The sequence below is a fragment of the Myotis nattereri genome (genome assembly GCF_964212035.1).
Source record: "Myotis nattereri genome assembly, chromosome: 14".
NCBI classification, from domain to species: Eukaryota; Metazoa; Chordata; class Mammalia; order Chiroptera; family Vespertilionidae; genus Myotis; species Myotis nattereri.
Genome location: NC_138089.1, coordinates 43,065,737 through 43,354,094, shown reverse-complemented (window position 1 = coordinate 43,354,094; position 288,358 = coordinate 43,065,737). Strand labels below are relative to the sequence as shown.

The following is a 288,358-nucleotide window of genomic DNA, read 5'->3' as shown; positions in this document are numbered from 1 at the left end:
CCTTTGTTTCTTTGGCCTTGGTTCACCATTAGATGGCCTGTCCCAACTGCAATTCTTTTTTGTTATTGTTGTTCATCCTCACCTGGGGATATTTCCCCCCATGATTTTGGAAGGGATGGAGGGGGAGTGAGAGAGGAATACTGATGTGAGAGAGACACATAGTTTGGTTGCCTCCCACACCTGCTAGGATTGGGAATCAAACCTACGACTCTTTGGTGCCCTGGCGGAAGCTCTACCACTGAGCCACCCTGCCAGGGCCCAAATTACAGTCCTTTGTAGTTCCCAAATAAAGCCATTTTGCTGGAGAAATATTTGCTAAAGGTCAACAAAGGTAATGAGGTCATGTGTGCAAATTGCCTGGTACAGAGTAACAGATGCTCAGCGAAAGGTCTGATCTGGTTCCATCCCTGGGCTCAGGTGGCTGTGGGCACGGGGTGAAGGGACCTCTCCCAGCTGAGTGGCCTGGTCCCGTGCACGTTCCTTAGTGTTTGTGGCTGAGTGAAGAGGCCAAGGTGTTGGGAGACAGGCTACAGTGTCGGTCCCAATCCTGCTGCTCACGTCACTCACTCTGTCACCTGGAGCAAGTATCAGAACTCTGAGTCTCCCATTGCCTCATCTATAAAGCGAATAGGAGATAAAACTTATTTCAAAGTGCTGTTGGGAAGATGAGACGAGTTCATAAGCTAAGCCCAGACTTGCAATGCTTTTTTGTTGTTGTTATTGATCCTCAACGGGTATTATTTTCTTCTTTGCTTCATTCAGCTATTAAACAGGATCATTTGAGAACAATATCGGGTGCTCAGCAACTTGAGTTCTTTTCTCCTACCCCGCAACCCTCCTAATCTAATTCTTTGTTTTATTTAACAGTTACCAACCTCCATCCAAAAAGAAGTTCCATCAGTGCTCTTTCCTTAAGCCAGAAAAATTACTTGCGACTTTCTACGTAAATTTCAATTAAGTAAAATAAACTTCATAAACTTATGCAGATGAACTGGGTAGAAAAGGTAGGAAGCGGATAAAAAAAAATGGTTCTGAATAAAGAGCCCAGAGACCACCCTAAACATTTTGGGTTTTGGGGGTGTGATAGCAATGGCCCTACAAATCAGGGATATTGGGACAGCTGCCTATCCCAATGGGGAAAAAAATAGAAATGGAAAAAATAAAATTAGAATTTCACCTCATGCATCCTGATGGAACTGAACACCTATATGTGTAAAACAAAATTTTAAAATATTTGTATGACCTTAAGGGCAGGCAAGGATTTCTTAGAGATGACACAAAAAGCAGAACTCAAAAAGTGGATACATCTGCGCTCACCAAAATGAAAAACATCTGTCCTATAGCAACGTCATAAAAGTGTTCGAAGACTGATGGCAGGCTAGGAGAAAATATTTGCAACAAATAAAACCGATGAAAGATTATATGCAACAAATAAAACAGATGAAGGGCTATATTCAGAATGTGCAAAGAACAATAAATGTTTAAGAAAAAGACTAACAGCCCAATGGACGCATATCAAAGGACAGGGACAGCCAGTGCTGTGAGAGGACATCTGGGTGGCTAGCATCCCTAGTTGAGCATGTGCTAACCTTTCTAATCCTCAGGGAAATAAAAGTTAAAACCACGAAGAGCTCCCCGATGAGCAGAAATCAAAAAGTCCGACAAAACTGAGGGAGAGGATGAGAAGCAAGCAGACGGGCGCACACACCGCCAGTGGGAGTGTAAATCCATACGGCCCCTCTGCAGAGCGATTTGGCAATCCCCAGAAAAGCCGAGGCCACGTGCACTCTCTGAAGTCACAGCGCTGTTGGAATAGAAATAGCAACGGATCGAAAGCAAACTGGGAATAAACATGCGGAGGAATGTTCGCAGGGCGAAACACGGCAGGGCAGTTCCAGGAATGAAGGAAGTCTGTGCTCACGTGGCTCAGGCTCAGCGCGGGTGGAAACAGCCAGGGAACCGAAGGCGGCATGTTCTGGGAAGGTGATGACACAGCAACACCGTGCACAGATCCGTGCAGTGAACGCGGGAAACAACTAGAAGAAGGCAAAGTTCCCGGGCATGCATGCCTGGGAGGCAGGGCTGGGAGGCCCGTGTTTCATCTGCAGTGTGGCTTCTGTTTTATGCTTTGCTTTGTTTTTGTTACTCCTCACCCAAGGGTATTTTCCCATTGATTTTTAGAGAGAGTGGAAGAGACGGGGAGAGACACAGAGAGAAATATGGATGTGAGAGAAACACATCGATTGGCTGCCTCCACAGGAGCCCTGACCAAGGAGGTACATGCCTTTGACCAGAATTGGACCTGGGAGCCTTCAGTCCATGGGCCGACGCTCTATCCACTGAGCCAAATTGGCTAGGGCTGCTTTTTTTTTTTATGACAAAAATGTTAACATTTGTTTGTTCATTCTAGGGGGAGGGCATGCTAGTGCTTTTACTATTTAAGAAGTTTTTAAATAGAAAGTATTTACTTAGCTATGGAACTTTGAAAGTCAGATTTGAGGCTTGCTTTGGTGGAACTCAGAGAATAGACATGGGCTTTTAAATGACTGAAAACTTGTCTGGGGGTGGGAACAAAGGAAGGAAAGAGAAGGGGAGAGGGAACAGAAGTTCAGAAGCGGGATGAAGTGGGCCCAAGAGTGACAGCACCATTGCTGGGGGCCCGAGGCCACTTCTCTGCTTCTACTCCGACAGGTGCCTGATCAGCCCCAAGCTTGCGAATTTCATGGATGTGTCTTTATACCAGGTAACTGCAAGCTTCGCTTCCTATGGCTTGCTGTCAGCTAAAGATTCCACCGAATTTCTCTTTCTCCCTTCATCTCTATCTAGTGATGGAGTCTAGGCCTAAATACGCTTTTCCGTACCCCAGGAGTTTGTGACCAGGGCTTTCACAACAGCTCACATAAAATTACCCTGTTATTTATTTCACCTCAGAGTTCCGTGAAATGTCATCCATTTATACTAAAAATCCCTTTCTGCTGACTTGCAGCGTGGCTGGGTGAACCCCGTCATTGCCTCGTCATCAGCACCAGCATCCCTTGAGGATCTATGGGTATCAGGGTAGGCGTGTGGATGTGAAATACACCAGCAGCCACCAGATGCACTTCTATTGCTTTATCTCTATTTATATGAAGAGCCTTTCCTTTAAAGGACCCAGGGATCTAATTATATGGTCATAGCCAAGGGCCTAAGTATAGAAGAGCTGCAGTAATTCGTTATTAAGTATGTGCATATGCTAACTACATGCATAGCTTAGAAGCACCATGGAGAATGGAGTTAAAGGTTCAGGAATCTTTAGAAAGCACACTTGAATAATCACAGCCTTAGTAAAGTATCTTATGCTTCAATGCATTTATTGCTAACCAATGATTGTTTCTATGGGGTATAATACCCCATAATAAAATCCAAAGACTATTACCTTTATCGTATAATTAAATATCTTTAGTTCTAATATACAGATAGTTCAGAGTGGAGTCTGTTTTGGGGGGAGGAGGTGATGCTTAATTTTAGTTTCTCACAAATTTTTTTCAGATTATTTAATATAAACAACCCAACCATCTTCTTTTTCTGTCTTTTCTCCCTGAAAAAAAAAGCCAGTGCTATGGTTGCATAACTTTTCCTACTCCCTAGCTTTTAGCAGAGTTCAATATATCTAACATGCAAAAAAGTCGTTTATTTATTTAAGAGGATGAAACTTCACTTAAAGTATGCATTTTTATTGCATCAATCTTCTTGCTCATATGCAAGGCCTGATAAAAACCAAATAAACAAACAAGGAATAACAGGGAAAGGAACATCAACAATTAGGGAGAGACCATGCTCTTTCCCTAATATGTCAAGCGATAAAATATAGTAGGTTTTACCCTACAAAGGTAGCAGTTTCATATATTTAATGTTCTATAATGTGGCTACAGCTTAATGCCCATAACTACAGGCATTTCATTGCTAATTGTAATAGACTTAGACCAGCTCCCCTACTTGGGGCTGGGACTCCCCCAGAGCAGAAGAGTTGGGGCCTCTGGCAGACAGACAGAATGCTCCCTCCCACCTGGAAAGGTGCCTCTTCTGCAGAAATGGGCAAGTCCTCCTGGGATGTGAGGGCCTCTGCTCCCTGGTCCAGCTACCACTCTGGAATTCTTTGAGAGAGAAGTCTGATCAGAAGACAAAAACTCTTCAAAGGACGAGTAGGGATGAAGTAGCTCTCAGTCTCTGAGAGTCTTGAGCATTTTCTTAGCAATAACAGTTGGAGACCTGAGGTTTGCACAAGGCACCCTTAAAAAAATATCGGTCAGTCCTAGCTGGTTTGGCTCAGGGATTAGAGTGTCGGCCCCAGGCCTGAAAGGTCACAGGTTTGATTCCAGTCAAGGGCACACACCTTGGTTGCAGGTTTGATCCCCAGCCCCGGTCAGGGCACATGCTGGAGGCAACCAATCGATGTGTCTCTCTCACATCGATGTTTCTCTCTGTGTCTCTCCCTGTCCCTCCACTCTCTCTAAAAATCAATGGAAAAATATCCTCGGGGGAGGATTAACAGGAAAAGATATTGAACAGAGCATCGTGCCAATATGGCTTTCGGAGGGGAGCCAGGAGACCATCTGTCATGTCTATATCTTATCCACACCACAGGGCCCGCATGCTGTGCCTTAAATGTCACCTGGGGGTGTGTCAAGAGAGACTGGGACAAGCCCTCATTGACAGACCACATCAGGTTTTTCATCTGCTTGGATAGGTCAGCCCTACTTTACACTGGAGGACTCAAGGCTTGAAAAGGTTCACTGACTTTGCCTTCGGTTGCAGGCCAAGAAACCTGACTCCAGGCTCTACTCTGCCTGCCACCTGCCCTTCACCTGGCTGTGTGAGCTTGTCCTGAGCTGGGTGGGCTTTAGTCATGTGCCAAGATCAGCTGTGCATTGCATTGTGGATTGTTTCTGCCCAAGGGCCCACCTTCTACCTGTTGCTACCTGGCTTGAGCATGCAGCGAGGGGTGGCAGTGGCTGGGTAGGGGCTGTGTTTCTCACATCCTCCTGCACTCCCCAACCTGATGGGACAGCAGTTAGGCAGTTGGGGGTTAGGCTGACCTAGATTTTAACTCCTAAACTACCTCCTGCCAGCAGTGCATCCTTGGGAATCTCTGTGTTTCAGTTGTAAAAATGAGACTATAAATATCTCCTCAGAGTTGTGACAAATAAGCTAACGTGGGTAAATTGCTGGTACATGATAATGAGGAATAAATGTTTTCTCCTTTTTTTATTGCCTCCTTCCATGCTTCTCTTCTGAATACTTACCTTTCTTTCTCGTGCACCAAAGGGGAAAGTGGTCTAATACTAGTACAATATTAGTTGACTTCTCAGATGACTCTAAATAGTAAAAACCTCAGTAATTTGGACTCCATACAGCCTTAGCCATGGCCACACCTCCTTGTATCTATAAAGAGAGGATGATGTTTTACTTAAAGTGTGAAGCTGAACTTTAGCTCAAGTGTGTTGGTCAGGAAAGGCTAGGCTTATGCTGCAGTAACAAACAAGCCCACATCACACAAGAGGTTATTGCTCACGGACACGAAGTCCACTGTAAGTCAAGTGTCTCTCCAAGGCAGCTTCTTCCACCTGGTGACTCAGCGGCCCCCCTGGTTCCATCCAATAGTTCTGCCAGTGAATTGAGGCCTCCACTCCCCCTGCCCGGTTGGAAGAGAAAGTGGAGAACTGCATCGGGCCTTCTTGCTGCCGCACTGGGCAGTAAGGCTCATCTCCTCTGCTCATACTGTATTGGCCACAACTAGCCAGAGGGCCCCATCTGTGTGCAAAGGGACAGACAAGTGTATTTTCTGGTTTCTGGGCAGGAAGAATATGAAGCAGGGTTAGGGGAACACATCATTACCCCTGCCATATCAGGCTATTTAAGAGTTCAGGAAGACCATGTCATTCTCAAGCAGGATCAAGTATATAAAAATCTACTATTTATGTACATAAAAAATTAAGATACTGAAAACAAACATCCGCAGGGGGATGGGTAAATACATTGTCATATATCCATACAATGGAATAGTATTCTGCACTAAAATGGAATGAACTGGTGGTACATGCAACAGCATGGATAAATCTCAAAACAATATGCTGAGTGAAAGAAGCCAAGCAAAAGGGACTCGTACTGTATGAATCCATCTTATATAAAACACTAGAGAATATAAACTAATCCACAGTGACACAAAGCAGACCAGGGTCGCCTGGAGACAGCAGTGGGTGGAGGGCACAGGGAAACTTCTGGGGTTGATAACAATGTTGTCTTGATGTGGGGATGACTTCACAGGTGTGTACATGTGCCAAAACGGACCAAATATTACACCTGCAGATGTGCAGTTTACATCCTTCCATGATAGCTCAACAAGGTTGAAAAACTAAGATATTGATCCAAAATTATCTTATGTATTATTTACTGCTGAAGTATTTACTTGTTTCTTTTGGGTTTTCTCTGTATTTAAAAGCTATAATGTGGCATTTCAGTACACATACTGAGTATTCTACCCACCACCTCCATGCTCTTTCCTGCTTACTCCCGACTCACCCCAGAAAGAGACCTTTGCCCAGGGCTTTCCCATGAAGAGAAGAATCAGGTTCCGATCCTGGCTCACCATGTGCTAGCTGTTTGGCCTTGGGCAACTTACTGAACTTCTCAGAGACACTGACCTATCATCTCCCAGACTTGTCATGGGAGGAAGGAGCCTGCCAGAGCCAGGGCAGGTGCCCCAACCTTAGGCACCTGTCCCAGGGGGTCCTGCTACCTTCCTGTCACTCCATCTGAACCTTCCAATTTGGGTCATTCCTCTGATTTTGAAAATGGTTCATTCTTCACTGGTCTCCATTATATTAAATGTGAATAGAATGTCAAAGTTTGTCAAAATACTCATTAATCAAAATAAGTAATATTAAAAAAAAATTAAAATTAATATAAAAATCCATGATGAAATGAGATATCAAATAGTTAAGTAAAGACAGCCTCAGTCCCACCTCAAGTCCTTTTCAAGCCATTTCCCCAATTCTGGCAATTCTCATGGAGTCGAATTCCGTCACACCCGAGGTACTAAATGTAAACACCCTTGGGTGTGCAGATGATGTTTTATTGAGTTGTACATTTGAAACCTGTATGGTTTTATTAGCTGATGTCACCCCAATAAATTCAATATAAAAGTAAGTAAGTAAATAAATAAATACCTTCGGAATAAATCAGTGGTATCCTAAGATTTTCCATTAGTTCTTCAAGGCTTGAAGGAATTAGAGTCAATAAGAATGACCAGAGCCCAGCCGGTGTGGCTCAGTGATTGACTGTCAACCTATGAACCAGGAGTCACGGTTCGATTCCTGGTCAGGGCACATGCCCGGGTTGTGGGCTGAATCCCCAGTGTGGGGGATGCAGGAAACAGCTAATCAATGATTCTCTCTCATCACTGATGTTTCTATTTCTCTATCCCTCTCCCTTCTTCTCTGAAATCAATAAAAATATATTAAAAAAAAATAATGCCCAGAATTGGGGAAAGGGCTAGAAAAGGAATCTGGGACTGGACTGAGCCCGTCTTTAGTTAAATTTTCAGCATCTCGATCATTACGGATTTTGTATTAATTTCATTTTTAAAAACATTTCATGTCTGTTATTTACTTTGATTACTGAGTGTTTTGGAGACCCCTTCATTTTTGTGCCTGAGGTGAGTACCCCCACGTCCTGGCCCACCAGAGAAACCACTCATCCCCGTGTGGCCTGGGTACAGAGGGCAGCGGAGGGAGGCGGTGCAACATGCAGGACTGGAAGTAGACACCCGAGTTTTAATTCTCTTTTCTGCCCCCTCATGTGAGATCAATGAGAGAGGCTGTGGATCCCTGTTTCCCTAACTGCAAAATGGGCAGGATGACCACCCCTTGGGTGGGGAGGGAATGGCATAGCATAAACCCTTGTCCCTGGGTTCAAATCCCAGCTCAGCCACTTATGAGCCATGTGACCTGAGTTTCCTTATCTGAGGGAATAAGAGGGGACAATACTGACTTCAGAGGATGAGTTGTGTGAAGCAGATGGGTTAGCACAAGTAAGGCTGGTGAACCAGGACCTGACACAGAGTAAGCCATCTGCTACTATTCTTATCTCCACACAGCTGCTCTAAAGATCAGATTTTGCAATGTTCGTCAAAGCCCTGCTGCAGGCTACAAAGTCCCATTGCGAGCTCTGACTATCACGTGGACTAAACTTGCAGCGAAAAGCGACTCTTTGGTCACCTCTGCCGCTAGCTGAGCTTTGGTGGAGCCGATTCATTGCAAGGGACAAGCTGCCAACCTGACAGAGAGATCGTGACCAGGTGGAGGCATATTAATCTCTAATGAGGACCAGGGGAAGGGCAGCTTGTTCAGGAAACAGCCCCTCTGGTGCCAACGGCTTCTTTCACACCCGTCTCGGGCTTTCCCCTCCTTTGAAGACAGTAACCAACCTCCTTTGCATAACTGAATCTTCAAAAGTTTACAGACCCACAAAAAAAAAAAAAAAAAAAAAAAGAGAGAGAGAGAGAAAGCAGCTAAAAGGGAACCATTCAAACGAAGGTGCTCAGAAGAGTAACCGTGAGAGTGTCTGAGGCGAGGGCTGGCCCTGATTAGAGACAAAAGCTGAACATTTGAAAGCGTGAAGGGACGCTCAGGCACTGGGACTTTTTCATTCATTTGTTTTAGGTAATTTGAGCATTTCCATTAATAGAAGGAAAAAAAAAGGCAGTGAGGTTTGCCTGGGCCCTGTTCCTCTCTAGAGAGGAAGCCTGGGAATAGAATTTATAATTAAACCCCGATAGGCTTATATTTCTTCATCAAGGGACTGCGAACTGAAAACTCAGTAACAATTCGGAGGATTTCTTTGGGCAGAAGTAAAAGTGATAGACGCACAGACTCTCTCTCACTATATAAACACGCGCGGGGAGATGTCAGCAGTGGGAACTTAAAGGGTGGTTGCATTGTACAGTATTTGGTACAAATTTGAGAAACTTCGTTCAGTTTTAATTCCTAATCCTTGGGAGAGTAGCAACACTTATTTTAAAAATGAAATCAGAAAGACAAATATCACATGATCTCACTTATTTGTGGAATCTAATGAACAAAATGAATTGACCAACAAAATAAGACCCGAAGCAGGGAGGCATGGAACAGACTGACATACCTCAATGTGGGGTTGGGAGGACGAGAAGAGATAAACCAAAGAACTTATATACTTACTAGAGGCCCCTCAGCCTGCCCTGTGCCCTCTCGAAATCCAGAACCCCTCGGGGGATGTCGGACTTCCTGGCCTGCAGGATTGGGCTAAAACCGGCAGTCTGACATCCCCTGAAAGATGTAGCAGTGCAAGCAGCAGCAGGTGGCTGGGGAGGAGCCTGAGCCAAGGTGGGCCAGGTAATGCGCTGCTCCCACTCATCCTGGCCCTGCTGCGCCTGCTCGCTCAGTAGCACTGCTGTGGAGGCAGGAGAGGCTCTCACCTACACAGGTGTGCTTGCCAGCCGTGAGCACAGCGGGAGCGCACTGACCACTAGGGGGCAGTGTGCATCATAGCAAACAGTCGACTGGTCGAGCAGTCAACCAGTTGTAACGGTTGCTTAGGCTTTTATATATATAGACTAGAGGCCCGGTGCACAAAAATTGGTGCACTGGGGGGGGGGGTGGAGGGGGTGTCCCTCAGCCCAGCCTGTGCCCTCTCGCAGTCTGGGACCCTTTGGGAGATAACGACCTGCTGGCTTAGGCCTGCTCCCGGGTGGCAGAGGGCAGGCCCAATCCCTAGGTGCAGCCCCTGGTTGGGCTCAGAGCAGGGCCGATTGGGGAGTTGGGGCGCCGCCCCCTGTCATGCACAGAGCAGGGCAGATTGGGAGGTTGCGATGCCACCCTCAGTCACGCTCAGGGTAGGGCCGATTGGGGGGTTGGGGCATTGCCCCCTGTCACACTCAAGGCAGGGTCGATGGGGAGGTTGCGGTGCCACCCCCTGTCACACACAGAGCAGGGCCAATCAGGGGGTTGGGGCACCGCCCCCTGTCACACACAGAGCAGGGCGGATCAGGGGGTTGAGGAGCTCCCCCCTGTCACTTACAAAGTAGGGCTGATAGGGGAATTGGGGCACCGCCCCCTGTCACACACAGAGCAGGGCGGATCAGGGGGTTGGGGCACCGCCCTCTATCACCCACAGAGCAGGGCCGATCAGGGGGTTGGGGCGCCGCCACTCTCACACTCAGGGCAGGGCCGATGGGGAGGTTATGGCTCTACCCCATCACACACAGAGCAGGGCCAAACAGGGGGTTGGGGCACTGCCCCCGTCACACACAGGGCAGGGCCGATCAGGGGGTTGGGGTGCCGCACCCTGTCACACACAGAGCCACAGGGCGATCAGGGGGTTGAGGAGCTCCCCCTATCAGGCACAGAGCAGGGATAGGGAGGTTGTGGCCCCGCCCCCTGTCACACAGAGCTGCAGGGTGATCAGGGGTTTTGGGTGCTGCCCCCTGTCACACTGATCCCGGTGCCGGGAGGCTTCTTGGCTCCGCTGATCCCGGTGCTGGGAGGCATATTACCCTTTTACTATATAGGATAGAAGCCTGGTGCACGGCTGGGGGCTGGCTGATTTGCCCTGAAGGGTGTCCTGGATCAGGGTGGGGGTCCCCACTGGGGTGCCTGGCCAGTCTGGGTGAGAGGATGATGGCTGTTTGCAGCTGGTCACACACCCTTCAGGGTGGGGGTCCCCACTGGGGTGCCTGGCCAGTCTGGGTGAGGGGCTGAGGGCTGTTTTCAGGCTGGTGGGTGATTGAAGCTTCCAACCGCTCCTTTTTTTCTTTTTTTTTTTTTTATTCTGGGCCAGCTTTAGCTTTGAGGCTTGGCTCCAGCTCTTAGGCCTCCACTGCTGAAAGCAGGTTTCTGGCCTTTGTTTACCTTCTGTATTTGAAACAATGTTGCGATCCTGCTGGCTGAAGCCTGGCAGACTAAAGCAGGTTTCTGGGGTTTTGTTTAGCTTCTATATTTGTAACATAGTTGCTTAGAGTTGCAGCTCAGAGGCCGGCAGCGGCAGGTGGGGAACGTTGGAGTCCTCCGTCACTGAAGCAAGCAAGCCTCATGTTCAGTTTAAGCTGCCTGGCTGCCGGCTGCCATCTTGGCTGGCAGTTAATTTGCATATTGCCCTGATTAGCCAATGGGAAGGGTAGCGGTCGTACACTAATTACCATGTTTCTCTTTTATTAGATAGGATATGCATAACCCATGGACATGGGCAATAAGGTGGTGAAGACCTGGGGTGGGGGGGTAGGGGCTGGGAGGAGGAGAGTAGTGGGGGGGGGGGGGATAGGAGAATGGGAGCTATCCGTAATACTATCAACAATAAAAAATATATTTTAAAAAAATAAATTAAAAATAAAAAAACCCACAAAATCAGCTTGATTTTTTTTCTGAGGATGAACAATGGCCTTCCTTTGCCTGCAGGCAGTGGTATCCCCAGAGTCCCTGTGACCAGCTGGACTCCACACTGGGACCCAGCCTCGCCCGGGGAGGAGAAGCAGACAAATGGGGAGCTGATGGGATGATCTCTCTCAGAGAACATCCTGGAGAAAACTGGTGACGTGGGCTTCACTTCCTGTCTCGTCCCTTGCCCACCCTACAACCATAATCAATTCACGACCAACACAAGGTGGTTTGTGAATCACGGAAGGGCTGTGGATACCTGAGAGAACTGCCCCAAAGGAGAAAAACATTTCAATGGGGTGCTCAGTGTGAACATTTCAGAGTCCAAGGGAAAAGAAAGCAAGTCAGACTCCTCAGAACAGTTCCCAGTGGGTGGAGGCTGATCATGGCTTTGTTCCCTGCCTTGGGTTCACCCTTCCTTTCATCTCTGCATCTGGCCTCTGTCCAAATCCCCACACTGCCACCCTCCTTAGGAAGGAGAACCTCCCATGCCACCTCACAAGTTGATCTTGCCTCAGCCTGTGCAGACTCAGGACAATGGCCCCCAGCGGTACTTTCCCGCAGCCTCAGGTGTATGGTATGGAGCACTCCAGGGAGCACTTTGGCACCTCCAGGCTGGTCCCCTACTCCCCAATTCTTCTCAACTGAGAAGGGATGCCTTCTTCGTTTTGGAGTTCTTTGAGTGGCTCAGCTGTGAACAAGCTTCTCATCATCATAAAGATGTAAATACTCAATGTTGACTCAACTGACATAACTCCATTGGGAAGACAGGAGAGAGAGAGTGTATACCAAATATGTCAAACTTGTGGCCCGCAGGCCACATGCCTCATTTACTTGGCCCACGTGTTAGTCTTTGAATTTGACATGCTTGGTGTACACACTCATGTGTAATTAGAGGCAGTTGGTGGGACTGGCCCAGGAGAGGGAAGGGAAGGTATACCCATGCCAAATCCTCATTTTCTTCAGTAGAAAAGAAATAAATATCTAAAAAATTTAAAAAAATCAAGCAATAACAATATTGACACATGATTAGAAATATAACTATGACCATCAGAAGAAATGGCTAGAAGATCTGGAAGTTTTTGCCTCTGGAGAGCAATATGTAAAGACGGGGAGGGGATGGTAGGAGACTGCTGGGTTTCAACATTAGTTTAGGAGTAGTTTTGAACTCAAAACTAAACGCGTGTGTGCTTTTGAAACAAAAATAACTTTAAAACAAAGCCACCCTTCTCTCTCAAAGGTCACCTTTCAGCTGCACAAAACCTTGACGTTACCCCTTGTCTTTCTCTTGGGCAACATCAAGTTCAGAGAGAGGATGTGTGCTCTGTTTCTACCCGAAGTTAGTGAGGGCAAAAAGGGGTGTGGGTTAGTCCTCCTGCTGGGGTTATAGATTACTCTTGGGAGTAGAACACAGAAACAAAGATGATTTGTCAACACTTATCTTTTAACAAGCTGCTCTCCATTCTGACCTGAAGAACAGTGACTTGGTTTATAACGAAATGTCAGTGTGTAGTCAGTGCCATATCAGGAACTTCCTAGCAGGGAGAATGGAGGGGAGCACCTTCCCTGCTGACCACGGGAGGGAGCCTAGACCCGCTGCCCTCCCAACCCCGTCCAATTCTAAGATTTTAAGCTGCTCTAGAAAAAGGCCTTAGACTTTTGTTGATTATATTGCTGCATCCACAATCCTCTTACCCACAGTATGAGAATCCATTGAGGATTTGGTGCCCGTGCCCCGCCCCCACACTTCCCACCAGTAGGGACATTTGTCAAGATTGATAAGAGAAAACTGGAAGCCACCACCCAGTATGTATTTGTTTTATAATCTGTCATCGTTACCGCCTATTTTAGAAAAAACAAAAGGAAAGCACCCGTGTCACCCTGAACACTGGTAATACATCTGCCTGGTTTGGCATCACTGTGATTTGCTAAAGTCTTTTGATGTTCTGGAGATGCCTGTCACGCAGGAAATGGCCCAGCTCTGAACTCAGTGAGGAAGCACAAAAAGTCAAAGACAAGTTTCTGAGTAAGTGCAGCATGTCTGAGCTGTTCTCGTAACCTTTGCATTACATGAATCAGCTATCCCACTGAAAAGGCAAGATTAATTGCAGGGTGTGGAGCCAAGAGTCAGACCTTGGTTCCCAGCCCAGCTCCACCACACCAGCTGTACAACCTTGGGTGAGTTACTTAATCCCTGTGGATATCGGTTTCCTCATCTCTAAAATGGGTACAATAACCAGAGCAGTTAGGATGCTTACGGTGCAACAGAAAGTCCAACCACACCAGCTTCAACAATAAGGAAACCTATGGGCTCATCTACCTGTGAGTCTATCGGTCACGAGGTGTGCACACCAGCCTCTCAGTGATGTCCTCAGGGACCCAGGTTCTTCCTGACCCTACACCGCTGTCCACAGTGGGGGCTCCATTCCAATGGGGCTCTCCCCAGGGCCACAGGGTGACAGGCAGGAGCAATGAACACATTGCGGACCAGTAGTTTTATTGCTAGCTTTACCCAGTGGCCAGATAAGTTTCTATTGAACGAGTACAAAAAAGTTTTACGTAAATGTTAAAGACGTTTTAAAATTAAATACCCATTGCATTTTGAAGTTATTTACTACATGTTCTTACAAGCTAATATCTTTTTATTTTATTTATTTTTAAAAATATATATTTTATTGATTTTTTACAGAGAGGAAGGGAGAGGGATAGAGAGTTAGAAACATTGACGAGAGAGAAACATCGATCAGCTGCCTCCTGCACACTCCCTACTGGGTATGTGCCCGCAACCAAGGTACATGCTCTTGACCGGAATTGAACCTGGGACCCTTGAGTTTGCAGGGCGATGCTCTATCCACTGAGCCAAACTAGTTAGGGCAAGCTAATATCTTCTTAATATCACAATTGGCCATAAGCCTTAGAACAAAAAACACGAGAATTCTCGTGATCCGTCCGCAATGTGTTGTTTCTTTGTTTACACCAACTGAGGACAGAAACTAGCTTTGCCTGTGGCTTTGCTCCAGTAACCTTCCCCTGAATCACAGGGAGACAAATTGGTCATTAGCCCATTTCTGAACCAATCTCTGCCCAGGGGGTGAAATTAATCTGATTGGCTGAGGTGAGTCAGGACCGCCCGGTGGTCTGTTATCATCATAATTAGTGTTAATATTAATAATAGGAAGACAGGAAAGGGAAGGCCAGGCACTATAAGCATGGTCATGGGGCAGCTTCCCCAGAAAGCTACAGGTTCACGCTCCCCAGGGAACCAGGGGTCCATGCCCTGCCGATCACTGGGGAAGGGATGGAATAAAGGGGGAGATGGGCGCATGCACAGTGAAGTCAGGTGATGTAGGGGAGGTGCTTACCTGTCAGTCTAGAAAGATCACTGGCTAGTAGGGTGGAGCCACTGTCAGCAGAATCTTGGAAGGGCGAAATCCCTAGACCAGAGTCCCCCCTTACACCCTCTTGCTCTGTGACCTGCACTTGCCTGCCATGTGGCCTTAAGCAGCCATATGACCCACAGCCATGCAGACACCACACGCAATGGACTGCGGCTGGGCACACACACGAAGCTAGCCAGATGCTGGACTGCACTGGACTTTGTTATGGAGAGAAATTCTGGGCAGTGGCCTTAATCCTGGCTGAAGACAAGCCTGGCCTTCTTCCATGGCGAGATGGACAGAGATGGGACTTGGAGGGGAACCTCCTTAATTTTACATCATAATAAAGCTTCCCGAATTAACCTATTTTTCCACGGGCGCCTCAGGAAATTCATTTCCCCGCAGCACCCCAAGAACTCCACTTCCACGGATAACAGATCTGGCATCCACCTCTCCAACCCTGCAGCTGCCATAGACCAGTGGGGAGTGGGCCAGCAGAGGGAGAAAAGCCCCAACACCTGGAACGTACCCCACACACAGGTCCCTGGGAGGAGGAAACAAGAGGACACGTGCAAGCACCTGGGATGGGGGGCCAACAGCAGAAGTCATTTCCCTGCAAGTACAGGTTCAGCCTCCAAAGAAAATGAGTTTTCTGGGAGGCAGACAACGCACAGTATCTGTATGGTGTCTCTCACCAGGCTGGGCTGTTAGGAAGCATCCAGTCACCTTCGTGGAGCCCCTACGACTTGATGCACTAATGGGGCGCAGGTGTGAACAGCCAGCATCTCTCCCTCTTTTAGAACCAGCAGCCCCAGGTGGAGAGGGAGTACCCAGCGCCCAGGAGAGAGACCGCAGCCTCTCCCAGGGCCCAGAACCAGGCACGGGAAACATCCTCTTTAAAACATGCACAGCGCCTTGGAAGGAAGAAAGCAGCCCAGGTCTCCTCGGTAATTCTGTTGCTAATTCTGTCACAAGTATTACGTATAGTAAAGAATAGGAACCACTGCGTGTTCCAAGTTTCTCCAAAGCCTCGCCATTGCACCGCGCGGCCCTCTCGTCCGCTGTGCGCATTTGTAACCGGCTTTCCCATCGCCGCCAGGAGGGGTTTGCACGCTGCCCGTGGGCATGGGAGAGTGTGAAGTGAGAGCAATGGAGCACTCCCGAGCACGGAGAGCTCTTCCGCAAACAGAAACTCCTATAAACACTCAGTTTAGGATCACACACACACACACACACACCCCTTTAAAGGCCCTCCCTGGGGTATTAGGGGCGACCACCTCTCCTGGACACGGTCAATTATATCACTTCCTCCACCGTAAGTCACAGGCACCAATTGAGCGGGTGAATCACACCCTTTAGCAGTAATTACAAGACATGAATTACCATAAAGACGTGCGACCCCCGGTTTCAGAGCGCCGGATGGACAGGGTGTGCCTGTCCCTTTCCCCACCTGTTCTCCACCCAACGCCGCCTTGGGACACGCAACTGCACCCGCGGGGCAGCGCGCTCCTCCAATCTTTCAGGAGAAGCTGCAAATCCTTCTGTATTTTTTTCAAGGAGTAAAATCTCCAGCTTTTTAAGTGGCGGCAACTAATGACAATTTCTATAAAAACATAGTGGGCTCAACAGGACATACCTGGGGCTGCGTGTGGAGGGAGTGACCTCTGGAGCTCCTGGCTTTGGGGTCCTTCCGCCTTCGTGTCCCCAGAGCCTGGGCACATCACCACGTCCGAACCCAGCACCGGTGAGATCCGTGGGCCTCCAGTGCTCCTCCTGGCGTGTGAGGCCTTCGGCTCCTTCTGTGGCATTTGGTTTCGCTGGCCCCGTCGGTCTCAGGTTTTCCCCCTTTGCACTGATTTGCTCGGCCTGTCCTTATAAACCACCTCGCACCTGGTGGTCTGAGCAACAGAGAGGTATTTTCTTGCAGCGCCGGAGGCTGGGACTCCAAGATCCGGGTGTCCGCAGATTCCCCTCCTGCCCTGTCACATGGTCACCCCTCTGTGCATGGTACCCTGGAGTCCCTGTGTGTCCTCATCTCCTCTTCTGACTAGGACACCAGTCAGGCTGGGCGAGGGCCCACCCTCAAGGCCTCACTTTAATCTAATGGCCTCGGTAAAGGCTCTTTCTCCCACTACAGTCACATTCTGAGTTCCTGGGGGTGAATGGGGTGGAGGCACAATTCAGCCCTTAACCCTCTCTACCCCAGTGAGCCGTGTCCCAGTTCTCAATGTCTCCCCGAAGGCGAGGGGCTGGGAACATGAGCAGGTCTCACCTGTTGAATTTCCAGGGAAGACCTTCAACCAGGTCACGCCCTCACTATGCCTGGAGCCCTGAACTCTCTGGAACCCTCAGACAACCCCACACAGCCTCTGCCAGCCCACTGCCCGCCTCTGCAGGGCCGCGATTTCCAAAAAGGAGTCCTAAGGGTCCTGTTTCATGACACCTCTGTGGCAGCTGCCGGGGCCCCACTTCTCCCATCAGGGAGGCAGCCTCCTCGCCCACCTGTGGGGCCTGAGTGAACATTGTGACCTGTTTTCACCCACAGGATGCAGCCACAGCGATGTCCACCTTTACGGCTCCTGCAACACCTGGGGAATCGGGGTGTGTTAAGTGCCACTGACTTTCACTCTGTGTCTAAAACACGGATTTGGATGGAGAGACCTGGACTCGGGCCTTGGTTCTGCTCCCCCCTGGCTGTGTGATGCTGGTCGAACCAGTAAATGAAGCCTCAATTTCCTCGCCTTCAAAATGAGACTATTAACACGCTTGCTACTACAACTACAGCCACTCCTCCTAATTACTACCACTTTCTACTTCAAAAGATTGTGTTAAGATAAAATTTGGAAAAGAAATGTGAAAACCCTATAAACCAAAAAGTCCAAATACAACATTATTATTATTAAACTAAAGGCCCAGTACATGAAATTTGTGCATGGGTAGAGTCCCTAGTGGCTGCCTGCTGCTGGCCGGGGCCTCCCTTTGCACCTGCCTTGGCCTGGCGCCGCCCACTCACCTGCTCCACCATTCCACAGCCATCCCGCTCTCATTGGGGCTGGCAGCACTTCCACTGCTGCCCACTGCCAGCACCGTGTCGCCCACACCTGCCATGTTCTGTGCTGCCCCCTGGTGGTCAGCACACGTCTAACTCCTGGTCAGTGGACATGCCCGTGGGGACAATTTGCATTATTAGCCTTTTATTATACAGGACTAGAGGCCCGATGCACAGAATTTGTGCAGGGGGCTTGGCCCCCTGCTGCCACGGTGGCTGCTCGGCCCCTGCTGCTGCGGCAGCCACCTCTGCCTCAGCCCCTGCCCACTGCGGCTTCATCTGGAAGACGGTCCGGAAGGATGTCCGGCCTAATTAGCATATTACGCTTTTATTATTATAGATGTCCTGCCTATCTTGCCGACTCCTTATCATTGCAGGATGTAATAATGTTCTTTGCTTAACACAGGGGAAGGGACATTCATCCACTGAGAAACTTGGATTTTAGTTTGTTTCTACGAGTTATTGACTCAGAGTCTTGGGAAAATCACTTAATTTTCCTGTGTCTCACTTTCCCCAGAGGTTAAAAATTTCACATTCTACGATTTTCTACAATATTGTTATTTCTAAATGTTTTATAGAATAGCTGCGAGGCATTTGGAACAGCTACCCCATTACCTGTGGCTGAGATGCATGTGGCCATGGAAATTACATAAAATTATTAATGGTTATATCTACATAACACCATCTCCTGTAGGTAAAAAAAAAAAAAAAAAAATTGGGAGCTCTGTGAATGGAAATTTACTGAGGCGCACCACCACAGTTATATCGATATTTTAAATAATTAATTCACAGCATATCAAGCACTACTATCCCCGTGGAACAAGTATGTCATAGATTATTAAATATTGTGGTTTTGTTTTCTCCAAAGAAATATCTCCCAATATAAAACTAATATGATTAGTTTTTAAAATCAGACCTGACATAACTCTTTAAACAGAAAATCATCTTTCTCTTTTCAAATGTTACATTTGAGTGCCTTTCGATTTCAAATTGTATTTTCCCTCCAACTGAAACTTCAAAATGGGCCTGTGTCTTGGGGAAGAAAGACATTATTTTGAGATTAGAAAGCTTGCTATGACCCTGCTGAGTTAGAATAATTTGAAACGGGACTCAATTTGAAAATACCATTTTAAAGATATCATTTGTTGTTTGGCTACTATTTCCTATTTCATACAAAAATTGGAAAACGAGAATAGCGAGCCTGTTCTCTTGGGACTTATATCCTCATTTGTTTGATGTCTCCTTTGAACGTGAAAATGCCGCATGCCACAGATTCGTGGTGTACAATGAAAGTGAGCCACCAGCGTGCTGTGCTGATAACTGGATGTGGGTGGGTGAGGGGGGGGAGGGGAGGGGGGAGGAGGAGGAAATAGATGACATCATTTGAAATGTTAAAGCTCACCCAGAGTTTGCATTAGGCAACTGCTGTTTTCAGGTACCATCCACAACTCATTATTTCCCATCCTCTCAGACCTGATGGCTTTCGTACTCTCGCGCCTCCTAACTGGAGTGGTCAGGGCTCATCTCTTCACTTAAGTAGCGATGTAAAAACAAAGTCCAAGTAGGGCAGGGTTCCAGAGTGGTGCCCCAAGGAGCGCAGCGGACCCTCTCTCCAGCAAAACAACAACTTAACTGGGAAATTATTTTTAAAAACCCCCAGTAACTTAGAGTCTCTGGAAATTGTTTGAAGTACATACTGCAAATGGAGAAAAAAGTTCTTCAAGATAACCTATTGAGCCTTAGTAAGAACAGCGAGAGTCTCTGGCATTTGAGCCCATATCAATTTCTCACCCCCGGCACCCCCGGCTCTGAAGTAGGGATGTGCTGCTCTGGACAGATGCAGCCAAGAAAATGGGGGCTCCCTCTTGCCCCGCCTCCCAGTCTGAGGCGATGGTTTCAGCCTGGGGGTCGGGGGCAGGCTCATGCCCTAGCCTCATGTTGCACATGCTCTCTTCTGGAAAGTACAGCCCAGAGGACCCAGATACATCAGACTGAAAACCAGTGGGAACGGGTGGCCCGCATTTAGTTCTGTCGAGTGCTACCATGCAGACTGCAAAAAGGATTTCCGGAAAACAATAAATTAGAAGAAAATACCGTATTTGTCTTCATCTCCAGGAGGCCGGGGGTTTCTATTTGGAGGGATCATTTTACATTACCAGTTCTTGCTATAAAATGAAATCTCTTTCAACTAAAAATCCTGGCAGATTTTTTTTTTCCTCGTGGGGATTTTAAATTTTATTCACATGCTTTCTAAAGAGAATGATACTTCTTCTTCGTAAACATGATCTGTTTCTCATACTTTCCAGTGGCTGATTATATCCACATTTTTTAGCAGATGGTGGTTGAGGATCCCAACAAAAAGAAGACACATGGTAAGCTCCTTTATTAAATCGATGTAGGAAGATAATCTGAGGATGATTAGAGCACTTCACTCATTCCTTTGAAAAAACATGGCCCAAGTCACAAAGCTATTTCTATAGTGGCAGTGGGAACTGAGTGGTCACAGGAAGGGGAAAGGGTGATTTTCTTTAATAATAAAGAAGAAACAGGGCCTGGCTGATGTGGCTCAGTGGTTGAGTGTTGACCTATGAACCAGGAAGTCATGGTTCAATTCCTGGTCAGGGCACATGTGCGGGTTATGGGCTCGATCCTCCGTGTGGGGTGTGCAGGAGGCAGCTGACCAGGCATCTGGTCAATGATTCTCTCTCATCATTGATGTTTCTATCTCTTACTCTCTCCCTTCCTCTCTGAAATCAATAAAACTATATTAAAAAAAAAAAAAGGCAGAAGAAGAAACAGTGATGAGCTCTAGACCTCACATCTCCTCTCTCACTCTTGGACATTCCAGATGGCGCGGAAATTGCCAAGAGCTGGGTGTTTTGTATGCGCACAGGAGATAAAAGCCTTCAGCAGAGCTGCCCTTCGACTCCGCACACTTAGCACCGGCTCAGGTGACAGTTGAAGAGGGGTTTCCCGACTCCCCACCCCTCTCCGAGCAGCGCCCCGTGTGCGGTGTGACCATTAGCAGCGGCCTGCCGTGCTCTTTAGGAGCAAAGAGGCCATTACCTCTTCCTGGGAGGCCTTTCCACTCTTCTGCGTTTTCTCGCTCAGTTCTGGAAGGAGATGTTTTCCATCAGGACGGGGAGAATGAGTCTTTTGAGCTGGAAGATAGGATGTTGCCTTTTTCCCCTTCAAGGTCGGAATTACATCTGCTTCATCCCAGGAATGGAAACCAGACAACAGTAGGTCTTTCTCCGTGGACGCAGGACTAACGTCGCATCCCCGGGCCTGTGTCCAATCTGCGCCGATTACAGGAGTTTACTGAAGAAATGACGGGTGCATTTTTAGTTATGAATTCTTCCAATGAGTATCTGTTGGGTAATGATTGTATTCTAACCATAAGAATAAATCAAATATGATTAAAAAAACCTGCATCTAGTCCTCTTCCTGGGTTCAAATTTTTGCTCTTGCTTTTTTTTTTTTTGCAAGCTATTAACATCTCTGTGCTCCAGGGTTCCTTGTCTGCAAATAGGGACAATATTAATATCTACTTCACAGATTTTTTTAATGAGGTTTAAAGGGGTGAGCACATGTGAAGTATTTCGAGCAGGGCCTGGCACACAGCCGCATATAAGTGGCAGTATTATTGTAATTATCATCTGTAATCATTTGTTTCTTTAAATAAGACTCAAAGCAAGTGTTAAAGACTCAGTGTGAACATTTGTTAAATCCATGTGATTTTTTTGTGTGGGTGTTATTTTTGATACTTTCCTATATTTTAAAATAATTTGTAAAAATGAGTTACACATAAAAAGATGCATTCTTTATGTTCTCAGTTTTAGAGTAGTTAGGGAGAAATTTTTACTTAAACTGCCCTAGAGACTGACTGCTCTGTGTGTGTGTGTGTGTGTGTGTGTGAATGAGCCAAAATCTTTATCTCACCACCTGGCTTCAGAATTCCTTTTAGGGAGAGAACAGTTGTTTGTTTTGCTAAAACAACTTGATAAGCCATTTCAACTCGGGGTTGAAGGTGGGACCTTGAGGCCTGGGTGCTGGCACTAGTTCAAGTGTGAAAGCGATAGAACTCAGCTGCTTTGCCTGAGAAAGTGAAAGGAGGAAGAGGAGCTGAAGGGACAGGGGCAGGAACAAGAAGGCGGGAAGAAGGGAGCCGTGAAGGTGGGGGTGGGGGGTGGCTGGGCTTTAAGGCGGGGGTGAAGGATGCATCTGTGAGGAACATATTCGGCAGCAAGTGATAAACAATGGGCCAAGGCCAGCCCCAGACCAATAGGAGCGTGCTTTCCTCTGGCAGCGAGCATCCCAGAGGAAGCTAGTTCTTGGCAATGGTTCAGTAATGCAAAGGGTGGTCTCGTGGCCAGGGGAATAGGCCCCATGGCCCTCTAGCCACAGGGAGCACAGACAACAGGACGTTAGCTCTTGCACTTTAAAATCCGTCGCAATGTTTGTGCCGAAGCCACACCTTCCATGGGCAGCTCCCAGCCAGTGACGGTGCAGCAGGGTTACCCACGCGGACCAGCTCCTGGGAGATGGGCTCCTGGGACAGCCAGCTTTGGAGACTCCCCAGGGGGTTGGCTGAACTTTCGGTATAGACTGCGGAACCTGCTTTCCTCCTCTTCACGTGGGGTCAGACTTGATCACACTCGGATGGCTCTCCCCATCTCCTTCAGCGCCCTCCTTATCTTCCCCTCGTAAAATCCTTGCACATTTCCTCCCATTTAGGCATCTGCTTCCTTAAGGATCTAGACCAGCCGTGGGCAAACTACGGCCCGCGGGCCAGATCCGGCCCGTTTGAAATGAATAAAACTAAAAAAAAAAGAGACCGTACCCTTTTATGTAATGATGTTTACTTTGAATTTATATTAGTTCACACAAACACTCCATCCATGCTTTTGTTCCGGCCCTCCAGTCCAGTTTAAGAACCCATTGTGGCCCTCGAGTCAAAAAGTTTACCCACCCCTGATCTAGACTAACACAACTGGCAACACTGAGATTTCTTTGAGCTTTCTCCCATGGTTGCAAAACGGTGGCCAGAGCTCCTGCCATCCCATCCACATCCAAGTCTAGAAGGAGGGGTGAAGAAAAAAGGGCCACTGCATCCAACCTTTTTATCAGGAATTCGAGAGTTTTCCTAGGAGTCCCCACAGATTCAGCCTCACACCCAAAGAAGCCCATCCGGGCAGCTTTCCTTGGACATCTTAACTATAACATGAGGCACAGAAGAAAAAAGATCAATACATTTAAGAGTTCTGAGGGCGTTTTACACGCAAAAGAAACTTTCTCCAAAAGAGTATTGTTAGTCATACTCCAACGCCACCTGCATCCATTTATTCATTAGTAAGTGCCAGCAGCGTGCAAGCACCATGCCAGATTTTGTGTAATTTGGGGACTATTTAGTATATTGTGGAAAACAATGCAATGTTTTTATGAACACTCAAACCCCCAAAGATTGCCCTAATGCTAATGACCCTAATAAAGCGTTTACCATTTAGTCATTGGCTCTGAGGGCCAAAGGAATTTAAAAGCAACTGTGTATTTCCATGCAGGTCCTAAAAGAGCTGCATTTAATTTTACAGCTTTTAAAGCTTCATTAAAGCACTTATCATTTAGTAGAAAAGGCCCAGAAAACCTTCAAAAAGCCATCTGAACTGTATAGGCTGCTTTCTGGAATGAGTCTTCAAAAATACTAAGATCACAGGAGATGATAAAAACCTCTCTGTTTCAGGGAATTTGTAATTGGCAGACTTTCTCCTACCAAAATGCCAGCTAGTATGGGCCTTTTTCAGCAGGTCAGAAGCCTGGGAGGGACCCAGCTGCATGACGGGATGTAGTCTCATGAGGTTGCAGGTGAGATGTGAGGGAGAGCTACGGTCATTTGAAGGCTCGATTGGGCGGGAGGGTCTTATCCTAGGATGGCCTCTCCCAGGGCTGTTGGCTGGGGGCCTCAGTTCCTCACCACATGAGTCCCACCGGAGGGCTGCTCACGCCGTGGCTGTGGCGGCTGGCTTACCCCAGAGCGAGTGACTCAAGAGGAAGTCACAGTGCCTGGTGTGACCTACTTTCCGAAGTCTCACGCTGTCACTTTTGCCTCCCTCCATTCTCCAGCAGCGAGTCGCTCAAGGGGAGGGCAAGTAGGCTCCATGTCTGAAGGGAAGAGCATCAGACACTTTAGGGACAGGTAGTGGTTTGGAACCAAAGTTCCCCTGTAGAACACGTTTAGAAGCCAGTCAGTTTTGAAACATGTAATAACAGTATGGTGGTATACAGCATCAAGACCACGAGACACAGGGACTGAAGTTCAGAAACACCATGTTAGGCCCTGACTCACTGACGGCTGCTGGTTCTCGGGAAGCGTTAGCTACCTCCCGCCCTCCCTGCCTGCTCCTGACGGGCTGGGATCAGCACTGTCAGCTACAGGAATGTTTGCAGAGTACACTGAAAATATAAGCTCGGGGCCGATTATGGCAGAAGAGAGGCAAATGTTTAGAGCAGCAGTTGGCAAACTTTCCCTATCAAGGCCAGAGTGTGAATATTCTGGGCTTTACAGACCAGGTTTCTGCCATAGTTATTCAGTTCTGCCACTGTCCCCAGAAAGCAGAGAGTATAAGGAAGCCAATGAGCCCGGTTGTTCCGATAACATGTTGTTTACAAACCAGGCGGCCGGTCCCATTGCCGACCCCGGTTAGAGAGCCACACTGGGACGGGCACTGGCGTGGGAGCAGGGGGTGATGCATGATTTCCTCTGCGGGGGGAGAATGAAGAACCCCTTTCCACAGTGATCCCAGAGCGGTCCCCCCAGGTTTTGGCTTCCAGACAATTATATTGATTTCTATGCATCTCCAGTAGTCAGTGGCTTCCTCCTCTGATCTCCTCATCTCCTACAAACATCTCCTAGAAATGAAATTTCACACACACACACACACACACACACACACACACACAGACATGATAAATAGGTCAGTGTGTTTTCTTTTTACCAGGTCTCGCTCACACACACACACACACACACAGACATGATAAATAGGTCAGTGTGTTTTCTTTTTACCAGGTCTCGCTCTACCCTGCCCCAGGCTTGCTGAGCCGCCAGGAACTGAGTGACTGGTTGGAAACCCTCCTGACACTCAGCAACTTTAGGCGGGTGACTGAAATTCTCTGTGCCCGTTTCCTCTTTTGTAGAAGGGGGACGATACTACCAGTCCCGAGCTCATGGTTTGCTGTGTGGCTTCAGTGGGCGATGCCTGAAGCCCCTGGAACAGGGCTGGCCCCGGGGGGGATGGGAGGGTGGGGTGGGGGAGGGCGGGTGGACGGGGTGTGATCACGGTGATCTGGCCAGTGCCCCGCCCAGGCCTCTCCGTCCCTGTAACTGGCGATGCACCCCTGTCCGGGTTCTGTGTGCTTTGCTGCTAAGATGGGACATTTGCAACCTTCATCAGGGACTGTCCCAAGGCCACGGGACGCCCTCACCAAAGACACAGAGAGCTGAGGTGCTGCTTTTCTGTGCGTATCATACACACCACACAGCAGCGAAAACGGATGAACCATCGATGCCTCCAGGCATGTGTCATGGGAGCTGCTGTCCCCCGGGGTAGCCTGTCCCAGTAACCGACAGGGGTGGGAGCAGGAGGGCTGGCTCCCTTGCCTGGGGCGAGATACACTCGGGGTCACTTACCCCACAGCTCCCCTGGGGACCACGCCACAGCGGTGACCTCAGCTGAGATGCCTCCTCCCTGCCCTGTCCGCTCCCCCATTCCCTCCAGCATCCCCTGGGAGCACTTGCGTGGTGAATTCCTTGTCCATGATCCCGGCCCACTGCTCCTGACTCAGCCGCTCCTGTGGGCAGGGGCCAGCCACCGCCTGCTCGCCGGGCAGGACACGTCCTCCTGCGCCCTCTTTCTCTCTCAGTAAAATGGGAGGCAGGAACCAGATGATCTGAAAGGGCCCAGAGATGGACAGGGAGAGGCAGGCGGGTTTCAGTGGAGCTGCCTCTCATGAATGGGGCTGGTTTCTGCCGCTGCAGCTCCTGAGGGTCAGGGTGCTTGGCAATGACCTTTAGAAAGTGAGTGGGTGGTGGGTGTGAGGGACGGGGATGCACAGGAAGGCGATGGGTTAGAGACAAACGGGGGGAGGGGGGAGAGAAAGAGAGAGAGAGAGAGAGAGAGAGAGAGAGAGAGAGAGAGAGAGAGAGAGGTGCAGGCTCAGAACCAGCAGAGGGAGAGGGACAGTTGAGCCGGGTGAGCGCAGGACCTGGAGGGCCAGCTGGTGGAGGCCTGTGGGCCGGGAGCCCCACGTCCGTAGTTTTCACTCTTTAAAAACAGATCCCCGAGGGTTTTGGTTTGGAGGAACATGGAACCGGGCCCTGAATAAAAGCCAGACACTGGTTTCAATCCCACCGATACCCTCTGATTCACATGAACAGCGAGACGCTTTCTGGCTCTCACCCCCTGCAGGGCTGTGAAGGCACAAGGAGCAGTGGAGTGGAGGAGGGGGGGTGGGGGGGTGGAGGGGAGGGGGCAGGCTGCCATGGAGGCCTCGGGAGGGTCCAGCGCATCCCAGAGCTTCTCAGGGACACCGTGGCTCCCGGTGTGCGGCACCTCCAGAGCGTCCCTCCTGGCCCGCGGGGGTTATGTCCTGAGGAAGCAGCCTGGGACGGAGCTGGGAACCTGGGTTCAATGCCCCCGCCGCCCCGCTCCCCTGAGGGATGCAGGGGGTGGAGAACATGCTCCCGCTGGGCAGGGGTTGCACAGGGAGCTCCTCAGGAGGTGCTGACCAGCACGGCCTCTCGCCCATCTCGGCCCAGAAGGAGACGCCAGTACAGGGAGAAGGTGTGAGGAATCGGCTTAGATGGAGAGGGGATGGGAGGAGGAGGAAGGGGCCAGCCTGGGACGGAGGTGGAGAGACTGGAAGTAGCTAAGGTGTTAGAGGAACCCACAAGTAATACCTCTTCTCTCACAGGGTCCCTGGGACAGGCTCTGGGGTGCAGCCCAGGAGACCAGATCCAAGGCGCCGGGATTCCAGTCTCAGCAAAGACCCACCCTTTCCGAGCAGACCCCTCCCACATTCAAGAGCCACCTTGACCCTGGCCTTGGTCCATAGGTCAGTGCTCTAGGCCGGCTGTGACAAGGTACCGCAGCCTGGGCACACGAACAAGTGCTTTTTGCTCACAGCTCTGGAGGCTGGACTCCAGATCAAGGCGCCAACAGCTTCAGCGTCTGGTGAGAACCCACTTCCTGGCTACAGACCACCGATTTCTCACTGGGTCCTCCCGCAGAGGGAAGGGCCTGAGAAGAAGAGCTCTCTGCATTTCTTTATAAGGTGGCTACTCCCTAATCCCCTCCCAAAGCCCCACCTCCTAACCACCACACTGGGGGCTAGGATGTTGGCACAGGACTGGGAGGCGGTGGGGGAGGGGGGGGCGGTTACAAGCATTCAGCCCACAGCAGTAAGGGTTCTGCCGAGTGTCCTGAATTGAATAAGATTCTCATCACAGTCACGGGACCCTGGGGAGAGGGTAGCAGAGACGTCTCCCTTGACACCTAGGTTGTATTTCTGTAGTAAGGGGGCTGGGACTCCGAGCTGAGTCCATTTAACTGAGGGAAACACATAACTGCCCTGTTACACACAGAGTTGTGGAGTTTGTGCTCGAGAGCCCACAGCCTGAACTAGAAGGAGCAGAGGTAAATATTAGAAACTTCGGTCAGCACTCTCCGGATAAGTGATGGAGCAAGAGAAGAGGCGAAGCTGCCCCTGAGTGATTCCCAAGTGAGGAAGCGCTGAGGGGAGGGGAGGGGGAGGTGCAGGGACAGCTGCCAGTCCTTGGCTCCTAGGGGCCGTGTCCTCTGCCTGGAGGTCACTCAGTCCATTCGCACCCGGCCTCCAGGTCTGGCTTTCAGTGCTGTCCTCTCTCAGCAGTTGCCCGAAGGCCTGCTAGGCGGGCTCCCCTGCTGTTCCCTCCCCAGTGCACTCCCCAGTCCTAACAAAGGCAGGACGCTCCCTGGACCGCGGCTGGGGATCAGGGATGGTGTCTGCGTGTGCATTGTGCTGCCAGAGTTCCCAGCTCGGTTCCCAGAACCCACTCTTCCCTCCGGAACAGCAGGTGCAGGTGACTTGGTCCTGAGGTGACGTTTTGAAGGGTCACCAGACGATTTTCCTTCCTGGCAACTGCTCCCTCTCCCGTCCCACCTGCCGCCCTTCCCCCTTGAACACGGGAAGGAGAAACCCACCGAAACCAGAAGCGAAGTTCGGATGGAGCACTTGACCTTCCCGTGGTGATGGGCATGTTTACCATCTTGACTGCAGTGACCGTTTCCTGGATGTACATGTAAGCCTCGGATGTTCCGTATCAAACAGTACGCGGGACATATGTGGAGTGGAGTGGAGTCGGTCATCTCTCTGTCGGGCTGCTGAGAAATAAAGCCTGGCTTTGGAGCTGGCTCTCAGGCAGGCCCTTGAATATGCAAAGCAGAGGTGAGCTTGAAAGCCTGGTGCTTAAGAAAGGAAAGAGCCTGGGAACCCAGCCTTGGTTTAAAACTGGGGTCCTCAAACTTTTTAAACAGGGGGCCAGTTCACTGTCCCTCAGACCGTTGGAGGGCCGGACTATAGTTTTAAAAAAACCCTATAAACAAATTCCTATGCACACTGCACATATCTTATTTTGAAGTAAAAAACCAAAACGGGAACAAATACAATATTTGTATTTGCATGTGGCCCGCGGGCTGTAGTTTGAGGACCCCTGGTATAAACTATCTGAGCAGCTGTGGTGGGTGCAGGACCGGACCAGAGTTATGCTCACTCTCTGGCTGGGAGCACCCGGGCTGGTCAATCGCAGATTCCCGGGCCACCTGGCGTCCCCGCCTGGGCAGGTCTGGGCAGTGCCCTGGAATTAGCCTCACGAGACCTTGGGTGCTGTGGCTGCGGGAGGGTCCGGAGCGCACGCTTTGAGAACCTCTGGCCTAGAGAACAGGAGGAGTGAGGATGAAAACACAACTTTCCCGCCTCAAAAAACAGGAGCTAACTAGAGGAAGAAGGACGATGATCTGCAGTGGACAGGAGCAGAGCTGCAAGGCAGGGGAAAGCCAGGGAGTCTGCCTCAGAGCAACGCCAAATGGGGGGCAGAAGTAGGGGGGTGGCTACCTCCACTAGGTCAACCTGGCCCTCAGGGTATAGCCCTCATAGAATCTGGAATGTGGGGCTTGGCAGTGTCTTGGGACTGGGCCTGGGTGGAGCCTCAGGCCTGGGGACATGGGCGTGGTCCTGGGAAAGCGGGGTGCAGAACTCCCCATCTTTGTGGAGGGGCCTGGTGGACCAGCCTGGGGTTGGGACAAGGAGGAGAAGGGGGCAGGGGCCTGACCACTGCAAGGACGTCAGAAGCAGGAGCTGACACAGCAGCCCGGGGCCTGCTCTCGGAGGCCAGCAGGGACACGGCAGGCAAAGTCTTGCACAGCCTCCAGCACTGAGATCACCTGAGGTGTGGCTACTGTAGAGGGCGTGACTTAAAAAAAATATTTTTATTGACGAGAGAGAGATAGATAGATAGAGAGAGAGAGAGAGAAACATTGATGTGACAGTGCAGCATCTATCAGCTGACTCCTGTAAGCCCCCTACTGGGGATCGAGTCCGAAACCTGAGCATGTGCCCTGACCTAGAATCAAGCCAGTGACCTCTTGGTTTGCGTTGGTTCATGGGACAACGCTCAACCATTGAGCCACACCACCCGGGCAAAGGACATGATTTTTAAACGAAGCAACCAGTTGCCCTGAATTGGCAGGAGTAACAACTCCATCTCAGGAGAAACGAGGTCTCAGGAGCTGAGTTAACGTGAGTAGGAGACAAAGATAGTCCCGTCTTTGGTCACTTGAGTTGCTGACTTTGGGGTTATTTGACTTTAGAGGGGGTGGACAGGAACTAAGACTGCCGTGGCTGAGGAAGCCCAGTGCATCTCCGGGAAGGGGCTGGAGGCTTGGAGGTTCAGTCGGACTTTGGGGCATCAGAAGAGGAACCAGAACAAGAAAAGCCGAGGTAAGAAAGCACAATCCCTACCCTGGGTGTGGGTGAAAGCGCCACAGGGGATGAGAGCTCTGACTCTGTCTCACCAAACCCCCAGCCGATGCCGGGTGCTCTCAGCCAGGGCTGGCCTGGTGCTGGGTAGAGTCGGGGCCTGAGGCTAAGAGGACAGTCATCTGTGGGTTCGAGTAATCATCTTTCAGCCATGCTATACAATAAAGAGGTAATATGCAAATTGACCATCACTCCAACACACAAGATGGCCGACAGGGGAGGGCAGTTGTGGGGGACCAGGCCTATAGGAGAGGGAAGTTGTGGGAGACCAGGCTTGCAGGGGAGAGCAGTTAGGGGTGACCAGGCCTGCAGGGGAGGGCAGTTGGGGGAGACCAAGCTGGCAAGGGATGGCAATTAGGGGTGACCAGGCCAGCAGGGGAGGGCAGTTGAGGGCAACCAGGCCTGCAGGGGAGGACAGTTAGGCGTCGATCAGGCAGGCAGGCAAGCGGTTGGGAGCCAGCAGTCCTGGATTGTGAGAGAGATGTCCAACTGCCCGTTTAGGCCCAATCCCGGCAGGCCTAAATGGGCAGTTGGACATCCCTTGAGGGGTCCCAGATTGGAGAGGGTGCAGGCTAGGCTGAGGGACACCCCCTACCCCTGATGCACAAATTTCATGCACCGGGCCTCTAGCTATTTATATTGTAACACACAGAAGACACAGCTTGCTCTGCCAAAATGAAGGATTTAGAAATAACTTGCAGGCTATGCAATAATTGAGTAGTAGATGTTTGGTCTTCTGGGGGAAGACAATTACATCCTATTTGCAAACCTTTATGGATGATCTATGTGGGCACCCTTTTTACACAGTGAGATGCCCCTTTACACTCACTAGCATGACTATAATCAAAATAGATGTGGAGAAATTGGTGCCTTTACACATTGCTGATGGCCATGTAAAATGGTGCAGCCACTGTGGAAAACAGCCTGGAAGTGCCTCAAAACAGTTAAACATAGTTACCCTATGACCCAGCAACTCCATTTTTACCCAAGAAACCTGAGAACATGTGTCCACACAGAAACTTGCCCATGAATGTCAGAGCGTTACTCATAATAGCCAAAGTGGAAACAACTCAACCGATGAGTGGAAAAACAAAGTGTGGTATATCCATACAAGGAAATGTTACTCAGCATAAAAAGGAATTAAGTACTGACACATGCATTCACTTCTATGAAGTGCCCACACTAGGCAAATCCATGGAGACAGAAAAGAGATTAGTGGTTGCCGGGGTCTGGGGGGAGGGTGGATGGGGAGTAACTGCTAATGGACATGGGTTATTTGGGGGGGGGGTAATACGATGTTCTGGAATTAGTGGTAACAGGTGCACAACTTCATACTAACAACCACAGATTCATACTTCAAAAAGGTGAATTTTATGGTATGTGACTTACATCTCAATTCAATAAAAACAGTCTCTTTAAAAACACATTTGCACTCAAACGCACACACCCCATACTCTTTGATGATTGTGATGGCAGCAACTTCTGTTAACAATATTCCCTCCCCCCGCCCCTGGAATGGTGTATAATAAATTCTTTTTTATAATGGAAAGGCAAGAAGTTTTGTCGTGTTTTTTTGTTTTGTTTTGTTTTTAACTTTTGGGGCAGCTGTTGAAGAAAGGGATTGCCACTCAATCGGGTCCTTATCTTGAAGAGGGGTTTACACAGCTCCTCTCATCTTTTAGATATTCAAAAAGATAATTTTTGAAACTGATGTTTAAGTGGAGAAGGTAGGATTTCAGAAGTTGCAGCTTTCAAAGCTGGAATTCATAAAGCCGTATAGAAGTCATAAAGCAGGACCACGTAGTGAAATTAAAGTGTTTTGAACAGTTATAAGGGTTTTTTTTTTTTTTTTGTGACGAAAAGAATTTCTACTGGGCTCCAACATACCTTGGTGGGCTAAAGAGAAAAAGCAGGACCATTTTACTCATGGATTTTATTTTATAGGAATGATAGTGCCTGCTAGCTCTCACTTCAGAGGGATTTTGGGCAATTAAGAAAAAACTATCTGAATGTGCTTTGTTCCCTAGAAAGAAAGGTGACATAAAAATTCAAAACACTATGATCTTCATTCAATAAAAGTTTATGAAATGATATAAAACCACCTGGTGAATTCTACTTTGTGCTCAAATTACCTACACAAACCATTTTCCACTCACTCCATCAAAGCGCTATAGGCCTGTTTCTTTTCATTTGCGAGGGCCTGAAATGAAATGGACTCACTTCGCAGTGCGGAGGTGATGAGCTGTCAGGTCTGAGGAGAAGGATTGTTGGAGCCAGGAAAGCTGATACCATTAGTTACACCACATGCGCACATCTGACGTGGCTCCCTCAGCTCACCACACCACATCTGCGGCAAGCAGCTCTCTGCTCTTTCTCATTTTATTTCTTTAATTCAAAATTTCTGCTTGAGAAGTTTATTTACAAAATTTTAAGCCAGCGAAGTATGAGCTTATTTTCACAACACGAGTTGTGTTCAGGCTCCTCTCTCTCTTCTACTTCCTCCCCCACCTCCTCTCTCTAGAACAGAACCTAATGACTGGAAACCTGGTTTCTTAAAACACGTTGGAACAGAAAGACAGGGCCACAGTCGTTCCCTCTGGCTCTGATATCCAGCCAGTTCTGGGTTCAGGGCCCTGGAATGTTCGCTGAGCAAGAACCAGCTTGGAGTGGGCTTCCCTGATGGGTTCTCCAGGGCTGGGTTGTCAGAAATAAGCCCCCGAGATGATGTTCCCTGAGGGACACAGGAGTTGCCTCTGACCGGGGGAAGGATGACCCTGTGCAGGGGTCCTTGCACTGACTCTACGCAGACCCTCTCCCCGCTCCCCCAACCCCACCTTCCCGAGGACCTCGGACTCCCCAGTTACTCTGCACCCGCTGCACCTGGAGAGGCCGGCAGCATCACTGTCCACAGTGGCTTTGCACCCACCCTGGGATGGGAGGGCGGGTCAATTTTCCTTTACTGATGCAGCTGCACCATCTCCCCATCCTCTCCACCCCCAACGCATTGGCCCTGCTTTGCCTCCCGTGAAATAAAATCACCAGATTCCGATTCTTACATGTTACAAAACGGCAGCATGTGACAAACCTACAGAAATTGCCACTTCTCCTTACTCCTCCCAACCCCCAGGCCATGGCAGGAAGTTTCGCCCTCACTTGCCTGACCTTGAAACAGGCTCTTCCTTTCTCAAACTCAAGACCACCTGGTCACTCGGGAACTCCTTACCAGGCAGGTCCCCAAAGGAAAGCCCCTCATTTGGCTGATACTTATATTGCAGGCTGTCCATCAACATCTTAAAAAACACCTCCTTTGCCCAGCAGGTGTGGCTTGATGGTTGAGTGTGGACCTATGACCCAGGAGGTCACAGTTCAATTCCTGGCCAGGGCACATGCCCGGGTTGTGGGCTCGATCCCCAGTGAGGAGTGTGCAGGAGGCAGCTGATCAATGATTCTCTCTGATCATTGATGTTTCTATCTCTCTCTCTCCCTCTCCCTTCCTCTCTGAAATCAACAAAAATATATTTAAATCAAACAACAACAATAAACCACCACCTTTGGGGGCTGTCCCTGGGCTTAGGGACAACAGGGAGTTGCCAGCTTCAAAGAAACTTTATCTAAAAGCCGGTTCCCATTAGAGCCCGGAGGAGCAGCGAGGTGGCTGGCCTAGGGCTGCGGGCCAGTGGATTCCTCAGGCCTCTTCCCCCCCCCCCGCCGGGGCTCCTTCGCTGGGATGCGGGTCTGGTTTTATTTGGGCCTCGTCAAGTTCTGGCTAGGGTTTGCACTAGCATTGCCAGCTCACTTGTTATGCCCATAAAATAATAATGCTAGTAAAATAACAGTGAATAATCATAACCATGGAGCTCATTTACTCAGCACTGAGCCTGTGCCCAGTGGTCTGGCTAAATAGTTAACCTATATTTTCTCATTGAATCCTCATAAACTCATGGAGGTTAAATAACCTCCCTAAATTCATGCCAGCTAGGAAGCTTTGCCTGAATCCAGAGCCCATGGAGGACTCTCTCTTCCGTATGGTTTGGGACCTGGGGGTAAGGGGTGGGAGTCGGGGCGGGGGAGGCTGCATTTTGAATCCCCAGAGGCCTGAGTTCATAAAGGCCATAACCCCCAGCCTCTGGAGGCCGTGGGGTCCTGGAAGGGCTGAGGTCTGTGCACAGAAAGGCGGCAAAGCCATGAGTGCACCGCTTCAGGTCAGAGGTTAAAGGGAATGTCACCCCCTCTCAAATATCAGCAAGAAAATCATGCAATTTGTGTATGGATACAAGAGGAAAGCGAGCCTGCCTTTCCCACTTAAAACTACTTTGGGAACTTGAACCCCCTTCTCGCCAGGACTTTGTGCCCAGCAGACACTTTTGATGTCTCTGTAGGGTAGACGTTTCCCAAACCTATTTCCTTCCACCATCAGCCTCGAGTTCTTGGGTGGGCCGGACATTCTCAGGCCCATGTAAAATGTAGGTGGAAAAACAAATTCTCCCTTAATTTCTTTTTCTCTATCTTTTTGGTATTTCACACACCCCTTAGAGCCTGAATGGTTCGGGTATTTGTGAACGGGCCCATAGCAAGTTATTTTTCCAGGGCTAAATATTTCCCAAGAAAATCTGCAAATGAATATTAGCAGAGTCCCTACATTCCCCCCCACCCCCACCCCACCCCACCAAATAGGTAACGAATGAATCCTAAATATATAAATAGTAGAAACCAAAACAGGACAAACCTCCCCCCTCCCCCTCACCCCCCCACCCCAGGCCCCCATTGGAGTTTTACACAGAACCCAGACTTAAGATTTTCACTTGGGAGATTTCAACAACCCACCCGGACTTCTGGGCTCCGTGCTCCCGCTGCCCTGTGTCCAGTTTGTTAGTCAAGGAGCAAATTAGGCCCCTTTCCTCTCCTCTCCCCTCCTTCCTGCCTTGCCCCCAAGTCTCTCCATGCCACAAATACTCTGTAGTTGTACTGACTCCCCCCCCCCCCCCCCCCCCCGCCCCAGGCCTTGTAAGCCTCTATCTCTGTCTTACTCCTTTGACTACGTCTGTTTTACTCGGGTGGCGCCAGCAGGTACAGGTGATATGTGGACAATTCATACCAGACTGCTGTGTGGATGCCCGGCCCCAAGCCCATCCCTGTCCAGCTGCTCTAGTTGCACGATGGCTAGCTGCCCAGCTCCAAACCTCTCCCTGCACTTGGGGGGCTCACAGAACTCACCCAACTGTAGCGGCACAGAGCTCTCCTAAGCTGCTTTTAATTTTTAGCAACACCCCATCCTCCAGTCCTCCAACCCATGCCCCTCCTGCCTGCCCCCCCCCCCCGCCCCCAATTCTGGCCTTGCCTGGCTCTGTTCTGTACGGCCCATGCCCAGCTTGTCACGTCTTGGTTTCTTCCCTCTCTCACCTTTCCCTCCCACTTCTGGGCTAGTTACGGGGCCCCCTGTTCATGCAAACACAAGGTGTAGTTCAAATGTGTTTCATATGACAGCCTTCGACAAGGCGCTGTGGTGTTGACTAAATTGTTGAGGGGCTTTTCCCTGCCTGGATGTCAAAGTACCACTGCTCTTAACATCTTTACTTAGTGTGATTTGCATAAAGGTTATTGCACTGGAAAAAATAAGCCATTGTCCAACATGCGGTGTAAGAGCCATTATGCTGAAAAGTTCATTCAACAGTCATTACGTGAGGACCATCTCTGATTACCTTAGTCTTTCTCTTGGCTTTTCTTCTGCAGCCGATACTGATTTCCTCTCGGGCAAGTGGACGCTTCGCATGGACTGAATGAAGGTCTCAGAAAGCCACCAGAGAACAGCCTACAGACACTGTTAAAAAATATGGCCAACATGTTATGTACCTGCTTCTCAGGGGGTCAGAGTTAAATGTGCATTGAATTACTGATACATGCAATAACATGGATGAATCCCCAAACATGCCAAGTGAAAGAAGCCAGATACCATGGAACGCATACCGCCTTCACATGGAATCTAGGACAGGCAAACCAATCACGGAGATAGAAATCAGAATGTGTCCCCCGGGGGCTGGGGAAGGGAAGTGACAGGAAAGAAGAGTAAAGGAATTTTCTGGGAGAATGAAATGTTCTGTCTTGTTTTGGGTGGTGGTGACACAGATGTATGCAATTGCCAAAATGCATCAAACTCTATGCATTGTGCATTTTCTTGTATGTTTAAAAGGTTTGGAATAAACAAAAAAAGAATTTAAAAGTCCCTCACATTACATTGCTATTAATGTCTTTTTAAAAATATATATTTTTATTGATTTCAGAGAGGAAGGGAGAGGGAAAGACAGAAACATCCATAAGAGAGAATCATTGATCTGCTGCCTCTTACACTCCACACCCCCCCCACCCCCACCCCCCCCACACACACACCCCACTGGGGATCAAGCCCGCAACCCGAGCATGTGCCGGACTGGCTGGGCTAAATAATGTCTTAAGTAAACTTTATGGGCTTTGGGATTAGAAGGCCCTGGTTTGATTCCAGTTGTATGACTTCGTGAACCTAGAAGCCAGTGAGGAGAACTACTCAGCTCATAGGGTTTGTGAACATGAAATGGCTACTGCCCACAGTGATGATGGGAAAGCACCGTGCCCCTCTTCTTCCCTGAGCAATTTGAAGGGCGCTCATCCACGCTGTGTGGTCACCATTCCGTTCCCCCGACCACCTCCAGCCTGTGCCCTCGTGCTCAGACGCTCCCTGCCTCCGGCCCCTCTGTTCTGTGGGTCCCGCCTCTCTCCGCGCTGCCGAGTTGCCTGAAGGTCCTTGGTGGCTTCCCAGCGGGCTCTGCTGCCTGCAGGTGTTGTTGCCTACAGTCTAACCGCCTCCAAATCTGCTGTGAATAGAACTCTCCCGCTGGCACCCAGGCTTCTGTCCAATCTGGTTACTTCCCCATCATGCTCACCTGAGATTCTTGGGGTTCCAGCTCAAGCCTGGCGACACCCAGCCTTACAGCTTTGTTCACAGTAGACTCTAGATATGAAACAGGCTCTTTTTCCATTCCTTCCAAGTCTCAAGGCCTAGGCAGCCCCCTTGACCCTCCAGCCTGCAGTGACTCCTCCCTTGTGTGAACCCCGTATCAGATGGCATAAGGAAGTTAATGGTAAACAGAATACATAAAATGCATAATACATAACTGTGAAAATGCCGGTGTACTGTCCCAAATCATTTTCCTCTCCCCTCTGGCTGGAACGCCCTCTGGAGACAGACACCTACTCTGGCTGGGGGCTGGGAGGCATTGCTAGGAAGAACACAGGAAGCCCAGGAGGCGCTCTGGCAGGAGGGTTAGGCTCTCTGATAGGCCGGATGCAGGGCTGGGCTGTAGGGCCTTAGAGGCGGGGGTGTGGGAGGTCGGTTTACGCTGTGCCCACGCGGTACCCGAGACCAGAGGATCTGAGCGACCTTACAAATCACATTCTACAGAAGAGAAGAATGAGGTGCAGGCGGTAAAGGCAAGTCAGAACCAGGGCCAAGGCTGGCAGCGGAGCCCCTGACTTCCTCCCAGTCCCACTTCAGTCTAGTGAACCCCTCACACCGGAGTCCCTAGCGCCCAGGGCCAGAGGTTTGCACTCAACTGGCCTCCTTCCTGTGGGTGCTGAGGACGCACCAGGCATCTTTAGACTCTTGGCCATCATGCATCTCTATGAGCTCATTTTGGTTGATTGTTATCAACAGATAAAGGTATGTTTTGGGTGAAGATAGTTCTCTTAATTGCCCTCAAACTGTTTACTGAAGAGAATTCAGTGTTGATTTGTGGGTAGCTTTTTATTTTTTGAAAATAGAGTAGTTGCATGTGGTTAAAATTCACACAATGCTAAGGTATGAGAGAAAAAGTTGTCTTCCTAGTTCTAACTTACATTACCCCTAGCCCCTCCCTACAGGCAACCTCCATGATTGCTTCCTGCGTGTCCTTCCAGAGACGTGAAGAGGGAGTGGCAGCTTAAACCTAAGCACCGATGAAATATCTGAGACATTCACCAGAACGAATAACTGTGGGAAAAGCCCCTCAATCTCCACTGACCCAGTGTTTCTCCCCTGCCCCTTATTCAATTCACATTCTCTTTCTTTTCTCTTCTTCTTTTAATTAAATTTCAACCCTTTAATATTTCTGGTTTAGAAGGTAGCATAGGAACAAGGCCGGCAGCCTCAGCCACTACCCCTGGCTCTAAGGAGACTTTGGCTGGCTCAGGTGATGGGTACATTTTGGCGGGATGATAATCTGGGAAGGGAAGAAGGTGGAGAATAACATTTATTCAGCACCACTATCCGACAGGCACTTTGAAATATAACCCATAAGGCGATGCTGTTATTTCCAGTTTGTAGATGGGCAGAAGGGGTGAGGGAGGTTCTGTCACCTGCCTAGGCCCCTCTCGGCTGCTTCTTATGGCCTGGGGAACTATGGCAGGTCAGTCCCACGACGACTTCTGTTTGGGCAACAAATGGTATCAGGCCGATTTGGTTCCTTCTAAGATGAGCTTTGCCTATGTCTCTGTGGCTCTCCTGCAACTGTATGTGGTCGAGGAATGCAATGAATGCATATTGAGTGTTGAGTTCAAGTTGAAGAAATGCAGTTTGCTGTGCCCGTGGGGCTTCCAGGCAACCACCTGTGGTGGGAAGTTGGACATTCAGAGCTGCCATTTGTGAGAAGCTGGGTGAGTGATTTAGAAGTGATCAGAAACCGTAAGATGAGATCAAAGAGAGAGAGGTGAGAAGGACAGGAAGTCAGGGATGAGATGCATTCAGGGGGTGTGAAAGGCTGCTCTGGGGACCTGTGGGATTTAAACCTGAGCCCAGGGAGAAAAGTTCAGGGAAGAGGATTACAGCATGAGTGCTGGGGAGGCCTGAGGACAAGCTTCTAGAACATGCTATTGGCTTGGTGATTAGTGATATTTGAGTGGTGGATTCAGTAAAGTGGCAAAAAGGAAGCCAGACTGTGTGTGTGTGTGTGTGTGGGGGGGGGGGGCGGGGGGGGGGAAGGAGAAGAGGGAAGGAGAGGCATATACAGTATATATATATAGAGAGAGAAAGGGGCAGAGTCCCTTTAAGGTGTACGTGTACACCTCTTGTCTTGTTTTGGGCTACTATAATTTTATGAGGTTAGATTTACAAGGCCTTTATTCTGAAGCCTGGCATTTCTCCCAAGAGTACAAATTCGGCCTAATGAGGGCAATTCAAGTGAATCCACAGGAAAGAAAAAGGAAAGTGATATTTTAATTTTATCCAGCCTGAAACACAACCGTAGGCAAGGAATGTGCCTGCAATTCTGAGCCATGAATGTATCAATGCGTTACTTTATGGAATAGAGACATTCTGCCCAAATTGGCTGTGAAGTGAACAAACCTTATTTTTCTACTGAATTCAGCTATAAAATGACTAGGAATCTTCCTGTGTGGATTGGGCGGGGCAGGTGCGGGGGAGGGGGGGTGCGGTGGGGAGAATGAAAGAAAAGGGCAGAAATCCACTGTCAGGGAAGAGAAGAAAAGGCCAGGAGGGTTTAGACTTCTGATTTGCAAAGCTGGCTTGTGACTGACTTGCGCTGCTTCCTTCCACACTGTAAGGGTCATCTCATCTCCTCCTGCTTTGCTCTCCTTGTTCTCCTTTTGAGGGGCTATTACACCCAGTGGAGCTGCCTGCACTATTTTGCTTTACCTGCGGTCCATTTAACACAGGTTCAAGGGCTCGGGTTGTACAAACCCAGTAATTTCCCATTTCATCAGTTGGTACATTTGCGATTACCTGCATCAAGTTCCTCGGACTGTGAGGTGGTACCATACTGTGGGTCTGGGACTCAGCGAGCTCTGCCACTTAGCAGTTACATGTGTTGAGGCCTATTACAATCTCTGGGTCTCATGTCCACATCTGTATGAGGATAATACCCATCTTAGGGGATTATAGAAAGAGTTAAATGAGATTACATACACACACACACACACACAGTTATATAGTGTTTTCCATGACCAGTGCCTATTTAATATTTAGAAGGGGTAGTCATTGTGGTGATAATAATGACGATAACCCAGGGTCTTGTCTCAGTAGATTACCCTTCTCATTCACTGAACATAAAATGAAAATGAGTAAACAAAGGAAAATAAGCCCTAAATGTTCTGCTACAGGAAAATCTACCTTTGTTGCCCACAGGCAATTTTCACAGCTTCCTAGAGTCTCAAACCTTTTACACGTGTACTTCTAAAAGGATTTTATCCCCAGTTGGAAGGCCAAGATTAAAAAAAAAGTCTACAGATAAGAAATGCTACCACATCTTGAGAGCCCCCACCTTGAGCAAGTCATTTGGCCGCCCCTGAGTACACTGCCTGGGGATTTGTTAAGTAAACAAAACGTGGCCAGAACGGTGGAATGCGTGCGCCGGCCCGAGCGCACCTGTTTGCTCAGATGATCGTCACCCGAGTCCATCTCTCACAGGGCGTGGCAGGAAGGTGCAGGAGGAAGGGTTCGAAATCCCAAGGGTCTGAATCCTGACAAGGTCACTTCTTTGCTGGGCAACTGTGGGCAAGTTACTTAACCTTTCTGTGTCTGTTTCCTCACCGGTAAGGGCAGGGTAAGGGGGATGGGGTGACTATGCCTCGTCTACAAGGTCTATCCCAGGGACTGGGTAGCTCTGTAAGGAACCTGGCACGGAGCCAGAACATTGGTGATTCTTCCCTTCCTCTTCTCAGGGCTCCTGTAACACAGTCCATATAAAAATGTCAGCTTACCAAAATATTTCACAGAAACTAAACGCTCAGCCCGGCTTATGTCAGGCTGGCTTAACACTGTTAAATTTCTTTTATATTGGAAAAATACAATATAGAAAAGTACAGATGATGATATAACATCCCATATCTTTAACTACCCAATATGTGTTAACATTTGTCATAGTTATTGGCTTTGCATCTCTGTAAAAGAAATAAATAAAATGCTAGCGGTAAACGGAAATCTTGTGTGAGCCCCCCGTTTCCCCCCCGCCCCACTGCCCCCCCCCCCCCCCACACACACAGGCAGCCTTCGCCATGAGCTCATTTGTGCATAGCTGTGTTAGGCTCTGGTCAGTGGCAAGTGTCAGAAACCCCAACGTGGCAGTGGCTTAATGAAGATAAAAATAGGCTTCCCTTCACATGAAAGTTGAGTGGGACGTCCAGGTACCTCGGTGCTCGATGGTGTCAGGGACCTGGGCCCCTCCTATCTGTAGCTACAGCGCCCCCCAGGCCAAGGCAGCCGCTTCAGTTCCTGAATGTCAGCAGCAGGAGGAGGTTTTGATGAGATCATCAAAACCACTTTCCTTGAAGAGGTTTCCCTCGTGTGAGTTCTGCTTTGTTCTTGCTGCTGCTTATGGTCCAACAGTAATTCCAGCTGCTCCATCTTCCCTTAATTCCCCAGAATATTTCATCCATCAGTTTTTTTTTAAAATATATTTTTATTGATTTTTCACAGAGAGGAAGGGAGAGGGATAGAGAGTCAGAAACATCAATGAGAGAGAAACATCGATCAGCCGCCTCCTGCACATCCCCCACCGGGGATGTGCTCGCAACCCAGGTACATGCCCTTGACCGGAATCGAACCTGGGACCTTTCAGTCCACAAGCCGACGCTCTATCCACTGAGCCAAACCGGTTTCGGCCATCCATCAGTTTTTAAATAAAGGTGGTAACATGTCACCTCTGGCCATCTGGGGCAGGACAGGTGTTAAGCCATCCCCAAGCCTTAGTTCTGGCCATCTTTCTCCTCGTTTCACACTCACACACTCTCCCTGTAATCACATTCTTCTCCATGTTCTAAAGATTCCCAACTTCATGGCTACAACTAAATAGCTGCAATCCTGGATACTGAGCTTTCCTGAATGTGAGTCTCATATATCCAGGGGCTAGATATTTCTGCTTGGATGTCCCCAAGGCACTTCAATCTCAACAGGTTCAGACTAACCTTTTCCTGTGTTGCTATGGCTCCATCTTCTCTTGGGAGTGGCCCTTGTCCACCTGGTCACAGCTGGCTCAGAGGTACCATGCCTACATTCCAGACCATGGAACTACGTATAAAGAGGGAACGGAGGGGAGCAGCTTCCTTTTATGGAATAAGGTCTGGAATTTGCTTCCATCATTTCTGTTCACTTTCTTTGCTAGAATTTAGCTCCATGGCTCTGCCTAGCTGAAAGGAATGGTATTAGTTATTGCTGTGTAACAAAGCACTGCAAACCTTAGTGGCTCCCATCAATCCCCTTGTCATTGCTCACCAATGTTAAGGGTCAGGCCTATCTGGATTTGGTGGAGTTGATGCATGCATCTCCATCAGCTGTGCATCTGCTGATCATGGCTGGGCCATCTCAGGGACACTGGGTGGCTGGCTTGTCTAGGATAGTCTCGGTTCTTCTCCACAAAGTTGCTCATCTCAGCGCAGGCTAGTTTAGGGTTTATTCTCAAGGCATGGAAGGGTTCCGAGAGAGCTGGGAAGTGCACGAGGCCTCCAGAGGCTCAGCTTGAAACTGGCACACGATCACTTCCACCACAGTCTACTGGCCAAAGCAAGTCATAAGGCCAGCCCTATCTCAAGGGGTGGGGAGAAAAGGACTCCACCTTTTCATGGAAGAAGCTGCAAAGGATGTGGTACTGGAAGGATTGAGAATTGGGACCATTATTTTGTAATCAACCTACCACAGAGAGACTGGGGAATTTAGTTTCCAGCTAAGTGGCGACATGCCCAGCTAAAACTCCAATAGTTCTATTTATAGAAGGAAGAAAGGGAGAAGGGATATTGGGGATAATTTATAGACTCTACCTCAGAAGGAATTATAGTTCCCTATTCATCTTCCCCAACTGGAGGTAACACTCTCAATCTCTTGCTATAAATATAAATAAGAATACCATTCTGACAAAAGTTCTCTTCTTAACTAGTGCACATTTTTGATTTCCTTCGACTCTGCACACGCAGCAACTTACTCTTTGATCTCTTAATTCATAAAACAAATTGCTTACAAACATTTTGGGAGTTTAATATGTATAGTCTTTGTATTATTTTGCAATTCCCAGGAAAGTAGCATTATTATGCAGACCTATTTTTAATATATACTCATTTTATAGAAATTTTATTTTTATGTTAAAAACCATTTCTTACATAAACCCATTTTTTTCTTATTCAACTATTGTAAAAACTACCCCCCCCCCAAAAAAAATCCCCCAAAATATGATTTCCATTCTTCCAAAATCGAACAGCCCAAATCTGGAATGACAAGGACATCCTGGTATTTTATTACACACCACTAAGAACACATGAGAAAGTGGGGATGCTTTAATATGGGCAGATGTTTTACATTTAAATAAAAATGCACAGTCACGCTTGAATTTAAAAATGATTTCTTCATTATTGCTTAAAGTGAATGGGGTCTCTTGGGGATTAACAACAGCTTCTGGAATTTCTCATCATAGGTTTTGAATAAGTGTCCACAAACTGCTTTGATTTTTAAATCATAGACCTTGGAAGTCGTCTGATGGTGAATATTAAGCCAACTAACAGTTGGTCTAAAGCAGGGGTGGGGAATGTCCAGCCTGCTTTATCATATCATTTGGTCTGGCCCTGCCAAGGCATTAGGGTGAGTTAATTGTTTAAACAAATATAGCAGGCTCATTAAAAAAAAGTTTTATTGATTTCAGAGAGGAATGGAGAAGGGAGAGAGAGAGAGAAACATCAGTGATGAGAAGGAATCATTGACTGGCTGCCTCTTGCATGCCCCCTACTGGGGATTGAGCCCATAACCTGGGCATGTGTCCTCAACCTGAACTGAACCCGGGATCCTTCAATCTGCAGGCTGAGCTCTAACCACTGAGCAAAACCAGCTGGGGCAGGCTCATTTTTAAGTTGATAATGTTGTATGGCCCTTGAATGATGTTATAAATATTAAAAGGGCCCTTGGCAGAAAAAAGGTCCCTGACCCCTGGTCTTAAGGATGGAGAGTAAGCCTGCCAAAGCCCCTGGTGGTGGCCACCTTCATTAGTTTGTTGGGAGCTCCATGCTGGAAACTGATAGGCAACGAAGAACGCTAGCGCCTTACTTCCAGGCGGCCTCAGCAGAGGCAGGCCCTACCAGGTGAGTATGACCTCTCTACCCCTCTGTACTGTGTTCTTGCGCCACAGACAGAGTAGAAGAATCTTGCTGGCGTTTCTCGATGTGCTCAGTGGCACCAGTAGTAAAGCATCTGTGACTTTTCTGTTGCATAGCTGGACAGAACTTCTCAGGAGGTCTAAATTTCCTAGAAATCAGTCTGTGATTGTCATCCTGAACTCTGACCTCCCATCTAATTTTTTTTTTTTTTAAAGATGGATGAGAGGGCAATACTGCATGGGAGGAGGGGATGATGACATGAGAGTGGCATTTGGGGTCACATCAACTCCAAAAGATGCCAAGGTCACTGGGTAAGGTTTTGTTATAACCAGAACACTGGGGGTTCCAGCAGCTGGGGTTGGCCCCCAACTCTGACTATGTGGATATATCTACAGGTGAAAGAGAAAGGTGGTTGCATCATCTCCTCCAGTTTTCTCTGTGGGTCCCACACATAAGAGATATTTAAAATTCAGGAATTTCCCATTTAAATTATCCTGTCCAAAAGCATACTGTGCTTGAGGCTACTCATTCACAGAAAGGCATACATACCATAAATCATGTTTGAAGATGTAAAAAAGGATGCAGTGATTAAATAGCTCACATGCCTGCAGGACCAGAAAAGGGGTTGAGGCTGGCTGGCTGTGAAAGCCACGGAGAGTGATGGAATTCTTCCAGCTGTAGACACATCTCTTCTAAAAGGACAACCGTACAGCAAGTGAGACACTGTTTAGGTAAAACATTTCTATGGGCCAAACTGGGCCAGTGCGATGCCTGAGACCTTCCATGGAAATTTAGTTTTAGTAAGAAAGCTCACATGCCCTATAGCCCTGGTTTGTCCCAGTCTGAGGGGCTTCTGGGACATGGGACTTGCCATTTTAACACGGGGAAAGTCCCAGCAAACAGGGACAAGTTGGTCACCCTAACCCACGCTACCAGTGTACATGGTGGGATGAGTGCGAAAGGTGCCTGATGGAGAAGGAATGCTTCAGGCTCGGGGAACCAGTCCGCTGCCCAGGGGGAGCGTGGACGTGAGGAAATGCCTGGCGACTCTGGAGGTCTTCAGAGGCCAAGCTGCCTTGAGCCCCTTTGCAGGCATCAACTCCAAGAGATTCCAGGTCTGATGTGGCTTAAAGTGCAGACTCTGAGACCGAACTAGGCCGGGGTATTTTCACAGTGTCACCTTGTAGTTGGAAGAAAGGTGTATACGATCTTGCAGCTGATGGCAAGGGCTCTGGGGTCCTGTGCGTGGCTGGGAATCTCACTTTGGTAGTTGTTAGCTGTGCATGACTGAGGGCCACTGTCTTCACAAGCTACTGTAACAAAATACCACAGACAGGTGGCTTACAAACAACAGCAATTTATTTCTCACAGTTCTGGAGGCTCAAGTCCAAGATCCATGCGGCATGGTTGTGTTCTGGTAAAGGCCTTCTTCCTGGTTGCAGACTGCCAACTTCTCACCGCATCCTCATGTGGTGGAAGGGGTAGGGAGCCCTCTGGGATCCCTTTCCTAAGAGCACCGATCCCAATCGTAAGGGCTCTGCCCTCATGGACTAATCACATCCCCAAAGCCCCACCTCCTAACACCATCACCTTGGAGATTAGGATTTCAACATGAATTTTTGGGGAATATACAAATGTTTCGATTATGGCAGCCACCTATAGCTAAAGGGCTAGGCTACGGTTTTATTAAGTAACTTATGGCCAGGCATACAGTACATTTTGAATAAGTACTTCCTTTCTTCCTAATTCCCATCCAGGATGACCTTCTAGGTCTCCTCTCTAATCCTGGAATAAGAAAAGATGGACTACTTCTGCATTTGCTATCTTCAATGGTTTCCTGTAGAAAAACACATGAAGAATGTTCTATTTATTTGTTGTTTTATGATAAATTAAGCCTGCAACTTTCTGAATTATTTAATTTTTAAAAATACGTTTTTACTGATTTTAGAGAGAGAGGAAAGGAGATGGGAGAGAGAGATTACATCAATCAGCTGCCTCCTGCACGCCCCCTACTGCAATGGAGCCTACAACCCGGGCAAGGGCCCTGAACCTGAGACCACTTGGTGCCTGGGACAATACTCAATCAACTGAGCCACACTGGCCAGGACTGAACGATTTAAGATCTAAAAATATCATTTCAAACTACTTTCTCAATGGCCAGTGGTCCTGCCTTAGTCAATGATCTGCCAACATTTTATGTAACGAAGCTACAAAATACTATAATTAGCAATAATTGGTTTGAAAAGTTAAATAGTATCTGGTCATAACATTTGGAAAATGTTTCAAATGAAATTAGTGGTAATAATTTTATTAAAAAGAAAAAAATTATCTCTACAGACTCCGGTTTAAAAGTACCATTTTCAATATTAAAATATTTTCTTTAGGATTTCTTTTTACCATTAAAAAGGAACAAAAACTGCATGTTTTGAATCAGTTTTTAAAGTGCTTCAGGTAAAGATATTAAAATCTAAATTGGAACTATTTAGGGTGAATGACTTAATTTGTAAATCTTACTATTTAACAGTAAAGATGCTCCTGATGTGAGACCACGCTGTAGGTGGGCTTGTCACTGTAATTAGTAGAAGCAGGAGTTTCCGCCAGGCTTGTAACACAAAGAACGCTGAGTGTCAAACCGCACCACACGTTTCCTCTGCCTCCTATAGCTGCAGACCTAAAATAGCCTGAAGGTCAAAGCCATACATACTCTGATCATTGAATGTGCTGACCATGACTGATATAGTTGAGTTTACTTCTTTCACTAGAATTACGGAGAGAAAAAAAGAACCAAAATGCAAGGGCAATCACTGTAAGAATCTTAGGAGAAAAAAGAGAGATAAATAAGTTCACAAGTGGTAAAACAAAATGATCAGCTCTCACTTCCCTCTCACTAGAAAGCTATTTTTGGAGTCACATATTTTAATTCTTGGGTAAAGAATGTTTTAACAGAAAGGATGTCCATGAGAAAGTAATGCCCAGCTAATATGTAAAGCGATAGTGATCGGAAACAACCATAAAATCATCAGGCTATTGACAGCTGGAGAAATTCCACATGCTGAGCGACTCAATTACAAAGAAATATTAGGGGTGTGAGATGAAAAGTACACTTGAACCTGTAATTGAATTAGATAAGCCTGGCTGCGTGTGGGGCTGCGTGGGTCACCAGGAGAAAAAGCAGATGCCAGGCTGCCACGAGAGCGTTTGTCAGCCACAGTGATTTATTGAGTGCTTTAATAATACAAGTGTACATCAACTGATCCACAGTCCAAAGTGGCAGGTCCCTAAGAAATTTACAAGCACTTTAAGTAAATCAAAATACTTATTATTTTGTTCAATCCAATAGTCTTCTGCGTGGGGGACAGAAGGCTAGTGATAAACAGAGTCTCAGTAATGCACAGTGATTCTGATTGAAGCTTTTGTACAAAAACTTGTTCCCAGTAGCATGCACCCACCAATAAAGACTTCAGTACAAAAAATTAACCCTAAGCACTACATTTAAGTAGAAACGAGATATAATTCTGAATTCGTGTTTTCCCGAAAATCAAAATAAAACGAACAACGAAAAACAAAACCACACAGTAATACAAAGCTTTGTAAGAAAGCTCTTACTATTACAGATCCAACATTGTTTGCACTGAAAACAAAGTTCCCATCCGCGAGGAGGTGGGAAAAAGAACCCAAACCTTTCAAGTTAACAGAAATTAAAAAGGGAACACAACCGGAGGAAGGAGATGGGGCGGAGGGAGGAAAAGCAAAGGAAAAGCAGGAAGAGGAAAGAGGGAGAAGGGGGAAGGATGACATGGTTCAAAGTTTAATAAAAATAAGAAAATAAGAACCGAGGTCCGGAGGGGTGGGGGGGCTATTGATGCACTTGGTGAATGTGCTTGCACAGGTCCGGCGGGCGGCAGCGCAGGCCCTAGGTGGCATACCGCTTGGTCCACTGTCTGGCCATCCGGTCGTGCTCCGCTCTGTTGGTCATGTACTGCGTGGCAATGCTGCCCACCAGAGGGTCAGCTGGAAAGGAAGCAGAGGCAGGGTCAGTCAGTAGCAGCACCTCTTCCACTTTCTAAGTCGGGGAAGAGGAGGAGTGTCTGGGGTAGGAGGTGGGGGTAGGGTGGGGGTCAGCCGGGAGGAGCTGAGCAGCTGCTGCTCCAGCCTGGAACAGTGACCTGCAAATGACCTGCCACTGACAGACCACAATGCACACCGGCCGCTCCAAGAATCACTTACCTGTGCTTTCACCGATACCTCTTATCACATTTCTGCACAACTCTAATTCTCTCCCTGTCCCTACCACGCGGTTCTCACCCTCCTCTTCCTCTTGATTTCAAGTGGACATTTCACTGAGGAAACACAGGTGGGCTGTGAAGAGGAAACTCCAGGCACCTTGGTGAGATCACTCTTGGGAGGTTTGGATACCTTGGCAGCTTCTTTCCCTGAGGTTCCAACCCTGGCAGTGGCAGCACTTATGCCCCTGGCCACCTGCACTGAAGGAGCCAGTGAGGCCCAGTGTGTGTGTGTGTGTGTGTGTGTGTGTGTGTGTGTGTGTGTAGATAGTCTACTTCTTCCTCCAAATACGGGAATACCAAAATCCACACAACTCTTTACTACAAAAATACTGATAGATGTTAATACTAGCTAACACTCACTGCTTGACCTCGTCCTAACACTGTAGCATATTAACCCTATAAAACCCCGAGGGAGCTGACACAGGAGCGGTGGAAGCACAAGGAGGGTAAGTCACTTGCCCAGGGCAGAGCAAGGGGTGGAGCAGGGCCCTAAACTACAGGATTCTTTTATTTTCTTTTATATATTTTTTAATTGTTTTATTGCTTTAAGTATTACAAAGAGTATTATATATGTCTCCTTTTTTTTTCTCCCCTTGACCTTCCCCTAGCCTCCCATACTCCCCAGTGTCTTGTGTCGATTGGTTATGCTTATATGCATGCATACAAGTCCTTCGGTTGATATCTTACCCCCTCCCCCAACCCTCCCTGGCCTTCCCGCTGTAGTTTGACAGTCTGTTTGATGCTGCTCTGCCTCTGTATCTATTTTTGTTCATCAGTTTATAATGGTCTTAATTATCCATAAATGAGTGAGATCATGTGGTATTTTTCTTTCATTGACTGGCTTATTTCACTTAGCATAATGCTCTCCAGTTCCATCCATGCTGTTGCAAATGGTAAGAATTCCTTCTTTTTTACAGCAGCATAGTATTCCATCGTGTAGATGTACCACAGTTTTCTAATCCATTCATCTGCTGATGGGCACTTAGGCTGTTTCCAGATCTTAACTATGGTAAATTGTGCTGCTATGAACATAGGGGTGCATATATCCTTTCTGATTGGTGTTTCTGTTTTCTTGGGATATATTCCTAGAAGTGGGATCACTGGGTCAAATGGGAATTCCATTTTTAACTTTTTGAGGAAACTCCATACTGTCTTCCATAGTGGCTGCACCAGTCTGCATCCCAACCAGCAGTGCACGAGTGTTCCTTTTTCTCTACATCCTCTCCAGCACTTGTCGTTTGTTGATTTGTTGATGATAGCCATTCTGACACGTGTGAGATGGTACCTCATTGTCGTTTTGATTTGTATCTCTCAGATGATTAGTGACTTTGAACATGTTTTCATATGTCTCTTGGCTTTCTGAATGTCCTCTTTTGAAAGGTGTCTATTTAGTTCCTTTGCCCATTTTTTGATTGGATTGTTTATCTTCCTTTTGTTAAGTTGTATGAGTTCCCTATAAATGTTGGAGATTAAATCCTTTATCGGTGATAACATTGGCAAATATGTTCTCACATGCAGTGGGCTTTCTTGTTGTTTTGTTGATGGTTTCTTTTGCTGTGCGGAAGCTTTTTATTTTGATGTAGTCCCATTTGTTTATTTTCTCTTTAGTTTCCAATGCCCTAGGAGCTGTGTCTGTGAAGAAATTGCTTCGGCATATGTCTGAGATTTTGTTGCCTTTGGATTCCTCTAGTATTTTTATGGTTTCCCATCTTACATTTAAGTCCTTTATCCATTTTGAGTTTATTTTTGTGTATGGTGTAAGTTGGTGGTCTAGTTTCATTTTTTTGCATGTATCTGTCCAATTTTCCCAACACCATTTATTGAAGAGACTATCTTGACTCCATTGTGTGTTCTTGCCTCCTTTATCAAATATTAATTGAGCATCTTGGCTCGGGTCAATTTCTGGGCTCTCTATTCTATTTCATTGATCTATATGCCTGTTCTTGTGCCAGTACCAGGCAGTTTTGAGAACAGTGGCTTTGTAATACACCTTGATATCTGGTATTGAAATCCCACCTACTTTGTTGTTCTTTCTCGGGATCGCTGCAGCTATTCAGGGTCTTTTTTTATTCCAGACGAATTTTTGGAGAGTTCATTCTAGGTCTGTGAAATATGCCATTGGTATTTTAATGGGAAGTGTGTTGAATTTCTAGATTGCTTTGGGAAGTATGGACATTTTAATGATGTTGATTCTACCAATCCATGAATATGGTATGTTCTTCCATCTGTTTATGTCTTCCTCTATCTCTTTTTTCAACATCCTGTAGTTTTCTGAGTAGAGAGGTCTTTTACCTATTTAGTTAAGTTTATTCCTAGTTATCTTAATTCTTTTGGTGTGATAGTAAATGGGATTGCTTTTTTAGTCTCTTTTTCTGTAAGTTCACTATTGGTGTATAGAAATGCCATAGATTTCTTGGCATTAATTTTGTATCCTGCTACATTGCCAAATTCATTTATTAAGTCTAATACTTTTTTGATGGAGTCTTTAGGGTTTTTTATGTACAATATCATGTCATCTGAGAATAAGGACAGTTTTACTTCTTCTTTTCCAATCTGGATGCCTTTTATTTCTTCTTCTCTAATTGCAATGGCTAATACTTCCAGTACTATGTCGAACAGGAGTGGTGAGAGTGGGCATCCCTGTCTTGTTCCTGTTCTTAGGGGAAATGGTTTTAGTTTTTGTCCATTGAGTATGATGTTGGCTGTGGGTTTGTCATATATGGCTTTTTTTATGTTGAGGTATGATCCTTCTATTCCCACCTTGCTGAGAGTTTTTATCAAAAATGGGTGTTGATTTTGTCAAATGCTTTTTCTGCATCAATTGATATGACTATGTGGTTTTTTTTCTTTCAATTTGTTTATGTGATATATCAAGTTTATTGATTTGCAGATATTGTACCATCCTTGCATCCTTGGGATAAATCCTACTTGGTCATGAGCTCTCTATCCAGACAGAAACAACATTTTTTAAAAAATCAAAAAAAAAAAAAGTAATTTAGGTTTCTGGAGATTCCAGAATGCACCCTTTACCTCCATTCTTTAATTTTACTCTTTCCCTGATTAAAAAAAACACACGTATTGTTAACATTTTGACATATCTTCCTAGACTTCTTTTCTAAATATACATTTAATAAAGATTACCTTATAGTTTGCTTTTGTAATCTTTTGATTAAAAAATTGCTATATGGTAAATAACTTTATATCAATCAGTACAGTTCTAGCGCATCATTTTTAATATTTATCTGAATTAATAACCAATTTCCTATTTAGACATTTGGGTTCTCTCCAATCTTTTTGCTTTATAAACCCTGCTGTGAAGAACACTATTGTGCACTTGGCAAATTTATGCAACTCTTACATCGGTTTGAAGTATAAATGAACAAATAAAAGTACAAAATGAAGGTATTTAAAAATCATGTGTTATTAATCAAATAGTTCTTCATGCTAAAATTTTTTACTGAATGGAAGAAAGTTAAGACTGCAAATAACAACTGAAATTATGCAATATATGTGCATCCAATAACTATCACAGTGAATTTAATGGAGTAAGAAGCTTTTTGTTTAGTGTTTTTATAATTATAAATCTAAGTAAGGTGGACTCTTGTTATGAGATTTCATATTTCATGGCTACAGACATATTATATGAAATAATAGTCTCTAAACATTAATCGACCTTATTCCTTTCACAATTTCTTAAGAAGGAAAAATTTCCCATAATTTTGGGATTCTAGATTACTACTACTTTCCCCAGTCATAATCAATCTTTGAGACTATCACTATCACCAATCAATCTTCCTCCTTTTTACTAAAGAAATCCAGAAAGTTCATCAGTGGAAATGGATACTTAAGTCTCCTCCAATTTTTGCCAAGACCATGAGCACACATGTCCAGGTTATCAAGGGCCAGGTAAAGTCAAAGGAAGTCAAGGCCAAGATCCCAGAGGGCAGCAGCCAAAAGCTCAATCAACTTGCCTACACTGCTCACCTCAAGCTTGGGAAACATGCGCATGCCCACATTGCCAAGGTCCACAGGCTCTGCCGGCCAGTGTCCAAGGCCACTGCTTCAACTGTAGCTCTGGCTCAGCCTCCATAAAGAGTCTGTCCATGCAGATACTAACAGAAAAGGACTTGGTAATAACTAATGGCTACTGGTAGAGAAAGCAGCACATCCAATGATTGTGTGAAGCAGCAAATTAATGTAAAAATATTAGAAATCAAAATGTAAGGGCAAAATTCTTATGCTAGCTTCTTATTAAAAAAGCATTTTCTTTAAGCACTGCCCACAGTTGCAGTTGGTGGAAATGCTTTAATGACACTGTAATGTCACCATCAGCCAAATCTTTAAGTCCAGGAGTTGAGGAGGTAAGTCTTTATTTTTTTTTTTAAAATGTATTTTTATTGATTTTAGAGAAGAAGGGAGAGGGAGAGAGAGATAGAAACATCAATGATGAGAGAGACTCATTGATCAGCTGCCTCCTGCACATCCCCTAATGGGGATCCAGGCTGCAACCCAGGCATGTGCCCTTGACCCGAATCAAACCGGGGACCCTTCAGTCCACAGGCTGACACTCTGTCCACTGAGCCAAACCAGCTAGGGCTTTCAATTTTTTTATTGGGTAGTTTATTTTTAAATATATTTTTATTGATTTCAGAGAGGAAGGGAGAGGGAGAAAGAGATAGAAACATCAATGACGAGAGAGAATCATTGATTGGCTGCCTCTTGAGTGCCCCACACTGGGGATCAAACACGCAACCCAGGCATGTGCCCTTGACCGGAACTGAACCCAAGACCTTTCAGTCTGCAGGCAGATGCTCTATCGACTGAGCCAAATGGGCTAGGGCTGAAGACATCTATTTACTAGTAAATATTTTTAATGTGTTGTGCAAAGGAGCCACCTAGCAGCTGGCAGTGCTGAGAAGTCACACTGCTGTATCATAATGATAAACTTTAAAAATGTATCAGCTTTAATAGTTATATTACTTAAATTCTTAAAATTTCATATCTATTCTTCTATCTCAGATCACTTTATTATGGGAACATTCATCCTTGCCTTAGGCTGTTCATTGATTTAAAAAAAATTTTTTTTTGTTAATCTTCACCTGAGGTCATTTAAAAAAAATATATTTTTATTGATTTCAGAGAGGAAGAGAGAGGGAGAGAGAGATGGAAACATCAATGATAAGGGAGAGTCATTGATCGGCTGCCTCCCGCACATCCCGCACTGGGGATTGAGCCTACAACCCAGGCCTGTGCCCTTGACCAGAATCAAAGCTGGGACCCTTCAGTCCCCAGTATGATGCTCTATCCACTGAGCCAAACCGACGAGGGCCTGAGGTCATTTTTCCATTGCTTTTTTCAGAGAGAGTAGGAGGGAGGGATTTATTATATTTTCTGGTTTGGTGTCATGCTTATTTATAAAGGCCCTCTCCATCCAAGCTAGTATTTTAGAAATATTCCTCTACAGTTAGATATAGTAGCTTTTATGTGCAATGTTAGCTTTATCATACACAAGGTTCTTATACATATCTGGACTTGATTCTTCACTTGATATTCTCTCAATAGGTTAATTCGTCTTTTGCATTGTATTCCTCCTGTTTTTCTCACTATAGTTTTATAGTTTGTTTTTTGATATCTGGTAGGGTAAGTTCTTGCTCTTCCCAATTCCTTTCGTTCACTACAATTTTATTTGGAGAACCCTAATATTGATGAGGTTAATTAAGACTTGGAGCAATTAAAGCTATTTCACCCCAGGGTTACAGGAATCTCATGTCTCCTTGAAGAACATTATCAAGACTTAGAAGATCTGAATTCCTCTGGGTCTACTAATTAAAAATCAAGTGAGTAGGACAAAGTTAAGGTTTTTGCATTTTGAAATGTAGGAAAACCTGGCTTCTAATTATAGGCCTAATCCAAACCAGAAAGATTAAGTACCCTGAAAAGACACACACAAACACACACACACATATATAGTACATACATAATATATGTAAAATACGTTATATATGTATGAGTGTGTATATATATAAACAAAGTAATTTAGGGAGAAAGTTATCATGTCTATGATTTAAACCAAATGATGGACATTATGAAACTAGGTTTAAATTTGAGAGTGCTAAATAAAACTGCATACAAGTCTAGCAAGATATGCTGTTACTCAAGAATTAATAACTGGTGATGTTAAAAAGAGGTATCAAGTACCTCCAATTCTAAAAAGACATTAATACCTCCTCAAGACTTATTAAGAAAAGATGAGCTGGCTCTGACAGCCCCAGATGCCTGTTCTAAGATATGGAAAAGGGGAGAAAGCTTTGTGGGAATACAGAGTTCCCACCCGGGAGTGTGGTGTGTGGGGTGCAGCTTCCCTGTGTTCTCTCCTCCCACCAACACTAAAACGGGGAGAGAAGAACCTTTCCTTCTCCAAGCGATGTGAGGAGGGCACTGAGAGACTTCCTGGCTGGAGACTTAAACCAGATATGAGCTGCTCAGGCAGCTGCCCTGCTGATTTACCCCTTGACATTGAGAGGGAGGGAGGGAGGGAGGGAGTGGTAGAGAGAGAGAGAGAGAGAGAGAGAGAGAGAGAGAGAGAGAGACCGAGACCCCAAAGAAGCAGTCTATCCTGCTATCTCTTCCATGTCCTATCAGGAAGGCAGCTTCCAGTGGAGGGGACCCCAGTAGCTACAAGGCTTAGGAGCATGCTGTGTGAGGGGCAGCAGTGTTCTTGAGCCAGCTGGTTAGCTAATTTTTAAATTTTTAGGAATTTAAACACAGCCATTATTAAAATTTAGTTATATAAAGTTACAGTGAAATATTTTATAAAAAGGTAACAAATACTTAAACTTCATTCCTTAATTATTTTACTGCTATTATCTGCATGGTAGAAAAGAACAGCATGCTACGCTTCATCTTGGCCCAATTATGCATTCAGTAACGTCATGTATGTAGCTGGAATTGGCAAATGCTGCAAATTAGGATTTGATTTATTTTTGTTGCCTGCAGTTAAGAAAGTGATGGAAAAATGCTAATAAAGCAGATTAAACAAAAAAAATGCATCATGTCGAGAGTTTTTACATTTTGAATAGCATAAAAATTGAAGAATATATTCTTCCAGTATTTGAAACTATTATCTTATTCAGCAAAGACTTTGCTCATGACATTGACTAACAAGTGAAGTTCCAACATTTTTCTTCTTTGTTTCACTTTTGTCTTAGTTCTTAATTTAAATGAAAATATCACCCACCATTCATGTTAAAACCACACTCATTTTTCTGCTGCAACAATAAGATGGATACATATAAGTTTTAGCAAAAATCATTGAAAGTCTTCTGGGAGAATTAATTGGCTATGTGGGAGTTGCATTAGAGTATTATATGTTTTATTTGGGTACTACACATCAGAAACACGTGTAATAAATTTATGTACATATTCACATATCACCACACCATACCTGCCCCCAGATAGTATCAAGCATTTTACTAGTATACCACTGGGGAAGGGGTCAGTCAAGGAGGTTGTGTCTCCCACATCAGGGAACTGGAAAGGGAACTCTCTACATTCCCCAATATGAAGCAGCATTTTGACACCTGTCACCCAGAAGGCATGGGTGGCATGGGGAGGATGGCATGGATGGCAGGGGAAATTAGGTGAAGGAACTCAGTTCTCATCCAGTATCTAGCCCCTACTATAAGGAAATTAGATTAAAATCAGGTATAAGACAGGAGTTTAAAAATGGAGCATACTGATCTTCTACTAACTGAAAGTGGCCTGAATGCTATGAGATCTGCTAAATATTGTTGAGACAGAAAAAGCAAGATTCAACAAAACATGGCCTAAGGCAGTGACTGGAGAAAATGAAAACCATTCCATATTAATGCCTCCTGAGTCGAGATCACTCAATAAACAATAAAAATACACTGGCTATAACCTATACTGTTGGTCAATTATTTTTAAAACTTAAAAAATCATCCTATAAACCTACATAGCAGTGCTATGTACATTAAATCAATGTGTTTTTAAACATAAAGTGATGTTAGAATAGATTCATCTAAAGAAGAGCACAGATGGTGCATTCCTACTGAGAAGCTATTGGATTGCGGTTCTAGGCTTAGTTAAGCAATAATTCCTAATGAATTTAGAAAATATCCTTACACTGGAGGACTTGAGATACCAAAGAGTCACAGATTACTTTCCCAAAAATACCACTGGAAAAAGCTGTGGCTGCAGAAAGTAGGCAAGAGTCAAAGATGCCAAGACATCAAAGCTAGATATTTTTTTAAAAGCAGGTTTGACCGGCTGATGTGGCTCAGTGGTTGAGCATCAACCTACGAACCTATGAACCAGGAGGTCAAGGTTCAATTCCAGGTCAGGGCACATACCCAGGTTACAGGCTCGATCCCCAGTGTGGGGTGTGCAGGAGGCAGCCGATCAATGATTCTCTCTCATCACAGATGTTTCTCTCTCTATCTCTAAAATCAATAAAAATATATGAAAAAATAATATAAGCAGCTCTATTGAGATATAATTCATAAACCATACGATTTACCTATTCAATGCATACACTTCAGTGGTTTTTGTACATTCACAGTTATGTAACCATTTGCACAATCCATTTTGGAATGTTTTCATCATCCCCAAAAGAAACCTTGCACCTATTAGCAGTTACTCTCCAGCTCTCCAAATTCTCCATCCCTTGGAATCCAGAAATTTACTTATTTATTTTCTGTCTCTATATATTTGTCTATTTTGGACATTTCACATAAATGGACCCATATAACATGTAGTCTTTTGCAACTGGCTTCTTTCACACAATGTTTTCAAGGCTCACCCATGTTGTAACATGCATCAGTACTTCATCCCTACCTGCCTTTTAATTTTTTAAAATATATTTTTATTGAGTTCAGAAAGGAAGGGAGAGGAAGGGAGAGATAGAAACATCAATGATGAGAGAGAATCATTGATCGGCTGCCTCCTGCAGGCCCCCCACCCGGGGTAGAGCCCGCAATCAGGGCACGTGCCCTTGACCGGAATTGAACCCAGGGCCCTCAGTCCGCACGCCAACGCTCTATCCACTGAGCAAAACCAGCTAGCACCCCCCGCCTTTAAATATATTTATTGATTTTAGAGAGGAAGGGAGAGGGAGAGAAAGACAGAAACATCAATGATGAAAGAGAATAATTGATTGGCTGCCTCCTACATGCCTCACACAGGGGATCAAGCCCACAATCCAGACATATGCCCTTGACTGGAATCAAACCCGGGACTCTTCAGTCCACAGGCCGACGCTCTATCCACTGAGCCAAACCAGCTAGGGCCTTCATCTGCGCCCCCCCCCCCCACCCTTTTTTTTGCCAAATAATATTTTATAGTATGAATATACCACATAATGTTAATCCACTCATCAGCTGGTGACATGTGGTTTGTTTTCTCTTTCTGGCTATTATGAGTAATGCTGCTAGAAACATCTGTGTACAAGTTTTGCATGGACATGTTTTCACTCCTCTTGGGTATATATACCTAGGAGTGGAGTTGCTTGATCATATGGTAACCATGGTTAACCATTAGAGGAACTGCCAAAGTGCTGTCCAAAGAGGATGCACCTGTTTATATCCCCACTAGCAATGTGTGAGGGTTCCAATTCTCCACACCCTCACCTACACGTTATCTAATGACGCCAGATTTTAAAGAGAGAATAGTTTATGCCCCATTGGCCTACACTGACCAGGAATCCAGGTTTTTGTTGCGTTTTTTAAATATAAGGCATTCTCTACTAACATTTGTTCCTGCCAACTATAGAAAATAATCCTCTTATTGGAGTATTTTTCTCGTGGTGTCTGGCTGTGAGACCAGAAATTTACCTGATCCTCTTCCCTGTACTTCCAGCCCTGATTGAAATAAAAATGACAACAATAATCTAACAGGACTTGTTTGTAATGCACACCTTTTCTTCAAAATAAAAAAATATACATTTACAGTTCTCAAATGTAGTCCATCCACTACAAATTGCTATCTAATTTATTAATTTTCCCCTCAAATAGTCTTTTTTTGCCCACACCCCTATTCAGTAGCTAGGAGTGGGACAGGAGATGGTTTTGAGAGAGGAGGTGCATACAGCAGTCATGCCTTAGATATCACACATGTCCACACTCTCAATCTGGACTTAAGTCCAGAGATAGAAATACCCAGGTCAGAGCCAGAGCTGGACAAGAATCTCAGTGGTTTCAGTTTACTAGATCACTCTGCTGCCTCTGGTGCTGAAAGTATGTGGTGAGGCTGCCTGGTGAGTCATAAGGATGCTTTCCATGCTGAGGAATGACTTTCCACTGAAGGTGTGGGCTTTGATTTGGGCCGAGGCCTTGCTCTTATCCTCTCTTCCGAAAGGGATGTTGCTGAATCCTCTGTTGAACCTGACTGTCATTGAGGAGGGCACTGAGCACTCTGCCTGCTGACTCTCCTCTCTCCTGAGGGCATCGCAAAACCAGCAGTCTGTGGACTGTGGATGGACATTCAGTAAGTGTGTAACAAATGAAGTAATGAGTCATCAGACCCACTGGTCAGGGATGGAATTTAGTTTGTAGGTGGTATCAGGTTCCCGGGCTGAACATCCTTCCTCCTTCCCATGCTCGCGCCTTAATGACATTATAGTGTAGGATCAGCAGCTCTCCTAGTCACTGACTTGAGATGAAAAGCATTTGGGCAGCACCAGCGCCAATTTTTTTGTGGTTTAATATTGAGCTATATCTGCTAAAGAAGAGAATATGAGTGATTTTCTAAAAGTGATGTCTTGTTTTGTCTTCAAGCTTCACTGCTATCTTCTTTTAGTGCTTGTAGGTTTCAATCCTTATAATTTATAAAGATTGCTATATTTAGTAATATTCAGTAGTTTCCTGTTTTAGTTCAGACATCACACCTAAACTTGAACCTACTGTTGTTTTAACCTCTTGGGCAACATGATCTGCCACACCATACTTGGTCCATATACTACTGCTTCTCCCCTCTTCTGCTTCAGCAACGTGGGCAGATCTATTTCTAGGATTCGAACTCTTCCTATATCCTTCTGATATAGGTGAAGAACCATGTCCAAATAAATTCTAATATGCCATAGGTGGTAAATTATGAACCTTGTTTTCCATTTTTCCTGCTAGCAGAAAATGGGAGATGGCTTAGTGGGCTGACAGGACTGTTAACCGACCAGGTACCATAAACTGACTAAACAATATGCACTGGTCTTGAAATGCATCCTTCTTGTTCACCTCAACTGGCCTGGACCTTTGTGGGGACCAGGCACAGCCAGGCTCACACAGTTTCTAGTGGCGCTGTCACAGGTTAGGAAACCAGTCCTGGGGATTCTGACTCCCTAACAGTCCTCGGCCCTTCTGCTCTTCTTCCTCTGTATGGGCTCTGTCACTCCTACCCAGACCATCAAGACACCCTTCTGAAAGTCTCCCTGTCTCCATGCTCTCCACTCTCAGATGAACTAAGCTTTTTAGTCTCTAAGGACATAAACCTGGCCATGCAAGGCCCAAGGTCCCTCTCTCAAAACCTTCTATTCCCCTCACCCCACCCCCAGATCCTCAGTGGCGAAGGCCAATTATAAATACAGATATATTTTTGCCAATAACTTATGTTTCAGATGTTTTTTACCCATTGAATTACTTTCCAACACCCTCAATTAAACTTTTATCTACAACAGAGACTATTCTAACGTCCTGTCCTCCTCTTTAGTTCTTACTATTAATGAAGGAAATAGAAATTTTCAAAGAAGCAAACATGTTAAAGTGAGAGAATACTATAAAATAGACTAGTGTGAAATCATTATTCAAAAACAAAAACTCTTGATGCTCACTAAGTGTTAAGTGACATTAAAATAATGCCTCAATACGAACTGGTTTCCCTTTTAATAGCCTCATGAGCAATAACTCCCGACAAGAAATTGGGCAGCCTGCATGGTCATTCTGGGCTTCCCTAGGGAGACCAATCTCTGGGGAAGAAGAAAATGAAACCACTGATCTCATGAGGGGGCCCTTAAAACACAAAGAGGAGGAAAGAAAAGAGGTGGCTGCAGCCCCCGCCACAGTAATCTTCATACACATTATTAACTCCTTTAAAATAATGCTCAATGATTTGGGCAGAATCATCTCATCTTGTATGTGAGAGAAGGGAAAAGATCAAACTGCTTATTGTGGGATTTTCCTAATCTGCATTTTAAACTGGATTTTAAACCGTTTCAGAGTTAAGCCAACTTCTCTTTGGCAGATGGCCCCTATAACCTGCTAGGGTGGAAATCTCCATCTTCCACTTCCTGCTGCTTTCCTAAGTAGGCCTTTGATTACTCTTGACGAGCCCGGCTGCACTTGCCTCTATAACCTGTTGACCTTTCTTACCTTTATACTGCTCAGCCCAGCTGCAAGCCTCTCAATCTCACTTAAGAAAAAAGAAAAGAAAAAAGCCAGGCCTATTTGGGGACAAGGACATACATCAAAACTCTTCAACTTTCTCAAGACTCATCACAAGACTATAATACAGTAATTCAAAGTTGGCTTCTCTCTGATTGCACAGCAACTGTGTGAAGTAGGGGACATCTAGCTTGTATCTGGGTGCCTCACTCCCCATCTGGCTAATTCCCTGGCATATTTCTCTTCTCGACACATATCTTTCTCTCCCAAAGGAAGAGAAATCAGTTTCATATAACTAATGTGCCATCTTTTCCAGAGGTATGTACATTTCCTTTTTTTTTTTTTTTTTTAAAAATATATTTTATTGATTTTTTACAGAGAGGAAGGGAGAGAGATAGAGAGTTAGAAACATCGATGAGAGAGAAACATCGATCAGCTGCCTCCTGCACATCTCCCACTGGGGATGTGCCCACAACCCAGGTACATGCCCTTGACCAGAATCGAACCTGGGACCTTTCAGTCCGCAGGCTGATGCTCTATCCACTGAGCCAAACCGGTTTCGGCTCCTTTTTTTTTTTTTTTTTTTTTTATGTGACTCAGGCATGAAACAGCTCTGGCCACCGACACAGGCATCAAGCTAGGATAAACTAAGGACTGTATATCTGCTTTGCCCTGGATTGATATAATAGCAACACCACCAATCAGGTAGGTGTCTCCTTGCCCACTGCCAGGGGGTGAGGTATGTACATTTTCAAAGAGAACTATAGAGACCACACTTAGCACAAATAAATTACCAAAATAATTGGAATGAAAGAGTATGTATACACTTTACTTGTGTCTTGTGACTAAGAGAAATTATGGGTTCTTCAAATCACATGGCTGAAAGCCACCTTGCACTCTGCTACGCGGACCCAGTGCATTGTGACTCAAAACGGTATCTTTTCCACTCCCTACTTCTAAGCCTGGTTTTGATTATTACTGCCCATGTAGCTGGCTGTGCTAAGCCATTCTTCATGGAAATTTGGCACTCACTGATGATTTAGCCTTTCAAATGACATTTAAAAAATGTTTTTATTGACTTTTAGAGAGAGAGGAAGGGAGAGGGATAGAAACATTGATAAGAGAAACACTGATCGGCTGCCTCCTGCACACCCCCTACTGGGGACTGAGTCTGAAACCCGGGCATGTGCCCTGACCGGGAATTGAACGGGTGGCCCTTGTTTCACGGGTTGACACTCAACCACTGAGCCACACCAGCTGGGCTCAAATGACATTTTAACACATTGAGGACCAGTAGTTTTATTGCTAGCTTTACCCAGTGGCCAGATAAGTTTCTATTGAACGAGTACAAAAAAGTTTTACGTAAATGTTAAAGGCACACTTTAAAATTAAATACCCATTGCATTTTGAAGTTATTTATTACATGTTCTTACAAGCTAATATCTTTTTAAAGAATTCTTGTGATTGGCCACAAGCCTTAGAGTAGAAAACACGAGAATTCTCGTGATCCCTCTGCAATGAGTTAATGAGGGATCCCATTCTAATGTACATGCTGCCAAGCTACTGTGGTGTTAACTCATGCTAAATATTTTATCCAGACTTTAAAATTCTTATTGGAATGAAGAGTAGATATTGTGCTGTTAATTCAATATTATACTACAAAAAGAAAATAAAAGGAAGAAAAAAAGGGGAAGGATATATAAACTGCTTATGGCAGGACAGACAGATGGGGCCTGCTGGTATTAAATACAACTATGTATCTCTTATTTCTGGAAGCAAGTAATTAAATTTTAAATCTGGAAATGAAAATTAGCTTAGTAATTTAAACCTAATTCTCATTTGCACTAAGTTCAAGTCTTTCGTCTAGTCGTACATGATATGTGACAAAGACCCACTGGTAATCTAGTGTAAGGGTGACAGGTCATAGTTAAGGCTGATTACAAGGCAGTAAAAACAACATTTTAATGTATTCCATGCCCAATGGCTCTTTGGGATTGCCTGCGCCTAGGTGCGTGGTTGTATTAACAAGCAGCCCTCAATGTATAATCAAGTTATAAACCAAAATAAAAACAAATTAATTGTTTCTCTAGAGACAACAGAAGAATAAAACTTTAGTGCTTAATTTCATTAGCTGGTTATTTTTAACCTGTCAAAACTAAAGTCCATGGAGTTCAATATGTTCATCCCATACCTACAGCAAATCATTACATTATGCTCTGTTGAGACTTCATTATTCTGGTGATTTATTTGACTGATCTAATTTATTTGACTGATCTCATTAGGAAATGGTACGTAATAACCTATCATGAGAGTAAAGGTTGTCTATAAAAATTTAGTTTTAGCGCTTGAACTGGTCAATAAATAACATTTAGATGAGCAGATTTCAGTGAAAATAAGTGCTGAAGCATGCAAACCAGGGTGCTCATACTAGATGGGCAATATCCAGCAGATAGATCTTAGATAACTGTCATATTCAGAAAGTTGGTACACACCATCCCTCCTACAATATACTACAAGTTAAATTAAGGGCGAAATTCTATAAATTAACCACAGGTGAGCCCACTTTAGGGAAAACATGCTGATGAGCTGTTACCTTGAACCTCCTTTACTTGAAGACTGATTTCAGGATGGTCCAAACATCATCTGGACTCACTACCAGACTTGCTTTTAAGTAACTATGAGACTCAAGCTTTAAACTGAAAACATTTATGTATATGCTGATAGATAAATTGTGTGTGTGTGTGTGTGTGTGTGTGTACTTAGGTGCATAAAAGCGCAGGGCAGAGGAGGAGCGATAGTAAAGTAAATACTGTTTGCATACTTGCATTGATCTGGGCTTTCACACCATACTTACAGAATAAAAGACACTGAGCAATGTATTTTTGAGGTCTGAGAATGAATGTGCAGATCAGACATGGTAAGCTTGAGACTAGCTCAAAGTCATGGTGAAATACTTTGGCAACCAGGTTTTGTTAGGGCATCAAGCTGCTAGTGGCTTTGGAGGACATATCTGATTAGGTGGAACCAACTCTTGCCCAGCTACTATTGTTGACATTCCTTTGATAAAACGATCTATAATATGACCTTCAAGGGATATCACCCCAGAGAATAACAATGAGAAATGCAGTAAGACAACCATTTTGACACGCTCCTCTCAGACACAGGCTGACCTAGTGTGTTGATGTCAAGAGAAACAAAAAGCTAGACTGACTTTCTAATGGAATTTGTGAGATCCCTATAAACTCCAAGAAAGGCTACCTAAGCCTCGTTTGTGGACAAGGGGATAGAAAAATACAGTGACAGAGTAACTTGCTAATAAAGAATTGATAACTAACCTCTTGAAAACCTTATGCATGAGGTCTGCTATGCTCTTTATCTTTGAAAAATTGAGTGAATGATTAGGAAGCTGAATCTCAATTGCATAAAGCACATTACTGATAGGTAAAGAAAGGAATAATTTTACATAACATACCAATTCTGTGTGCACTATTTCAGAATCATAGAATGTTAGCATGTTTTAAAGTCACGCAGGACTTTTATGAGTTAATTTAAAATATACATTTTGATGGTATAGAAGAAACGCTGGATTCCTGAGATATACATGCTTAAGCCATGTAAGTGACATAAAGGATAAAATTCTAAACCATAAGTTTGTATGACATATTTCAAGAGTAATCTTTGACTTCATAATAACTTAAGTAACATTATGTTATTACTTAAGTAATAACCATTTTCTTCAGAAACAAATGTCCAATTTTAAATGGTTAATTTACAATCCATTTCACAAGCTATATCAGTTTATTCATGTAAATGGTAGATTAAAAATCATCAATCAAAACAAAGGCCCCCTCATTATGGCTACCAGCATACCCATACTTTGATAAAGAACTGAAAAAAACGTAGACACTGTTGGAAAACTGCTTTACTCCAAGCCCACAAGTTGTATGTCTTTGTAGTTATCCCTTTTCCTACCTAAAAAATTTACAAATGTAAAGTTTATAGTATCATTGGTTCTTGATGTAGAATTGTGTTTTACGAAAATATGACCAAAGATTTCTGTCATTCCATAAAAAGAAAATGTAGAATGTCTTGGGCTATATTAACAATGGAAACATCTCAAGTAATTTATTGATTTTATCTTACTTATAAGGCCACAGGCTAACTTTATGACTGATACACAAAAGGACACTCGTGATATCATCTTCAACTTTGATCTGTAAGACCCTCGGGCAGATATAATAAAGGTGATCATGAATCAACAGGAAAATGTTTGTTAAAATTGAGAAAATAAGGAACTTTCTCTTTACATTTAAATTTTTTATATGAAAAATACTATTAATACACTTTGAAAAATTCGTTTTGCTATAGAATGACTGACTCTAATGGCAACACTTAAGTAATGCTAAAGCAAGACATCCTATATTTGGGAAGTTAAAAGACTGGCTGGAAATAGCAGGGAATGGGGGAAAACAGGCCGCTAGGTTTCAGGCAAACTAGAGGTCAATGTTTTTCTGGATGATTCACGGCCATAGCCTTGAATGGCAGTTGAAGAGTATTTCCCACTGTGCTGGCATTCACGGGTGACAGCTGAGGGAGAGATGAGGGCAGCTAACAGAGAAGCCACAAGACCTCACATTTTTAAAAGTTCAAAAGTGCAATTTGTAAAACAAACAGTGGTCCAGGTTCTGCTCACAATGAAGGAGCTGGGACTGCTGACTGTGCAGACTGTGAGCTGAGCAGTGGGGAGACACACACACACACACACACACACACACACACACACAGTCTTCCTCGTGCGAGCTCCTGACTATTGAGCTCTTGGAACTGTAGCAATGTTCAAACTCAAAATCTTCTCTTTGGTTACTTTCCTTAATTAGGCCCTTTTTACCTGGTGCCTCAATAATAGTGACTATTAATTCAGTTACATAGATGTTTACCATGAGCCTTTTATAATGCTGGATATTTTGCTAACAGTAAGCAAGATGAGGAAGGAGGAAGATCAATTCCTGCCCTGCCTAAAATTTGGGATAAACTGAGGAAATACAGGTGTAGTGAATAACCAGTCCCTAGGATTGGTACATGATGCAGAATATTTTACCAACATTCTGACAGAAACTTTATATACACCTTGGATTAGTCTGTTTGTCTCCCTGGTGAGCGAGTCTGAGGACTGAGAAAGAGCCCCCACCCTCCCGCTCCACCCCGATTAATGTTGAGAGTCCTCTACCCAGTCGAAGGGGTAGACACTGCTGATCCGCTGATGAAAGCATTCTGGGCTCCCTGCAAGGGAGCACCTGGTGTCCTAGCCACAGGGCTGCGGGTGGTGTTTCTAACACAGGACATCCTGGCCGAGCAGGCATCCTGAGGCAGAGGGCTTCCATCACTGGTCACCATGGCCCTCATGGTGAATGCAAGCCCTGGTTTTACGTGATGATTCACATACAGTCAAAATCTTGTACTTTAATCTCAAGAGCAGGGACTTTAACCTAAGTATTTTAACTACTCCTTCCTTCCTGCCCTGGCCTTAGGTCTGATCCAGAGCTTGGTAAATGTCTGTTGAACAGCCAAGCACTGAACTTGAGGCATCAGTGTGGTGTCTGTGCACAGAAGCGACATCTGAGCTGTGTCACACAGAGACCAGGGCTGGGGTAGTATGACCCAGATGTTAAGGGGCCAAGCTCTGGAGACAAACTCCATGAATCTAAATCCTAGTTCTGACCTCTTACCTGAACAAATCTAACCTCTCTGAGCCTGTGCTTCTCCCCTGCAAAACCCATAGGCGGGTTGAGAGGATTAAATGAGAAAACTAATGAGAAGCACTGAATAGTGTCTGCTACTCAGTAGGTTCAAAGGTGGCCAGCTGTTGCCGTTGTTACCACATTCATTATCATTATCATCGCAAACCTGGCAAAAGAAAAGAGAAGCCAACAGCCAGTGCTCGCCCTCCCTGCTGCCTGGGTGTTAACGCTGCTGGACTCGGGCCACTTCGCTGAAGAGCAGAGAGGGCTGCTTCCCAACTTCCTTTCCTGACTCCCCTGGGTCAAACTGTCATTCAACGGGTTGACCTGTAGGTCAAGCTGTCTGGTGTCTCTAGTGAGCTGCTTTTAGAAAGTGGATGTTGATTCTTTAAAAATTTTATTCATTGTGATAAAATATGCATAACATAAAGCTTATCATTTTACCCATTTCTGAGTAGACAATTCAGTAGCATTAAGTACATTCAAATTGCTGTTGGATGGTGACTTCTTAAAGGGCAATGTTTTCTGGCTTCTCCAGGAACAACTTGTAGGACATTTCTTTTCCCCCCTCAAGTCCAGCGATGACTCTGAGAGTGACAAAGTCCTCCAGGGTGATGCCTAAGGATCTGCTTCGGTTCAAGTGCTACATCCCTCATGTACCTTCCACACCTTGGTACTAACCAAGATTTACAAGGATCTTGGTCTAAGTTTCTTCACACCATAGAAACATTTATTTTCACGGGCAGTCATCAAACGGTGGCTGGTGAGAACCCAACTGTGGACATGTGGATGCATAATTAAGACATGAAGTCAGATCTAATTTTCATTCCCCAGACCACAAACAGAAAATCTACCCTGCAAATAAATTTTCAGGTGGGAAGACAGCATGGAGATAATGTTATCACAAATTTGACTACTTAAAGTGCATACACTTACTGCCTGCCTGTATGACTATTTAAATAATATTAGACTTGAGAACATTTAGGAAGAAAACATCACAGTCATGTAAGAATTTCCTTCTTGGTGTTAAAAAAATTTTTTTTTCCAGCCTATCTTCTGGTTTATTACTACAATGGCAATGTATGTCATTGGGGTAGTATATATATAAAATAAATATATACTACACACTTGAAACTTATTATATACTACACAAATGAAAACTTCTGAAAAAGCATTCTGATTATCTATTAGGAAGACCTTAAAAGAAACAGAAGGTTACATTTTGCCTGTACCTGCGCCTCCTTGTTCTCAAGAGAGTATCTCTAGGAACCTTGCTTATAGCAAGGACTTGCTGAAACAATAATTCTTTACTAAAACTCCTTGAAAAAAGTAAAAATCAATTCTCATTTAATTCTGAAATGTGTTATTATTTTACTTACTAATGAGTTTCTAATTCTCTGTAAATTTAACATAGTACAAGTAAGCAGTAAACACACATTACTAATTATTCATAAAAAAGAAGTAATTCCTTCAGAAAAAGAGAAACTTCATAGTTTTAGGAAGGACTAGAGTAAATGGAAACAAATTGATGCTTTTAAAACCATAAAGGGGTCCAGAGAACGTTTACAAAGTACAGTCTGGTAACAACTTACTACAAGTTGATTCGTGTAGCTATTTGCACATTTCTGCTTCAGCCAACTTGAGTTCCCAGTTTAACATGCAACATGTTTGTTCTAATTAAGCAAAAGACATGCTAGTTGATTCTTAAGCATTTATATTTCATGAAGAGGTGAATAAATTTGTAAATATTAATTAAAAACTGTAATAATGCTTCAGAATCTAACTTAACTTGCCCTTTTATCAAGTAATACTTTAGCCTTTCTCATTTTAATTTACTGATACTATTGAGTTCTGAGAGAGCTGGGCAACATTCTGGTTTTCCTGACATATTCAAAACTCAGTAAAATTGGCTCTTTTGACTTAATCTTTTTAACATGGCAAGGTATAGCCTTCATTGTGTTCATGCTCTATCTGACACCGGCGAGTCTAGCAAGGGGAAACAAGGTTTGCTGGGAAGATGCATGCAAAGGTATGTCACTATAACTTAGAGAAGTCAGGCATAAAAACGTAGTGAAGATCAGGACAACAGCTTAGAGCTAAACACATAAACCATCCTACACTAGGACCTAACTTGTTTTCATTCAAAACACTGCCATTCACACCCAAGACAAAGAAGCTCAGAACAGCAAAATGAGATTATTGTGTTATGCTCCTGATACTGCTTTGGCAATATTACTTACAGAGTATAGGACTTTGTATGTAACATATTTTCCAAACTAGACTAAAAAAGAAACTGTTTAATTGGAGAAAGAGGCCATGACATTAGGAAGGTATGTATTAGCTGAGAATGGCAACAGCTCTAACATTACAGTTTCAGCTGCACTTTCAGAGTTGACACCATACCCCTACTGAGAGTTGATGGGGCCATTCCTGCCCTGGCGCACCAGGAGAACAAGAGTCATCACTTGGCACAGGAAGTGAAATAGAATATTCCAAGGTTATGCTAGGCCAACAGACACGACAAGTTAAGTCTTTTGGTTATAGAGATAATAATAAAACCCTTAAAAAAAGATAGCTTGGACTTCCTTTAAAAAACAACAACACACATTTTACTGGGTGAAAGGTTAAAAGAAGAGTAGCAGGTGACTTTTTAAAATAAGGATTTAGAAAAAAAGAAGAAAAAGATAACAGTAGCACAAAAACCAAGAGGCTGAAATACAGATAAGACAGGAGAGACCAGCAACAGGAAAAGGGAGCGAGGTGAAGGAGTAAGCAAGGAGACACCACCAAGCTCTGTCCTGAAGTCAGAAATAAGTGCCGGTGCACTTCCCTTGGCATTGGCTCCAGCTCAGTGATTCTCAGAGAGGCCAGGGATATACTTCAGGCTTGAGGAGGAGTCAAATCAGTGCCTGGGGTGAAGATGGAGGTGTGCATATGTCCTCTGAAAACACATATAATATACCACTGGCGTTTACACTATTACAAGCTACTGGAAATACAGTACACAAAGCCCCCGCGCTGACAGGGACAGGGCAAAGATGAGTAAGAGGGTACTGCAGGATCACAAAAGGCTGAAAAACACAGCTTTATATGAAGTTCTAGTACCTATCTCTTTCAAAAAATGATGCGGGTTATAGAACTTTTTGGATAACCTCTGATATGGTCCATTCTCTTTTTCTCAATTGCTTTTTCTAGTAGGATTCCTCAAAGAGGCAGTCTTCAGAAGGCAGTAATGAACAAGTGATGTGAGAATGTAAGCAAAAACCCAGTGGTTCACACCGTGTTTGCCATTTCTATTTGCGGGCCAGAGAGTGTCTAATGCTCCACCTTAAAAAGTACACTCTTCTCTTCAGTTTTCACACCTGGTCCCCGAGGACATTAGACAACTACTAACAAAGTACGGACGTTTCATTAACAAGCCCTCTGGGCATAAACCCTTTTAAAAAGTCAGCTGGTCACAGAGCGGCCTCCTCAGTGCTCGATGAGTGGTCGGTGGTCTCAGAAGGTAGTACTCCCACAAAAGAAGTGTGACAGCCACAGGGGCACTGTACCGAGATAAGAAAGAGATCAGGGCACCAGGGTCTCTCTGTGGAAGGACCCTTCTGAGTGCAGGGTGAGCTATTACCAAATTTTAAAAATTTTAAAAATTTACCCTATAACTATCTTTGGATTTTCAAAAAAAATGCAAGTATATAAAAAGTTGGCAGTTGTTTTGTCTTTTAATAAAAGAAGCTGGTCTAAGCCACACAATCACACACAGGAAGTAAGAGCTTTCAGCATTAAGCACACCAGCAATCCACGAAGGATTTGCCATAAACTCTCTTTAGTTTTCCCGCAAAGTTGTATTTGCTTCTCTTTATTTACCTTTTGGGTATAACCTAGTTCAGACCATTCCCCTTTTTTGCTCTAATAGCTTATAAGGGTGCACAGTTATTAAGATGCCAAAAAGGTCACGTCTGTGCGGTGCTGCCTGGTTATTACAAAATTTAAACAGCCCATATTTCTCAAATTAACATCTTTTGGTAGGCATCTAATTAAAGATTAAACTATTCAATTAACATTTTTATTATTATTTGGCAACAGAATGTAATACATTCTTCAAATGCACTTCTTAATCTAAAATGACTTTTAATTAATTTTTATCATACTATGCTTTTTACTTCTTGGCAAATAACAGGTCTTAAAAAGACTAATGACAAGACCCAATTTAAAAAGAAAGATTTACATACTGTGGGAATTCAAAATAAAAATAGTAATAGTAGCAGTAGTGGTGATGGCAGGAAAAGTAGTGGTTAATTTAGATGAACAATTTTAAGATTGGCTTTAAAGTCTCTCACCAGGGTTGCAATCTGTAAGAAGTGAGCAGATGGAGAGGAGAACTTTAGAAATGGTGAGGGCCGGACTCCAGTTGTCCTTTAGGATGTCCAGACAGATCACGCCTTGGCTGTTAATATTACAGTGATAGATTCTTGTTCGGAAGGTAACCTAGAAGAAAGTGTAAAGTTGTTATAAAGAGATATACCTTTTATTAGACAAAATAATATAAGAGTCATTGGTTCAACCACATAATTTTTCCTTAGGCACATGAGAAGAACCAATAAACAAAAAAATCACTATTTTAGAACCTGTCATTCTGGGCACAGAGAACTAAACTCCAATTGCAAAATCATGACTTTCTGCTTTTGATGAAGTGTCTTATCATTTAACTAATGTTCTGGAGACTGAATTTACTCTTGGTGCAATTGTAGGAATGTTCGTAAGAGGAAAACTAACTTTTACCTCTAAAACTGTTACAAAGAAAAAATGTTTTCAAAAATAAAAATTTCAAAGGAAACTTTTGTTGGATTCCAGTTGTTTTAAGGGTTTTGTACATTTATAAAATTCACAAAAAAGCATGGGAATACGCTAAAAAGGAATTAAATACATTTAAAGACATAAATTGGGGCATGTATGTAAACAATATACCTAGCTTACAGAAAAACTGTATTAATTATAACTTGCAAACCTTTTTTTCCTTACATTCTCAATTTTGAATATAGTATTAGTGCAGCCCACCTCTTCCCTATGATAGCTAGATCACTACTGTACTTTGCTTAGGTAATTCTGAAACATGTGTATAATATTTTTAAAGAATTTCAATTGAAAAGTTATGTCCAAATCAGTTTTGTAACTCTGACAACACTGTTTTACAAAAGTCTTATGTATGCAACAAGGTTTTCATGCTATCATTGTTTATTAATATTCTCAAATTTAGAAGTTGAAATGTAAAAGAATCTTGGGGTTCTAAAGACCAGTTTTCTTGTACCCTAATTTTGAAATGGCTTGAACCAAGAAATACACACATCGCAGATCTTTGTAGGTGTTGCCATCCCCCCAGGGCATCTAGCATACACTCAAACATGAGAATTTACTGAATTCATTGGATGTTAAGTCTCAGAGAGGATAGATCCAGTATTCTACAGCTGCTGAATAACATGGTTACCATCTCAGGTGAGATTAGTACTCCTCTTAAGAACTGCCCTTCATGCTGGACCAGATAACCTCAATATCCCTTCCTACACACACAGCCGCGCCCCCCCGCCCCCAACCTAGAAATGTTGAAGAAAATATAACAAACATTCTTTAAAATGAATAGGTGAATTTGCAAGAGCACCGACCACCAGGGGGCAGATGCTCAACGCAGGAGCTGCCCCCTGGTGGTCGGTGCGCTTCCACAGGGGGAACGCTGCTCAGCCAGAAGCTGGCTCATGGCTGGCCAGAGCAGTGGCGGTGGCAGGAGCCTCTCCTGCCTCCGCAGCAGCACTAAGGATGTCCGACTAATGGCTTAGGCTCCCAGGCTACCAGAGGGATGTCTGACAGCCAGCTTAGGCCCGCTCCCTTAGGGAGACTAAGCCATCCATCAGTCAGACATCCCCTGAGGGGTCACAGACTGTGAGAGGGAGCAGGCCAGGCTGAGGGACCTCCCACCCCCCACAAGTGCACAAATTTTCTTGCACCGGGCCTCTTGTAAACATAATAATTGGTCACATGGTAAGCCACAAGGGAAGCTTAACATATTTCAAGTACTTATTAAGACCATAAAGATTCCCCATCACATATTTGGAAACAGAAAAACACATTTTCAAATTAACTATTGGATTAACTAAAAATAGCTATATTTATAACTGAATGACAATGAAAATGTTGGCTTGCCATCACCAAAATTTGTGCTTTGAATAAAAGTTATAAAAGAAAATTTTACAATTTCAAAAGCACATATCAGAAAGGAAGAAAGACATTTAATGAGTTAAGTGTCCACACAAGGAAGGAAAAAGAATAGAGCAGCGATTTGCAACTGGTGTGCTGCAAGAATTTTTAAAACATGCAATACCTGACTATTTAGTCAGAGGCACTGACCTCTTTCCCCTTAGATTGTCAAATAAAAAAAATAACAACATCCAACACAACAACAGCCATCTGGTGTGAATGAACTAAAATTATACCTATTTTTTTGGTCAGATCAGGAAAAAATACATTTTCTGGTGTGCTGCAGGATTTTAGTAATTAGTTTACATGTGCCATGAGATGAATAAGGTTGAAAATTGCTGGAATAGAGTAAATCCCATGAAAGTAGAAAGAAATAAAGACATGAGCAGAAGTTAATGAAACAGAGAATACCTAGCAATATTAAAATTCTGCAGAAAAGTCAGAGTACCTATCCCTTTAAGGGCTAGATGAAAAGATAAAATATTTTTATGATTCAATGTAAACGACAAATGGCTTTTATATATAATAATGATATTTTAAAACCTATCAGATATTGGTAGGCCACTCCAAGCCAGTTAATCCTCAAAACAACTTACTGAGGGAAGTAGTATTATTATAGTCACTTTAAAAATAAAGAAATTTTAACTCTCTGGGGTGATGGATGTTAAACTTATTTCACAATATATGTATATATTATATGTCTTACAACTAAAACTAATACATTATATGTCAATAATTATATCTCAATAAAACTGAAAAGAAAAAAAGAAGAAAAATGCACAGAAAAGTTAAAGAATTGGCTTATGGTCCCACAGCAGGTAAGTAAGTGGTGGATCTAAAATTTGAACACAATTTTGTTGATTTAAAAACCTATACTCTTCTACTCAGTCTCAATGACTGCTTTCTTTTTAACTTTTAATTTGTGAGATAATTATAGATTCACATGAAGTTGCAAGAAATAATAGATCACATATATTCTTCACTCAGTTTCCCCTAATAGTAACATCTTGCTTAAATGCAGTATTTTATCACAGGAAATTGACACTGATACTGTCTTTGGACCTTTTCCACATATCTTCAGTTTTATATGCACTTGTGTATGTATGCGTTTCTATGAAATTTTTATTGCATGGAGATTTGTGATCACCACTGCAGTCAAGACAGAACAGTTCATTATAAACACCCTGTGTGCTGCCCTTTAGTAGTTACCTTCCTTCCTTCTTAATTCTTGACAATCACTACTCTGTTCCTCATCTCTAGAATTTTGTCACTTTAAGAATGCTATAAATGGAATCAAACTGGATGTAAGTTTTTGAAACTGGCTCTTTTCACGCTGCATAATGCTCTGGAGAGACATCTAAGTTGTTGCATGTACCAGTAGTTTTTGTTCCTTATTACTGCTAAGTAAAGTTTCATGTTATAGACATACCAGTTTGTTTACCCACGTATGCACCAAAGGACAAATGGAATGTTTCCAGTTTTTATTTATTACAAATAAAGCTACTATGAACATTTGTGCTTTTGTGTGCACATAAGTTTTCATTTCTCTGTGCTAAATGCCCACGAGTGCAATTGTTGTGTTGTATGATATACTCCGATTTAGTTTTATAAGAAACGGCTATACGTTTTTCTAGAGCAGCTGTACCATTTCACATTCCCACCGGCAGTGTCATCCAGTTTCTCTGTGTCCTTGTTGATGCTAAGTGTTATTACTATGCTTTATTTAGCCATTCTAACAGGGTGCAGTGATACCTCATTGTGGTTTTAATCTGCATTTCCCTAATTACTAATGATCTTGAATACTTTTTCATGTGCTTATTTGCTCTCTGGATACCCTCTTCAATGAGAATGTTCCTATCTTTTGCTCATTTTCTAATTAGATTGTTTTTTACTGTTGACTTCCTGGTGCTTTAAGTGGAGATATTTAATTAAAAGTAAAGTATAGTTAGATAAAAAAAATAAAGCATGAGTTTGCAAAGAATCTTGTGGATTTTTTTTTAAAGACAGAGAATGTTTTAGACTTTAATGTTCTATAATACTGATGAAATGTGTACTTGGGTGATGTTTGTCAACCTCTGTCCTGAGAAGTGTTCATAAATAAATGACACTGACTTATACAGGTTGGTTGATTGTTCCTATATGTTCTGATGCTATAGATCCCACAAACACCACCTTTTGAAGCTGGAAAAACATTCAATCTCCCAGAGTTTTAAGAAGTGTCGTGCATTTACCTACTGTAATGTAAGCTATGACCTCTTTGGGGTTCCCGCATCATATTCCTACTTCTGTTACCATACTTGCCACAGGACCTTCTCACCAAACCATGAATTACTCATGAAAATATGTTCTTTCAAGTGATGCCCAATGCAGTGCTTGGCACACAGAAAGAGCCCGCGGTTCACTGAACAAATGCTAACACATCACAGGCTGGTGTTCAAACAGACAAGTGCCTCGCTGAGGAGCTGTGACATTATTGCTCTCTAGGTAAAAAAAAACACACACACAACAGTTTAGAACCACAACTATAGTAGACGGAAAGCTGGAAAACGGTGGAGAATACCCTGAAGAAGCGGGAGACATTTTTAATATCTCTCTATACCATAATGTTACTTCACTAAATTGTCCTATAAATTAAGATATGTCAGAACTGATTTCATACAAGGTAACCAATAATAAAAGATATTTATGTGCCAGGGATTCCAACACAATTTTTTTTTTTTTTTGTTATTGCCATTGCCTATTTAAATATTCAAGAGAGCTTAAAAAATGCATGGAGTGGTCACATGAGCAAAAATGTTTCACAATCAAGGCAAAAACTTGCTAATAAAAGCTCTTGAAACAGGGAGCATTCTCTTCCAGACCCCATCAACAGACAGGGGAAAGCAGAAAGAATACATGCAAACTGGTAAGATATTGCCTGCAGTCCTGACATTAGTGATGCAGAAATAGAAAATGATGTTCTGGATACTGACAAATATCAACAGATTTGTGACTGTTAGGAAGGGATTTTTAGAGGCCGAGAAAGAACCCCCTCCTCCCACCCTCACCCTATAGAAGACTGCTCTAATGTCTGGCTCAATTTTCCAGAAGCCCATCATGTTATACCTTATTCAGGGGCTGGGCAGCAGAACATTCTTCACTTCACCCTCCTGACAAGTAAACAGATAATAAAAATGACTGTAAAGAAAATTCTAGTTCCATTGCAGGGGTTAATACTCACGGGGTTCCCTTTCTTCCGCAGCCTCCACTTGCATGTGCATTTATTGCTGTATTTGAAGCACAGCTCAATAATGATGTTTACAAAGATAGCTATCATTCCTCAAGGAGAGGTAAAATTATACTGAGAATACTGTTTTTAAAGGCAGGGAGAACAGCAAATTTCAGAACAGTTAACAGTTTCCATTTATTAAGGAAAATTTAAAAACATGATTTGGATATACTGATACTGAATCTTATTTATCCAGAATGGCTAATTCCCAGATAACTCTGGATGAGAAGGGTTTTTAATTTACGTGTGATACATAAACACCCACACAGGCAAATGGGTGTGTGTGGTAGGCAGAATAATGCCTTACCCCCCAAAGATGTCCATATCCTAATCCCTATAACCTGTGAATATGTTACCTCACACAGAAAAAGGGACTTTGTAGGTATGATTGAGTCAAGGATCTTGAGAAGGGGTGATTATATCCTGAATCATCTGGATGGGCTCCATATAATCACAAGGGCCTTATAAGGGGGAAGCAGGGAGATCAGTAGGAGATGTGATGACAGAATGTGATGTAAATGTGAGGAAGGGACCGTCAGCCAAGGAAGGGAGTGTTCTCCCAAACTGGACATGGATTTCTCCTAAAACCTCCAGAAGAAACGCAGCCCTGCTGATACCTGGATTTTACTTTCCAGAAATGTAAGACAAGTTCATATTGTTTTAAGCCACCAAGTTTGTGTTAATTTGTTATAACCAATAGGAAATGGATCCAACATGTATATATTTCCCAGTCACCTTATTACTTTATCTCAAAAGGTACCTTAAAATTAAGCTGTTCTATTTCTCCTCAGAAGTCACTTCTCCTTAAAAACAATTTTAGAAAGAGTTAACAACAAAATTCTTTATATTGATTGTAACATAGAGAAATGCTACGAAGTAGTCAATGATCTAGGACCATGGTGGGCAAACTGCGGCTCGCGAGCCACATGCGGCTCTTTGGCCCCTTGAGTGTGGCTCTTCCTAAGCCTTAGGAGTACCCTAATTAAGTTATTAACAATGAACCTACCTATATAGTTTAAGTTTAAAAAATTTGGCTCTCAAAAGAAATTTGAATTGTTGTACTGTTGCTATTTGGCTCTGTTGACTAATGAGTTTGCCGACCACTGGCCTAGGATCAGTCAGTCACTTTGCTACTCTGAGTTTCTATTTCCTGACAAGATGAGAGACTCAAACTGGATTATTTCTAAGACCCATTCTAGTTTCAAGAACTGTGCGTTGCATTGTGAAAGAACATACGATTTTGGGAGTTAGCTGGACTTGGGCTGGAATCCCAACTTTGGGCAAATCAATTTAACATTTCTGAGATTCAGTTTCTTCATCTGTAAAACAGGGAGATAACAAACACTCTGAGTGGCTGTAAAGACTGAAGTACAGGAAAAGTCCAAATACCATGCCTGGCACCCAGTGGGAGTTCAAGTAGTGTTAGTCTTCCTTTCCTCTTCACATCTCCTAGTGTTACAAGATTATTTAAGAATGCATGTGTTCATGTAATAAACATTACCTGGATTTTAAGTGTGTGTGTGTGTGTGTGTGTGTGTGTGTGTGTTTTACTATTCCCTTGCTCTGAAGAATATACATTTCATATACAGACAAAAAGTGGTTTAGTAAGGGAAGAGAGATCATGTAGGGCATATGTATAGACAGAGAAGAATATCCTATCTAATAATAGACAAACATGGTAATTAACCATACCTCCAACACGCTTCCCATGGGCCAATCAGGATGATATGCAAATTAATTGCCAACCAAGATGGCGGCCAGCAGCCAGGCAGCTGAAGCGAACAGGAGGCTTGCTTGCTCCAGTGATGGAGGAAGCCAAGGTTCCCCGCCTCCCGCTGCTGGCCTCTGAGTTGCACTCTAAGAAATAATGTTGCAATTATAGAAGCTAAACAAACCCCAGAAACCTGCTTTCAGCCAGCCGGGCCTCAGAGCTGGAGTTGCAACAGTGTTTCCATTATAGAAGCCAAACAAACCAAGATACCTGCTTTCAGCAGCCAAGGTCTCAGAGCTGGAGCCGAGCCTCAGAGCTAAAGTTGGCTCTCAGTTCCAGTGACAGCCATATAAGGTAAATAAATCCCAGAATAAAAAGAAAAAAAGAAAAAAAGGAGAGGTTGGGAGCTTCAGTCGCCCGCCAGCCTGAAAACGGCCCTCAGCCCCTCATCCAGACTGGCCAGGAACCCCACTGGAGACCCCAACCTGAAGGGGGTGTGACCAGCTGCAAACAGCCATCATCCCCTCATCCAGGCTGGCCAGGCACCCAAGCGGGACTCGCACCCTGATCCGGGACACCCTTCAGGGCAAACCAGCCGGCCCCCACCCGTGCACCAGGCCTCTATCCTATATAGTAACAGGGTAATATGCAAACTGACCCTAACAGCAGAAGGACTGGGAATGACTGGTCACTATGACACACACTGACCACCAGGGGGCAGACGCTCAATGCAGGAGTGTCCAGCCCGCTCTCACATGGGAGGAGCTCTGCTCAGCCACAAGCCAGGCTGATGGCTGCCACTACAGAGGTGGTGGTGGGAGCCTCTCCTGCCTCCTCAGCAGCGCTAAGGATGTCCGACTGCAGTTTAGGCCTGCTCCCTACTGGCAAGTGGACATTCCCCCGAGGGCTGCCGGGCTGCCAGAGGGATGTCTGATTGCCATCTTAGGCCCAATCCCTTGGGGAGCGGGCCTAAGCCAGCAGGTGGTCATCCCCTGAGGGGTCCCAGACTGCAAGAGGGCACAGGCCAGGCTGAGGGACCCCCCCCCCACGCCCCCGAGTGCACAAATTTTTGTGCACCAGGCCTCTAGTCTGTATATATAAAAGGCTAATATGCTAAGTGTCCGACTATCCGACCGGTCGCTATGACACGCACTGATCACCAGAGGGCAGACACTCAACACAGGAACTCCCAAGCTACAGTGACTTGGCAGTGGCAATTTTCAGGTGACGCACCCTGAAACCAGAGAGGAGGGAGCCCTATTCCTCGCGGGGCCGCAAGATTCCACCTTTGGCATGGGTTATGTTGTTGCTGGGGCACTGCACACTTAACATTTGCGTTCTACACCCTGTACGACAGCAGCTTTGCAGAGTGCCCTCTTGCACTTCGGGACCCCTCGGGGGATGTTGGAGAGCAGTTTCAGCCTGATACCCACCCACAGGCCAGGCCAGGGGACCCCACCTGCCAGAGGGACCCCGCTCTGCAGATGCCAGAGAGGGACTGTGGGAGGTTACCTCCAGAGTGTGTCCAGCCCATCTCGCCCAGTTCTGCCCTGCTGGCTACCTTCTAATTAATTTCCTTTCAATATGCATGAATCCATGTACTGGGTCACTAGTATTTTAATAAAGTATTTGACAAACTGATTCTACACATAATTTAGAAAAATGTTTTCAAATAAACATCTCTAAGCTAGAAAGCTGCTAATGACATTAAAAATGATCATTTAAAATAACATTTCAATAATAACCTCTATTTTTCACATAGCTTCCATTTTCTGAGAAACTTTTGCTCAGGAGATAAATAGCATTGTGATTCTACCGAGGAAGTGTGAGAGAAGTGAGAAATACATTTCTTTAAAAAATAGTTTTCCATGAAGGCCCAGAAGAGGAAATATTTAAAGCCCCCGTGCCACAAATCAGTATATCACGTAACAAAGGTCTAAAAATGGCAGGGTTAATATCATTCAAATTAATCTTGGCCACAGGCTCATTATGAAACTGTAGTTTATTTGAACAGGCTGCTAGTACACATTTCAGAAATGTCAATGCTTCCACCCTCCTTGGGATTTCAAGTGCTCTGTTTCTAAAACTGACTTACGAGCACTGTACCAACACCTAGCACACCCTAAGATTATTTTATTAGTTTTGTGTGTTCACTTTTAATTGCTTCTTTTTTCTACTGAATTTACTGGGGGTGACACTGGTTAATAAAATTACATAGGTTTCAGGTGTAGAATTCTATAATATATCTTCTGTATATTGTGTTGTATGCTCAACACTCTAAGTCAAGTCTTCTATCATCACTGAAACCACTTTACCCTCTTCTACCTCCTGCTACTTTCTTAAGTTCATTTATCAGTTCTAGTAGTTTTTTGGTGGAATCATTAGGGTTCTCCATATACAGTATCATGTCATCTGCTCATAAGATTAAAGTAATAGTGACAAAAAACTAGAAAAATCCATTATAAGTGAGGAGAATCACAAATCTCAAAGAAACTCACAAAACAACCTTTCACAAAGTAAAACAAGCAAAAAAAATAGCAAACAAACCTGGGATTACACTTCACCTCAGATAACTGGCAGTAAAGGAATGAGAATGAGACATTAGTGAGAGAGCACCGTGTGCAGAGATGATGCCCACCCGTCTGGGAGTGAGACCATGGCATGTTGCATTTCACTGCAGGCCACAGCTTTTCAACACCTTTCAAGAAAAATTCAAGTGATCTACACTAATAAAAGATAAAGATGCTAACTGACCGTACCTTCGCTACGCCCAAGCCATGCCCACTAGCCAATCAGAGAGACTATATGCAAATTAACCCAACCAAGATGGCGGCCGGCAGCCACGGAGCTGGAGCAAGAGGAGGCTTGGTTGTCCCGGTGATGGAGGAAGCCAAGCTTCCCGCCTGCTCTGGCTGGCTGTGGCCTCCGCAAAAGGCAACAAAGTTTCAATGATAGAAGCTAAATAAATCCCAGATACCTGCTTCCAGCCAGCCTCCACTGGGAGCTTGGGTGGCTAGGGGCTGTGGCCAGCCTGCAAACAGCCATCAACCCCTCAACCCAGGATGGCCACACCCTCATGGGGTGAGGGTCCCTGCTGGGGGGTTTGGCCAGCCTGTAAACAGCCATCAGCCCCTCACTGAGGCTGGCCAGGCACCCCAGCGGGGACCCCCCCACTATGAAGGGGCTGTGGCCAGCCTGTAAACAGCCATCAGCCCTTCACCCAGGCTGGCCAGGCACCCCAGCGGGACCCCCACCCTGAAGAGGGTGTGGCCAGTCTGAAAACGGCCCTCAGCCCCTCACCCAGGCTGGCCAGACACCCAAGTGGGACCCCCACACTGATCCGGGACACCCTTCAGGGCAAACCAGCTGGTCCCCACCCATGCACCAGGCCTCTATCCTATATAATAAAAGGGTAATATGCAAATTGACCCTAACAGCAGAGCGACTGAGAATGACTGGTCACTATGACACACACTGACCACCGGGGGAAGACGCTCAATGCAGGAGCTGCCCCCTGGTGGTCAGTGTGCTCCCCCAGGGGAAGCTCTGCTCAGCCACAAGCCAGGCTGACAGCTGCCAGTACAGCGGTGGTGGTGGGTGCCTCTCTCACCTACTCAGCAGCGCTAAGGATGTCCGACTGCAGCTAGGCCTGCTCCCCGCTGGCAAGTGGACATCCCCAGAGGGCTCCCGGGCTGCCAGAGTGATATCTGACTGCCAGCTTAGGTCCAATCCCCCCAAGAGTGGGCCTAAGCCAGCAGGTGGTCCCGAGGGGTCTCAGACTGCGAGAGGGCACAGGCCGGGCTGAGGGACCCCTCTGAGTGCACAAATTTTTGTGCAACGGGCCTCTAGTTACAAATAAAAGACCTTCACAGCACACACATTTAAATTTCACACCTTTCTCAGCTCCCTTTAAGCACAGATATACAAACACAGGCAACGAGAAAATTCCCCCATCATGAGCGGGGAGTTTCTCAGGAGATGAGAGCATCTCAGTCAACGCCCAGGGTCCCTTCCTGCCAGGCAGCAGCAGGTGGCTCCCAATTCTTGTGGATACTTGGTGTGACTTGGGAACCAGTAACTAGTTTCCTTCTCATCCAATTTATACAGAGTCTTTAAAAAAGGTGTCTATATTGAATAAGGTTTAATTTGGTTCTTTTCAAATGTGTGTTTGTTTTATTAACTAGCTCTTTTATTGTTTTCTATTCCACCTTTTTCTCTTTAAATGATTATCTTGTCTCTTTTAACTTGTTCTATTGTCTCAAGTGTCAGCAATGGTGCCCTAGCTGACTATCCCTTCAGGTAGAATCACATCACTGCGTGGACTTTGATCACTGCGTGATCTTTGAGTGTGAGTTCATCCCCAGTGTACGTTATTTATTATTCTGCAGAAGTGCCTTGGGTTATGGAGTGTTTTGCACTTGCTCCTTCATGGTTCTTGAGGACTACACTAGTTTGAGACCAGACTGTCTCATATATGCCAATATATAGGGCAATAAAAATCATCTGTTAGGAAGCACAGACTGACATTAAATTCTTTATAAAAATCTCTTATAGATGATGTATCAATTACTTTATTTGAACAAGATACTAGCTGGTACAGGCACCACTGCCTGAAACCAGCCCAATCAATGCTTGTTTGGCATGCATATACAGGTTTCCTTCCTCAAGCCGTTAAAAAAGTTTAACAAAGGAAAATGCAGAAATTTAACAGAGCTCTAGGAGTAGGACATTCCTAGGAGTACAACTTTACCACTTGAAGCTAAGATTTTAGCAGCGCTTTTTCTTTTAATCTTCATCTGAGGATATGTGTGTTTTTTAAAATTTGATTTTAGAGCGAGGAAGAGAGAGAGAGAGAAAGAGAAACATCGATGTGAGAAAGAAACACTGATCGGCTACCTCCTATATGCACTGCGACCAGGGACTCAAGCCTGCAACTAGGTATGTGCCCTGACAGGGCAGTCAGCCCCCAACCTTTTGGTGTACGGGATGAAGCTCCAACCAACTGAGCCACACAGTCAGGGCTTTACAGCCTTTTAAAGGCAATTTTAAAAAGCAATACAGTATTTTTAAATAATTAAGAAATTTTTAAAAAGGCTGGCAGTATGAGTTTTTTACAAATGGGTTTTGATGGTTTGAAAAAAATTTTCCAGTAACATAATCACATACAGATTCAAAATTGTTAAATCCTAAACAATTGAGTGGGAAATGAAGATGGTCTGGTATCTAAATTTAAACATATACACAAAATATCAATTAAACATTCTTGCTGTTTTAATTCATTGAGCACATACATGACAGGTGCTTCATCAATGCCCGAGAGTCCATCAAAATCAGAACCCAAAGCTCTCTGAGTTTAATATTCCTACCATAGACATCATCTCCCACCCCAAAATCAGGTATCAGCACAGCTGCTCTTGAACACTGAACTTAAAACCATTATGTGGGGCTATGTTGATCCTACAACACTTATTTATTAATTACTACTGCACAGAAAAGACATAATTTAACAGATGCCCAATGAACCTACATTCCTAAGACAAGATGATTCAGTTCTGATTTATAACTGCAGAAGTGTCTTATACATAACAACGATTAATTACAAAACACAACAGCTGAGGTTCTTAATGGATTCCATGTAAAGAGTATAATAAATGACCGACCACATGACACTTGCTGTTAAATTAAAGATAGTGACATAAATATAAACATAAGGAAAATGCCCTCCTTATTTTGTTTATATTTTTATAGTTCTCACACTACTCAAGGCAATTCGATAAGATGCAGCATATTTACAGATTTGCCAAATGTAAAATGGAAATAGTAAAGAGACTTCTTTTAATGCTTGGGAAAGAAATAATAAATTTTATGTTTGTAAACATACACTGTGGCAGTTAAATTTATCTTGACATTAATAATTTAATATACATACAACACAACACAAAGTATTCATTATGACTAGCTAGAAATGGCAATTTGCTTTCTCATATAGTCCACAACAGTGTAAACTATATTTTAACCCAGTCTGAAATGAAACAATGTCTAATTCTCCTAATGATACAGTAAATTAACAGCAATTATAGAGTTGGCTGAATGCCCACTCTCTCAGTGAGTGCTATATAAAACACAGAAGAGACATTCTTTGAAAGTGGCAGAGTGTTTATAAATATCATAACTTTGCACACTTTGCATGTATACTAGGGAGGGTAATGGCACTGGTTCCTTATATTTTATACCATGGAATTACAAAATCAGGCATGTATACCCCAGACACTTGTAACCAAATAAAGAAATAAATTAAAAATGGGTAACAAATATGCAATGTTTATGTGCCAGGCACTGTTCTATGAGATTTGCATTTATTACATAATTTAATCTTCACAATTGCCCTGTGAGGTAGGTGCTATTACTATACTCATTTTATGGATAAAGCATCTGAGACAAGTTCAGAGGAATTCAAATACTTTAGTTGAGGCAATTCCAGTAGTAAGTGAAGAAGCTATAGGAGGAAGGAAATAGGAAATAAATGAAAACAAACACACAAGAAAATCCACATCACAAAGAGTTTTTTAAAAATGATAGGAAAAAAAAACAAAAGCAGGAAAAGAATAATGAAAATTATATGAATTCTGGATCACAACAGTTTGACCTTAGAAGAAAGCTAATGATACTGGGAATCAACAGATTTTCAGACCAAGTTCTGTTAAAATGAGAATTCAGGTAGAGTGTTTAATAAAGAGAAGAAGTGTTTAGTAATATTCACTATTATTATTATTAATGGTATTCTTATTATACCAAATCACCTGTCATCTCTGTGAGATTATTGAAGGCAAGAAACTAAGTCAGTAAAAAAGAAAACAAAAAACACAATGTTTTAACATGACCTTAAATTTGTCACTTAAGATTTATCCGATCTTTGAATAGTTTAAATTTCAGCATTTAGAATATCCTAGTGAATAATCTTTAAATATCTGTGGAGAACAGATGTAATGAACTGGCTTGATACTCATAATCCTGTACACTAGAATTGAGAGCTAACCAAGAAGCTTACTTGAAGAGTAAAATGAAATTGAAGTCTAACTGGAAGAATGAGAGAGGGTTAAATGATAAAATAAGGCAGTGGTCGCCAACTGGTGGTCCACAGACTACTGGTGGTCCGTGAGGTCCAAAAGGTTGGTGACTGCTGCCTTAAATCTTACTTTTAACTAGTGATAATTACATGGGCTTGTTTTCTTTTTACTTTTTCATGAATATATATATATTCCTCACCTGAGGATATTTTCATTGATTCCAGAGAGACAGAGGGAGAGAAAGAGAAACATCAATGTGTGACATCAACCGGTTGCCTCCTGTAAGCAACTGAACCGGGGATCGAACCAGCAACTTCAGTCTGTGTCCTGACCAGGAATCGAACCTGAAACCTTTTGATGCATTATGCTGAACGAACTGAGCCACCCAGCCAGGCTGCATGACTATTTTTTTATACCAGGCAATCTCTTTCCTTCTCTTCTGTTCCTCTCCTATTCTTTATTTATTCACAACTCAATCTCTGTTATTCTGTGATTTCTAACATTTTTCTCTAGTCTCTGTTTCAATCTTCTAGTTACCTTGCTTCATTCACACCTCAGGGCTTCTGAGGCCTGCTGTTTTAAGGTTATCTTTTCCCTCCAGTATTCTCTGTAAGACCACTTTCCTAAAAAAACCCAATAGGCTAATTTTCCCTAAGGCTGTGTGGAAATGTATGATTCTAAAAAAGGAGCCTAATAGCAATGAATCACAATTGTGTGGAAAAAATACACTCCCATTTTCTAATGTTCTATTCGTGCTGCCTGAATACCAGTCCCTAAAAACAACCCCCCAAAACTGAAGGAGTATCTTAAAAACTCCAGGCTGTGTTTTTCTTTCCCTATAATTTGCAGCATTCAGCTCTGTATTGTAGAAAATTGGTTGCTGTGGCATAACAACAAATGTTATCTTTTAAAAGCAAACAACTGCACCACATGTGGCTTTTAAAATAAATAGTGCCAACTTCATTTTACAAAACTAGTAGCTGTATGTACAGCTAAATGAAAATGTAAAAAATGAATTTTTGTAGACAGGCTATAATGAATGTTATCTATAAAGGGAGCACATTTATATAAGGCCCTCAAGGGCAGGGATTTTATGATACTGATATTTACCCACTGTAGGGGAGAGGAGGGTATCAGCATGTATTTGTTCAATAAACAAATGAAAAAAAGAATATTTACATTTGAAAAGAGACCAGACATACCAAGACTAAAAATGATAACTGATTGAGAGCTTCTGATGTTATACCAGTTAGGTTTGCACTAGCTATCATTAAAGGGGAGGGTAATATATTAACAGATGTATAACATGTATAAAGGGAAATGTATTGTTATTCAAATTTTTACTAGAGCACTTTTCAAAGTTTTGTGATTAATATTTTGGTCAGTAGAGATTATAACCATCTCAAACATTGATTGGAGACTTAAGTTTAAGAATATTTTATAAATCCTTCAAATTAGAAAATAAAACTGACAAGACATTGTAGAAGTATAAAATATATCACATTTTATCTACTTCAAATAAACAGTACAAAATTTAAAAATTTTGAGATGTCTAGATAAAAATGACTAACAAAATGCCTTCTCCCCTCTGCCCCCATCTCATAAGAAGATTCATATACTTATGTTCTGATATTAGAAGAATGTATCTTTCTTCAAAAGCCAGTATGAGTCAGTTTTCCATTATTTTTCAACTAGAGGCCCAGTGCATGAAAATCTTGCACTCGGGAAGGGGTCCCTCAGCCCAGCCTGTGCCCTCTTGCAGTTTAGGAGCCCTTGGGGGACATCCTTAGCGTGGCAGAGGCTGGAGAGGCTCCCGCCACCACCGCTGCACTTGTCAGCCGTGAGCCCGGCTTCGGTTGAGTGGCGCTCCCACTATGTGTGAGTGCACTGACCACCAGGGGGCAGCTCCTGCATTGAGCGTCTGCCTCCTGGTGCTCAGTGTGTGTCACAGTGACTGGTCATTCTGCCATTCGGTTGATTTGCATATTAGTCTTTTATTATATAGGATTTTTTCAGTCAGAATTTAGTGATATATAGAGTAAAGAGCAAAGAAATCAACCTCCTGTTTGTAGTGAAAACTAATATATTATAGTAAGGTAATTATGTTCACTATCATACTGACAAGTTCTAGGGTTTTCAAAGACATTCAGGAGTGGGCAAAAGTAGGTTTACATATGTGAGTGACATTCTTTTGAGATAATAAAGCTACTGTAATAATCATAATCTGCATGTCTTTTTTTATACAAACAACTGTAAACCTACTTTTGCCCACCCCAGTATGTATTCGGGGGTCACACAACTCAAATAGATAGGTGGTTATACCTTCTTAGATATGGTAAAACTCTAAATTTTTAAGATTCATTAATTGCCTGGCTGGTGTGGCACAGCGGTTCAGTGTGGCTCAGTGGTTGAGTGCTGACTCAGGAACCAAGAGTTCACTGGTTCGATTCCCAGTATGGGCACATTTCCAAGTTACAGGCTTAATTCCCAGTAGGGGGCATGCATGAGGCAGCCAATCGGTGATGTTCTTCTCTCACTCTCTCTATCCTTTTCCCTTCCTCGCTCTCTAAAAATCAATTAAAACATATTATAAAAAATTATTCACTTATCAAGCATGTACTTAAAATCTGTATCATTACTTCTGTAACTATTCCATCATACTTACATGATGGAATATTTATGGCCTGGCTAGGAATAATTGTATTCTTCACTGATCATAAAAATCAATTAACGAAAGAGGTTAAGAATAGAGGGTAAAAGAATAAAATGAACATTTTATCAAAATTTCTAGTTATTGTTATGCTTTCACTCTCAAACATTTTTAATGCAAATCTTCAGTTTGATATTATAGTGTAGGAACAGTACTTTTTCAAACACTGTTGACTATTATAATACACATCTTCTCACATATCTAGTTTAGTGGAGGAATAAGATACTTTTGGTTATAGATATTGCTGGCACAAGATACTGTTGCTACAGAATTATTAAGCTTTTATTCCTCTCTAATAGTAACTGATGAAGGTGAAAATGTGTTTTCCCATCACCAATTTGTCTTACAGATTTGGTCCATGGTGATAATGTAATTTTACAAAGTAATTGCATGAACTGAAGTTTTATGTGCTGCTTTAATAAATGCTTTTGCATATTTTTGTGAGTAAACAATGGTATTGCTCTGATTTAAAATACATATATACTTTCTATTATTTTTGCCTGTATTTGTTACTTCACACAATCTCTTTTTTGTATTTTACAAACAGAATTTTTAAAGATGTAACTGATATGCAATAAACTAGACATGCTGAATGTATAAAGTTAGCAAAGTTTTGACATCTTTACATTTCCACACAACCTCTTAAGAAAAAAAACGAAGTTGCAACCCAGCCGGTGTGGCTCAGTGGTTGAGCGTTGGCCTATGAATCAGGAGGTCACGTTTTAATTCCTGGTTGGGGCACATGCCCAGGTTGTGGGCTCTATCCCCAGTAGAGGGCATGCAGGAGGCAGCTGATCAATGGTTTTCTCTCATCACTGACGTTTATCTCTCTCCCCCCCCCTCCCTTCCTATCTGAAATCAATAAAAATATAGTTAAAAATAAATAAAGTTACTCTTAAACCTTGGGTGTAGGAATGTGGTCAGGGAGCAATGTAATTGGCATTCACGATAATATAGTGGTCTCTATCCACCTGCAATTCAGCTTTTACTGCATGCACATCAACTTCAGTATCTTTTTTTTTTTTACTAGAATGATATAAGGAGGTATATTTTTTAGAAAAACCAATCTAGTTACTTCTTTTTAGTGTATATTTTTAATTAATAAGAATGCATCATTTGAAATGTCTTTCTCTCTCTCACTCATATATATATATATTTTTACAGTGAGTATATGGTATTGGCAATACATTTGCACTAAGCTAATTTGCTGCAAGAGACAGTGTCCATTTCTGGTGAAGAGGGAAAGCCTGTACTTTCCATACTTCGAAACATTGTCATTCTCAGTAACCTATATTCTCTTTCTGTAATCTGTCATGGACCAGCTAATACATAGTATTTCCATCGGGAAGTCTTTCCCTGCTGTTCCCAGTTTGTCCAATAACAGTATTCCAAAATGTTGGCTATATAGATGTGTGTGAGGAAATACCTCCTAGCTCATTTTGTTTTAGATTTCCTATAACTTTTTATCACTCTGTGGAGTAGATAACAGTGAAATATTAACAGATAGCAGAGAGAGGGCAGTTTTTCAACTGCATTCAATTACACTAAATTTTACTTCTTTTGTTAACAAGGAAAATACAATTTTTAACAAATATCCAGAAAGGATTATTAGCAGGTGATTTGTTAGTACTTAGAATGCAATGTGGTGATCAAGGGGGATTAAGAATGGACATACCAAATACAAATTGTGCTATGCATGGGTCATGCCATTTTTCTTTTCAATATGTTCATTAAAATTACAGATTAGGAGAATAAAATGGATAAAGTACATCTGAACTCCATTTTGGTTTAATATGAGGTCTTTAAAAGTCTCTCAAAAAATGTATGAAAGCAAGTGACAGAATGAGGGTCATATTCAGATTCTTCTTGAATGTTGGTATTGTGCCAACCAGTTATCACATCATTCTTGGTTTACACCCATTAACAACTTCTTCCTATTTTGGTTAGGTATATATACAAGTCTTTGATGCCTTCTTCCCTTATTACAGTCAATGGCATTGGCCTACTGTCAAAATCAATACAGCAGTCTGGCAGCCACAAATCTGACTTTTATGCATGTATTATTTATGACCAATGTGACTGTAAATAGTAAGGTCCCAAAGTAAACTGGGTTGTTGCAAACTGCACTTTGAGTGTATCCTTGTGAGCAAGAAAGAGAATTGCAGCCTAGATGATAACCCAGTTTGGTCCACGTGGAATAGGCTCAATAAGTACATTTTAGCAGATCTGCTAACTGACCAAATAAATTGTTGGCACAAAAAAGCTCTCTAGTGGATAATCTGTGATTAGTCCTGCTTTTTCACCATTTTCCCAATGACTAAAATGAAGACATAAAAAACATGCTTATCAAAGCTACGGATAACATGAAGCTGGATAGAAAGTTAACACACCAGTCAGAAGTGAAGAATTAAAAGATCTAAACATGTCAAACTATAGGTTAAAACAAACAATAAAAATTTAAAAGGAAAAAATACATTTAGGTTCAAAGCAGTATTTTTGTAAATGGAGGAGAGCTGGATTAAATGTAAAGATATGGATTTTTTGAAATGTAAATTATTATAAAAAATGTAACACAAAGAAAGAAAAGTACTTAGGCCATCAGTGCACAGCTTGATGCATTTTTACAAAGTGGACACACTCAAGTAACCACAACCTAGAACAAAATGTAGAATATTGCTAGCACCCCAGAAATCTTCCCCTTGTTTTTTCCCATCCCAAATGTAACGACTATTCTGACTCCCACCTCTCTATACGTTAGTTTTTCATGTTTTTGAACTTATATAAATGTAATCATACAGTAGATATTCTTTTATTTCTTTTATATCTTCTTTCTTTTAATATCGTGTGTGAGGTTCATATGTATTGCTAATTGTTCTGTTTTTGATTTCACTATTATATAATATTCCACTGTATGAATATACCATAATTTATTTATCCTTTCTACTAAACATGAATTTTCGCCCCAGGAATTTTCTGTTTAAATAAAGCTTAAGTGACAGTTGTGCACTGTGACAAGGTGGCAGCAAAGACAAAGTTTACATATTTTCTTTGCTTATGTCTGGCTTTGAAAACAAGTGCATGCATTGATTTGGCTTTCATGTGACTTCTAAAGCTGTAAAAATGGCACAGAAAAGTGATATAGTCAACTATATTACTGAAGGGAGACAGCTACCGTAAAAGGTACTTGGTTCTTAGTTTATCGTATTTTCTTCCTCTGCAAAATTTGGCCCATACACTGAATATTATTAGAAGCTTACATTTAAAGATACAAATTATTTGACTGTAATTTGTGTCAACAGATGGGCTGCATAAATATAACTTAGATACTTATAAAATGAAGAATATTTCAAACAAGATGAAAATAAAGAACTTGCTTCTTCTTTAACATGGATTAATTTCTTGCCATAAGTTTCATGCCAATATCTGTATCACTTTATTTTAGGCATTTTCAGCAAAACTATTACTTTTATTGCTTTAAAATAAAATGCATTGCTTTCTACTAGGTCTACGAATGCCCATATGACAAACATCTTTTTTTCCTTCTTTTTTAATCCTTACCAGAGGATATGTTTAAAGAGTGGGAGGAAGAGGGAGGGAGGAAGGGGGAGAGAGAGAGAGGGAGGGAGAGAGAGAGAGAGAGAGAGAGAGAGAGAGAGAGAGAGAGAGAGAGAGAGAGAGAGAAAAGGAGAGGGAGAAAGAGAGAAAGAGAGAAGTGAGAGAGAAACGTCTATCAGTTGCTTCAGTCCCAACCAGGGACTGAAGTGAAGAAAATAACTGGAAGTGACCTGAATTAATTCCTGGTATGTGCCCTGACCAGGAATTGAACCAGAAACCTTTTGTTTTACAGACAAGGCTCCACCCAACTGAGCCACCGGCACAGGGCATGCAAACATCTTCATGGAAAAGGAAGACCCTGCTGTCCAGTATATCTGATTCTGTGGGAAGAATGAGAATGTGCGCATATGCACAAGCACACATGTGCTCTTACTGAACAACATTTCAATACTACACACCAACACAGCAAATAGACTTCTGAAGTGTTAAAGATGTGACAAGCAAAATGACTATTTGTTTATCAAAAGTACTATTTGCTTGGTACTACAAGACTTAAAAAAGTCTTCGTTCTCAGCTTAGTCTAATGCCAGTAGGCAGAAAAAAAAACCAACTGACAAATAGGTACAGTATAAATGTCAGACTGTGAAAAGTTTCATGAAAGAAGTTGCCAGGTTGATGTAATAGAAAATAACCAGTGTGGAACTATTTTATAAGGTGGTCAGGAAATGTACCTCTCATTAGATGAGGCCTGAAGAATGACAAGGTGATGCTCATGTGAAGGATGGATCAAACGTGTCCCAAGAAAGGGATCAGCAAACCCCAAGGTCCTGATGAGCAAAAAGGAGGCTGAGGAGGGCTGCAGTGGTGAGGCAGGTGGAGAGGTCATGAAGGCCTTGTGAGCCAATGTAAGAAGTTTCAATTTCATTCTAAATGCAATGGAAAGCCAATGAAGAGTTCTAAGCAGGGCAGCGACAAACCACTGACAGAGATTAAAATTCTCATAGAGATTGTTAAACTTTCTCTTTTGCAGAGGAAAACATCAAGTTCCAGAGTTTAGCGTCATCAAAAGTTACCTAGTTTGAAAGTGTCAAGAGCATAGGTTACTGTAAGTTTTCCTTTCGATAAGGAAAAGGCCAACCTTCAGACACATCGAAAGGTATTCTTACTTATAGGAGAAATGCACTTATAATTAAACATTCTTTCTTATCTATTAGATTGCTTAAGGTCAAATATTTGGTGGTGCCACAAAGCATTGGTGAGAATTTAGGGAAAAGGCAGGTGCATCTAAAATTGGAGTATAATTTGGTATAGCTTCTGGAGAGCAATCTGGCAATATAGAACATTTCACTTATGTTGTAACAATTCCAATTAAAGGAATTTATCCTACAAATATATTTTCACAAACACACAAAGACCCTATGTACAAAGATACTCAGTGAAGCATTATTTGTGATGGCAAAATATTGGAAATAACCTCTGTATTTATTGTAGGGAACCTGCTGAATAGATTACGTTACATTCAGTGAACTACAGGGTGGGGGCAAAAGTAGGTTTACAGTTTTGAGTATGCGAAACAGAGCTTATTCTTGTATTGTTTATTCATTATTGTATTATTTTCCACACCAACAACTGCAAACCTACTTTTGCCCAACCCTGTATAATGGAACGAATCTACTTACATGAATATGGGACAATCCTGAAGATGATAAATGAAAAACACAAATGCAGGAAAAAAGTCCTTGGAAGGGAAATGAAAACACTGGGGAACAGGGAGGAAGACTTAATTTTACTGTATACCTTTGTGCTGTTTGAACATTATACTGTGTAATCTAGTTTTAAAAGCAAACCACCAAAGAACAGGTGATGTTTTAAAGTGAGAAGATGAGGAAGGTAAGAAAAAAAGTGAGGAAGTGAAGAAAATAACTGGAAGTAACCTGAATTAAACATATATATTATCTTTTATGAGTTGTGTGTTATTTCTTTATTGTATAAACTATTGCTTTATATATTCTATAGGGATAGACATTAAAATAAGTTAGTGGACAAATATAGGGCAAACAACTATGCAATATATTTTACATCCTTTAAAAAGGATGATTTGCAAATAACTGCACAAAAGAATTCAAGGTTATCTAAAGTACGGCTGGTGGCAATAAATTGAATTACTGTGTGTTTAGCAAGATCACTTCACAGCTCAGCTACTGCAGGTGTGAAGAGTGGGGGTTGCTGGACTGGAAATCAGGAGGCCAGGAGTTCTAATCCTGACCCCTGGCATTTACTAGCAACATGATCCCAATCACACTATTTAATCTAAGCTTTCATTTCTTAGGATAATTCTCTCCAAGTGAGAGAATCAAGTGAGATAATGAGTACAAAAGTATAGTATAATCCTGTATAATAAAAGGCTAATATGCAAATCAACTGAATGGTGGAACGACTGGTTGCTATGACGTGCACTGACCACCTGGGGGTAGATGCTCAACACAGGAGCTGCCCCCAGCCTGCAGGACCTAGGCCAGCCACGGTGGGTGCCAGCGGGGGCCCTCCCAATCGCCCCGCCAGTCATCCCACAGATTGGCCCTGGTCGCCATACATGCCAAAGGACCCTACCCATGCACGAAGTTCATGCACCGGGCCTCTAGTGTTAGTATAAAACATCAGGCATTTAAAAGTACAGTATAGTATCTACTAACACACAATCCTCCATAACCACCATGTCAGTAGAACTGGAAACTGAAATGAAGGTCCAACGGAAGCTTAAAGTCTAGTCCATTCCCCTGCAGAAGTACACTGCAACCATAGGCAATTGTTTTGATTTATTTCAGTCCTTATTTAGATACTTGTGGGAAGATTAATTTATCTGACTTATTTAATTGTTCATGCTTTTATGATTTATTAACAAATGAGACTTTTAATGAGAACGAGGTATTTTGTGAGGCATTATTCTGTATTCTATGTAGAAAATAACTTCCCAATCCCTGAACACTGAGAACATAATGAATGAAAAAGAAAAAATGTGAGTTTTGTTAATCTTTTCAATGATTAGTCTTTCCTTTAAGAAATCCATCTTGGAAATTTATAGCTGCAAAATCCAGTTTGGGTTGAAAATTTTCCCATTTCTATAGGTGAGGTAATTTATTCTAGAATTTTAACCCCCAAATCTGTATCTCTAGCTCCTATCACTCACTTGAACTCCAGATATATAAAGCTGCCTAACTAACATTTTCCACCCAGATGTCCTATAGGTTTCTTGTAGGTAACATGTTTCCACCTGGTCATTCAGATGAGAAGCCAGAGAGTCCTCACAGATGTCTCAAATCAGTTTCACTGGATACGAATGATACTTCTAAAATAGTCCTCCAGGGACATTTAGCAATATCTGGAGACACTTTTGTTACAAATTGGAGCAGGGGCAGAGAGACTGCTGTTGGCATCAGTGGTTGGAGGCCAGGGATACATCCTACAATGGAAAAATAGCCCTCCATGACAGAAGCCTATCTTGTCCAAAGTGTCAATCATGCTGAAGTTGAGAAATCCTGTTCTATCATATCTGGAATGTAAACTCTATACAAGAGACACTTCTGCACACCCAGTATTTCCACTTGTATATCTGTCACATATTTACTGAATAAAGAAATAAAAAAAGAATTAATATACTGTTACCCTCGTCTTCATCCGCGACACGCAAACTTCATACTTTTCTAGCCTGGACTATTGTGTTAGCTCCTATTATTCTCCTTTTCTCCATGCTCCCTAGGGTTGTAGCTTATTCATCTTTACACAGAGAGGAACTTCAAAGTATCAAAGGCTCAATAAATCTCCGCTTTATAAATCATCCTTGAAACGCATTTCAAAAAGCAACCAACTTACAAGAATTTTTGGTAGGTTCTGCTAACATACTGGTATACAAAAAATGTACCCGATTGCTTAGAATAGCTACACCTATATAAATCAATGTAGCTATCTGATTCTAGATCTATTTTATTTACAATCTTTAACTTCTGTCTGACTTTGTTTCTCTTTACTTTCCACAGGGCAAGCTCTGCATAATACTTGCAAAGACCAGTCTATCATATCTTCCCCGAATTCAGTGGCAAGCCATGATTACAAACTGTATCTGATCTTGGCCAGCTGGGAACTGAGAGCATTCCTTCTCTAGTTTTCCTTGGACCTGTGTGAGCAAATCTCTAAGAGGCTGCTATCTTATCAAGAGATCCAGCTTCAACTCTGAGGAAAAAAATCAAGGAAACTTGATCATTTCCATAAAGGGATTGATATTTGGCTGGTAGTCTTAAAAATTAACTCAGACCTTCCTACTATATCCAAGCTTGAACAAAATAACATTACATATAGCAACCCAAACAAGTAATGCATTTAAACAGAGAATACCACAATGTTTTCTTACATGTAGAATACCATTTCCCCATCCCATTTCTTAAGTGGATGACAAAATTTGTTTTCAAATTTACAGACACTTAATGAACACAGATGTCTGTTCTATGCCTTGATGTGATACCATCGGGGGCTCTTTCCTATAAGGTTAGAAAAATGCCAAATTTGAAGCTTTTTCCAGCTCAGCTGTGCACAAAGTTTTCTTCTTTACAAAACTATTCCTTCAACATTACCTTACTGTCTCTGAACTTTCTGTGAGTTGTGATGTTTCAGAGTTTCCAGTGTTCACTGTTTTCTGGTACTAGTGGGTCCCTACCCTTTGATGTTTGGGATCCTGAAGACTTCATCTTCAAGTTACTCCACCTTGCTCTCTCCAGAAAAACTCTGTAAGGGGAGTGTCACTTGTCTAGATTTGAGAATCTTCTTTTGGAAAAATCACCTGATAAGTGAGTTGCCATCTCTCCCTGGCCCTGACAGCTAGAGAGCTCCTCATTTTCCAAACATCTCAACATCTCCAGTTTCTTCTGTTCATTTAACCTCCCTGTTAAAAAGACCCTTTGTGAAGAAATTTAGACCTGTCCATTCCTCCCAGTTACGCTGACAGTAATATCAACAAACACCAACTTCCATTTGGAGTGAGATCACATTCCAGAGAAAGGAACTCCAGAGCATAGAGGGACATGACAAAATACATGTCTGAAACCCCCACCTGTAAGGCAAGATTCTGATGGGGGAGTGTATGTATCAGATCATTACACACTTACTCCATCAGAACTTGGGTAAAGGTGGAGGTGACTGAGTTACTTCAACCTGAAAGATTAAGTTGGCTTGGGCAATAAGCATTTCAGAGGAGATGATCCTATATATTAAAAGGCTAATATGCAAATTGCCCGAATGGCGGAATGACCAGTCACTATGATGTACACTGACCACCTGGGGGCAGACGCTCGATGCAGGAGCTGCCCCCTAGTGGTCAGTGCTCTCCCACAGGGGGAGTGCCGCTCAGCCAGAAGCCAGGCTCATGGCTGGTGAGCACAGCAGTGGTGGCAGGACCCTCTCCCGCCTCTGTGGCAGCACTAAGGCTGTTGGACTGACAGATGTCGGACTGCTGGCTTAGGTCCACTCACTGCAGGGAGTGGGTCTAAGCCATCAGTCAGACATCCCCCGAGGGCTCCTGGAATGTGAAAGGGCACAGGCTGGGCTGAGGAACCCCCTTCCTGCCCCCTGAGTGCACGTATTTCATGCACCGGGCCTCTAGTGACAAATAAAGGCCTTTCTTCCAAATCTGGAACTGCATCAGACTAGAGAAAGCAAGGAAGAGTGGGATCCTCCCAAAATATGACTAAATAGAACTTCCTTTCATCCTAATGTCCGATTTTCTATTACCTTACAACCGTATTTAATTTGGTTTAGAACAAATAAAGTTGGTACTCCTTGCCCTGAAAATGAAAAAACAAAATCCATCCTACTTCTTAGTAATTCTTAAATTGGTGGTGGCTGGGAGAGATAGCTGGACACACAAATGGATATAATATGTTGTTTTAAAAGTGGGAAAACAATGACCCCTGTTTTGATCTACTTTTATTCATCACATTCATTTTAAAATTTCACACAACATTAAGGTGTAGTACGGCATTTTTAAAAGGTTTATCAAAAAGGAGAATGCACTAAAAAGAAAAACAACTGACTTCTGCTATGTAAGCAATACTATAGCCCAGTCATGATACTGGAGACCCAAGGCTGGCTTTGACCCCGTTAACTGTAAAGTGTGAAACGACTTATCCTCTAGCTCAGGACAAGCAAAATCCAGAAATCTGTATTTACTGTGTGACACAGAATTAATACTTAGTGATTTAGGGACACATCTGAGAAAAGCCCCAGATGTCTCTGGAAAGAAGGCCCTTGGCAAAACTGAAAGATAAGCACTCAAAATCTCTTCCTAACTTTCTGTGCTCCTTGCATCGCCACTTTTGTCTCCTGCCCAACACACCTGCTTTAGAGAAAGAGCTGCTAAATAATTAACTTATACCAGAGTGTAAAATCTAAGAACCAGTGCTCCTTCTTCCAGAGATAATAGCAATTTAAGTCTTCTTTGTAATTGGGAAATGAAAGATTTCGTTGAGAACTGGGTTTGATCCAGTTCTGCTACCTCCTTCCCATGTGACCTTGTGCCACTTAAACTCCATTGGTCTTCTGATACATGAAGTGGAGCGGGAGGTAATGAGTACTGTCATATGGCAAAGTTGTACGGATTAAATTAATTCAACACGTTTTTATTGAATGCCTACTGAATCCCCAGGCAGGTCCAGACATCTGAGGGTGTTAGGTCACGGTGGCAGAGCCAGGCATCATGTCAGGGCCGTGGGCTTAGTCGTCCAGGGGCACAGGGTTGGGTGTGCCAGGGCTGGGAATACAGGAGTGACATCAAAATAGACAAAGTCCCTGTGATCCTGGAGCTTACATGATAACTGGAGAAAGAGAAACAATAAATTCATAAATGAAGAAATGTATAACGCAGGAGGGTGAGGTGCCATGGAGAAAAGTCAAGTGTGGTTAGGGGGCGGAGCAGGGGGAAGCTCATAGGAAGCATAGATGGCTGGGAGTTGTCACGCAAGAGCCTCTCTGAAAAGGTGACATTCGAGCTGACACATGACAGGAGAAATGGAGTAAGCCAGGTGAATTTGTGGGGAAGACAATAAAGGCAGACCGAAGAGCAAATGCAAAGGTTCTGTGGAAGGAGCGTGCTTTGAGTATTTGAGTCAAGAGTGAATTGCCGATTTTGAAAAGTATATTGTGAACAGGGTGATTCTTTACGGTTTTGTGTGCTTTTATTCAGTGATTTGGGAATCACTGAAGGGTTTTAGGCAAAGGATTGATGTAATCTGACTTAATTATAAAAGGATCATATGGGTAGGGGTAGACACTGCAGGGGGAATAAGGCAGAAGCAGGGAGACCAGATAGGAGATTTCTAATACAATCGGGGAGAGGGGAGCAGTTGATGGTGGCTCAGGCCCAGAGTTTTACTAGAGAAATTATGAGAAATGGTTGGATTCTAGATTTATTTTGAATATTTACTTTGAACCAGTAAAACTGGGTCTAGCTAGGCTGTGTGAGAGGAGTCAAGGATGACGGCAAGGTTTTTAACTTTAGCAACTAGAAAACTAGTTTCCACTCATTGAGATGGGGAAGATTAGAGGAACTGCTTTGGCAGGAGCGAGGTAAGGTTGTGTAATCAATAGTTTACTTTGGAACAGTTAAATTTGAGGTGACTGTTGGATGTTCAACTAGAGATATAAAATAGGCAATTCAATGTGTATGAAAGCACTTGACTCATGGCCAAGGCTTTATATGAATATATGAACTCAGGTTAAAAACAAGTTAATTCATGTTACTCCATGCTGAGTGTGTTCTCTCCTCAAGACCAGAGCAAATGAGTAGGCAGTTGGGTTTACACATGCAGACTATGGCTCTTTCCAAAAATCCTGGGGAACACTGTCAACTTTTTCGAACAGTAGCAGAAGCAACAAAAACAAGCCAATGATAATAACCTAGTTAGAATAAAATTGTGGAATTCCTTGTTGAACTTTAGTTATAGATCTATCTCTGGCTTTTAAATGCTGGCTATCATAGCTTCTTACTATAACTAACTAGCTATTTTATTCACTATTAGCCTTACTTGTCAATTTAAGGTTAAAATCTAATGAGGATAACAAAATGAAAATCTGACGGACCTAAATTATCTATTTCATCATCTGAAAGCTGGTGAGACCTTTCCTATTAACTGAAATTTAATCAGTAAGTGATTCATAGATTTTATTACCCCCATATAACATATAATACTCTCTGAAATGACCTCCAAGTTAAGATTTATTTTCAAATGTGTTTGAAGAAATTTGTAATGAAAGAACAAACTATATTAAAAAGCTTTTAGATATTAACATTAAAGACCTTTATTTCTGACGTGAATATTTCTATGTATACATGTAGTTGTTGTTTTTAAAGATCTTAGGTACAAATTTTATCATTCCTTTTTGGAAAATATTGACTGGCAGATACTGTCTTCCGTTACCAAAGAATAGAATTCTTTCCAGTAATAGATTTGAACATTGAAACAGCATGTCTAACTTGTGCATAGGTTGTCTGAGATACGACAAATAAATAACAAGCATGCTTGATCCTCCTTCCTACCTACTCTTAAATCTTTATAGAATGCCCACTTATTATTATTATTTTTCAAATAAAATACCCAGATCCATAGGAGACAGAAAATAGGCTCCTCTGTGTATTTCTACTGTAAAAAACAAAGATCTGACATGTTATCTGACATGTATCATTAGGACTCTGAGATATGAAACATTAGACATGATGTCACAATATTTTCAGTCAAATAAAAGAATACAGGAATAAAACATATTTCATGATTTTGCTTCTAAATTTTTCTCAAGTACACTTGTTAATTTTATTTGATGTGGGACATCAAAAAAACCTTGCATATTATTCACAAAAAGAGAAATGATTGGACAAAAGAAAATAATTCCACATTTCACTGGTAGTCAAAAAAATGAAAATTAAAGTAACCATGAGATACCAGTTTTCATCCACTGGGATGGCAGAGATTAAAAAAGACTAGGGATTCTCAGAGCTGATGAGAGTGTAGGGAATTCTATACTATCATGTGTGGATGACCATGAAGTAAATGAATACAATGCTTTTCTGGAGGGCAATTTGCCAACCTTTATCAACATTCTAAAAATGTGTATAATCCCATTTGCCCAGAAGTTCCATGTCAACAAATATGCCTTAGGAAATAATAATGCAAGTATATAAAATATGTAAGTATAAAGATGTTCATCACATAATCACATCACTGATTATGAGAGAAATTTTGAGAAGAACTTAAATGTCCAATCACAGGAAATTAGTTAAATTTGATAGCCTATCTAATAAAAGACAAACGTGGTAATTAACCGTACCTCCGACACGCTTCCCATTGGCTAATCAGGGCGATATGCAAATTAACTGCCAACCAAGATGGCGGCCGGCAGCCAGGCAGCTGAAGCGAACAGGAGGCTTGCTTGTTCCAGTGAAGGAGGAAGCCAAGGTTCCCCGCCTGCCGCTGCGGGCCTCTGAGCTGCACTCTAAGAAACAATGTTGCAAGTATAGAAGCTAAACAAACCACATGCTTTCAGCCAGCCGGCTGAGCTGGAGTTGCAACAGTGTTTCAATTACAGAAGCCAAACAAATCCAGACACCTGCTTTCAGCAGCAGAGGTCTCAGAGCTGGAGCCAAGCCTCAGAGCTAAAGCCGGCTCTCAGTTCCAGTGACAGTCATAGAAGGTAAATAAATCCCAGAATAAAAAAGAAAAAAAAGAAAAAAAGGAGTGGTTGGGAGCTTCAGTCACCCGCCAGCCTGAAAATGGCCCTCAGCCCCTCACCCAGACTGGCCAGGCACCCCAGTGGGGACCCCCACCCTGAAGGGGGTGTGACCAGCTGCAAACAGCCATCATCCCCTCATCCAGGCTGGCCAGGCACCCAAGTGGGACCCCCACCCTGATCCAGGACACCCTTCAGGGCAAACCAGCCGGCCCCCACCCGTGCACCAGGCCTCTATCCTATATAGTAAAAGGGTAATATGCCTCCCAGCACCGGGATCAGCGGAGCCGCGAGGCCTCACACCCCAGGATCAGCGGAGCTGCGAGGCCTCCTGGCACCGGGATCAGCGGAGCAGAGAGGCCTCACTGCCCTGGTGTCAAGAAGAGCCACTAGGCCTCCCAGCACCAGGATCAGCTGAGGGGCGAGGCCTCACTGCCCTGGTGTCAAGCGGAGCCATGAGGCATCCCAGCACTGGGATCAGCGGAGCAGCAAGGCCTCACTGCCCCTGTGCCAAGCGGAGCTGCAAGGCCTTCTAGCACCGGGATCAGCTGAGCAGCGAGGCCTCACTGCCCCGCTGTCAAGAGGAGCCGCAAGGCCTCCCAGCACTGGGATCAGCGGAGCCGCGAGGCCTCCTGGCCCCTGGAGCAGCATGACAGGGGAAGGCACCCCAACCCCCTGATTGGCCCTGCTCTGTGCCTGATGGGGGGAGCTCCCAAACCCCCTGATCGGCCCTGCTCTGTGCATGACACGGGGGAGCTCCCCAACCCCCTGATTGGCCCTGCTCTGTGTGTGACAGGGTACGGAGCCCCAACCCCCCTGATGGGCCCTGCTCTGTGCATGACAGGGGGCAGCGCCCCAACCCCCTGATTGGCCCTGCTCTGTGCATGACAGGGGGTGGCGCCGTATCCTCCCCATTGACCCTGCCTTGAGTGTGACGGGGCGGCGCCCCAACCCCCAAACTGGCCCTACCCTGAGCGTGACTGGGGGTGGCATCGCAACCTCCTGATCTGCCCTGCTCTGTACATGACAAGGGGTGACGCCCCAACTCCCCATCGGCCCTGCTCTGAGCCCGACCAGGGGCTGCATCTAGGGATTGGGCCTGCCCTCTGCCACTCGGGAGTGGGCCTAAGCCAGCAGGTCGTTATCTCCTGAGGAGTCCCAGACCGTGAGAGGGCACAAGTGGGGCTGAGGGACACCCCCCCCCCCCACACACACACACCAGTGCACAAATTTTTGTGCACCGGGTCTAGAGTATTTATATAATTGAATATTTCATAGCCTCTATAATTGTAATGTAGTTATATGCTTATTGGAAATATATATAGTGGTGGGTGAATATATAATGTTAGGTAAAAAATTAATTCTGAAATAATAGGAAGGAATATGGCCCAATTTTTATGTGTATATATATTTGTGTGTGTACATAAAAACATATATATAGGTATGCAGAGAACAAAAATCTCAAAAGAAATGGTATGAGTAATTACTTTCTGGATTAGGATTATAGGTAATTTAATTTTTTTCCTTTTGTTTATCTGTAATTACTTTTTATTCCATTACAAGTATGTAGATCTTGCAAAGTTAAAATATTACAATATGCATTAGACTTTTAAAATAAAAAAGTGCAGATTTTGAGCACAGGAGTAATTATCTATAAAATGAATAAGAAAATGTAATCCCCAATAAGATATAAAGCAATGTCTACTTTAAAAATAAGTAGATATCTGAATTATAACATTAAAATGCATGCCTACACTGAAAAAAAATACAGTATTAAAAAAATTTGGGACTTACCAGCATAATAATATGCTTTTATTTTCAGCCACATGTCATTTCTAAATTTTCATTAAACAAATATTTTCCCAAAGAAATAATATTACTAGTGGTTAACAATTCAACTAAAGACTTGGCATCAGATATTTTAGATACAACTAACAATGTTAAACAAAACAAAATTGCTATAGATTTAGTAAAAAATGCATAAACATACTGATTCCATGCATAAGAAAATCAATGTACTAAAAACTTTACTGAGATACAGCATTTGAAAGTACAACTACTACTTGACCCATTTAAAACTAGTATAATAAGTATAATGAGCAGTATCTATTTATAAAAATTGTTTTTCTTGCCTTATTAGGATTTAGGTGCTGAAGTGTAGGGCTGTCCGAATTGATGAATCCCTACTCCCACAAAGTTCCTGTGGCAAGATGAGTCATCCAAATTGCTCTACTGACCATTAAGCAATATTTTTGAGCACTATAGTACGTAAAGATTCCAAGTGTGAGAGTTTAGGAAAAGTTCATTTCATGAATCCAATCACGCCACAGACTAATTTTATGAATGGATATTTGATAACCATTAGACAGCCAATCAGATTTATTTCTGAGCCTCTGCTCTCACCAACAATTCTACCTGACACCTACCCTACTTTGGGTTCATTCTTCAGAGTACTGGGAAATGTTGAATGAATCCAAGTGTGTGGAAGGTTGTTGGAAAAGAGCATAGGATGAGGGCAACAGAGAAAACAACAAAGCTTAAGCCCAAATATGGATTGCTTAATTTAACAGAGGACTAGGAAGGCATGAACAATGGTACTTCAAAACTATTAATAAGTCTTTGTTTCAGTTAACAGTTTTCAAGATACCTACAAACTTTTCCCCTTTAGTAGAGTAACATCTGTCTATAAAATTTGATTTCTAATAATTAGGTGGTAATAATATGCTTTGAAAAACTTCCTACCAATTTCTAATAAATGAGCATTTAAATTGTGATTAGCATTACCGAAGTCTGATTTTTCTTAGTCCTAAGAAATTTTCAAATCAAATTCATTCAGTAGAGGAATTTAATTTTTTTCTGGTAATATTCTTTTTGTAAAAAACACTCCCAGTAAAGGGAAGCCTAGTAGTAGACAATTAAGAAAAAAAAAAGGGGGGGGGAGCCTAGTATTTCAGAAGCATAGCTATTCAAAACCAGACTGTCCAACTATGGGTCAGATTTTTCACATATAGAATTGAAATCTACTTTCCGGTAACTGACACCCTCCTGCTTCTATTTTTGTCCTATGCAGCCATCCAGGATAAAGTCTAACCCCAACTCACACCGCAGAGTTCCTGAAACATCTGAGGCCAGCCAGATATCACATTCCTTCTATGTCCTATTTTTACTAGTAAACATCTCAGGCTAACTGTGTATAATTCACTGCAAAGTGCACGGTCCCTGGAGTCAGAGGTTCAAGTAGATTTGTGGTTGTACATTACTGAAAAACCTCTCTAAGCTTCACCATCTGTGAAAGGAAACATCCTAGTCTTCCTTGGGTATACTGGAGGAGAAATAAGTACGTACAGCTTATGCTCAGTAAAGTGCAGATCAAGTGAAGAAACTCAAGACTGCCAATAACTCTCTTTTTCCCAAGCTTATTCATTTGTCCTTAAAATGAGGAGCTTAAAAGTGAATGAGTCACTTGAGATACAGTGCAACCAGTTCAAAGTCCTGAAAATTATACTCCTAAGAATGTCTCCTTAAGCTTTCAAGAACCCCAAGTGCCCATAGAATTTTAGGCAGCCAAGAGCCCACAAATTTTCTTTACAGGAAAATAAAGCAGGTCTCTCTTTTCTATCTGTATCATGATTTCGTTCTCATTCTCAATGAAATACTACATATGTAGCCAGGTTAAATTCTATCTTGTTAGTTTTGGCCTATCCTTCCAGTTCATCAAGGTCTTTTGGAAACTGAACTAGTTTATCTATCTTATTAGCTTTCCCTTCTAGATTTGTTTAATCTACACATTTCTGTCATGTGGAACTTGGATAAGTCCATACATTTTCTAAGATGTATACAGACTACACCAGACATACGAGTAGCACAACTGCCCAATTTGAGCTTTCCCTTCTCTCCCCTGCCCTGAACTTCCTTTTTGAGGAGGCTGTCAGAGAAAGGTCCTCCATCACTGGTACAGTAACTATTCCAGGTGATTTATGGGCTGGTCCAAGGTAGATGGAAAGACATAAGGTTCCAATTCAGTAAAAGGATAAAATAATTATTAGGTATATTATGGCTTTGTCACTGAAAACCTACCAAATGCAGCTCTGGGCGATCACTAGTGCTACCAAGTCTCTCAACTTGGATACAGTGTATTGTGTAATACAGTAAGAAACATGGGTTTAAATCAGCGGTTTTCAACCTGTGGGTCGTGACCCCTTTGGGGGGGCGAACGACCCTTTCACAGGGGTCGCCTAAGACCATCGGAAAACACATATATAATTACATATTGTTTTTGTGATTAATCACTATGCTTTAATTATGTTCAATTTGTAACAATGAAACTGGGGGTCACCACAACATGAGGAACTGTATTACAGGGTCACGGCATTAGGAAGGTTGAGAACCACTGGTTTAAGCCCTGACACCATTATTTGCTTGCTGAATAATGCTGAGCAAGTTATTTAGTTTCTCTATGCCTTAGCTTCTTCTTTGGAAAAATTAATAGTTATTACTTTTTGTTTTGAAGTAAAAACAACATGCAATCATCAATGGAATGGAAGGAAGGAAGGGAGAGAGAGAAAGAAAGAGAAGAAAGGTAGGAGAAAGGGAGGGGAATTATAGAAAGTCATGGTGAAGGTATAGACTTATTCTTGCTTTTTAAAATTTACTCCAACCTACAACTGAAATAAGTTTTATTTCCCTCGACTTTGAGAGGTAAGTCTTATCAAATGAGAATTCTTTCATGATAGTCAATACACACAATGTTTGCAGGGTCTTTTCCTTTCCAAAGCAGAGAACAAATTTAAACTCATCAAATGACTGGCTTATAGGCAGTAGAAAGGAATGTGAAGAATTCTTAAAGTACACAATCTTGATTTAAATAAGTGAAAGTTCTACCACGTTCTCATGACACTGTACTCCTGCATATGCTCTAGTCATTTATATATGAGTTTCATTAATTATTCATTTGTACTAATATGAAAACACTTCTTTACTGAATTTCTTGGCGTGATTTTTAAGCATGTGGGTCACACTTTCCATTCTAGTGCATGTGTACACTTCATGTGAGCAGCTGAACCATGGAGGCTCCAGAACTCAGAGTGCCATAGCTGGTGCCATAAGCCCTGCCTTGGTGGGGCTCCCTCCACTTCCAGTCTGGCTTCCAGTGTGGGTGTGGCTCTGGCTCCAGCTTCAGGCTCAAGGGCTGGTACGAGCCCAATTTTACTCCCCTATTTTCAGCCATAACATGCTTTCTAATGTTATATTTAAACATATACCACAAAAAAAGGAGACACCGAGAAAGGATGGCAAAAAACAATGTAATATGAAATACAGGGCTGAGGTGGAGGAATAACCTCTACTTTTGTGCATTCTGTTTCCTTTTACATACAATCAGCCCTTGGACATTGTCTATGTTAACAGGATAGATGTGCATTATTAGATATGTATATTTAAGAATATGTATATGTGTACACAGATACAAAAATATATATATCGCTAAAGATGAATCAATACGTCATACTGACCTTAGGGGGTTTAAACGGATAATCTGGTGAAAAGGTAATGTCAAGAAAGAACACCCCTCCTTCATAGACAGATCCTGGGGGTCCCAATATTGTTGACCTCCATTCATAAATGTTGTCTCCTTTGGGTCCAGCACTGAAATAAGACATACAAATGAAATGTGCTTAGAGATTATATAAACGCTTGGAATTTAAAATATCTATTTATGGTAACAATAAATTGAGCATTTTCATAAAAACACAACGAAGTTAATAGGTTCATTTTCTATGATGATTCATTTGTCAATATCATCAGTATTCTATGTATGAAGTATATTGGTATCCTATATAATAAAGAGCTAATATGCTAATTAGACCAGACGGCAGAATGACCTTCCAGAACAACCACTGGGTGGGGGGCGGGGCCACAAGGAGCTGGGGCCGCCACCCTTTGCAGGGCTATTGGGGGGGGGGGCAGTGGAGGGGGCTGGGGGGCTCTGCAATCGATCACCCTGAAGAGGGTGACGGCAGCTGGGGCTGTGAGGGCCGAGCCCCTTGCATGAATTTCGTGCTTCGGGCCTCTAGTTACTTAATAAAACAGAACAAAGAAGATTCTCTTTTGTTATTCACAACCCTAAATCTATGGAAGAAAAGATTCAAGGACCAAAGACACAGATGGGAACACAAACAATTAATAAAGCATGTAATTATTTATGAGGTCCTGAAAAGAATAATATGGTCATAGGGCCAAAGAGATGCAATTTCAAAGCTAAAAGGGCAGCTAGAGAGAGAGAGAAAAAAAACGGCTATCATCATTTGTTAACAACTTAGAAAACAAATGAGGTTCTTGGAGATCAGTAAATGTTCATCATCCATAAAACTTAGCTCAAGTATTGTATCTCATCTGATTCTCCATTTCTCTCTCTGCACCCAAAGACTCTATCCATATCCATCCATCCCCACACATCACCACTAGAGTGGTCTATAGAAGGTAAGATGTATCATTTCATTTTATAACTGTGTTTTGTAACTTTACTTTTTCTGTTTCTCACTAGAATAGTTGTTCCTTGAGAAATAGATTTTGCCTTGTCCTCAGTGCCTACTAAGTAAATGTCGGTTGGATGATGATGGACTAACAGCAAAGCAAGTGAAGCCACATGGCTGCAAGCAACAAATATATGTCCCTGGGTCTCAGAGAAACTCACTGAGGGAGATAAGGCCCACATGAGTCAATTGAACTGTATTAATTTTCTCAGGTGAACAGAAGGGCAAAAATAACTTAGCTTTCCAGTGTTCTTTTTGCCATATCAAGCCAATACCAACATCTAACAGCGAGAAATTATCCTCACATCCTGTAGCAAAGTGGGCAACCCTGTTAAGGTGTTTGGGAAAGATTTATTGTCAACAGAGATTTAGCTTCTATTTTGAAATTAGTTTATATTCACAAAAATTGTATTGTTGAGCAATATATCAAAAAAGCATGCATCTTAACCAAGTCTGAGTTATTCTGGGAATGCAAGGCTAGTTTAATAACAGAAAATTATTAATGTAATTTATCTTATTAACAGATTAAGTAGGAAAAACCTCATAATTTCAACAGATGCAGAAAAAGTACCCAACAGGCTTTAATAATAGCCCTTCATGATAAAAACTCATAGCAAAATTGGAATAGAAAGAAACTTCTTTAACCTAACCCGATAAAGGGCATCTATAAAAACCTTACAGCAATTAATATATTCGATGGTAAAATATTAAAAGCACACCTTTTAAAATTGAGGAACAAGACAAGGATGTCCACTACATCCAATTCGAATCATTACTGTACTAGAGATCATACTCATCAAGGCAAGGGAAAAAAAGTATATGGATTGAGGTGGAAGAAATAAAACTTAACACTTGCAGTATTTATGAACACAGAAAAAACTCCCCAAATCTCTAGATAATTTGTCAAACTTACTAAAAGAATATAGCAAAATAGCTAAATATAAGATCAATATGCAAAAATCAACTGCCTTTTAATACTCCAACAAAATTAGAAAATGTATTTAAAATATCTTTTATGGTAGTATTAAATATATAAGGAACCTAGAAATAATTTTCATAAAAATATAAGATTATGATGAAGATTATAATACTTACTGAAATACATTCAAGAGAATTAAATACAGAGAGCTACAAACTTTATGGGCAGGGAGACCCAATATATTATAAATGTCAATTTCCTCCAAATTGACCCAATACAATTCTAATAAAAAAGTCCAACAATTTAAAAACAAAATTAAACTTGACAAGCTGATCCTAAAACCTGTTTGGAAGCTCAAAAAAAAGCTCCTCAAACTTGTCCATGCACACATGGAAATCGGATATGTGTCAGAACTAATGGAGCTAGGAAAACAGTTTTGTTTTATTTTGAAAACAGAGAAATTGGTTTTCTACCTCAAAAAATATACAAACTTCAGTTGCAGACAGATTAAGTACTTAAATGCAAAAGTCACAAGTTTTAGAGTTTGACTAAAGAGACTAATGAGACAAGCCCACACACTGAGACAAGAGATTTGGATTATATAAAATTGACCAAATTCTAGTGTTCAGAAAACATAAAATCCTATGAATCAATAAGTCTAATAATCCATTAGAAAAGATATAAATAGGCATTTTCAAAATGAAGAAATATGAATGACTAATCCTATATAATAAAAATGTAATATGCTAAGTGTCCACTCGACCAGTCGCTATGACATGCACTGACCACCAAGGGGGGCAGATGCTCTTACTGGTAGGTTAGCTTGCTGCTGGAGTCCGTCCAGTCAGGACTAGGCGAGAGGGCTGGACATGCCCTGGAGCCCTCCCACGGTCCCTCCCCGGCCGGCCAGCCAACCTCCATCTGCCCCGATCGGGACTGGGCAAGACGGCCCCGACTGCCAGCTGGGCCGAGGGACCCCACCCATGCATGAATCGTATACCAGGCCTCTAGTGCTCATTTAAAAATGCTCAATCTCATTAAAATCAGAAAAATGAAACAAAAATACAATTTGATATGATTTTAAACACATATAGGCAAAAATTAATGCCTGACAAAACCAAGTGTTGATGAGGATGTTGAAAAACAAGAACTCCTACACACTGCTGATGAGTGTGTTCAATCACTTTGGATAAAAATGTGGACCTACCTACTTAAGTTGAATATACAGGGTGTCCCAAAAAATGTACATACTTTTTTCTGATAGCTCCATTGATGTTTCTTTCTTTTCAGATTTAACCCATTAGAATTAATAATTATTCAAAGTATGTATACATTTTGGGGGACACCCTGGATATACTCATATGTTACAACATAGTAATTGCATTCCTAAGTACATAGCCCAGAGGAATTTTTATATATGTGTAACAGAAGACATGTACAAGAATATTCATGGCAGTGCTATTTGTAAATATAAACACTGGAAACAACACAAATGTTCTTTGATAGAAAAATGTTTAAATTCACCGAAAGGAATACTACACAAGCAGTGACAATACATAAACTAAATGGATGAATCTTAAAAATATATTGAATAAAAAATCACATCTAAAAGGAATAATTATACTATTTCTATAAATTTTAAAAACAAGCAAACAAGAAAATATACTGTTGAGGGACACATATTAAGGCAAGAAAATAAATGAGCACAAAGTTCAAAAGAATAGTTTCCTGGGTGGAATCAGACGGTGGAGGAATAGTACATAGGAGCTTCAGCGGTTCTAGTAATATTCTACTTTTCAGTATAACTGGCAAATTCAGTAGTTATGTTTTATGACTAGGTTTCATAACTTACACCTTAGATACGTTCTTATATATGTATCAAAGTTTCATACTGGGAAAAAGTATGCCAAAAAAATCTACTAAAATACTGTGTGAGAACAGCAGCTAAGCTGCAGCATATTTATACGGTGATCCTATTGTTTAAACTAGATACATAAAACAATTCTTTTATATAGTACAGAGATACATATCTATGCCAAATCTTTTAAGAAATGAACTGGAAAGGTAAGTCCATGATAGTGGCTGTTCAAGGAACAGGAGAGAGTGGAGTGGTGTAATAGAAGAAATAGACCTGGAGATGGGGAATGAAAGAGAGTTCAATTTTATCTCTCGTGTTTGATTTCTCTTATTTAAAAAAGATGAAAAAAATCACAGCCAAATTTGTCGCAGAGTGTTGAAATATGCTGAGAAGCAGTGGTGCAATGGACCAAAATACAGCATTCTCACCCCATCTTCCCCTTTACCTGCCTCTTCTGAAGCTGGCAATGAGGTACAGACATAATATATTCAGATCAGATGACAATTAAGCTTTGGCAACCACGGCGCCCTGTTGCCAGACAAGCTCACTCACTCAGATGAATAATAAACATGGTTACACTCTGAGCTATAATTAGACCCAACATGAATAGGTAGGTTTATCAGAAGGAAGAGCTTAAAAGTAGAGTAAATTATAGGTTTGCACATACATTACTCCAAGGTAGATGAAGAAAGTTAGTTTGAAGAGTATACACATGATAGTACACAGCTATGAAATAACGTGAAAGACACATTTCCCTAAAACAAAGATATAATTTATATTAGTTAGTTATATAATTTAGGCTAAATAAGGAGTCACCAAATAGTGCCACCAAGGAAGAGACTCAGAAGAAGGCTGGAGATACCTCACAAAAAGTGAGTAGTGTTTGTAGATAACTTACATTCAATTTTTGCCTAATCTAAGTTTTATCTGGCTCTCAATTAGAACTCCAAATTTTATTGGCTCTTTGAAGTCAGTCAGCTGTCTATGCAGTTAACAGTGGGTTAAATAACACAATATTATTACTCTAAGTTGGTTTATGTGGCCAAAATATATCTCTTTAAGAAAATACTTTCTGGCCTCCTCTATCATCTTAGAAATGGCATATCCATACCACTTGGAATCCCAAAGCTTATTGCAGTGCTTCTTTAACTAATCTCTCTTCGTCTTAGTTCACTCATTTGTAAAATGGGGCAATTACGGGAGCAACTGTAAAGTTTTAGTAGAACTGTACTCACAGAGCTTGAATAATGGGTTCTACAAGGGCCCAATTAGTAAGCCTCCAAATGTTCACTGCTTTTGTATTTGTTGTCATGCCTTGTGGATAATATGTAAGTTCACCAACTTATATATTCAAAAAATTAATTACCTGGTGATTTTATAAGAAGGGTTTCAAGATCCTAGGGCTTGAAAAAAGCTACCAAGACTGTATATAAATCATCATTATCTTCACTATCACCATCACCATCATAACCCTAAAAGCTAATGTTATTTAGATCCAGCAGAACTTTGGAACCTATCAGAATTCATGCTCCTCCCAAGAAGTCCAATTTTTCAGACTACAATGCTTATTTAATATCAAGATTTTTCAGGTATGAGGTTACTTAGCAATGTTTTACCATTTACAGTATTCTTAATAATTGATACTCTTTTTTTTTCAGATTTTATTTTTTAAATTAGAAAAAAAACACACAACAGTTAAATTTCAAAATAAAATGCAATTAGATGAATTTGTTAAAATGCAAATATCAGTTAGCAAACTACAAATTGTTTAAATGCCCAAAGTTGGTGCTTGGAGAAATTCTGTTAGAGAATCAACTTTATAAATTGTGTCTAGCTTTCCATGCTGCTGCCTACAGTGGATGAGCCTTATGCATAAAATATTTATAAATTTATAATAAAACTAGAGGCCCGGTGCACGAAATTCATGCACAGGTAGGGTCCCTAGGCCTGGCCAGGGATCAGGGCCAATCTGTGGGGCTACCAGCAGGGCAATCGGGGCCCCTGCTCACACCTGCCTTGGCCTGGCGCCACCCCTTCACCTGCTCCACCATCCTGCCGTGGTCCCACTCTTGTCAGGGCCCATCAGGGCCAGCAGCACCTCCACTGCCGCCTGCTACCAGTGCCGCATCACCAGCACCCGCCATGTTCCGCACTGCCCCCTGGTGGTCAGTGCACGTCTAACTCCCAGCTGGTCGAACTCCTGCCTGTGGGGACAATTTGCATATTAGCCTTTTACTATATAGGATTGCGGAAAAGGACTAAGCTCTCACTGTCTTTATTTAAGATTATTTAAAATGCTTTAAATATATCTGTATATCTTAAGTGTGCTGTGTCTGCTGCCTTTTCATTTAACACTGACTGAGACAGCTAAAGGAGAGGATGCAGGGGCAGTGTTGGGGTCTTGGCTTCACAGGACAAGGAGCTTGCCTTTGTAGAGCATCTCCAATGTGCCAACACTAACCTGAAATCAACAGGGACAGGATGGGTTTGAGGAGACTTCTGGGGATTTCTCAGGAGCTCTAGCAATAATTCCTGCTTATGTATCAGACTTCATGTAGCAGAATTCATCACTTCTAGTGGGAAGGCACTTTGTTCCCACAAGTGATATGCTGCACCTTTGTCCAAAGTCCCTCTGGAAGTAAACAGCTGCAGGAATACTGAGCTTCTGGATTACAACACAATGATGTATGTGTTTCTCTAGTGTCGGACTGGAAGGAAAGGGTAGTTCACATCCCTTACAAGAAAATATGCAGGCAAGGTCCAGATCAGTTACAGATAAGGATAGTAGGAAAGGCAGTTAAAGAGGGGAAATGCCACAAAACTGAATGAAATGAGGAAAAAAAAACATGTGGGGGTGGGGAGATTCAAGGTGAAAAACGTTTTCAGTGTTCTCAACAGCACGAGCTAACTCTCTTTGTTGCTAAATCCAATTGTGCTTTTTGCCTGCCTTTTACTACCATTCTCTGTAGCTCCTATCCCCATCCCTGAAAAAAACTCTCTTCCCCAGGTATCTCTTCAAGAGTCTTCCTCTAATTGGGCTACTACTCCAATTCTTTTGTCCTCATCAATGACTGCCTCCTAGGGGTTCTATCCTCAAACACCTTGTCTCCTCACCTTCATTCTAGGTATCTAACAATCCACTTTCTATAACCAATGTACCCACACCAGTGGAGTGAATCTCTAACCTGGTTAGAAACTGGAGAGTCACCTTTGACTATGCTTCCGCCTTCTCTTCTCTAAATCCCCCAAAGCCTGTAGAATCTTACTCCATAATATCTCTGTAATGTTTCTACTGGAGGGAGGCATCAGCTCTCACTTAGATGATGGTACCAGTATCCTCTGTGGTGTCCCTACTTCCAATCTTTCTTTCCTCCAATCCATCCACCAAACTGTAGATAGTCCAGTTCTGAAGTATCTGGTCCTTATTCTTGAAGTATTCCAAGAAAAATAATTATTTTATACTTTTTGTCAATGAGTGCTTAATAAATGGGAGGACCTATATTATCAATCGTTCTTTCTAGATTTGAGATGTGAAGATAAAAAAATGATTTCAGTTGACTATAGTTATCTTTTACCAAATCTCAAAATCAGTATCTTTTGTTAACAGTGTTAATAACACAGGGGAGAGAGAGAGAGAGAGAGAGAGAGAGAGAGAGAGAGAGAGGAGATAAAAAGAAAATTTTAAACAAAACATAATTATTGCTAAATAATCTCGGTCCTTCCTCTTTCCCAGGGAAGGTAGTAGCTAGCAAGATAGTATGCTTAGTGATTAAACTAGCCTTCTGTAAGTTATTGAGGACAGAAGACTCTTAGCAAAAGTTCATAACACCTTAGGCTTCCTTGTTTCTTTCTATATTTTGTGTAAGGATGTCTCTCTCTGTGTATTTAATTTTCCCAACATGTGATATATTGCATTGAGCACGTAACTTTACAACAAAATTTTAAGAGATACAACTGTTCTAAACAGTGAGCAAGGAGAAGTAGAGAAAGTGGGAAGCAGAAAGGAGGACTGCATGGGAAAATGATATTCTTCCTATTCCTTCTAACCCACATTTTTATAAGACACATTCACTTGTTAGCACAAAAATAAGTCAAGGATTCAAAAAGAAACCAATATTTTTATATATGTGGATTGTTAGAAGTAAGGTTACAATTATGAAGACTTTGGAAATCATCTAGTTCAACTTTTTCCTAACACAGATGCAAGGTTAGAACTGGACTAGAATTCCATTGAGTTGGACAACAGGCATAAAGTCAATCAGGCCCTAGCTGGTTTGGCTCAGTGGATAGAGCATGGGCCTGTGGACTGAAGGGTCCCAGGTTCGATTCCAGTCAAGGGCACATGCCCGTGTTGCAGGCTCAATCCCCAGTAGGGGGCATGCAGGAGGCATCCAATCAATGATTCTCTCTCATTATTGATGTTTCTAATTTCTCCCTTCCTCTCTGAAATCAATAAAAATATATTTAAAAAAATAAAGTCAATCAGAATTACTTAAAATGCTGAATAATAGAATTTTTAATCCTTTAGTTAGCTGAAGGACTCTAGAAATAAGTTAACTGAGTTATTCTCAGCCTGTCCCCTCCTTTTCAACCTATCCTCTCCTTGCAGGAAAAATGAGCCACTTTCACAGTATGGAGGGTGGGGTAGGAAAAATAAAGAAATAACTTGAAAACATGAAAAAGCTCCCATTGAGAATCGCTTCTGTCCAAAGCCTTCATTTCAAAAGCGATAAAATTAAGGTCCGTAGAGTGAAATGCTTTGCCTAAGACCACACCTACAGAAGAAAACCTAAGCCCTCTGATCCTACGGAAAAGCCCTTATTATGTCACAATTGCTGCCAATTTAGAAGACCCAACAGGAAAAACTGTGTGGTTACCATTATGATAACTGCCCTGCTTAAGATAGGAGACCAAAGACCAAGACCAAGATGTGGATTTTCTTTTACCTTTTCATCCTGGGCATGTTTCAAGGACTAGATTCAGAGGTGGCAAACAGCCGTTTTTATTTCCGCTATCAAATTCTTTTTGTTTGTTTTGTTTTTCATACTAGAAATAGTGATCTTTGACTATTCTCTTAATTTCTTTAGCAAACCTACCACTTCTTGCAACACTGCTTTTGTTGTCCACCTCCCACCCCAGCTCTTATGTGTTTTCCTCTGTTTTGGGTGAGAAATAAAACGTCTCAAGGCACACAAGGCTTCTAGAATTAGCCTCTCTCTGCTGTACTCAAAGGGCAATTTGGACATGTTGGAGCAGGTGGTGTTTCCTTATTATTTAAAAATTCCCCCACGCATGTGTTAGGTAGGGCTTTAATGTGCCTACTGATGTTATCTGCAGGTTAAACAAGCTTTTGACAAGAGTGCCCGCCACTGCTGCCCCTCCACAGTTTTCAGGACGCCGACCTTTCTCAAAACGTTTCAGTTCTCGAAAACGTTACCACTCATTGAGGACAGAATGCAAAGTGCTTTGGTAGCATTCCAAATGCAGCTTTCTTTCTAACATTTATACTATACAAAGTAAACATTCCATTTCAAAGTTAGGATAGATCAGGTCTTAGGGACATTTACGTATTCTTAGACAGGAGAGTTAAGATTTATTTATTTATATACAGAGTTAAGGCAGTTGCTTTCCCAAGTAAGCTAAATACCTCAATACACGTTTCATTGGCTGAGAACACCTTTTGTTTCTTGGATAGGAATATGGTAAACAACAATTTCTTCATACAGCTGCCTAATTTATTCCAAAAAGGTCAGCTGTGCTACCCTACAACCTGCATGTTTTTCTCTGTATCCCTGGCCCTGCTATCTGGCTCAAAGGCCCATCGTCACTGTTCTCTTCCAAGTTAGCACAGAGGAGGGAGAGGAAACAAGTCAATTGGAGGACTAATGAAGCAAACTACACACACAGATACTAAGTAAAGGTCTGTTGAAGAAGAATAATCTTTAGTATAGCATAGTGGTAAAGAAAGGGGACTATAGATCCAGAGACCCAGGGTCCAAATCCTGGCTCTGCCTTTAACTGTGTGACTTAACGCAAGTTATTTAACCTCTTGCTGTCTCGGTTCCTTCATCTCTGAAAGAGTGGCTACCTCATAGAGTCCTGTGGCCATTATATGAGTTAATGTATGTAAAGTGCTTAAAACAGTGCCTAGTCCATTTGTTATTATCATCCGGTAAGTGAGAAGGCAGTAGGGGTGAATCAGGATCCTAAAGCTCACCTCATCCTTTAGGCCTGGTGTCAAGACAGGAGAATAGAAAGTTTCTCTTTAGGGCTCTAATTTCTCTTTCTCTGTACCTGCTGTTTGACATCTTGCATACTACTGTCTTGTCTCTATCTCTATCTGAAACAGTATCAGGCCAAAATTACCATATACTCTTTAATAGTAGCTTTAAAACTTGTCCTCACACCTCCGCGATATACACACATCAATGAAAACAACTAAACATAGAGAGACACTTTCCCCGCCCCCAAGTTTAGGAGAAGAAAAGCTAAACATCAGCCTTGTAGGAGGGACGAAAGGCGCTATGTGGCTAAAACAGACACCGTAAATAATAACTCTGCACTAAAAGACATTGATTGTCAATAAGAGGTGGTGTTTAGTGGACTTAATTCAAAACTTACGTATGATTAATTACTTCAGGAGATCAGGGTCTCCACAAGAGCAAAATACTGGCTATAGGTGCTGAGACTTATTTTCAGACTCATTTCCCCACCTCTGCCTCAGTGCCTATTATGTGTGGGCACTGTACTGTCATCTGGGCAAGACATAAAAACCACAAGAGTTCTGATCCCCAAGGGGCTTCCCTTCTGGGCAGCATGAGCAAAGGCAAGATGTATATGCTCCGTGGGATTCACAGGCAAAATGCTATGAGAGCCCTGTGAAAAGAAGGACTTGATATTATACAAAGTTCATTAGTCATGGTATATATATCAATTTTCTATAGGAGCTGTTACTACCTTTCAGATGTCAGCCACTGTCTTTTCCCTTTGTAAGCAAAACAAACAGATTTTTTCCGAAGATCTGCTATTTAAGAATCACCAAATTGTAGTATACCTTAATAATTCTTGTCAGTGTGGGCTATCTGTGAGGGATTTGGTGGTTTTTGTTTTGGGTAGTGCTGCAATAGTGGAAATAACCTGCAATACCCAGCCCCATCTTCCAGCGTGTGCTAATAGGCCCAGTCGTTGGCTGCCAAGCAGATTTAATTTACCCACTTCTCCGTTTGCATTAACCTTTGAATAATAAAGCACAGCTGAGGCTGCTGTAAGAAACAAACCGAGGAATGAATAATTAAAAACACCTTCTCAGCCTTGGAAAGACCAATCCCTAACCATTAGGGGAGCTTTAATTGTGACTGAACTAAGCGCTAAAAAGGCTAATTGTATTCTTTATAAACCGAAACAAATGCTAAGGACATAGTGTGACTACAATATGTGTAATATATGAAAAGCAAAGCTCTGAAAGCACTCAGTAATTAGTTCAAATAAAAAAAAGTAAGAGTAGTCTGATTCTAAAGAAAAAAATACTTCTAAAGATGGGCACTTTTATTGTCTACATACAGAAAAAACTGCTACTACTTAAAAAAGCTATTATTCGTTTGATGCAGGTGGACTGGCTGGAGTATCATTGGAAGGGATAGAAGTGATAAAGCTCAAACAAAAGGTTGAGAATAGAATATATTACAGGAAAGCCCTATCTTCTTTGACTCTATCAAGTGCCATGCCAGCGCAGCTGGGATGTTTCTCTGCTTTTGATGAATTTAATTTTCCTTTGGGAACCCAAAACCAAATGTAACTGATGTATTTGTGTGTTAAGATCACAAAATGGTCATTGATATTTTATATACTTGATAAAAGGTGGTCAGAATCTAATATCGTATTCAAATCAAAGAGTACCCTGTTTATCTGAATAGTTGGAAACAATTATCTCTATTTCTAGACCTCAAAAAAAGGGCAGGACACCCCCCCACCCCCCGCCAAAAATCAAAGAAGACAGTTCTCCTCCCCCCCCTTGCTGATTTCAAATTATTTATGGTTCATTTCCCTTAAACTAGGAAGTTTTTTTATTATGCTTTATTTTGCTAAATTTAAGGCCGTTTCCTTTACTTTTGTTAAAATAAAACACATTGTCAGTACCCTTCTAATGATAACCTTTCAGTTACTGGAAAGTCAGGGAGGTGGAAATCTTTTTTCTGTACTAAGCAATTTTACTGTTTTTTAAATGGCCGCTTACTTCCTATATTTATGTTTCTTTTGGTTCTCTGAATCTTCTCTAATTTTCTGTATATCTAACTTAAAGACGATTCTCTGCACATCATAGGTAAAAGGATGACTAAAGGAGAACAGAACTGGATTTGCTATTTTAGTAAAGACCAACTTTTAATCCAGAAGAAATCCTACTTTTTTGTTCTCACAGGTTATATTCTTAATATTTTCTTGTCTTACACCACCACAGTCTTACTCCTCTGATTTTCAACTTAGACTCTTATTCAGATGGCAAGGGACAGGTCAATGCTTTTTAAGTTCTGTGACTATGATTATTCACAGGTTCCCTTTACACTGGCTTGACAATTTGGTGACCTTGTATGGCAATTAAGGGAAGTTAGCAGTAGATAAAAAGATTTTATGTTTCAGTTGTTACAGAATTATCACATATTAGTATATTTCTCTTAGAATAAAGAGACATAAATGTGTTCTTCCTTTTACTGGAACAGTTTCAATGGGAGGAAAAATTAAAGACTTGCTAATGTGTTCATAAACTTGGCTCACGGATTTCAAAGAGAGGTTGCATGTTTCACACAGAAATCCAGCAAAAATAAAAATAAAAGTTGAGACTTGTTTCCCTCTTATAGTTAACCATGCTTAAAAAATAAACTCTTGAAAAAGCTCAAACTCATATTGTTTATCGATTAGAATTTTAAGAAATGCATTTTATTGGCCCTGGCCAGGTAGCTTGATTGGTTAGAGCATTGTCCCATACACCAAGGTTGTGGATTCAATCCCCAGTCAAGGGCACATATAAGAATCAGCCAGTGAATGCATAAATAAGTGTCTCTGTCTGTTTTCTCTCTCCTCCCCTCCCCCTCTCAAATCAATAAAAAGAAATGCATTTTTATTCAGCTTATGCTGCATATTAAAAGACATATAAATACCAAAAGGATACATTACCGAAGAACTGAAAAGAGAATGAAATACTCTTCCTAAGAATGCTGCTAAAGGACTTCAATTACAAAAATGATTTCAGAGACATAAGCTCTGAGATAAGCTTACTTCCAGAGAGTAGGAAGTCAGTGCACCGAAAAACAACTATTCTATTCACTTCTGAGGTCCAAGAGAGTTTATGGATCCCAAAAGACCAGTTGTGTAACAGCTTTAGTTCCACAGTAGTAAAGAGAATAAAGTGTCTTTATTAAAGCCAAAGAGAGTACCTTATTTCATTCATTAAAAGAAAATGCAGATGCTAGATCCTGGGAACATGATGGTAAAATACAGGTGGCTCCTCTCAAGGAGTTTACCATCTACTGAGGGAAACCAGGCGAGCTAAGGGAGACCTGCAATGCATATGGCAAGTGCTACCTGCAACAGGAATAAGTACAGAGTGCTTATGGAAGCAGAAGAAAGGCTCCTCAACCCAGTCATGAGAAATGAGACCTGAAAGATTCGGAGACGTTATCCAAGAGGCGGGGCAAGTGGAAGGTGGGGCGGGGAGAGAGGAAGGGCAGGCAGGGGAAGAGCACAGGCAAAGCCCAGGAGGCAACAGAGAAGGGGAAGTCTCTTCCAGGAAACTAAGCACTGTGCGATGCTGACAAGGCAGAGGGGCCAAATAAGAAAGCGCCTCTTACGCAGTGCGAAGGCGGCTTGTGGGGGCAATGGGACCGACAGGTTTCAGAGAGAGACGTGAACGTGAACATACTTTCATTTTCGAGAGATCACTCTGACAAGCAGTGAGGAAGGATCTGACACTTGGGACGTGAGACCAGTAATCAAGGGTTAGGAGCCTGCAGATGTGCACGTGCAGATGCCCAGCTGGGTATGCAATTCAGGTGGAAGAGCTGTGTTGTGGAGCAGATTTGTGAGACAGTACACAGTGGGTCTCTTTAGACTCTAAAGTTTAGAGCTCCAGGAGAGGATTTGGTTTACAGAGAACCAGCAGTGCAAAAAGAGAGAAGTTAGGGGAGAGTTCTCATGGGAAAATCACTCACTAATACTAAGAAGTATGAGCATAAGATGAGGAGACTGAGAAAGAGCGACCAGAGGACAGGCAATTCAGGAGGGTCTGGCCTCCCAAAAGGAAAAGAAGAGCACTTCAAGAGCAAGAAAGAGGTCACCCGTCATATATGGCAGAGTGGTGAAGAAAAATAACCTTGAGAACAGTCCATCAGTTTCAGCAAAAATCAATGTTAGTGACTGAGAAAAGCAGTTTAAGTGAAATGCTTGGCAAGGGTTGTGGGTTAAGGAATGCAAGCAAAATAAAGAGATCAAAGGAGACAATGTGCTTCTCTTTCTGGAAGTCTGGATGTGAAAGGGCAGCAAGGAAAGTGGCTGGAGGAGGCGGCAAGAGGGATGTAATACAAAGCACATGGCAGGAAGGAGGTTTAAATAGAGGGAAGCATGGACACCTCTTCACTGTGAAACAAATGAAGGAGCACAGAGGAGGAAGATGGAAGACTGTGGCCCAGCTGGTGTGGTTCAGTGGTTGAGCATCAACCTATGAACCAGGAGGTCATGGGTTGATTTCCGGTCAGGGCACATACCCAGGTTGCGGGCTTAATCCCTAGTAGGGGGGCACGTGGGAGGCAGCCAATCAATGATTCTCTCTCATCATTGGTGTTTCTATCTCTTTCCCTTGTCCCTTTCTCCCTGAAATCAATAATATATATATGAAATCAATAATATATATATGAAATCAATAATATATATATATATATGTATATATATATATATATATATATGACTAGAGGGATGGGGTGGGGGGAGGATCCCTCAGCCCGGCCTGTGCCCTTTTGCAGTCCGGGAGCCCTCAGGGGATGTCCGACTGATGGCACTCCCCCTGTGGGAGAGCACTGACCACCAGGGGGCAGCTCCTGCGTTGAGTGTCTGCCCCCTAGTTGTAAGTGCACATCATAGCAACTAGTTGTTCCATCGTTCGGTCAATTTGCATATATTACCCTTTTATTATATAGGATGGAAACTGTAGTTGGGATGATACAATGCTAATATCACATATTGGAAACAGTACAGTTCAAACCTAAACTGCCACCCTGGTTGTGTGATCATGGGGAAATCTGACCATGTATAAATTTAAACTTTTCTGGTCTTCAGTTTATGCTCATGAAGATGAGGACAGTGGATTAGGTATCCTCTACCAGTAAAGTTCCCTTCAGCAATAAAGTCTACTATTATAATTTTGTTATAATCTCATGAGGTATTTTTTATGAGACTGTGAAAAATGTACTAAAATGTACAGAACGTACTTATTTGTGTCTGACATAGCACAGTCCCTTTGGTGAAGAGCACTTGGAACCAAATTTGCATTTTAAAGTGAGAACTAGAATCACTGGGTGGCTCAGGCATGTAACAGAAATGTTCACTCGGGCCTACTCTGCCCAGCCGTAAAATGTGAAGACAGGCTGGCACTTCTCTTGACCCCCGGGAATAACACTATTCAAAATTGATTCTGATTAATAGAAAGCTACTAAAACATTCAGAAAAAGCAATGTTCCTGCTACAAAAGCATTTGAGTAAAAGCCAAGTAAGAACTTTCCTCCATACTAAGTTTTTTTCCTTTCCTTTTTATAATTTTCATTTAAACACAACAAAGGTTCATTCTTGCAAGTCATTAATATTGAAATATAGTTATCAAAGTATTAAAAATTTGTGTTACAGATGAGTTTCCTTTTGGATTAAATGAAAAATTGTAATCTAATCTGGTAAAGCCAATAATTATTGTAATTTTGAAGCAGTAGGCAGTCAAGTATTTTGCAGTATCTAGAATAACAATAATGTGATTTCTGTTAGTGTCAAAGAATACTTTCTTGGACCCTTTGTACCCAGCTGGCCAATTAGTGAAGAGAGTATAGAGAATAGTACCAGTAAGTAACCTGTATTTCTGTCACTTCATGTCAGGGGCCAGAACGCAGTCCCATAGACCAGCGGTCACCAATCTTTTGGACCTCACGGTCCACCAGTCGTCCGCGGACCACTGGTTGGCGACCAGTGCTCCAAAGGTTTCCTTAAACCAGCGGTTGCCAACCTTTTGGGCCTCACGAACACCAGTGGTCTGTGGACCACCAGTTGGCCATAGAGCACTAACTGCTAGGAAAAAGGATTTTATCAGCTCTTACTCTGAGGTCTCTCCAGTTTAGGGTTTTTTGGTGTTTTTTTTTTTTTTTTTTGGGGGGGGGGGTAAGAGGAGGGAGTGGTAGCTAAAGCTCATTCTCTAGTAGATTCCTCAGCAAGGGCACATGAGAACAATATTTCGATTCTTGGAGTGTTTATAATTATTTGTCTGTGGTAGTTATAATTGAAGGTAAATTTGACTGGATAAAAAATTGGTAGTTCACGTTATCTTTCCTTGAGTATCTTTAACATGCTACTCCAAAAATTTTTCCCTAATCACCTAATTTTTGAGTCTTTCTTAATTGTGCTTTATGTTTTCTTTCCTATCCTGTCATTTAAGAATTTTTGTGCTTTGAAGTACTAGTTTATAGTTTTCATCTATTTTGTAGATTTTTGGGGGGTATGTTTTCACTGTAAGGACATTCTTTTTCCTTATAAATCTCTTTTTCCTTATAAAATTTTGATAAATTTTGTTTTTTAAAATTTTAATGAAACATGTTTTTTCCTGTACCATGAAAGGGAGAGCTCAGGAATAGTTTTTCCAACTTCATGATTCCAGAACTCTTTCTTCTGTTGTTTTAAAAAAGAGATTTTTTTAAAAAATGGCCTTTTAGTTTGTGGGATTGCCAACTGCTTTTTCCTGGGACATTTTCTTTCTTCTCCCATATTGTCCTGTCTTGATGAATTTGGATTCTACTTCAAGCAGCTTTCCTCATGAGAGGATTTATTTTTTAAGGGAGGTTTAGTTTGCTTGCTTCATTTATAAGGACAGATTACTCCAGCATCATGAATCTGAATTACTTCCCAGTCCTCTTGTGTTCAGCTATGAATGAGAGCTTCCAGACATACCCACCCAGTCTTGTGGCTGCTCTTGACTGGCTTGCGCTTTTCAGTAAGGACTTGCTGGCAATTTGAGGAATTTCCTCTTCAGCTGCCCTGCTTCCTTCCCTTGCTTCCACCCACAGTTACTGATCCCACATAAATCATGTGGTTGTTGGTAGTCTGTCATTACCTGCTAGTATCTGGCTGTTTGTAGGGGATACCTGGTTTTGATGTAGTTGTTATCTGTAGGTTTTGTATTTTGATATACTAGTTGCTCTGTTTTATATAGAGATTAAAGAACAATGCCATGGCTGCCACCATCTTTCAGTAATCATCTTCCTGAAGTTTGTATTTTTTACTTTAAACTAATTATTGCTCCAGGTCTACTTCAGAATACTATAAATTGGAGCTCTAGTCATTCTAAAAAGAAGGTACTAAAATACCAGTGATTTTCAAATAGTAGTTCTTGGAACCATGGAAGACTTATGTGTATATGTATGTGGGTCTCTGTGTGTATATGCACTTCTGTTTTCCTTTCTTCACCCCACTTTAAAAAAAGGGCATCTACTATAGACACTGGACTTCCATTAAATATCTTTCAAAATCAGTATTTTGAAACTGGTAAAACCAAAGTGAAGTGAACTGACTTTCATAAAACCGATTTAATATTCAGAGAGATAATTTGGGCCAAGAACCATAATCAGAGTTCAGGCAAAAAAACCCTATCTTTATCAATATAATCACGTTTTTCAAAAGCTTACGAAGAAACTATACATTTACAGTCATGCACTGTATAACAATGGTAAGTTAATGAAGAACTACATATATAATGGTGCTCCCATAGATTATAATGGAGCTGGAAAATTCCTATTGCCTAGTCATATTGTAGCTGTCACGATATCATAGCGCAATACATTACTCGTGTGTTTGTGCTGTTGCTGGTATAAACAAACCTACTATGCTGACAGTCATATAACAGCACAGCACATACAATTATGTATGCTACATAATACTTGATAATGATAATAGGTGACTGCTACTGGTTTATATATTTACTATATTATACTTTTTAATCATTATTTTAGAGTATACTATTTTTACTTACTAAAAAAGTTTGCTGTAAAACAGTATGCCGTGGATCTTTGAGCTCGCTTGGCCACCATGAGCAAAGCTCACCCTCCCGAGTTAAAAAAGTTTATGGACAAGAAGTTGTCACTGAAATTAAATGGTGGCAGACATGTCCAAGGAATATTACGGGAATTTGATCCCTTTATGAATCTTGTGATAGATGAATGTGTGGAAATGGCAACTGGTGGGCAACAGAACAATATTGGAATGGTGGTAATACGAGGAAATAGTATCATCATGTTAGAAGCCTTGGAAGGAGTATGAAGAATGGATGTAGTTACCAGAGAAATCAACTGCTCCCCCATGTCCCCTCTCCACAGCACCTGTTTTACTACAATATAAAAATAGAGTCCAGTCCATTTTCACATTGAACTTTTGTTAAATAAACTTTTGTATTGGTAAAAAAAACCCCCCCCAAAAAACAACAAAAAACAAACAAAAAAAACCCCACAGTATGCCGTGTTTACCATGTCTCTTAATTGCATCATTTTCTCTTGTGCCTGATTTAATCTCATGTTTTGTTCAGTAATATGCCAAACAGGCTTGCAGCCTGGGAGCATAAGTTATACCATATAGCATGGGTGTGTAGTTGACTCTACAATCTAGTTTGTGTAAGTGTACTCAATGATGTTCACACAAAGATGAAATTGCCTAAGGACACATTTCTCAGAATGTATCCCAGTTGTTAAGTAGTACATGACTGTATTATATTCCTTTACACTTCTATTAATGGTGTTTAACTAGTTTTGGTTCTCTCCCATTTACTATTCGCTGCCAAAATTTCAACTACAGTATCAAATGTGGTCCTTAAGTTTTCTAACTATTTACTTAGAACAAATGTGAAACTTTAAACTAAAATTACACATGCTTAAAGTAATCTCAGAAATCATCAACCAAATTAGATTTTCTACTTTGTCTTATCTACTTAGAATTTCAGTTTCCCTTAGACATGTTATAAATAAGATATTTACAGAATAACTTCAGAAAAAATAAAGGCAACCCCCTAAATATCAGGGTTTGTGGAGGAAGACATGACTCTTGGGTAGGATAGACATTCTGGTATACACCAGAGTATTCCACACACCTATGAAGTCAGAGCCATGGACCTGCCTGTCAGTCCCCTGGATCAAAGAGACCAGTATCTGTAGACTCTGTATAAGCAGAGAGATTTTCATTTCCCTAGATGGTGTGTCCCTCAGGAAGCACGGAGGGCAGTACCATAATGGAATACTGGAAAACCAGAAAAAGACAGGGTGGAGCACAGAAGAAAAAACTCATTTAAAGATATACAATTTTAAGATATATTGGTGGTTCTAATCTATTAGTTGGGATTTCCACATTTGATTGCTGGTAAGCATGGCCTTCCCAGGAAACCGCTTATTACTGTAATGCTCTTAAGTTTTCCAACCTGCCTGACAGATACCAGCTTATTGTACCTGAGGGTTCAGGTTAGTACTACCGAAGCCTTGCAGCATTTGCTACGTGGCTGCATGTCAGATAGGCACTGTATTCAGAAACCTGTCAGAAGAGATAATATTCAAGATTTGTGTGTACAGAAAAGTTATGATACTGAAGGAAAAGAAAACTGATTTTGTGTTTATTTCAGCAATCAGAGGATTTCAAGTAAAAAACAACAACAACATGAAGTGGCAACAGATTATATATATTTTTCTAATCGGCAGAATTCTTCACTGAAAAATGGAGTGAATCAATGTTACATTCTCTTTGAAATTGTTTAATCATGTACATTATTAAGGAGAAGTCAAACTTGACATATGTATTATAAAATATAGCTCTTCTTCTACCAGTGAATTGCCTGTCAACTTGACAGGTTCAACTCTGCTTTAAGTTATTACTGAGGCACTTGATCATCCTACCAGTGCACGGTAGTTCTTATAGGCAGAATGGAACATCAAAACCCAAGGGGAAGATGCCACAGATATCCACTGGTATGACTATAAAGGCAAAGCCATAATGTGAATAAGAAAATATATTTTATCAGTGCCTTATGTAATTTCGATGTATTTATTTTTTTCTTTGTATTAGCTGCAACTGTTTCTTACAGGTAGGTTTGGAATCCCCAATGAGCTTAAAAATAACAATATCCAGCCTTCACCTATTATCTCCTCTCCAAGGAAACTAACAGAATGTTAGAACTCAAAGTGATTTCGGTGATTGTCTAATTCAAGTTCTCCATTTTATTACTGAAGCAATATAGATGCATAAAGGTTTATTTAAAAATAAACATAACATTTAGTATGGGCCCACAAAATACCAGGCATCAATACACATATGCTCTAATAGTCCTGTGAGATTGATTTCATCATGATCATTTAGAAAAGAGGAAATCAAGAGATACATGACTTCATCAATAGCACATATGCAGTTAGTTCCAGAGACAAGAGTTAAATCTTCAGAGCCCAGGTCTGTTTTAGTTTTTTGTTAGTTGTTTGGTTTGGCTCCCCATCCCCTTCCATCTCCCCAATTTCACAGCTAATGTTACCCGACTTGCCCACAGTCGTGCAACTAGAGTAATAACATTTGAATCCAGGTCTTCTAACATCAGAGATTTTGTATATTTCTTCTTCTCCATTGATTTCCATTACTGGGTAGTTAGGTAACCCCCTTTATTAAGTAGGCTTAACTACTTCCTAGTGACGGCTATGAGTAAAGTACTACTCAGTGTATCAGAATTTGCCATACTCGTGCTTCACGATCATTACTTTTCCAGTTTCTCAATGGGTCTGATTTAATGTCATTTTTCTTTTCTGGTATTATGCCAGACAATTATGGGTAACACTGGAAAAGTTGTAATGTACAGTCTTTGCCCTTGAGTACTTATAATTGGAGTACTTTGCTTTGAGTACTTACTGTTTGGAGAAGACTTGAAATAGAGAAACAAACAGTACTATCAACTGGGATCCCAGAGAAAACAGTAGTAAAGACTGAAATAAGAGGGGCAAATGATATGCAGGATAGACAGAAAGGATTGGTCAAGGCAGAAGGCTTGAAAACAGACAGTCGGTGAGTAGCAAAATCCAGAAAGCTCCTGAGTAAGGAGACTATAGGACAAGTTCGAGGAAAGAAAGCTGCCTAGAAATACAATGAATATCAGAGTCACATGACTAGTTTATGGAGTCATTGTAGATTGCCGAAAATAAAACTAATAGCTACTAAATCTATTTACTCTGTCCCTATGCTGCACTAAACCCTTTATAGTATTCCACATTAATCTTGATTCCAACTCCATGAATTAAGGATTATTAAGCCTATTTTCAGTTGGTGGAACTGAGGCTCAGTCAGGCAACCTGCCCAAAGTCACAGGGCAAGCAAGTAGAGGATCAGTATTCTAAACTATGTTAGTTGGATTCCAAAAACCACACCATTTCTGGTAGTTGTTTCTCAATTAAAGCCAATAGATAAAACAACAACAAAAACTTGACCAAAGCACAAATCTTATTAGGCCTTCAATTTAAATTATTTTCAAACATTGCAAAAAAGGGGAAAACACACATAAAAGGTTTCCCTTGCAGCCAAATTGAAAAAATATATTAACACATGTAATAAAGTATTTATATGACCAATAATTACTCTGAAATCCCAAGGGAGCATATATTTCATATTTAACAGAGCACTTACATATTCCTTGTGGCCAACTTTACTTAATGAATAATTTTTTCAAGGAAAAACTGCTTTGAAATTTTATCTTAAACTTTTCTACAGTAAGATCTTATTTAAATTATCAAGAAAAATAATTGCTGCTTTGCACTCATTTTGCAAACACATCATAGTAAACTCTATAGAGACTCTCCCTTTGAAAAAGAGCTTGTAAATAATAAGTACATTGTAAGAAAAATAAGAAAACAAGACTCAGAGATTAACTATTATTTTGAAACAGGATAAAATATTCTGTAAAAAGTTTATTATAACGCGAAGAATAATCAATCCCAAGTTTTTATTATTGACTGTCACAAAGGTAGGGATCATCAAGGCTTTGCTTATAGAGTACTTCACTGTAGAAAGTGAGCTGTGAGCTAATTACATATGTATATTATAGGCCAATATTTTCCACATATCATTTATATATATACCTGCTTATTCAGGTACTAAATGTCTGTAGTATCCTTCATTTAATGTTTCCTTTAAATTAACTATTTTTTTTTAAAAAAAGCAAAATACCTACACTTTAGCAACCTTTAAAAAACATACACACCTAGGTTAGCCTCAATTAAAAATCATAAAAATCATGGCTTTGATGTACAAGTTAAACATCTATCTCAATATAAATTAAAATTAATATATGTAATCATAAATCAAAAAATTTTTTTTCTGTACTACCAGTAATGATTCTGCATACCTCTGATGGTAAAACACCATACTTTTATAGGTGCTCTCCTAATAAGAGAATAGTTAAAAAGTAATCCTCTTTAACTACGTAAATTGTCATGAGAATTACCTGACTCTAAAGAATGTGTGCCCATATTCATTAATGCACACTATTGCTGAGACTAGAAACTTAGTCAAACCAGAAAGTTTATAAAATGTGAGGCATGCTACATAAATATCAACTACAGATGAACAAATACAGTTTTCCTTTGATAGCTCCTGTTCAGGAGGGCTTTTATAGGTGTTCAATTAAAATGGCTAAAGTAATTCTTTAAATATCTGATGACACTTGCCATCAATTAAGGAAAAAAGTCAGTTGTGTTTGAGCTGGAAAGCTGAGGATGAGTAGCATCTGAAGATGAAAAGGACGGAAAGAGTTGTACAGGCGTGGCCTGCGGAGCAGCAAAAGTAAAGGTAGGAGTTAGCTGGTTCCTTTTGTTGACATTTCTGGTTCTGGCTAAAGGCTTTCCACTTTGGCCCCTGCATAACCACTGGTGATCTCTGAGAGGCCAGAGCCATGCACTTTCATGTAAAAGTCAGGTAATGTATTTGTCGGACACCATTAGTTAGTAAAAACTAATGGGTCCTTTTGTGTAAAAGTTACAGTTTCATCAGTTCTACAATTATTTCATGACAATAGGTCTTCTGGGCATTTATAACTTTTGGGAGAGTTTTAATATGCAGTGAACTATACTATACTTAGTGTGATTCAAACTGCCTATTGCAGAGCCAGCAGAACTGCCTGGACTCTATCTCGGCATTGCCCTTCATTGGCTGTGAGACTGAAGCATTCTTCAAGCAATTCTGTTTCAGTTCTCTCAATGGGGATAGCATTACTTCTATCACAGGACTGTTATGAGAATTAAATGATAAGATATGTAGAAATAATAGAATGAAGTCAACAAATGTTAGCTATCAGTTAAATGAAGCAGCATCCCTTTGAGAAAAATTAAGATGAAAGTTTCAGTGTTAATGAAAGTTCAGGTTACTTGCTTTCTATAAGTGATTTTCTAAGACACAGATACATAGCTGCAGTCTTAGAGTCTATGTTGCTAATTGTATAATTTGTATATGAGACTTCACATACATTTGAAAAACACTTGGTAATTAACAAATCATTTTCTCACACATTATCTCATTTGATTCTCACCACAAACTCTAAGAAATAAGCAGTACAAGTATTATTCACATTTTGTGGATGAGAAAACTAAAGTTCAAAAAGGTTATTTAGTTTTCCCACAATTAGAGTAACTGGAGAAGTATAATCAAAATGCAACTCCATCTCTTATACTTTTTTTTTTGTTACACACTTTAAGATAAAGACATGGATATTATGTAACTAAATTTTGATTTAAGGCTATCATTGATTTGTTTTGCTTTGGATTTAAGTAGAATTTACAGAGTATTTTTCAGCATAATAAAATAAAATTTCTAAATGAATTCTTTCTATAGATATATACCTATATCTATATCTCCATCCTTATTAGGCTCTGGGATAGTATCTTATGCTTGGAAGGGCCTAAAAATAAATGCAAACATTTATGTCAATAAGTTGATGTTACTCAGATGTTAAACAGATGTCCTTTCTAGACTGGCTTACTATTCTACAGCAGAATTTTTCTAGGTCACTACAGTTACACAACAGGGTAACTTAGGTGTTTTCACTAAAGGTAAGATATTGGCTTTATTTGTCTCCTTGAAATAAATGGTAAGTACCTTAAAATAACAGATTAAACAGCCAATCTACCATGAATGATACAAAATACCCTGACAAAATTGTTGACTTCACCAGTAGGGTTCTGGCTTACCCTTCAAAAACTGTCCTCATTGCTATCATAGGTGATCGTTCACTTGTGCTGTTACCAGGCTAAGCTCCTCACCAGAGTTGTTGATTTTCTACTAAATGTAAGTCAGGGCTTTATGACTTACAGAGGTATCAAACAGCCCAATGTCACAGTTTGTATGTTCTGTATATTTTAATTTATCGAGAACAGTATGATCTTTAACATATTAATTAAAACTGGCTTAATGAAAATGGCTAAAATTAATTCCTCTGATTCTCTTGAGTTGAAAGGAGATGACCATACTATGTTACAATAAATGACAATCGCTACACATGAAGGGGTTTATATGACTGCTAGAAGCCCAGTGCACAAAATTCATGCATAGTTGGGTCCCTAGCAGCTGCCAGCTGCCGGCTAGGGTGCCTCCCTTCCCCCGGCCACTGCCACCGCCAGCTCAGCTCCCTGGTCAAACTCCCAGTCAAGGGGACAATTTGGATATTAGGCTTTTATTATATAGGATATTGGAATAAACTTAAAACGGGTTAAATCTGAAACATAATGCTATAGCCAATGGTTACTCTATCATGTTGGGTGTTAACTAAGGAGAAATAATACGCAGTTTTACTATTTTTAAAAAGCCAGCCAAAAATTTTAGAGAAACAATGAGGAAGGGTAAAGCAACTCATCAAATCAAGAAGCTACTTTGGGGCCCTCTCTACAGATATCTGGCATCTAGAGACCCAGAAGGTCATGGCCGAAATGTTCATGAGACCTGGGGTGAAGGCTACGACTATTCCTAGCAACTGCTAAGCTATGCAGTTTTTGTTGAAGAAATATGTAAAACAATTAGCTTACTAACAGTCTATAATTTTTTGTCCTTTTGGCTTAGAGTGAAAAGAAAAGCAGAATTCCAGCAGAACACAATTGTTTACTATCCATACTCCTTATCACTTTAGTTTTTCATCAGTCAATAAAATTAATTTACTCTTCCATTAAAAAAAGAATCAATATAGGCTATAAATTGAGTCTTGGATATCTCATGACTTACAGTATGGCAATACCTCCTCTTATGTGAGAAGGTAAACTGGTTTGGGCTTCCAGATTTCAGGCTCAGTTTTTCCTTTCTAGCTCCAAGATGCCTATAATTCTGCCAATTATTATGATTTAATAGAAAACATTCTGAGGGCCTCTAGTCATTCCTGCCTTAGTGTGGTTTGGTTTAGTTGTTTATCATCTTTTCTCTCTTAGCATCCTTATGAGGGTGTATACTGAAAGAATTCAAGTTTTAAGGGGAAAAAAGACTGAGAAGAAATTATAAACAAGAAACACTTATTAAAAAAGGCAAGTCTTTTAGTAATAGAACATTCAGTAAATGCAACATTTATTAAGCCTCTTCTAGGTGTGTATGTCAAGTTTCCCCCATAAACAGCTATAACCACCTAACTTTCAATAAGAATATTTTATTATAATATCACTAATAGTAACATTTTAAAACTTTATTTTATTTCATTTTTTAATCCTCACCTGGGGATATGTTTATTGATTTTAGAGACAGAGTAAGGGGGAGGGGAGGGGGAGAGGAAGAAAGAGAAAGACATCACTTGGTTGCCTCCTGTACTTGCCCCTACTGAGGGTCAAACCTGCAACCTAGGTATGTGCCCTGACCAGGAATCGAACCTCCACCTTTTTGGTGTATGGGAAGACACTCCAACCAACTGAGCCACCCAGCCAGGGCACTACTACTACTATTTTTTATGTGTCTACTATATGCTAAGAACTGTTACATGTACTTTACATCCTAATTGTGATGAGGTACTATTAAATGCCATCCACTTTTACAAACTAGGAAACTGAGGCATAGAGAGGTTAAGTAACCTGCTCAAGGTCACACTGCTAAATTGCTCCAGATTCCCTGATTGTGATAATTACTCTATGCTGCAAAAGAACTCATCTTTGATATGGAGAGAGAAGCGGGAGTATCTATACTAATAAAAGGGGAATATGCTAATTAGGGCAGACGTCTTCCAGACGTACATTTGGATGTCCGTCCGGACAAAGCCACAGTGGCTGTGAGGCCCGGGGCTCAGGCAGCCATGAGCTCAGGCCTTACAGCTACTGCGGCTGGCAGTGGCAGCAGCAGCGGGGTGATGGAGGTAGCACCTTCCCCTGATCAGCCCGGTCGCCTCCCGCAGAAGGAGCAGGCCTAAACCATCAGTAGGACATCCCCTGAGGGCTCCCGGACTGTGAGAGGGGACAGGTGGGGCTGAGGGACACCCCCCCCCCCACCACCAGTGCACAAACTTTCGTGCACCAGGCCTCTAGTAAGAGATAATGAGGGATGCATGTTGGTATTTGGTCAAGAACTGGTCTGGTCCCTTCCTTAATGTAGGAGTATCAGGTATCACTTAACTCTTGTCCTCTCCCTAATCCCACTCACTCACCCCTGCCTCCCTAGACTGGTGTGTGCCTAGCAAACAGGAGTAGGGAAAGCACAGAACTCCTGAGCTGGAGTGGAGAAACCTGAGGACTCAAGGTTGGTCATGCATAGCAAATAAAAGTTGTGAGAACCTGTATTTTTTAAATTATACATTATCATTCACCTGTGTAGACATATCAATAGAAGTCAAGGTGAAAATGCATTGGTGTTTCATTTTTACTCGTTTTTAATCCTCATCAGAGGATATGGTTTTATTGATTTTTAGATAGAGTGAAAAACATTGATGTGAGAAAGAAACAAACTCCGACTAGGGATCGAACCCGCAACCTAGGTATGTGCCCTGTCCAGGAATCGAACCCACAACCTTTTTGGTGTATGGGAAGACACTCCAACCAACTGAGCCACCCTCCTAGGGCACTACTACTGTCGAACCTGCAATCCTTTGGTTGTATGAGACATTGCTCCAACCAACTGAGCCAACTGACCAGGGCTTCATTGGTCTTTTAAAAGTAAAAATTTACATCGCTGAAATTTGTTACCACATAATGAGAATTAGCATTTTAAGCTTGCACTCTATTTTAGACTGGCAGCTTGAATGCACTACATCATTTCCAAAATGGTAACAGATGTTGTTGAGACTAGCTACACATTAGAAACAAAAGCATATATTCACATATAATTCTTAGCAATATTGAGAATAAGCAGCATAAAAAGCAGAGAAAGTGTTAGGCAATGAAGACATCAAGTTAAAAAGCAATACAATACAGTGACAGCACCAGGGAGTCGTTTTTGAATTATACTGTATAACACTATAATACTTCATACTGAATGATGCTAATCTTGTATTATTAAAAGTGAAAAATATGTTACAATGTATTCCAAATAAATCCCATAGTGGTATATTTATGACAAATCATTTCAGTTCACTCCCAAGTTTACAACACACCCAGAACTGGATGAAATTACAGTTTGTTATAATTTCAGAAAACCCTATATAGTACATGAAAATTACATTTAATATAAATGTCACTTCTTATAGTCATATTACTCTTGAAGTAACAGTTTTATTGGAGAAGTGTGGGTTTTCAGAATATGCAATGTAATCAAGACATCAAGCAGAAACATGTTAGCCTCCCATTTAAAATATAACAAATATGCAATAGCACAACATAGGAAATAGGCTGTATTCTTCTAATACTAGAAATTTCAGTTTTGGAGATTTATTTGATTAAAAACAAAACACCCCAAATTTTTGTGGCTTCTTACATAAACTAAAGTAAATAATTAATCAAGTCATAATATTTGATCTACATTAAAAATCATTTAAGAAGGAAATCATACTAATGGATAAGTAGAAAATTGCTTTCACAGTACTAAGGTCTATAAATAGATGCCTATTTTACTTATTTAATGATTATAAATTAAAAATTTCCTAATAGCAATATATTAAAAATTCTTATTTCTTCTTTTTTGAAATATATCTGAGTCAAGAATCAAGAACCGATTACTCTATAATCAAAGCTACCTAGCAAACTTCAGCTAAGTGTGGCAAAAAGAGCAGGGACCACACACCGTGATAATAAGGACACTAATAAGGACACTTGCTTTGTGGCTGTCTTCTGAGTACTATCACTAGCAACCTGTGGGTTCAGGGTTACATTTAGAGCAGTGGTGCGGGATTTACATGGGGCACTTAAACTATTTCTCCAGCCCCTCTGAACATGGCACACATTTTAAAAAAGCAATCTTGGGCCATGTGGTTGATGGGCTTGAAAATGTTTCTACCGTAACAGAGGCAATGTATTGCTGTGAAATACATGAAATTTAGTGCTTAAAAACTGGTTCTCCCCTGCTATCAATCACTGCTCAGACAGCCTCAGTTTCCTTACCATAACATGGAAATAACAAAATCTATCTTACTGATTGTCTGTGGAAATTAAGAGTATTTTATGAATTACATAATATTGTAAGAGTTTCCAGTATCTAAAACAGTAGGCTATATTCATATAGACATAGGTATATGACCAAATAATGAATGAAATTTAATGATTCCTTGATATCAATATAGTAACTTAGTAATAAAACATTTAATTTTGTTCATGCTTTTGCTGCTCCTTGAAATGCCCTTCACCACTTTCAATTCAGCTTTGGCATGTCCAAATTTTAAATATCTTTTAAGGCCAAGTTCAAAAACCACCTATTCCAAGAACACTCCCATGGTTAACCCAGATGGAAATAATCTCTCTTTTCCATAATTATCAAAGAACTTTAGTTTATGCTCATCTACCTTATATTATAGCTATCCTATCTAATAAAAGAGTAATATGCAAATTAACCATCACTTCGCAATAAAGATGGCGGCACCCACAGCCAATAAGAAGGGAATATTCAAATTGACACAACAAAGATGGCAGTGCCAGCTGGAGACACGGACCCGGCCAGAGAGCTGGTTGGAAGGCCTGGTTATCCTGGGTTGGCCCAGCGACCCAGGAATGGGGCTAGGGGCAATCAGGCCAGGAGGGGAGGTCAGTTGGGGGTAATCAGGCTGGTGGTGGGGGAAGTTGGGGACAAGCAGGCCGGCAGAGGGGGCCAGTTGGGGGCGAGCAGGCCGGCGGGGGGTGGAGGGGGCAGTTGGGAGCAATGAGGCTGCCAGAGGGGGCAGTTGGGGGTGAGCAGGCCAGCAGGGGGGTGTCAGTTGGAGCCAAGCAGACCAGGGGAGGGCAGTAGGGGGTGAGCGGGGGGGGGCAGTTGGAGGCAAGCAGGCCAGCAGTGTGGGGTAGTTGGGGGCGAGCAGGCCGGTGGGGGGGCAGTTGGGGCTGAGCAGGTCAGAGGGGCGGGAGTAGGGGGTGAGCAGGCCAGCAGGGAGGGCAGTAGGCAGCGAGCAGGCCGGCAGGGGGGGAAGTTGGGGGCAATAAGGCCAGCAGGGGGGTGCAGTTGGGGCGAACAGGCCGACGGAGGGGCAGTTGGGGGCGAGCAGGCTGGTGGGGGGGGCAGTTGGGGGTGATCAGGCTGGCAGGCAGAGTGGTTAGGGGCGATCAGGCAGGCAGGCAGGTGAGTGGTTGGGATACAGCAGTCCTGGATTGCGAGAGGGATGTCCGACTGCTGGTTTAGACATCAGACATCCCCAAAGGGGTCCCAGATTGGACAGGGTGCAGGTCAGGCTGAGGGACACCTCCTCCCTGGCCCCCCTCCCCCCCCCCCCGCATGAATTTCGTGCACCGGGCCACTAGTATACTATATAATAAAAGACTAATATGCAAATCAACCGAGTGGCAGAATGACGGTCGCTATGACTCACACTGACCACCAGGGGGTAGACACTCAATGCAGGAGCTGCCCCCTGGTGGTCAGTGTGCTCCCACAGAGGGAGTGCTGCTCAGCCAGGGGGAGCGTGAGCTTCCACAGGGCTCACGGCTGCACTGAGCATAGCGGCAGTAGCGGGAGCCTCTCCCACCTCTGCAGCAGTACGAAGGATGTCCCACTGCCAGCTTAGGCCAGTGGGGAGCAGGCCTAAGCTGTCAGCTAGACATCCCCCGAGGGCTCCAGGACTGTGAGAGGGTGCAGGCTGGGCTGAGGGGACCCCCCCACCCCGGATCCCCCACGAGTGCACAAATTTTGTGCACTGGGACTCTGGTATCTACATATTTTATCTCCTGATTATACATCAATACAGTTTACAGCATGATCTCAAACACATCTAATTGATCGTAATAATAACAATAAGCAGCATTACCTGCTGCTGCTGCTGCTGCTCTCAGCGACCGGGGGGCTTATCATACACCAAAAATCAGACAGTAGTCCCCTCTTATCTATGGTTTCACTTTCCATGGTTTCAGTTATCTATGGTCAACTAGAGTCCAAAAATATTAAATTTCTCTAACCATCTACATCATCTGATCTTGACATCCAGCCAATGACATCATTATGACTCGATGATCCAGGATCAGCTGAAGCAGATCATCTTCCTTCTGACACATTGTCAGAAGGTAATCAATCATAGCCTAACACTACATCACTAGCCGATATCATGCATCTCCTTCATTTCACCACATGGGCATTTTATCAAATTACATCATCACAAGAAGACCAAGTACAGTAAATTATTATAATTGTTCTATTTTATTATTAGTTGCTGTTAATCTCTACTCTACCTAATTTATAGGTATGTATGTGTAGGAAAAAACAATGATATATAGGGTTCTGCACTAGCCACAGTTTCAGGCATCTACTGGTGGTCTTAGAACATGTTCCCCGTGAGTTACTATAGATTTTTGAGAGCCTTGAGGAAGCAGAAAACAGCTGGTAGAGCCAGGATTTGAGCCTGAGCATTAAGCTAAATAAACCACCTCTGCAATAGCATTCTGCATGGCAGGCCAAAAAGGAACAACTTCTACAAGGTCAGTGAGGTACAGTAATGTGCCACTTAACAACAAGGATACATGCTGAGAAATGAGTCATTAAGCAATTTCATCATTGTGCAAATATTACAGATTGCACTTGACATAGATCTAGAGGGTGCAGCCTACTACTGTAATTGTATGTTCTATATTTTTATACAACTAGCAGCACAGTAGCAGCACGTTGCTTATACCAGTATCATCACAAACACGTGAGTAATGTGTTGTACAATGACATTACAACAGCTAATAACATAACTAGGTGACTGGAAATTTTCAGCTCCTTTAGGATTTTATGGCATCATCATGGTATATGTGGCCTGTTATATGGTGCATGGCTGTAGTTGTGATTTAGCAGAGACTTGAACTCAGGTCTTCTGAATTGAACTCCAGTGTTTTCTGAAGTGCTTTATCTTGTATTGCATAGCTGGCTTCCACACTAACTCCAACTGTGTGTCAAAAGACTTCCGAGAGGTAGCTCAATGGCTAAGAGTGCCAACCAGTCACATCTAGTCCAAATCATAAAAATAGCTCCCAAGTGTCATCTAGTGAGTTGAAGCTGCCTAGCACCACCATGTACTGTGACAGCCAGCTTAGTCATTTAACACCCCCCCCCCCCCCCAGCGATTCATCTGGAAAATGTAGATAAGCACTCGACCCCAAATTCGCAGGATTTGAAATTAAAACTTTTAGTTATTCAGAATAAAACTGTTTAGCACAAAGTAAATTTGTTCTTTTCCTTTTCAACATTTAAAACTAAAAACTAATACAAATACTTAAATTCATTATATAGAAAGTATGCTGACAAAGGGGACTTCATTCTGGTCTGTGGTTTTTACAGACCACAAAAATTCTAAGGAATATGCAATTAAAACAGGCAAAATAGCTCTCTACACCAGCTCTCTACAATAGCTCTCTTCTCCAGAAACTTCCCATACAACTTAAAATGGCCCGAGGCACGAATAATTTGCTCACATGCTGGATTTGGATAGCAGAACTCAGAGCAATACAAGGGTTATTGCAGAGTTCCTGGGGGTGTTTATATAGCTCTCCTACTATAAAAATAGCAATAGCTTTTTCCCCTCTTCATATTTTGGTTTAAATGTTTCATATGTTTCAAACATGTCTGCATTTGTGAAAACATTATGGTTCTTTTACCACTAACTTATTTTCTCATGATTAGAAGTTGGAGAATTAAAATTTATCAATTAAGCAGTGTTTAATGCCTACTGAAATACTTTTAGATGTAATGTCATAAGTTTTGCTCTTAGCATTTCTCCTCTTTCTTAGCTACATTTGCCTTGTCAATGCTTATGAACAGAATGCTATGAAAGAAAAAATTATTTTGTTCTATTAGCTACAATATAACTGAACAAAGAAAAATAAATTTCAAGAACAATACTCACAGGAGGCAAGGTTGGCCCTTAGGAAATTTCCCACGGGCAATTTGCTAATCTAAAAAACAAAAAAAGGATCTGGCAGGTTTTGAAACATAACAGAGGTCAGTAATTTGTAAACACAGATATGTGCTAGTTTAAAGGAGTGTGAGCCCATATTAAGGTGGAAAATTGAATCTAAAGGGAGATCATCAAACACCATTTGCAAAAACTGAGATGGAATCGGAATTGTCAAATGATAATGCACATAAGCCACAGACAACTCATAATTATTTTTTTATTTACTGACATTTATTGTGCTTGCTTGGTAGACACAAAGGGCATTTCCTCTTGGCAGTTAGTAGGACATTTAGGTACTGACAGTTAAGTTGGGTAGTCGAAAGCTTAATTATATTTCGGTTGACAGTTCTCCATTACTTTGCATGCTAGGAAGCCCGTGGAAACCTAATTTTTCTGGTCTTCTCCCAGAAAGAGGAGAGAGTAAAACCTGAATTAAACTGTTCCTGGCAAGGATAGGCCTTGGTATGGCAGAAATACAGGGCCACCTTAGTGAGTTCTACTTCTTTGGAACCAAGTCTTCATACTTGGCCTCAATGACTCCTTAGAATCTGACACTCCTAAGAGAGCAAAGCACACTGCAAAATGTAAGCAATAGCTTTTTCCTTTCTTTAGACAAAAAATGTTTCTAATATTTTCTGTGCAATGTTCAGAATCAGTCCAATTGCAGCTAAATTAGAAAGTATACTGTACAAAACTTAGAGATAGTGCTTTATTTTAGTGTTCGCATTTGCAGTTTAAAAAGTGTGGTATCTGAAAACTTTCACAAAGTTCAAATATAGCTTTAAGAGAGTTGTTATTCTATGTGTGTTTACAAAGAATTATTTCTCATGTAAACACACCCACACATCACCCATATATGAAAGAGAGCTGTCAGATTATCCAGATAGCAGGCTGGGGCAAAGTCTGTTTTCTAGTTTATGAGGTGACAGTTCTTATTGTACTGTATGTAAATGAAGTCACTATGAGGAATGTTTATTCCCATTACATCTGCTTGCTAACTTCCTCTAGCTTATAACTTTATTGTCTTAGGTTTTCTGGCAATTTATTCCATAATTTGTCTTAAAGTTCTTTATGGAACTAAAGAAGTCACAAGGTAGAACATGAGATTTAAATCAGATGTCAGAAGGCAGATGAAAAGCATTCAGATATGAGATGCCCTTAAAAGGCTAACCCAGATCTCACCATTTAAAATAGGGACTCCCTTGTGGGTGGCATCATTTAAAATAAACAATTCTTTTTCAAAGCTTTATTCTTCTATAATTAATAAGCTCTTTCTAATAGAAATTCTGCTGTAAATAAGATAAATATATGATAAGTTTTACATATAAGTACTATGAAAATTATAAAATTCAGTTTAAAGGTATTAAAATCAATCAAATTTAAGAACTGCTAATGAGCATCTAAAAATTTTATTTGCTTATAAAAAATCCAAACAGAACACAAAACTGAGAAAAGTAAAACATGTCTCTCTTATTCTCCCCTTGAAGTTCTAGTAGCCCATAATTCTAACAAGTTAAGTACCTGGACTTAACATTGTAATGTTATGTAATATGCAATATATCAGAAATGTGAAACTAAAAAGACAGAAAACTGTACTTCTAGGTTATTTTATAGCTGACATCCTATTTACTCAGGTGTTTATCTTTAAGAGATAACCAGCAAGTCTATAATAAGCTCAGGAGGGAATTCCGCCCTATTGAATTAAGTAACATCTTAATTACTTAATTATGGGCTACATTCTTAGCAAGAAAGCACCATCCTCCAAATTCAAATAATTTTCAAGAGTCAACAGAGAATTGTCAGTTGGTTCAACACTTCCTTTTCTGTTGTTGGTGCACAGCAGAAAAGAATTCTGTAAGAATGGCACCTAGTTTTTAAAAAATTGACCTTTATTGTTGAAAGTATTACATATGTCCCCCTTTCTCCCACGTTGACCCCCTCTAGCTTAACCCCCACAACCCCCTCCGCTCAGGTCTTCACTACACTATTGTCTGTGTCCATGGGTTAGGAATATATGCATATAAATTCTTTGGTTAATCTCTTCCCACCCACTCACCCCACCTTCCCTCTGAGATTCAACAGGTCTACACCTATTTTTTCTCAAGTTCCCTTAAAGAATTTAGCATTACATCTCTAGCTGACAAGTAAATGCATGAATGTTAAATCCATGCAGCAGTAGTTATAGCATGTGGAATCTGTTAATACACCAATGGGCATATAGTGTTCATTAAATGAATAGGTGAACCAATTTTTCCATCTGCAACAATTTTTGAATTGTGCAATAAACTCCATCTTTTTTATCCCCCATTTTCAGGCAAAAAAATACTTTTCAAGCCCCATGAAAACATTTCAAAGAAATGTAGAAAATTCACATCAACTTTTCCCAAATTTAAATTTTAATAATCAAAGGTCTGTAATGTAATGTCCAGGAAGAATAACAATAACAGGTACATGGTAAAACAAAACACTGTAATAGGCATATGGTAAAACAACACTGCAGTAATTTAATAAAATAATATGCCAGACATTTAAGCTTCTTAAAAACTTAAGTCTCATAAAAATCCTGTCTTTATGAGATAACCAACCACATCAATTTCCCCTACTCTTTAGGTATTCCTCTTTATTCATTCTTCGTTACTGTCCTTTTAAAAAACTAAACTTATTGGAGTGACATTAGTTAATAAAGTTATACAGGTTTCAGGTATACAATTCTATAATACATCATCTGTATATTGTATTGTGTGTCTCAATGAAGCCATAAATTTTGAAAACACCACTAATATAGACATTTCTCAAGAGAATACATATTCTTCACTCATAAAAATAATTAACCATTGTATGAAAATAAAGTTTGAACCACTGTAACAGAAATAAAGCATAATTCCATATTTTTCAAGTGGTAAAAGTGATTTATTACCAGAGTATTACTTTATTTCAAATTTCTTATAGTGGAAAGTTAGTCCTGCTTCACTGATAACATAATCAAGACTCCTTAAGAAGTGACATACTGTAGTGGTTAATAGCACTGACTTCCTGGATTCAAGTCCTGGTTCTACTAAAGGGGTGGGCAAACTTTTTGACTCGAGGGCCACAATGGGTTCTTAAACTGGACCGGAGGGCCGGAACAAAAGCATGGATGGAGTGTTTGTGTGAACTAATATAAATTCAAAGTAAACATCATTACATAAAAGGGTACGGTCTTTTTTTTTTTAGTATTATTCATTTCAAACAGGCCGGATCCGGCCTGCGGGCCATAGTTTGCCCACAGCTGTTCTACTAGCTAGGTAACCCTGGTCGAATTACTCTTATTCGCTAGCTCAGCTTCCTCATCTGTACAATTATAATAATACTAGAGGCCCGGTGCACAAAAATTTGTGCACTGGGGGGGGGGGGGGGGTGTCCCTCAGCCCGGCCTGTGCCCTCTCGCAGTCTGGGACCCCTTGGGGGATGACCACCTGCTGGCTTAGGCCCGCTCCCCAGGGGATTGGGCCTAAGATGGCAATCAGACATCCCTCTGGCAGCCCGGCAGCCCTCGAGAATGTCCACTTGCCAGCAGGGAGCAGACCTAAGCTGCAGTCAGACATCCTTAGCACTGCTGAGGAGACAGGAGAGGCTCCCACCACCACCGCTATACTGGCAGCCATCAGCCTGGCTTGTGGCTGAGCAGAGCTCCCCCATGTGGGAGCGCACTGACCATCAGAGGGCAGCTCCTGCATTGAGCATCTGCCCCCTGGTAATCAGTGTGTGTCATAGTGACCAGTCATTACCAGGCCTTCTGCTGTTAGGGTCAGTTTGCATATTACTTTCTTACTATATAGGATAGAGGCCTGGTGCACGGGTGAGGGCCGGCTGGTTTGCCCTGAAGGGTGTCCTGGATCAGGGTGGGGTCCTACTTGGGTGCCTGGCCAGCCTGGATGAGGGGCTGATGGCTGTTCTCAGGCTAGCCACACCCCCTTTAGGGTGGGGGTCCCCACTGGGGTGCCTGTCCAGCCTGGGTGAGGGGCTGAGGGCCGTTTTCAGGCTGGCCGGCGACTGAAGCTCCCAACCTCTCTTTTTTTTTTTTTTTTTTTAATTCTGGCATTTATTTACCTTCTATAATTGAAACTTTGTTGCCGTCACTGGAGCTGAGAGCCGGACTCCTGCTCGCTCCAGCTCTGAGGCCATGGCCTGCTGAAAGCAGGTATCTGGGGTTTGTTTAGCTTCTATAATTGAAACTTTATTGCTTTCGGAGCTCAGAGCCCAACCGCGGCAGGCGGGAAACCTTGGCTTCCTCCATCACTGGAGCAAGCAAGCCTCTTGCTTGCTTCAGCTGCGTGGCTGCCGGCTGCCATCTTGGTTGGGTTAATTTGCATATCATGCTGATTAGCCCATGGGAGGCATAGCGAAGGTACGGTCAATTACCATGTTTGTCTATTATTAAATAGGCTCTGTCAAGGATATTCTGAAGATGCCATGTAATAATACTTATAAATTTACTATATAAGCACTATCCATTACTGATCTAATAACTTTTATTTTGGATGCACACACAGCTAAATTACGAAATATAAACGAATAGCATGGAAGCCCTGACCAAGCAGCTCAGTTGCTTAGAGCATCGACACTATACACCAAGGATGCAGTTCAATTTCTGCTAAGGGCACATATAGGAATCAACCAATGAATGTATACAAGTGGAATAACAAATCTATATTTGTTTCTCTCTCTCTCTCTCAAAATCAAAAAATAAAAATAAAAAATAAATGGAGAACATGACAAAATTTGAGGTTAAGTTTAAAAAATAAATTTTAGAATAGTTTGAGGATTTACAGAAAATTTGAAGATAGTACAGAGTTCCCATATCCACCCCCTATAATTTTCCTGATTAACGTCCTATGATGTAAGCAATTAATAACAGCACAATGATGTAGGCAATTTCTAATGATAGACCAAGAGTGGAAGGACGTTTACTCTTAGCAGTTAAAACTATAAATCTGTAATTTCTGTAACCCACCTACTGGAACCAAACTCAGAAACATATAAGTACTGTATTGTAATGAGTAAATGCTAAATTTTAATGTTTGGTAATAGCACTGCACATACTGTACTAATGTAGGATATTTTATAGTCTCATTAAAAAGGCATAATAAAGTGGAAAAGCTATTTTAATGTGTGTAATTACTTCTACATATATATTAAAGTTGCAAATTAAAGCATGTAAAGAGAAAATAAAGCTGGAATTATTTAAATAGATATTACTTCATAATTTTAAGATTGAATAAATTTTCTTAATATCATAAAGTAATTAAAACTACATAAGGGCAATATGGGTGAATAAATTTTGAAATGAGAATTTTTAACTTAAGTATTTCTTTATTATTAGAGAATCATATTTATAATAATACAATACAAGGAGATTTTTTTCTGGGTTATTAAATAAACAGAGGTAAAGAGGTACATTTGTAGAAATGTTCAAAGAGGCTGGATATCTCAGGCATGCAACATTAAATCTCCAGTTACGAGGTACTAGTCATGTGGAGAATTAAATTTAAATTAATTAAAATGAAATAAAATTAAAAATTAAATTCCTTAGTTGCACTACATTTAATGTACTCAGTAGTCACATGTGGTCAGTAATTACTGTACTGGAAAGCACAAACATACTAGTAGACCATTTCCATCACTGCAGAAGGTTCTACTGAACAGTGCTACTCCAGGTAGCAACAGACTGTTTCACTAATTACACTTAAGTCTTAACTAACCTCGTATCTAAATTCTTTTTATTAAACTTGCAAAAAATAAGCAACGGGATAAAAGGAAGTTTAGCTATCCTTTTCTGAAATGTTTAAGGGGTGAAAAGGGAGAGGGTCTGGCTAATTCTCACATCAGACATATGGCCACCAAGAAATGAAAAAATTGCTGAGGTCCTCAAAGCCATTGCTGTACTCACGTGGCAGGGCGGCAGTGGGCCCAATGGCCAGGAGGACTCCTCTTCAGAGATACATTTCCTCACTAGGGGAGGAGTCCCCATGTGGGGCCTTCGCACTGGTGGGAACTTCCCCATTATGGGGCTGGGGTTCCTGCCAGTGAAAAACGGGAAATTTCATTGTTAGCCAGCTTTGAATCTTCCCTGTTTGAGATATTAAAAACACTGCTTACTGGATTATTTCGTTAATTGAAAACAGGGTTGTATGAGATAAACTTTTAGAACTGATTAACCATGATGTGTGACTGATTCTACTTGCCCCTCAGTGTCCCAGGAAAATAACCTGCAGCATTACAGGAACTGTTAGAATCTCAGATCATATGAAAAGATTAGATTGAACCAGGTAATGGTTTTCCCAATCAAGGAAAAAAAAAGGATAACTGTCTTTTAATTATCAGTAATGGGCAGTGGTAGAAAGAGCAAATTTAATCAGATATTTAAAAACCATACAAGGTTCCACTGCTGCTCATTCTCATCCCCTCCAAGCTTTTAAAATTAGATTTGACAACAAGAAGCAAATGATTGAACTCCATCCACTTATGTCTCCTGACCATTTTGTGATTTGGTAACTAATTAATGGCAATGAAATGGTCCAAAGAAACAACAATCTTGTTCATTTGTTTTTTCAAAATTTTAAGAAATCCATGTAAGCAGTTTATTGATATATAAAAATGTGGCTAACAATAAAAATCCCCAACGAATCCTTTCATTCACAAAATGTTTTCTACGTGTACACTGTTTTAGTTGCAACATACCCAATTACAGTGGAATATTTCTAACATTTTGGAACTCTGTGATAAATTACCCTAAATTCTTCCAGTTTAAACTCCTTTTGTTTGTGTATTTTATTTAGGTAGTAAGGTAAGAGGTAACAGAACACTATGGATTCTTCTGGATGATGGATAACACATCACACTTCTAAGAAAACATTAGAAAATTACGTTTGTGGTAAACTCTGAGAAGCTGCAGGAGGAAGTAAACAGAAGGAGGTGTGCACTAAAAGACATTATTTTTCCCACCAGGTACCATAGATCCTGGTTCGGCCTGACTTCCTCTCCTAATCTCTTGAGTTGCAACTTTCCCCTCTAATCCTATCTAATAGAGGGAATATGCTAATTGACCCTCGCACTGTTGCAAAGATAGTGGCACCCACAGCCAATAAGGAGGGAATATGCTAATTGACTGCTCTGCCCCCAAAGACGGCGGAGCCCACAGCCACAAGATGGCTGGCAGGGGAGGGCAGTTAGGGGTGACTGGGCTGGCAGGGGAGGGCAATTGGGGGCAATCAGGCTGGCAGGGGAGCAGTTAGGCGTCAATCAAGCTGGCAGGGGAGTGGTTAGGGGGTGATCAGGCTGGCAGGCAGAAGCGATTAGGGGCAATCAGACAGGAAAGCAGGTGAGCAGTTGGGAGCCAGCAGTCCCGGATTGTGAGAGGGATGTCCAACTGCCGGTTTAGGCCCGATCCCTGTGGGGTCCCAGATTGGAGAGGATGCAGGCTGGGTTGAGGGACACGCCCCACCAGTGCACAAATTTCGTGCACTGAGCCTGTAGTCTCTTATAATTACCTGTGCTCCCAGACAGCAATTTAGAGATCAGGTTACTACAAACTGCACTTCTGTCTATAAAACAATGAGGATGGGGATGAAGAAAAGAATCATAAGCAGGAAAAGATATCTGACTCAAAATTAGATACATTTGAATATAAATTATAAACCAAAATATAAATTATAAATCTTGCAATTCGTAATAGAAATGCATTTCAGTTAATTAGAAGGGATCTAGAAATCCAAGTACTTAATGTTACTATAAGCCTGAATGTTTCCCACAACAGGAACTAATATAGTTTCCAATTAGTTTCCTATCAGAATCCTTATGGTAGGTCATGCATGAAAAGTATTAATTTAGTAGATTATTCTTAATTGTATTCATAATCTTAATTATAATGGGTAAATTAGGTTCAGTTGCTGCTGGACAAAGTAAGGTTGTAAAAATTAAAATGTTAACACAATCTGTGAAAAGAAGTCTCAGGGTATATGGTCAAACAAAAATATTGCCAAAACATAAATATGAAGATCTACATCAACCATCAAAGACAGGCATTCCTTACAGAAATTGACCAAAGTTCCTAGGAGTGGGATTGGAATGCTACATGGCCAGAGCTTTATTCTGAAAAAGATTATGAAGTCATTGACCTAGACAGACTCAATCCAAATTAAACCCTGCTAGACAACAATGACTAAAACTATATATAATGCTCTCTTCTAACTTCTAAGATAAAATTATTCTTTATTAAAGTTACATTACCAGAGGGATAACAAAGCTGCCCCACATGGTAGTGTTGGTCTCCCCCTCCCAAAGGCATCTGGTGGGGAGGAACTGATCTAACCTGTGCTCTCCTCATCACACCTTACAACTAGTTGAAAAGCTGTTTTGGCCTAAAGAAAGGAATGCCTCTTTCTGATTGACTCAATATGCCATATATGTTAACTGAAGACAAATGTATAATACTTCATTTTATTGATTATAAAATGATACTGCACTATTTTTATAAATTACTAAGAAAAAAACTTGCCAAATTAAATTCAGTGATTTCTTAGCACAAAAATTATTTTATACTTATTGAACTGGCTCTCATAAGAGCAATGGTGATATGATAATACCACTCTTGACCACCAATTAAAGATTACGCGGGCAAAAAAATTGATTATTACCCAAACTTCTTGATATTTTGAGTCCAAACTGTTCTGCATGACATTTTAACTCAAAGATGACTGTTTTCCTATAAAATATAGTCCTTTGTGTCATCAAGAGCATTATTGATGCAGTATATCTTGAAATGTTACTCCACTACTGTCCCTGGAATTTTCTTCCAAGCTACTGGCACTCTTTTTTAAAGTTGGTTTTTTGTGTGTGTGTGCAAGCACAGGCAATAGCAACTAGGTCTCAATAGCTACATGGCCAAAAGCAATTGATATTAGAAATGTTATTTTTTTTTAAAAAAATAAGCCTTCTTAGAATTAATGAGCTAGAGCAATAAGGCTCCGGATGTCAGGGCAAAATGCTTCTTCCTTTCACTTTTTTTCATCTATGCAAAAATTCATTCCTCAAGTAGTAATTAATCTCCTAACATGTGATGCAGGTACTAAGCTGGAGTTAGAGCACACACAAAGCAGGTGATGATACTACCTTCAAGGAACCTATTAAGAGACCAGCATTAACTGAAAAACAAAGGGCATGAGTGAATCTGTGTACCACTTGAGATTCTCCCAACCTCTCTTGTGTTTTATTTCAACCTTCCCCCAGTGCTAACTTCACATAAGTACCGTATTTTTCCACGTATAAGGCGCTATTTTTTTTTCTAAAATCATTAGAGTGAAAATTGAGGGGTGTCTTATACATGGAAGCAGGCCAAGGAAGGAGCCGCACAGGTGCGTAGCTGCCCATATCCCGTCAAACAGGCTTCCTCCAATCACGAGCCTTATTGTTACTGACGTCAGCTGATGCTGTAAATTGGAGGTGGAGGTAGAGAGTGTGCAGACGCAACAGGGACCAAAGCATTCTGAGCCCATAAAGATGTCAAAAAATAAAAAGATAAATACTGGTAAGCAATTGTCTTACTCTGCAAAATTCAAACTGAATGTAATCAGCTATGCAAAAAGAGCATGGAAATAGAGCTGCAGAGTGACAATTTGGACCTCCTCCCACCGAGTGTATGATCAGACAATGGAGAAAACAGAAAGAACAATTCCTTCAGATGCCAAAAAAGAAGGCCTTAAGAGGAAAACCAGCAAAATGTTTAAAATATTAATTTCTTAATTTTGGGTTGGAAAAGGGGGGGGGGGTGTCTTATACATGAGGGCTCCTTATACATGGAAAAATACAGTATAATCTGACAGCACCTTGCCTCATGCCCAAGGGGCAGCTCTTGCCTCTCACTCCACAGCATCTGAGTGGACACAGCTTTGGATCCTCACCTGCACACCACCCCAGTAACTACCTGGGAGTGTGGAGGAGGTAGTATGTTGTAGAGAAAATCTTTTACCAACGAAAGACAGGAACCAGAGAAAAATTTCTTCCTCCTTTTCCTTTCACTGTCATAAGATATAGTTTATATGATTTCTCGGGGTATGATTCTATAGGATTGGGCAGTGGCAAACAATTCAATAGGTTATCCATGTATTGGCTTCCTTCTCCTACAAACATTCTCCTTGTCCCTCTCTCTACTTCCTGGGATTATATCCCCTAATGAAGTAACAGCCCTAGCCCTCTGCTTCAGGCTCTTGTCCCTGAAGAAGAGAGACCCCATAGTATGTTTTTATGATATCTAAGAGGTAATTCCTCTGGTACTCAGAGGTGGTAGTGAAACCACAGACAGAGATGAGATCACTCAGATAGAGAGATACAGTGAGAAGAGGATCTAACGCTTGCCCATTAATGACCACGAGGAGGATAATAGCTAGGAAAGAAGACTGCAGACTGGCCAGAGAGAGGGGTAGAAAACTGGAAAATACTGTTGTTATTGTGAAGGAGTTTAGTAGGGCTCACAGATAACAGCAGGTCCTCTAATAATGTCATTTCACTCAACATTGTTTTGCTACAACATTGAAGAGATGCCATAGAAACGTAACTCTTGTTTATATTAATTGGCCTATGGTAAATTGGTTTCATTATACACAGGATCTACCTATGATGTTAAGTGAGGACTTAATGTATATCTAAGGAGTTGTATTTTAATTACTACATTTGGTTAGATTCTGACTGCTATGGATATTTGATATGATGCATTATCGAAGACAATGAAATAATATGCAAATAAATGTGTGGTGGAGGAGGTTTTTTCAAACCACATACCTCCCAGGGGAAACCCCTAGCAAGAGTGGAAGAATCAGTAACCAGTAACCAGACTCCTCTGTGCCTCTGAGGTGGGCAAACTGGTGGTAGATAACAATCTGGCAGCCAGATTATTAGTTTATAAAATTCTACCTTTAAAAAACTGTTTTTGGATTTAAAAAAGCTTAGATGTAAAAAAGAAAAAAGGCTCATAAAACAAACTTTTATTAGGAGATGTTACAGAAAAAACACACAAAAAACTCAGTATCCTAAGGAAGAAACATTAAAATACTTACAACTATATTTCATAGCAAGATTTTCTTCCTTACACACAGGAGGCATAAGAGTTCATAAAAATGCTTTATGTGCCTTTATGAACACTCTGGATAGGAAAGCAAATCTTCCTTAATGCTTCTAATTTATCACAAGGCTAAAAGGTATAAAATGTCATCCTGTGTTATAAGAAGTTACATAGCACTTAAAAAATTTAAAGCTAATTCTATATATCAGTTACAGAATTTAATTTTTATAAATTTAGAAATGTTTTAGGATTCTTCTTTAGTTCATTAAAACTTCTCTTTGTTAGTTCATTGTAAAAAATCAGTTCTACCTGGTTTTCACTCTTATTTCCTCTTTGTTTCCGTCAATATTCCTAGTTCTGTTGTTATTATTTTAACAATATGCCAGGTTTTTATTAAAATGCACTTATATTGTTTTTTAAGTTCCAGACATGTTTTATTTTCATAGTATGTATTACAGTAGGCCACATTTAAGTTTAAAGTTATAGTTAGCAATATAAAAGTCAGGGAAATAAATCTAAATTTTTTAACAATGTAAACATTGGGAACTTCAATTCAAATCACAAAGCAATGTTTTGTAATAACATTTTTAAAGTTTATAAAAAATATGAAATGTATTTGAACATCACTGTCACAGCAATGATAAACATAGGTGTCACAAAGGACCCAAGTGGAGTTTTCTTTCCTGTCACTGCTTTTGGTAATTAAAAATATGACATATTTAACATATTTAGCCTCGTGTTGTACAATTAACTGCTTTTCAAAATTAATAGCATAGAGCTATACAGAGTACCCTATAATTTAAGAATAGAATCAGCAATATCCATCAGTAATGGTGGGGGCAGAATCCGTCCACATGAGTTAGGACCCACTCAATGGGCTCCTCTAACAAAGTCTATGCTTCTTGGCAATAACTCAATCGTTTATCTCCACGTTCAGAGATGGTGGCATATCCTCCACACATCAAGCTTTCCTCCCCCAAATGTCTGATTCATGTTCAAGTAGATGGATGGTATTCCAACAATTCTAATTCACTGACAGGCACAACAGCTGCCTGCTAACACCAGAGTGGATTTAGTTTTTATTTGATGTTTTAGAATATGAAAACACCAGGTCAAATGACTTCAGAGGTTTGAAAGTCATTCTAAAAATCCCAGCATTTTAAAACTGGAGTTCAGTACTCAAACAATCCATTCTCTCTTTAGAATTCTAAAATGTCAGCAGCAAGGGGTTTTTAAAATAGCTTTGGTGTTTCACATTTCCTATTCTTGTTTCAGCAGACTACTGACCTGCCCAACAATAGCAAGGCTCTCAGGACTGAAATATCCAGCTACAGTGCTGGGAGTCAATAAGAGCTAGTTCTAGGAAGAGCAGGAAAGGAACTTGGGGGGACAAAATAGTAGGAAAAATACCTTAACTCAACTCTTTACAGTTATTTAAAATCTAAAAACTATTCCCCTAAAAGCAAAATTTATATGTAGTAGAAAAATCAACTTAACTAGACTGAAACATTTAGGCTGATCTTATTTTATCTTTTATCTTAGCATCTCACTTAATGACTGTATTTCAAAGCTCTGATAGATTGCTTGGCTGGGTTCATCTGTGACCACTTCCTTTCTATCAAGAAACAGTTTTCTTTTTTGATGCTAAAATATTTCTGTTCACACAGTATGAACCTTGGTATGTTTAGACTTTGAGGTGAAAATGTTAACATGGAGAGAATGCAGGTCATTATTTTACATCTTATTAGGTGTTGATTTTTAGGAATGTCTACAATTAATACATAGAGCTTTTCTGGCCCCACTGATGGCTCATTCAGATAAACTGTTGTGATCAGGTAGATTTCAAGGCCATGGAAGCTCAGAGTGAACAGCTTAAACATAAATCAGGCTAATCACTGAGACTGTTACGGTACTTTATGTTATACCAGTACTTCTGGATTGGGAGAGGAAGTGGGCGCAACGCATTTTGGTTGAAGGTGTTAATTACTAAAACACATTAAAGCAAAAGTATATCTTTCCATTTCCCAAACCTGGTGTCATATGATGTGGGTTTCACACTGCTTGAGGGGAGGGGTAGAGACACTTGCTACAGGAGCGGCTAGAGAACATTCATTGTAAAAATAAGTATGATTTACTTCAGATCTCCCGAGATTCTCTCTCATAATCTCTGGGGCCTTAGAGGCTTTGGACAGCTATTCAGCCCTAGGGCTCACTAATTCCATTTTCCAGATCTACTTTAATCCAAGCATTTATCCATGAGAATCCCTGGTACAATTCCAGGGTTTAGACCTGAAAGGGAGGGGTCCCTCCAATTTGGCAACATCTCCTGGCACAGGTGCTATGACATACACTCTGTATCCGTTTAGTTCTTGGATTCCTGGCATCTGCTAAGTAACAATATATGATAGCCAGTTAGTGAGAAATTCAGTCACATGTCTACCTTCTGCTGTACATGAGGCGACAGAAGTATCAGGTTAGTTGCGTGTGTGTTTTTTTAACCACATAAAAAGCAAAACATCACAAACACAATGTCAAGAAACATAAAATATTTCTTTTGATCAAGTTATTTGTAAGTGTTATTGAATTTCTATTCCAAATCTCATACTCCAATTTCCTGGCTGATGAAAATAATCTGATATTCAATTACTTGGAGACAACTCTAACAATATTCATATCTTCCTTAAAATGCAGACAAGAACAGTAACCATGATGAGGTATGGAGAGTAGTCAAACATGCTTGCAAAGAAGCTACAAACCTTACAAGAATACTGACATGGATATGGTTGTCAGAAAATGTGTAGGTATGGTCCATCAGATTTAGCACTAGAGTCATTCTGATTCTTTTATGGTTTCAATCTGAGTACAGCTGAAACCAAATATTTCAACTTATGAATTATGTTAAGTTTCTATTTCCATTTCCATGTACATGGGTCACATGTAGCAATAGCTAGTTTCGTAAATATTTTAAGAATATATCAGGTTCATGATGCACAAAATATAATGAAAAGGAAAATTCTAATACTTCAAACATTACTCAAGTGAAGAGTACATGAATAAGAGCTGAATGGCTGCCTGCCAATAACTGCCTATCACTTGCTAAAATTTACTTGGTACCAACTAATAAAAACTCAGTATTGTGCAACTACTAAAAGTGTCTGACACATAAGTTGAGAAGATCTGTCCCTTTTAATTCAACCTTTTCAAACTTAGAATCAAGAAATGTGTAATGCCGGAGAAAAGATAGAATGTATTATCTAATTTTGTTACTACTTCTGTCAATCTTTCATTCAAACTTTCCACAGGCTCCTAAATGTCTATAGAATAAAACCTGAAATAAAGTTCTAGTTCTGGTACCCTAAGTACTCTGTAATATGAAGCCCCTCCCTCACTTCAATCTTACTTCTCTTCCTCTAGATAGGGATGGGGAACATCTAGCCCATGGGCCATAGAAGGCCCGTGAAGTCATTTGATCTGGCCCTGCCAAGGCATTAAGAGTGAGTTAATTAAATGCATGACCAAATATAGCACGCTAATTTTTAAGTTATGGCCCATGAATGATGTTATAAATATCCAAATGGCCCCTGGCAGAAAAAAGGTTCCCCACCCCTGCTCTAGAACAAGGAAATTTTTTTTTTTCTAGACAATCTGAATTCGTGAACCTTCCCAACTCTGCCTCTACTTGTGCTCATTCTTAAGCCTGCCTGAACACCCTCTTGCTTCTCTTCACTCAAGTCCCATGTGAATTCTAAGTGCTTTAAGGGAATCTGTATCAATTCATGTTAGTGCTCCCACATTTTTCCTCAGAGACTGGCATGAAATGATGCTCATCAAATGTCTGTTGAATTAAACTGACTCTAGAACCAACTGAAGACGCATAAACAGTCTGTTCCCCCACTGTTCCAACAGGAGATTTTTCAGTAACTGGTCTGTGGAGTCACTGTCCTCATACTGCATCCACTGCCATGCTCAGAGTTTTTAAACTTGTGATTTGATGGCATCTGAGGCTTTCCTATATTAATCAAATAAGTGGTCACAGGTCCAGTTTGAAGGGCACAATGCTGCCAGGACACAGAGATGCAGGACTACCCCTTCCATGAGAACACACACACCATAGTTTATGATACAAGGAAGTACAAGGTCAGTATCATGGAAGAAGAATTCAAAGAGCCATGGAAATGCAAAGGAGGAGGATGGTGTGCCTGCCTGAGGGAAACAATCAAGACACTGATGTTCAGTTCTGCCCTCATGAGGAAGGTTTTCATGATGATTCAGGGCCTTAAGGATTTCTCCCCATTCTGAGCTCCGGTAGCATTGATGGTTTACACTACCTTCTTTTACCCTTAATGATGATGATGATTAGAAACGGACTGTGTTGACTGAGCACTCACTATATGCCAGAGACTCTTATTATAGTGAACAATTTATATATATTGTTACATTTAACTCTCACACCAGCCTAATCTATTAAAAATTTCTCTCATTTAACAGATTAGCAAACTGTGGCACTAAAAAATTAAATATCTTGGAAAGTCACACTGTTAAGTATTTTCTAAGAGGCTGACCTGGAAACTACTATGCATGGAACAGCCAAAAGGTTCAGTATTAGACAGCACGGTCAAGTATGTTAACACTCTCCTTATAGGTGACACTTGGGAAGGAATCTGAAAGAAGAGGAAGAGCCACACATATAAGGAAGTGTTTCAGACAAGTCAAGAGCAAGGAGGAAGGCCCCAAGATGGAAAAAAACTAGTACAGTTGAGAAGTAGTCAGGCCAGTGTGGCCGGAGCCAAGTGAAAGACTGGAAAAAGAGCAGAAGATGAGGCTGTACAAGTAGGCAGAGGCCAGCTTGTGGGCCTGAGTAAGGAGTTCTATGGGCCGGATTTGCCTTTACAGTGCACAGTCCTTATCTCTTGTTCACCCTAAGAGCCTCAGTGGCAGAAGCCACATCTTATGTTTTAAATACCTCTTGTAGCATCCAGCCCACAGTATTATGCAAAGTACCGTGTGAAGAATTTTCTAACTGAGATGAAGAACAGGGTGGGTGTCACTGTGTACAGCAATGGTTGAAAGGTCTGCTGTAGGAGATGCAGTTGGAGAAAGGGCGCGTTCCAGACTTGTGGTATGCCAGTTCCATGGCTGTGAAGGGAAAGTACAAAGGTCTAATACCAACAACATGGAATATGAGGAAACAAGATTTTGTTTTGGGAAGGGAGGGTAGAATTCTTGATAGAAAAAGTGTTTTTTCTGTGAGGAAGAAAACTATAAATAAAGATACAATTAGGATTTATACTCAGGTTTCCTTTATTTTAAATATATATATATATATATATATATATATATATATATATATATATATATATATATTTCAGAGGGAAGGGTGAGGGAGAGAAAGATAGAAACATCAATAATGAACAAGAATCATTGATTGGCTGCCTCCAACAGGCCTCCCCACTGGGGATCAAGCCTGCAATCCGAACATGTGCCCTGACTGGGAATCGAATCGCGTTCTCCTGGTTCATAGGTCCACACTCAATCACGGAGCCATGCCAGCCAGGCTCAGATTTCCTTTAAAAAGAAAACAAGTTCTCAAATTCTTTCCCAAATGAATGCTTTAGTATTTTTTTTATGAGAATGCTTAGTTTTTTATTTAAATGAGAATACAATAGTTGCTACAGTGTATGAATTCATAAGAAAACAAGACTAAGAAGGCCCTAATAAAATGTTAACACGTGATGCTATCAAGGGGAAGAAATACTATGGAACCATGGAGTGAACATGGACTGGAGTCAGAAAGTTGCCTTCCCCACTCTGCTCCTGTGGATAAGAGCCCCTCACACTCCTTATCAAAGGGCTCGGTATGGTTCCTGCTTATCCCTGAGTAACAGGTGTCCATTCCCTGCCAGCTTGCAGAATTATTCAAACAAGCCAATCACATCCTTCTGTGGGAACCTGGAGATACCGCACCCTCTCAATACTGCAAAGCCTACCTCCCACAGCCTCTGGCTGTTCACTCTATTCCCAAGTGCAGCTACCATGTGACCCTGCATTACTCTTCCTCCCTGGAGCTGAGCATATGTGACTAATAAACATGTCAATCTCATCTGATAATGTTCAGCCTCCCCACAACCCATCGCAGGAATCCTTTCCTCCTCAAAGTGGGGAAGAGGCATCAAAACAACCACTTAGTGGATGTGTGACTCAGGTCTCAGGCCAAGTCACTTAACTTTCATCTCCAAGTTTTGTAATCTGTACAATAGGATTAACAATATTTACCTTGCAGGTTATTGTGAGCATTGTGTCTAGCAGTTATTACTATTAACACATACCATCCCCACCCTGTCACCTCCTCTACTGACTTAAACCCTATAAAAATTAAGATAAATAATAATTGAGGCCCTGGCTGGTTTGGCTCACTGGATAGAGCGTTGGCCTGGGGACTGAAGGGTCCCAGGTTCAATTCCGATCAAGGGCATGTACCTTGGTTGCAGGCACATACCCAGTAGGGGGTGTGCAGGAGGCAGCTGATCAATGTTTCCCTTTCATTGATGTTTCTAACTCTCTATCCCTCTCCCTTCCTCTCTGTAAAAAAATCAATAAAATATATTTAAAAAAATAATAATAATTGAGTTTGAAAGAATAGGTAGAGATATAAATGACAGAGTGCCCAGATTTGGTTTAAAAAGCAATCTGGCCTATAAGAAATAATAATATTTCAATTCCAGCTACCACAAAAAGAACTACAAGGAGAATTTACAAGAGTTTTAGGCAAATAATGAAAGTAGACATGAAACCAAGACTGCTTTTAAAATAATGATTAGTAGGCTTAACTGTACTTTGATTATGTGACTCCTGATATGCAAATAGTATATCAATTTATAGTGATAAAAGGTCTTTTAATAAGCTAACATTCTGTGTGCAAATGCTCTAGTTCTAAACAAATGAAAAAACTGGTTGCTCCAGATAAGAGACAAGGGTAAAAATGAAGTTATTAATGCTTTACTCTGGCAGAATTTCCTTCCTTCAGGTTTTTCTTCTTTGTCACATCTCAACTTGTTTAAACACACACCACAATGCACCCATGTTTCATGAATTTAGTTGCACATCCTTATGCTTTTCAATTTTTATGTAATGATATAATTTATGTTTGTGGATTTATGTATTTGAAGAGAGAAATTAGAAAATATAGATCTCATAGACACAAAGTAAAATTTTAGAACTATAAAAGAGGATGAGACAATATAGTGCAGATCCTTCTGAACATACATGGGGTAATCATTTTAGAGTATCATTTTTGTAGTAAGAGTATTTTGACATTAGATTTTGGCTAGTTTAGTAGAGCTAATGCATAACTGTTTCACTTTGGTGATGATAAACCATAATTCAGGTTACAGTCCCTAGGAAGCAACTGAATTCCTTATTGAGATATCTTTAATGTACCTTTTAAACATGACTCCTTGGCTACCACATTCAATAAATATTTAAGCATAAGCTTAAAGTGGATTACTGTTAACATTTAAGAAAACTGCACAGCTATTAAAACTTGTGATAAAAATAAGCAGAACACCCACTATTCATACACTATTGTTAAGTGTATTAGCTGGCTCAAAAGCATTAATTTTTATTCAAGCAACAGCAATATTTTGGCCAGTCTATTAGGTTCAGACTGTGCATATTAGCTACAGACTATTGGAAATCTTTACGTTTGTATGCTCAAAGACAATGGTTGCACTATATTATAAATAGTTAAATATAGTGGGGCCTTGACTTACAAGAGTCCGGACTAACGAGTTTTTTGAGATACCAGCTGTTTCTCGGCCGATTTTTTGCATTGAGTTGACAGAGTAATTTGAGTTAACGAGATCAGTCTCAGAACGAACTAAACTCGTAAGTCAAGGCCCCACTGTATAACATTGAGGATTAATCTTAAATGTAAAAGAGGGGGAAATCTCTCTTTTATCTTTACAAAATAGCTTTAAAATTTTACCATTCCTAGTCTCTATATATCCTATTTTATATCTTGGGGGGGGGGGGAGCAAGATAGGATGTGTTTCTCTAATTAACTTTTCTTAAGGGATACAAATTTATAAAAGGAGACCACTGATGGGCCACATTTTTCATTTACTCTCATTTTGTTAAGTTTATCTTTCCCTTCGGCTGAATTGTTTGAGAGTATTAAAAAAACACATAACTTAGCTCAGTGTTTAAAGCTTTTTAAAAAAAGCCCAACAATCGTGTCATTTTCTTGATTTCTTAATATTACGTGGTGTTCTCAACATTCAGATATCACATACTCTGGCTAATTATAGCCAGGAAGATATAAGATCTAAATATATAAGTCTGCATCTGGAGTTTGAGTTCAAATTTTGTTTAAAGGATTTCATAGCTAAAAAAACACACCAGAAAACACTGCAAACAATCTGCAAATGATTACTTTCTCCTTCCTTCTGTTTTTCCCTGACCTATTACCTTACATTACAGACATTCCCTACACTTCAGATACCTAACAACAACACAGAGTAAATGAAAGACTGGGGATAGGAGGTGAGAAAGGGTTGAGCAAAGAAAAGATGGCAGTGCTGTCAAACTCATGTTGAATGTTATCATCCTATCCAAATTGAGTAAGCTTGAGCAAATTAAGAGGTATGACTCTATATATTACCAAAATTTGTTTTCAAGAGTCATATGTGAATATCAGTATCATGTCAATACCTGAGAGGCTCTAGTAAATAAGAGTTACAAATAGGGTTTGGAGAGGGAGGTATTTAGCTATGTAGTAGTAAAAAAAAGCCCCACTTTACAGTGATTTTTAAGCTGAGATCTATAGATGAGAAGGAACCATGCAAAGAGTGGGAGGCAGAGAAGAAGGGAATCAGAATGTGCAAGATCACTAAGATGGGAAGGAACTCGTTTTGAGGACCTGAAACAGGTCCTTCAAATCGAATAAGAAGAAGAATAGGAAGATGAGGGCTGAGAGGCCAGGTCATGTAGGGTCTTTGAGGGCATGGTAAGGAGCATACAGTTAGATTTCATTTCAAGCATTATGAGAAATCAATAGAGATAAAATCCCACTTATATTTTATGAAGATCTCTTAGACTACTCTGTAGAGACTGGACTAGGGCAGGGGGCAAGAATTCAAGCAAACAGAAAAAGATGCTATGAGGAGACAAACTGGTGACTTATTTGTAGGCACAAAGGAGAGAACTCAATGGTAAATAGCATTGGGGATACATGAGAGGTAAAAATTGATTCTAGAATTCACTGACTTGAGGTACTGGGTGAATGATGTGCTCTGGTAAAATAGTTTCTTTTTTTTAAAATATATTTTTTATTGATTTCTTACAGAGAAGAAGGGAGAGGGATAGAGAGTTAGAAACATCGATGAGAGAGAAACATCGATCAGCTGCCTCCTGCACAATCCCTATTGGGTATGTGCCTGCAACCAAGGTACATGCCCTTGACCGGAATCGAACCTGGGACCCTTGAGTCCCCAAGCCGACGCTCTATCCATTGAGCCAAACCAGTTAGGGCAAAATAGTTACTCTTAAAGACAGCCTTTGTCATGAAGAACAGAATGGTCAACCTTCCTAATGCCGCGACCCTTTAATACAGTTCCTCACGTTGTGGTGACCCCCAATTTCATTGTTACAAATTGAACATAATTAAAGCATAGTGATTAATCACAAAAACAACATGTAATTATATATGTGTTTTTCAATGGTCTTAGGCGACCCCTGTGAAAGGGTCGTTCGACCCCCAAAGGGGTCGCGACCCACAGGCTGAGAACTGCTAGTTTAGAGTATTTTAAAATGGTTCCTGTACCCTTTCCCCTGCCAGAAAGAAGCACGTGGGGTTCACTGTAAGAACCTAGTCAAGCCCCTGGAGGTAAAACGACACAAGTGTGGGCCGCCCCCGATGGCTGAGCTCCCATGAAGTTTTTAACTCTCAGACTTGTCTGCTCTGAACCTCCAGCAATTCACTGATGACAGTTCAGATGTTCCCCCACCAGTACTGATTCCTACAGGTTTCTGCTCTGATAAGCTGTGATTCTCTGTATCTGCCTGTCTATCCCTCTGATTTTAGGGGCAGCAATTTGCACTGTGACCTTCATTTCTCACACAAACCTAAATACAGTTGTTGATTTTTCCATTTCTTCAGCTTGTTACTTGCTAGAATGGAGTGATGACTTCCAAGTGCCTTATGTGCTGGACCAGAAACTGGAAGTCTCCTCATTTGAGAGACAGGTGTGATTTTTGAGACCATCTTGGTTGAATCTCCTCTTTTGAAAGACAAGAAAGCATGGAGAGAGAAAAGTTAAATGACTTGGTTCAAGAACCTAGAGCTACTTAAAGTTTTCAAAATTTGTTTAGACCCTAGTGTTCCCTACTTCCGATCTGCAACTAAAAACCAGCCGCTTTAACAGTTTTATAGTTAGGTTTAAAGTAAAAAACAAAAACAAAAAGGAGTCCTTACTTATAGAGACACATATTGAAATACTGACAAAGAAATGATGGGATGCCTGGGACCTGCTTTATAATCTGAGGTGAGATGGGTGTTGGAAGGAGTGTATTTAAAACATGATTGGCCATCTGTTGATAAATGGGATTGGAAAATAGGCTTCATTATACTAACCTCCTATTTTGTATATGACTAAATTTTTCCAGTCAACTGGTAAAAACATGGTAAAATGGAAAAGAATGAAACAAGTACTTCTTTTGAATTTAATTATTCATTTATACTATTGTAAGAATCAGTGCTATTATTAGAAGGCTTGTAAGTAAACATGTATTGAAAGTTGATACCAAATTAAAGATTATTTGGCTTATTGCATGAACCAAATCATAGAGCTAACATAAACTCTACCAATTGTAAATCAAATGGCTTTGTTTATTTAAAGCTCACAGTCATACTGCTTCTAAACCTCTCCATTATTTTAACATCCATAGCTATCAGAGTATTTTAGTTCCAGCAGAGAGCAAACTGACACCATTTTATACACTTGATTACAAATCTCTTAAACAATATATTAACTCGATTTGCTTTCCCATTCTCAAATGAAATATTTTGTCGGCAGAAGGGGAACTTTCATTAATAGTACAATTTGCACAAGATTATAAAAAGAATATTCATTAATTCAAACAATAGGATTAAATTTTCTTTATTTCACCCTTATAAACTAGAAGAAAAAGCCACCAAATTCAGTATTAACTAAAGCAAATACGGGAAAATCAAAAGTATTCAAGTCAGCTAAGATTTCTTCTATACCAAAGAAGACAACTCACTCCCCTATTACAGGAGAGCTCAGTTGACTGCTTCTCAGTGCCTGATTGTAGATAAATGAGTTCAGTCAGGAAATCATTTGTACCTTAACATGGTAACTGCAGGTGAGTGGGAACAATCTCTGCAAACTCACTACAAAACAAAACAGATTCTCAAGCAATTCCCACAACTTCCCAGGAATCCTGATGAGGCACTTCCCCATGTTATCTCAAGTCTTGAGTGGCTTCCATTCGAGGCATTGCCCTTCTGGATCTAAGGCCGTTCTGGTAAAAGGAAGTGTGTCACTTGCCAGTTGACAACCTGCCACTACACAGGAAAACAGAAAGCACATTCAGAAGGTGCTTCTACCTTTGAAACATCTGCATAGCCAGAGATAGTAAAGCTTAAGAGTTATGACAGGTACATTTGAAAAGTAACATTTGTGAAAGTGAACATCAGGATGAATAGAACAGGTGCTCAGACCTTTAATTTAACATCCTAACTGCCAAGAGAATTTTAACCATATTAAAGTATCATTTGCCAAGTAACAGCATAACTTAAATACTGCTAAATTTGGCAGTTAAGAGTCATTACAGCTGTAATCATCACATCCCATCTTCCTCTACTGTTGTTCTGAAGATTCAGGAAGTCTGTCTACATGCTAACATGAAAGATCTATCATAACAGTTATTTTTAACACCGCCACAAAACAGTTGACAGAATACCTAGCTTAAAATCTGCTTGTCAACAAACAACACTTTTTCTTTCTCAGTTACATCTTAGGTGACAATTCTGTACAAGAATAATGTAACTTCAGAAACATAGAGAAGGCTTACATTTGTATTTATAGGCATACATTGTTTTGTTGTGCTTTAATGCACTTCACAGATGGTGCTTAAAAATTGAAGGCAAGACCCTCCACCAGCAAAAATATTATGACTCACTTTATTATGATACTTGCTTTATTACGGTGGTCTGGAACTGAACCCGCCCTCATCTCTGAGGTATGCCTATACTAAAATGACCCTTGAGAAGCCAGTAAATTCTATCCCATCATAAATTTAGTATTGACTAAATTTATGGTTGTATCTCATCGGTAATTTCCTTTAAAATACTAACTGCTGATTTCACTCATTTTTGTCTGTGACTCACATTTTACATCATTACCCAATGAGATAGATATAGATAGATATAGATATAGATATAGAGACATAGACATAGACATATAGATATCGATATCGATATAGATATAGATATGAAAGAAAAAGTTCACAGTCCTAGCTGGTTTGCCTCAGTGGATAGAACATCAGCTTGCAGACTAAAGGGTCCTGGTTCAATTCTGGTCAAGGGCACATTCCAGGGTTGCAGGCTCGATCCCCAGTAGGGGCCGTGCAGGAGGCAGCTGATCAATGATTCTCTCCTATCATTGATGTTTCCATCTCTCTCTCCCTCTCCCTTCCTCTCTGAAATCAATAAAAATATAATTTAAAAAAAGGAAAGGTTCACAAACAATACTTATTACATGCAATGTACTCCGATACCATCCCATCCTAAACAAGGAAAACATATTGGTCCTATTGATTTGATTTCACAAACCACTAATTGATGAGATTTTAAACTTGATAAAGATATCAACACAAAACCGTATGATGTATCTGTATGTGCAGGTTAGAATTTGAAGGGCCTATAGGTTTGGCACTGAGAGTGTGGTGGTTAGCTTGTGAAAAACTTTATTCAGGATTTTGGCTCCAGGGGCAGCTTGATCCAAAGTCTTTACCTGCACCCATATCTTTACCTACATCTCCAACAGAGGCTTTATCTATGAGTGTAAAATAAAGAGTGTTCAAAATATGTGCCTGGTCAGAAATGTCACAGAAGCTCCTTCACCTCTGCATCAGTGGGTCCAGCAGCTGAACACCTTTTGAGTTGTATCCAAGGTCATAAAAGTCCTCATCTCGTTCCTGCACCAAACATCTAGCCCTAAACTAAAAGATTCAGATGTCTAGTCAGACTAGAAAGTTAGCTGATTCTACCATCAAAATGTTACACACACACACATATATATTTATATATACATATAAATATATATATTTATATATACATATAAATATATATGTATGTGTGTGTGTGTATATATATATATATATATATATATATATATATATATAATTTTTTTTTTTTTTTTTCTTAGTGCTTGGTCCAAGTATGTTTAAAGAAACAAAGCCAGGAATTTACTGGCCTATGAAATAGGGTCCTATGATTATTTTTGTTTCTGCTTGCTAATATAAGTTTGTACGTGAGGCAAAATTTGGTCTGAGGTTTAAGTTCATTTGAAACAAGGCTGTGACAGATAACAAAAGAATCTGAAAAAATATGAATCAAATTAACTCAGATAAATTTTCAACGAGAAAATCTACTTTATTTGTTGTCAATATAGTTCTCACATAATACACAAATCAGCATTATTTCATCAAACGCAACTTCTTTAAAACATGTTTTAAATTACAGAAAGACATCATTAGCAAATAGTTTTTCAGGTCCTAAAATAACTACTATCTCAGTTTCTTTTCATGAATGATTTTACTATATTCTAATATAATTTTGTACAAATTTTGTTTTTCAAAATACAGATATAAGATGCTGTATTGAACTAAAATTTGGCATACAGAAGAGGAAAAGAGAATGAAAGAAAATAGCCATATTGAAAGTCAGGAAAAGCTGATTCTATCAAGGGGGAAAAAACAAAAATGAATCTCAATGGGAAATATAATAAATTTTAGTCCTAAATAGCTTCCAATTTGTCAAGTCAGAGTTTAATATTTGTTTTATAACATAAAACAGATGCATTCTTCATAACATTAAAATGTGGATTAAGATGAGATATTACTTTAAAAACAGAAAGGCTTTTTTTTTGTTATAGACATTGTGAAACTGACAACATGATCATAAGGTCATAAATATCTATTATTTCTAGCTTTAAATAATCCTTTTCCAAAAGTGTAAAATATTTACTTATAGTCTGTTTTAAAATAACCTTGATTCATTAATCATAGAATTATAAACATAATTAGCTCATTTTAATGCTACAAAGACACTATCATAATGTGCTAGTGTATTTTTAAAGGTTGTTGTTTTTTTTCTCAAAGTTGTATTATCTCCTATATATAGTGCCCTCAGTTTATGCAGGGCACCAGAATCATGTGCAAACTCTATATACTCTTTACTCAGGCTCACACTGCTTGGGCCAGGGACTCCTTTGAAACTTTAATAAATGATATCACTCAATCTCCCTACCAAAAAAAGCACAAATACACATACATGCAGATATCTGCATTAATTTCAGAATATTCCCATACCTACCACGGGTTCTATATAAAGTTCAAATAAGCATTACTAAGGTGGATTACTATAGAATCAGAAATCCATGGGAAATAAAATTTTTACATGTTTCTGTATTATTAGTAATCTCTTTAGCATGTGAAACTGAAGAAAAAATGTCTCCGAAACAGTTGGAGAATTTGGGAAGAAAATAGCCCACAAATTCAAAATATCACTAAGTATGGTTGCTTTAAGATCTGGAATGGGCTTTCCTTCTAACCTTTTCCCCCTGAGAGGACACTGACTTTATAAAGAAGCTATGCCAAGAGAGATAAGTGAATTAAATAGAATACTCCGTAGCACAGTTTAGCAGGCAATTCATCATCAGAGAAGTATCAAGTACTGCTGGCTGAATTTTAAAGCACTTTCTCCAATAAGACTGGACATGCATGCCTCTGGGCATACAATTTTTCTTTAGGTTGGCAAGAGAATTGTTTCCTCATTCCATCTTTCTTACCGCCAACTCAATTTTCATAATCACAGAGGAGAGGGTTAGCAGAGATAATCTCAAGAAATATTTTTAGAAAACATTTTACCTGTTAGTTTCAATCTCCCTTTAACTAAAAACTTTTAACCAAGCAACCCATAAAGCATCAAATTTATTTATTTAAGCTTTATTATACTTTGTTACTCTGTAGTTTTAACTAGATGCATAATAATAATATTAAAATCTTCTACTTGCTTCATGAGTTCTTTAAATCTGTTTTCCCAATAACCTCATAAAATTAGCTATTTTTGTCACGATTTTACAGATAGGGAAAGGGAGGCTTGCTCAGAGAGTTAAGTAGACCAGTCCGAGGGCACAGAAGTAGCAACAGAGCAAGGATCTGAACCTTTTCACTGTGCTGCATCATTTCTACAAAGAAGAAAGAAAAAAACAAAATAGGAGTAAACAAAGGAAGGCAGTGAAAAAAAAGGACAGAAGTGGCATCCACTTTAGTAAATCTTTGTGAACTGATGACCTTGGAAAGACTGCCTAACACTATCAGTTCTGCTTTCCAACCAGTTAACATAAAACCAGTACTTTCAAGTGATCCAGTTTTATATTCAAGTTGTCTTTATTCATTTAAAAAACAACAACACCAGATCCTTTCTAAGATGATCTTCATGAAAAAAAGTATCATTAAAAGAGGCTAAGATTTTAACTTGGCCCTAGTTATGGAAAACTCAACAGAAAAGTCAGTTATTCTTTTGAGTGACTGGCAGTCAGAGGTAGTAGCATGGCCAGGGTGTTTCCAATTGGCGAATTACACAAATTTATGAATGCCTTAAAATGAGTAATATTAAGGACTATGGAGTCCCCAACTAAAGATAAAAATGAAATAAAGTATTAAAGGTCTGATAAAGGAACTCACCTAAGTCTCACTCGGACCTGCTTTTCTTCTTCCTATGCTTCCATTTTAGGAGATGGCCCATTACCAACAGTCACCCAGTCGAAAGCCTGGACAACTCTCAACTCTTTCCCTTTCTTTGCACCTAATTCTTACTAACTTTTTAGAATTCCTGAGAAAAGTCCTTAACAGAATTTTACAGGGAAAACATAACTCTGCATAACCACTTGCCACTAACCAGATTCCCTACTAAATAATAAAAATAGACAATGTACTGTGAGAGAAAATCACTCTGTATCAGAAGGCCCAGCTTTTAATTGCTACTTGGCCACTAACAAGCTCTGGGACTAAAGAAATAAAGAAAGGCAGCAGACATTGTGTTAGGTGTTTTACATAATAATTTCTTTCATTCTTACAAGTCAATGAGGCAGATACACAATGAGGCAGATTTTATACACATTTCTTAAAAAGGATATAAAGGCCCAAAGGGTTAAGATTAAGAAGCCTGGCTTCAGTTTATAAGGCAAAGAGATCTAGAATTCAAACCTAAATCTGTGTGTCACACTATACTGTTCCATGTGACTTCCCATCTATAAAATCTTTTATAAAAATACCCAAGGATATTATTTAGGAAACTGTTGCTGTAAAATATTTCTCGAAAATGCGCTGATTATAGTAGTATCAACTGTAAATTAAGTGCCACCTTTGTCCCACACTTAATTTTAGCATCAGAAAAATACCTAAACACCGAGTCACAGTATATAAGCCAATTTTCATAATGCTAAAAGGTGACTGAACTCCATAAATATAGTGAGAAATAAATTGTGGTAAACTACTTGCATCTCAGATTCTCCTGTATCTAATAATCCGCAACTGCATACAGAAAAGCGATGGAAATTTCTAGGCAAATTCTCTCTACCTGTTGCCACAGATGTATGAGCAAATAGACATATTAGGCTTGGCAAATATTTGAATACTAGAGTTGGCAATTATAGTTATGTGCCGCATAAGGTCGTTTTGGCCAGTGATAAACCACATGAATGATGGTGGTCCCATAAGAAGAATCCCCAAGAAAATTCACAGTAAAGGGCTTAGCACAGTGGTTCCCAACATGGGGCACATGCCCCACAGGGGGGTAGATTTTTAAAGGGGGCAATTTGAGAATGAATTATTAACAGTAAATTTTTTGCATTTCTTATGGTTCTAGGGGCCTCATATACAGTATATAAATGTATATTGTAACATTTATGCATTTCAGTTCTCTATTAAGTTTTGAAACTTTATTTGTCATATCACTTATTATTATTATTTTTTAACAATTTCTTAGTGATTTCTTCCTCAGTACTTCAACTGTCCTTCTGTCCTTTTATTTTTTTCTTTCATGGATGCCATGTTCTTTGGAAGCTTTTTAGATCAAGTTAATGGCCTTTTAGGCTTCTGCCACACGAATAGGAGTTCACTTTTTGAATAATAAGAATTATATGTCACAAGGTGGGGCATGGCCAAAAAAAGGTTGGGCACTACTGGCTTAGCAGAAGTTCTTGCAGACCTCAAGCTCCTTAAAAAGTGTGAAAACATGGACCCCTACACCAAAAGGGTTTCATTAATAGAGAAGAATGTTCGAGGTGTTATCTCCTTACAAGCAAATCGATGATTAAAAAAAACAAGAAAGGCAAGTATCACATGATATTCATAAGTGGAATATAATGAACAAAATAAACTGATGAAAAAAATAGATCCAGAGACATAGAAACATGGAACAGACTGCTGAATATTGGAGAGAAGGTGGGAGTGGGGAGTAGGAAGAGATTAACCAAAGAATTTATATGCATATATGCATAACCCATAGACACAGACAATAGTGTGGAGAAGGCCTGGGGGCAGGGGTAGGCGGAGAGATGGGTCAATGGGGGGACATCTGTAATACTTTCAACAATAAATTAAAAAAACAACAACAACAACAAGCAAATCACTACGGACTTATTTCTTGGAAAGAGTGACACTGCCTCAAGAAGAGCCTGAGGCAGGCCCTTCAGGAGGTGCTCCAGAAGAAGACACTGCTGTCATAGGGGCTGACCGCTGCATGTGTGCTAGTGCCCATGAAGATCACCCAGAGGGACAAGGTGCGGAGGTGAGAAACAGTGGCACGGATGCTCCTGATGCCTTACAGGCCTAGGCTAATGAGTGTGCTTGTGTCTTAGCTTTTAATTAAAAAATTTAAAAGATAAAAAAAGACATTTACAGAGAAAATCTTGTAGAATAAGCAAATAAAGAAAACTTATTTTTGTATGGTTGTACAACATGTTTGTATTTTAAGCTAAGCATTATTACAAATGAGTAAAAACATTAAAAATTTAAAAAGCCGATAAAGTAAAAATGTTACAGTAAGTTTATTATTGAAAAAAAGTACTTTTAAATAAATTTAGTGTAGTCTAAATATATAGTGTTGACAAAGTCTATAGTGTACAGTGATGTCCTAGGCCTTTACATTCATTCACCACTCACTGACTCACCCAGAGCAACTTCCAGTCCTGTAAGCTACATTCCTGGTAAGTGCCCTATACAAGTGTACCACTTTTTATATTTTACACCTTATTTTTATTGTACCTTTCTATGTTTATTTTTATTTATTTTATTTTAAAATAATTTATATCGTCACTCAAGGACATATTCATTGATTTTTAAAGAGAGGGAGAGAGGGATGGAGAGAGATAGAGAAAAAGAGAGAGAAATATCAATTAGTTGCCTCCTGTATGCACCCCGACTGGGAATTGAACTCACAACCAAGGTATGTTCCCTGACCAGGAATTGAACCCTCACCCTTTCAGTGTACAGGATGATGCTTCAACCAACTAAGCCACACCAGCCAGGGCTGTACCTTTCTACGTTTAAATACACAAATACTTACCATCTAATATAATAATAGAGGAATATGCAAATTAGCTGGGACACTGTAACATCATAACCAATCTACAAGTGGTGGAGAGCTACAGGAAGGCGGAACAGTGGGCTAAGAGCTACAGGAGGGCCTGGCAGCGAGCTTCGAGCTTCGGAGAGCTACCAATGGCGGTGGGTGGTGGGCAGGTGGCCAGCTGAGGCATGCGGTAGCAAGCTACTCACACACTGATTTGTGTGCAGGGCTACCAATCTATAATAATAAAAGAGTAATATGCTAATTAGACCGGACAGCTGAACAACCTTCTGGATGTCATTCTTGGACGACCTTCTGGAATGACCACTGGGTGGGGGCAGGGCCAGCAAGCCTGCTCCGCCAGACCAGCCATGTTGGTCCCAGTGACCCCCCTACCGCAGAGGCAGCAGGAGAGGCCACAGCGCGGGCCCAGTCCAATGCTGTGCTCCCTTCCACAGAGGCGGCGGGACGGGCCAGCACGGACCTGGAGCCTCCACAGAGGCTGGACGAGGTGCGACCGCAGTGCCTCAACCTCCTACAGCCCCTCCCCCAGCTGGCCTGGCCCCAGATCACAACCCCACCACCACCGGTAGGTGGGGGGGTGGGGCCAGAGCTAAGAAGCAGCGAGTCCTGCTTCTGGTTAAGCCACACTCCCACCCCCCAATCCCCCCTGCTCAGCCAGAAGCCGGGCTCATGGCTGTTGAGCACAGAGAGGTGGTGTGACCCTCTCCCGCCTCCACAGCAGGCAGGCAGTAAGGAGCAAGGGGTCCTGGACTGCAAGAGCCCCGGACTACGAAAGGGATGTCTGAGTTCCATCTTAGGACCAATCCTGGGGGGTTCTGGACTGTGAGAGGACACAGGCTGGGCTGAGCGCCCCACCCCCCCTACCCCGTCCCCAGTGCACAACCAGGCCTCTAGTTGTGCTATAATGTCCTACAGTATTCAGTACAGAAAAATGTTGTACAGGTTTGCAGCCTAGGAGCATCAGACTATACCTTACAGCCTAGGTATGCAGTGGGTTCTACCAGCACCATCTAGGTTTGTGTAAGTTTACTTACTCTATGATGTTCACAAGACAAATAGCCTAATGACGCATTTCTCAGAGCACACAGCCTCATTGTTAAGCATAAAGATGCTTATTAAATTGCAAAAAATGCTGATTTCAATAAAAATCTATGCAAAAGAAGGTACTTGGGGCTGCTATAAACAAAGTCATTAAACAATAAAAAATTAAAACCAATAGAAAGTCTTAACCCATTACTTGTTCAATTTCAAATGCTATATTTTTAACAGCTGCCCAAGTGATCTATTCATCAAATAATAAGAAAAATGGATTCACAGCTCAATCTCTATTAATGCAGGAACAATTAGGTTATCTGATAAAGAATGATGATAAGCTTCTGTGGGTTATGGGTAATAAGTCTAAGGTAATTACTACCTGTTATAGAAACACTTCATTGATATGGGCATTTATTTTTGATGAATAGATGTCAAGTTGCAGAGCTAAATGGGGAGGGAAGGGCAGGAGGAATAGTTCAAATACTGGCATCACATCTTACTGCAGTCATATAAAAAGTCAATATTAGATTTAAAAAATATAGCTATTCCTCATTATATGCTATTCCAACATACAGAATTTCATTACTATTGACTTTATAATAAACAAATTTATTAGTGTGAGTGTGAGAGAGAAGGACAGAGAGGGAGGGAAGGAGGGAGGAAGGGAGGTATCCAATACCATACTCTTAGGAAGTAATGTCAAAGGAGCATAATCCAGAGAATAAAGGCAGGGGGTTCTGTTTCTTGAGTACAGTCAGTACCTGCATCCAGTTCCTGCTCATGACTACAGAGAAAATGATGTGGCCATAAGAGAAGGCAGGGAGAAAGTGATGCACAGAGAAACAATGACAGATGCAGTAATGGTCCACACTTTTGTTTCTGACAGGGTTGATTCTTCCTCTTGGCTGGAGGTAGAAAGAGCTTTGTGTTTGTTCTATTTATTTTACAGTCACTACTGTCCTACTATGGCATTCATCACATACACTCACTCTGGTGATTTTATGAACAACTAAATAAAACACATGGTTGGACTTAAAAACAAGGCTTTGGCAATTAATGGCACAGGGCTCCTTTTACTAGGTCCCAGAAAAGTGAAACTGAAGATGTTTGAAAATTGTGCAACTTTCATCTGGTTTTAAAATTCACTGCAACATCATGAAATGTATTTTAAGGTATTATTTAAAACTCTGAAATTCTTCAGACATTCTTTTAAGCAAAAATGCATTTGTAAATAAACATCATCATAAGGTTTGCAAATGAGTTATCTTTTCTCCTCTAATATACTAAAACTAGAGGCCCGGTGCACAAAAATTTGTGCATGGGGGTTGGAGGGGTGGTGTCCCTCAGCCCAACCTGTGCCCTCTCACAGTCTGGGACCCCTCAAGAGATAACCACCTGCTGGCTTAGGCCCGCTCCCCGGGTGGCAGACGGCAGGTCCTATCCCATGGTGTCTGCCCCACCTCCCCGAGTCTCCCACAGCAGGCCCGATCCTGCGGTGGGGCGGGCGGCGGATGGTGCTGCCCCACCCCGCCACCCTGGGTCGTCCATACAGGCCCGGATGGCGGCAGGGAAGGCGGCAGATGGCACCGCCCTGCCCCGCCACTCTGGGTCGCACACTGCAGGCCCAGATGGAAGTGGGACAGGTGGCGGATGGCACTGCCCTGCCCTGCCTGCAGTATGCAAATTTAACGGCCATCTTTGTTGGGTTAATTTGCATACTCTTCTGATTGGCTGGTGGGCGTAGAGAAAGTACGGTCAATTAGCATCTTTGTCTTTTATTAGTGTAGATTACCAGTGTTCTCTATGACCAGATATGTATGAGGACAAACAATGTTAATTAAAATACAGAGTACCTCCCAAACACCAATTTTTTAAAATAGACTAACAGTGGGAATTCTACCTATGAAATATGCTACATATTTTACTGTAAACAATACAAAATAGTTGCAATGTAATTGCAGAAGCAGGCAAATATTGAGAAATACTGTTTAAACTGTGTAAGTAGTCTTTTTTTACTAATAGTTTTATAGTGTTTACTCCATAAATGATTATGAATCAAGATTGTAAAGAATGGTAACAAAGCACAGGCTTGTACATTATTAATTTCTTTGAAAAACGTCTGGTAATTTTTCTTAGGTTTCTGAGGATTACCAGGTGGTTTAGAATAATTGCACAAAGGTCACATTCCATTCATTTAAAGCTCAGTTTCAGATTTTCAGGAATTCAACATTTTTTTCTCCTTTATTAACTAATCCTCCCAGGAGCAGTTATTCTAAAGGAAATATATGCTTATTTTTGTCCAAATGTCTGTTCTGGAATTTATTATTTATATCTTGTTACTTTTGAAAAGGAAATGTGTACATAACAGTTATTAAAATTCAGATAAATCATTAAAAAACACCTTAAATCATGTGACCATTATAGTCTAAAAACTATATGTAATAATACCATTAAAGGAATAAAAGTAAACAGGGTCTAGGTAGGGAAAGGAAGAACAATAGTTGAAACAGAAAACTGGACTTAAGAAAGAGTTAAGGGAAATGTTTGCATTTGGGCACAAAACTTAGCTCTGAGCTTCCTGGCAGACAGTATTTCTTTTGCAGATATGAGTATCTGTGTCTAGGAACTCTATCAAGTGTTGTGTTTACTTGCAGATGGTAGTAGTATTTAGGTACCCACGGGGAACACTCTAGGTGCCAACCAAATGTATTTCACTAAAGCTTCAAATCACTTTGAAAATTTTAAAGAAAACCAACATCTTACAAAGATTCCTTTGGCACTTTTAAAAAGTGATGACAGGTGTACATGCTGTTAGCTCTGGAAAATACAGCTATGCATTTCATTATACAGGTGACAAAAGCATTTATTCTGAAGCAGAGGTTTGTGGACAAAAATTAGGAAAAGTGTGATGCTGGTTATTTATTCCTGTTTCTTTCCCAGCCCCATCTGCAGGTTCCACCATTAGCTCTGGTGTTGGTGTTCTTGGAGACTGAATAGATCATTGTTTCAGCCTTAACCTGAAGGAGGCAACAGCCTTGAAAGACTCGCTGAGACTAGTGGTTTCAAACTGGATGCCAAACACAAATAGGGTTCCATCTTCAAAAAGCTGAGACTCAGGGAGTTAAATGGAAACAGATGTCTTTACTACTGGACTTTATAGAAACATATGCCAATGTCCAATGAAAGTGATATGGTATAAAGAATTGTTTTTAAATTCACTTCACCTGGGAATCCTTTTTTTATGGAATACCTCTTAACCTCTCACAAATTAGGAAACTGCTGCCTTTTAAACCAATTTTAAAAAGCAATATGCAATAAAGCCCCAACAGACAGTATGAAAAAAACAGTTTGTACAAGCCAACCTGCAAGTCAGGTAGCTCACTGGTAAACTGGCAGATAGAATAAATCTAAACATTTAAAAAAAAGTTTGAGGTAAAGTTCATAAATAAGGTTTAAATAAATGTATTTCATACAATGCTTTGTTAAAAATGCATTAATCCATCTACCCATGACTTATAATCAATAAAATTAACCAAAAATCACAAAAGGGAAAACTCCCCACAGTTTATAATTTTGAGGTTTGAATGAAGTGGGGGGAAAAAGTAGAAACTTTTTATAAATAAAAAAATCATTTACATAGGAAATATTTTTGTTTTAAACCAGATTAATATACTAATAATTTTATTCAAAACATTGGCGTGGTAAGTAAATTCTTTTAAATGAAATGAAAATTTGCTATTTTTCTTTTTTATTTAAATAAATGTTCACATGCAGTGGTAGTCACATGTATTTGAAATAAAGCTTCTTTATAAAACAATAAAGTTAAATTCTGTTTATGGACCATTTAAGTATTTTAAATACCGTTATAATTTTATACTTCATTTTATTAATAAAAACCAAGTCAGTTTTGTCCTAAGTATTCTGTGGCTTTATAAAAACATAATTAGTTTTGAAAAAAACGTTCTCAGATACTTTAGAAAGAAAATAATGCCTAATAAAAAATTATCTGATTCTGGAGATGGATAGTAGTTGTAGTTGCAGAACAAAGTAAATGTCCTTAATGCCACTGAGCTGTACACTTGAAAATGGCCAATGTTATGTGTATTTTACCATAACTTAAAAAATAAATTTAAAAGTATCTGATTATAAAAGTGTATTTTTATATTATAGAAGACTTAAAACGGTGAGAAACTCAAGAAAGCGCCATTTTGGAAATCTGGTTTTAATTTTACTTGTCTTAGTGATTTTATATACATATTATACATTTAAAACAATCTCTTCAGGTTTTAAAAAATATGTAGTTCATTTGGCTTGCCTTGAACTTGTATTTTACACTTGGGTTTCATCACAGTAAATATGTATATTAATAATATCAAGTATAGTAAAACTGTCACTTGAAGCTCATTATTTTTATTTTGTTTACATCTTGGTGAAATAAAAGTGAACATGTAGTTTTCTTATTTCTAACAAAGCAAAATATATATTAATGCATTTTAATTTTATGCCGTGTAGTTACCTTTAGTAATATTAAATTTAATACATGATTGTTTTATTCAAAAGTCATAATTATTATGAACAGGGTAAATGATGCAGTTTGACTTCACTGTTCTTTGCTCAAAATACTGGTGACAGAAACTCTGGTCAGGTAGCTCAGTTGTTTAGAGCATCAATCCCATATGCCAAGGTTGTGGGTTCAATCTCCCGTCAGGGCAAATACAAGAGTCGATTAATGATTATGACATAAATAAGCAGAACAACAAATCAATGTCTCTCTCTTTCTCTACTGCTCTTTTCCTCTGACACAGTAAGAAGTGGAAGCTTCCCTGATGCCTCAAAATATAAAACACTGTTTTCATCATTTTCGGTCACCAGTGATTAAAGCAAGGTTGGTTCATCCTCTTATGATACACTGCTGAGCAAGACTGTCGCATTTTCACTTAGTAAAAGTGAGAGAGAGGCATATTTTTAAAATTTCTATAAAAATTAATACTGTTTAGGTTTTATATTACAGTTTTTATATCATTAGTTTGCTAATATGTTGGTTTAGGCATCACAAGGTACAGGTAAATAATAATTGTACCAAAAAGGAAAAAGAAGAAAAAAAAGGGGAAGAAAAAAAGCAGTTGCAATGAAGTATATAGTCCATCTTGTATGCTACTTGAGAAATAAAAAGGGATTCTGACTTAATTATATCCAAGGGTAATGTTTTCCAAATTCCTATAGACAAATAAATTTTGATGGGAAAATGCACTGAAAGATCCATTTATGCTTGGTAACAGTTGTCTTCAATCACAGTAAAACTTGTGTCAGAATCTACTGAACTGAGAATACAAAATCAATGGCAATGACAAAACATTTTGGATTTTTCAATCACTATCTTATTTAAACGGATTGGTCTTTGTATTAGTGTTTAAGTCAACATAAATTATCTTGAATGTAAAACTGTAGCAAGTACACAGCATGCTAACCAAATACTGACTAACTTGAAGCAGCTAGATTTAAAATAAGTGATGGTTAGCAAAATCTAATAAAGATCTTTTGAAGGAGAAAGAGTTGATGAGAATTTTATTATGTGTTTGGATTTTAAGCTTTTAGAAAATTCTTTTTTATGGTTCTGGACTCTTTTTATAAACCATTTAACATTCTACATTTCCTGGTTAAGAAGAGAGCTTCTTAGTGATATTTTCAATATTGTAAGGCAATATAAGGCAGCAGAAAGGATACAGAAGTCTCCACATCCATAAAAATTGTCCAAAGGTTAGTTTTTATGTATTGTTGGTAGTTATTAATCATGATGGCAGTTATTAATCACTAGGGGCCCGGTGCACGAAATTCGTGCACTGGGTGTGTGTGTGTGTGTGGGGGGAGTGTCCGTCAGCCCAGCCTGCCCCCTCTCACATACTGGGAGCCCTCAGGCGATGACCCCCATCACTCTCCGATCGCCTGATTGGTCCCTTGCCCAGGCCTGACGCCTCCGCCAGAGGTGTCAGGCTTGGACAGGGGACCCCCATCTCCCCCCGATCACTGGCTCTGGCCCCCGCCCAGGCCTGAGGCCTCTGGCCCAAGAATCATGCCTGGGCAGGGGACCCCCATCTCCCTCTGATTGCTTGCTCCACCCCCCGTCCAAGCCTGACGCCTCTGACCCAGGCTTCAGGCCTGGGCAAGGGGACCATCATATCCCCCAAATCCCCGGCTCCGCCCCCCACCCAGGCCTGATGCCTCGGCCAGAGGAGTTGACCCTCATCACCCTCCGATCACCAATCACCGGATCAGCCCCTTGACCAGGCCTGAGGCCTCCGGCAGAGGTGTCAGGCCTGGGCAGGGGACCCCCAGCTCCCCGCGGTTGCAGGCTCCGCCCCTGTCCAGGCCTAACACCTCTGGCCTAGGCGTCCGGCCTGGGCAGCGGGGACCTGCAGTGGCAGCGGGGGGCGCCGCGATCGTGGGCTTCGCTTTAGGCCCAGGCAAGGGACCCCTAGCTCCTGGGACTGCCAGCTTCGACCGTGCCCCACCCCTACTTTCTGCTATCACTGGCCAGGGCGGCAAAGGCGCCTGATTCTCCGATCATGGCTGGGGGGCAGGGCAAAGGCGGCCCCAGGGCCGCCTTTGCCCTGCCCCCCAGCTCTTAGCTCCCCCCTGGGTTTCAGATCACTGTCAGTGGCAGGGGGCTTCTTCCTGCTTTCCCTTTCGCCTCCCTGCATTGTGCCTACATATGCAAATTAGCCGCCATCTTGTTGGCAGTTAACTGCCAATCTTAGTTGGCAGTTAATTTGCACATAGCCCTGATTAGCCAATGAAAAGGGTATCGCCGTACGCCAATTACCATTTTTCTCTTTTATTAGTGTAGATGATATGGTTCCAGAATCTACCTAAAATACTTTTAAAATCCTCACCCGAGGATATGTTTTTAATGACTGAGAGAGAGATTGATTGAAAGAAAGACGGAGAAACATCAATGTGAAAAACATCAATTGGTTGCCTCCCATAAGCACCCCGACCGGTTAAGATTTCTTTATGAATTCTGATTTATCAGGAATCTGTAGATTTGGGTCTAACCACATTATTATGTTCAACTTATTTTTCTTCAAACATACTTTGATTTATCTGATTCAGAGATTTCCATTACCTCTTAATGGTTGTCATTTCACCATAGAGGCAGGAGGTTCACTCTCCTTTTTCCAACCGCAGAGACACTTAAACTGTGTGGAAAAACATCCCAAAAAACTTCCCCAGAGGTCACATATTGGGCACCTCCTGCTGTTTGTAATAAAGAAACTAAAAGCTCATATAAAAAGCCTCAGAGCCACAAAACTCCTTGTACCTTAGTAATTAACATAATTTTGGGCAGATTTTATGAAGCAAGTTAATGCCTTAGAACTCTTTTTGTTTGTCTTAATATAAGTATAAATGAGTATAATCACCTCCACTGCTATAATCACTTCCCACTGTCTCTCTTGCTTTCCTGCAGATTCTGCTCCAAGAAATGAATGAATGGATGGAGAATCAAGAATTAAAGTATGGATGTTAATGAGATAGCATGGGGTGAGTTAAGTGATAAAGTGTAAAGGAATGCAAAGAACTACCTATACACCCTTTATTGGCGATAGTCTTCACAGCAGGATCCTAAGCAAATTATTAAAAAGTGATTTAAGCATATTAAAAAATATTTTTCAAAGATATCTCTTTAAAGAAAAAACCTAATTCTCTTTTGTCTTGTAAACCTATCACATTGTTCTGCAATAATTTGTCGACCTACCTTCCTCAGGACTGAGCTCCGCTGAGGGTGGGGACTGTAACATTAAATTTTGCAAACCTAGCATCTAACACTTAAATAATCAATAAATGTTTGAGGAATGACAGAATAAATTAATTAAATGAGAAAATAAATTTTGAAAAAGAAAAAGTTTAAAAACATTGCATATGTAAGGTATCTTTGTTCCAAATTCAACTATAGACCCTCCACGAAATCTGTAATCTTGAATGGTGAACACTTTCCCATGAGATACTGGTAGAGAAGGAGAAAAGCTTTGCCCTTAAACAGGTGTGGGATTTTTGTTTTGTTTTGATTTTTTGTTTGTTTTGTTTCTTTTCAGTACAGCTGCACCCATTTGCACAGGTCTAGTTCTACCTCTGAACAGAGATTAATCAACTGTGATTGAGACTAACTGCCTACAAGTGCAACTGACCTTTGTAAATTGAGTATAACTGTGGCTGTAGCAAATAGAAAATTATAGCTACACACTGGGAAGGATTAGGTCAGTGCACTTTTGATGACTGGGAATTGTTCATCCTCTGGATACCTTGGATTAAACTATTAAAAAATTTTACAGAATGCACCAGCTCTTAGCACAGTAAATTCAATACATTGTTTGTCTTTGTCACTTTGTTACCTATCACTTACTATAAATAGCTGAAAAAATAACATGGTAAAACATTCTTCAGAATTTTATCACAATAATCATCACAAAAACAACACATTTTTGTCACTATGCAACTGCAAATGAACTTGAATTCCATCTTAACTACTCACAAAATTAAGTCATGGAAGAAAATGGGTATAGGAAGAATAATTCACTGAAATTACAATATTATAATTACAAATTAAATTAATTATAATCAAAAATTAAAAGCCACTAGATTGATAAATTTTTTATTGTCATGTTAAGCATTAAATTACCTTTGTAAAACATTCTTCACAATCCATTTTTGAGCAATTACTATTTGATAAATATATAAACAAGATATACATTTGATAAATATACAAACAAGATACAGATATTCACATTTTGATTACTAAAATAATTTTTCATTCTTTTCAGTTCTGTATTTAAGGTTAGTAGAATCTCAGGTATTGTTTGGGTAGGGAAATGATAAACTGACATTAGAATACCAAGGAGGAAGAAAAATATCTCACCAATAGCACCCTGAAGCTACTAATCAGGTCTCAGCCATTGCTGATTAATTGATCACAGTACTATAACAGAAAAGAGTTCTGTATGATTCATATGTTGTTCTATTGGAACACATTTCACTCCCTTGTGATTTTTAAGCCTCTGGGTTTTCCTTTCCTTAAAAGGTATTTTCTAACAATGTATTTCTTTTAAAGCTAATAATTAATAGTGAGAGAAAACTGGCAGCCTATTAAGTTTCAACAAAAGTTAAGTGTTATTTGTTAGACACAGAAAAATATTTTTTTTTATTAAAATACCGTATTTTTCATGTATATGATGCCCCCCCACTTTTCCAACCCAAAATTAAGAAATCAATTATTTTAAACATTTTGCTGGTTTTCCTCTTTAGGCCTAATCTTTTTTGGCATCTTAAGGAGTTGTTCTTCCTGTTTTCTCCACTGTCTGATCATACACTCAGTGGGAGGAGGTCCAAATTGTCGCTCTGCAGCTCTCTTTCCATGCTCTTTTGCATAGCTGATTGCATTCAGTTTGAATTTTGCAGAGTAAAACAATCACTTACCAGTACTTATCTTTTTATTTTTTGACATCTTTATGGGCTCAGAACATTCTGGTCCCTGTTGCATCTGCACACTCTCCACCTCCAATTTACGGTATCAGCTGATGTCAGTAACAATAAGCTCGTGATTGGAGGAAGCCTGTTTGACAAGGTATGGGCAGCTATGCACCTACGCAGCTCCCTCCTGGGCTGACTTTCGTGTATAAAACGCCCCTGATTTTCAGTGTAATGATTTTAGAAAAAAATAGTGTCTTATACACAGAAAAATGTGGTACTCAGCTACGTGAAAATCTGTCCTACATTTGTTAAAAGCCTTCAAGTGAGTTAATATCCTAGAATAGTAAAAGATGAATACTTTTAGTTAAACTACTTGGTCCCGATTTTCCTTTCAGATACTATCATCACATCATCACATTCAGGTTGAAAATGACATTTTCCCAACTATCAAGACACACCTTTCAGCAAAAAGTATTTAGCTGTCAAAGATCTGCAAGCTGTCCACTAGTTGAGAAATGAGTGATTACCAGTAAAGATTTAGCTGTACATGTACACACCCTTATAAAGGCATTCACTATTTCACTAAAGATTGCATATTAATTAGTAAGATGTTCTCTTGTATAAATACTAACCTTAAACTGTGTTTGGTGATGTTTTTCTTTAGCATCAATAACATTTTATTCACAACACTAGGAAAATATGGAACTTTTTCGTGTTTTCAGCGTCTTTTACTTTTTTTTACTCATCATAGTGTCAAGAACAATTATGGAAAAAACACTATTATTTCCTTATCATATTTTGGAAATCTTGTTTCATTCCTGAAAACTTCTAATTTGACCTGCTTTCTGAAGGAGAAAATTAAGCTACATATGAGCCCACTGCTGGGTACTGTGTGTGGTACTGACGGACTGCAATCAGAGCCTCCTCTCCCTTGAAGTGGTACTGTTCTCTGATGGTCAGTTAGGATTCAGAATAATAGAGTAGCTTCTTAAATGTTATCCAGTGCCCTCTTCTTTTTTTAATCATGCTGGTCCTCTCTCTTTACTTCACTGCCACCCCACCCCCTCCTGCCATTAGTACTATTCTTTTTCTATATTTTTAATACATTTTTTATTGTTGATGGTATTACAGATGTCCCCCATTCCCCTCCTCCCTTTGCCAAACCCCTTCACCCCACCCCCCTTAGGACTATTCTTAATTCAGGAATGAGGCTGAAACTTATTGTTAGCGACACCACCTAGTACATACAAGGAAGCTTAACTTCAAGTTTGAAGGCAGATTTTTTTAAAAAGTCTAAAGCTTGTAAACCAGACTTGCAAGTGATTAAAAGGTTTTCTGAGAATTTCCAAAGCTGTGTTTTTACATAAGAAAAAAACAAATTAGGAGGATTAACTATATTATAATCACTGTGAGATGAATAATTCCAGACACCTTGCAAAGTAAATCCCATTTCTTTTAGGTTATAAGAAGTGGATGAGCCTAAGGTGAGGAGGCTGCCTGGGTCCTGAGAAGAGATCAAGTTCCCCTCATCCTCTCTGGCTTTCATACTAGAGGTAAAAAGCAAGGTAAAATAAGATAGAACCCTCAGAAAAGCTAACGCGTAATTCCTAAGCTTTTACCTGGCTGGCATCTCTGAGGGAATAGCATGCAAAACCAACAAGCCTTTCAGAAACTCCTGTTTGGAACAAAGTGCTGGGTCCATCATGGTAGTTTTTGCAGGGTTCCACACAGTTCAGGATAGTGCAGAGATGTAACTGAGAGTTCAGAGGGGGCCGTTAAGAGTTTGGAAGTGCTGAGGAGACTTGCAGGACTAAAACTGACTTGGTTTCAACAGTGAGAATGCAGCTGAGTGCAGATTTCTGTGAACAGAGAGAACTGCACACCTCTGCAACTCCTGGCACAGCTCTCCTACTGACCAAGTGGATGTAGTGTGCGGACAAGCCCCGAGGCCAGGAAGTCAAGACCATGAAACACCTCACCACAGCACAGCAAGAAGAGCAGTACTCCCCTCTGCACTTAAATGCCAACTTGATTACAGAAAGAGGGGAGAACCCCAGAGAAGAGAGAAATTTTTATATACCAAATAATTCGTCAAAAGAATGTTTTAAATGAGAAGATATTGAAATAACCTTTTTTAAAAACACGGTTGAGTATTTTTATACCATAATTTGAAATAGCAGCCTGGAACGAGAATGATATCAGTTTAGAAAATAAAGTAACTTTTTTTTTAACACCCTAGATTGGGGATTGCCCAGTTAAAATGCACAATCCCCATAGAAATTAAAATTCTTGATCTAGTTAACCTATATTGCTTGAATAAAACTCTGACTCCTCCTTTTTTTACAGCATTACCCTTAAAGAACACAAAATGCCATGCTATCATTCATGTCTCTGTTTACTGACCAAATAAAGTAGTGTATGTATGCAGTGTGTAAAATTCCTCTATAACCACATTAAGAAAAGCTTAGCTTTCATGTAAATGATTTAGAATTTTCTGAATTCTATTAGATATCCTGCCATGTCTTAAAGTTTTTATTTTACACACGAAGTTGTCAGTTCTGAGTATATGAGTAGCAGAGATAGTCTCTGGACTGTCCTGACCACCAGGGGAAACTGGTGAGTCAGAAACTAGGAAGAGGGTCAGGAAACAGGATGGTATACACCCAGTGTAATCAGATAATGAAGAGTTTAACCCAGACAGGAGGCACCTAACAAAGCAAGAAAGAGTCACTGGGTAACAAATAAATCTTGGTTGGGAAGTAGACAAATATTTCATTCTTGTCCAAAAACAAATGGCCAGAGTTGCACAGGCTCATCCTGCAATTAGGTGCTGTTAGGTAAGTGAAAAAGGGAAGTGAGGTTAGGACTAAGGCTACATCTTGATGTCAGCCTATGGTGGTACATTCTGACGCCAACTGCAGACAAATGCTTCTCTTTCATATGTTCCCTGAAAACTCTTCTCCAGAATTTACCTTCATTATTTTTTCTTTTCTTTTTTTAAATATATTTTATTGATTTTTTACAACAGAGAGGAAGGGAGAAGGATAGAGAGTTAGAAACATCGATGAGAGAGAAACATCGATCAGCTGCCACCTGCACATTCCCTACTGGGTATGTGCCTGCAACCAAGGTACATGCCCTTGACCGGAATCGAACCCAGGACCCTTGAGTCCGCAGGCCGACGCTCTATCCACTGAGCCAAACCGGTTAGGGCTGATTATCTTTTTTTAAAAAAATTCTTTATTGCTTAAAGTATTACATATAGTATTACATGTCTCCTTTTTTCCCCCATTGACCTCTCCCTGGCCACCCCCACTCCCCAGCACATGCCCTCACCCCCTTAGTGTCTGTGTCCATTGGTTATGCTTATATGCATGCATATAGCCCTGTGGTTGATCTCTTACTCTCCATGATTATCTTTTCTTATACTCAAGTGTATTCCTTGATTTAACCTCATCTTTGTGGTGTTTTTTTTTTTACATTTATTTATTTTTAATTTTTATTGTTGAAAGTATTACATATATCCCCTTTTTCCGCCCTATAGACTCCTTCTAGTCCACCCCCACCCCTACCCCAGGCCTGTGTCCATGGGTTATGCATATATGCATACAAGTTCTTTGGTTGATCTCTTCCCACCCACCCGACCCCCCTATGCCTTCCCTCTCAGATTCCACAATCTGTATCATCTTTGTTTTAAAAAGTTCTCTTTAAAAAGGTCTCATCAGTATCCTTTGCTCTTTAAAATTTTTGCCCAAGATTATTCTCTGCTTTCAGAAAACCGCATGTAAACTTCAAATAACTTTGGGAACTAACCCTTAGCAGAAAAAGAAACATTACATCTCTATTATCAATCAGGATAGGCTAAGTTATGCTGTGTAACAAATATTAACACAAAAAAAGTTTGTCACTACATATATACACTGTGTACCTGGATGATTCTCTACTTAGAGGGGGACATTTATGATGCATAAATAATGAAGTCAAATATGAATTAGTTTTCTAAAATCTGAACGTAAGAACAAGCCCCTGAATACTTAGGCTTATGGAGAGGACCTCTGAGCTGCCACAAAGCCAGGCCCCCGACTTGGATCCAGGACTGTTCTCAGTGTTAAGGTCACTTACTGGTTTACCCTGCTTGTTTAATTGGTTTTTCTTACCAACCTTCAGTTCTTCCTGCAGATTAGAAGAGGTACCCCCAGCTGGATAAGCCCCACAGTAATAAATTCTTGGGAAGATCAACTTAAGCATTTGTAAAGCACTGGAAGGCATTATTATTATAGCACACAGTGGTGATTAATGTTCCAAACTATAACCCTTGGTTGTTCAAAAAAGTGTAACAACTATGCGTAGTTCACTCTGTAGAGTAAGAAAAAAAGAGTGCTGTGATGTAGAAAGCTTTCTATTAAAAAAAGTTGTAAATGTTTAAAAAAAAAGTCTGAGTCCTTCCTCCCCACCTCCTTCCTTTATGTGACAAAGATAAATTGCATTTCTGCTGTGTGCCAGACCTATGCTGAATGCTGTAGATACAAAGATGCATAAAACACGTTTTTTTTGTCCTCAAAGAGTTTGCTATGTAATGGTGCAAATATAAGCAAATAATTCATATTTAATACAGTATTTTATTGGTTGTGTTCTAAATACTACTAGAACACAACCTATGATTGCCAATAAAACTGTATCTATTTTACAGTGTATATTTTTCTACAACCCATTACTCTAGAAAGCACGATCAAGGAAGAAAGAATAATGAAACCTTCCTGACAAAGGAAGATTATGGGAGAGACCTACCAGGACCAGCTTCAGAATCATGGGGAGCTTCCCAGTGGTGTCAGGTAAAGGAGGTGTAATAACTCTGTATGGTGCCAGGTGGATACTGGAAACAATCTGGGGGAACACTCTGTAAAGTATATGATTGTCTAACCACTATGCTGTGCACCGGAAAATGACACAAAACAATGCTGAATAACAACTGTAATAAAAAATAAAATTAAAAGTTTTCTCTTATAAATTAAAATATGTTTTGTGTGTATATATTTTAAAATAAACTTTTATACTTATAAAATTCATAAAAATTTGCTTAGGTCACATAGCTGTACATATACATTTCTAGGTTTCTACACATTAGCTATTAAGACTATTGTAAAAATGTTTCTTCCTCTTGTTATTGAGAGATATTCCATAAATACATACATAACATTGCTTCTGCAGATTCAAGAGTTAAAATGAAATGGAAGATGTGAAATTAATGAAATGAGATTTTTAAAACAAACCTCAGAAAATACAGTACTGTTTTAAAAAAATTGTTTGACATCATGAAGTACATCCAATTTTAACAGCTCATTATTATTTTCAAAGAGAATGATGCACCATTTCCAAATGTCTATTTAATGGAAAACTGTGATTGCCAATAAAATTGTATCTATTTTACAGTGTGTATTTTTCTACAACCCATTACTCTAGAATACACGATTCAGCTTTGATACATGCATGAGTTGGAGGCTATATAGATATTTTATAGTATTTTATAACTGTAGTATCTGGAATTTCAGATATTAGTCTTGATTCATCCTGTGGTGAATTTGCAGTTGTTTGAAATTTCATTTCTCATCCCAAGAGCAGCCTTGATTATGGTCCTTGGTCAAAGATGCTGTTTGTACTGTTAAAACAAAAATCTCTTCAACATCAAACACTTTATGAGGAAGGAGTCTACACGGAACTCTGTGGTCCCAAGAATGATAGCCTTCCTGGAAAAATGCCTCTAAAGATCAGTAAAATGTCAGAAGTTATTGCTTTTATTACCTTAGTTATCTTTCGTTTGTTTGTTTTTTACTATTCTCCTCTAGCATATATAATTTCTCATGTATAGCCACTGAGATGTCTCTCAGGCTTAGATCTTTTGATTTCTTATAGTCTCTCCTAAGAAAAATGAGATTACACTTTTTTTAAGTATATTTTATTGATTTTTTACAGAGAGGAAGGGAGAGGGATATAGAGTCAGAAACATCGACGAGAGAGAAACATCAATCAGCTGCCTCCTGCAAACTCCCCACTGGGGGATGTGCCCGCAACCAAGGTACGTGCCCATGACCAGAATCGAACCTGGGACCCTTGAGTCCGCAGGCTGATGCTCTATCCACTGAGCCAAACAGGTTAGGGTGAGATTACACTTTTTAAAGCTGCCAGTTTTTTGCAAGTTATTGTTTCACATACATGTCATCATATTTTTGGCACAACATGTCTCCAGAGACTTGCTGTATTGCTATTTCTCACTCAGCATGTCTCAAAACTACCAAATCTGCTAAGGCATTAAGCATACGTTTTGGGTATGTTCTTAGGAATATGGAAATTACTACATTGAAGCTAGCTATCCTGTCACTGAATCTGGTTTTCTGCTTTGCACACAGTTCTGTCTTACATTAGAGGCCAGAATTAGGGTCCCTTGAGTTGCTTACAGGAGCAGTAATGTACAGAAGGGAGAACTTTCATTCTGATTGCATTCAGCGATCTTTTTATGCCTCAAAGCATGAGGACTGATCTTTTTATAATTCTACCCTAAGTGTAATTGCAGGTATATTCATAATTACATAGGTTCCTAATCCCTAAACCAAGCTTTTACACTGGGAATTTTAGGTTAATTTTATATAATCTTTTTTTAATCCTCTTGCTTCTCCGCAACAGCTTTACTGCCAGAACATAGTATCATGAAAACCTCCACTAAATCTAAGCCAAAACGGGAAGGGAAAAAGACTCATATCAACACATCTTAACAGGACACACAGATTTGGGAAAGTATACCACTACTGGCCATCTGATCTATAAATGAGGTGGAATCGACCAAAGAACCATTGAAAACTTGAAGAGGCTGCTCAAATGGGAAAGGGCTACTTCACATATGCCTGGATCTTGGATACACTGAAAGTTAAATGTGAGTACAGTATAATCACAGATATCTCTCTGTGAAAATTCAAGACCAATGATATCTCCCTGTGAAAATTATGAGGTCATCATTGTTATAGAAACTATAAAAAACATGATTATAGGCATATCTCGGGCTGACCGTGCTGTCCAGGATTGTTGCTGTTGGTGTTGATGAATTTGAAGTAGGCACCTCCAAGAATGGGCAGACCCATGAGCATGCCCCACTGCCTTACACACTGGGCATGAGACAACTAACTGTTAGTGTTAACAAAACGGATTCCACTGAGCCACCCCATAGCCAGAAGAGACACAAGGAAATAGTTAAGGAAGTCAGCATCTAAATTAAAATTTAAAAGCTTTTTAAAAAAGACAAGTGGTTAGAGTGTGACTAGCATTTTTTTATACATAATGAAATCTACAACCAGTTGTGAACGTATTTTTCATGGATTTTTTTGATTTCTTAAATACCTATATACTACATACAGCATTAGAAATATTTTACATTTTTCATTCAATGTCATTGATTGGTTCCTTGTAGTTCCTTAATTATATATACTCTCAAAGTAGCAAGTTTTCTGTCAAGGCAACTATATCACTGTTATTCAATTATTTACTTATCCACAAAATAGAGCTGCTTTCCATTTAACGAGATACAAGGAATAAGGCCAAAAGCAAAGAGAACTGCTTTTGAAAATGCATTGGAAAGAGAGGGCAGTGAGAAGCAATCCACAAGCCTGTAATTTTGAAACCGATATGACAGTTTATAAAGAATTGGAGGTAAATTGAGAGAAGGTAGAGAAACAAAACTTCTGAATAATAGCAGACATGGTTTTGAGAGGCTAAAAGAACTTTCTTGGGTGGTGATAAAGTTCAGTACTTTGAGTAGAATGCTGATTACATGGGTTTATCCCTATATTAAAAGTCATTGAGCTATGTAATGTATCAGTAAAACAATATTTATAAATTTTAATGTATGTAAATTATATCTTAAGTTTTAAAGACAAAAACTCACTTCCAATGAGTGCTTCAGACTAATATATTGTTTTGCTTTTTATTATTTCTACTCGATATATACTTAGTGTCATCTTTGATGTTAATTTTAAAATGTCCTTTGAAGTAATAACCTAGGAAGAAAAACTAGCCAATCTGTTTCATTTATAACGGCCATGAGCTGAAATTCCCCAACACTAACCTCGGTTTCAGATTCCTGCTGCTGCTTCTGCACTATTCGTTGGTGTCAGTAGGGGGTTAATAGCACTCAATTTAACCTTGCTGCTTGTACTCAGTTTTGAAATTTTTTCCTCATTTAACTTCTTTACATGGATTCTCCATTTTAAAGACCATGCATGCACCACGGGGTCTGTACTTTGAAAGACTGTAGTGCAGATAAGCACACAATGAAAGCACATTTACAGATAATGTGAAGCTACAAGGACCTTTCTCTCTCTCTCTTTTTTTTTTTTCCGGGAGCACAGGAGCATTGCTGTGAAAATCACTGGAACAAAAGAGAAAACAGAGTCAGCCTGCTCATGCTGTTATTTTTCTGAAGAGATAATAAACCTGTTTAAAATATGAAAGTCTACACGTTGTATGTTATTCTGTAACTGTTCTACCTTCAGCTAGCCATGGACAGACGCATCTCACCAGAGCACTTCCTTGCCCTCCCTCAGATTAAAATTATAGGATCTATTCTGGCCTGGGGTCACATTCACTGCGACTTTCCCAACAGCCCCCTCCCCTTCCCACCTTTCTTGGTCCTATAATCTTATAAATTCTGAGCCCTTCTATTTCTTTTTCTTAATGTTGTTATTGATTTTTAGAGAGGAAGGGAGAGGGAATAGAGAGAAATATCGACGAGAGAGGAACATCATCGATCAGCTGCCTCCTGCCCATGATCGCAACTGAGGTACATGCCCTTGACCGGACTTGAACCTGGGACCTTTCAATCCGAGGGCTGATGCTCTATCCACTGAGCCAAACTAGCTAGGGCCGAGCCCTTTATTTCAAAACACAGCAGGATAGGGAAAAATGGGTGAACTGAAGAGGGTGCCTAAACCTCAGATCTATCCCTCCCCTCCCCCCTACAACCCATGGAAACCTGGTAAACTTAAAGAATCACTACTCTTATAAATGGTCTTAGTCATTCTCTGAATGGGTACTAAGTAAAACACCAGATTGGTGGAAATGGAAAGGAAGGAGGGCTGACTCAAATTATGGCAAACCTGTAAGAACAGGACTATTGAGACATGCTCCTGTGGAGTTTAAACAGGAAAAAGAGCCCAGCTTCCCTGCTCCTTAGCCCCTAATTCTCTTCATTTTTGACCATTGGTCTGTACAACTCCAGTATACTTTTCTAGTCTGGAGCCGAGATTCCACTAGTTTCATCTTCACATGCTGGGCACCCGCGAGGTGCTGAAGACACCAAAGTAAAAACAATAGCAAAAACACCGCCGGTGGCTTGGAGTTGAAGGAGACCCAGGTCTCACTGTATGTAGCAGGAAGAGGACATGCATTCTTGTTATCCAAATAGGGATTCTGAAAGCATTTCTCCAGTGATGAATTGCTTTGGTGGTTAGGGCGTATTATAAACCAAGTATTATACTATAACATTACAGTCGTCTACTATTATATTAGGATGATATACATCCTGGTTTACAACTGTTTTCCTGGTATATTTATTTTTAATAACAGTATCCCTTTCACTCTCCAAATATCTGAATGCTAAATTATATGGTCATTGTAATTATAACAAAAATAGACCCGGGGGGGTGGGGGGGGGAGGTAGAGCTTGTTTAACAAAATCCCAAAATATAAACATAAAACATTTTAAATAATAAGTATTTCAAAGTAATGTTGTAGCACTGATGTTTAAAAATATCATAAAGGCAAATGTTCATTACATGTTCTTCAAAACAAAACAAAGACTCTTTGGAAAGAGGATTATCATTACTATGATACAATTTCTACAGAATATAATTTCATCACTCAATCAATGTGAAATAACCACCTAAGTCAAACATAATGGCATAAAATCTTTATAATAGAATACCTGAACATTTCAATTAGGGATTTTTAAGCTTTAATAATAAAAGTAAATGCTTAAATTTTATTTGTTCCCAGTTGTTTTTTAAAAATATGTTTTTACTGATTTAGGAGAAAGAGGAAGGGAGAGAGAGGGGGAGGTAGAGGGGGAAGGGGAAAGAGAAGGGGAGGGAGAAGGGATAGGGAGGGGGAAAGGAGGGACAAGGGATAGGGAGGGGCAGAGGGAGGGGGAAGGGGTAGGGAGGGGGGGGGGGGACGGAGAGGGAGAGAAACATCAATGAGAGAGAAATATAGATCAGTTATCTCCTGCACGCCCCATTGAGCCCACAACCTGGTCATGTGCCCTGATCTGGAATCAAACTGGTGACCTCTTCATGCATGGGACAACACTCAACAAATTGAGCCAGACTGACGAAGGTGCCAGTTTTTTGGGTTTTTTTATCCAAAAATTTTGACAGTATTGCAGGTGCCCCTCTCCCCCCCACCCCCCTTTGCCCACCTCCATCCACCTCTACCTCCCCCTTCCTTGGCCTCTCAGTTCTTTATTATTAAATCAAACTGTATTATAACCAACCATCATGGGCTTCATTGGGAACATTTGTTTCTAACTCAGTCAAATGCAGAAAACAAATAATGTTTAGAAATAGTGATTGATTTAAGATTTGATATTTTACATTTATCTCTTTTTATTTATATTTATGTATTTTATTTATATATTTGTATCCATATAAACTATTCTGCACATTTAAATGTATAGTTATTAAGTTAAATTAGTAAAACATGCTTTAGTAAGAAAATAGTTTATTTTCTGATTTAATACTAATCAACCATTGCTAATGTGCTATAAAATCCTACTTAAGAGAGATACTGGCTCCAATTATTAAAGTTAATAACCTCCAGTTGCCTCATCTTGCCTTAGTCTAGGACATTAAGCATGCAGAACCCATCATTTAATTATCACCTGTTAACACTGGCTCTAAGTTCATTACTTTCCTTTCAGGATGAAACTTCAGTGATGAGCTAATTAAAAACCATTATCTTCCTACTCAAAACACCAGTCTGTAACTACACCCACAGTCTACAGATCACCAATCTGCTGGGATTTTTCAATATGAAACTTGCTGTCTCCTGCCTTTAGGGAACGGTAAATGAAATTATTATTTTGTCCATTTATCATTCAGTATTTAAAATCTCTTGATTTTATTTTCTTTAATATATTTATATACTATAAAAATCATTCAAAAGGTGAGAGCTATGTTATTTATTCTATGATTTTAAAAAGGCAAAAATAAGACATCTATACCCATTCCTATTTGGACATCATAAGATGTAAAAAAAAAAAAAATTACAGCATGTGGTGCAATAAGAGGCTTAGCTTATTATAAAATCCCATATATATGCACTGGAGAAATGTGTAGTTCCATTTACAGGAATTTATTAGAAACTCTGTCCCCTGTACCCTCCTGGTATATGTACCATTCTACTGAAATATAATTTTATCAGTTCCCATGGGAATCAAACTCTGGGAAATTAATTCACGCTAACCAAACTCACCAGAGATTTACTTATAAACTATTAAAATCCCTTTTTAATTTACCATGGAATGCTACCTGATTCAAGAACCAGAAGAATTCATCTGATATTTTTGAGTTCCCACTACTCTCAGAGTAGGCACTACAATGAATACAAAGGTGAAAACACTTAGTTCTCAATGAGTTCATAATCTGGTGATAGGGCTTGGACAACAATACATAAAATACAAATCAGACTACAATACATGAATGCTATGTAGTGGCTAAAGTACAGAGGAGGTCCCTCTCTGCTACAAAGACTCCTTTATAGTTAGGAAACCAATTATACTTCAGATGAACTTTTAGTAGATGCATTTTTTTTTTTTAAATTTTAATTTTATTGATTTTTTACAGAGAGGAAGGGAGAGAGATAGAGAGTTAGAAACATCGATGAGAGAGGAACATCGATCAGCTGCCTCCTGCACATCTCCTACTGGGGATGTGCCCGCAACCCAGGTACATGCCCTTGACCGGAATCGAACCCGGGACCCTTCAGTCCGCAAGCCGAGGCTCTATCCACCGAGCCAAACCGGTTTCGGCTAGTAGATGCATTTTAAGATATATTTCTCTTAAGTCATTCTTGGTTAATAGATTATCTTTCCCTCTTCTCTGTATGTTTCTGTATAAAGAACCAAGACTAGCTTTCTATAATTAGGACAACTTTGCTCTTGGACACATTCTAGACACCCTACAAACATTTTAAAACTACATGTCCAGATCCATGAAAAGTTCATTCTTACTGTGATTGATATTACAAATATCAGTCTCTTTATTTCTTTTTTTTAATATATATTTTTTATTGATTTCAGAGAAGAAAGGGAGAGGGAGAGAAAGATAGAAACATCAATGATAGAGAGAATCATTGATCGGCTGCCTCCTGCAAGCCCCACATTGGAGATCGAGCCCGCAACCCGAGTATTTGCCCTTGACCGGAATTGAACCCAGGACCCTTCAGTTCACAGGCCGACACTCTATCCACTGAGCCAAACAGCTAGGGCTATCAGTCTCTTTTATTTCTGCCCTCTAGAGTCACAACTAACTTGTAGAATGATTCGAAAATTAATTACAAAAGCCAAACATTATAGACAGAGTGCCCTAAAAAATTCCACTAATAGCCTATACATTAGAGTATACATGGGTTTTGTAAAACAGTATTCGGCACTGTAAGTACATATACTTTATTAAAACATGATAATAAAAAAATATCATCTGAACACAATTTTAAAGTATTTTAATTTAAAAGTATTTGCATAAAGAAATTTACACAAATTAAATTTGTACTTACCAAATTAAGTAGGTACTTAAATTAAATATATAACATGTATGTCCTAGGTCAAATACCTATATTTATAGATTTCTTCCACTAAATTGATTGGAAGTAAGCCACTACCTGACAATATGTATTGAGATACATGTCTTTTAAATCACAAGTGCTGCTTTTAACGAGCTTTTCTATAGCCAGGTTATTTTAGACATTTTATGTGGTTTCTTATCCACTTAAATCTCATGCACATCTCCTAGATTTGAAGGTTAGTCATGCTTTTCTCTACTCACTATATTCACCTGAACATTCCATGCAAATGGCTGGCATTGAGCCATGTTTCTGTCTTTGACCATGGATAGCAACTAGCATATAAGGAAATCCTGTCACTGACATTGATGTATTTGCACGGTACTCAATCAGCTAAGCCTTAGGACTCATCCACCTGAAATGATAAAATAGTTTCATTTAGCAAGCACACTGAAGTAGGAGTAGCTGTGTACATATATTTCAACCTGCATTGAAAGTGTGTTAGTATGTGACTTTGCTCACTATAATAGTAATTTTAAGTAATCATTAATAATTCTGTTGATGGTCCTAATTGTTGCCTGCTTATTTTCACAATGAAATCAACATTATTTCTACCTTTAGGAGTTTCAAGAATTTGCAAAAGCCTTGATTTGAAAACAAGTGGTGGCAGAGCCAGGACAATGGTCTCTTCCACCAACTAGGTAAGTCAGTGGTCCCTTTGTTAGATCTTTATGTAGAATATTGGGAGGACTTGGTAAAAGATTTTTTTTAAAAAAATCTGGCATTGAAAGTGTGGAGAGCTCAGGTTCTGGAATCCAACAGTTGTGTGTGAATTTTACCTGCTCTACTTACTGGCTGGGTAATCTCCAGCAAGTTACTTTAAACTTTTCAAGCCTCAGTTCCTTATCTCCCCTTAGGGTTTTTGAGACAATTAAATGAATTAAAAGATAAAATGTTTAGCACAGTACCTGGTATAGGATTAGAGCTTAATAAATATTATTTGGGTGTTTGGTTTTTTTCTTAATAACCAGAGGCCCAGTGCACAAAATTGTGAACAGGCGCAGTCCCTAGGACTGGCCGGCGATCGAAGCGTGAGCATCTTGCATGGAAGGACAGGTCCCAGATGACCTCTGGGCCTGGGCAGCACCTGGGCCCTGGGCAGCACCTGGGTCATTGGGACCCCACTGCTGCTGCTGGTCGCTGTCTGCGAGGCAATTGGGCCCCATTCACACCCACCTTGGCCTGGCACCACCCGCTCACTTGCTCCACCATCCCACCACGGTCCCGCTCTCGCTGGGGCCTATCAGGGCCAGCAGCGGCTCCACTGCCGCCTACTGCCAGCGCTGCATCACTAACGCCCGCCATGTTCCACACTGCCCCCTGGTGGTCAATGCATGTCATAGCAAGCGGTCGAACTCCTTTCGAGGGGACAATTTGCATATCAGGCTTTTATTATATAGGATGATATTTGGAATTTTAAGTTTTCAACAACTTTCATACCTTATATGTTCACTTGTATAAAACGACATGTAGTTAGCTGATTTGCTTTTTCTTCCTAGAAACAACTATGCACATAACTGTACACATGGTAATGAGGACACACATAGTCATCACCACTCCCAACACATATTTTTGGTGTCCTAAAGTTAATTATTCCTCCCATGATATTTTCTTAATCTGCTAAAATATAAGATATATAACTACAGATTAAAACCAAAACAGGAAACCACACAAGTTTCTTAAAATAAGAATAAAAAGTGAGCTCAGATAGATGATGTTTATGTTCCTATCTAAAAAGGAAAGATAATCAATAAGCAGAATATACCTAAAGTTACCCACAAATGAGTAAAAAAAAAAAAAAATGCCAGTTTACTTTAAAATTACATACACCTTAGTTTCATTACTGTATACAGAAAGTTCATTGTAAATTTTTTAAAATTTCAAAGCTATGTGTGCCCCACCTGAATTCTACTGTGATAATGATTATACTCTAAAACAGTGGTTCTCAACCTTCCTAATGCAGCGACCCTTTAATACAGTTCCTCATGTTGTGGTGACCCCCAACCATAAAATTATTTTTGTTGCTACTTCATAACTGTAATTTTGCTACTGTTATGAATCGTAATGTAAATATCTGATATGCAGGATGTATTTTCATTGTTACAAATTGAATATAATTAAAGCGTAGTGATTAATCACAAAAACAATATGTAATTATATATGTGTTTTCTGATGGTCTTAGGTGACCCCTGTGAAAGGGTCGTGACCCACAGGTTGAGAACCGCTGCTCTAAAACATATACTTGATGCTGAAGCTGACCATGAGGTGCTGTTTTGTCCTTCCAAACCTTTACAACATGCAAAACCAGTACTTTTAAGTGATCCAGTTTTATACTCAAGTTGTCTTTATTCATTTAAAAAACAACAACACTAGAAAACACTTTTCAGTGTTTTCTTTAAAATTTGCACTACCTTTTTATGTATATACTAGAGGCCCTATTAAGAAAATTCGTGCAAGAGTGGGCTTTCCTTTCCCCAGCTGCCAGCATCGGCTTCCCTCTGGCACCTGGGCTTCCCTCCAGCCGCCGGCAGGCACCTGGGACCGAGGCTTCCCTCGCAGCCCTGGCTTCATCTGGAAGGTTGCCCGGAAAAACACCCGGTCTAATTAGCATATTACGCCTTTATTATTATAGATCTTTGGGAGAGGGGCTCCCCTTCAAAAGTGTATTGACTATCTTTGTTATGAGAATGAATATCTGTGGATCAGTAAAGCAAAGCACTGGAAATTTTAAAACACATAATGTAAAATAGCTTTTCACACCTGAGGAAATGTTCCAAACAACTCCCCCCCCTTGTTTCTTGATTGTAAATTTATCTAATTCTAATTACATCACTGGCAGGATGCTAAGCTCTGAGTAGTAAGCAAAATAGACATGGTTTCCACCTCCTTAACCAGTCAGCTAATACAAGAGCCAGACATTAACCAACTAAATACCCCTCTCTGAAGTGGTGACATTGAAGATGAAAACCTAAAAGGGTGGAGAAGTAAAGTCCAAGCAGAAGGAAAATATGCAAAGACTTGGGGGCAGAAAGGAGTTTGGTCTATTAGACAAACTCAAAGTAAGCTTGTGCAACAGGAACTTAATGATGGAGGGGAACATTATATAGTGAGAGATGAGCTTGGAAAGGTAGGCAAGGAGTCACTGCAGCAGTCTTTATCCCAGGTATTGACATTTTACAATAAACTAGAGGCCCAGTGCACAAAACTCAAGCACTTGGAGGAGGGGTGTCCCTCAGCCCAGCCTGCACCCTCTCACAGTTCAGGACCTCTGGGAGATGTCCGACTGTCAGTTTAGGACAGCTCCCGGTGGGAAGTGGATCTAAGCCAACAGTCGGACATCCCTCTCGCAGTCCAAGACCCCTCGCTCTTTACCGCCCGCCTGCTCGCTGCTCCTTAGCGCAGTGGCGGTACTCCCACCACCACCACTGCCACTGCCACTGTGCTCACTAGCCATGATCCTGGCTTCTGGCTAAGCGGCGCTCCCCCTTTGGGAGCACACTGACCACCAGGGGGCAGCTCCTGCATTCAGCGCCTGCCCCCTGGTGGTCAGTATGCATCATAGCAACCAATCGTTCTGCTGTTCAGTTGATTTGCATATTAGGCTTTTATTATATAGTATTAACTGCCTGGAACCACAACAGAGCTAAAGTTGTTACTTACCTTGAATATGATGGGAGAAATACTAAGAGAACCTGAGAAATCATGTAAAAATCCATAAAACTGCTAAAATTCTCTACTAGAAATAAAAAAAAAACCCACAAAAACATCAATTTGTTGAATTTCTGTAAACAGGGTCTCTGCTCAACTCACCTGGGTTACTATAGGCAAATGGCCACTTGGGAAGTGCCACAGGAGTTCCCTTAAGTATTTAACGAAGCTTTTGAATTTCTCTCTTCTTCTCTGTTTCACCAGCTGCTACCTGAAGCCACAGTACCACATCTGTGTTTCCCCTTGAATCTAGGAGGGAAATACAGAACTGGGTCTGTGGTAGCAGGACCCATGATGGTGACAGTATAAAGAAGAGGGAGGGAGACACTGTGCGCCTCCCATTTCTTAACAGGGCTCCCTGCCTTATGCCTTCTCTTCATATTTAATGCACAGGCTCTAGGGTCAGATGAAATCTTCCTGATAATTGGTCTCCCTGACCTTTATCCTCTGTAGTCCCATTTTTTCATTTCTTATTTCCTGCTCAGCTCTGTTATACGGTGTTTGTGACTTTCATCTTGATAGTTCTCAGCCCACGTAAATGGTGCAGATATCATTCTTTTATTACACTTTTGAGTGTGCTTTTCCTTGGTTCAGAATAGGTATTGCTAATAATATTCTGTATTTTGGGTACATTTTGACTTACATTAGTATTTTATATGAATAATCATGGGATCTTAAGAATTGTATAAAAATAACTTAATTGGGTAAGTGAATTCCAAGGTCTGTCTAAGCACTAAGATGGATAGACCAAGTTTCATAATATAATTTAGTTGAGAAGTTGGGAACTGCTTAACCTCAACTGTGTTTTCATTTTTAATAATCTTGTCCTGTGATTCATTTTGAGAATCCATAGAGTTGTCACTGATGTCGTGGTAGTGATAGTGAATAGAGCTTTCATGCTTCCTGTTCTCCTAACTAGAAAAAGAGCATTTTATTTAATTCTCCTTTTCTAATGACGACCTTTAGATAATATTCCTATAAATCTGCCTGTGGGATCGCTTTTGTTTTTGTACATTAAAAACAATCTGAAGGTTGTATTTTCTGGGTGCTTTTATAGGTTCAGGGTAAGCAAGGTAAGGTGTAGACTAGCACTGGATTCAAATCAGATGGCCAGATAGGATTTCCTTCTAAGTAAATATAAAATAAATGTGTACAAATATATTCCTTAGCAAAATGAGAAAAGCTATCCAATATTTCAATAAATCTATATATCCCTTTTTCAATACCAATGTATAATATTTTAGGCATATTATGTATTAAACTGGCTGCCATCTGTGGGCCTGTCTATGTAACTTGTTTCTTTGAGAAAGTGCATTCTGAGTTTCTCTTACTTTGAAGGAATTTGGGGGCATAACTTGCTTTAAACTAGGAGTTTGGCTGAATCTAAATTTTTTTTTACCTCTGGTTCTTAATTTCTTCATTTCCTAAAATCTGACAATATGCTCTTCTGTTATAGGATTTTTAAATTATTCTATATTCATGTATCAATATGATTTACTCTAGGCCAGTGGTCGGCAAACTCATTAGTCAACAGAGCCAAATATCAACAGTACAACGATTAAAATTTCTTTTGAGAGCCAAATTTTTTAAACTTAAACTATATAGGTAGGTACATCGTTATTAACTTAATTAGGGTACTCCTAAAGCTTGGGAAGAGCCACACTCAAGGGGCCAAAAAGCCGCATGTGGCTCGCAAGCGGCAGTTTGCCAACCACGGCTCTAGGCAAATGAACTATGTCCCTACAATAAAATGCATTATTTCTAATGAAACAAAGATTTCACTTTTATGTCATAAAAAAACTATTAATTAATTAGCTCTCTGCATTTGGTATTATTTTTAAACCAAACATAATTTAAAATTGTCTTAGGTAAATCATTAAGGTTATTGACATCTTAATAATGAGAAATATTTTTAATGATTTGAAATTGCTTCAAAGAAAGAGTCTAAGAAATAATCCTTTTCATGTTTGTATTTCTACTGTCCTTTGATCTGAGTTGCAATTATTATTTGTATACTCTGTCCCTGTTTGCAAACAAATGTTTTAGAATCATATTATTTTTAGTAGCTCTGATGTAAAGGAATCACGTTTCTGATTATTACATTCACAGAAACAACTGTTTCCTGGCTGCCCTGAGCTGGGTTTCATCATTCACTGATACCATGATTCAGTGTGCCCTAAAAGCATTTCTTCCGTTGGCTTGGTTTGTAGTCTATTTTAGATCACCATGTAGCAGCTGTGTGGATAGCCTTCGTTCATCTATTTCCAATAGTGTTATGTAGCACCCCACACATAGCTTCCAGGATGATAAATTGGCTGGACTCCAGGGCTTGCACTGTAATCCTGCCTTGTCATTTAATGTTAAGTGTTTCTCACAGGTGAACTAAAAAAAAACTGCTTAAGAAATCAGATATGATCTTTAGCAGAGCCAAACCTCACTTTTATATGCAGGGTAAGATTCTGTTTTGATCAAGTTCAGGACAAATACACTATTTCAGAAAACTGCATCATTTTTTAATGTCTAATATATCTTTTTCATTCATCAGTCCATTCATATTTTTGATTCCTGGATACAGTTACTGATCTGTGTTTGGGGTGAATTTAACTGGCATACGATATATGATTTAACCCACACTCTGCTCTATCAGCATATATCATTATATATCAAAATGTACAGATCTGACCTTTAAAAGCTAAAAAAAAATTCTCAACATTGTAGTCAGCTTATCTGTCAGTCATACTGGTTTCTGCCTGGCATCCTAACCAGTATTGATGGGAACAGGGATTTAAAAATCTTTGCCTTAAGCTATGCTTACAAATTTGGAACAAACATCTCTAAGTGCTGAAAAGAAAGCAATAAGGTCTATCAATGTGTTACTTCAATTTACAAAACTATGAAAGATGCCACAAACATAGTTTTAATGATTATAGAACTGTGGCTTGATTTTGGTTACTATTTAGCCAATACTTATCCATTATTTTTGGAATAGCATTTTAAATAACTGAACAAAAAAGGTCTTGCCTTTCACTTAGTGAAATCTACAAAACTTTTTGTAAGCACTCCTAACCTGAAGCAAGCTGATCCAATATGAATGTCACTACATCTTCTCTGTACTTTGTTAAGGCAGATAGCACAAGCTGTCAGCAAAGAGGATAAGAAGAAAACCAAGACACTGGATCATCTACAAATTATAGCTGCTTGCCCTGAATATTTAAGAGTTGATTCTATCCTTAAATGATTCCCTTTAGGTTAACATCAACATTATTACCAAATTGACCCATTCAGTTACTAAGTGTTTCTCATTACTACCCTTCTAATAGATGACAGCAGTCCATTAAAACATGCTGCCACAGTCATTTCATTAACTGCTTTCATAATTTGGGTGAAGAATCATAATCCAAAATTGTTACTCAAATGGTTACTTTGGGAAAAACAGACCAAAATAAACTTGTTTTTCCAGAGATTAAAGGGTCTATTAGTCTTTAATAAATAGCAGATAATCCAATCCAACTTTCTCAAATCACTTAGATTTATGTTAATGAGGTTTTGGTATTCATTTTCATGGAAAAAAAATGTATATAATCAGTAACAAACTGAAGTCACAAAACAAACTTTGTGGAGCAAGAGATGGCTTGAATGGTGACCCAAACAACCTTAAAAGATTATCTTTTATGCCAAAGTTTGCAAAGAGAGCAAGCACATCTTTGACTTGTAGTGTAGCTATACACCCTGTGGTTTGACTTCAGCCTTCCTTAAATGAGGGTGCTTTAAATTAGGGGGCAGGATGATTCATCTTTAACCTTGACTCTTTTTATCAATTTACTTAACACTTTCACTCTGGTGAACAAGATCAAACATTTATTGAGAGCTCATTATGTGCCATTAAATATGTGCCATTAAAAGCATCAATGGAGGATGATGAAAAAGTTATCTGTTTCAAGGCTAATACTAAAAAACTGTTCCAATTTAGGGGAAGAGGTAGGTGGGATTCAAAATGAGGCAATGTGTGTGCCCTGGCCAGTGTGGCTCAGCTGGTTGGAGCGTTGTCCTGTACACCAAAGGGTGGTGGGTTCAACTCCTGGTCAGGGCACATACCCAGGTTTTGAGCTTGACTCTGGTAGGAGCATGTGCAGGAGGCAGTGGATCTCTGTTTCTCCCATCAACGTTTTTTTCTCTCTCCCTCCCTTCCTCTAATATCAATCACAAAATAAAAAGTAAAATGAAGCAATGTGTGGGTCATGCATATGCAGAAAGAACTTTTTTATAATTCTGGAGAGATTTAAGTATAGTATTCATGATGTTTTAAGTAGATTGTGGTTAGAGAATACTTTGGTGCAGGCTGTGAGATCATCTTCACATAAAGCACAAGGTACTATTTTGTTCTTTGTATTTATTCTTGAGTATTTTCAAAGAGTAACTGAATTGGGTTTTAATTATATTTCACATAAATCCTCTACTTTCAACCTTTGCAAAATCTACTTTTTTATGGTATCTGTAAAAGACAATTGTGCATTTTCCATATCCTTTAAGTACTGTGATTTCCTTCTTTATATATCAGACAGGATTTTCTCATGTTTGTCTTTCTCTCACCTTCACTAAAATTTTTTTAAGTGAAATAACTTATCAGAAAACATATGACAAGGGCCTGGCAATTTGAAAGTTGTATAAAGTTAGTCCCTGCTATCCATGGTTCATGTTTCTTCTTTCTTTACCATTCCTAACTATTTGTGTTTGCTCTTGCTGTTAGGTATATTGTTTTAAGCTCTCAGCTGTTGTAGTGGGTATGAAATGCCTGACAGTCCATTAAAAATAAACCAAGATAAATTACAGTTGTGGCAGAGGTTCCAGTCTTTGTTATTCTTGATATGGTACCATCTGTGCCTCTAATGAATTCTTCTAGACCTTTAAAATGGCCTGTCAAACAGCCCTACGGAAATTAGACACCCTCCCCCCCCTTATGCTACTACTAGCAAAGTCACATCTAAAATTATTCTACAATACTCCTCATACTTTAAATTAAATACTTTATATCCATTAAAGGTAAAGAAATGAAAAGGGCTTTAGAAGAGAAAATACTCTTTGAAATTATTTAGTTCACCTTCCTCTTTAAAAACTATTTTAAAAATCAAATGTATTTAATTCCCACCTTTTTACTGTCTTTTATTAAACAGACCAGACAAGTATACACAAATTATCAAATGTTCCTTTTGAAATGAAAACTAAATCATGTCATTACTTTGTTCAAAACTCTCCAGTGACTTCCCATCTCACATAAGCTAAAGTCCTTACAGAGCCTTCAGGATTCTCAACTGAAGCCCATGCAGCCTCTCTGACCTCATGTGCTCGTACTCTTCTCATGAATCACTCAGCTCCAGTCACATTGGTCTCCCACTGGCTCTCTGACATTCCAAGCATGCCCTTTTCTGCCTGAGATACTTTTCTGCCAGAGAAATTAAATTAGCATAGCTTGTTCCCTCATCATCTTGAGGTCTTTGTTCAAATGTCAACTTATCAGAGAGGTCTTCTTTCTGATCACCCCCTCTGAAATCACAACCTCACCATCTACCACCACCCACCACCACCACCCACTCTGCCCCCTTCCCACCTTGACTTTGTTCCAAAGCATTTATTATCTCTGACATACAATACAGTTTATTTGTTCACTTTCTTCTTCCACCAATAGAATATGCTTTTGTTTTGTTTTCCTTCTGTTTTGTTCATTACTGTTTTTAGCACCTAAACAATTCCTGGCACATATGAAGTATTCAACAAACATTCATTTGATGATCAAAACACTGACTTAATGAATAAGGAAGGCTCTCTTTACTATGCTTTATCCCATTATTCTGCTTTCTAGCTTTTTACTGTGATTTGTGCCATTTACCCACATAGGTACCCTGAACCTAATTGAAAGAATTCAAAAGAATTTCATTAGAATATTTAAAACCTACACTTGGCTTTAACTTACTTTAAAAATCCAATGTAATACCTAAGTAGGTTGAAAATGAAAGAACAGAAAAAGATATACCATGCAAACATTAATTTTTTAAAAAGCAAGAATAACTATATTAATATCAGGTAAAGTAGATTTCAAAGCAAAAAAGTTACTAGAGATAAACAGGGACACTACACAATGATAAAAGGGTCACTCCTTCAGGAAGACATAATCCTAAATCTGTACACACCAAGCAAACAAAAAAGCTTTTCAAAAATTAAGTAAAAACTAATAGAACTGAGAAGAGAAATAGGCAAATTCATACCTATCAATTAATGACAGTGGAGTATTGGGAACTTCAATACCCCACTGTCAGCAATTGATAGAACCATCAGATAGAAAATCAGGAAGGGCATAGAAGTGAACAAAAATCTACCATCAGCATACAACTAAGATATAAAACACTCCACCAAACAACAGCACATTCTTTTCAAGAGCCCATGGAATAGTCACCATATCCTGGGCCATAAGAAAAATCTCAAAAATTTTTAATGGACTGAAATCATACAAAGTACATTTCTCACTATAATGGACTCAATCTAAAAATCAACAACAGAAAGAAAACAGGAAAATCTCCAACATTTAGAAATCAGACAACAGACTTATAAATAACCCATGTGCCAAAGAGGAAGTCTCAGGGAGTTAGGCTGAGTTAAAAAAAAAAAAAAAAAAAAAAGCCAATCTCAAAAGGTAACATACTGTATAATTTCATCTACATAAACATTCTTGAAATGACAATGGCTCTCTATACTAATAAAAGAGTAATATGCTAATTAGACTGGGAGACCTTCCCGGACGTCCTTCTGGACAAAGCCAAGGGCTTGGCCAGACTGCAAACCGCCCCCAAACGGCCCTCAGCCCCTCGCCCAGACTGACAATGCTCCCCCAGTGGGGACCCTCACCCTGATGGGGGCCTCGCCAGCCTGAAAACGGCCCTCAGCCTCTCGCCCAGGCCGGCCACACCCCCGGCAGGGACCTTCACCCCAATGGCAGTGTGGCAAGCCTGCAAACAGCCATCAGCCCCTTGCCCAGGCTGGCCCTGTCCCCCAAAGGGACCCCCACCCTGATCCTGGACCCTCTTCAGGGCAGACCAGCCAGTCCTCACCCCTGTACCAGGCCTCTATCTATACTAATACAAGGGTAATATGCTAATTAGACCGGGAGACCTTCCGGACAAAGCCATGGTCGAGGGGCCAAGGCAGAGGTGGTTAGGGGCAATCAGGCCAGGAGGGGAGGGCAGATGGGGGTGATCAGGCCGGTGGGGGGGGCCAGTTGGTGGCAAGCAGGCTGGCAGGGAGAGTGAGCAGACCAGCAGTGGAGGGCAGTTGGGGGCGAGCAGGCCAGCAGGGGGCAGCAGCTTGGGTGATCAGGCTGGCAGGAGGGGCAGTTGGGGGCGAGCAGGCCAGCAGGTGGGGCAGTTGGGGGTGAGCAGGCCAGCAGGCAGAGTGGTTAGGGGCAATCAGGCACACAGGCAGGTGAGAGGTTAGGACCCAGGGGTCCCGGATTGTGAGAGGGATGTCCGACAGCCAGTTTAGGCCCGATGCCAGATTGGAGAGGGTGCAGGCCGGGCTGAGGGACACCCTCCCCCCTCCCCCCCCCATGCACGAATTTCATGCACCGGAACTCTAGTGTCTTATAAGAAGATATCATAAGGGATTCTTGTGATAATGAATACTTCTGTCTCTTGACATTGGTAATATTTACATGAATTTACACATGTGATAAAACATCACAGAGCTACATACACACACAAATGAGTGCATATTAAATTTATAAATTCCAAATAAGGCTTGTAACCTTATCAATGTCACAGCTTTTATACTGTACTATAGTTACGCAAGATGTTGCCACTGAGGAAAATGAGCGAAGGGTTCAAGGAATTGCAATATTTTTTTTTCCTCATGGCTGCATTTGAATCTACAGCTATCTAAAACTAAAAAGTTTAATTTAAAAAGCAAATATAATGAAATATAAAGGTACATATTTAAAGGAATCTTAACTTCTTCCATAATAAAATCAGTACTAAGGATTCAATGAGAGTTTAGCACAGTGCCTGACACAAAGTAATCAATAAATGTTAGCAAGTCCTATCACTATTATTTGAAAAGAAGAAAACTAAAGGGATAATACTTTTCCTTTAAACAGACATCATTTAAACAGGTTGCTCTAACCTTTTTCAGTAATAGTAAATCCTTTCTTATCTTATATATTCTTAAAGAGGAAGAATAAATAAGCTCTTTGGGAAAAACTGTAACTTCAAATAAGTTTTCTGAATAGTTTAAAATATTTTAGATTGCTAGATCATTTACCCCAGAATTTATCTAGGTCCAATCCCAATGCACAAAGCTGCTGGGCAATGGAGGAGTCATCTGGGTTCTCTCCTTAAATCTCCAATAAAGACACTCTACCGTATCCAAATTCAAATGGCTCAATTAGGAGACACCCCAAACCCAATTACTTGCAATTTGTGCACTATTCAATATATAATCCATACTATGGAACTCTACCTAAATAACCTCTCTTGGACTTATTATGTGTCAAAGTTTAAAAGACAGTTATCACCTACCCTTACAAGATATATGTGTCCTAGCCAACAATGTAAACTTACTTTTGAGGATTCCTTATTTTCAATGTTTACTTCCACACAATAAAATAAGGGAAAAGCTCTTTCCAAGTCTCATTGCTAAAAGCCTGGAAGTGTACTAATAGAGACTAATGAGTTCATGTAACTGAAAGTATGATATTTATAGCTGTGAAAGAGGGTATTAAGTTCATCTCTGAAGTACATATTTAGAGACCAAAATTGCTAAAATTTGTTAATAAACACTTTGGTTTTAAAATCATTTCTGACTTCTGAATATTTTAGTAGGCATTCTCCATTCTGGGTAAGCTAGGGAAAGGCTGACTTCTTACAAGTGTTTCTTCCCTTATCTATTGCATGAGAATTTATGAGGTAGTGCCACAAGAATCTAAAATTTTAACAAGATTCTGGGTGTTTAAATTTATGCACAATTAAGATCAAAATCAGCTGCTCTGTTTGTAAGTTACCACTTAATACAGAAGCAAGATGCTTTGTAATAATTTTTATTCTTGCCCAATAGGGGATCTCTTTGTTTTTCTACAGCAGTAGAGCTTTGAGATTACTCAAATTTATTAAGAAGGGTGAGTATAAATACCACAGATAGTGAAAGTAGTCAGGATCTTCTGGAACACTCCTTGTTACCAATGACCCATTTAAGGCAAGGCTCTCCAAGAGAGGGCCAGAAGGGAACTGCAGGCATGATCACAGCTAAGCCTTGATGGAAGTCTTTCTGGCCAGCAATAAAGCCAACTGTGCCACCCTCCAGCATTTGTGCCAACAGAGGCAAGCTGTCTGAGCCATTGGCTCCTATTAGTTGTTGTTGTCTAATTAGCTTGCATACCAAAGGAAACAACAACAATGAAGAAATTAAACAATCTCTCATCAAAGCCTAATATTTAAATTCCTTGCATCAATTCATTTAGAGCCATTTGGCAGAAAAATCTGCCCTTTTACCCGCCTACACACCAATTTTCTGCCTACTATTCTGTCTTGTACATTGGCAAAATATAAGCAGTGTATTTGCTTTTAAGTGTTTTTAGCAAATTCAAAGCAAACTACAAAAAGAAAATATGCAGCCCAGCCAATATGGCTCAGTGGTTGAGCACTGACCCATGAACCAAGAGGTCACTAGTTCAAATCTTGGTCAGGGCATATGCCCAGGTTGCAGGCTCAATCCCTGATCCTGGGTATGGGGGCATGCAGGAGGCAACTGATCGATGTTTTGCTCTCACATAGATGTTTTTCTCTCTCCCTCTCCTACCCTCTCTCTTTAAAAATAATTTTTTAAAAATCTTTCTAAAACATGCTGCTTGTCCAAGTTTTCAGTATTAGTTGTTTTTCAGGTTCTTATTGCCAAGAGACAGCAAGCATTTTACTAGGCACTGTTATTTGCCTCACCAACAAGAAAAATAGAGAATGAAGTCATGTACCTTTATTATCTGAAACACACACACACACACACACACACACACACACACACACACACAGAAAAAGCAATTCCAAAATAACTTCCTGATAGTCTCCAACACTAATCACAGCCACACACAAACGCTTCTAGAAGTACAGCTTCTTAAAGAGTTTCTCATTAGTGAAATGAAGGGGACAATGGTGGGAGAAAGGAGTATATGATTAGTTCAACTTTATATGCCACTATAAGACTTCCAGAAAATTATGAAGCCAAAATCATATATATCCTTAGACTTTTAAAAATATACATTTTAATTGATTTTTAGAGAAAGAGAGGAAGGGAGAGGGAGAGAAAGATTAATGAGAGAGAACCATTGTTTGGCTGCCTTCTGCACTCCCCCATTGAGCATTGAGCCCACAACCCAGGTGTGTGCCCTGACCAGGAATCGAACCAGCTACCTCTGAGTACATGGGACTATACTCAACCAACTGAGCCACACCGGCCACAGCCAACCAGAGACTTTTTAAAGAAGATATCTGACATTAGTTATAACCTTTCTCTCACTTAATCAACATTCCTACTAAGCTTAAGTAATTTAGAAAAATTAAGGAATGAAAAGATCTTAAATGTTTATCTTTTAATCTAACCAATTAAAAAATATAAAAATCTCAGCAGCTACTCAAAGCAGTGGCCTCAAAAAAATTACTGGAATTAGTCTCTCTCTCTCTTAAATTACAGTTTATAAAATATAAACCTCTAAGAAGTGAAATAAGACGAAATTCTTACTTTCCCATTAGGGAGTTTCTAAGAACCAAAAGGCATTCATTCCCTTGCCACCTAAACATGAGTTAAGAGAAAGTATCATAGTTAAAATTTATCTATTCTTTCCCCACCCTTACTGGAGCCAGGCTCCCTCTCTTCTAAATTTCCATAAAGCTTTATTTGAAGTTGCCTAATGCTTAAACTCAGCCTGATATTTATAGTTATTCACAGTGTGCCCATATAACTTATCCAAACCAGGACATCTGAAAGCAAAAGAGGATACTATTAATAATTATGCCAGGATGAAGGCATAAAGTAAGACATATGGACTTCTGAGTTATTCTCATCATTCTCTCTCCTATATTAGACTTGAAGCTCAATGATATGGAGGAATTGGAAATTCATTACTATATTTCTCTCAGTAGCACATTATCTTGCATAAACTAAGCATTTAAGTCTTACTAGCTGAAAAATGAATGAACAATAAACTCAAGAGGACTTTCATAGCTGCTTAGGGAGGCATAAGGAAATATAACATTCTCACTCCTTTGCACAAAGACTAAATTTATAAATCTACTGCTCTGGACTTAAAAATCCAAAAAAGAACAGTGATGGAAATAATTTAGGCTATCGCATTAAATACAGTTTAATGCCTCTATATACTATGAAAGGATCTAAATGTGTTAAAATTCTAACAGTAAAATCTTAATACTATAGTTACTACTATAGTTGACCTCCTTATCTGCACTTTCCCTTTCCGCAGTTTCAGTTACCCACGGTCAAGCATGGTTCAAAAATATTAAATGAAAAATTCCAGAAAAAAAATTCAATAATTAATTAATTATTGTTAAATTTAAGCTTATTAAAGCATGCCCTTTTGAGTAGTGTAATGAAATTTCTTACTGTCACCCAGGGCTGTTAATCAATCATCCCTTTGTTGAGCATACCCATTCTATACACAATCCCCATTCGGTCACTCAAGTAGCCATCTAGGTTATCAGATCAACTGTCACGTACTGCAGTGCTTGTGTTCAAGTAAGCCTTATTTTACCTAACATGTAATGGCTGCAAAGCACAAGAGGAGTAATGCTGGCAATTTAGATACGCTAAGGAGAAGATGTAAAGTGTTTTCTTCAATTGAAAAGGTAAAAATTCTCAAGTCAATAAGGAAAAAAAAAATAGTAGGCTGAGGTTACTAAGATCTACAATAAGAACAAATCTACCCATGAGATTGCGAAGAAAAGAAATTAGTGCTAGTTTTGCTGTCCCATCTCAAATTACAAAAGTTACAGCCACAGTGTGAGACAAGTGCTTAGTTTAGCAAAGATATTAAATTTGTGGCTGAAAGACATGAACAGAAAACATGTTTTGACTGACAGCAATGTGTTACACCAGAAAGTATTGAGTCTATGTGAAGACATCAGCGAAGGATTCCCTGAAATGAGTAACCACATTCACATAACTTTTATTACACTATATTGTAGTAATTGTTCCATTATTAGTTACTGCTGTTAATCTCTTACTGGGCCTAATTTATAAATAGGTATGTATGTATAGGAAAAAACAGTATATACAGGGGTGGGCAAAAGTAGGTTTACAGTTGTAAGTATGTGAAACACACATTATTCTTGTATTTACTTACTAGAGGCCCAGTGCAAGAATTCGTGCACGGGTGGGGTCTGGCCGGCCTGGCCCCAATTGGGGCAGATCGGGGCCAGGCCTGTTGGGAGGAGGAGATGGCAGAAGGTTGGCCAGACGGCCCACCCCGATCAGGGCCCTAATTAGGGCCGAGCCGGCTGGGGGGAGGGGCCGCAGGTAATTGGCCCCAATTGGAGTTGGGGTGATAGGGATGGAGCTGGCTAGGGGAAGGGGCCATGGGCTGATGGGGTGGTGGGGGCTCATTGGGGGCAGGGCCGGCTGGGGAGAGGGGCCATGGGGGATTGGTTCACTGGCTGCAGTGGGCGTCATAGCAACCGGTCATTTGGGTAGTTACGGCGTTATGGTCGCTGGCTTTTATATATATTCTAGAGGCCCAGCATGCGATTGAAATTGCTTGAGGAGGCGCCCCGCCTCCCGCCGTGTGAGGAGGCACCCCGCATAGCGCTGGCCACCGCCGCGTTGTGTAAGCTGGGATGGGGGCAGGCACTCCTGTGTGTTGTGTCTCCGCTCTGGCCCAGCCCCAGCCCCAGCCTCCCGGTGGCTGTAGGGGTGGGGGTGGAACACAGTACCCTCCTGCCCATCTGCGCACGCAGCTCCTCCTGAGCGGTCATGATGCAGCCTCATCCTGAGCAGTCATGACACTCGGCTAATTAGCATATTACCTGTTTATATATATAGATTAGTTATTGTATTATTTATTATTGTTGTTAACCTACTTTTTCCCACTCCTGTATAGGGCTTTTTACTATTCTCAGTTTCAGGTATCCGTTGGGGGTCTTGGAATGTAGTCCCTGAGGGTTAAGAGGGGACTACAAACACATATTCAAGGAAGAGTTTCTAAAAGTATGTTATATTCCTGGCAGCTGAATAATGTGGAGAATTTATGTCCCTCTTCTAGCCCAGTTATCAGATTGGTATGGAAACTGTGGAAAAATATACAAATTGAATATTTTTATTTGCTTTTCCATATATTGTTTCATTTCATATTTCATTTCATATTATTTACTACATGTAAAACACATTATTATTAAATGTAAATCTTTGTCCCAAAGAAAATAAAAGATAGCTCTATTGTGGCTTCTTCACTTCTTAAGTAAAAATTCTCTAATATTTGTATTCTTAGTGAACAAAATGAATGTGTGCCTGGAAGACTCAAAACTGCTCAAGTTTGCTTTATACTAAACTAGTAGCCCGGTGCATGAAATTCAGGCACATTAGAAGGGAATTAATTGCCCTAACCGGTTTGGCCCAGTGGATAGAGCATCGGCCTGTGGACTCGAGGGTCCCAGGTTTGATTCTGGTCAAGGGCATGTACCTTGGTTGCGGGCACATCCCCAGTGGGGAGTGTGCAGGAGGCAGCTGATCGATGTTTCTCTCTCATCGATGTTTCTAACTCTCTATCCCTCTCTCTTCCTCTCTGTAAAAAATCAATAAAATATATTTTTTTTAAAAAAGGGAATTAATTAGCAGAGATATTTTAATATTGCTATTTGCCCTTTCTATAATAGAAGTGTGAGAGATGAAAGGAAATTAGTAAAATGTATATGAAAATCATATATAAATTTATTAATAAATAAACAGTAACAAAAGGATGTAACAACAGAGGCATGATATAAAAACGACAAAAACATTATATGAAAACAACAAAAACATGATATAAAAACAACAGTGATGCAATGACTGATAAAGTGATTAAACTTATTCTAATATCTCCCTGTACACCACATTAAGAGTGAAAACACTTCCAGAGTGCTTGACTAATTTCCCTTGTGATGAAGTACTTAGAACTTTAACTGTAACATCACATGCTCTTCAAACTCAAGAGAAAGCAACATATAACTGACCATGTGCAAAAACGGGTTCAGGTAGGAATATGCCTACTTTGTCTAGAGTTTGTCCTTGTGATTTATTAATAGTCATCACAAATGCTGGCATCACAGGAAACCGTCGTCGTCGAATCAGTTTAAATGGGAGGCCAGTGTCAGATGGGGACAAATTAATTCTTGGAATCAGAACAGCCTCTCCCTCTGCAGATCCTGTTAATACTTCAGCTTTGATAATGTTAGGTCGTAATCTTTTGATAATAAATCTGGTACCATTACACAGACTCCATTTACTATTGAGATTTCTCAATAGCAAGATGATTGCACCCACTTTCAATTTTAATTTATGACACGGCATTCCCGAAGGAGTAATACTATTAAGAAATTCGATGGGAAAATTTTCCTTTTCAGCATCATCTGTGGAATCAATGGAATCATCACTCAAATATGTGTGAAAATCTCCACCGAGTATTTCCAAATTTTCATTTAACTTTTGAACATGCTCATTTTTTGGACAAAGAATTGCACGTTTAGATATATTTTAATATTATCTATAGCAGTGGTTCTCAACCTTGGCTGCACATTAGAATCACCTGGGAATCTTTTTAAAATCCTGATTCCTGGGCCTCATCCTCTGGAAATTGTTTCTTTGTGATGGGGTGGGGCCACAACATTAGTAACAAAGAAACAGAATTAAAACTTTATTGTGGGGAGCCGCTACAGTGTTTTGGACAGGTTCAAGCCTTGGACTAATGAGCGGGCACAGTCTTCTCATTGCCACATGCCAAGTCCCAGCTTGGAGGGCAGGGCCCTCCCAGCACAATAATAGCCAACAGCTGTAGTTGTAAGCTTGAACCTATGGTCCGAACACGTGGCCCCACGTGCCTGAGTAATGTGGGCTTGATAGAGTTCGGGTGCATGTAGTTGAGTAGGATTGAAACCCAGGAGAATGTTGTAAACATCTTGGTCAGGCCCTTACTTTGCCTTGTAGCATCTGCTGTAAAATAAAGGCATGGCTGTGGGTGTGGTCGCTGTCTCTCAGAGAAGCAGTGTCCCACCGAGACCCGGCTTTCATTCTCTTGTCTGTCTTTTCTAAGCCTTTCAGCCGCCCCCACTCAGGTTCACCCCTGGCTGTGCTGGCGAGTGGCACACTTTAGAAAGATCTGCCTCCATGCTCCAAGGGCGGGTTCCTGCCTCACACCCTGCCCTTACAGGAAACGGCTCCGGGAAACAGCTTGGGGGAGGGCGCAGCTGTTGCCAAGACAACCCCTGCAGGACTGACTGACTTCCGCTTGGTCGCGGCTATTCTTCTGGACGTGATGAACACCACCCATGGTTTTTATATAAGTAGATAAGGACCTATTCTTTCCTGCATTCCATTAACTTTGTATCAGCAGATCTAGTTTTCATTAGGGACTAGTCAAGATTGGTGGCAGAAGCAATTGGTGTTGTTTAAATATTTATAGTTTCATTTCAGTTCCACCTTGGTTTGTTGAACAGATATAAAACCGAAGTCTTTATCACATGTGCTGCTTCCTGTAATTCCTAAACACTTAGTTTTCAGTTTCTTTTTAATCTACCATTAATTTCTGAAGGTTCATCTAAAACTAATAATTAATATGATCATACCATCACTTAAAAAAATAGTAAAAACCTATAACAAAAGCCTAGTGCTAGAAAAATGAACAAAGGTTTCACAGTAATATTCTTAGAGACTACCAAAGAAAATGAAATGGGTAAGATAAAGAATGGCTATGATTTTATACTCTCAAAAGGAAAGGAAACATTAAATATTATCTTCTATGATGGTTATAAGTGAAGTTCTCAAAGTGCAGCACACAGACTTCTGAACACCCCAGAGGTCCTTTCAGAGGGTCAATGAAGTCAAAATTATTTTCATAATAATACTAAGACCTCAATTGCCTTTTTCAATGTGTTGTCATTTATAATGAGGGTGTAAACACATCATAGGTAAAAACTGCTGATGCCTTGTCATGAATTAATGCAATGGCACCAAAACTGTACTATCCACAGTTAAAACAAAAAGTCAGCTTTTCATTTGTTCTTGATAAAGTAGTAAATATTATTAGTAGCATTAAATATAGACCCTTGGACATATACAAAGCATTTCCACTGCATACCTAAATATGATGGCTGTGCTAAAGCAAAACACTTATGTATCTGTTAGAGGTGTAAGCTGAATTAGCTGCTTTTTACATGAAATGCATTTTTTCCCTTAAAAGAATGACTATGCTTATTCAGTGTTAGGTTTATAGCAGGTATTTTCTAAAAATAGTGACTGAATAAGCCTGTCATATCAAGAAAAACAATTCAAAGTATTTGTTGTCAATGATAAAATTTGACCTTTAACCCTTTTCCAAAATCAGGATTTTAGAAGTTATGTCTACCACCAATATTTAAAAACATTTTTTGATGAAATCAGTGATGATATTAAAGAATTGATATTTTTTGATATTGCATAATGTAATATATAAACATTTGGAAGGTTTGTGCAATTCAGAGAGCCGATGATTTCCAAATGACCAATACTTAATGTTAGAAACCATGGATGGATAAAGATTTATTCAAAGTATAAGAAAAAAAATAGAAGTTAAATGCACACAAACATACAATCCCAATGAATAAGTGAATGAATGCATGCATGTAAAGTAAAAGATATAGCAGTGAACTTTAATGCAGCAAAGTATGAAGAGTTCATTGATACAGTTTCAGATCCACACTGCCATTAACCTATAAAGAGTACTTGTCAAATTTTGGTATATTATCAAAGAAAAATGTCCATAATTACCTGAAAAAGCTATTAAAACATTCTCCCTTTTTCCAACTGCATATATGTGTGAGGATTTTCTTCACATGTTTCAAGTAAAGCAACATATCATAAGAGACTACAGAAGCAGATTCAGCTGTGGTCTAGTAAGTCAGACACTAAAGACATTCACAAAAATGTAAAACAATGCCAATTTCCCAGGATTTTTCAGAATATATTTAAACTAATATATATTTTTCATAACATTAATGTTGACAAAGAATGGTTTACTGTTGCCATTTTAAAAAATTAATAAGTAAGCATATTTTAAATTGGGTTTAATTTCCAATATAGCAAATATTGGTGGATATAATCCAATAAATATTTAAGAGTGTAAAAGTCCTGAAATCAAAAGGCTTGAGAACTGCTGATTTAATATTGTAGCAAAATATAGTGGTTTTGACTGTCAAAAATTAAAAGATTTCTATGTTAAAGTTAATTCCAATACCTTTATTTGAAAACTAGAGGCCCGGTGCATGAAATTCGTGCAGGCGATGGGGGTGAGGGGGTGTCCCTCAGCCCAGCCTGCACCTTCTCCAATCTAGGACCCCTCGAGGACACCCCTCTCACAATCTGGGACTGCAGTCGGACATCCCTCTCACAATCTGGGACTGCTGGCTCCCAACCGCTCACCTGTCTACCTGCCTGATTGCCCCTAACTGCTTCTGCCCCCCAGCCTGATCACCCCCTAACCACTCCCCTGCCAGCCTGATCAATGCCTAACTGCTCCCCTGATGGCCCAATTGCCCCTAACTGCCCTCCCCTGCCGGCCTGGTCACCCCTAAGTTCTCTCCCCTGCTGGCCTGGTCACCCCTAACTGCCCTTCCCTGCAGGCCTGGTTGCCCCCAACTGCCCTCCCCTGCAGGCCTGGCCCCTCCCCAACTGCCCTCCCCTGCAGGCCTGGTCCTCCCCAACTGCCCTCCCCTGCAGGCCATCCTGTGTCCACATGGGGGCGTCCATCTTGTGTTGGAGTAATGGTCAATTTGCATATTATCTCTTTATTAGATAGGCTATTTACCCTCTTTTACTACAATTTCATCATGCTTATATCTTTGACCTGCCAAGGTCAGTTTACTCTTATACAAAGTAAACAGTGAAATCACACACTACACTGAATATAAAATGCCAACTCTTCTACGGAGGATAGTAGTTAATTGTTGAACAATAGAAATGAAATTATCCAATAGTTAAGGAATAAGGCAAGAAGACCCCTTTAGAGAAGGCGTGCTAATAAACCCAGAGCCTTGGCTAGAATCCAGCTCAGATAATTACGTTCTATAGAGGGAATTCAGGTAAGACTAAAAACATAATTACATTGGTTGGGATATGGCCAGGATAATAGGGTTAACAGTCTTATTCCTATGAGAGTCATGGGATTTTTAATGGCCAAGAGTGGTCAGAATCTAATTATTGTACCTCAATAGACTTGAGTGAAGCTACTGAATTCAACTTCTAACTCTTGTAATGACTTGTTGTCACCCTGCTTCAATAACTTTATCTTTGTTTCATTCTAAGTACATGGAGTATGAGAAATACAATAATTCTGCAGATTTAAAGTGCTACAGTGTTATTGAAAAGGCATCACCTCACGTTCATGCAGAACCTGTGACTACTATCTAGATTACACTTAAAAGCTTCCTTATTACCTAAGAGCAATATTTCTCTATTGAAAAGAAACATTATTGTATTATTTCTGAAGTTGAATTAAACGTGAAAATATATACCTGATAATAAAAGAAAAAACTGCACACATATTTGATGTTTCTACCAAATAGGGTAAATAAAAGGGTGTGTGTGTGTGTGTGTGTGTGTGTGTGTTAATGTGTTTATTCTAAAATCAAGACAAGGCGCAAAACTGGCTAGGACAGTTCTTAGTAATACTCTAGAACGAGCAGGCAAACTATGGCTCACAAACAAAGCCTGCAGCCTGTTTTTGGTAAAGTTTTACTGGAATACAGCCACACTCATTCATTTAGTTTATGGCTGTTTTCACACTTCCTCAGCCAAGCTACATAGAAAGTTAGGTGTGAAGTCTAGTTTTTGGCTCTGCTATTAACTAGTATGATCAAGGGCAAGTCACAAATTTTCTATCATTTACAAATAAAATGCAAATGACTAGCTGATCTCTAAAATACTTTGCAGCTCTAAAAGAATCTGAGATTTTAAATGATAAGCCATGTGGCACTCACTAGGTATAATAGAAATTCAAAAAAAGCAATCATATGAGCTAGGGTCACCAGGGAAGACCCCAAAAGGCAGAAAGGGAGCTGTTAAGGATGTGTGGGATTTTTGCTAGAGGAGTAAAAGCCAAAGATATTTCAGTGGTGGGAAAATAAGAAATAAACACAGGAGACACAGTAATTCGTAATAAAGCATATTCTCAACTTTGAGTAATAACTATTTCATAGTAGGAAATTATGGCTGGGTAGGGAAAAAGGTAAGATTATGGACAGTCTCTGAAAATCTGAAAAAGAAACACTTAGCAGGCTCCTAAATCAGAACCACTGGGGTTTTCCAAAAGTGAAGTAATCAGAGTCGTGTTTACAATAGACTAGTAATGGCTGGAAGGGACATCATGGACTGGGACATACATAGAGTAGTCCTGCTTATAAGCTAGAGAGCAAATTTGGCTGTCAGGCCTCAAGAAATCTTGCAACATTTGAGTCAGCAACTTTTCACAAGTCTGAATTATCAGGAAAATGATTAAAATTAAACTGAGAAAGGAACCAGACTGGGAGGAAAGAGGAGTTCAGTTTGAGACATGCTACTTTTAAGCTGGTAAAGAAAAGAAAATCTAAAGTAGTGAAACGCTCCAGAATTGGTCAGAAATATAACGTAAGAACTACTGTAAAAGGTCAGAAAATAAAGAGATGTAGAATTTTAGAACTGAAAAGGCCCCTGAGCTGAGTAGGCCTCAACTGTCACTGTGAGGTAGATAAGTACTTGCCTCCAATTCAAAGATCAGCCAACTGACAGCAAAAGAATTGTGACTCCCATCACCAGCTAAAACTTTCTTGCAAGGGATCCAGAATTTAGTTTTATACCTTCTATTTAGAAATACTTGAAGCTATGAGAATATAGAAGCACTCCAAGATTCAGAGCAGAAGTTCACAGTCATGTTTATTTGAACTGTAGTGTTTTAAAAAATAAGGAAAGAAATAATCAGCTTCCAACAGTTGTGGCAGAATGAGTGGCTTGAGGAACATTTACTCCCATTATTTCTATCAATCTTTCTTCCATGGTACCCCCAAACAATACATATATATTTAAATTACAAAATGTGCACTTTCTTTTTTTTCCCTTTTTTTAAAATATATTTTTATTGATTTGAGAGAGGAAGGGGGAGAGAGAGATAGATAGAAATATCAATGATGAGAGAGAATCATTGATTGGCTGCCTCCTCCACGCCCCCCACTGGGGACCGAGCCCGAAACCCGGGCATGTGCCCTTGACCGGAATTGAACCTGGGACCATTCAGTCCCCGGCCGATGCTCCATCCATTGAGCCAAACCAGCTAGGGCACAAAATGTGCCCTTTCTATGAAAATACAGCTTTAAGGCAATCCCTAGGACCCCCCCTTATGGTAGTACAAGTAGTGCATATAATAATGTAGACATATACCCAAAGGCTGTGCAGTGTACAAGCTACATAAAGCCCCTTCCAACCACAGTATTGAGCCAACACCCTCTCATTTGGGTATTCCCAAACTTTGACTGACTATCAACATTCAATATCTGGAATATTTCACAAAAAAATTAGAATTCCCATACTTCTCTTAATTAGAAGATCTGAGACTACAATAAACTTTTTTCGACAAATGAAAGTAAGGTGGAGGCCAATAGAGTTAGTTCCCTTTGGACAGGGATCTGCTTTCTGATTACTTATGTCCCTACTTGGCCCACTCATTCCTTCACATCACTTACAAGCCTCTTTAAGAGACCTACAACCCTAAAACAGATAGAAGCAGAGGATTAAGGCCTATGCTCTACACAACAGTTTGAAAAGAAAGCAGCAAAGGGACCAAGGAACAAGTATAGCATTTGAGAGCCCATCTATAGAATCCATTCCAGAGTGGATGGATTTTAAAAGGCTCTACAGGAAGGGAAAATGTCAATTACAACAAAAGAGAAATGGATATTATATGTAAATAGATTTATGAGATGATTTTTAAACTGAAGATATGTACATATATTTGAATGGAAAGAAGAGGAGGAAGTTGGGATAAGTGATTTTAGACTCAGTCTCAGGCAGATGGAAACGACAAAGTTTCTGTATTCAGCAGAGTGATTGGCTTTAGAAAGTAATTTTTTAAACTGAAACAATAATTACCTGCCTCATAACAAATTTGAATAGATCTTTAAAGAAAATACTTATGAAATACAACATGCAACATATTGCCTAAATTTTGCACTTTATACATAGACTAGTGGCCCGGTGCACGAAATTCATGCACTTGGGGGGGGGGGCGCGGTGGTCCCTCAGTCTGGCCTGTGCCCTCTCACAGTCTGGGAGCCCTGGGGGAATGTCCGACTGACGGTTTAGTGGGCCTAAGAGACATCCTTAGCATTACCAAGGAGGTGGGAGGGGCTCCCACCACTGCTGCTGTGCTCACCAACTGTGAGCCCGGCTTCTGGCTGAGCGGCGTGCCCCCCTGTGGGAGCACACTGAAAACCAGGGGACAGCTCCTGCATTGAGTGTCAGCCCCCTTGTGGTGAGCGTGCATCATAGTGACCGGTCATTCCACCATTCGGTCATTTGCATTTAGCCTTTTATTAGATGAGGCCCCCTAGAACCACAAGAAATGCAAAAAATTCACTGTTAACTCATTCTTGAATTGACCCCACTTAAAATCAAATTGCCCCCCCACCCCTCCCTTGGGGCATGTGCTGCACCTTGGAACCACTGGGCTTGACACTTTTCCTCTTTGAGCTTCATTTCTAAATACATATGCATATACCAGGGGTCCTCAAACTTTTTAAACAGGGGGCCAGTTCACTGTCCCTCAGACCGTTGGAGGGCTGGACTATAGTTTAAAAAAAAAACTATGAACAAATTCCTATGCACACTGCACATATCTTATTTTGAAGTAAAAAAACAAAATGGGAACAAATACAATATTTGTATTTGCATGTGGCCCGCGGGCCGTAGTTTGAGGACCCCTAGCATATACCATGGGAATTGTAATCTCTTCTCCACCTACCTCACTGGGTTGTCATGAGGAGGTTCTGAGCTAATAAACCTATAAATGTTTCATCAAGTAAGTGATGTCTAAACGCGAAGGGATGGTTCTTTCTAAGCTCATGGGTTCCCTCACAGGTAGCAGGTGCTGATTAGGGGAGGAGGGCATGATTGTTTCCCGGGACTGTAGCTATGGAAGCTTTGCAGAGGGTTCCGCAGACCTCAGAGGGGCGGGCTCTGGCCAGCAGCCCAGTAGCTGTGGTCGTCCCTGGAGGCACTGGTAGGCAGCGGGGCATTAGGGGGGTGCTAGGGGGGCAGCGAGGCTGAAGGGGGAGTAACTGTCAAACCTTCCTGCTTGGCGCCATTCTTTAAATTGTATGTGGCTGTTTAGCAGCTGTACCTGCTCAGGGCAGGGCTCCAATCTCCTGGAGCAGGGTGGGGGCTGGGCCAGGGCATAGCTAAGTGGGCTAGGAGGGCGGGTTTAGACACACCCCCAGCAAGGTTCAGCATGCTTCCGCTGCAGAGATGACGCTGCTGCTGTCCAGGGGAAGAGTCTAATGCTGCCTCCACCCGGGGCCAAAGTTGTAGGGAGGAGAGGTGTGCCCAGCCCCAGTGGAGGAGGCCTGGCAGCAGCAGGCAGCAGGCCCAGGGGACGCTGACCGGTGGTCGCTGGTGTGCTATTGTTGTGGGCGCCCCTGGCAGGGGTGGCGGGGGAAGAGAACAGGAGTTGGAGGTAGGGGCTGCAGCTACCCATGAGGCTGGGTCTTCTCCCCGTCCAGTCAGCCTCCCCATCCCCCCGGGGGTTCGGGGGCTGGGGTAGGGTGTCCGTCTGTCCCTCGAGGGATGCTGGGGTAGGGTGTCCGTCTGTCCCCCTAGGGGTGTGGGGGCTGGGTTAGGGTGTCTGTCCCCCCAGGGGTTTGGGGGCTGGGGTAGGGTGTCTGTGCAGGGGGACTGGAAGAGCTCCCCATGCCCGCTTCCTCTTCTTTCTTTGCAGTCTGGGTTCCTGTCAGGCACTCTCCTCAGACCCCCCCCACCTCCCCAACCGCCACCCGCCCCCTGCTGCACACGCAGCCTCCTGCTGGTCTGTCAATATGCAAATTAGTCATTACTGGGACACCTTAATGGACAATTAGCATATTACCTCTTTATATGTATAGATTATAAAGAGAAATGAAAACAGGTCATTTCTTATCTATTTCTGATAGAGTAACTAAAATCATAAGAAGGTAGATGATAATGCCATGCCTATTGGAAATCAAAATTTCTCATCAATAAACCTATGTCAAATAATTTACTCCTATAAAACTAGTTAACCGCATAGACAAATTACATTAGGAAAAAGTATATACCATGACTGACCATGTTTCCATTCTATCCTAGTATATTAACTTTCACTATTCTCATTCCAAATTATTTTAAAGCAAATTCCAGATACATACTGAAATACTTACAGATGAAATTATCCCTTATCTTTAAAAATATATATATATATATTTCTTTATTGATTTCAGAGAAGAAGGAAGAGGGAGAGATAGAAACATCAATGATCAGAGAGAATCACTGATTAGCTGCCTCCTGCATGCTCCCTACTAGGGATTGAGCCCGCAACCAGGGCATGTGCTCTTGGCAAGAATCGAAACTGGGACCCTTCAGTCCGCAGGCCGACGCTCTATCCACTGAGCAAAACTGGCTAGGACTATACCTTATTTTTAAAAGACAAATACTCCTCCTATTAAACATAACCAAAGAATCATTCCCTTTCTTATACACATATACACAAATGAATAATTCCTTAATATCATCAAATATCTAGTCAATTCAAACAAAGACTCTTTACTGAAACATTGGGGAAAAAATAAAATTACCTTACACTATTTTAGAAAAATCTCAATAAACTCTTCAAATATTTTATGAGCACAAATAAGGCCAATAAGAGATTATTTGCATTTTTAAATCATATATAATTCATTAAAATTAAATATTGTTACTTCTCTTTAATGTAAACATGTGATCTGTTTCTTTGAATAAAATACAGTATTATGCTTACCCAAATTCTAATTCCCTCAACATGAGTAAGTCTAGAATAGTCATTATGGCTCTTTAAAAAAAAACAAATAAACAGAAAACCAGAAAAAACAAATTTTGAACAAATTTAGTGTTTAGATTTTTTTTTTCCTTACAGGGGATTGAAATTAAAGTGTTAATTCAGACTGTACCTGAATTATAATCAACTAATTACAAAATGGGTTTATCCCTAACATAGCTCTAAGTAGGAAAAGCCCTACATTGTTTAAAAAAAAAAAAAAAAAAAAAAAAAAAAAGCCCTTCTTATCTGTGTTTTTAAGGTTTCAAATTGCAAAGACAGCTAAGGCAGTGATTTTCAAACTTTTATGAGAAGTGCATCAGAATCACCAGGAGGGCTTGTTAAAATAGTTTGCTGGCCTCATGCCAGAGGTTCTGTTTCAGTGGGTGTGGGATAGAGGAGGATAATTTGCATTTCTAACAGGTTCTTGGGTAACACTTAATGCGCCTGGTTTGAAGATCCCACTTTGAGAACCACTGATGTTAAGTTTTCAAAATCTTGTAAATTTACAAGATTTGGCATTTCCTTTAAGCTCCACACAACACAGAGGAAAGAACATGAGTTTTGGAATAAGATGGAATAATAATTCAAGTCTCAACTCTCCTCCCTTTCTAGTTACAAATTTTGAGAGCAAGGGACACCACTTTTCAAAGCCCGAGTTTCATCTGCAAAGTTACTAATTAAAGTTACAACTTATTTAGGAAGAAAAAAACCTTTTACTGGGCACGTAGGAACATCACCTATTAATCTGCACTCAGGGGTGGGCGTAGGAGTGTGGCATATTAACTTCTCTTTGGACAAGAGGTTTAAAAACAAAAATCAGCCAGCTCTAGCTATCCAGAACAGTGTGATGTCTATCACTGGACTTACTTGGCCTCTACCATTCAATCTGACAAAATATGAATTTTAGCTCTCTCCAAGTTCTGCCTATTCTGATATAGTCATGTCACTATTTTACAGCTCCAAATCTCATCAACCTGAGCTTTTCTCTACAAATTAACCTAGTTCATTACCAAATTAAATCACTGTTGCATTTTTTAAATCAAGGCTTCTATAAATGACTATATAATACTTTAGAATAACAAGCTGAACCCAGCCAATTTCATATTTTCTATTTCTGACAATATAATGACTATACTTTTTAATTTCACTTTAATTTTTAAACCATTTTTTTTGGCTTATAAAAATAGATTTTTATTCCAAAAGAGGATAAAACTCTAAATTTCATCCTGCAAAATACAAGGCTTGGGGTAATCAAATATAGTATTACTGTGAAACATACAAGGCAAATTTTATTTACAACTTAAAGTGAACTCAAACTTGAGTTATTATCTCCTAAAAGGCCCTGTAAATGTATCAGCTATTAACATGAGAATTTTATGTGTGTTTTGCTTATATTAAAATCATCATCTGGTGGGAGAACCGCAAAGAAAATTGTTCACAATAGGCTAGAAACTGATACAAATTACATTAGAAGGTAAGCCTATGTCATTAGAGTAATGGTTACACTTAATTCATTGCAAAGAACATTCATCCACTGCCAACTACACACAGATTACAGGACCTGCATGAAAGCTGACAAAACGCAATGTAATAAAATATTTTTCAGGGACTCTAATAGTGATCCTTTTTTTCCCCCCATTCACTGCAATGCAGTCATTTGTACAGGACAGTAGAAATTAAATACAGCATAGAGGAAAGAGCTGGGCTTTAGAATAAGATGGAGATAGGTTCAAGACTCAGCTACTTATAAAGCTTTGAAAGCAAGTGACCAAATTCCAAAACCTGAGTTTCATCTGCAAAATTTAGATAACTCCCCCATCTTTCAGGATCCTTTTGAAGTCTGATTTAAAATAACACCCAAAGTATCTTGGCACAAAGAAAGTATTCAATAAATGGCAACTGACATTTTACTTTAAACCTACTTTGGAAAAGCTGACCTATATCTACTTCTTCAATAAAAATAATTCAAACTAGTTTGTATTTCATAGGTTTTGAAGGGATTTAATAGGTTTCTAATGTTATTGTTAATGGAAATTTCAGAAATTGAGTTTTCTATTAAAAATATTTTCTGGTGATTTGTTCTTAATGTTAAAAATAACTTATAGGTAAATAGTCCATTAATCTATAATAATAAAAGGGTAATATGCTAATTAGACTGGACATCCTTCTGGATGAAGCCAGGGCCAGAGCAAAGCCTGGGTCCCAGGTGCCTGCCAGCGGCTGGAGGGAAGCCCGGGTCCCAGGTGCCAGAGGGAAGCCGGTGCCAGCAGCTGGGGGAAGGAAGGCCTACTCTTGCACGAATTTCATGCATTGGGCCTCTAGTTAAATATAAAAATCTGTCTCAGATAAATAAATGGATTATAGAAAAAAATTAAAAGTAGATATTATTTCTTTATAAAGTGTTCTGCTTTACTAATGTTAGACCACAGCTGTATTTTTAATATCATAAAGACATCTCATGATGGATATAAGGAGGTATATTATATATACATATAAGTAGACATACCTAATTATGGATATATATGTATACTTAAAATGTAAGTGGATATAAGTGGATGTAAATATAGCTAAAATAAATATCAAACCTTTAAAAATTCCTCCTTTAGACAAAAATACAACTTCTTCATTAAAGTTTTAATTTTAACCTTCAGCATATAAGTATACATGCATTCAATACACTATATCTCCCATAAAACTAATGTTTCTGAGTTAATGGATAAATAGTATGTTTGGAAGATAAAATACATTTTTGCTTTTAAACTCTACTAATAGCCCATCAGAGTAATCCCCGTTCACTCATGAGTAACTGATTCTTCAAGATTTGGGTCAAGCAAGCCATTTACTCAAGCCACAATCAATTAGAATAGGACTCCATACCCTAGTCAAAGGCAACCCACTGAAGGTTGCACACAGGAGAAACCGGTCTCAGTGATAGCTGGTGTGAGAACTCTGATCATCTTAGACTGGATGGTGACTGACAGACCTGACCCTCTATGGAAATTTCTGAATGTGAAACAAGAGAGAAAAAGTAACATGAGTGGATAAAAGCAGAATGAGTAAAAACAGAAAAGGAGGGCAAGTAGTAGACACAGAGGTTGAGCCTCTAGTATTCATTCCTTTATTCAACAAATGTTTACTGAGCCCAGGCAGTGGGTTACACACCAAGCAATGAATTAGGACAATTATGGCAAGTGCCACTACTCGAAGGCACCACTCAGACAACTGTGTCATCAGGGCTGCTGTTAGGTCAATAGGCTTTCCAAATGAACAGTAACCTCAACACTTGCCAACTGTCAACGGCAGCTGGAGGGAAAAGTGCAAAATGTGAAATAAATAGGATCAAAGAGAGTGTATGTCCATATCTAGTCCCATTCATAATCTCTGGAAACTTCCTCGTTAAATATCAGCTCTTCACTATAGAGGGAAAGGGAACTATAGTATATATACAACATTTGTATTTCCCAAATATTAGAGCTATAAAAATTCTCACCTTTAACAAATTATACTTACTGATGCAAATTAGAGGACTAATAAAAACACCTCCCAAAACTGTTTAAGGGACTTAATCATAGGGACTGATGAACTTGAAAAAATTTTAAAATAGGGTATGATAGATTCTTTATTCTTGATACCCATGGCCTACCCTCTGCTACAAGCCCTATCCTCTCCCATTGTGATCTCTTCTGGATCAAAGCCTTCTAAGAAAAGAATCTGGTATCAGTCACTTAAATCTTAACGTGGTAATAAGTCAAACATTTCATATTTTCAGGCTTATTTGCAGCCTTCTAATAATATATAATAAAAGAGTAATATGCAAATTGACCCTAACAGCAGACCGACCAGGAACAACTGGTTACTATGATGTGTACTGACCACCAGGGGGCAGATGCTCAATGCAGGAGCTGTCCCCTGGTGGTCAGTGCGCTCCCACAGGCAGAGCTCTGCTCAGTAACAAGCTGGGCTGATGACTATGAGCGCCACGGTGGTGGCAGGAGCCTCTCCTGCCTCCTTGGCAATGCTAAGATTGTCCAACTGACAGCTTATAGGCCCACTCCTAAGCTGTCAGTTGGACAACCCCCAAGGGCTCCTGGGCTGCCAGAGGGATGACTGACTGCTAGGGTACGCCCAATCTCCCCTGGGGAGCGGGCCTAAGCTGGCAGGTCGACATCCCCTGAGGGGTCCTGGGATGTCTGACTGCTAACTTAGCCCCAATCCCCTGGGGAGCAGACCTAAGCCAGCAGGTGGACATCCCCTGAGGTGTCCCAGGCTGCAAGAAGGCGCAGGCCGGGCTGAGGGACTCCCCTGAGTGCATGAATTTTAGTGCACCGGGCCTCTAGTAGGGGAATAAAAGGCAGTCAACCATTAATTAGTTTTAAGCATCAATGAATGAGTGCTGATAGAGGTGTTGAAGAGATAGTGTAAGAATTTCCTGAACTCACACCACAACTACTGAATGGAATCTGTCAATTTATTATCAGAAATCAAAAGAATGGTACAATTACTAAAAATAACAGTAAAAACTTACACAATGACTCATGTGCATGATCAGTAAAGCATATGTAAATTCTAATTGACATTCAATTAGACAATTAAATTCTTATAAAGTGACAAGTTAGTATACTGAATGATTTATCACTACATGATTCCCCCCAAGTCACAAATGAACATGTTAATATCAGTATAAATAAACCCTCAAGAAGTCATAAATCATATGTAATATTGCTATGTCTGGTTCTATACTGCTAGGGCTTAGCAATTTAGGTTCGAACAGTATATTTATGCAAAATTTATTGCTGTCTTCTACCACAAATCAATTGTTTTTATTCTAAATAAGTTTCAGATTTCATAAATTAATATTGATCATTTGTTTATAATTTAGTATAGTTAAACAACTGTTATATTTTTTGAAAGCTACATCTAGGAATCACGCATTTAATTCAATTCAGCAAATTTTTCTGGGTACCTACAACATGTCTTAGACACATTATACACTAACATAAACCTACAGTGACAGCTACTTAGACATGTTTATTATAAGCTTCATTTTACTGGCATTAAAACGCCTCAAAACAACTCCTCTTGGATCTAAAATATTTTTATTCATTCTCATTTGCAAGATTATAGTTAAGGTTAAATATGAGTAAGTTATATAATTTCATATTTTCAGGGACTTATCAAACCTTCAAAGTTGTATTATCTTACAATAAAGGGGCTACTGTATTGTAAAAGGACAAAAATTGCTTCTTTTTCCTAAATTAAACATATTTCATTTTCTAGATTCAAACTATTCATGACCCTGTACTAATTAAGTTAAAAACTAAGCAACATGCAAAATTCAATATATATTATTTCACACACATGCATATAACATGATTATGTATAAATATACAAGGCATATAAGCACATTTTAATGCATGTTTATTTGGAAAATTGCTCTCTGAAATGCAGTTACTCTTTTCCCAGAGGTTGCAAATTGTTCCATATAATTTGCATACCTTTCCACTCACTTATCAGCTCTTTTGTCACCTTAATTCCAAATGATAACATCTGACTGGATAATACTTAAATATTCACTTGAAGTTTTATTAGTTCAATAGCTTAAGAACACTGACTAAAACCTGGTGCCACACCTAGTGGAAAAGAAAATTCTGTGCATATACTTTATACAACATATTTAGAAAGTCAGGCTATTTTTGCCATGCCTATTTCTCAAGAGTAGTTGAAAATGACTCCTCAAAGCTTAAGGAATGAATGTTTCACTAATCAGGGCTTCTCAGCACATCAAAATAGTTCTTTGAGACCAAGATCTTTGCCATTTTGGTAAAAACCATAGAGCTCTCAATGGCCTGCACACAGTAGTCATTCACTAAATACTACCCCATATATTGATCTAACTAACCTCTCAGGCACAGCCTATAGTTAATATTAGAATCAGAAGTAAGCACAACCCCTTAGTTGTAGAGACCAAGGCTTAAGATCTTCAATAACCTCATATTACCCATTATGTATGTACTAGAGGCCCAGTGCACAAAAATTTGTGCACTCGGGGGGGGCGGGGGGGGGGGAAGGGTCCCTCAGCCCGGCCTGTACCCTCTCGCAGTCTGGGACCCCTCGGGAGATAACGACCTGCTGGCTTAGGCCTGCTCCCGGGTGGCAGAGGACAGGCCCAATCCCTAGGTGTAGCGCCTGGTCACGCTCAGGGTAGGGCCGATTGGGGGGTCACACTCAAAGCAGGGTCGATGGAGAGGTTGCGGTGCCACCCCTTGTCACGCACAGAGCAGGGCCCATCAGGGGGGTTGGGGCTCCGTACCCTGTCACGCACAGAGCAGGGTCGATCAGGGGGTTGGGGAGCTCTCCCCTGTCACACACAGAGCAGGGCCCATCAGGGGGTTGGGGAGCTCCCCCCTGTCACTCACAGAGTAGGGCCGATAGGGGAGTGGGGGCACCGCCCCCTGTCACACACAGAGCAGGGCGGATCAGGGGGTTGGGGCGCCGCCACTGTCACACTCAGGGCAGGGCCGATGGGGAGGTTATGGCTCTACCCCATCACACACAGAGCAGGGCCCGTGGGGGGGAGGGGGGTTGGGGCGCCGCCCTCTATCACCCACAGAGCAGGGCCGATCATGGGGTTGGGGCGCCGCCACTGTCACACTTAGGGCAGGGCCGATCAGGGGGTTGGGGCGCTGCCACTGTGACACTCAGTGCAGGGCCGATGGGGAGGTTATAGCTCTACCCCGTCACACACAGAGCAGGGCCCGTGGGGGGTGGGGGGTGGGGGTGCCGCACCCTGTCACACACAGAGCCGCAGGGCGATCAGGGGGTTTGGGCGCTGCCCCCTGTCACGCTGATCCCGGTTCTGGGAGGCCTCGCGGCTCCACTGATCCCGGTGCTGGGAGGCATATTACCCTTTTACTATATAGGATAGAGGCCTGGTGCACATGTGAGGGCCGGCTGGTTTGCCCTGAAGGGTGTCCTGGATCAGGGTGGGGGTCCCCACTGGGGTGCCTGGACAGCCTGGATGAGGGGATGATGGCTGTTTGCAGCTGGTCACACACCCTTCAGGGTGGGGTCCCCACTGGGGTGCCTGGCCAGTCTGGGTGAGGGGCTGAGGGCTGTTTTCAGGCTAGCGGGTAACTGAAGCTCCCAACTGCTCCTTTTTTTCTTTTTTTTTATTCTGAGCCAGCTTTAGCTCTGGCTCCAGCTCTGAGGCCTCTGCTGCTGAAAGCAGGTACCTGGTTTGTTTGGGTTCTATAATCGATACACTGTATCAACTCCAGCTCTGAGATCCCTGCCGCTGAAAGCAGGTTTCTGGGGTTTTGTTTAGCTTCTATATTTGTTACAATGTTTCAAACTGCAAGCTCAGAGGCCGGCAGCGGTAGGCAGGGAACGTTGGAGTCCTCCGTCACTGAAGCAAGCAAGCCTCATGTTAGCTTCCAGCTGCCTGGCTGCCAGCCGCCATCTTGGCTGGCAGTTAATTTGCATATCACCCTGATTAGCGAATGGGAAGGGTAGCGGTCATATGCTAATTACCATGTTTCTCTTTTATTAGATAGGATGGATGGGAAAGTTGGATAGTGAAGAAGAGCTCCATGGATACCCTGAATTTCCAGAAAAATGAAGAAGTGGGTCCTAGAGCAAACAGAGGCTGAAACATTGCTGAAGGCAAAAATACCAAACAAGCTGTCCTACCTTCAGGCACATCAGGAGAAGGTAGGGTTCTCTGGAAAAGACATTGCGGGAAGAGAAAGACCAAATATGAGATGGACTGATTCCACAAAAGAAACCACAGGAGCTGAGCAGGGCTGCCGCAGACAGCTCATAGTGCACATTCATAAGCTGCCAGGAGTCAGACCCTACTCAATGGCATGGTAACACATTTTTAAAAAGCAAGGATGAAAACAATCACTTTTATAATGACTAATTTCTTAGAGAAATAGCTACATTGATCTTAGGAAAAGTAATGGCAGTCTTGTTTATAGTTTTTAGATGGGTTAGTTTATTAAGTTTATACAGTAAACAAAACGTATAGATGCAAATGTTAATATTTAAAGCTTGCAGGAAATTATAACTTCCTGAAACCTACACCATCAATTATCAGATGAAAATCTTATCAACACGTCTAGCCTCTGATAGTAGCCAATCTCTGAAAATATAAGTCAGCATGGATTTGAGAAGGCTACTGTGTGAATATAATACTTTTACATGTCACTGTGAAATAATGAGCACTTCTGATATATTTTTTTTGGTTTGGTATTTATTTAATACAGCTTATTAAAAAGCAAAATTTATCCCCCCTGTATTACTATTCTGGTATACAGCTGACAACCATAGTTAAATCTGATTAGGCCCCATGCTGAGTTAATCAATCTGATAATGTCAGACATTATTAAGAAAGCATACATGATACGGTCACAATGTCTACTATCAAAAGCATGTACACCAAAACCTTTGTTTTTCTGGAACACTGCCATGGCTTACATTGGCTCAGTTTTGTTTTAAAGAATAAAAGAAAAAAAGACCTCTTTATCTCTTCCTTAGGCAGAAATGATAGAATAAAATAAAATAAAAATTAGGTAGGAGGTAGGTAACTTCTTGAAAAAGCTGTCTAAAAAAATGAGTAATTGAGAATCATGGAGCCTTTTTATTAGCCAACTAATGAACATATCAGATAGCTGACTTACTTTCATTGGCATCACAAGGCAGAAAGAGCTAGAAATTATAGAACAATATAAAATCAAAATTAGTTTACCTCTACTTTTCTCCTTTATACAGTATCTTTTCAATCTATAAGCTCTCAATTTTTCTGTAAGTCCCTTAAGTGACATCCTCTCTGATGTGGTCTGTGGAGGTCAGATGGGATGGAGGCAAACATTAGGATGAACAAAAAGCAGCTCAAATTCAGATTTTTAATGAATCTGGATCTGCTGGGCAACATATTCTGCTTCAAATACAGGCATGTCTCATTTGTACTTTGCATGATTGTGCTTTGTAGGTATGGCATGTTTTACACATTGCGGGTTTGTGGCCACCCTGTATCAAGCATGTCTATCTGCACTATCTTTTCAGCAGCATTTGTTATGCTGATCTGATGATCAGTGATCTTTGATGTTACTATTATAATCATGCCCCTATAAGACTTATCCTTTATAATAAAGAGGTAATATGCAAATTGACCATCACACCCTCACACAAAGATGGCCACCCCAATGTGGACACAAGATGGCCACCACAAAATGGCCAGCAGCGGAGTGCAGTTGTGGGCGATCAGACCAGCAGGGGAGGGCAGTTGGGGTGACCAGGCCAGTAGGAGAAGGGCAGTTGGGGGCAACCAGGCCTGCAGGGGAGGGCAGTTGGGGGGTACCAGGCCTGCAGGGGAGGGCAATTGGGAGGGACCAGGCCTGCAGGGGAGGGCAGTTGGAGGCAATCGGGCCTGCAGGGGAGGGCAGTTGGGGGCATCCGGGCCGGCAGGGGAAGGCAGTTGGGGGCGATCGGGTTGTCAGGGGAGGGCAGTTGGTGGCGACCGGGCCTGCAGGGGAGGGCAGTTGGGGGAGACCAGGCCTGCAGGGGAGGGCAGTTGGGGGCGATCGGGTTGGCAGGGGAGCAGTTAGACGTCAATCAGGCTGGCAGGGGAGTGATTAGGAGGTGACAGGCTGGCAGGCAGGCGAGCAGTTGGGAGCCAGCAGTCCCGATTGTGAGAGGGATGTCTGACTGCCGGTTTAGCCCCCATCCCTGTGGGTTCCCAGATGGGAAAGGGTGCAGGCTAAGCTGAGGGACACCCCCCCCCGCCCCCCAGTGCACAAAGTTTGTGCACTGGGCCTCTAGTATGAGAAATAAAACTTTCTAAACCCCTCCCCCCCCCCCCCAGTCTTTATCCTAGGAGGACCAGATCTGCTGAAGTGCTGGAACAGTGGGGGACCACTACCATTTTTGTAAAGAAAAAGAAAATAAAGTAGTACTTTCATATTAAAGTCTGAAGGCTGGTGAGTTATCCTTGTTACAAACTTTGTCAAGAAAATGCCTTGGGTAATAATAATTCTTTAAAATCTCAAAGTTATTAAGACACAATAAATAGATGTAACTAAAATGAAGGGTTTATGATAAAGCTCTTTAGTGATAATTTTATGCTTAAACATAATTTTCTAAAGTCTTTGGTAACTTAACACTTTGGAGTTTGCTGGGTTAAATATCTAGGTATCTATAATAATAAAAGCATAATACGCTAATCAGACCAGATGTCCTTCTGGGACAAAGCCACGGGATCGAGGCAGCCGCCACAGCTGCGAGGAAGGGATCCAGGCAGCCGCCCCCAGCTGCAAAGGCCTACTCTTGCACAAATTTCATGCATCAGGCCTCTAGTTCAGTGAATATTGTGTGTATTCTGACTACTCCCCCAACTTGCCATTCTCCATCTCTCTTCCTTTCTCTGGGCCTATTACTGCCAGGGCTGACCAGCAGACCCTGAGCAACAGAAAAATGATTACTCTGACATGACATCTGCTATGAAAGGAAGGACTAAGGGACTGCCTGGCTAAAGGAATCAGACAGCCTCAATCACCTGCCTCTTCCAGCTTTTACTGTAACAGCAGTTTGAGATAAAGTTTATCTTTAGACACAATCAGTAGGGTAAGTATTCTTGGGAGGACACATGTGTCTGAAGTGTCCTTTAAGCAAGGACACCTAAAGATTAAGCATAAGGATTCCAGTAAACACCTGGGGGTCTGCACATACACAGAATTGTTTGGAAAGGTCAAAGAACAATTAGGGGTAGCCACCTTCGGCCAAACTCCCCTAAGTTAATTCCAATAAACAGGGAGGGCCGCCTTCAGCCTACTTCTTCAGGTCGGAACTTCCTCCTTATAAACTTTTCCAACCAAGTCTCCTGTGCTCCCCCACATATTCCCTAAGACACAATATTTAAATTAGGCTTAATAATAATCCTACAATGGCCTCTAAGTGTTCAAGTGAAAAGAACACTTTAAATCAAAAGCTAAAAATGACTAAGCTTAGTGAGAAAAGCATGTTGAAAGCTGAGATAAGCTGAAACTTGGCACTCTTGCACCAATTAGCCAAGTTGTGAATTCAAACGAACAGTTCTTGAAGAAAGTTAAAAGTGCTACCCAGTGAACACACAAGTTATAAGGAAGTGAAACAGCCTTAATGCTGATATAGAGAAAGTTTTAGTGGTATGACTAGAGGATCAAACCAGCCACAACATTCCCTTAAGACAAAGTCTAATTCAGAGCAAGGCCCTAACTCTTTAATTCTATGAAGGCTAAGAGAGGGGAGGAAACTGCAGAAGAAAAGTCTGAAGCTAGCAGAGGTTGCTTCATGAGGTTTAAGGAAAAAGCCCTCTCTACAACAAAAAAAGATGCAAGATGAAGCAGCAAGTGATGATGTAGAATTTGAAGCAGTTATCCAGAGTTAAAGTAGGCTTTAGTGCCTACTTTAAGGCCACTGTTGAGACCTACTGCTCAGAAAAAAAGATTCCTTTCAATATATTACTGCTCATTGACAATTCACCTGGTCACCCAAGAGCTCTGGTGGAGATGTACAATGAGATCAATGTTTTCATGTCTGCTAACACAATATCTATTCTGCAGTCCATGGATCAGGAGTAATTTCAGCTATCAAGTCTTATTATTTAAGAAATAGATTTTGTAAAGCTATAGCTGCCCTCAATAGTGATTCCTCTGATGGATCTGGGCAAAGTAAATTGAAAACCTTCTGGAAACGATTCATTTTAGATGCCATTAAAAGCATTTGTGATTCATGGAAAGAGGTCAAAATATCAACATTAACAGAAGTTTGGAAGAAGTTGATCCCACTCTCATGGATGACTTGGAGAGATTCAAGACTTCAGTGGAGGAAGTAATTACATACTTAAAAGTGGAGCCTGAAGATGTGTATGACTGAATTGCTGCAATCTCATGATAAAACTTTAAGACATGAAGAGCTGCTTCTTACGGATGAGCAAAGAAAGTGGTTTCTTAAGATGGAATCTACTTCTGGTGAAGATACTGGGAAGATTATTGAATGGCAATAAAGGATGTAGACTATCACCTAAAATTAGCTTATAAAGCAGTGGCAGAATTTTTTACTCCAATTTTGAAATAAGTTCTGTGGGTAAAAAGCTATTAAACAGCATCACATGCTACAGAGAAAGTGTTTGTGAAAAGAAGAGTCAACAGAAGTGGCAAACTTCATTGTTGTCTTATTTTAAGAAATAGCCAACCTTTGGCAACCACCATCCTGAGCAGTCAGCAGCCATCAACATCGAAGGCAAGACCCTCCATTAGCACAAAGAGGGAGGGATGAATAGGCAAAGCATAAAGAATTTTTAGAGCAATGAAACTACTCCTTATGATATTATCATGGTGGATACATGTCATAAATTTGTCTGAACCCAAAGAATGTATAACACCAAGAATAACTCTCATGTAAACTACAAACTCTGAGTACTAATGATGTGTCAAAGTAGGTTCATCAATTGTAATAAATATACCACTCTGTCGGAGGATGCTGATAACGGGGGAGGACCACACATGTGTGTGGGCCAAGGGTATATGGGAAATCTGTATCTTCTGCTCAGTTTTTCCTGGAACTTAAAATGTTCTAAGAAATAAGGTGCATTTAAAAAAATATTACAGATACAAAAGAGTAAAAAATAGATTTCACTTGTATAAAAATGGTCACCTTAAAGAAATAAGCTGACAAGAATTTTCAAAGTCTGTTATTTCATACAAGTCAAAACATTATGACAAATACCTTCTTCTTTCCGGAGGTAGTGATTTTTAGAAGATCATTACCAAAAGAAACATGTTTGTTTTAAACAACATAATGACTTGACTTTTGGTAGCTCATTTTACTAAATTGAAAGCATGAATAAACTGAAATAGAGAGGCAAAAACTGATATAAAAAGGCAAACTACTTAAAAGCAGCCCATTAAAAATGAAGGTCGCATTTTCAAAAGGCTATAAATTAGTTGATAGCAACAGGTTTAAGTTGTTTTTCTACTTTTATCACTCCTTACCCCACTTACATCAAAATCATTTCCAATGCCATGACTCACCCTCTCTCATATTCTACTCTAAACTACTGATGACATCTCCTGCTTTTTGTCCTACTAAATACATCTACTAGTCACCATCTTTGCTTCCCTTGTCAGGCATCTAATGTTTTGCCTCCCACATTTCTAATCAAATGTAATTTCTTAGTCTTATCTTCAGTATGTTCAATTACATGCTCTAATCTTACATGTGCAGTCGCCATTCCATCCTGCTAGTATTCCGATGACATCCCTGTGCTAGGCTTAGCCTCCATTATCAGCATAATTAAATGATACCTTACAACGCAATCACATGGCTATATACATACTGTCATGTCTTCTCATTAACCTTTTCTTTTTAAATCCATTTCTAACACTCATTCTCTTAGGAAGAGATTTTTTTAATAGCAGTGACTGCACAGATCAAATAGGCATATCTAAATGAAGAAAAAGCAAACGTCCAGAACATAAGGTATTATAAAAGAATAAGAGATTTCTAATTATTAATTTTATAATCCTGGAGGATGAAGAAAGGTAAATCAAATGCCACCCTTTATACTGTAATTTTTTCCACAAAATACTGATACCTTAACAAAAAAAAGATAAAAATTGATGTTGACATGTGTAGGATTAGCTATTTTGGCTTTAAATGTACCATAAAAACAAAAATTAAAAAGCCAAGAATAAAGTCCTAATATATTAAACTTTCCTTCCCCTAAGCAAAATAAAGCAGTGAAGCTAACCCAGGAGAGCTATTCTGTTGCAGATCTTCATTCATGAGACTAGCCCTTAGACAAAATCTCTATATATAAAAGCCTAAGCGACCGCTGGACCAGTACCTATGACGTGCACTGACCACCATGGGGCAGATGCTCAACGCACAGGCATGGAAACATGGAACAGACTGATGACTCTCAGAAGGAAGGGGGAGAAGAGAGAGTGGGAAGAAATTAACCAAAGATCTTATATACACACTGATCGCCCCGCAGAAGCAGGGGGAGGTGGAGAAGCCCTCAGGGGCAATCAGGGTCAGAGCCACTGCTTGCATCTGCTTCTGACACCAAGCGATTGGAACCGACGCCAGAGACCAGCAGCAGGTGTGAGCGGTGGCTCTGGCACAGGTGGCAGGTCTGAGTGGGGTCAGTGCTGGCAGCAGGTGCAAGCAGCAGGGGGGACCATGGCACGCAGAGCAAAGAATTTTCAGTAACCACCAGAGGATCACCCTAATGACAGCAACCAGTGCCCTGCCTTGGTCTGCCCCCCCCCCCCCTCACCTGCTCCACCATCCCTCCGTGGCTGACGCCTGCCATGTTCCGTGCAAGCCCCCTGGTGGTCAGTGCCATCATAGTGACTGGTTGTTATGTTGTTTGGTTGTTCCGACTGTTCCACTGTTTGATCTATTTGCATATTAGCCTTTATTGACTTGAAGGTTATAAACTAGGGGTGGGCAAACTTTTTGACTCGAGGGCCACAATGGGTTCTTAAACTGGACCGGAGGGCCGGAACAAAAGCATGGATGGAGTGTTTGTGTGAACTAATACATGTTAACACTGCTGCTGGTGAAGGAGCGGAGGGGAGAGCAAGAGAACCCTCCGCTCTTTCGGCTCCGCGGGCCGGCTGGGCCGGGTGCGGCCCGTGGGCCGTAGTTTGCCCACGGCTGTTATAAACATTTCTATTACTACTGAAGCACAGTGCTAACATGCTTTCAATGAGCTGATCTTTCACAGTTCTCTAGAAACAGTAGTTTCAGTAGCCCTGTGTGATTGCTTCTTATTTAAAATCACACTTCCTAGATTCCTAGCAAGGTCAAACATTTCCCATGTGCCTGTTTACTAACTATATTTCCTTTGTGAACTTTATTCGTGTATGATGCCCATTTACCTACTGCAGTCATCAGTTTTCTTAGTGGTTTGTAATCCTTTTCCTGTCTCATTTACTGTAAATTATTTTTTCTAGTTTGTTATTTGCCTCTTTAGGAGTATTTTTCCTCCCACTTCACCACAAGCACTTTTTTTAAGCACTGTAGTTTGCAATTTTATCTAGTCACACTGGTGGTTTGTTTTTTTCTTTATATTCCTTCTACCACTTCTGGAAGTCTTCACCCAAATCTGTTCTCTCCTAATTTTATTTTTCTTTTATATTTAACCCTCTCACACCTGAGTAAGGAATATCATCTCTGCATACTTCCACAGAACCTATTCAGTACCTTTCACATGCTAAGCATTAGATAATGTTTCTTAAATATTCTTTATTAAGAGATAAAATGTAGAAAGTACTACCCATTATTGTAATCTTTCTAGTCTCTTTGCCTGCTATTCAACCAATATATAGATTTTTAAGAAGTAAAATATACTCAATAATTAAAGGACAAGAGAACGCTACAGATCTGACTTGCTTCTTTCTCTTGTGGAACTATAAATCATATTAAGAAAATCTGTTTTTGTTGGCAAACCGATTTTAATGTCTGTGGTTAAGTCATACAAAGTCTTCTTTCTCCTACACAGCCTACAGAGCAGCAAGCTGGATAACAGTGTGTTATTCACTTTCCTAAGTCATAGTCCTCAGATCTCTGTTACTCACAGGATTCTATAACTACAGAGTGAAGAACTACTGAATAATTTATTACAATTCACATCATAACGTACACTTCAATATAATAATTCACAGATGCAACCACTTTTATTACAATGACACCTTGGTAGTTTTTTGTTGTTGTTGTTGTCAGTCATCAACTCTTCAACAGAAAAATATGTGTGTAACACAATTTATAGATTTAAACAACCAAGATATCGCTTAGTGAAAAGCAGACAGCTTTATTCCTCTTTTCTAGCTTGAGTAATTGTAATTTTATTTTGTTGCAGAGCAACAGTCAATTAGGTCAAAAAACCTACTACAATAAAAAACATAATGCATGTGCCCCATGGATTATAGCACTTTTATGTAAAGTACCTGTCAATATAATTTGCATTTGAAAACCTATAAAATTGTTAAAATGACAGTTGTGGAAATTAATCTGAGTAGTGAGGATGGCAACACAAGCTTTATTTTTCTCTAATGGTTATAGCTTTTAACTATAAATGTATGGGCAAGGCAAATAATTGCTAGTAACCCCATGTATTTTGGAAGAGTTATATCTCTTAACATATACATAGTCCAGAAAGATGATCAGGACTTTATAATCTTTGTTGCTTACCAAAAAAAAAAAAAAAAAAAAAAAAAGGATAAAGATGTAGGAATACGTTTTATTATACTATATGAATTTTATGATTTGAATATGTTAATTCTAAGTTTATAATCACTTTATAAATAATTTACTATTGCCTATTTAAGGCAATAAATTTAAGAGAGACAAGCTCCCTTAATAGCATATAAATGTAGTAGATACATAGTTTGCATGAAGACATCAACTATTTATTTTTCTAAGACTGAGTGTTTTTAAATTACAGAGAGGCTGCTTTTTAACTTTTTGACAAAACTGAGAAATAGGATAATGATTAAAAATAAAGGTATGATTAATAACTCAACTACTGCCAAAAAGGAGTTTAACAACGGCTTATAATAAGAGACTTTATACAATTAGACCATTAAAACATAAAATGAACAGTAAACCCAGAGAACAATGGTTTCTTTATCTTTTTTTTTGGCGGGGGGGGGGGAGGTATGGAGGTCACTACAATTTTGATAAAAGACACCTCCCCAGATTCCCATGTGCACAAAATTTCACCTATCATTTCAGAGGGGTTCATAAACTCCCTGAAGCTGATACACAGAGAATGAATTAAAAACTCCTGCCACAGAGAACGAATTATCCATATCAAAAGCCTAGACTAATAAAGGTACTATAATTAAAACTGAAATGTAACTCCAAGCTTCCATGCAGCCTAAGCAAACAGAAATCACAGTAATTCTCAATAGCTGATATAAGTGTACCAGATCATAAGGAAACTTTTTCTGAAATTAAATACTTGAAGAATTTGTCATGTGAATTTTTTTAACTCTTATCTGAGGATATGTTTATTGATGAGAGAGAGAGACAGAGAGACAGAGACAGAGAGACAGAGAGACAGAGGAAGGGAGGGAGGGAGAGAGAGAAACATCCATCGGTTGACTCTTATATGTGCCCCGACCAGAGACCAAACCCACAACCTAGGTATGTGCCCTGACTGAGAACCAAGCCCACAGCCTTTTGGTGTTTAGGACAATGCTCCAACCACCTGAGCCACACGGCAGGTCTCTCACGTTAATGCTTACAAATCATACACTGAGTATCACGGAGACACGGTATATTAGCTATAGGAGACACACATATTTTTCATATAACCGCATCTTATAAAGATTGATAAAAAATGAGGGAATGTTACTAAAAACAGGACCAACTAGCTTTCTGATGATCTAGTTTAATATGTTATGCCACCACTCACAATCTCGTGCTTATACATCCTCTGATACAAAAATGATAACATTTTTGCAGAGTACAGACCTAATCTTAAAATTCTCATTCACTTTCCATAAACTAACGTAAACATTTGAAACTTTTTTTATGACACAATAATGTAATAGAGAATTAAGAATCGACACAGGAGACAGAGTAAAGGAAATGGAGTCATTCTGAATTTAAATTCTGAATAGCTGTATGCCTCCTTATCTGCAGTAGATCCCTGAAACTGCAGACAGTACCAAACCCTACATATACTATGTTTTGTCTCATACATACATAACTTGTGACAAAGTTTAATTTATAAATTAGGCACAGTAAGAAATTAGCATTAATTAGTAATACAGGCCTGGCTGGTATGGCTCAGATTGAGTGTGGTCCCATGCACCAAAAGGTTGCCAGTTTTGGTCAGGGCACAGGTTGTGTGCTCAATCCCCGTTCAGGGTATATATGAAAGGCAACTGGTCAATGCTTCTCTCTCTCAAAAAAAAAGGTATAAAAACACATTTTAACAAAAAAAATAATAAACAATAAAATGGAGCAATTTTAACAATATACTAGTGGCCTGGTGCACGGATTCATGCACAGTGAAAGGAAATTAATTAGAAGAAATATTTTAATATTGATATTCGCCCTTTCTCTATAATAGAAATGTCAACAAAAACAACCAAATTCATGATCAACAATGACAGACTGAAACACATGCGTGCGCTTGGCACCAGCGAGAGTTTTATATGTATTGCGCATGGGTGAATCAACGATTTAACGTTGATTTTTAAATCGCCGTGCATGTCATATGTACCGGTCGGTCGGACGATCTGTCACTTAAGCCTTTTATATATATAGATAGACTGTAATAAAAGTTATGTGAATGGTTTTGGGGCCATTATTAAGTAAAATTAAGGTTATTTATTTATTTTTTTTTTTTAAATATATTTTATTGATTTTTTACAGAGAGAAAGGGAGAGAGATAGAGAGTTAGAAACATCGATGAGAGAGAAACATCGATCAGCTGCCTCCTGCACATCTCCCACTGGGGATGTGCCCGCAACCAAGGTACATGCCCTTGACCGGAATCGAACCCGGGACCCTTCAGTCCGCAGGCCGACGCTCCATCCACTGAGCCAAACCGGTTTCGGCAAAATTAAGGTTATTTAAAGACAAGCACTGTGCTATGTGACAGTCAACCCGATAACTGAGCCTGCTAAGTGACTAACAGGCAGACAGTGTAGTGTGGATATGCTGGACAAAGGGACTGATTCACATACAGAGTGGGAAAATCCAGATGGCACAAAATTTCATCATGCTAATCAGAATAGCTTGCAATTTAAAACTTATGAATTGTTTATTCTGGAATTTTCCATTTAATATTTTTATACTGTGGTTGACTACAGGTAACTCAAACCACAGAACGCCAAACCACAGATAAGGGAGGACTGCTGTTTCTCATCTGCAAGATTTGATTAAATCAGTCCTTACTCTCAACAGAGTTGTTGAGAATCGAATGAGTTAATCTATATAAAGCTCCCAGAACAGTCTCTACTGACACACCTAGAATTGTGAGGATTACATGGAGTTAGGATCTCACATATATAAAACATCAGTTATTATGAAATTGAAGAATATATATTTTTTAAACTTTAGATGAATATAAAAGCCTTTTAACTATCCAATTTAATTAAAATGACCAGATTTTTACATAATGTAGACACTTATTATCAAGGTCTCTAGAATTCCTAATCTAATGTAGGCTAATTTAACATCTATCCTGAATCTATCCCTCGCTTCCCGCTTGTTCTCTGTGGCCCAAATTTTTAAAAGGTGGAAAATATACTAAGTGGCCTTAAAGAAAATTGACTGATTAAAGAGTTATTTTTCTATGCATACCTTACTGAATGTCCAGTATTTTTCAAAGCCATTTGCTCAAATGCTTCCATTTGGCTTCAGCTCTATTGATGTAGTTAATCTTTAACTCATGAAAAATTACAGAAAAGTCACATCTTACTCCAGAATTGGGTTCTAAATTCATTGTAAAAGGCAGAAATTGCACACAGTCAAAATTACCCTTGAATAACTCTTAAATTAGCCTGTAAAATATTATCCCTCAGTAAGGCCGAGACAGCCAGTTTTCCTCCAGCTCTGTTCAGACCACTGTCGATTCAGCTGAATACTAGATGAAGAAGCTGACCTATTCAGAGAAGACTGAAATCACACTCTATAAAACACAATCAAGAACTGAAAGAGCATCTTCCTTCTCTCACTAAGGGACACAAAATAACTGGTCAGAAAGACAGGAATTGCTGAACAACTCTCCCCTGCACTCTTTAAACTAAATTTCTGCTAAGCATGCTCCTTCCTTTCTGGAAGGGAGATTAAAGTATATATAACTGAATTTACAGAAGTTAAATAAAATGTAATACATGTAAGATGATGTTTTTACTAAAAATCCTAAAATTGATTCTGATGCCATACAACTTTAAGGTTTCTATATTATATGTTAATATTATAAAGCAGCACATTCTTTTTTGAGGTTTCCATATGCAAGCTGGCCAGATGTTTTTGTACTGAGTGTTCTAAAATTTCAATATTCCACTTAGCTGATAGAGTTCAGATTCTATGGAACAATTTCAAATTCTACCTGGTCCCTTTAACCCCTCTTCAATCGGGAATTATACTGGGGAATTCAGAAATTCCAGAGAAGTTCCTTTCCTATCTATAAAACATAGAGGATCACCAGTGAGGATGTGCAGTATTTTAGAACATGCTGCCTATTGAGTAGGCCCACATTAAAATATATATATATATAGGAATCAGATGTCTATCATTAAGGGAGCCCCCTGATAGAATCATCTATAGCAGTCAACCTTCCTAATGCCGCGACCCTTTAATACAGTTCCTCATGTTGTGGTGACCCCCAATTTCATTGTTACAAATTAAACATAATTAAAGCATAGTGATTAATCACAAAAACAATATGTACTTATATATGTGTTTTCCAATGGTCTTAGGCGACTCCTGTGAACGGGTCGTTCGACCCCCAAAGGGGTCACGACCCACAGGTTGAGAACCGCTGATGTATAGAAATGTGTGAAGCTAGGGTGCATCAGGCCAATCAATAATTGCTTTTTTGATGGAAGAAAAATGTTTTCAACTATAATAAAAATGGGCTAAATGAACTATACTTTTGCAATAAAGAGAAATGAAGTCAAATTTTATTAGAACTGGGAACTGAAGACAAAAATATACTTGCTTGGCATATGCAATGGACTCTTCTAAAGCTTTATGTTAATCAAAATATTTACATCCTTCTTTTAAAAAACAACATCAAGACTTTTACAATTTAGAGACTTCAGAGTGGCTATTTGGGTACAAGATGAAAAACCACAAATAAATTTGCAAATGACTTTTTACAAGTCATTGTTCATCTTTAGTAAAATGGTCAGGAGGAAGAAGGGGTAACTGTCAGAATTATTTGATAATTTAATTTCTGGGGGAGAAGAGTGGTAGGAAGTGCCTTATGATGCCTCTAAATTCATCCCACTGAAAAAGAAATGCCTTTTCAATACTGTGTGAAAGAATTCTTCTTTAGGCCCAATATCTCTGCTTAACAAGTTATATGCATATAGATATAATATAACCAAGTTATTTTCTGATTTATCTCAACAATGTGTGCATAGATATTCACCTGAAGTTTTTTGCTCCTCCTGAAACCTGTCCATTAATCCATTCATCTGTCCATTTATCCATAATTACCCATCCGTGGGTATAATAGTTGGGGAGGGAGAACGAAAGACCTATGGATGTAAATATGCAAAGACAGGTCCTGAACTTTAAAAAGTGTGGCTTTTCCTCATTTTAGAAAAGTTAAGAGGGAACAAAATCAATTATTTGGTAGATATAATTAAAGATTTAAGCTGCTCAGATAACAAACTTTAAAACTGTAAAGTACTATTCTAATGTAATATATTATTACTAAACAAAATTGCTTGATTGCTCTAGTTACTTCAATTAAAAATACCCAATAGTCTGTGCCAATGCAGTAAAGTTTAAAGAAATTATATCCTTTGAGGGTTTCTAGTTATTTATTATGATCCAATAGAAAGAAAAGAGGATTTAAAGTTAGATTTGAATTCTGGCTTTGTGTCACCTTCAATGATGTTAGCTCTATGAGATTCAGTCTCCCCAACTGTACAATGAGAGTGATCATACCTACCTGGAACAGGTGTTGTGAAAATTTAATAAATAAGAATATGACAATATTCAGCATAATGTCTACCACATATGAAAACTCTATTTCCTTTTTATCTTTTTTCAAACAAATTATAAGCCAATTTTCAGTTATATACCAGACAATAAATCCTGGGTGGGATATGTTTGTTTTCATTTATAACCCTCTATTTTTATGTAAATGAACGGTAATCTCAATCAATATCTTTCAACATCTCATCTTTTTTTATGTATCTCCACAGTGCCTAAAATACTGGCTAAGCACACATTTACTAAAGGCCATAATAAACAGGCTCAAAGGGTATTTTCATTTGTTAATGTATTTACTTAAATTTACTGGGAGTATCTGAAATGAGGACTTTCTCAGAAAATGTGGAATTAAAAAAGCCCTAAATTCTCTACATAGTATTGACCCTATTGCAAATTTTTTATTCTGTTAAATTAATTATTGAAATGTATCATTTTTCTTTAGGTCTAAAGTAGAAACTATCAAAAACAAAAAATGTACCTTAGAGTGAATTTTTGTAATCTTTCTAACACCCACATTTAAAGCATTAAAGATCTTGATTCCCAGCAATTGTCAGTTTTGGCCTGAAAAACTTTTTAAAAATATATATATTTTTATTGATTTCAGAGAGGAAGGAAGAAGGAGGAGGAAAGACAGAAACATCAATGATGAGAGAGAATCACTGATCAGCTGCCTGTTGCACGGCCCCTACTGGGGATCAAGATTGCAGTCCAGGCATGTGTCCTGACCGGGAATTGAACTGTGACCTTCTGGTTCATATGTGGACGCTCAACCACTGAGCCACGCCGGACAGGCAACTTGAATAAACTTATTAAAAAGTTAAAAAATAATAATAACGCCGAAACCGGTTTGGCTCAGTGGATAGAGCGTCGGCCTGCGGACTGAAAGGTCCCGGGTTCGATTCCAGCCAAGGGTGTGTACCTTGGTTGCGGGCACATCCCCAGTAGGAGATGTGCGGGAGGCGGCTGATCGATGTTTCTCTCTCATCGATGTTTCTAACTCTCTGTCTCTCTCCCTTCCTCTCTGTAAAAAATCAATAAAAATATATTTAAAAAATAATAATAACAAAATCCATTTGCATAAAAAAGCTCAAAGTTGTTCAGAATCAAGGTATACATAACATTTCTCCAAGCAAATTTTCTATTATTTTTTATAACAGTGAAATAGAAATGCCAATTAAAGCCCTAGCTGGTTTGGCTCAGTGGATAGAGCTTCGGCCTGCAGACTGAAGGGTCCCAGGTTCAATTCTGGTCAAGGGCACATGCCTGGGTTGTGGGCTTGAATCAATAAAAACATATATAAAAAAAGAAATGCCAATCAAAATTAGGCTTTTTAGTTCCTATTATTTGAAAAATGTAAGCATGTGCTTACAATTGCAACAATCACCCAATGAAGGCATTATTACAATTGCCCAGCCTCACACACTGCTGTTATTTACTAATTTTCTGTGTATGCTTTCCTCTTTGAAGCAATTCTAGTATTCAGCTATAATAAACAAACCTTGTATAGTTAATTATGCTGCTGCACTAACAATAAAAGTTGGCTCGCTTCCATTTTGTAAAAAGTCTTCATTAAAGAAGCTAATGAACACTGATACTGAAAAGTTGGCTGCACAAAGATACATGTAACTTTTTAAAAGGAAGAAAATGGATATCTACCTATAGATATATAAAAGGCTAATATGCAGTGTCCCCTCAGAAGTTCGATGGGGAGACCAGGAATTCGATCACTCGCTATGACGTGTGCTGACCATCAGGAGGCAGTACGGAACGAAGGAAGGCCCCAGCCCGCAGGTGGAAAGACCCGATCAGCCCTGATCGCCGGCTAGGCCTAGGGATCCTACCCATGCACGAATTTCATGCATCAGGCCTCTAGTTAGAAAATAAAATTCCTACAAAGCTAGACATTATACACTATCACAAATAATATATGCAAATATTAATTTGTCAACATGTGAGAATATAATTACTAAAGATCATTTACTCTTTCTTGATTAAATTTCTGCACAAGACATATTCATCTTCTAAGTTTCTCCTAACTATGTTTAGCAAAAAACATACATAAATCTAACCATGTTTAAAATGTTTCCCATGTAACAATTTACTTTTTCTTTTCCATATAAAACTCAGGGTGTACATTTTTCTACCTATAAAATCACCCTAATGTATATAATAATTACAGTTTAAAAGCTTTACAGGTTTAAAACAAACAAACAAAAAAAAAACACACAACACCTCCCTGGTTGGACAAGGGAGAAGTCATCAAGGCCGAGCCACGTGAAAAGCAGTGGTAGCTAAAAATATCAAGTGAAAGTGAATAAATATGCATGCTAAAGAAAAATACTGAATCATCATAATTTTCATATAAAAGGTAAAATAGTCTCTAAATTGGCTTTAGGTGAAACAAAGTCTGCTGCATCCTATTATATTTAAGTATTTAGAAGGAGATTGTTGGTTAAAAATTCATTATTATTAAGGCCTAAGGCTAAAAAAAGAAATACTACTTGTAGACAATTTAAAATTTTAAAAATACGACAGTATTTAGAAGTACAATTAGCCTAACCAATGCTAGAATAAAGTTTGTAAATTGCCAAAATGATTATGCCTGGACTAATGGTAGGTAGATTGCTTTGAAATGAGTATAGGTTGCTCTTTAGAGAAAATACATAAGATCAAGTAAAATATTAAAAATCAGCATCCTGATATACAATAATAGCTCAACATACAAAGATATTATTGAAATTGTCCATATTACTGGCTCTAGTGCAGCAAATGAAGAATTTTTTTCACCAAAATAACAAACAACTAGGGTAGTGTCCTTTTAGTTCCCTTTGTTTAAACTTCAATAGTTATTTCTCCTTTATATTTCTATTCAGTGATGACTATTTTCAAGCAAAGCAGTTATGGCAAGTTATAAGAAATTTGGGAGTTTGAATTGTTTTTATTAACCAATTTATTAACCTAATATAATTTTAACGGTACTAATTCCATTTTTCTCAACAGAAAAAGACTTACATTGTACTACTTCACTTTTCAATATAATTAACCTTGATATTCACCTGCAAAGTGCTCTACAGAATAAAATGATCATCATCTAAATCATAAAGATTATAGAAAAAAAGGTGAAGGCTGTCATCCCGGTGACATTTGTATTTGTAAGAAGCTAAGAAAATTGTAGAAATAATTTAAAATGTGTTTCCATAAACTCAACAAATAGTCTTACTGTTCCAATGTACATCCTGGCTTTGTGGAGTGCTCATAACTGCACTGGAAAATACAATGTGAAAGGATGCCATTACTCTAATCTCACCTGAAGAAAAAAGCTCAACATACAGACTACTAGTCTGCAATACACCTTTATTTGTATGAAAATGATATATAATCATGTTAAAAACAATGTGAAAAACCATCAGATTTAAGGAGAGATATTAACAAAAGGGAAAATGAGGGAAGTTTCAAGAGTGCCAATCATGTCCTGTTGCCAATAAAGTGCAATTTATTGAACACTTTATTGTATCAATACCTTTAGGATACTAACATTCTAATGGGAGAGAACAGGTAATGCACATAGTCATAAGTAAATAATATAAGTAAATGTTGCACGTTTAAGTCCCGTGGAAGGAAGCAGATTGGCCTTGCTGAGGTGACATTCAAGGGAAAGCCTGAAAGGTAGTAAGTCTTTCAGCTATTCAAAAGAAGAGCAATCCAAGAAAAGGAAATTGCCAGCGTAGACACCCTGAGGTGGGAGCATGTCTGGCATGTTTAAAAAGAACAGGAAAGAAGCCAATGGAGCAGAGTATACGCATATCTTGGCAATAAGTGGGTTCAGTTCCAGAGCATGGTAATAAAGTATTGCAATAAAGCAAGTCTTAATCTCTTTGCTGGTGGAGGGTCTTGCCTCCAATTTTAAAGAAAAAACACACACAACACTTATGAAGTGCAATAAAGTGAAGCACAATAAAATGAGGTATGCCTGTGATCAAGACAATATGAGGAGAGGTCAGAGAGGTAAAGAGGAACTTGATCACTAGCCATTTCATAGGTCACTGTAATGGGAATCCAAAGAGTAATATGATCTGATTTTCATTTGAAAAAGATCACCCTATCATATTAAGTATAAACTATAGAGAAGGAAGGATGGAAAGCAGGGAGACTTGTTGGGAAGCTATAGCAATTAATTGAAGCATGAAATGAAGATGGCCTAGACCAGAATAGTAACAATGGAGGAAGTGAGAAATCATTTGACTTGAGATATATTTTGAAGGTAGGACTAAAAGGATTTGCTGAGAGATGAATTTACAGATGAGAAAGATAGGAATCATAGATGACTCCCAAGATTTTTTGCCTAACTGGAAAGATATATTTGCTATTGAGATGAAAAAGACTGTGAGTGAAGCAGACTTGGGAAGGAAAACAAGAGTTCAATTTTGGACTTGTTACTTTTGAGGTGTCTATTAAATATTCAAACAGAGTGTTGAGTAGAGAGCTAGACATAGAGGTTACATTTTAAATTATGGGTTTATTTTATAGACAGTTGAATAGAGGTAAAATTCAAACAATAAAATTAAGCCTTAATTGTTAACATCTATTTGAATAGCTAACCAATATAAATTTTCACTTATTATTAATTTTCACTTAGTATATCTATGTACTGCTTCATTATTAAAGGTTACAAAACTCTACCAAAAAACTCACTGAATACTAAGATACTCTAATAGAATTCTAATTTCACCCAACAGTAAGTTTAAAGTGAATATAAACAAACAGAGAAAATACTTATTAGGCTAAAATAATCACAGCTCCACAATTCACCCCCATTGTAGAAGGTGTATAATGCTTAGAGGTGAAAATGCCTGAAGATCCTGTCAGATTTCATCTGTAGCTTTTACTGCAGACATAGTAAGTCCCAAGATTCATAATGGCATCATAAATAGTGCTGTTGTGCACTGCAGAAACAGAACTACTTAATGACAGGTTTTCTCCCTAAACAAAATAACTGGATCACTGCTATTTACTAAGGATAACATGGAAAAATTGGAACTGAGTACTTAATGTAACAAGCATACCGCTATGCAGGTACACACTCTACACATCAAGTATTACCCAAGTGAGCTATTTACCTAATAAATTTAAAATGCTTTAACATGCTAGTGCATCAGCATAGCTTTAAAACAAAACACAAATTAGCCGAAACCGGTTTGGCTCAGTGGATAGAGCGTCGGCCTGTGGACTGAGGGGTCCCAGGTTCGATTCCGGTCAAGGGCATGTACCTGGGTTGCGGGCACATCCCCAGTGGGAGATGTGCAGGAGGCGGCTGATCGATGTTTCTCTCCCATCGATGTTTCTAACTCTCTATCTTTCTCCCTTCCTCTCTGTAAAAAATCAATAAAATATATTAAAAAAAAAAACACAAATTAATTAAACCTTCTAAGAACTGTTGACCTAAAGAATTAAAACTTAAACAACTGAAAATGAGGGGATGCAAGCCTGTCAGTGGAATAAATGAAAAATGGATTGCTAGTTAATAAAATGTGAATGTTTAGCCAATTAGCTTAACCTGAAATATTAAGTAATAATTGTGTAGGGAAAGTACTGAGATGCCTACTCTCCTAATCAACTGCCTGATCTATGATAAATAGAAAACTATAACCAAGGTCATGGTTGTCACCATGGAGCAAGAGCCATAGGGTAACTGGGAAGAAATGGAACTTACACTTCAAAAGAGAAATAAAGTTGAAATCATTCTAGTCAAAAGTTGATTATCCTATCTAATAAAAGAGTAATATGCAAATTGACCATCACTCCAACACACAAGATGGCCACCCCCATGTGGACACAAGATGGCCAGCAGGGTAGAGCAGTTGGGGGTGATCAGGCCTGCAGGGGAGGGCAATTGGGGGGTGGGGGGGGGAGACCAGGCCTGCAAGGGAGGACAGCTAGGGGTGACCGGGCCAGCAGGGGAGGGCAGTTAGGGGCAATTGGGCCAGCAGGGGAGCAGTTAGGCGTCAATCAGGCTGGCAGGTGAGCGTTTGGGGGCCAGCAGTCCTGGATTATCCCAGATTGGAGAGGGTGCAGGCTGCGCTGAGGGACACCACTCCCCCCGACCGCCCTGCATGAATTTCATGCACCAGGCCTCTAGTAAGTAATAATATACTTTCCAACTACTTTTCAAAGAGCTCATTCTGCAATTCTACCCATTAAGAAAACACAACTTATCTTTCTACTCAAAGTTTACTTATCATCAACTAAGGATGAAACACCACACACCTTTTAGAACCTCTCCTGCTTTACCACCCAGTAACTTAGCATACTGCCAGGCTTATAGGAATTCCATGTTTGCTAAATCTGAACTTCTGATCTCAGCCCCCCTCCCTGGTATTTCACCTTTCTTCTTTCATGGAATTTTTTAAACCTCCCCATCCCCACTCAATTTATTTAACTAGCATTTTTTAAATTTTAAGACTGAATGTTGCCAAACCGGTTTGGCTCAGTGGATAGAGTGTCGGCCTGCGGACTGAAAGGTCCCAGGTTCGATTCCGGTCAAGGGCATGTACCTTGGTTGCGGGCACATCCCCAGTGGGAGGTGTGCAGGAGGCAGCTGGTCGATGTTTCTCTCTCATCGATGTTTCTAACTCTCTATCCCTCTCCCTTCCTCTCTGTAAAAAAATCAATAAAATATATTTTAAAAAAAAGATTGAATGTTTTCATTATGCCAAGTGAAAGCATCCAGATGCAAAAGGAAAGACGTGTATAATTCCATTTATATGAAATATCCAGCATAGGCAAATCCATAGAAACAGAAAGTCAATCAATGCTTGCCACGGGCTGGTAATAGAGGAGGAATGGAAAATGACTGTGAATAGGTATAGGATTTTCTTTTGGGGTGATGAAATGTTCTGGAAGTAATAGTGGTGATAGTTTGCACAACTTTTAAATACACTAAACCAGTGGTCGGCAAACTCAGTCAACAGAGCCAAATATCAACAGTACAACGATTGAAATTTCTTTTGAGAGCTAAATTTTTTAAATTTAAATTATATAGGTAGGTACATTGTTATTAACTTAATTAGGGTATTCCTAAGGCTTAGGAAGAGCCACACTAAAGGGGCCAAAGAGCCACATGTGTCTCATGAGCCGCAGTTTGCCTACCACAGCACTAAACCGACTGAATTGCGCACGGTAAAAGGGTGAATTCTATGGTATTTTAATTATATCTCTATTTTAAAAGATAGCAACCTGAGGTCCTTTATAGGGTATGAGATAAAAACTCTACACATCTCAATAACTCAGCAGTTCCATGATCAGTCACTATATTACAGTATCATAACTGAAGTTCTGAATGAGGTCCACCTAAACTAATAAGAAAATGTTAAACTCAGTATACCCTATTTCAGAGGTGAGGGAAACACAAAACTCATTTTAGAAACACATTTTATCTTAAATGATAAAATACCCCCCCCCCCCTGCCAAAAAAAAGTGAACTTGAAGGGATACCTTTCAGTTGTTCAACAAATTCACTCACGCAGAACACTTCATCTTCCAAAAACACACAACTGGACAATTTTTCCATCTTACTGAAAAATGTCTTCTTTCTCCAACTACTTCATTAATCCTGGGTACTGGCTTTTAAAATCAGTCTTTTACCCTGATGTCTTTAGGGAGAAAATCCTGCCTATCCTTCAAGGTTCAGTTCAAAAGCACCTAACTACTCCTAACTAGCCTCACTGTTTTGTTTCTTTTAATTGCTACCATACATATGGTCTGCTCTAACAATTTAACATTAAACAACTCTATTATTTGCACAATGCTTTAGTGTTCTAGGAGCTTTCGTTTGCATTATTACATTAGATCCTTTTATCATCCTATGAGGTAGGTAAAGTACATTCAGTGAAGATAAAGCATTTGGTTCAATTTCTCAGAGGCAGATCTTAGACTAAAATTCAGAGATTCGACTGAATTTTGGCCAATGAGAAGAAGGTGCTCAGTATTGGTGAATACATGAACAAGACTGCTAGATGCATTATCTTACTACTTACACCACATTTCCTTTGTATGCCATCCAATGTTTTTATTCTAATTATTTCAAGTGGATCAGCTTTATTTCAAGAGTTAAGATTGTAAGTTCCTTAAGAGGCCATCTCTTACACTTATGCCATGTCCCCACAGCGCTGAGCACACCTAGATGAATTGATTAAAATAATAAGCCACCCATGAACACTGAATATATTCATGGTTATTGAACTGCATCATCAGAAAAGACAAACTAAACAAAGTAAACACTAAAACAAATTTTTTACTCTTCCTTCCTCCCCCACCCCTTCCTGGAACATGTATCAGAGCTTAAGACCAAACTTAAGCTCAATGTTATGAAGAAATAATTAACAAATGCATTAAGATTCTGTTTACAGCTGCACTGTATACAATATTTTTTTTAGCTTAAGTAGGAGCTTATACTTTTCAAAAATGATTACTCTCCTAACTATTACGGTGGGAGGCTCTGCTACAAAACTTAAGACCGATGACAATTCACAAACCTGTGAGAATAAAGCAAAGCACCACATATTGAATATAATTAATATTTTTTTTAAAAACTAGAGATTCCATTTTAAGGAAAAAAGATAAACCAAATTAATGAGTTTTGTAAACATGAAAAACTAATGGTTAATTTAGTGATAAAGCAGTCAATGCAACTTCCTAATGAATTTTCTAATCATCTTCCTTTTATGACATTAGCCCAGCTGATGAGACATCCACACACAGATGACAATGGAAAACCTTTATCAATATTGACAACCAAGCAATCCAGCATTAACACATAAGATACTTATTCGTATGCTTAGCTTTCCAGATAAAAATAAAACAGTCAGAAGTTCCTGCATAAAAATATTTGAGTTCCTATTATATGCTATATTGAGATGATAATGAATTATATGTCATACTAGTGGCCTGGTGCACAAAATTCAAGCACATTAAAGGGGAATTAATTAGAGGAAATATTTTAATATTGCTATTTGCCCTTTCTCTATAATAGAAGTGTCAGAGATGAATGAAAATTAGTAAAATGTATATGAAAATCATCCTCCTGTCAGAGTCTGGGGTGCACCACGGGACCGAGGCAAACCCCCACCCACCCACGTGCACCTCAAAATAGAGCGAGACCCAGACCCGGCCAGCACCGCCCCCCATTGGGCTAGACCCAGACCCGGCCAGTCCCACCCTTGTCAAGCCCCGCTGGACAGGGGGCGCCTTGCGGTCCCCCGTCAAGCCCCGCTGGGTGGGGGATGTGGCCTGAGATCCCGTCAAGCCCCACAGGGTGCTGGGGGGGGCACGCCTTGAGGTCCCCCATCAAGCCCCGCTGGGTGAGGGAGCGCAGCCTCAGGTCCCCTGTCAAACCCCATTGGGCAGGGGGCGCGGCCTGAGGTCCTCCGGCCCAAGGCAAGGGGAGCAGCCTGAGGTCCCCCGTCAAGCCCCGCTGGGCAGGGGATGCGGCCTCAGGTCCCCCAGCCCAGCGCCAGGGCGGGGGATGCGGCCTCAGGTCCCCTGGCCCGGTGCCAGGGCATAGGGCACAGCCTGAGGTCCCCCATCAAGCCCCACTGGGTGGGGGCACGGCCTGAGGTCCCCTGTCAAGCCCCACAGGGTCAAAGGGTAGGAGCAGCCTCAGGTCCCTACTGATTGCTCGTTAAGGCTCGTTACGGGAACTTGGCCATCTTGTGTTACGGAAACCCTGCCTCCACTGTGGGCGCTGCCATCTTTGTGGCAGGGTGACAGTCAATTTGCATGTTCCCTCTTTATTATATAGGATGCCTTCACCATCTTCATGCAGACAACCCTTATATGCCAGGCACCACTTCTGAGTGCTTAGCACATATTAACACATATCCTCACACAAACCCATGTAATTTTACAGATGAGGAAACTTAAGCATGGAAAAACTACTGTGTAAAACTGCCTCTCTAACTCAAAGTAATAGGTATTGTGGTGCCCTGAGACCAGAGAGAATTACAGAACAGAGGTAATATGAGCTTGCCTCAAGTCCAAATGGAAGAAATGGAGAAGAGACTATGCTTATGCACATATGTAGGGAAAGGCTTTCCAACTCTGAGATTTCTATTTGGCCTCGGCACACATAGGACACAGGCAGAAGTGATGGCAGAGACATGCACTCCACACACACAGGAAGTGTATGAGAGCGTGCATAAACCAACTTTGGCTTTAAGAATAGCCTTTTGCTATTCTACAGGTATAGCATGCCTGACAGCTTTTTCCCAGTGGCAAAAATGAAGAGTATATGTTGACCACACTAAATTGTGTGTTTCAAGAGATGGGAGCTAGATATATGTAAACTGACATGCTACTAGCAACATTTTCTCTAGTGAGAAATACACTAGATCAGGGGTGGGCAAACTTTTTGACTCGAGGGCCACAATGGGTTCTTAAACTGGACCAGAGGGCCGGAACAAAAGCGTGGATGGGCCGAGACCGTTTTGGCTCAGTGGATAGAGCGTCGGCCTGCGGACTGAGGGGTCCCGGGTTCGATTCCGGTCAAGGGCATGTACCTGGGTTGCAGGCATATCCCCAGTGGGGGATGTGCAGGAGGCAGCTGGTCGATGGTTCTCTCTCATCGATGTTTCTAACTCTCTATCTCTCTCCCTTCCTCTCTGTAAAAAATCAATAAAATATATTTAAAAAAAAAAAAAAGCGTGGATGGAGTGTTTGTGTGAACTAATATAAATTCAAAGTAAACATCATTACATAAAAGGGTACGGTCTTTTTTTTTTTAGTTTTATTCATTTCAAACGGGCCGATCCGGCCCGCGGGCCGTAGTTTGCCCACGGCTGCACTAGATTAACAAAAAGACAATAAATAATGACACAAGCACAACCATCTGTGTTCAGTTAATAGTCATAGTGCAGCTGTGAGTTCTCAAAATGTTCCTAATTAAGTTGGCCCTCAGCCTGACTGGACGACATGCAGATGGGCAGAACCCTGCTTCAAGGGGAAAGCCTTCCCTCTTGAGCCCCATTATGGAGTCCGATTAAATTGGTAACATGGATAATCTTGGGAAATTATACAAAAAATATTACTCTTGAAATCTCGATGCAACCTGATGTTCTTTATACACTTACTACTTTCCTGGTGAGTAATTACAAATCTTATTCCACTTTTTTATTCACTTGAAAATTTCACTCATGATCAATGCTAGACCCACTCACTAAGAACTGAGTACTCTCCTTCTCTCTCAACTTCATAAAAACCTCACTCCTGGTTTTCCTCCTACTCCCTGGATGGCAAACTCCTCTGTCTCCTGTATTGATTCCTCCTCCTTTACCCACCTCTAAATGCGATGGGTTCCGAGGGCCTGGACTTGAGGTCTCTTTTTCTATTCCCTTTCCATACATACATTCATCAAATCCTGTGTGCTAATAAATCTTTATTATGACTAGTTCAAATTGATATTTCTAGCTCTTCATTCATGTTCAACTGCCTGTCTACTATCTCCACTTGGATGTCTCACAGTGATTTTACAATTAACATGTCCAAAACAAAAGTCTTGATCCTGTTTGTCAAACCATTTTCCCTGCAAATCTTTCCCATCTCATTAAAGGCAGCACCATTTCCCCATCAGACTCAAACCCAACTGATTTATTCCTTTTCTCTAACATTACCCCCCATTCTGCCATTTATCCATCAGCAGCCATCAGCTGTCCTGTCAATTCTCCTTCAAAAAATATACCTCTAATTAACCTCTTTTCCATCTCCACTGCTACCCCCTAATCCAGAATACCATCCTCTCTCACCTGGATGACTATCAGCTCCAATCTTATACCCTGCTCCAGTCTAGCAGCCACAGCAATCTTCCTAAAAGCCAAACTCTGCTATATTTGGCCCAACCTCATTTTGCAATCTTACCTTGTGTCATTACATTTCCCTGCCCACTCCCCCCCCCCTTCAATGCAGTCACAGCAGACTCCTTTCAGCTCCTTGAACACCAGAGCAGATATCTGCTTGAGAGTCAAAGTAAATGCAGCGTGTACCCCGAGTCCTCTACACCTTATACAGATACCACTTTTTCTTCATTTAGTTCTCAGTTTATTTTTTAAAATATATTTTTATTGACTTCAGAGAGGAAGAGATAGATAGAAACATCAATGATGAGAATAATTGATCGGCAGCCTCCTGCACACTCCTACAGGCTCCCTATTGGGGATCGAGCCTGCAACTCAGGCATGTGCCCCTGACTGGAATCAAACCCAGGACCCTTCAGTCCGCAGGCCGACACTCTATCCACTGAGCCAAACAAACTAGGGCTAGTTCTCAGTTTAGATGTCATCTCCTTGAAAAAGCCTTCCAAGCCTAAAATAAAAGTAGATTCCCTACTGTAAAACTCATCCCCTGTTTGTTTTCTTCGTAGCAATTGTTATGTCTGTTTACTTCCCTGTCCCCCGTAAAGCAGTTTGTGTTTTTTTAAAACACAGGCTCCAGTCTGTCTTCACAGCTGAAACATAAGCTCCACAAAAGTTGAAGATCCCTTTCGTCTTGTTTATAATTGCATTCCCAGTATCCAGCACAGTGCTGATCACATAATAGGCCCTTAGAAAACATTTGTTTCATGTTGTTAAGTAAATATTAATTTCAAAATACAGTCTACTCAGCTTATTTTATTATTCACTTAACCTAGTAATAGTAATTTTCTGAACACACCAGCCCCTTATGCATTCTTATGCAATAATGTAATTTTATTTTGTTGTTTCCCAGGCCCCAATATCATTTTGAGCCTATTCACAGCTTTCTATTAATCTCTGCCCAGCTGCTTTGTCAAACATGGAGGCTATTCTCATCGTGTGACAAATTCCTACCTCTTAACAATGTGGCAAAATGCATATCTGCTCTATCCTACCCTAATTCTAATAAGCACTTAGAAAGAGACTCATTCTAAGCCATTATGAGTCATTGTATCAATGGACACCCCTGTTCCCAAGCCTACAGCGGACTATGGAGCATCAATCCCAACAGTCATTGACTATGTCTAACTTATAAAGTGAACGTTGTAAGTACATAAATATTAGTTTAAGCCTGCCTAATCTCTTATCTAGAAAAACATGCTTTCTCAAATAGAGTATCTACTTTGTAGAACAATCAAAACTCCTAGTTGGATCCCCAGATGTGGGTCTGACCACGGTGGAGCTGAAGGTCACTGAGTGCATTTACATGTATGTGTCCAACTGAATATCCACTTCTGACTCCCTTCACATAAAAGACTGAAAATCTGTTCAACCAAAAGTTACCATCTCCAAAATCCGGTCAGGAGTCCCCAGCTGGCTGACTACAAAACTATGCTCAATTTGGTCATGTCCCAGTCCAAACACCTAACTTCTTGAAATGATGGCAAACAGGGAAACAAAAGAATATTTCAAGTATGAAGAATGATGACACTATGTATAACACTATTTTTCTGCAAGAAGATTCTGTCAGCAACCCAGCCCATACCTCAAGTGAACTAAAAAATTGGAAAAACTACTTAGCAAACTTCTCCCTGCTGGTCCACCCATAATTTGATGAAGGAGACAAAATCAATTTTAGATAACAACCATATGATAATTTTTTTAAGTAGTAAATGTTTTATAATACCTACTAGAGGCCCGGTGCACAAAAATTTGTGCACTCGGGGGGGAGGGGGGGTCCCTCAGCCCGGCCTGTGCCCTCTCGCAGTCTGGGACCCCTCGGGAGATAACGACCTGCTGGCTTAGGCCTGCTCCCGGGTGGCAGAGGGCAGGCCCAATCCCTAGGTGCAGCCCCTGGTCGGGCTCAGAGCAGGGCTGATTGGGGAGTTGGGGCGCTGCCCCCTGTCATGCACAGAGCAGGGCGGATCGGGAGGTTGCGGTGCCACCCCCTGTCACGCACAGAGCAGGGCCAATCAGGGGGCTGGGGCGCTGCCCCCTGTCACTCACAGAGCAGGGCCCATCAGGGGGGTTGGGGCTCCGTACGCTGTCACGCACAGAGCAGGGCCCATCAGGGGGTTGACGAGCTCCCCCCTGTCACGCACAGAGCAGGGCTGATCAGGGCAGGTTGGAGTGCCTTCCCCTGTCATGAACAGAGCAGGGCGGACAGGGAGGTTGTGGCCCCACCTGCTGTCACACACAGAGCCGCAGGGCGATCAGGGGGTTTGGGCACTGCCCTGTCACGCTGATCCTGGTGCCGGGAGGCCTCACGGCTCCCTTGATCGCAGAGGAGGCATATCCTGGTGCTGGGAGGCATATTACCTTTTTACTATATAGGATAGAGGCCTGGGTGCACGGGTGGGGGCCGGCTGATTTGCCCTGAAGGGTGTCCTGGATCAGGGTGGGGGTCCCCATTGGGGTGCCTGGCCAGCCTGGGTGAGGGGATGATGGCTGTTTGCAGCTGGTCACACACCCTTCAGAGTGGGGGTCCCCACTGGGGTGCCTGGCTGTCTGGGTGAGGGGCTGAGGGCTGTTTTCAGGCTGGCGGGTGACTGAAGCTCCCAACCGCTCCTTTTTTTCTTTTTCTTTTTTTTATTCTGGGCCAGCTTTAGCTCTGAGGCTTGGCTCTAGCTCTGAGGCCTCTGCTGCTGAAAGCAGGTATCTGGTTTGTTTGGGTTCTATAATCAAAACACTGTTTCAACTCCAGCTCTGAGATCCCAGCTGGCTGAAAGAAGGTTTCTGGGGTTTTGTTTAGCTTCTATATTTGTAACAATGTTTCAAACTGCAAGCTCAGAGGCTGGCAGCGGCAGGCGGGAATGTTGGAGTCCTCCGTCACTGAAGCAAGCAAGCCTCATGTTTGCTTCAAGCTGCCTGGCTGCCGACCGCCATCTTGGCTGGCAGTTAATTTGCATATCGCCCTGATTAGCCAATGGGAAGGGTAGCAGAGGTATGGCTAATTACCATGTTTCTCTTTTATTAGATAGGATATTTACATATTTGAGTAGGCTACCCTGAATTTAATACTTAGAACACTTTGTCCATTATAATACATACAGAATACTATATATGCTTCTTATTCCATGGTTTTTAAATTCTATGTATTTTCACCTTCTACTACATAGTGAACTATTAATTTCCCGTTAATGCAGATAATTAAGAACAAGTAACTCTGCTACATAAAGTGGAGGCTACTTCTAATATTATCTTTAAGGTTTATTTTAACCTTTTAGGCAAAGCTAACTTATAATAAGGTTCTTTTGGTACTGGAGTAACTAAAGCCACTTGGACACAAATTTAGGCACAATGCACAAGGATTTGTTTCAATGTATTAAAGAATCACCTAAGACAAAATACCTATTATACAAACTCAAAATTCCTAAAGGATTTGATAGCAATACAATAGGATAGTAAATTTAATCCCTTTGCCTCCTCAGAAAATTTATCTGTCCTTTCCCTAACCTCAAATCCCAGGTGTTTGCAAAGTAGGATCATAACACTGTTAAATGTCACTTATAAACCAGGCTGTTTGTAGGGCATTTACTTAAGTGATGCACAGGCTTGGCTAAGAAGGAAAATCTTTTCTCTTATACTGGAGAATGTCAGAGTTAACTCAGAAAGAAATGAGAAAGACTCCTTCTATCCAATCTTATCCTACCTTAGTCAAGGGGCTGCCTGACTCCCAAACCCCTACAGTTCTACTTTCTCCGATTCTAGACCACCCTACCCTACCCCGCCAAGCTCAAGCTAGTGCCAGTCCCCTCCTGTAGACCCCTTTCTCACTACCAGGCCACCTGGAATCCAAAGACTGCACAAGTGGGGCTCCATGAACCAAAATGGTAATTGCTTAAAGCAATAAGCAGTTTTGCCACTCTTCAGAAACTTTGCTAACTTCAGGCAAGAATTTCCTCCAGCACATGAAGCTGAATGTCACCTTCTTTCAGTTCATTATTTGCATGCAGGTCTCAGATCAGTAGGCTTTGATGCATTAGGCCACAGAATTTTACCATAGCCTAAAGATAGATATGACAGCTATTTTTTAATAATATTGGAGAAAAGTTTTAAAATTAATGTCTCTTAATCAGCAAAATCATAAATGAAACAAAATCCACATGTATATGTAAAGAACAGTGGTGGTTTCTGTAAAACTTTGAATTTTCTTCTAATTCTAAAATTTCTTGGCCCATGGAAAACTTATGTAGAAGAAACACATCCCAAATAAACCATAAGGACGCAAACAATGTTTCTTTTTCCTGGACCAAAGGGCAGAGGAGGAAACCATGAAAATTCCAGTTTGTTACATAGTTTGATAGACTTGAAAGCATATATACTGTCCAAATGAACATTCAAACGATTTGCATTAGATAACTTATGTTGATGTGATTAACAGTAATATTCATATTTCTTGACTAAAGTAGATGAGTGGGATATATGAAACAATATTTAATAATCTGGGACCTATCAAATTGATGGCTATTAATTTATGTGCCTAAAGCCCACCACACAAGGCTCTGATTTCCTGTCATTCATATATCATCCTTTTCTTATAAAGTTAAAAATTATGAGTACAGAAAGAAATAAAAGTCTCACTTATTAATTCAGACATGGAACTGATAACAAACAGGCTGCTTTAAATTGTCAGGCCATTAAACCATATAAATTACGTACCTTGGGCTCCAAAAGGGCAAAGAAAAGAGGCAAAATGAGTCATAATCCATGGGTAAAGAGGACAAAAGCTGATAAAAATATACATCACTTGTCTAGGGTCCAGCTGCTGGAAAACAGCATTCTAGTACTACCTCGCATCTGGCATCTACAATCCTCTGAAATAGCAAACAGGTTCATTTTTAATTCCTCCAGAGAAGGGGCACGTATTCCCTCCTGACGCCGCCCATTATTTCTCTGGACAGCTCTGACTGAAGGTGAAGCCTTTATATCAAGAAGAAAATTATTTTCTTCTAATTTAACACAGCAGTGCTAGTTCTAAATCCCTGAAATCAAACACAGAATAAAATTAATCTCTCTTCCATTTTATGGCTCTGAAAACAGTAAAACACAGCTATTATGGCCCCCTCACTTCTCCAGATAAAATAACTCCAATTCCTTTCAAATGTACTTCACTATCACAAATAACAATTCCCAATTTTCCTATATTAGTTGTATCTAAATTTCCTAAGTGTATAAAATGTACACTGAACTAGCAGAACTGAATGCTAGTTTTGGCTTTGTCATTAAACTGTATGTCTTGGGAAAACACCATTTTTCTGGGCTGGAGAGAGTGCCAGATCATGTTTTCCACTTTCAATATTCTATGAGTCTATCTAAAAACAATGATTTGCAATATTGGTTTCATTTTGTTAAGAAGTTTAAAAAAATACTTCATAATATTAATGAGGATCTTCTACACTCTAAAAAATAATAGTATTTAAGAGTCCCTGACTCTTAGATTATAATCATGGTTGGTGGGAAGTGAGTGGAGAGGAAAACAAATATCTGTCTGATATCCAACAGTGCTATGATCCTACTTTGCAAACAACTGGGATTTGTACTTATCCTAATATATAAAAAGCCAGGGGCCATCACGACTGAAACAACCAGACAGACGACCGAACAGCAGGCTGTGTGGGGTGACAAGGCCGGCAGGGGTGTTAGTGAGGGACGACCAAACGACTTAACAGCAGGCTGTGTGGGGCAAACAAGCCGGCAAGGGGGGCAGTTGAGGGCAACCAGGCCAGCAGGGGGGCAGTTGGGGGTGACCAGGCCAGCGGGGGGGGGGGGGGCAGTTGAGGACAACCAGACTGGAAGGGGGGCAGTTGGGGGTGACCAGGCCAGCAGGGGGGACAGTTGAGGGCAACCAGGCCGAAAGGGGGGGCAGTGAGGGGCGACCAGACTGGCGGGGAGGGGCAGTGAGGGGCCACTAGGCCGGCAGGCTGGTGAGCGGTTAGGCTAAACCAGCAGGCGGACATCCCCTGAGGGGTCCCAGATTGAAGAGGGTGCAGGCTGGGCTAAGGGGGCCACTCCCCTCGGGCATGAATTTCGTGCACTAGGCCTCTAGTATGGTATAATTACATAACTACAAGCACCATGTTAAAAGGCCAAAATGACCTGGCAGTTTACTCTTACCCCAAATTAAAATTAAGCACCAATTTAAGCTTGATAAGTTATTATGTTTCTAGATATGTGCTGTGCTGTGAAATACAGTAGTTACTAGTCACATGACTACCTAAATTAAAATTAAGTAAAATTTAAAATTCATTAATTCGATTGACTAGCCTCCTTTCAAGTAGAAAATAACCACAAATGGCTAGTGGTTGTGTTGGACAACATACAGAACACTTTCATTATAACAGAAGGTTCTCCTGGGGCAGTGCTATTCTAGGTTGATTCACCTATTATTTTGCAAGTGGAAGAAAGCACAGCAAAGACTCAAAACCTTGGTGTTTCAGACTTTAGAGCCCAAGTGTTTTGAGTCTTTGCTGTGCTTTCTTCCACTTGCAAAATATAGGTGAGTCTGAAACACCAAGGTTGAAATCCTAGTTGTGTTACCTACATGCTGTGAGACATGGGACAAGTTACTTAATCTCTATAAGCCTGTCTTCCCACCAATAAAATTCTATACTGTCTAAAACTAGTATTTACTTAGATGACAGCCATGAAGATAAAGTGAGATAATGCTGGTAAAGCACTCAAACACTGCAGGCTTTCAATAGCTGTTAGCTCCCTAGTATAATTAACTATTTATTTATTCATAGATGTATTGAACATCAACTGAATACTGAGATTTGAAATACAGAAATTAAAGAAAGAGTTCTCACCCTTTGGGTAAAACAGAAAAAAATGGTTGTAATATGAAGCAGCAGGACAGCTGAAAACAGTGTGGGGTGGGACAGAAGGGGCACTAGATGTTAGTGAACATCAAGTGCCAAGGCAGAAATCTCAGCTCCAGTATGAGGGCTCTGGCTCTCCTTTTGGTCATTTAACATTATCACTATCTTCTATTACAAGTGAGAGTGGAGAGAGTCTACCTGCTATGAAATGGAACAGAGACTCAATTCCAGCTTATGGCTCTGCCTTATTCTATTATACATTTTAGAATAACATGCTGCTTCTGCACAAATATGGATTTTAGATATATCTTTAAAGACATCCCAGTAAGTCCCTAAAGTACGGAGTCGTTCTAAATAAACAGTTCTAAATGAACATTTACAGAAAACAAACTCTGACGACAAAAAAGCAAACTCTGACGACATAAACTTAAAAATCAAAATCTGTATTGTTTTCAAAATAAAATATACTAACAAAATAGTTTTACTTTTTATTTGCTATAATGCATAGTTGATAAAAGATATTTAAGTCAATAAATGTAATAATCACTACAAAGATATGCTTTGGATGTGCTAAAAATATAGTTTTCAGGACATCTTAAAAGATAAAATAGCTATGGGAATTAAAATATTACATATTAGAGCGTAATATTACACTTTCTATCTAAAGTGCTTAGGTAATAAATCTGAAATTATAACCAGTTATAAAACTGGGCAAACCTAAAACAGTGAAAAATGTTCTGCTGCTATTATAAAATATAATCCCAGTGTGATCATTTATTATATTTTTTTTCAAACACATTCTTGTACTGTTGTTAAAGCAATAAATAACAGGGAAAATATATATATATATATATATATATATATATATATATATATATCCAAAAGTAACAGACATTAAACTCATTTTATCACCCTCAACATTTTCTTTTATTACAAAATAAACATTTTAAAACCTATAGTTAAAGGCAGATATTAAAAATGACATTTTGAAATATGAAGCAGTTATGTCTTCCTCAAGAACAGTTTTGAACTAAAGGTACATGACTGCAAACAATGACACCTAGAGTTCCCCATTTCAAGTAACAAGCCCTTAAGGCTCTGTGTTGGTTGTGGCCAGGTGAAAAGTCAGCCTCAAGGTAAAGGCAAGAAGAAAACCATACATACAGGGTGGGCAAAAGTAGGTTTAGAGTTGTAATACAAATAAATAATACAATTAATAAATAAGAATACAATAAACTCTGGTTCCCATACTCACACCTGTAAAACTACTTTTGCCAATACTGTATACTCTTGGCAATAACCAAGGAATACACCTTAAACTTCATAAAAGGGGGGAAAATAAGAACATAAGTTTGAAACTCTGAAATGCCAATGAAACAGAAGGTAGGAGCGTGCTTTCTCATTCTATGTCACACTGTACACCAGTGATGGCGAACCTAAGACACACGTGTCAGAGGTGACACGCGAACTCATTTTTTTGGTTGATTTTTCTTTGTTAAATGGCATTTAAATATATAAAATAAATATCAAAAATATAAGTCTTTGTTTTATTATGGTTTCAAATTTCAAAAAATTTCTATATGTGACACGGCACCAGAGTTAAGTTAGGGTTTTTCAAAATGCTGACACGCCGGGCTCAAAAGGTTCGCCATCGCTGCTGTACACACACTCCAACTCTTCAGCTATCCAACCTGCAGGTGACAGTCCAAATAATTCTTCAGCTGCCCTAACCACTTAGTGCCGTGGTCGGCAAACCACGGCTCGCAAGCCACATGCGGCTCTTTGGCCCCTTGAGTGTGGCTCTTCTACAAAATACCACGTGCAAGCGCACACGTACAGTGCGATTGAAACTTCGTGGCCCATGCGCAGAAGTTGGTATTTTGTGGAAGAGCCGGTATTTTATGGAAGAGCCACACTCAAGGGGCCAAAGAGCAGCATGTGGCTCGCGAGCCGCGGTTTGCCGAGCCGCAGTTTGCCGACCACTGACTTAGTGCAAACCAAATGTTAGTTAAAGACTTTTGTCTTCATAAAGTTCATGCAAAACCACTGGACACTGTAACAATGGAGTAAAAAACTCATAGGGATAAATAAAAATATTCCTCAATTATCTACACTAAAAGAAAAAGATGGATATGAAAGATAACGTAGACCCTCAGTGTATATTTAAACATTACCATGTTAATGACTCCTCCTGAGAGGCACTCCAGCATTCCACTAAACCACTATACATTTGTAATACCTTTCAGTTATTCATATTGTTTATTTACCAACTAGTGTCCTGGTACACAAATTCATGCACATTGAAAGGAAATTAACTAGAGAAAATATTTTAATATTGCTATTCGCCCTTTCTCTATAAAAGAAGTGTCAACCAAATTCATGATCAACAATGACAGATGGAAACACACACGTGTGATTGGTGCCAGCAAGAGCTTTATATGTATTGCACATGCACAAGTCAACTTAGCCTTTTATATGGAGAGAATAAATTTGCTTAATTAGACCTGCTTTCTGATTTAGCTAAACTTTTTTCCAGCCCAGTGAAGCACCCCAACTTCTCTTTCAGGTAATTGTCAGCAGAACAGCAGTAAATATCAACACCAAGCAGATTATTATTGAAGCTCACACAGGGAGAACAAAGGGTAAAATATTTAACTGCAGCAGTTTTTGACTATATTCTGCATAGTGAGAAAACCTGAAGTCATTTTCAAGTTCCACCATTTCTTACTTCTTTTCAGTCGAGTCAAGTTTTCTAAGCTTTCTAAATCTCCATTTTCCTGCTAATGAAAAGAAAATAGTATTCCACCGAGTCTCCTATCTACCTACGCCAGGACTTCTGTGAGGATCAAATGACATGAGGCACATGAAAATACTTCTCAGAAATTTGGTTAAACTGTAAAATGTTTGCATCTGGGTATAAAGCAAGTCGGGTTCCTGGGCTGAAGAAACTCCAAGGAGGCTAGTCGCTAGGGAGAGGAAGCCGGGCGTTGCCATGTGACATCATTACCCTGCACCCACAGCCACTGTTTCTGGGCTGGGCTGTGGGCCACATTTTGCGCCATGGGGTCTTGGCAGCGTTGGCTGCGATTTGGTGGGCTGTCACTCTGGGGTGGTGGTGGGGCCTGTGTCCCACTTGGCAGAAGCCGAATGTTGGTTTGTCAGCACCAGATCTGCAGTGCTGTTTCATTTTAAATGGCCAGTGCGTGCCATGGCAGCTCCTGAGTTGAGCATCTGCCCCCGGTGGTCAGTGCATGTCATAAGTACTGGTTGGATGGTCAGACGGTCACTTAGGCTTTTATATATATAGATAGAAGATAGATAATCTGCCTTGCTCCAAGAAAATTCTAAGGCAGCTTAAAATTTTTATGTAGTGTAAAGTATAAAATGAAGATATAGATATAAAAGGGGGGAGAAAGGTAGGAAAATAAAACACAACCAGGGTTAAGGTTTCTACACAAAATGCAGTTAATCACTGAAGTTGAAAAGTAAATAAGGCTATTAGCTTCTGGACTACTAATGTAAAAAGAGAAAACATTATCTATTTTAAGATTTGCAGAAGCCATAGATATTGGCAGTTTCTATCAATACACAGTACCATCATTCTCCTACTCTTGGTTCTCTAAGGATCTGTATATTTTATATCCCAATTAGTTGTAACCAGATCTTTAAGGATTAAGAACTACAACTGGATACCTACCTGGTATACCAGGATAGCCTACACTTGACCTAACACAGATCTAATATTAAGCCCTCAGTAAATACTAACGTGAACTGCAGGGGAACATGACCTAGAATTAGGTAGAGTAACAGTGCCAATATGGCATTAAGAAGGCAGACATGTACAAACACTGAGTGAAGACCTGTCAAATATAAAGAAATCCTTTACCTGGATAAGTGCTAATTATAACATATGTATGCAAAAGCACACACACTAGGGAGTGTGATAGAAATCGCTATACTAAAAAAAAAAGTTACTTTTCAAAGGTTCCAGCTAAATACTGTCTCACAGAATTCAAGTTAAACATAGTATAAATAATATTTGAGATCGCCTTGCATGTGATTTTTTATTTTCTTTTTTCTTAATTGAATCACAAATAGCCACAAATGTAATTTTGAGTTTATTTCTCTAGCTACTCACATATGTGAAAAAAATAAAGAATGAAAGATTTAAAAAACCCTGGGTTTAAATCCAAATCAACCATTTCTAGTTGTGTAACCCTGAGCAAGTTGCTTAACCCCAGACATCCTAGAGTGGTTAAAAAGACTAAATGACATCATACATAAAAATCCTTGAAAAGCTACAAAATGCTATATAAATATTACTACAATGACCAATTAGGAAAACAATTAGTGCACTGATGGCTCTTACTAGAGCAGCAGTCACCAACCGGTGAACCGCGGACCATGAGGTCCGAAAGGTTGGCAACCGCTAGTTTAAGGAAACCTTTGGAAGAGCAGTCGCCAACCAATGGTCCACGGATGACTGGTGGTCCATGAGGTCCGAAAGGTTGGCGACCACTGTTCTAGAGATCAAAACTATTTAGACACTGTCCCCAATTTCTATCTCAATGCCTTCTTGTTCTTTGATATAGTTTTGAAAAATGTTTTCAAAACACATTTTCCCTACATACTATTTTCATTACTATAATTTGGAAAATACATTTCCTCTATTTAATGGCTCTCACCAACAGTAAGGTGAGATAATGGTTAGGTACTGGCCTCTTCTATACTGGGAATACCTTAACTAATTTATTAAGACAATGAAAAGTAAATCAGTTATAGGATTTACAGTTTCTGATTCAAAAGTTACTATAAAGCTACAGGTACTGTAGCTAAAGGCTTTGTGGTACTGGCATAATGACAGACATATAGGTCAATGCAATAAAATTGAGAGTTCAAAAATAAAACTTCACATTTAGGATCCATTCATTTTTCAACAAGGATGTCAAGAAAATTCAATGGGGAAAATGGTCTTTTGAGTAAATGGTACTGAGATAATTGGGTATCCACAAGGAAATGAATGAAGTTGATCCTCTGTCTCACAACATATACAAGATGAATCAGAGACCAAAACATAAAAGCTCAACAAAAAACACTCAAAGAAAAATATAGGCATAAATCTTCAGCGTCTTGGATTAACCCATGGTTTCTTAGAAATAACACCAAACACACAAGCAAAAATGGAAAAAATATATAGATTAACTGGACTTTATCAAAATGTAAAACTTTTTTGCTTCAAATGTCACTATCAAGAAAGTGAAAAATATAGCCACCAAATAGGAAAAGTTATTTGTAAATCATATATCTGATACAGGACTTGTATCAAAAATAAAGAACAATTACAACTCCATAGTAAAAAGACAATTTAAAAATGGACAAAGGACCTGAATAAATATTTTTCCAAAGAAGACATAAAAATGGTCAATGTGAAAAGATGGTAGTCATCATTACTATCCATCATAGTAATTAATGCAAATCAAAACCACAATGATATACTGCTTCACACCTACCAGGATGGCTATCATAAAAAAGATAGACAATAAAAATTGCCCAGGCTGTAGAAAAATTGAAACTCTCTCTCCCCCTTGAAGGGAAGGGAAAATGGTGCAGCCACTTTGGGATATAATCTGGCAGTTCCCCAAAAGGTATTATATGATCCAGCAATTCCACTCCTATAGAAATGAAAACTGATGTCCACACAAAACCTGTACAAAAATATCCACAGCATTATTCATAATAGCCAAAGGGTGAAAACAACCTAAATGTCCATCAACAGATGAATGGATAAATAAAATATAGTATATTCACACAACAGGATATTATATAAGTAAAAAGAAATAAAACACTGATGCATGTTATACATGCATGAACCTTGAAAAACATTATGCTTTGTGAAAGAAGCCAGTCACAAAAGACCACATATTGTATGATTCCCTTTATAATGAAATGTCCAGAATAGAAAAATCCACAGAGACAGAAAGTAGAGGAAGGCTGCCTAGGGCTGGGTGGTGGGAGAGTTGAGATGAAATGAGGAAGTAGTAACTGCTAAGAGATATGGTGTATCTTTTTGGGGTGATCAATACATTGTAAAATTGATTATGATGGTTACACAACTCTGTGAATATACTAAAAGCCACTGAATTTTACACTTTACATCTCAATAAAGCTATTACAATTATTCTAAAAAGTAAAGCAGAGCCTGTGTTCAATGAATTGTAGATCATTGAATCATAGCAATAAAAAGTGAAAACTGCTAGTAAAACGTAACTACATCCTCTGTTTTAGTATTTCCTCCTTTTACTTGCTAACGTACTAAATAAAAAATCAAAACCCAAACCAATCATTTTACTGTAGTCTCTACTTTCAAACAGTAGTAAGAATCTCTGTCCCATTTCCATGCTCATAAAACTAATACATTTAGAAGAGGCAGCAATTCCACCTGTTAGAACTCTGTAAAGGTACAGCATGAATTTTACCCATTCAATCCAGCTAAGCTGGTGTGCGAGGCACCGAGGTACTAAGCACTGCTAACCAACAGCTAAGCACCTTCAACTCTGCTGGTAATATGAAAACATTTATGAATCTGCAGAGACCTCAAAATAGAGCCCTTGCAAATCTTATAGGCCAATTATGTTACCCATGATAAGAGCTGAGGCCAAGCAAATATATCCACTATTTATAGGAAATACTTAAGTATAAAACCAGATTTCACCCAAATTATGTATAATTTTCTATGCATATGGCTTCACAGATGAACAGAAATTCTGTCTTAGGTGTATCACAAAGTTTGGTTTACAAACATTAACTCTTACATTGTAATTTTTTTAAAACTCATAATCAAACTCAGCTTTATTATAAAAAAATATATTGTTGCTTTTTTACCCCAAAGACAACATGAAAGAAAATTGCAAGATGTACAGGCATGTGTTTCCTATACAAAGAAATAATTCAACCTATTAGCAAAGTATTTTGTGGATACTTTTTTAAAATAATGGTCAGGTTTCTTCAAAGCCTGAAAAAGAATTAAACAATAACTTCCTCTAAAAATGCCATTAGCGGTTCTCAACCTGTGGGTCGCAAACCTGTGGGTCACAACACCTTTGGGGGTCAACGACCCTTTCACAGGGGTCGCCTAAGACCATCGGAAAACACATATATTAACAGCGGTTCTCAACCTTCCTAATGCCGCGACCCTTTAATACAGTTCCTCATGTTGTGGTGACCTCCAACCATAAAATTATTTTCATTGCTACTTCATAACTGTAATTTTGCTACTGTTAGGAATCTTAATGTAAATATCTAATATGCAGGATGTATTTTCATTGTTACAAACTGAACATAATTAAAGCATAGTGATTAATCACAAAAAAATATGTAATTATATATGTGTTTTCCGATGGTCTTAGGCAACCTCTGTGAAAGGGTCATTCGACCCCCAAAGGGGTCGCGACCCACAGGTTGAGAACTGCTGCCTTACATAAACTTATCTACCTAAACTGAGTGATATAATTCAGGGAGATTTTACATCCACAACACGTTCAATACTTAAACACAGGCTAGTTAGTTCTTTCAATATGATTCCAAGAATTGCTTAACTGGGCATCATGTAAGAGATGCACCAAAATTCGGAAGTCCATCTCTGACCTGACATACACACAAAACTGGGCTCTTCTAGTCTGTTAAGGTTCCAGAAAATAATACTAAACCACACTTTAAGTGGGATGCGACACCCACCCTCTCCCACTGAGACAATCGATAAAAATCCTCCTCCACTCCAACTGCCTAAAGGGGTAAACCCACAGATGTCTCCTCACACCTCATCTCTATCTGTGATAGCAAGCTCGCCACTACCCAAGCAACCAAAAGGTTTGAGAGGCATGCATTACCGGGAAATGTAAGAAAAAAAGGGAGTATAAGGGGAATGGAATTTTGACTTCTTCTATGAGGTCGATAGCTTTAATTTACTAGACTTCTAGAAATTAATTCATTATAACCATTAGGACAGATGTGCAGTCAGCACAGAACTTTAAAAATATCAACTACAAAAGCACTGTCAAACTTTATGCTAAAAATGAATCAAACTAAAAGTATGCTCTACCTTCTCTTTCTGAAGACAGTAACCACATTCTCAATGAAATACAGATAGGCAGATTTACTATAAACCACAATCAAATATTTGACACCAAGCAATGCAAAACCACAGTAATCCACTTAACAAACACACTGAACACACCTGTATTAAGGAGCACAAGCACATAGAGAACGTAGAACTAATCACCACCTACCAATCAGCAACAGCATAGAGGACCCTTTACTTGCCAAAGGAGAGCGCCACATCCAGGAAGGTGCGGACAGGACCTTTATCTCTGCTCCGTTCCGTCTAATCAACTACTCTGGATCAATAAAAGGAGCCGAAGCCACTGCACCACAGACTTCGCACAAGCTCTAAAGCAAACTTATCGGTATCCAACCTTCACACCATTAAGTGGATTTCCTTGCAAAGTCCCATAAGCTAACAAATTAATCAAAGGAGATACAGGCACACCTCATTTTATACTAATAGTGCTTCATTTTACTGAGCGTCACAGACATGTCTTTGACAAATTGAAGGCAAGACCTTCTACCAGCAAAAGATTATTACTTGCTTTATTGTGTTACTCCCTTAATTACGGTGGTCTGGAACAGAACCCACAATGTCTTCAAAGTATGCCTATACCGTTGTACAATGATATATATGTCAATTATATCTCAATAAAACTGGGAGAGGGTGAAAATACAACAAAATAGGTATCTTTCCTGAAACTGTTCGAAGAGCTTATTATGTATAACATCACATTTAAAAATGCTGTTTATAAAAAGCTTATGTAACCAGTAATGATATCATTAACTAAAAAGGCTCAATGAAAAAGTAAATCTCCAAATTTAAAATGACACTATAAACTTTTCTTTTTTACTTTAAATAGAACCATGGTTTAATTATTTTATTTAAATAATAACCATTATGTATTTTCTTTCCTCAGACAAGTTTCAGGCATGTTTACAATATTTTGGTTTAATCAAAGTTAAATTATTATCTATAATAAGTCAGGGCTAAATTAGAGTAATATATTAGAAAATAATATATCTGATAGCAAAGTTGCAGTCTAACCATCATATAATATTTTATGTGGACCTCATTTATCAAAAATAAGCCTTAAACAAGCTCATTTAAACCAAGTAGTTTATTTTGCCAATAATCTGTTGTCGAAATTTAAGCAAGTATATTAGTTGTCTATCAAAAATCTATTGTTTGTAAAAAGATTACAAAAATAATATATGTGGTAAAATACAGCTTATTTAAAAACAAAGGTTCAAACAAGTAAAGCAAATACTATCCTAAGAAATGGGATTTTAGGTTTAATTCAAACTGGAGTTCTTCTGCAATCCATTCACATGAATTGGCCACCAAAGCCTAAATAATTATCTGCCGGTATGAAACAGCTTTGATGTAACATGTCTTAAATGCGACAAAAAGTCTTATTGTTCAATAGTTTTACCTAACAAAAAAACGTGTTCTATTGATTAAAACATTCTGTGAACATTGTTACAAGTTTATATACTGTATACGACTCTCATGTAAAGAACCAAATTATATTCACCACCAACATAATAAACCTTAATAGAATTTTTCCTACACAAAATAGCTGTCAACTAGCCAACTATCAATATATCCATCTGAAAATTGTCAATTTCACTAATATCTGTAGTTGCTATCTTTACTTTCACATAAAAGTAAGATCAGTAAAACCGGAAATCAGACCAAACAATAAATTCTAATGCATTCAATACTGGAAACACTTTCCTGTAATCTACCCTCTCACCATCAATCCACAAAACTACCAATTTAAACTATGAAAACTCTGTATTGGCCTGGTTCCAACACTGACCTCGGATCAAACCGAAAGAAACGTCTTAAAATAGCCAAACAGCCATCGCCCAACTACTGCACCAGACTGAAGATACAGCGTAAAGCTGGAGGTTATTTTTCTCGTCTTCCTCCGTGTACCTGTGTATCATTAATCATTTCCAGGCAAGTACTTATACTTCCTATAAGTAAATTCTGACCAGAAAATTGATGACATGTGGTCAGAAAGGAGAGAGTGTTTTAAATTTAATATCATTGCTTCAACTCACCCATTCTTACTTAGTCACAACTGATGACTATAAGAAATAATGTAAACCAGGAAGAACGGTTTAATGTTTTGCCACTTTAAAAAATCAATTTTCAACAAGATAACAACTGAATAATTATCAAACAGCAAATATTTTAGTTACACTATTATTCTATCATTAAAGAAATCATGTAAGGCCCCAACACCTCTTCAAGTAAAAGATAATTGTATTTGTTACCCTATAATTTCATTATTTTATTGTTATTTCATTACTCTTTTTGGCAACTCCATTCTACCACTACAGACATACTTGCTGAATACTCCATTTATGCACAGAAATAATAACCACCACTGTCTTCCACAGTCACTTAAATCCAAACCCAATGTTTTTACTAATAAGACTACAACAGTTGCACATCAGACCAACAGTTCAATGATAACCTCTGCAAAAGAAGAGAATAAATAAAAATCCGCAAGTACTTACCTACAGTTGGGAGGAGGATCCAACGTAATTTCTGCAAGTTCCTTCTGAATTCTTTAAAATAAAGACAAAAAAAGTTATGTTAAAATGTCTTCACTCTCTTAACATGTCATTAAAAATGTTATACTTTGCCGAAACCGGTTTGGCTCAGTGGATAGAGCGTCAGCCTGCGGACTGAAAGGTCCCGGGTTCGATTCTGGTCAAGGGCATGTACCTGGGTTGCGGGCACATCCCCAGTAGGAGATGTGCAGGAGGCAGCTGATCGATGTTTCTCATCGATGTTTCTAACTCTCTACCCCTCTCCCTTCCTCTCTGTAAAAAATCAATAAAATATATTTTTAAAAAAATGTTATACTTTTACACTAATATTCCCATTTTTGTTTTTAATTTGAAATAATACGTATAAATCATTATATACAACTAGTAGCCCTGCGCACGAATCCGTGCTTCAGTAGCTTGCTGCCACCCTCTAGTAGCTCTCTGCCCACTGTCCCGCCCTCGTGTAGCTTCCTCTGCCCCCCCTCCAATAGCTTGCTGCCCTGTCCCCTCCTGTAGCTCTCCACCGCCCGCTTGTAGCTTGCTGCCCCAGCCTCCTGATTCGTGATCCGGTCGTTACTCGGTCGGTCGTTATGCTTCACAGTGTAACGGCCATTTGCATATTACATCTTTCTTATATAGTATAACAAAAAAGTACAAATTTCTACCACAGTTTTGACAATGCACCTACAAAAGGGTAACAAGACTGGCCACTATCACTTCATGCAGCCTGTGGAAGGCAGCACTGCGACTTAAAACTTCCTTAAACCACTGAACTGATAACACTAACCAAATGTTCTAGTTTAAATTGGAAACTTGTGCCACATTATATATGGATCATTCCAGCTTCTGATTTGTACTAGAACATTCCCATATAGGACTGAAAAGATGATCAGATTAAACTGCATCATAACATCCTGGTTGATCCAATCAATTGAAGAAATGATTATCAGGGTCACATTTCCACACCTGCCACTACTACCAAAATGCATATGGTGTTCCTCTCAGAAGCACCCAGGCTGGAACAGGCTGAGTGAGGCTTTCAAGTCTGGCACTATTCGACCTTCTGCTAGAACTGTCCTATTAGTATGTGAATCTTCATTTTAATGTCACTGCATGAACTTCAGGCAAAGAAAAAAAGGAATTTTTTTTAAAAACTGTGCTATTTTCTTTGATTTTTTAACTGTACCTAACCCCTATATACATACACAATAACAGTGCTATACTTAGCAAGCTCTCAACTATTACTCATGCATTATTAAATGCAGGCTTTATTAAAGTAAATACAAAAAAAAAATTCTCAAAAGCACTTCTTCTTCTTTGCCCTGGTTTTTAACTATGAGATTCACTACTGCTGGATGCTTGCTGTCTGGTAATTACTGTGATAGTATATGGGATGATAGATGACTACAGTGCCTTAAAAAACAAAAATGTGAACAAAAACATTTACTCTCAATTTCATTCTACATCTTTTTCAAGACAAAAATATGAGCTATCAAAATATATGTGACTCCTCCAAGAGGACTGGCACCAACCACCTAAAGAAATCGCATGCTACTAATATAATTTTCACTTCTCTGAACCATGTGACTCAATGTTGGGAAGGCATTATAAAGTAGAGCAAGACTGATTAATTCAAAGTCAAAAAATGTCATTTTAACTCTGCCATGCCATTAATTAAGAGTTCGGGGGGGGGGGGGGTAGTGGGGGGGAACCTGCTCAAACTGCTCTTTCCCTCTCTCTTTCTCAGCCGCAGTTTTCTGTCCTATAAAATGAAGAAGTTCTCCAGGACAAATTCCATGATCTCTTTTATTTTTAAAACATTATTTTCACCCTGGCTGGTTTTGCTCAGTGGATAGAGTGTCAGCCTGGTGACTGAAGGGTTCTGGGTTCGATTCTGGTTAAGGGCACATGCCAGGGGTTGCGGGCTCCATCCACCGTGGGTGGAGGGTGAAGGGCATGCAGGAGGCAGCCAATCAATAATTCTCTCATCACTGATGTTTCCATCTCTCTCTCCTTCTCCCTTCCACTCTGAAATCAATAAAAATATTTTTTTAAAAACAAAACATGATTTTCTCCTAATAGGATTCTATGATGTATTTACATGCACATAAAGCACAGATTGCCCACACTTAAACGAGTGACATCTCAAAGATCTGATCCAGGAGAACACACAAGACTTATACAACAACTAGAGGCCCGGTGCATGATAATCACGCACTGGGGAGGGGAGGTTGTCCCTCAGCCCAGCCTGCGCCCTCTCCAATCTGGGACCCCTCGGGGGATGTCCGACTGCCGGTTTGGGCCCAATTGGACATCCCTCTCACAATCCGGGACTGCTGGCTCCCAACTGCTCACCTGCCTGCCTGCCTGATTGCCCCTAACCCAGCCGTGGGCAAACTACAGCCCGCAGGCCGGATCCAGCCCGTTTGAAATGAATAAAACTTAAAAAAAAAAGACCGTACCCTTTTATGTAATGATGTTTACTTTGAATTTATATTAGTTCACACAAACACTCCATCCATGCTTTTGTTCCAGCCCTCCGGTCCAGTTTAAGAACCCATTGCGGCTCTCGAGTCAAAAAGTTTGCCCACCCCTGCCCTAACTGCTTCTGCCTGCCAACCTGATCACCCCCTAACCACTCCCCTGCCAGCCTGATCAATGCCTAAATGCTCCCTGCAGGTCCGATCGCCCCCAACTGCCCTCCCCTGCTGGCCTGGTCCCCAACTGCCCTCCCCTGCCGGCCTGGATGCCCCTAACTGCCCTCCCCTGCTGACCTGGTCGCCCCTAACTTCCCCTGCCCACCAGCCTGGGCACCTCTACTGCCCCCCCACCCCCCGCGGCCTAGTCACCACCAACTTCCCCCCTCTGCCGGCCTGGTCACCCCTAACTGCTCCCCCCTGCCAGCCTGGGCACCCCCAATTGGCCCACCCGCCAGCCTGCTCGCCCCCAACTAGCACACCCTGCCGGCCTGCTTGCCCCCAACTGCCTTCCCCTCCTGGCTTGCTCCTAACCGCCTCTGCCTCAGCCCTGCCACTATGGCTTTGTCCAGAAGGATGTCCGGAAGGTCTCCCAGTCTAATTAGCATATTACCCTTTTATTAGTTTAACTAGAGGCCCAGTGCACAAAAATTTGTGCACTCGGGGGGGAGGGGGGGGGTCCCTCAGCCCGGCCTGTGCCCTCTAGCAGTCTGGGACCCCTCGGGAGATAACAACCTGCTGGCTTAGGCCTGCTCCCGGGTGGCAGAGAGCAGGCCCAGTCCCTAGGTGCAGTCCCTGGTCGGGCTCAGAGCAGGGCCGATTGGGGAGTTGGGGCGCCGCCCCGTCATGCACAGAGCAGGGAGATTGGGAGGTTGTGATGCCACCCTCAGTCACGATCAGGGTAGGGCCGATTGGGGGGTTGGGGCACCGTCCCCTGTCACACTCAAGGCAGAATCGATGGGGAGGTTGCGGCGCCACCCCGTCATGCACAGAGCAGGGCCAATCAGGGGGTTGGGGCACTGCCCCCTGTCACTCACAGAGCAGGGCCGACCAGGGGGTTGGGGAGCACCCCCCCCCCGTCACACACAGAGCAGGGCCCATCAGGGGGTTGGGGCTCTGTACCCTGTCACACACAGAGCAGGGCTGATCAGGGGGTTGGGGCACCGCCACTCTCACACTCAGGGCAGGGCCGATGGGGAGCTTATGGCTCTACCCGTCACACATAGAGCAGGGCCCGTGTGGGGGAGGGGGGGATGGGGAGCTCCCCCCTATCAGGCACAGAACAGGGCTGATCAGGGGGTTGGGGCGCCTTCCCCTGTCACAAACAGAGCAGGATGGATAAGGAGGTTGTGGCCCCGCCCCCTGTCACACACAGAGCCGCAGGGTGATCACGGGGTTTGGGCGCTGCCCCCTGTCACGCTGATCCCGGTGCCGGGAGGCATATTACCTTTTACTATATAGGGTAGAGGCCTGGTGCATGGGTGGGGCCAGCTGGTTTGCCCTGAAGGGTGTCCTGGATCAGGGTGGGGGGTCCCCACTGGGGTGCCTGGCCAGCCTGGATGAGGGGATGATGGCTGTTTGCATCTGGTCACACAACCTTTAGGGTGGAAGTCCCCACTGGGGTGCCTGGCCAGTCTGGGTGAGGGGCTGAGGGCTGTTTTCAGGCTGGGAGTGACTGAAGTTCCCAACCTCTCCTTTTTTTCTTTTCTTTTTTTTTATTCTGGGCCAGCTTTAGCTTGAGGCTTGACTCCAGCTCTTAGGCCTCCGCCTGAAAGTAGGTTTCTGGCCTTTGCATACAATGTTGCGAATCTGCTGGCTGAAGTCCCGCGGTATCTGTTACAATGTTTGAAACTGCCCGCTTAGAGGCCTGCAGCCGCAGGCGGGGAACGTTGGTTTCCTGCGTCACTGAGGCAAGCAAGCCTCATGTTAGTTTCAAGCTGCCTGGCTGCCAGCTGCCATCTTGGCTGACAGTTAATTTGCATATCTCGCTGATCAGCCAATGAAAAGGGTAGCGGTCGTACGCCAATTACCATGTTTCTCTTTTATTAGTGTAGATGTTCAGACAATTTATTGGTCTTTTACTATAGATAAAGCACAGAAGATGGGTAGTAACTGCACTACACAATGTAAATGTGATTAACATTGAAGATGTAAAATTAAGTGTAGCTAGTAGAACCAGCTAAAAGTGGATGGAAGGTGGGTGTGAGTAGATGGAAAGGAGAATGGGTATTAATATCCCCAAAGTAGGAAATCAAGAAATATTGTTGAAATTTGAAGGAATAAGAAATAGTGATTATTTTTAACTGGGAGGAGTAAAAAGAAAGGAGGAATAGGTAAACAAGCTACATCCTCAAATTTCATAGCAAGGAGTCAAAAGATATTATTCATGTTAACAATTCAACAGATAGATATAAATATATTATTTAGAGTTCTGCAGAAAACTAACAGAAGAATTACACCCAGAGACAGCCAAAAAGAGTTTACTTCAAGGAAATAAAATTAGAATAGAAGGGTGTTTGGACAGAAAACTGTTGCTTTCCATTAAAAATGTCTCTGTAATATTTAATTTGTTACCAGAAACATGAATTACTGTTACAAATTGTTTTTAAACTAAGAGGAACAAAAGAATAGGCATTCAAAAGAGCATGTCAGAGGAAACTATTTGTAACATAAAAGAACTTCTTTGGGAATTTTCAAATAACTCATCTTGCTTTATACTTACATTGTCCCTTTTAGTTCAGAAAAAATGATATATCATAATTTGCTGCCACAGAATTCTATTTTGGAACTTGAACCCCTCCAGACTCTATAATTCCAAGTCTAATTATTCAATACAAAAAGCAATTTACTGATAAACTTGACAACTCTGAGCAATGAGATAATACATTATACCTAAAAATGGTTGTATTTCTGTTAACAAAAAAGATTATACTAAGAATTGCTATTTAAACGGTTGCAAGATGTCCTGCTGTTTTCAATGACAGCAATTCAATTCTATCTCAAAAGTTGTGATCATAGTATATATTAAGTTTCTCAGTCTTGACATGCGGGATAAAGAAGGTAGCTATTTCAGGCACTATCCCTTAGAGTGAGGAAAAATGAAAAAGTATCAATAATTTACACTTACAGTGTACCTTTCACAAGATGACCTTAGACCATTAAAAGTGAATTAATCTCAAAGAATTCTCTAGGTATTACTGGTTTATCAGTCCCCATTTAACAGATAAGGAAACTAAGGCTAGTTATTGTAAGCTGCTAAGATGAAAGGTAATTATCTTGCTAAATCAAACAAACAAAAAGACCTCTCTCAACAGAACTTTTAAGACAAAATTATTTCTTTAGACATAAATCAACTGGACAATTGCCTAAATTTCCCATTTCTACCTGGCAGTAGCACTTCTATGGTTATTATGATACAGAATTTGGCAACTGCACATAGTTTCTGAAAAAAGTCAGAAGCAAAATACAGACTAAATTTCAGTGTGTAAGATTTCACATAAAACCTAAACTGTTCCAGGTATGATAAAAGTACTGCTTGTGACTGTCACTGCTAAAAAGGAGGAGGAGGGGATAGTGGCAGGGGAATAACAATCTTGATTCACTGAGACTTAACTGAAGAATATGGTAACAATACTAGTGGCCTGGTGCATGGATTCATGCACATTGAAAGGAAAGTAATTAGAAGGTGGCCGGCCGGGCGGGAGTGGGTGAGATGGACTGGACATGCCCTGGAGCCAACCTCCTGAGGTCCCTCCCCAGCCGGGCGCTGCCAGCTCAAAGGGCATCTGCGGAGTGAGCGGGGACCCTCCGGCAGGTGGGGTCCCTTGGCCTGGCCTCCTGGGATTGGGCTGAAAATGGCTCTCCGACATCCCCTAAGGGGTCCCGGAGTGTGAGAGGGCACTCTGCAAAGTTGCTGTCATACAGGGTGTGGAATGCAAATGCAAGTGTGCAGTGAAGCAGATTCGGGGCCGACAGTGCCCCAGGAACAACATAACCCACTGCCGAAGGAATCCTACAGGCCCTGCAAGGAATTGGGCTCCCTCCTCTCTGGTTCTGGGGTACGTCAGCAGCTCCTGCACTGAGCATCTGCCCCCTGGTAGTCAGTGGCGTCATACCTACTGGCCAGTCAGACGGTTGCTTAGCCTTTTATATATATAGATTATACAAAATGGAGACAATATGAAGCACTCATTTTAACATCAACATAATGGATTAGTAGTTCAGAAGAATTAAGCAGTGTATATGTAGTCACATGTTTTAGGTTAAAAAATTTCAGTAACTCATTCAGGGCCAAGTAGAACCTGACTATGTGGACATGGGGGTTTTTACAGAGGCGTTTTCTTGGCAGTTACTTTAAAAAAACAAAAAAAAAACAAAAAAAACACCCTTCCCACCTAGATGACTTTCTGTATTCCCCTACAGACTGCATTCCTCAGTTATTTGAGAACCCTTATTCTGACCAATTGAATCAACTGGTCAAAGCTTCCAAAATGAACTTATTCTCAAGAAGAAAATCATGCAACTAATTACTAAAAACTTTAAATCTCATAGTAGCATCTGAATTAACCTAGAAAACACAGAACCATTGCAAATAATAAACCTCGAGTTTAATCCTGAATGGTGACACAGTAGACACCCCCCATTATCCACAGGGGATACTGTCCAAGATCCCCAGTGGATGGATGCCTGAAACTTCAGATAGTACAGAACCATAGATGTACTAAGTTTTTTCCCTATACATATATATACCTATGATAAAGTTTAATTTAGGCAATTTCATAGGTAGAAGAATAGTTCTTACCACGGATCTTAACAACTTCAGCCTATGATTTTTTTCTTAAGTTGAAAATTTTCACCTTTTCACTTACAGCAACACTTTATGGCTTATCTTTGGCATATCGGAATTGCCAGCATCACTACTCTTGCACTGTGAAGCCATTATTAAGAAAAATAAGGGTAATTTGAGCACAAGCACTGGGACACCACAACAGTCTATCTGATAACCCAGATGGCTACTCAGTGGCCAAAGAACAGGTAGACAAAAGGATGATAAAGTCCCAAATGGGAGTCAGATTTCATTATACTACTCAGAACAGCGTGCAACTTAAAACTTGTGAATTATTTCTGAAATTTTCCAATTACTATTTTCGGGCTGTGGTTGACTTCAGGTAACTGAAACTGCAGGAAGAGAAACCGCAAACAAGAGGAAACTACTGTATATACAGGTGATCGCTGAACAACACTGGGGTTAGGGGCATCAACCACCTCACAGTCGAAAATCCATGTGTAACTTTTGGCTCCCCCCAAAACTTAACTAACCTCCCTTGGTATCACAAGAGATTGGTTCCAGAACCACCTCTCTTATATCAAAATGCATACATGCTCAAGCCTCTATATAAAATGGCATAGATCGATGCATACGATTGGCCTTCTACATCTTTTGTTCCAACTGTGGAACAAAAACAGTACAAGTATTTATTGAAAAAGAAAATCTACATATAAGTGGACTTATACAGTTCAAACCCATGCTGTTGAAGGGTCAACTGTACTATATATCTGTGATTCTAAGAGACCACTGACTTAAAAAAACATTTTTTTTATTGATTTCAGAGGAGGAGAGAGAGAGATAGAAACATCAACTCCCGGTCGGGGAGTTTATGGGAGACAACCGATCTATGTTTGATCTATGTTTCTCTTTCACATGGATCTTTCTCTTTTTCTTCCTCTCTCTCATTCTCTCCCTTCCTCTCTCTGAAATCAATAAACATATCATCTGGTGAGGATAAAAACAATTATACTTCTTACTTTCACCAATGCAAAAATACCAATTTCTATTACGTGACAATCAGATATACACACACACACACACCATTTAGCCCCTATTTAAAGGGTAGGGGGAGAAAAACTAGGTTTATATAATCTACACTTTGTACATACTGTAATAAAATGAAGTAAAAGATGACCCATGTACTTGAAAAATCTCACGTAATCTTCACTTTCACACATTATACAGTTTACTCTCTTTCATAAGCAGAACTTGGTATTTGCTACATCACCCAAGAAATACGATTTTTGAGGTATTTTATGGTGGTGCTGCCAGTCAAGAGAAAAGGCAGGGCCTCATGAACACAGACAGGAGTCTTTGCTGACCAGCAGTCCTGGGCAAGCAGAGCACAGACTGGGCAGAAGCCCTCTCCAGAACCTACAGCCCACAGACCTGGCCAGCCCATCCTCTCTCCCCCTTTCCTGAGAAGCTGAGAGGCCCTGTGAAAACCCTCACTGGAAGCTGAGGGCTGGATTAAAGTTTCCTCACTTAGAGGGCCACAATCTGTACCTGAATATCTCTTACCCACCCACCCCCAAACTCCTTTCTTTCATCTCATTTTCATATTTTCTCCACTCCCACCTTTCTAATCCATCCTAATTCCACCCCCTATTTCCCAGGTGCAGGTCATTGTGTGTTGTAGCCAAGTAGCAGAGGGCTAGGATCAGTCAACTGAAGCTCTCTGGACTTGTGGTGTGATAGCAAAAATAAATTGAACATGCCCTAACCGGTTTGGCTCAGTGGATAGAGCATTGACCTGCGGACTGAAGGGTCCCAGGTTCAATTCCAGTCAAGGGCATGTACCTTGGTTCCGGGCACATCCTCAGTAGGGGGTGTGCAGGAGGCAGCTGATCCATGTTTCTCTCTCATCGATGTTTCTAACTCTCTATCCCTCTCCCTTCCTCTCTGTAAAAAAATCAATAAAATATATTTAAAAAATAAAGTAAAATAAACTGAACACTTTCCCCTGCACCATCAAGTTCTAGTATAGAGGTTTAAAGTTCAAGTCTGACTTCACACAACTCCTTCAACAGAGGTCAGGAATCAGCAACACACTTCTGGGAAGGGGAAACTGACCACTAGTCAATGGAATGCTGACCACTCACCATCACTCCAACTTCTCTCCCTAAAAAGTCATGTCCCACCAGGGGGCCTGAGAAGGGTCTTCCCAATCCTGAGGATTGACTAGGCCAGAGGGAAACAAGGCCTATTAGACCATAATGGTTTTTGATCTTTGGGAAAGGAGTTCCCCCTAATCCATACTCTCCAATAAAATATGAAGCTATCATTCAGTATTTTTAGACTGCTTAAAATTTACAGACTGCTTTTATATATACTTCCTTTTTAATATGAAAATTAAAACAAAACAAGAATATTAAATCACAGGATCAGAACTCTACTAAATTTAATTCTCCTTTAAGCTGTTTTCCAAGAGATATTCAATAATTTAACAATATGAAAGCAGACTCCATCTGCTGAGTCCATTGACATGCCAGTGATCATAAGCAACTGATGTGGCAATAGAGAATCATTCAAATAGCTACCTTCCAGATGTATCTATTTTCTAGAGAGAAAGAAAATCTTTATCAAGACTGACCCACTGCCTAATTTAATGAAACCAAAGTGCTTTTGTTGTAAACTCTGGCATTTCCCACTTTATGAACAGGGAGTAGTAGAAAATATACAATCATTCAGTAACTACTTTAATAGGTTCCTGCTCTCTACTCTGTATTACTGAACAGAATAAAATATTTATGGTCAAGTGACTATAAAGCAAACCATCACACTTTTACATGCATTTTCCTGTACATGCTCACCTACATAAACACACACAAACACACTATGAATATGTATTTTATTAATTTGCCATGCTATTTCACTGACTTTAAATACCAAAAAGTTGACCTTGCATAAACTAAGACCATGTAAAAGAAATAATCTTGAAGAAGAAAAGTCATGAACTTCATGGTCCACAACCAAAATAAAAATGATTAAATGCAACTGAAAAATATAAGACAATAAATTGATACTAAAAGTTAAAAGTTACAATCACTAGGGTACCTTTTAGCACTAGTTGACAATTTAGCAGCTGTTTTGCTGGATAGTTTCCCCTCCTTTTTCTTGGGCTGAACTTGTTCTCTTTCTGGTTCCTGCTGAACACTTTCACGCTGGTCTCCATCTGAACTTCCTCCACTAGTGCTGGGACTGTCATCAACTCTTTGGGCCTCAGTGGACATTTTAGATCCTAATTTAAAGAAGCAAAAAGCATTTATTTAGTTATGGGAAAACTATTAACAAGGTGCCTCGAAAATAGAGAGGAAATGAGCCTCAAAGTAGAACAAGTAATGCTAATATAAAATGAACAAATTGGTCATTTACAAAAGAGCTTTGGGAATTAACAAAACTTTCATTCACTGAAAATATACTGAGAAATGAAAACATATAAAATATATACACAAAATGTTCACAGCAACATTATTCATACAGCCAAAAGGAGAAAACAATTCAAATGTCTACTAACTGATGAATGAATAAACCAAATGTGATATATCCACATAATAGTCTTCAAACACATAAAGGCATGAAGCACAGTATCCACATGCTACAACATGGGTGAGCTTTAAAAAATATGCTAAGTGAAAGAAGCCAGTCACAAAGGACCCTAAACTGTATGATTCCACTTATATGAATGTCCAGAAATAGCAAATCCACAGAGACAGAAAAGTTGATGAGTGGATGCCAGGGACTAAGAGTGAGGGAAGAATGGGGAAGAACTGCTAACAGGTACAAAATTTCCTTTTGAGGTGGTGAAAATCTTCCGAAATTAAATAATGGTGATCTTGCACAACTGTACATACTCTATAAACCACTGAGTTATACATTTTAAAAGGGTGAATTTTATAGCATGTGAATTATACTCAAGAAAGCCATTACTATAAAAAAATGAGGGCTCACTTTCCACTAGGCTCTGTGCTAGGCAATTTGGTCCCACAAACATGAGAAATTTGGTCTAATGGGTAAACCAACTTGCTAAATAAACACTATCAGGTTAATAAAAATCAGCTACAGAAACAGGAAAACGAGGGACACTTTCCCACCCACATACAATGAACGCATGCTCAGGACAGGGCTAAGGTTAAAATCTTTCAACTAATAGATCGTTTTCAGTAACCTTTGCGATAACAGAAGAACAGAGGCCTGCATGATTCTAAATAAAAACTGAACCGTACCAGGGGGTCAGCATTGATCCAGCAATATACCAGCAACCATGTTTCACAAGAGATGGAGACTATATTAAGACACTGAAGGATTCCTTTTTTTCCCCCCAGTCTGAATGAAATATCCCTCAAGGCTTTCAAATTCCCTTTGCTCTGAGTTCATGTTCCCCAAGCAGCTCTGATTGCCAACTCAATTTCCTCAGTACCTTGATACGCAAGTAGCTGTTATAATCTAAATAGCAGACATAAAAAAAAAAAAAACTGCAGTTAGTGAAAAGGAATATCTCCTTTCAAATGTCATTCTATCATAATTAATTCCTGAATTTGAATACTAGAATACATCCCTTAAGACCCAACTAGCTTAGAGTGTACTGACAAATCCAAAACTAAACTGACAAAGCTGATGTAGACTCTAAAAGGGCCCCTTGCTCACCACATTACTGTCACTTAATAACCACTTTGAGCGCAATATAACTACCTTCTCAAGCACTCCTCTTAAAAAAAAAAACTAAACTACTTACCTATAAGAAGTGACCTTAACACAAAATATACCTTTAAAAATCACAAATGGAACAAATTCCTTTTGAAAAGATACTGTATTTCTCCTAACGAAATTACGACTTGAAATAAACTATATTTGATTTAATCAAAGATAATTATTAAAATGTAAAGGATGCCTCAAATAAAGCACTGTTTTTTTATTATTATAATTAGTCCAAATGTATAGCTAGCTGACAATGATGAAAACTCATCATCACCAAAGATTCAACTTGTAGCTTGCTCTATCAAAGAGATTTCATATTATAGGCCTTTAATGGATTGAAATTTTTATGGCAAGACAAACCAAAAAGCACTGCAAGAGAATGAAAAATTCAGGAAGCACAGAGAGGTGAAGGGTCCAAAGAAAACATGGAATGCTTTCAATGAGCTATCACACAAATACACCACCACCACCACCCCTCTCAACTCCAACAGTTCTCTTACCCCACCCCCCAAGCCAAACCAAAATAGGTCTGCCCAAGCAGCTCTGAAACACACTGACAGGGAAATCTGACTGCTTCTCTACCTCGTCTGTAAATGGAGAGCATCAGTCTCCACAGCTGTGACATCTTTTATGAGCACTTAATATGAAACTTTAATCTATTAATGTCACTTAATAGAATACTGAAATTTTATATCAATATGTTTCACGTCTAGCTCTAACAGTCCTAACACATTTCTCGCTTTTTTTTTCTTCATTTTTATTTCATTTTAATTCTCATCCTTGGACTCAGGATTGTTCTCAGCTTACTTCTTTCAGTTACAATATATCAGAAGTTTAAAACCTTGTAAGTATATACATAATAGTATTTAGATAGAGCAGATGTGCATGGAGTCAGAAAGAGAAAAATTCTCAGGGAAAGGCCCCAAGCTATTACAAAATGCTACCGGCAATATTTTAAGCAATGTAAAATGAGTGAGAAATCACTTTGTACATCTTAAACCAGAAGCAATTCATTACATGATAAATATATGGAAACCTAATAAATGAAATAAAATTATTTGTTATGAAAGCTGGAGCTTTGGTTTAATAAACTATGTCTAGAGTTTCATTATATTTGTACATTTCATTAGTTATAAAGTTACATATTTTTCTTAATATTCTTATTTATGTGCATTTATATACTATCTAACAATGCCATGTGTATATAATATTCAGTGATATAATTAATGAGCTATAAACTGAAACCCAAATTTCATAAACTGCTCCAGAATAGCAGAGGACTATTAAAAATACTACTTAAAATACCCAAATAGATGTATAAGTAATATAGTTTCAGAATAAAGGAAAAAAATTCCTTCCATTTTTGACACAAGATACTTATTTCATCCAAATCTTCACCTAGGAATGGTAAATTCATCTGAGGTCACTAATAACCACTACAGAACCTTTTAGAAACAAAGCTTTCATATCTTTTTCAAATATCGAAAGCAAGGCAAATTTCTGTTGGGTTTGTTTTTTGAATGACTAATTACAGAAAAAGTGTTAAAAAAATTACTGCACCATCCAAGCGGCAAACTTATTTTTATGAAAAAAAAATAGTCTATAAGCATTTTAATTAGTTATAAGTATGAAGCCGGTGTTTGTCTAAAGTGCAAATGAATAAAAATTCCTGAATTAAAACTCTTTTGCCCTGGCCCGGTAGCTCAGCTGGTTAGGGTGGCCTCCTCATACACTAAGATTTCAGGTTTGATAGCAGGTCAGAGCACAAGCAAAAATCAACCAATGAATGCATAAATAAGTGGAACAACAAATCGATGTTTCTCTCTCTCAAAAAGTCAATCAATAAATAAAAATTTTAAAAACTCTTTAAATGTTTTCTAAACGCATCATTTTAAAATTTTCTTTAAGATTAGTTCCTAAATAGCTACTTTAATCCAAACATCTAATCTAGAGGGAAGATAAATTTAAATTCCAGGTCTATAAATAGAGCAACTGATCAATGATAGTTTCAAAGATATTAAGATATTTCAATATATATTTTTACTTTGGACTCAGTGTAAAACTTAGTTTCTAAACATAAAATAGTAAAGTAGACTTTCTTCAAATATGTGCTAAATTAGTGATATTGTTCCTCCTTCAACACACAAATTACCTAAGCCTGTATTAGCTATGCACTCTATGTTGGAATTACGGTCCTGGGAATTAGCAACATATAGTGAATGAAACGCACATGTTCCATAAAAATGAAATAATTTGGTTATAAATATTATTGATAACATAAAGGCAACTAAATTCACTCCATAAATCCGGATTACTGTCCAGATAAGCCTTATAACTGTATCTTATGGTATAAAACTGCAAATTCAAGTGTTCTTTGGAGTTTTTAAAACAGGAACACGCTTAATTCTGTGACCTGATATCCCTCTATTTGTCTTCCTACTCACGTTGCTAAACTTTTCTAAAATGTAAAATAATTTCTATTATATGCACATCTAGCAATATCCAGCTTTCAACGTGTGTGTAAAGATATTTACACAGGAAATAATTACGGAACACCGATTTTTTTGAGAACGATGCTATGCTCTGGGGAAGATGGAATGGGGTATGACATTATAGGAAAACCCTCCATCAAGAGCATCTCTGCCCATACACCAAGGAGCTTCCGAACTGTCAGAGTAAACACAAATATTTAGATTCCAAGGTCCAGACTGAATTATCCCATATTCAAAATCGTACTTTTTAAAGAACCATGGATTTTAAAAAAAAAAAAAAAATGAAGGTAAACCGCAGCACTTCCTTTTGTACTTTTAAATAAAAATGTTTGAGTAGACTCTCAAGTATACACGATACAAAACGATGAATCTTGAAAACATGCAAGGAGGTCTAACAGCCACGGAGCCTCGGATGCTGTCTTTCTAACGCGGCCCTCATTTCCTTAAGGGAAGATGGATTGGACATTTCAGGTTTGGTCGTAGGTGGGGGGGGGGGGGGGGTGCGGGGGGGCAGCCACAAGAAGCTACGCTTTATCTTCATTAGAAATGGTAAAGGGCAAAAGGATCAAAACATGATGAGAGGGGGAGAAGTGGAGGGGGGGGGGCAGAGGGATTCTAGTTTCCAACCCGGCCAGGGGGGGCTGCAGAGAAGAGACCAGAGGGGGGGAAAAAAATGGGTTTCAGCTTCAAAGTGTGACAAGCGCCGGGCTTCACAAAAGACCAATACAACACACACTCCACACCGCTGCACACACAACCCCCACCCCCACCCCCACCCCCAAGGTCCTCCCCGGGCGGCCCTCGGGGGTGCGGCGGCGGCGGCACCGGCCAGGAGGCACACCATGTGCAGCAATTATGCAATTAGGGAAAACAGCCCAAGATCAAGCCGGGCACTTTCCACCGTGACATTTATCCTGTACTTTTTGCAAAGACTTAGTTCCAGGATGCGGCTGGGCGAGGGAAGGGGCTGGAAGGGTGGCGGAGGATGGGGAACTGAGAACAGCAGGGGGTAGAAGATGGGTAGGGAGGGGAGAGTCGGGAGGGGGGCGGGGGTGGAAGGGAAGGAGGGGGAGGGGTGGAAAGGGCGAGAAACCGGGGCAGGAGGCTCGAGGGAGGGGGCGCAGGGAAGAGGCGCGCGGGGGAGCGGGCTGGGAAGGAACGAGGGCGCGATCGGCGCGAGCGGAGACCTGCGACGTGGAGGGGAGGTGAGGGGCCGCTCGCCAAGGAGAGGACGCCCGTGGGGGGGGGGGGGGGCCTCGACGCGACGGGAGCGAATACCTGCGGGAGGGGCGCCGCGCAGGTCGCCGGCTCGAGCCCCAGCGCGGGGCGAGAGGGCGGCGGGGGCGCGGGGAGGAGGACAGGGGAGGCCCCGAGGACGGGGTGTCCCCACAGACCGTCTAGTCCCCGAGAGCCGGACCACGCACCGGACCGCCCGGCCACGCCTGTCCCCGCCGCGGTCGCGCCCGCCCGGACTCACCCTCCGCGCCGCCGCCGCCGCCCCCGGCCGTCCCAGCTCCGGCTCCCGAGGCTGCTGCCCCCCACACGCTGCGGCGGTGGTCGCCCCGGAGTCCTGGAAAGTGAAGCCGCCGCCTCCGAGAGCCGCCGCCTCCGCCCGGCCGTCCGCGCGCGCGCGCCCGCCAGTGCGCGTGCCCGCGCGCCTGCCCGGGAGAGACCGCGAGAGCGCGAGCCCCACGTCGGCCGCGCCGCGCGCGCCTCCCGCCGCGCCCCCCCCCCCGTCCGCCCCGCCCTCCTCCTCCCGGCGCGCGACCGCGAGGGGCGGGGGCGGGGCGGCCGCGCGCGCGGGGGGTGGCTGCCCCGCCTGCGGGCCAAGGGGGGGCGGGGAGGTGGCGTGGAAAAGTAAAGTGACAGCCGAGTCCCGCGGCCGGGCAGCGGGGGTAGGGGTGGGCGAGGGACGCCCCACGTTAAAGGGACGGTAGGGCCCGGGAAAGGTGAGGGAAACCGAGGCCGACGGGTCGACTCGAGGGAGGGGACGCGGGGACCTTGACGGACACGCGCATTAAAGGGAAACGCTGGCTGGGGCTGGGAGTGTCCCCGAGACCGAGCTGGGGGCGGCGTGGTACCCCGATGCCCGGCAGCCCGCGGCCTCACACTTGCCCCCGAGCGTGGGCAGCGTGGCTGCAGGGTCTGACCCAGTGGACACGCTGCGCAGAACGCGGGGCGCGCGGTGCCCACATGCACCCGAGAGAGCAAACTTCGCACTGGCCTGGGAAGTTCGCCCAGGCTGAGCCCCTCTCTGCACCCTGCACGGCAGCACGAAGGTCCTTCTGCCTTGGGCCTGCGCCTGGCCCGAATGTACACCAGTAGCCATTCAGCCCTAGAATGTGGGGGGGAAGGGGGACAGGAGCACTAACAGTGCGAATGGAAAGCTGCCTAAAGCCCAGTTGAAAAGTATGGGAACAGTAGCAGTGCTGCGGGTGACCCAGAGAATGTTAAGTTTCCCTAGAAT

General features: G+C 40.6%; 2 protein-coding genes across 2 annotated transcripts; one reads left to right on the top strand and one right to left on the bottom strand.

The window, feature by feature from the left end:
- Positions 1-47,227: 47,227 nt before the first annotated feature.
- Positions 47,228-287,509, bottom strand: LOC308529600 (ubiquitin-conjugating enzyme E2 E2). Its single transcript, XM_081105794.1, has 6 exons — positions 287,369-287,509; positions 281,759-281,942; positions 271,361-271,411; positions 106,279-106,411; positions 70,784-70,931; positions 47,228-48,044 (listed from the first exon to the last, which is right to left on the bottom strand). Exons 2-6 carry the CDS (start codon positions 281,932-281,934, stop codon positions 47,947-47,949), a joined length of 606 nt encoding a protein of 201 aa, XP_080961920.1. The 5' UTR covers positions 281,935-281,942; positions 287,369-287,509; the 3' UTR covers positions 47,228-47,946.
- Positions 124,398-124,628, top strand: LOC308529603 (small nuclear ribonucleoprotein G-like; the record flags this gene model as incomplete). Its single annotated transcript, XM_081105800.1, has 1 exon — positions 124,398-124,628. The coding sequence occupies one exon, from the start codon at positions 124,398-124,400 to the stop codon at positions 124,626-124,628; it is 231 nt and encodes a 76-aa protein (XP_080961926.1).
- Positions 287,510-288,358: the final 849 nt, after the last annotated feature.

Coding starts and splice junctions, on each gene's coding strand:
- LOC308529600 (XM_081105794.1), bottom strand. CDS start 281,934: ATGTCCACTGAGGCCCAAAGAGTTGATGACAGTCCCAGCACTAGTGGA. Junction 271,412..281,758: donor TTGTCAACTAGTGCTAAAAG/GTACCCTAGTGA, acceptor TTTATTTTAAAG/AATTCAGAAGGAACTTGCAG. Junction 48,045..70,783: donor TCTTACAGATTGCAACCCTG/GTGAGAGACTTT, acceptor CTTCCTTTCCAG/CTGACCCTCTGGTGGGCAGC.